This window comes from Lissotriton vulgaris, chromosome 10 (genome assembly GCF_964263255.1).
Source record: "Lissotriton vulgaris chromosome 10, aLisVul1.2, whole genome shotgun sequence".
Taxonomy (NCBI): domain Eukaryota; kingdom Metazoa; phylum Chordata; class Amphibia; order Caudata; family Salamandridae; genus Lissotriton; species Lissotriton vulgaris.
In genome coordinates this window covers 1038785694-1039074051 of record NC_141698.1, presented here as the reverse complement: position 1 = coordinate 1039074051, position 288358 = coordinate 1038785694, and the positions used below count along the sequence as shown (strand labels likewise).

General features: G+C 46.7%; 1 protein-coding gene across 4 annotated transcripts; it reads left to right on the top strand.

Moving 5' to 3' along the window:
- Positions 1-98797: 98797 nt before the first annotated feature.
- POMGNT2 (protein O-linked mannose N-acetylglucosaminyltransferase 2 (beta 1,4-)) lies at positions 98798-236453 on the top strand. Of its 4 annotated transcripts, none has more exons than XM_086942086.1 (3): positions 98798-98898; positions 189073-189197; positions 232116-236453. In XM_086942086.1, the coding sequence occupies exon 3, from the start codon at positions 232208-232210 to the stop codon at positions 233942-233944; it is 1737 nt and encodes a 578-aa protein (XP_086798212.1). In that variant the 5' UTR covers positions 98798-98898; positions 189073-189197; positions 232116-232207; the 3' UTR covers positions 233945-236453. The 4 variants fall into 4 exon arrangements, with proteins under 4 accessions (XP_086798212.1, XP_086798215.1, XP_086798213.1 ...); XM_086942089.1 differs by lacking the exon at positions 98798-98898 and adding an exon at positions 188185-188402; XM_086942087.1 differs by lacking the exon at positions 98798-98898 and adding an exon at positions 188437-188616.
- Positions 236454-288358: the final 51905 nt, after the last annotated feature.

Genomic DNA, 288358 nt, shown 5'->3' with positions numbered 1-288358 from the left:
AACCAGGCTTAGCAACAAATCGACACCGTGGTTGCCATCGCTCTGCCCAGTGAGTCGGTGGTATCCAGCCCACACCGGATCGAATACCGTGCCGCATCTCGGCCTTCCACAAGAGCTTGGCCGAGTTTGGCCCGTACCTCCAACGGGCACTCTGGCAGCAGTTTTGCGACCGTGTCCCACAGAGAGTGGGTGTAGCGGACCAAGAGGCATGTGATGCTGGAAGACTGCTGTCCCAGTCTCAGGGAGGATAATACCATCTTGCCGTACAGCTCATACCCCTTGGATTCCCTTTCCGGCGGAGCCGACGGGAATGCGGTCTGGGAATTGGAGGCCTGGATGCCCAGGCTCTTGGGGTGGGGTGGGTGGACAGGAAACATGGGTCAGCCGGGGCCGGGTGTTGGCGTCTGGCCACGTTCCTATCTACAGCCAAACCTGTAGCGGGCCTGGACCTAGTGCCCAAAATAGCGTCAGTCGATGCCTCATTAAACGGCAGCAGAGGCTCAGCCGAGCTTGACTGCAGTTTAAGGACCTCAGTGAGGAGGTTGGTCCTCACGGCCGCAACAGTGAGATGAAGGGCCAAGGCTTTGGCCGCCCGCGTTCACACCACACTGTAGGTTGCCCCCTCCTCCGAAGCCACAGTAGGATTTGAGACAAAACCAGTTGTCTGGCGAGGTGTCCAGACCACTCGCATCCCCCAGTCCACCTGTCCAGTCCTCTTGGGACTGACACTCACGTGTCAGAGGGTCTTCAGACCCCTCCCAATACTCCTCATCACCCATTCCCTGATAATCAAGGTTGTAAAAAGATGGGCCCGGTTCGTTGAAGTTAAACTCCCAAGCGGCGTCAAAAGCGGCGTCCAGCGGCGCCGTTCCCACGCCGGAGCCGGCTCGAGTAAGGTATTGGGGAAGGCACCGCCTGAGGATGGCGCCGGGGGTGACACATGGGGGACTGTTGCCTGTGAGGTCATGAGGTCAACCAGCGACGACCAGGATCCAGAAGCGGATCCAGTGGGGCCCAGCGGTGCCGGGCCGAAGGCGCCGGGAGCGTCAGAGCCAAAGCACCCGACAGCATCGGGGCCGAAGCACCTGACCCGCTAGGGCCCCAGACGGATCCGCTTGGCCCGAAGCCGCGGCGGAGCCCGTCGGAGGAGCGAGGGACCTCATGGCCATGAGGAAGCGCTCTAACTCCTCTGGCGTCGCATGCTGCCCAGGGACCGGAGGGTGTGGGGCAGGCGACAACGCCCGCGACTCCGACTGAGCCGCGTGGGCGGTGTCACCCGAACCCCTGGCCGCATTGCGTGAGCATCGTGGGGAGTTGGAAGAGCGATGACGTCTCTTTGACTTCTTGTGCTTACCTGATGACTTTGACCCGAAGGAGTGATGTCGACTCTTGGAGCTCTGATGGCTCCGGCCCCGCACCCGGTCCCTCGACTTCCATCCGGACCGGGACCTCTTGCGGTGCGGGCCGACAGCTGGAGTCTGAGCCGCTTGCCTGACCGCTCCCGCCTAGCTTCAGAAGTCAGGGCCCGGCAGTCGGAGCAGCTCTTGTCGTCGTGGTTGACGTCGAGACAGTGGAGACACCGACGGTGAGGGTCGGTCACCAACATCAGTCGGTCACAATCCTCACAAGGCTTGAAACCTGTCATCCCTATTGGCACCGTCCAGAGTCGAAGACTCAAGTAAAATGATCAAAAGGGATCGTACAAAGTTTAGTTACAAAATTACTATGGTACCACTTATTCGGCATATGCGCTGCTGGCGTGAAAAAAGAAGACCTGACATCAGCATGCGGAGGTGGCGTCTAAGTACTCCGACGATGTCATCACGGCGCACACGACGCCGATGGCGGACACGGAGCCGCAGACGACACCTACCGACGCGCAAGGGTACTGCTAAGCACAAATTCCCAGATCCAGTCTGACGCATGGGGATATTCTAAGGTGAGGAATCTAATACTAACCTGTTTCTTTCAGATACAAACAGCATGCACATTCTCGCACATGGCACACACATGACGTGGTCACACAGGATCATGCTGGGCGTCAATTTGACATATGTGACAGTGGGCATGTTGCTGTCATCATGTGACAGTTGCCTGTACTGAATGGTGTGCCATTCCAGTGTTGATGTGCATCACAATATGTTCAAGACGTTACTCAGGTGAGAAGTGTTGAATGTATGTGAAACACATGTGCACCATGATTAATGACATGTCTCAACAGCTCTTCACACATCAACTGTGCCACAAGATCACATTTCCTGTGCTTCTTCACTGTCTGCTACACCTAGGGCCTGCTGATGGAAGGATGCCATGCAGATGTATACATCCACATCGTCAACATGAGTCTAGACCGACATCCCTGCCATGTGATTTCCTGGGGTCACTCTCCCAATGGTGCCATGAATGAGGTCATGAACGCAGCCTACACATGCATTCACTTGAGCATGTCTAACACACTGTACCCCAAGTGAACGTGCGTGTGTACGCCTTGTTTCCCTATTGCATTGTAGACATACGCGAGCAGAGCGTACCCCAATGGTACGTGCGTGTGTACGGGTCGTTTCCCTATTGCATTGTAGACATACGCGAGCAGAGCGTACCCCAATGGTACGTGCGTGTGTACGGGTCGTTTCCCTATTGCATTGTAGACATATGCAAGCAGAGTGTACCCCAATGGTACGTGCGTGTGTACGGGTCGTTTCCCTATTGCATTGTAGCCATACGCGAGCAGAGCGTACCTCAATGGTACGTGCGTGTGTACGCCTCGTTTCCCTATTGCATTGTAGACATACGCGAGCAGAGCGTACCCCAATGGTACGTGCGTGTGTACGCCTCATTTCCCTATTGCATTGTAGATATGCGCGAGCAGAGCGTACCCCAATGGTACGTGCGTGTGTACGGGTCGTCTCCCTATTGCAGTGTAGCCATACGCGAGCAGAGCGTACCCCAATGGTACGTGCGTGTGTACGGGTCGTTTCCCTATTGCATTGTAGACATACGCGAGCAATGCGAACCCCAAGTGAACGTGCGTGTGTACGCCTCGTTTCACCATTGAATGAGTTGCATTTGCGACGGCAATCGCACCGTACTTGTGTGGGGATTCAAGAAAATACATAGGGGACATCTAGGGGAACAGTGGAATGGTTAGAATGCAGCCAGGTTGTCATGGAAACAGAGATTTTAGAGTGTTCTACAGGTGTTCTGGAAAATTCAGTTGGGCAAAAAATATACAATGTTGCAAAAGTTGTTGTTCAGCTCAGGCTCAGTTTTCAAACCATGCATATGTGTGTCATGGCCTTATGTGTCATGGGATTGGATGAAACATAGGATGCAAACTATTCTGGCCTATCACACAGTACTCCTTGGACTCACAGACCCTCTGCAGCACAGATATAAGGCAGCATGTGGCCATGAGAGAGCACTTGCCTGCACAACATTGGAGTGGAAAACACAGCTGCTGTCTCTGTATCCTCTGGACCCTGATTAGCTGAGCATGTAGAGGGCACCTGCATTCAGTGATGGGGAGAACAAAGCCCTGCTGGATGCCCTCCTGCCTAACTACAGCAAGCTGTATGGGAGACCAGAGGAGCAGGTGAGTGATGTGTGCACTACCTTGGACTGTGTACCTGTTGTGTGTGTGACACTACAGCCATTGTGTATGTATTGTTAAGAGATACTATGTTGTTTGGAGTGAGTGCCAGTGTGTACAGTGTGGTCTCTCACATGCAGTTGATGATGTGGTGTAATAGTGTTTACTGCTCCTCAGCATTGTGCTAACTGTGACATTAACTGCAATGTGAATCACACTTTCTGCTGTGCCACACCTTGCATGTTCTTTGTGGATGTTTTCCTGAGCTGTTGCAGTGTTCCCCCACGATTGACAGGTGAATGTACTCACTGTAGATGGATTTGTTCATGACCTGTGTGCTTGTTGGACAAAAGCATGCTTAGGAGGGATGTACATTGAAGAGTGTGATTGATGTTTGTCACCTGGCAAATTGTGATGGTGAGGTTTTGCAAGACTGGTGCATGACGTATGCCGCAGCTATACCCATGTGATGATACAAGTATGCTGCGCCGTGTGCATGACTTGGACAGTTAGCTTGAGCCTGTGTCACATCTTTTGCAGGTGTGACATGTGCTAAGTGATGTTGTATACACTGTTGACAATGACAAGCAGATGAGCTGTGCCAGGGTGTTCATGTGTGGTCTGAAGGGTGTTATTTGGTGTAGTGGGGTGTGTGACAGCATGTCACGTGCTGAAGTGCACCCTTATGTAGCATATATTGCTCAGTGTGTGCCATGCTCAAAGAGTGGTTTGCACCCCTTATGGCATCTGTAGCCTTTCAATGGCATGTAGTGCATTTCTGTTTGCTCACAGGCCACATACACATGGACAATGATGCAAGTGTGGTCAGCATCCTATGCCCTGTTGTCATCGACTATGTGGTGCAAATGTGTGTCTTTGGGACATGGACCAGGTGTACTAATGTTGTCTCACTTTATATTCGTGACAGGTATCTGCCTATGAGAAGGGTGACATCTGGCTGGACATCGCCAGGGCTGTCAGGAGTGAGGGGGGGCCTCGCAGGAGGCTCAGTAACATCAGGAAGAGGTGGCAGGACATCCGGTGCTAGACCCGCCACATCGCCAGGGTACAGCTCAAGCTGGAAACTCCACGCCGGCATGGCGGCACCCGCCACCTCATCCCCCACATGCTCCGGGTCCTGGAAGTGGTGTTTCCAGACCTCCATAGGCAGTTGCAGGAGGGACAGCAGCAAGAAGGGGGTATGTACATGTCTGTTTGTTGTCATGTGTGTCACATGCTATCTGCAGTGCTCCGAGGCATGGTAACATTCCCACAGTTGGAGTGGTGTGGTCAGACAGGCACTTTATGCAGTGGCATAAGAATGGCCAAGTTTCAGCAGATGCTTGTTTACATGCCTTGCCCTACTCAACATTTGACCAGCGCTTTGGCTATTAATTTTATTTCACAGGTACTCCTAAGGTGCAATGTCTTAGTATGCATATTCCTTTGCACATCATCATGTTGGAGGGAGGTCTGTGACACCTGTTGGTACCTTACATGTAGCACCACATGTGCACTGTGTCTGCCCTTCTTCAAATTTTGGCACTGATCAGGAGTCTCAACATGTGTTTTCTGCACGAGTCAGCCTCAGTTTCCTTTGTCCATGGTGAACTTTATAATTGTCATGTGTTAGCTACAGGTGCACACTGTACATGTAAACGAATTTTGGCTTGTGCATACTCACACTGTGCAGTGTGTGTGTGCATATACTCAAAATATGTTGCATGTTGTTTGTAAATCATATTGATGGTCAGCCACACAATGTGACTTTGGGTGTAGACAGCTGTGATGCCAGTGTGAGGTGATGGTACACTTGGTTCAGGTCCCAGGATGGCATCACATGGCAGTTCAGGAAGGACTTTTCCCATGTGACACAGGGTCACAGAAATTCAAACATGACCAGGTCTGGATTTGGGTGGCAGGGTGGGCAAATGAACAGTGATTCATCATCAGCTATCCGGTTGTCAGGCAGTGGCTCATCAATGTGTCTCTCATTGGAGTTGTTGCCTTGCCTGTTACTTGTATCCTACTATACATTGAACGTTGTGTCTCTTCCAATTGCCCAAGACTAGGCTTAGCATTGTGTAGAGTTCAGTGGCATGTGACTCATGATGCATGCCATGTTTAGAAATGTGGCCAAATGATTTGTAGCTGATATGTCTGATGTGTACAGGTGACTGATATGTTTTTCTTATTCTCCTTGCCAACAGCATCATCACCACAATCTGGAGGAGACACAGGCCCGGACCTGACAGAGGGACCCAGCAACAGTGCCACCTGCTTTGAGGAGTCAGAGGGAGGCAGTGGCACGGAGGGTGAGGAGAGTCAGCGGGCCGGACCCCATGTGCACGACACCTCCTACCATGCGGACGGCTCGGAATCAGACCCTCCGGAGGAGGGGGAATATGCAGCTATGCCATCTTCTACATCTTTGGCTGGCCCCTCCTCCTCCAGTACCATCTCCACCTTCCCAGTTGTTAGGGTCCCTAGGGTCCGTGCTAGCCCCTGTGTCTCCTTTGTTCCCGGTACCGCAGCCCCTGCCCCTGCCCCTGTCTCCCCTGCTGCCCTCAGTGCTGAGTCTATGGACCTACTCCGGCAGATTGTAGTAGGTCAGACATCCATGTTGACTGTCCTCCATGGACATACACAAATCATGACACAGTTGTTGGCGTTCATGAAGGGCATGTCATCTGCCACGTCTGATCTACGTCGGAGTGTGGCTGCCATAGAGTCATCACTGACGGCAGCTCAGTCCACCCAGCAGCATCTGCCCCCCCCCATCCTTCAGACCCATCCACCTCAGCCTCTCCCATACCTTCCCAACGTACACGCAGACGCCACAGGTCAGACACCACAACAGACACACCCAGCACACCCACACGGCAGACAAAGCGCAAATCTCCACGCACCCAATCTGAAGGGGATGTAGGCACACCCACAGGGAGAGGGGACAGACATCACACACGTATCCACAGACCCACGACAACAGACTCACAGCCCTCTACCCCCACCCCCAATGTTTCCCCAGGTTCAGGTGGTAGTTTTTCAGAACTGGCTGAAGTGTGCAGCCAAGTATATCTTGCCACATTCTGCGAGGCACCGGCCAGTGTGCAGGAATCCACACCACCTGCACCCACTACACCTGTCCTTCCCTCTCCTGTTCCTGCGGTGCCGGAGGATTCCCCAGATGATGCCCCCACTGTTTCCACAGACGATTGAACTCTATGTGCAGGCAAGTTTGGGTGTGACATCATCCAGGAAGCCACAACCTTTTTTCTCAGTTATTTGGACGGGTCATTGGCCTTCTGTGAGCATGGACTCATATTTACGTTTTACATTTGGATGCGGCTGAATAAAGCTTTTTATTTTTGTTTCTGTACTTTAGTTTTTCTGATAATGGCTTTGACTGCTGTGTGCCTGGGAGCTGGTGTGATGTTCAGATTTGGGTATTGTAACATGTGTCTATTTCCTGATGGTAATGAGGTTAACAATGGTATGTTTCTGCTTTAACTGTCGGGCACTGCTGGGACTCATATCCACACACCCTATGCTGCTGGGCACTGCTGGGGGTCTTAGCCACACACACACTCTAATGCTGGGCACTGCTGGGGGTCTTAGCCACACACACACTCTAATGCTGGGCACTGCTGGGGGTCTTAGCCACACACACCCTATGCTGCAGGGCATTGCTGGGGGTCTTAGCCACACACACACTCTAATGCTGGGCACTGCTGGGGGTCATAGCCACACACACACTCTAATGCTGTCCACTGCTGGGCACTGCTGGGGGTCTTAGCCACACACACCCTATGCTGCTGGGCACTGCTGGGGGTCTTAGACACACACACACTGTAATGCTGGGCACTGCTGGTGGTCTTAGCCACACACACACTCTAATGCTGGGCACTGCTGGGATTCATAGCCACACACACCCTATGCTGCTGGGCAATGCTGGGCACTGCTGGGGGTCTTAGCCACAAACACCCTATGCTGCTGGGCACTGCTGGGAGTCTTAGCCACACACACACTCTAATGCTGGGCACTGCTGGTCACTGCTAGGGGTCTTAGCCACACAAACACTCTAATGCTGGGCACTGCTGGGGGTCTTAGCCACACACACCCTATGCTGCAGAGCAATGATGGGCACTGCTGGGGGTCTAAGTCACACACACCCTATGCTGCTGGGCACTGCTGGGCACTGCTGGAGGTCTTAGCCACACAAACACTCTAATGCTAGGCACTGCTGGGCACTGCTGGGGGTCTTAGCCACACACACCCTATGCTGCTAGGCACTGCTGGGGGTCTTAGCCACACACCCCTTCTACTGCTGGGCACTGCTGGGTGTGTTTTCCACACATCACTTAGACTTACACAGACATTACAGACGTATGTCCCACACGTCTCACTATTACACAGGTGATATGCGGTACCGTACCCCGAGGTTGATGACGTAGGTGCGGCACGTCTCACTATTACACAGGTGATATGCGGTACCGTACCGTACCCCAAGGTCGATGACGTAGGTGCGGCATGTCTCAATGTTACACAGGTGATATGCGGTAGCGTACCGTACCCCGAGGTCGATGATGTAGGTGCGGCACGTCTCACTATTACACAGGTGATATGCGGTACCGTACCGTACCCCGAGGTGGATGACGTAGGTGCGGCACGTCTCACTATTGCACTGGTGATATGCGGTACCGTACCATACCCCGAGGTCGACGGCATAGGTGCGGCACGTCTCACTATTACACTGGTGATATACAGTAGCATACCGTACCCCAAGGTCAATGACGTAGGTGCGGCACGTCTCACTATTACACAACTGATATGCGGTACCGTACCGCATATCAGCTGTGGTCGATGACGTAGGTGTGGCACGTCTCACTATTACAATGGTGATATGCCGTAGCGTATGGCGCAATGTACCCCGACATTACAGGCGTGCAATGGTGATGTGCGCGTGTGGCACCACGTACAGGTATGTTGGGGTTCGTTGTACTCACCGTCTGCGCCGTCGTCGGTTTCTATGTACGAGGTGGTGGGCGTACAGGACTAAGATGACACAGACGATGGGGTTCATGTCTTGTTTGTCGTGTACCGGGATGCGGTTCGGGCCGGACTCTGCTTTTACGGCAGTTTTGAACTCTCGTAGCAAAAGAGCCGTACGGAGTGTCTTTAACACGGATCGTACTTCCTGGTACGGATGACGCGGTCTATTTACGTTCATACGTGGCGTGAAGCGTCAGCCGAATGCAAATCATATGGACTTGCGATTTGTACGGAGTTTATTACGAGTCATACAGAGTGACGCTTTGGGTTGGGATCGTACTTGCAGAATCGTACGGGGACGTTTACGAGTACGAATCGTACGGGGAAAAACGCTCCGTACGGAGATTCGGAGCGCTTTTTACCGGATCGGAATCGGCCCCTAAATGCCATTCAAAGAAAGGAAAAAGAGTGAAAGTCATTTTATTTCTTCCTGAAGGGACCAATACAATGTAACTTTGTTATACAAGCTAGCAGTAAGATAATCTGGGCTAACATTATTGCTTGAGTTTTGTTGTTTAGGGATGTCACTAAAATATTGTTTCTTCTTCCTTTAGTTTTTATCAGTTTTGTGGTCTTTGGTCTAAAGATGCAGGGTGTAGTAGCATGTTTTAGTTCTAGTTTAATTATTTTATAATAATAATAATAAGAGAGATTTATAGAGCGCCTTGTTACACCCACTGGTGTGTCCCCGTGCTATGGTGAGAGGCAGCCCTAAAGTGCTAGAGAGCGAAAGCAGAGATTAAGAATGCCCTAAGTCCACACGAAAAAGGTGAGTTTTTAAGTCCTTCCTGAACTTGGTTTCCGCTGCCTCCAGCCTAAGACTCAATGGCAGTTTGTTCCAGTTTTGAGGGGCCAGGCGGCGAAATGATCTGCCACCCATCCTGGACTTCAATATCTTAGGGACAGTCATCAGAGCCGATCCACAGGATCTCAGTTGCCTAGTGGGCACATAATGAGAGACCAAGTCCGCCAAATATGCAGGGCCCTTACCTTGGGAGATGCGGTGGCACACACAGAGTGCCTTAAACATCACCCTCTCTCGAATAGGAAGCCAATGAAGAGACACCAGAGCCTTCTTCGTAGACGCCCTTCGAGGTAACATGAGAACCAACTTAGCCGCGGCATTCTGCACACATTGGAGCCTATTTAGACACGCCCCGACGCACCCAGGTACAGTAAATTGCCTTAGTCCAGGCGGGAAGTTACAAGTGCGTGCACCATAGACTTCCTGGCAGGTACCGGCAGCAGGTCCAAGGTCTTACGAAGGTTTTTTAGGACCCCAAAACAGGTACCTGCCACCCGTCTAGATTGATACTCGAAAGAGAGCTTAGGATCAAACCACATGCCCAGGTTCTTCACCTGATTACTCGGTATGGGAGTGCGACCCAAGGTCTGGGCCCACCACACCGACGACCAAGCTGATGGGGTGCGGCCTACAATCAGCACCTCGGTCTTGTTGCCGTTCAGCTTCAGGCAATTATTAGACATCCAAGATGCCAGTTCCTGTAGACATGCCGTGAAGTTGACGGCCGCCGAGTCCAGATCCTGCGTAAGGGACACCACCAGTTGTGTGTCGTTAGCGCAAGACACTACCCTGATCCCAAATCTCTCAGCGATGTTGTTGGACCCGGCCCTTTGGGCAGGTTCACCCCGAGACTTTTTGCTTTTTCCTAGCCTGTTTCTGTGACCTGGTGTTGGTGATTTTAGGCCTCTGCGCACTTTTTCACTGTGGTACAGTGTAAAGTGCTTGAGCTCTCTGTGTATGTGTGGTGAGTGACCTGCCCTCCCATAGGAATGAATGGGGAATATGTATGCCCATGGTAGTTCCTGATGTGTGGGGAGTGCAGGGTCGAGTTTGATATGTACGAACTCGTGAGATTGAATGCTGCGTAATGATATATGCGGCATGACTGTGTCTAGTCTAGAAGTGCCACTTTTAGAGGTTGGCATATTTGTGTAATTTGTGTCTGGCGTGTGATTGGCTGGTGAGCCTGGTCCAGGAGTGCCTGGGCCTGCTTGTGGATTGACTGTCTGGTTTGAGGGTGACAGGAGCTGGAATGCCCCAGGAGGTTGTCTGAGTCAGCCCGTGGATGAAAGGCTGCTTCTGCTGCCAGGGAAGTGGGAGGAGATGGCACCTGGGAGTGACTAGGGCTGTGCCTGCCTGACCACAATGCTGGCTCCACCTCCCGCTGGGCGACTTCCACCTCTGTCCCTGACATTGAAGAGAGTTCCCTAAAACCAGTCCCAGCTGGTTCTCACACTGCCTGCACAAAGACTTCAAAGACTTTTCTCTGTATAAGAAGGGGCTGTGTCCCCTTCCAATGTGTTCTTATTTTCAACTTGAATCTGCCAGGGGCGTTCTGCTGCTTGGGCCCAGGGGAATCCCTGGGCCCTGCCCAGCCCCTGGATGCCCGAAGGACCTCTGGGGGACCCCTCTGCCTTACCTGGGCTGATTGGGGGACTTTGCTTTGCCCTGGATACCTGATGGACATATCTTGAACACTGGAGACCTTTTGCTGGGTCCCCTTTGCTTCCCTTTGCTGCTGGACTTTGCTGGTAGCACTGGGGGAGTGCTTTGTTTGAGGCAGAGACCTTCTTTTGCCTGCTGGCGCTTGGGAGCACTTGATTTGTCTTTCGTGGCGCTTGGGAGCGCTTTTTGCTTCATTGGAGCGTTTCTCCGCCCACATTTTGCGTGCGGAATTGCAGGTCTCACCCTGCTTCATGCCCGATATCACTATTTGCTTTGTTGCGGGTGCCACCCCGTTTATTTGATTATTTGGGCCCGATCGAGTGCCCACCTCGATTTATTATCTTTAAAGAAGCCGGTGCCCACCCGGCATTTGCCCCCCCTTCACCGCCGCTGCCCGGGACGAAGCACTGAAGGGGCTGCGCTGGGATTGGGCCGCTGTGGGGGCTCGTCCCGGTGGGCCGCGCTGCCACTGGCTGGCCGAGGGCGAAGTTGCTGCGCCACCATTGGCTGTACAAAAGAAAGAAGAGTTTCCCCGGCCGCCATTTGTTCCCGGCGGGAGGCTCGACAGAAGGGCCGCGATGGGATTGGCCCAGGCGCCCCTGAGCCTCCCAAAGGCCGTGCCACGATTGGTTGCTGCCCGCCAAGATGGTGAGGAGGAAAGCGTGCCGATTGATGGCTGCCCGGGGCTCCCGTGAGCGGTAGAGAGAGCCCCCGGGCCGCCAAGAGAGAGTCGCCACGGAGCGCCGCCAGTCCGGGTGAGTGTGGTGTGAGAGGAGAAGGGAGGGGTGCCGGGACACATTGTCGGTGTCCGCCCCCCCCGCCCCCAAGAGCGCGATCTCGCGCTCGTTGTCGCTGGGAAGCCGCGTAGGCTCCAGTGGGGCATTGGTGATCGAGCCCAGAGAGGCTCATGGACATTTTTATTTACTGAGAGCCTGAGAGAGGCTCTGGGGGCATGCTTTGTTCTTTGGAGCCCCGAGAGGCTCCCGCCCCTATTTTGATTCACGAGCCCAGCGAGGCTCGAGGTGCCATGGTTTTCAGAGCCTGAGGGCTCCATGGTGCTTATATAGTTTAAGAGCCTGTGTGGCTCCAACGTTTGGTGACAGAGCCTGTGTGGCTCCAGCAGTGGGCGCAGTTCGCGCCTAAGGGTCAGTGAGGACCCTGTCGCAGTTTGAAGTTCCCAGCTGCCCAGCAATTAGTGGGCAGCTGCACCGTTTAGGTCTGGTGTGGTTCCCAGGTGCCCAGCAAGTAGTGGGCACCTGCTACGTTTAGGTTTTGCGCCAGTGGCGCATCCCTGACTGGCGCTGCATGGCAGCGAGCCCTGACATTCTGGACACAGGGCTCTTTTAGTCCCTTTATTAGATGGGGGCTGGTATGTGATTTCTGCGCAATGTGATTTCTATGTTTTTAATAGTAATTGCTATTGTGAGTTTTGCGCAATGTGGTTACCTGCTATGTTTAGGATGGTAATTGCCTACTGTGTGTTTTTGCGCTATTGTATTGTTCTGGCACCTCTGAATGTTTTTAGGCATCATGTGTCTTCCTTTTCCCTGCGCTGCACCTCTGAATGTTTTAGGCATCATGTGTCTTCTTGCGCTGCACCTCTGAATGTATTTTATTGCATCATGTGCTTTGTTCTGAACACCGCTGAATGTGTAGGTTTATGCATCATGTGTTTCCCTTGTCTGTACACCTCTGAATGTTTTAAGCATCATGTGTCTTCCTTGATTTTACACCTCTGAATGTGTTGGTTTATGCATCATGTGTTTTTCCTTTCAGGTACCTCTGAATGTGTTTCTGATGCATCATGTGCCATGTTCTTACACCGCTGAATGTATGTTTTATGCATCATCTGTTTTTCCTTCCCTACACCTCTGAATGTTGAATTTGCATCATGTGTAATGTGTTCTTACCCATACCCCTAAATGTATTTTATTCTTAGGTGGTTGTTCTTTCTAATACAGGTGGCCCTAGTGAGGTCCTGGTTCCCGGCGTGACATTCTCCTAAAGTGTTTAGGGTTGCGTAGGTGGTACTTACCTGTTCCCAGTAGTTACTGGATGTGATTTATAACTGTTATTTTGTGCTATACTTATTCTAAGTTCTAGAAGTGATTTTATATCCTATATTCTAATTTCTACTAAGTGCTGATTCTGACAGTGGCCCATGTGGCCCTGTCCTGTACATAATCCCTTGTGAATATGTTGCGTTATAATCTAGGACCCTGATCGATACTGTGACCTTATGCCCCTATTCGGCTATAAATCCATTTATTCCCTATATTGGCATAACTGTTCAAGTGCAATATTCAGAAACTCGTCTCTGGCCTCACACGAACAGAGCCACATTTCAGAATCGCTTTCTCTGCCACTTCCTTTGCAACCAATTAGTGCAATGACATAGCAGAAGTTACTATCTAAGATTCCTAGATTAACACTCCGAGTTCTTCAACAAGATAAAAACTCAGCAACCTGGAAATCCCCGCTTGCTATGTTTTGATTAGTAATAGAACTCTAATGAGCACTGATAGACGATCACTTCCTAGTGACATCTTTATTGACGTCTTATGTCCAAAAACTTATGTCAAACAAGGCACCTTTCAGGTATAAATATTACCAACGTTGCCTTAAGCAAATGCTGATGTTGCTGCTGTCTCGCTGCTGACGAAGTTGCTGTTATGCTGATGATACCATAGCTGCTATCCCTACTGCTATCGCTGCTAACGAGCGAACTATGGTGTGGTGAACTTAGGAGCTGAACAGGCGTCCCCCTGCAAAGAGCCCAGCAGATGCAAGCTGCCCGCGGACGCTGCCCCTCCTCCTCTTCCTCGACGCGCTAAGAGAGAGACGCTGTCTTTTCTCCTGCAGAGAAATCCAGCTCCGGCGTTTCCAGGCTACCCTTGCGGGTGACTGGGATATCGACCCCCTGAAGGAGATACCAGACCTCCATCATTCTATTCCAGAGGTATGGTGTTGACTAAACCCTTAGAGAGAATTCTTGAAGCAAACCTTGGCAAAACCAACTTAACTTAAAGCTACTTACTTACTCCCCTCCCAAGTATTAGGCTTAGGTCAGGTACACTGGGGTAGGCGTAGTTACAAGCACCAGTTGAGTATTTTAGCCTAATGTATATATGAATGTATTTTTTTTTTTTTTTAGACCAACGGTCCCAGATTTTATTTAATTTCACAAGTAACAAGCCAATAGATCATACAATGTCATATAAACGACAATCATTACCCAGTCAGTAACATTTTCGACATTTCGGTCATACATAGGTGAAAATAAACAGTAACCAGGGAAGATGCATTAGTCCGCAATTGTCAGTTCCAGGAGAAATCTTGGGTTGCAGTGCCTGCAGCGTTCATCACTGCAGAAGGACCAAGGTGGTCATGTTAGCCAACAGCGATTATTCTAGGCTGCGTTCCCTGGTTGGCACGGATGATGTTAAAGAAAGGAATCACATCCCACATTGCCATATGAGCCACAGGGCTATAGTCTTGTGATCGTGGCAGTATTCAATAAACATTGTAGAAAGGGTAAACGGGGCGGGGAAGATTAACATCATCGTGAGCACAGCAGAGACAAGCTAACTGCCAATCAAGAGAAACAATAGGGAAATAACTGAAATAGGAGGGAAAACACTTCAACAACAATCGGACTAGTGTTAGTATGTACAGTAGTGTATCAGTGACCCTAACGGCGTATGTGACGCCATATATGGACTGTGTGGGGGCGGGAATGGCCGTGGATTGAGGATTGCTGTGGCCATATGGCGGTAGGTGGGAATGATAGCAAGTAGACTTTGTTGGGCGGTACCCCAATGGCGGGGGGGGGGAGGGGAGGAGGGAGCGGCATGTCGGGGCGGGGGATGACTGGTCTATCACCGCTCCGCGACAAAACAGTCATGTAATACCAGCCTGGGTACAAGCCTGTTGGTATGCAGTCAGGGTAGTGTCCCACCCTTGGGCAATTGGGTACATACGAAGGCCCGCCGTCTCTTCCCTGTGTAAAGTCACACTCTCTGCGCTAGCCCAGTTGGCAAATGAGCGACGCCAGTCTGCAGGTCGCGGGGGGGCATTATTCTTCCAGAGTTTCGTGATGAGCCGCTTAGCCGTAATGAGCCCCAGGTCCCAGAAACGCGCCTGTAGTTTGGTCTGCTTGGTTCTCTTGTAGAGTCCCAGTAGGCATACTTCCCACGTCTTGGGAAGGGTATCGCCCGTGGCCGCCGCTAACGTGTCAGTGACCGCCGACCAGTATATGGTGAGGTGAGTGCAACTCCAGAGTGCGTGTAGCAGGTCCGAGTTCAGGAGTCCGCATCTGGGACATGCTGAAGAGGCGAGGCCAAAGTAGCGATTTAGTTTGTCCGGGGATAAATACGCACGGTGTATTATGTAATATTGGATGATCTTAAATCTCGCATTGCGAGGAATGTTCCTTGCGCCAGCCAGTATTGCGGCCCACTGTTTATCCGTCCATTCACTACCCCGGTCGGCCGTCCATTTCTCTCTCAGTCGTTGGGAGGAGAATTGAGTATGATAGTGCAGCGCCTGTGCCAGCCAGTGCACCAGATGGGAACCATCGCCCATCACATGTAGGTATTGTATGAGCATATGCGTGGTCGGCTCGTGAGTCAGGTCTCCCCATGTTCCTGTCAGCACTCGGAGAAGCCTCGCGTGCGTCAGAAACTGTCCCGCCGGCAGACCTGTGTCGGCGGTCAGAGTCTCGAAGGACAGTAGCTCCCCGTCACCATACAGGTCACCTAGACTGTCCAAGTCTGCCGCAGTCCAACTGCGTAGCACGGTGGAAGACAGCACGCCATTTCCCCAGGGGGTCCCCAGCAGCGGCAGGTTCGGGGCATATGGCACCGTGCTTTTGGTGAGTCTGAGGCTACGCATAAAGCACTGCCTTGCGACAGCTAAATGGATCTGGTTGGGAGGCCGGCCCCGCGTCAGGGGGTGGAAGAGCGTCAGCACCTGAGTTGGGGACAAGGTAGTGTCCTCCGTGGCCGTGTCCATCAGGTTCTTGCCACTCAGCCAGTAGGCAACCCACTGCAGCTGGGCCGCTAGGTAATATAGTTCCTGATTGGGAACCGCCAGGCCTCCAGATTCCGTGGCCGCATAGAGGGTCCTCAATGCCACCCGGGGGCGTCCTTTATTCCAGATAAGGCGTCTGGTGAGGGCTTCCAACCCCTTGAATATGCGCGTCGGCACATATACCGGAAGGTTAGCATAAAAGTAGAGGAGCCGGGGGAGCATTATCATCTTCGTCAGCGCCACTCGGGCCGGCACGTTCAATGGGAGAGAGTTCCAGAACGTGACCTGGGCTGACAGCGAGGAGATGGCTCTCACGAGGTTGCCCTCTAGGAGATCAACGGGGTCCCTGTTAGAACTGGCTATTTCTGGTAGGCTAAGGCTGACGCCAAAGCCAGGCAGAAACCACCATTCTAGTCAGGGCAAGGAAGTCACACGCCAAGATAACCTCTGCTCACCCCCTTGGTAGCTTGGCTCAAGCAGTAAGGCTAAACTCGAAGGCAATGTGTAAAGCATTTGCGCCAGCGCACAACAGCAACAACATACTAGGCACACCACAAAAGAGACTCCACACAAGGTTATTATAAAAAAATAACTTTTGTATTGTAAAAACACATCAGATAAAATCACACATATACATGATGCCAACTGGCACGGGTAATTATTCACATGGGATTATGTACACAAGACAGGGCCACATGGGCGCCTGTCAGAATCAGATATAGTACTTCTAGATAAAATGTAGGATACAAAATCACTTCTAGAATAAAGAATAAATGTAACATAAAATAATAATCAAAGATAACAACCAGTAACCACTGGTAACAGGAACCAGGACCTTACTAGGACCACCTGTACTAAGAAAGAAGAACCCCCTAAGTATCACACAGCATTTAGGGGTCTAAGAAAGAATACATTACTCATGATGCAATAAACCTACATTCAGAGGAGTAGAAAAGACAACCACCTAAGTATCACTCAGCATTTAGGGGTCTAGGAAAAGAACACATTACCCATGATGCAATAACCTACATTCAGAGGAGTAGAAAAGACAACCACCTAAGTATCACTCAGCGTTTAGGGGTCTAGGAAAAGAACACATTACCCATGATGCAATAACCTACATTCAGAGGAGTAATAAAGAGAAACACATGATGCCTAAAGCATTCAGAGGTGTTAAGAATAAAGCACATGATGCAATAAAATACATTCAGGGGTGCAGCGCAAGAAGACACATGATGACTAAACATTCAGAGGTGCAGCGCATGGAAAGAAAGACACATGATGCAGTAACACATTCAGAGGTGCATAATAAATCAGAAGTCAATAGCGCAAACAAAACACACAGTAGGCAATTACTATTAAAAACATAGGAATCACATTTGCACCTAACTTACATATGCCACCACCTGTGGCAGTCCCTAGGCCAACTGGCCTTGATGGGGCAAGGATGCCCTGAGTCCAAAGTCAGGGTGCGCTGCCATGCAGCGCCAGTCACAGAGTACAAAAAGCCTAAACGTAGCAGCTGCCCACAAAGTGCTGGGCAACTGGAGAATCAACAAAACTACGCCAGCTGAGCCACACAGGCTCTGTCACCAACACTGTGGCCAAACGTTGGAGCCCTCAGGCTCTGCAGGCAATGCCCCCTCGAGCCTTCTCATGGCTCTGGACAACGTTGGGGCGACCCACTGCCAACCGGGGCCGCCCTGACTCTGTGCCTTTTCCACAAAAGGGCCCTCGAGCCTCGCGGGGCTCGTAAATCAAAAGAAATGGCCCCCTAGAGCCTCTCTGGGCTCATACACGTTGGGGCGACCCACTGCCAAGCGGGGCCGCCCAAAGCGTCCTCGCTCCGTTGGAGTCCCTCACGGGGGACTCTGCACAAATATTGCCCCCGGGTTGTGGGAGCCTCCACAGGCTCTCAATCACGTTGGGGCGGCCCACTGCCAACCGGGGCCGCCCTTGAAGCCCTCGTGGCTTCTCTACATCGAGCGCGAGCTCGCGCTACTGCGGGGGGGGGGCGGACACCGACAATGTGTCCCGGCGCCCCTCCCCTACTCTGCCCCACTCCGCCCGGCCCCAGCCCAGACTCACCGGGCCTCAGGGGCGGCTCCTCCGGGCGGCGGCTCTCTTCTTCGTTGGCGGTGGGGGCAGGCACCGACAATGTGCCTCGCGCCCCCGCCACTCCTCTCCTCACTCGGGCCCGGCGGTGATCACTCTCACCTCTCTTCAGATGCCGCCGGGCTCCCTCAGCTCACGGGAGCCCGGCCGACCCGCCGCCATGCATCCTCTTCTCTCCCTTCCTTCCTCGGGCTCGCGGTCGCCATTTCTCGGCACCCGGGCTGTGGGAGCGGGACTTCCGGCCGGCCGCGCTGGGATTGGCCGGCCGGCCAAGCACTTCCGGGTCGCTGCGGGCAGCGCAGCGGCCCTTCTCCTAGGCAGGCAGGCGGACAGGCAATCAAAATATCGGCGTGGGCAGCCGAAGGAAAAGTAAAGTTGGCAGTAAGAGAGGTGGGCACTCGCAAAGTAAATAATCCAATAAGCGGGGTGGCACCCGCCAATCCTCACGCAAAATGCGTGCAACGAAACGCTCGAAATGCAGCCAGGAGCGCTCTCAAGCGCTAGGATCCCAGCACAGCGCTCCCAGGCGCCAAAGGTCCCCAGAGCAGACCCCTACAGCAAGAAGGGTCCACAGAAAGCTCAAGAAGTCCAGCAAAAGTCCTTAAAGATGCAGCCAGACAGGGGGACAGCCAGGAAGAGTCCCCCAGCAGTCCATCAGATGTCCAGGAGCTGGGCAGGGCCCAAGGATTCCCCTGAGCCCCAGCAGCAGCATGCCCCTGGCAGATTCAAGTTAGAAACAAGAACATTTTGGAAGGGGACACAGCCCCTTTTTATACACAGAAAAGTCTTTGAAGCCTTTGAAGTCTCAGTGTGAGAACCAGCTGGACTGGTTTAGAGGGAAGTCCCCTTCAGTATCAGGGACAGAGGTGTCAGTCGCCCAGCGGGAGGTGGAGCCAGCTTTGTAGTCAGGCAGGAACAGCCCTTCACTTATCAGGTGCCATCTCCTCCCACTTCCCTGGCAGCAGATGCTGCCTTTCATCCACGGGCTGACTCAGACAACCTCCTGGGCTCTCTAGCCCCTGTCATCCTCAAACCAGACAGTCAATCCATAAGCAGGCCCAGGCACTCTTGGCCAGGCTCACCAGCCAATCACACGCTAGCACCAACTTACACAAATATGCCAACTTCCAAAAGTAGTACTTCTAGACTAGACACAGTCATGCCGCATACATCATTTTGCAGCATTCATTCTCACGAGTTCTCTCATACCAAACTCGCCCCTGCACTCCCCACACATCAGGAACTACCATGGGCATACATATTCCCCATTCATTCCTATGGGAGGCCAGGTCACTCACCACACATACAGAGAGCTCAAGCACCTTACACTGTACTACAGTGAAAAAGTGCGCAGAGGCCTAAAATCACCTACACCAGGTTCCATAAACAGGCTATGAAAAAGCAAAAAGTTTAGGGGTGAACCTGCCCAACGGGCCGGGTCCAACAGTCCCGATATATGAGGATCCCCAAGTACCGGAATACCGTCGGGTGCCATCGAAGCTTCTCTCCCATCATTCGCACTTCACATTGTGGCATAGTGTCACTGAACGCATAGACCCCTGATTTCGACCAGTTGACGCGGAGCCCTGACATGTCCCCGAACACCCGAAAGATGTCCGTGAGTGTCGTAGGTATGTGGGTGAGGTCCCTGATATATAACAGTAAGTCATCGGCATACAGAGACACCGAGTGGGTTCCATCTGCCAGTGGGATGCCCCAGGCGGCTCCGGAGGTCCGGAGCAGTTCTGCCAATGGCTCCATCACGAGTGCGAATATCAGGGGAGAGAGGGGACACCCCTGTCTGGTGCCTCTCCCAATCCTTATTCTGTCAGAGAATAGCCGCCCAGTCCGGACTCGCACCTCGGGTGCCTGGTAGAGGAGCCCCACCATCTGAATATAGGCGTCGCCCAGCTCGTACTTTTCGAGCACTTGGAGGAGAAAGGGCCACTCCACCGAGTCAAACGCCTTTTCCAGATCAAGTATTATACACCCTGAGTGTGGCCAGTTGGTAATCGCATAGCGTTGGACTCTGAAGAAGCGGCGTATGTTGTAAGACGTGCTGCGGGTGGGCACAAAGCCGTTCTGGTCAGAGTGCACTAGTGTGGGAACTAGGGGTGCAAGTCGCCGCCAAGATCTTGTAATCTGTGTTAAGGAGCGCCAATGGTCTGTACGATCCTAGCTCGCACGCTTCCCTGCCTGGTTTCAGCAGGGAGATCACATTGGCCTCGTTCAGAGACGCCGGAAGTTCAGCATCTTCAGATGCCGCCTTGTACACTCTTAACAGTTCCGGTATTAGTAACAAGGAATAGGCCTTGTAAAATTCGGCCGGGAGCCCGCCCGGGCCCGGCGCCTTGCCATTAGAGAGGGAAAAGATCACCTCTCGTAACTCCTCACTAGTAAGCTCCGCCCCCAGCTCCGCCTGTTGGGCGCGAGTGGCCGCTGGTAGTTGCAGTGTCGCTAGGTAATCTGCGATCTCCACCTCGGTGGTTCTCAGTCGTGAGCTGTACAAGGACCTGTAATGTGTTGTGAATGCCTCATGTATCTGTTTTTGGGTGAAGACTTCAGTGCCCTGTGTCGTACGGATCGACAGCACCGACGCGGATTGAGTATCTTGACGTATCAGCCATGATAGGAGTCTGCCTGGCTTGTCACCGGTGTTGTGGGTGCGTGCAGAGTGTGCCGCAAAATTAAGGTTCTTCAGCCTCTCCATCAAAAGTGCGTGATCTGCCCGGGCTGTGATCAATTGGGAGTCATCGCCCTCTGCCGCTTCCCGCTCCTTGTCTAGCAAAGTCACTTCCGCTTTCAGCAGATCCCGCTCCACCTGCCCCCGCAGGCCTGCCTGCACACCGAGACAGCTCCCTCGGGTCACTGTCTTAAAGGCGTCCCACTCAATTTTCGGGGACGAGGCCGAGTCGCCATTGTCCTCGAAGTATTGTATTATCCTCCTAGACATCTCCTCTCGGAATGGGGTATCGAGTAAGAGATCCGGCTGCAGGCGCCATGTGGGCACAGGCGGGCGCGGGCGCTTCCACCCATAATCTAGAGTGTGTGGGTTGCGGTCTGAGTGCGTCCGCCCCAGGTAGTCGGTGTCTGTTACGTAAGGAATCAAGTCACGGGACATCATATACCTATCTAATCTGACGTGCAATGAGTGGGCCCCAAAGAAGTAGGAGTATACCCGGGCATTAGGGTTCCTGACTCGCCAAGCATCCTGTAGGTTCCACTGTGTCGCCCAATCAAGAAGGGCCCTGGAGGTTGCTTGGGCTGGGGCGACAGTCGCCGGAGGAGATGAGCGATCGAGGGAGACATCTAGCACGCTGTTATAATCGCCACCTAACAATAGGGGCACGTCAGACCAAGGTGCAATCACCGTCGACAGTCTCGCCAGGAACCTCCCCTGCTCGACATTTGGCGCGTAGATGGAGGCTATAACTATCTGTTGCCCGTCTAGTCTGCCCTGTATGAAGACATAACGCCCCTCTGTGTCAATGTTGCTGTGTGTCAGTGCAAATGGAACCCCCGGTCGCACCCAGATCAGGGTCCCTCGTGCAAACGCTGAGAAGCTCGTGGCAAATATTTGCCCCCTCCATCTACGGCGAAGTGTGGCGACCTCCGCGGCTATCAGGTGGGTCTCCTGCAACAATGCGATCTGTACCTGATGTCTTTTAAGATAGGAGTACACCTGATATCTACGTGAGGGTGTGTGCATGCCCCTGACATTCCAGGTACAAAATTTAACCGTAGCCATCACAGTTTCCACATCGCCCAATTACCCGCACCCCCCCCCCCCCATCCCCCTGCCCGCCCCGGCCACACAAGTACAACAGCAGATACCGATTACCAGGATTCCAGCCCGCCATCCCGCACAGACCCAGGGACGTAAGCTGTAACATGGCAGTGCTGACACTAGTCTCAACAAGAATATTAACAGAACCACAGCGTGTAGCTGACCGGGAGGACGACGAGGGATTCGTGCGCTCTGATAGCGCTTCTGATTTTGTGTGGGGTTCTGAGAGGGGAAAGGACAAAGTCTGCAGCACACGCCGAGGGACTGCGAGGTCCAGCAGTCTCTCTGATCCACAGCTGCTGCCTCTTCCCTCGGCGTTCCCGCCCCCCCGCCTGGACATTATTTCAACCTATTGCGGCCCCCGCTGCGCGGGTGCCGCTCACAGCGTGTAGCTGACCGGGAGGACGACGAGGGATTCGTGCGCTCTGATAGCGCTTCTGATTTTGTGTGGGGTTCTGAGAGGGGAAAGGACAAAGTCTGCAGCACACGCCGAGGGACTGCGAGGTCCAGCAGTCTCTCTGATCCACAGCTGCTGCCTCTTCCCTCGGCGTTCCCGCCCCACCGCCTGGACATTATTTCAACCTATCGCGGCCCCCGCTCCGCGGGTGCTGCTCACAGCGTGTAGCTGACCAGGAGGACGACGAGGGATTCGTGCGCTCTGATAGCGCTTCTGATTTTGTGTGGGGTTCTGAGAGGGGAAAGGACAAAGTCTGCAGCACACGCCGAGGGACTGCGAGGTCCAGCAGTCTCTCTGATCCACAGCTGCTGCCTCTTCCCTCGGCGTTCCCGCCCCCCCGCCTGGACATTATTTCAACCTATTGCGGCCCCTGCTCCGCGGGTGCCGCTCACAGCGTGTAGCTGACCGGGAGGACGACGAGGGATTTGTGCACTCTGATAGCGCTTCTGATTTTGTGTGGGGTTCTGAGAGGGGAAAGGACAAAGTCTGCAGCACACGCCGAGGGACTGCGAGGTCCAGCAGTCTCTCTGATCCACAGCTGCTGCCTCTTCCCTCGGCGTTCCCACCCCCCCCGCCTGGACATTATTTCAACCTATCGCCGCCCCCGCTCCGCGGGTGCCGCTCACAGCGTGTAGCTGACCGGGAGGACGACGAGGGATTCGTGCGCTCTGATAGCGCTTCTGATTTTGTGTGGGGTTCTGAGAGGGGAAAGGACAAAGTCTGCAGCACACGCCGAGGGACTGCGAGGTCCAGCAGTCTCTCTGATCCACAGCTGCTGCCTCTTCCCTCGGCGTTCCTGCCCCCCCCCCGCCTGGACATTATTTCAACCTATCGCGGCCCCCGCTCCGCGGGTGCCGCTCACAGCGTGTAGCTGACCGGGAGGACGACGAGGGATTTGTGCGCTCTGATAGCGCTTCTGATTTTGTGTGGGGTTCTGAGAGGGGAAAGGACAAAGTCTGCAGCACACGCCGAGGGACTGCGAGGTCCAGCAGTCTCTCTGATCCACAGCTGCTGCCTCTTCCCTAGGCGTTCCCGCCCCCCCGCCTGTAGTGTATAAATCTCGCGCATAATCCCGCGACGCGGGACGCGCGCGGGACATAGCCCGGGGCGAAGCCCGGGCAAAGGGCGGGCCCTCTGTGGCCCTCCGTGGACCGAAGGGGACAGGACAGGCCTCCCCCTTGTCACTTCTGCTAAAGGAGGTAGAGCGCACACACATTTAATTGACTATATTTGTAATACTACTATCTCTACTCTGATCATGTCCTGTAAGGGGGAAACAAGCCCAGTTGCGCAGGGGTGCCCAGGTCAAGCGGTGCAAAAGCACCAAACGATTAGCACAAGCTTACTGCCTACTGTTCATGTGATAGACATAAATTGTCCTTGCTACTCTCCATCTAGTACGCTATCTCCTCCACTATTCTCCCCAAGAGTGCATATCCTGTCCCTGTGGGATGAATTAAACAGTCTATGCAAAACCAAGTATGTCAGTGTGGAATCACCCTCTCTTGCCAAAGGCCCCTGTACTACCAGTACTAAAGGCAGTACACAGGAATCCCCCTTTTTATTGAACAAAGTACCAGTCAAAAGAAAGCATGATGAGGACAATACCGAAGGGAATCAATCAAAATTCCATAAACCATCTGTAAGCCCTGCACTGTCTGTTAATAACCTCCCTATCACCATGGAGACTGATGCCAAACTGGATGAATCAATATCTTATTCCCAGATTCCTCTACTGACTCAGATTGAACAACTTGTTAAAAACATAATTTCCCCACTAGCAGAAAAAATCAACGCTATAGGGGAAAGGCTTTCGGGTCTAGAGAATAAAATCACGGCTATCCTGAAACCCATCAATAATTCAGTAATATTGAACCGACCCCAGCCATCTACTACTTTCCCAACAGCTAAGCTAACTCCCAACCACAAACGCGCTCAAGCCACTATACAATCCCCCAAAATCCCAGATTCAACCACTTCCAAAGCTCCCTTCAAATCTGCTCTATTAAGGCCTTTAGAGGTTAAAACAGTACGTAAACTACCACACATACACCTCCCGCCAGAAGCCACGCCATATGTGTCCGTCCTCTGAGGAGTACCACCACTTGCGATGGGAAAAGCTGAAAGTCAGCAGGACCTATTGAACAAAGTCATATTCTGGATGGGAAGAAATAGACCCCTACCACCGGACAAAGATGGCGGAATCTTGAGTGTGAGAAGGGTGGGCTGGTTGGGCTCACTACCAAAAAACATTTCTGGGGACTTGGTACTGGTTAGATTCAGGACCCGGAACATCGCTCCATACTTAAGATCTTGTCCGCCCCAAAAAGGGGATGGCCCAATTCATATTTGGGATCTACTTGACTTTTACCCCTGTATGCCTAATATCCCCCGGTTAGGACCAACAATAGCCTACCACCATTCGCTGGGTGGGGGAGTCCAGGTACCCAGTGGTATTAGTTTCTCTGTTTCCAACAGATTTGATCCATTGTATAACTGTCGCAACTCTTGAGTCTACTTACCTTAAGGGACAACTCTGTATACCTTTACTCCTGATAGGGACAAACCCCTTGAATAACATGTCACACCACTGAACTTTGAGGTTGGGGATATGTCTTTTGTATTTGAAGTTACGTTGTTCTTGAATGTACATATCTATTTTTAATGACTGTCTTTTTTGTACGCTTTTATGATTTTAAAAAACAAAATCGAATAAAGCATTTCAAGTTTTCAAGTTTTTTAACAGAACCATAATGCCAAAAGGGCAACAACAAAACGTGTCGTCGCCCAAACGCTCTAATGAGCTCAATCAATCCGTGAGTTCAATGGGGGGATGACAGAGTGCGTAACACAAGCAGTATATGATAGTTCACCAGGCTAAGAGAGCTGTGGTGCCTCCCCTCCACGGGCTGTGGGCCAAAGGGTATCAGAAGTCAATGTCAGTGTTCACATCCAGGGTCAGAGTGTCCACCGCCCCAGAGCCGGGATGCTCTGCTCCGGGGGCCCCCTTCTCCACCCCCCGGGGGACACTCACCAATGTCTCTGGCGTACCTCAGATAGAGTAGTTCCGACCCCCCTCCCGGCAGCGGGAGCAACTCAGGGTTCACCAGGGTAGGGGGGGGGGGGTGGGGGCAGGGCACGGGCCCCGAGGACAGTGCCGATTGTGCTGTCTGAGGTCTGCAGAAGTCCCGGTAGGTTCTCCAAGTGGGGCTCCCAATGTAGTGCACAGCCTCTTACGTGGCGCTAACCGCTGCGGTCCGCCCAAGACCAGGGTGAGGGAGCTCGCTACGCTATCAGGTCCGCTGTTTGGGGTGTGACATCCGGTAGGCCCTCTGTAACTTGTTCATCTGGCAGTCCGTACAAGTATTCGTCCTCCTCGCTCCCGCGTGATCTGGGGCTGGCGTTGGAGATCAGGATAGGCGACTGTGATCCACTGAGCTCGGCCGCTATCCGGAGGGCTTCTTGCTGTTCGCTTTGTATTTGTTCTGGCGTGGGGCCCAGTTCCGTATCCGCGGTGGACGACCTGGCCGGCGAGGGGCGCCGGTGTCTTCGTCTGCGGGCGCCGCGGTTTCTACGCTGCTCTGGCGGTGCAGTCCCACGGCCCGTATCGATTCCAGAATCCAGCCAGGCCGCAGCCGCCTCAGGAGTGTCAAAGAAATGTGTCTTATCTTGTGCTACCACCCGGAGGCGTGCCGGGAACAGTAACGAGTACTTGAGAGCCAGACGCCTGAGTCTCTGCTTCACTGCCATGAACGAGTGGCGTTGTCGCTGGACTTGTACCGTGTAGTCGGGGAAGAACATCACCTTTGCATTGTCCACCTTAATGTCCGACAGTTTCCTGGTTTCGCGTAGGATGGCGTCCCGGTCACGGTAGTTCAGCACTCGCATAAGCAACGGTCTGGGATTGGAGCCTTCCGGGGGTGGACGGGACGGCACTCGGTGCGCCCTCTCCACTACAAAGTGCGGCGACAGTGTGCCCTCCGGCAACAGTTCTCGAAGCCAGCCCTCCATATGTTCCGCTGTCTCCCTCCGCTCCCAGCGTTCCGGCAGGCCTACTATGCGTACATTGTTCCTCCGGGCCCGTCCCTCCGCATCCTCCGCCCTGTCCTCGAGGAACTCCACTCGATTGAGGAGGTCGCGTATGTGCTTATCCGTCTGTACCAACTTGGGCGAGGCCTCCGCCATAGTCTGTTCCAGGACTGTGGTGCGTTCGGAGAGTTTCTTGTGGTCCGCCCTAAGGTGCGTCAGGTCCACCGCCACCTTATCGATCTTGGTCTCCAGCGATGTACGGGTCAACTGCATGGATTCTTCCAAGCGCTCCATGGCCGCCAGCATGGTGTCTAGTTTGGAGGCAGTCTGGTCAGCCTCGAGGTTCTTCACCATCTTTCCCTTGTTTAGTGCCCCACCGGTTCCGGTCTTCGTTCTAGTCCCCCCTGACATGGGACTGGTCAGCACTGCAAGGCAGCCGGGACGGCAGGCCTCCACAACCAACACCGCAGGGTCTTGGGCGCGTCGGCCACGGGGCCAGGTACTCCGCGTTGCTCACTCCAGACGGCGTGTAGCTGGTGACGGGATCGCTATTCCGCCAGGGCACCCGGGATCCCGCACAGCGACACCACCCAGGGAGGGTGCAAAGGTTGCGTCGCAGTCGACGTAGGAGCTCCTGTGCGCCACTGGATGTCACTGCAAATGTCGCAACGGCGACTCGCCTCCTGGTAGGGCCGCGTGCAGGCTGGTCAAGCCAGGCCACGTGGCCTCTCCGGCCGCCCCCGTCCCTCCGGGCTTGGGAGGATCAGTCTATCCGGGTGACACAGGACAACATCAATTGTAGTGTAGGGCGTCGTGTCCCTCGGCGTGGGGCGAATCACGGGGCGCTGCGCGCGGGTTTGCTCGGGATCCGCACCCGCGTGGTCAAGTCCAGCACCCCCGGTGTGTACTGCGCCACCATAAACATGGTGGATTCGCCTTCCAGCAAGGCTGCTCAGGTGTGGCTGCGGTCGATGCGGAGTGTAGGCCGGGTCCTCGGATATGGGCCAGGTCTGACGCCGGCTGGTGACCACCTCAGGGTAGAGAGGGGACAGGGATCCAGTGCGCTCGATCTCGCCGCCTCCACTGTCAGTTGCAAGGGCTCTCGGGCATTAGGGGCAGTGGAGGCCCCAATCGGTGTGATGTGGTCTCCCTCCGAGAACCGCGTGGCCCAGCGGGGTGTTCCTGGCACTGCTGGCTAAGTGGGCCGGTGCTCCAAGCCTTAGTGGCCGAGGGTGCCGCCTCCGCCACCAGCTGCAGGGGCTCCCGGGCAGTGGGGTCGCTGGGGGCACCAGGCGCAGCGGCGCGGTCCCGTCCCCCACCCCGTGCAGATCGGGGGTGGGTGCGCGCGGCGCGGCCTACCTCGGAGGGCCGGATCCCCGGGCTCAAGTGATCGGAGCTGCCGGCCGGAAGTGGGCCCAGGCCGGGTGACTGCTGAGGCTGCCGCCGGTCGGAGGGTCCGTATCTCCGATCCGCCCCAAAGTCTCACAGGTGATGGATCAGGCTCCGGGGCACACTCGGTTCAAGTTTGGGACAGCCACAGCGGGAAATGCCGAAGAAATGGCCCGAGGTAGGGGAGCTTCACTCGGAGCTCAGCCCAGGCACGTCCGTCTACATCGCGTGCTAAGCCACGCCCCCCTAATGTATATATGAATGTATATATGTTTTGTTCATTTTAAACCATTGTATGGCTAAGAAACCATATCAATGCTTTTACAGTATTATTTCGCAATACTCATCTTACTGTACGTACTTTTTATAATAACAAGTCTTGCAATTGTGGCAATTCATTTCTCTTGTACGAGAAGAAAGACTGTTCAATAAATGTTACCCTTTATTGACAACGCCCGTCTCTCTATTCTCTACATATTGTGAAAGTAAACTGCACAACCATTGACTGAGTAAAATAACTGTCTATTGTTTCACACGACCCTAGAGATTGACTCTTGATCTGAGGAGCAAAGTTGTCATGTTGCACGGTTGTTGGAAAACTGAATCCCTTCTTGGCTGTGCCAGGGAAGCTGATCACTTCCTATTCAGTCAAGAAAGTTTCCAGTGACCTCTGAGCTAGTTGGTAACAAACCCAATTAAGTTTAGCATAGTCAGTGGAGGCCTGGAAGATCCGCACTTCTACGTCGATACTACTGTTTATGTTATTCCAATGCGCAGGGCCTATTGGGAAAATAGGAACTACACTACATGGCGCCCAACGTTTGGTAAGGCGATAAACTAACACAAGACGTTAGAGTAACTCAGTCGTGCATATTTCACACAGACCCCTTTCTCCCGTAAATACTCCAATAGACGTCTGGAGTGGGTGAAAGGTTAAAATCCGCCCGAACTCAGTAGGAAGAGATTCCTATGTAAAGCTCTGGTTTATTCAACGTTGAAGGATACAGTGTTCCAAAATATTGTGCACCTAATCTTTGTCTCCTTGGAGACCTGCTCTGCAAACCTTGCATTTATACAATACCAGGAGAAAACGGAACCACTGGGGCCGCAGCAGATGCGACTCAGCAGGGTCCCGACGGGACAACTGACCCGGATGCAATTATCATCCCGGTACATTTAAGAAAATCTATAACTTTAAAACTTATAGAAAACGGACTGACACCACAAGGTGGTACAGTAATTTTCGTGATAGAGGCACACGAATATCGGCAGACAGAGGTATTCTATTCATGGATAAACTTTCCAGCGGCAAACGCTAGAACAAAAGAGTTTCACTATTACAAAATAGAGAAACCACCGGATGAGGACGCTCCTTTCGAGGAGACTGAAATCCCACTAAAATTCCAAGAGCACCTGCTCTGGTTTAATGGCGCCCTAAAACATAATGATCATATTACCAGGCTCGGTCCACTAGGTAGACCAGGAGCAACGTGGCCGGTTCTAGCCAGCTACACACCACATCCGGACATTGCAAAAATGTCTAAAGAAGAGCTGTTAGTACAGCTAAAAACATTAATTAAAATACATAGGCAATTAGTCCAATATGTAATGCGGACTGCAACAGTCCAACCAGCTGTTAATGTACCACAGCTGACCCCCCATCAGGGGAACACTAATAAAATTACACCACAGAACATACAGTCATGTCTTGGTAAAACACCCATAAAACGGGAACAAATTCCTTTCTGGTTAGCACAAAAAATCACTCAAATAGAGGCAGTATTTCCGGATACTACCCCTATTGAGAAACACAGAATCTTGACAATCTGCCTTCCTATGGGAATCGCACCACACGTGGAGGACTGTGACACTTGGGGTACAGTCTTTGCTTCCATTTACACAAAAACACATGGTGTTCCGTCTATGGCGGTAATACCAGATGTGCTAAGACAGATTCAAAATGAATACGGTCCTGAACCTGCTTTAACTCTTGGTATGAAATTACTGAAAGACTTCAAGCAGGTCTCGGCTATATTATTAGCCAACATAAAGGGAGAAGCAGCATCTGTGGCGATCCGCCAGAAGTTGAAGGAAACAGATATAACAGATCAGCCAGTTGAGCTTGCCAGAATCATAGAAAAATGCTATGAAGAATTAGGTAGAGACAGCTTGGGTGGAAAACCAGTAAAGCCCCAACTGCTCGAAAATCCTGAAAAATGATTTATTAAAAATAATTCAAACACTCCTAAAAAAGAGCTGGGATGGAAATAAACAATCCACTCCCAAGGAAAAAGTTTTCCAGTCCAGAGGAAGGTCTCCTCGACGGAGGGACAGAACTCCGACTCGAGAACACCAGTCTCCCCAGAGGGAGCCCTCTGAGAAAAGATATAACCTTAGAAATAGGGATAATTTGAAAAAACCTGATAGATATCAAAGTATTGATACACGTCCCTCTCGATCTTTTTCGCAGAAATCGGAAAGAAGAGGACGGTCAGACCCAGGAGAGCACACCAAGTCCAAAGACAAGGAACCTGCTCAGAGTAAAAAATCTCAATTTCCAAAAAAGAAGGTAGCGAGTATTAGAGTAATCAACCATGCCGAGAATACTGAGGACACAGTTGAAAAACGGGGAGTGGGCACAGACAATGTTAGACAGTGCAGCAGAAATCAGTATAGCCCGCAAGATCTTGATGAGTCATCTGGAGACAGTAGACACGAATGAATACATTCAGGTTGAAACTGCCGACACCAGACTTAGCGAGCCCCATAAGATATACGAAATAACATTGCGTATAGAGGGTGATAAGACTAGGAAAATAAGGGGTCTATTTTGGGATAAACTCTCAAAAGGCTATGATATTCTGTTAGCTGAAAAAGATTGGCCCCCGGAGTTTGTCAGGGAGTGCCCTCGTGGCGAAGAAATGATTATGCCTGCCTTCTCGAATCACATTCCGATTCACAAACAATATACTTATGCAAGGAAATGGGCAGTAGCCCAGGCACCGGCATTATATAAAAATCATGTAGGATGGGATGAGGACTCACCTCCTCACAAAATCCAGTTAAAAAGTGAACCAACTGCCCAACGGCAGTATCCCATTAAGCAAGAAGCTAAAAAACAAGTCAGGGAGATCTTAGATCAACTTGAATACCAGGGGGTGATTGAAACATGCACCTCTCAAATGAACAATCCTTTGTTTCCTGTCTCCAAGCCAGACAATTCATATCGTCTAGTTTTGGACTACAGACACCTTAATGCATGTTGCAAAACATTTGCAGTACAAAACTCGCATAGTGCAGCCCTAATGAATAACATAGTTAGGAAAAAATATAAAACGACATTAGACATATCTAATGGTTTCTTTTGTCAAAACATTGCACCAGAAAGCAGGAATTTGACCGCTTTCTCCGTAATGGGGTCTCAGAAAAATTTCTGTAGGCTCCCACAGGGGTTCAAGAACAGCCCAGGACTATTCTCAGCTAGGGTAACAGAGTTACTACAAATATATGATGATGAGGCATTATCTTACGTAGATTATATCTATCTCACAGACGACGACTTGGATACTCACTTGAAAAGAGTGAACACCATTATACTTGGGTTCGCAGCAGAGGGTTACAAATTCAACTTTAAAAAGTCTCGAATTGCCCATCTGACAGTATTATTTTTGGGATACGAATTATCAAGTGAAGGAAAAAGCCTAGCGGACAACTTCTTAGAGAAGTGCGCTGTACTCCAAGCTCCAAAAACGCTGAAGAATTTACAATCCATACTAGGTTTTCTGAATTTCGGAAGAACATACATTCTAAATTACGCAGAGAGGGTTAAACCTCTCTACGAACTAATTAAACCTGATTTTAAACAAATCAATTGGACTCAAAAACACACAGAAATTTTGAGATCACTGCAAACAGACATGTTAGCAAAAACAAAATTAGATACACGTGACAACACACGCGATCTTGTAATCCGAGTCATCCCAGGAAGATGCGGATTCACGTACCTAACCTCTAATGAGGGAGAAAAGGTACCAATAGCTTACAAATCACATTTGTACACAAAGGCTGAAATAAAATTCAGTTCAACGGAGAAAATTCTAACTGCGGTTCAGACTGCTGTAGCAAAAGAAAGGCCCCTAGCACAAGGTAAACGAATCATAATCGTAACACCTATACCAGCTTTAGAAGCGGTAACTAAAGCAAGCATTCCTAATGCTAAAGCTTTGCATCCGAGATGGATTCAGTGGGTTAATTCTCTTGCTGCAACAGACGTAGTTTACGAATTTGATCCTAACTTAAAAACACAGGAATTTTTACAATATGAATATGAATGTCCTCTGCCGATTGAAATCCTGCCTCTCGAAGAATACGGAAGTATTATATATACTGACGGATCAGCACAACCCGCAGTTGGGGGCAAACAAGCTTATAGTGCTGCGTGCGCGATTGTGAAAGGTCGCTGGCACAAAGGTAAATTTAGACCAATGGTCACTAAAACACAATCTCTAGGAGATTGCTCAGCTCAACGAGCTGAATTGGTAGCATTTAAGATGGCGCTAGAAAATACCGATCGCGAATTCCCCACACTAATAGTGTGCGATTCTTATTATTGCGTACAATCTTATAATGAATACTTGCAGAATTGGGTGGAAAATGGTTTCAAAGATGCAAAAGGTGGCACAATAAAGCATAAAATGCTTTGGGAACAGGTAGTTCTTTTACAGAAAGAACTACAAAAGACTCACGTGATACACACTCTGAGTCATCAACGTGATGGCGTTCACGTTGCAGGGAATTCATTGGCTGATGAAGCCGCGAAGGCAGCTGTGCAAACGGCTTCCGTAGCTGCGATTACTCGGTCACAAACAAAAATAGACAGCGACATTCTACAAGCTGTCAGCGCGTCAGTAAAAGATGATAGAAAAACACTCCCAAAAGGCTTTCCAGAAAAGTACTTATATTCAACAGATACGAATAATGTTCTTTTTGCTCGAATCCCTGGAGTGGGGGATAGGGTAATTCCAAACATGGAACACAGGTTAGGACTAATCAAGGCGGCACACGAAGGGCTTGCCTCTGCACACGCTGGCGTTTCCGCAACAATATCACTATTAAAACAGAGATATTGGTGGCCTCGCATGAGAATACAAACTAAAAAGTATGTATTAGAATGCGAAATATGCCAAAGGATAAAAGTATCAACAGTAAAACGACCAGCGCAGACACCCCTTCTCATCTCGGATAAACCATTTGCATGTGTTTACCTGGACCACTGTGGTCCCCTACAAAGGGACGGCAACTATAGATATATCATGGTAGCATTGGATTCCTGTACGAGGTTCATATGGATGTGGCCCCAGCGCTCGGCTAACGCCAGAACGGTTATAAAAGATCTGCGAGTCTTTATCGGCACATACGCAATTGCCACGTTCCATTCTGACCAGGGTCCTGCTTTCAGCTCTCGAGCTTATAAGGAGGCCATGGCCAGCATGGGAATTGGGTTGCGGTATTCGTGTCCGTCACACCCCGAAGGGAATAGTGTGGTAGAAAGAAAAAAACGGGACATAAAGGGATCTATAACAGCGAAGGTATTAGGTTCAGGCGCTGGGTGGGTCAAACATCTAATAAGTGTCCAGACCAGTCTTAATAACTTGCCAAGAAATTCTCTAAAAGGTTTCAGCCCATACGAACTATTGTTCGGAATTAGAATGAGAGTTCAGGACTTAGATAGTCAATTATCAGTGGTACAAGATAAGAAAACAGAATTTGACATCAAAGATCGTTTGGCTGTTTTACAGGACTTGAATGAAACAAGAAAATCCTTAAGCAACATAAAGTTAAAGCAACAGCCAGATACCACTGACGAGGCACCACAAGCAACAGCCCCAGCAAGGCCTGTCTGGATTCCAAAGATTGGGGATCTAGTCAGAGAAAAAATAGCGGTGAAGAAGGAATTTGGGCTTTCTTACAGAAAAGCAGTACCTGTCTTGGCAGTCACCGGAACAAGATCAGTTGTACTACCACCCCTTGCTGGTAAAAAGGAGAACAGAGTTGTATCTATCGACCTGGTAAAACCACAAGCATGTGGCATATAATCAACAGTAGGCCCAGTGGACTCCCAAGAAACAACAGAATACCCAAACTTGCAACAATCCAAGAGGTTCAAACTGAAAGACTAATCACATTCGATCAGCCTGCAGTGCACAGAGAAGGACTATGCAATAATGCCATGGAACTCGTGCCTCTTGAGACACAGATTGAAACAGTTCGTCAAGAAACACCAGTCTACAATAATGTGGCATCAGAAAGTGCTACCGAAAGACAGATTGAAAGAACAATCCCAACAATTGACAGAAGTGCCTCTGGTTATTTCATCGACTTCGACAACTTTTCCGAGGATCAAAGTAACCCCGAAGTGATGCCAGAAACAAAAATGACTTTTAAAGAAAATACAACAGAACTCCTTCAACTAATCAAAGAATTATATCTGGATACACCGTTGATTGAGCATTGGATTATTTCAGGGGTACTCATACTCCTACTATGCCTAATTTTAGTTTTAATTTTAGGAAAGTTTATTACAATTGAATGGACACAGCAAGTCAGAACATCAACTTAGTCCTCAAACCACACAGATCATCCCATGTGAAGAAAAGAGAACTGTCAACAGTAAATGTCACAGCCATTACAATACCCGGTGGGGTAGTATGGGAGAAAACTGACTATGAGATCTATGGTCCGGTCGAGATCATGAAGTATCCTCATCAACTGAAGGTTTCCTTAAGTGACTTTGTAAAACCTAGTACATTCTCTGATGATTGGGACTTTAACAGTATTAATGACATGATGTCTGATTTAGTAATGTCAGCTAGATTCACAGATCATGATTATTTACAAGGTTCGTCTAGTTATGAACAGTTGTTCTGTTATACACATTATGGCGATCATTATTTGCATAAATCTGCACAGCCTAGAAATGTTTTTAAGTATAATCAATGGGAACATTGTGCTACACCACCTAAAAGCAGTTCTAAAACATTCTTTGAGAAATTCAAGTACTTCTCAGGGTTTAACACCAGTGATGCAGAAACGTTTTATTACAAACTGTTTTATAAAACAGGAATGAAAACAATGCTGACAAACACTAAATTAATATATTCAGAAGCATTTTATGAAAAAATTATGACCTTTGGTTTTGATTATTGGAAAAATAACATTGAAACAAAAACCATTTGGGGTACGAAAGATTGGCAGGTACAAGGTCTAGAAGCACTATTCAGAACCTGCATGATACCAGAACAAATGATGTTTTTAAATGACACAATTCACCAAACATCCTGTCTTGGCCTAGCTAAGATCAAAGACCTAAACAAACCGTCTATTCCGAAGCCAATACCTGATAATGCAACAACAGATATTGAGATAGACACAAACAACTGTCAAGATAGATTCCTGAACAAAACACAGGGGTTAAAAATGACCAGACAAGACCCTAGATACACCCAGAGACAACATCCAGGGATAGTAACAACATACAGTGTTGGGGAACTCTGCCTTGAATGGCTAGGATCATCCACACTGGCTGAAATTAAGCAACACTTGTCTTTACTTAAAGATGGTGCTGATTTGCGCGATTTCATTCTTGGACCACGCAAACAGCGTCAAAAGCGTTTCATAGCGGCCAGCATCTATGCTGCGTACAACGAGGCTTAGAAAGTCACACAAATTGAAACAGCAGAAAAAATAAGAGAAATTGATCGTATTAATTTGGAGAAATCACTTTCTGTAGTGGACAATGGGTTAATGACTCTGTCCTCCAGAATATATTCGTTGGACAATATTGTATCCTCTGCCTTTGATATAATAGACAGAGACTTGCTAATGTTACAGCATGGCAGTCGCAATTACGTTCTATTGTACAATTAGGCTGGACGCTGCAAAATCTTCGTTCAGGCTATGTGCCTTGGCGTTTAATCAACACAACGTCATTATTTTCCATTTTTAACCTTACTGATAAACAAATCAGCTTGGCACAGAAAGGAGCAGACTATACAATCCTGAGCATCGAAAAACTTGAGAGATTACCATTGACAATGTCAGAAAGTCCTGTCATTGAATGGATAATACACAGAATTATCACTATTCCGATAACAACTTTCCGATTTAAAAAGTGCCTTGAATACATACCTGATGGCCAGTATGAACGATTGGGTAAAGGATATGTAAAATCAGCATGGAAATTACCATACACACATTCATGCTATAGTGACAGCGACAAAAATGTATTTCTTAGTGGTGAAAACTGTAAACGTTCACTAAGCGGTATACTTTTGTGCCAGGGTATTAATTTACACGGAGCCTGTGAAGGTAATTCTAACAACCTTTCATGCCACCAGCTTGTCACACCTGCAACGCAGATAGAGCTCTTCTTTATGCAACTCGCGAATGGGAGTTACATTCTAAGAACGGATCACAGATGTTGTGGCATTGTTCCAGGGAAAAGTTATCTCGTAAGCGTAACTTCCATGGTCAAATGCTGTATGCAAGCATTGTTCCCGAGCGAACCTGGAGACTTAGAGACTCCCATCTGGCCTCGTCTGCATTTCTATTCTATACGAATTGATACTTTAAGCAAAATGAAGTCTGTGCTTTTGCAGACACCAGTGCCCATCACGTCATCAAAAGAGACGTATGATCTCCTAGTTGCAAGGACAGCTACGGAGGTTCATGACCTTTTATCAACAAATTGCCCCGTGCATTTCGTAGAAATGTTGAGCCAACTCCTTAACATGTCTAGTGCCACAGGCATCCCAGGCATATTTAAGACGATTTTTACGGGACTGCTTACACCATTTCAAGCAATTCTGGGAATCGTTCCAAATTTTGTCCACTCTGTTTTTGGCGGCATACCCCTATTTTTGGGACTTGTAGCAGGGATTTTATTTTTGGCCCTCCTGCTTCGTTATGGCAAGCCACAGCTCAGACATGACTCCTATGGGAATGGAAGAAACAATCCTAGCAGTGCGCTACCTGGACAGAATAACTAGAGTCCTTGGATTGGCCAGGCTGAGAGATCTAAACATGACCTGGTTCCTTTCATTCAGACCGATATGGCAAAATTGCATCTTACCTGTACTTCGATGTATGCTATGCGGAGATGAGTGTGTGTTGGACATCTGTCTTTCACTTCCATCAGCAGTACCAATGGATATCGATACTTTGCTAAGTCCGATAACGGCTCACGCATTGTGTTGTCCCCAGCGGCTACCAATCCTGATGACGGCATTTGTTGAGACTCCTGTGCTACGACTAGGTGGCAACAGTGGAGCGAGTGACAAAAGCAACATCACCCAGGTACGACCTTCTGTGAGCATTGCTGATCCAGCCTTTGATGACAGCAATCATTCTCACACCTGCCAAGTTACAGCACTATCGAATTTGGTCGAACTGTCACCTGATTTTGAAGACCAATTCTTTGAGAGCCTGTCTGATATGATGTTCTCACCCGAACAGAAACAATAACTTTAGAGAAGCATTCCGACACACAGCGTTCCCATGAACTCTGAATTCGGCCTTCAGTTTTGAACAACAAAAACTGCTAAAAGCGTTGGAACTCTAATTTCCCCGTTCAAGCAATAATTCTTTTGAATTGAACACTTTTTAATATTCACCTTTTTTCTGGCACGGAAAAATTCTTTGCTTAAAGTAAAACTATTCATAGAGAACAGAAGCTTCTACTTCTATTTCTAAATACATCTAGAGACATAATAACTTTACACCAGCCTCTAGCACATTTTATTGCAATGCATTTATATGTGATGAAATTATCTCGCCCTTCTTCTGTATTCAGAGATATTTCATGTGTACTTCTTTTTGCATAATCGTTCATTGATTTCATATGCTATAATTTTTGAATGATTTCTATGCTTCAAAAACGTACAGTACCTAAATTTTCACGTATTACAAATACGCCTATTTCAAATGCATATATGTATTTTGGGGTGGGCAATGTTACACATGCATCTTATTGCTTTAGTTTTAGTAATTTGATGGACATGAATTCGTGGAATGGGTGTTGCGTTATAATCTAGGACCCTGATCGATACTGTGACCTTATGCCCCTATTCGGCTATAAATCCATTTATTCCCTATATTGGCATAACCGTTCAAGTGCAATATTCAGGAACTCGTCTCTGGCCTCACACGAACAGAGCCACATTTCAGAATCGCTTTCTCTGCCACTTCCTTTGCAACCAATTAGTGCAATGACATAGCAGAAGTTACTATCTAAGATTCCTAGATTAACACTCCGAGTTCTTCAACAAGATAAAAACTCAGCAACCTGGAAATCCCCGCTTGCTATGTTTTGATTAGTAATAGAACTCTAATGAGCACTGATAGACGATCACTTCCTAGTGACATCTTTATTGACGTCTTATGTCCAAAAACTTACGTCAAACAAGGCACCTTTCAGGTATAAATATTACCAACGTTGCCTTAAGCAAATGCTGATGTTGCTGCTGTCTCGCTGCTGACGAAATTGCTGTTATGCTGATGATACCATAGTTGCTATCGCTACTGCTATCGCTGCTAACGAGCGAACGATGGTGTGGTGAACTTAGGAGCTGAACAGGCGTCCCCCTGCAAAGAGCCCAGCAGATGCAAGGTGCCCACGGACGCTGCCCCTCCTCATCTTCCTCGACGCGCTGAGAGAGACGCTGTCTTTTCTCCTGCAGAGAAATCCAGCTCCGGCGTTTCCAGGCTACCCTTGCGGGTGACTGGGATATCGACCCCCTGAAGGAGATACCAGACCTCCATCATTCTATTCCAGAGGTATGGTGTTGACTAAACCCTTAGAGGGAATTCTTGAAGCAAACCTTGGCAAAACCAACTTAACTTAAAGCTACTTACTTACGCCCCTCCCAAGTATTAGGCTTAGGTCAGGTACACTGGGGTAGGCGTAGTTAGAAGCACCAGTTGAGTATTTTAGCCTAATGTATATATGAATGTATATATGTTTTATTCATTTTAAACCATTGTATGGCTAAGAAACCATATCAATGCTTTTACAGTATTATTTCGCAATACTCATCTTACTGTACGTACCTTTTATAATAACAAGTCTTGCAATTGTGGCAATTCATTTCTCTTGTACGAGAAGAAAGACTGTTCAATAAATGTTACCCTTTATTGACAACGCCCGTCTCTCTATTCTCTACATATTGTGAAAGTAAACTGCACAACCACTGACTGAGTAAAATAACTGTCTATTGTTTCACACGACCCTAGAGATTGACTCTTGATCTGAGGAGCAAAGTTGTCATGTTGCACGGTTGTTGGAAAACTGAATCCCTTCTTGGCTGTGCCAGGGAAGCTGATCACTTCCTATTCAGTCAAGAAAGTTTCCAGTGACCTCTGAGCTAGTTGGTAACAAACCCAATTAAGTTTAGCATAGTCAGTGGAGGCCTGGAAGATCCGCACTTCTACGTCGATACTACTGTTTATGTTATTCCAATGCGCAGGGCCTATTGGGAAAATAGGAACTACACTACAAATATTGCCCGTGCCAGTTGGCACCATGTATATTGTGTGATACTATCTGATGTGTTTTTACAATACAAAAGTTATTTTATAATAACCTTGTGTGGAGTTCCTTTTGTGGTGTGCCTAGTATGTTGTTGCTGTTGTGTGCTGGTGCAAATGCTTTACACATTGCCTCCGAGTTTAGCCTTACTGCTCGTGCCAAGCTACCAGGGGGTGAGCAGGGGTTATCTTGGCGTGTGACTCCCTTGCCCTGACTAGAATGGTGGTTTCTGCCTAGCTTTGGCGTCAGCCTTAGCCAACCAGAAATAGCCAGTTCTAACAGATGTCAGCAAGGGGGGCCACATAAAGATTGAAAAGGGTCGGACTCAAGGCCAAGCCTTGCGGCACCCCTTGAAGTAGCTTGACGCTCTTAGAGTAGCAGGAGCCCTGTCTCACCTGAAAGCTGCGCTCTACCAGGAAAGAACCCAGCCACTTCAAGGCAAGACCAGAGACACCACCCGCCTTTAGACACTGTAGCAAGGTGTGATGAGCCACAGTGTCATAGGCGGCGCGTAATAAATTGTAGAGAATCAGGAAATATCAAAATCATATTTGATATTTTGTCTGTGTTTGATTCTTTCACTGATAGGTAAAATGGCTTACAGCATGGGTAAAAACCCTTAATACATTAGCCGCCAGTTTCTAGTGAGTCAGTATTGATAGTAGGTGAATTGCTAACACCTCAAGCTTTAAACATTCAATGCAAGGTATAGTGACAAGTATATGTGAAAAGAGCGCTATCACCAAGCATCTGGGATAGTGGTTAAAACATGACACCAAACTTTTAGAAAACATGGAACGCAGTGTCATTTGGAATGCTCTGCAAATAAAGGTTCTTTCCAAGTTCAACAAAGATTGGAATGATATTGTTTGTATTTGCAGTGATTCAGCAACATATATGAAAAAGTTGAGTGATGACCTGTCAAAATTGATACCTGAGCTGAAGTGCTTCCCTGTAAGAGATCCTTGCCACTTGTTGGATGGTATGCTGAAAGCATCTGTACAATCTTCACAGTTAATGAGGAATTCTATTGACTTTTTAGTCCATTCTGCTGCATTGTTTTCTTATGCATAGGAATTAAAATGCAAATATTTCTAATTTTGTGCTTTGTGTGGCATCAAAGAAAGAGTCATTCCAACTGTGTCCCTTAGCTGATGGTTCTCAGTCCAAGGGGCTATGAATGCTATATTATCGATGTGTCAACCGATGACAGACTTTTTGCTGAATGATGATGCCAAAGGCAAGAAGTGTGAGGATCTTTGGTCACAAATTTATAGTGATGTAAAAAAAAGAAAACTCTACTGCATTCTTATATTTTTACAGGAAAACATAACTGCTGTAGTGGACATAATAAACAAAACTGGAGTCTGAAAACACCCTTGTCTGCCAAGTGTTCAGCATAATTGGTGTAGATGTGAAACATCTCCTTGAGAGTAGGCTGGGCGACACCTTTCGTGGCTTTGGCACTGCAACATGTCCCATGTTAGAGTGCTTGCCACTTGATAAGCAAAGCAATGGTGAAGAGCAATTCAGGACCTTTTATTTTACAATGTATGAAAAATGGCTTGCAATGATGCATAAAAATGTTCCTTCACCATCAATGGCATTTGAAGTCAATGAAGCCTCACTGTGGTACTCTGCTCTAGATCCCTTCCGTAAAGGGTAATTTCCGCCGTAGTTTCAAAAGTGCTGCTTCATTTTTGACCGCATCAATAACTATGAGGGCATAAGCACCCAGATCACCGCAAATGTTGCAGAACCTGCCCTGATAATCGCAATCTTCAAGTGAACCATTATTGGCATGAAAAGCTATGTCAGTGGCCAGAGTTAACAAATTGTGTACTGGCTGTTTTGCCGTTGCCCATTTTAAGTGCAAATGTTGAGAGGGCCTTTTCACAGAAGTTTACATGGGAAGGAAAAACCGAGCACACATGACCGAAGACTCACTGATTGTATGGTGTACTACAATAAGTTTCATTTGCAAAAATCTATTTGTACTTTATATACAATACACTTACACTATCTATATACCATGCACTATCAGAGCAGAAAGCAAGCAATAATAAAAGCAAAACATTGCATAAACACTGGAAGACACTGTTTCTGTAGTTTTTAATGGCGCAGAAAAGTGTAACCACTGATAACCACTATGTTTTTTAAGGTATTGAAATCACTTGTAAACACTGAAAAAACCCCACCAGAAATTGCCCAAAATAGAAACTGAAAACAGGAAAGCCTAATCATTGACAACTCGAGTTTCACTCTAGCTGTTTACGTGGTGTTACTCAGAACCCCATGCTGAAAAACATCCTAGTTATTTACTGCTGCTTATATTTAATTCTACATATGTATGGTTAGGTGGAAAGAAAGAATTTCAGGGGTGTTCATGCCCAGCATAGCTGCGTGAGGATGTCATCTCAACGGGCAAATAGCAGAGGGCACTGGTGTCGCAGGGGTGCCATGTGCCCTAATGCAAGCAACAAAAAGAAGCCTCCCTCCAACTGGCTGGTAAAAGACCACAACAATTTATGTACAGTGGCTGATCACACTTCTGGCCTGAAATATGACAGCAGCTGTTGCTTCAATGAAGGCTACATGCATGGCATAGACTGCCCTTAGTGCTTCAGTGAGGGCTACACCCACGGCATAGACTGCACCTGCTGCTTCAATGATGGCAACACTCACGGCATAGACTGCACCTGGTGCTTTACTGATGGCTACATCCACGGCATAGACTGCACCTGGCATTTCAATGAAGGCAACACCTACGGCACCTGCTGCTTCAGTGATGGCTGAAGCCAAGGCATAGACTGTACATGGCATTTCAATGAAGGCAACATCCAAGGCATAGACTGCACCTGCTGCTTCCATGATGGCTGCACCCACGGCATAGACTGCACATGGTGCTTCAATGATAGCAACACCCATCGCATAGACTAAATCTGGTGCATCAGTGATGGCTACACCCACGGCATAGACTGCATCTGTTACTTCAATAATGGCAACACCCATCGCATAGACTGCACCTGGTGCTTCAATAATGGCTGCACCCACAGCATAGACTGCACCTGGTGCTTCAATAATGGCTACACCCACGGCATAGATTGCACCTCATGCTTCAATGATGGCTACACCCACAGCATAGACTGCACCTGGTGCTTCAATAATGGCTACACCCACGGCATAGACTGCACCTGGTGCTTCAATGATGGCTATAGCCATGGCATAGACTGCACCTGGTGCTTCAATGATGGCTACACCCACGGCATAGACTGCACCTGGTGCTTCAATGATGGCTATAGCCATGGCATAGACTGCACCTGGTGCTTCAATGATGGCTACACCCACGGCATAGACTGCACCTGCTGCTTCAGTGATGGCTGCACCCAAGGCATAGACTGCACCTGGTGCTTCAATGATGGCTACACCCACGGCATAGACGGCACCTGGGGCTTCAATGATGGCAATGTCAATGGCATAGACTGCACCTGGTGCTTTTTGAGGGCTACACCCATGGCATAGACTGTACCTTCCTGACCCAAATTTAAAAAATAAATACCTTACCTGTCACCTTTAACCTCCCACACCACCTTCACTTCCTTCCCCCTCCTACAGATGTGGATTCTGCTTTCATTCAAAGCAGGCAAGCTGCAAGAGCCTTGTCAGCGTTGACCTAAATGCCTTTATGACATCACAACAGGAGCGGCTTGTGAGGCCCGCTCTGTCCGTCGGTACCCCAAGCTACTCCTGAGCTGAGGGGAGTAGCTTGGGGTACCGACGGACAGAGCGGAGCCTCCTCACCTGAGCGGTTGCCAGGGGAGGTGAGGTTTACCCCCAAGAAATATTGGGAAAGAATCCATTTCTAAAGACATTCGTCCTACATATTGGAATTGAATACATGGTAGGACGAATCATATTGTTTATTATTTCCTTTCACCTTTTTGCAGTAGTGTAGTCTCTGGTCCTGAAGAAAGCCACCGGTCTATCCTTCGACCTACACTGGCTGAAACATGCCGACCTTCCTACTCAACTGACAATATTTATCTTTGTCAAACTATCAACACGCTGTTGTTAAACTTTGGCATTATGATAATCCTCTAATAAATGTATCCTTGGTGTCATAATAGTCCATTTTAATCTGCACTTATGACCTATTTTCACACTTAGTATATCACTGCAAAATTATTTTTCAGCACCACAGAACACACAGCTCACGATAATACAATGTGAGATGCCTATCAGATACCAGTCTTATAAATCCCAGATGATGATGATCCGCCATTTGGTGGGCTGATGGGTTTCTTTTCCTGCATAGCACACGTTCAGCTGCTACAGATCTAGTTTTTGGTTGCATCTAATTTGACCTATTTAACAGTGCCCACATTTGCTCCACAAAGGAGATTCTTTCAATTCCAGTGTACATATTTCTAGCTCTGCCACTTAGACTAGCAAGCTACTACAGCTGGTGGTGGAAAAGCTGAGAACGAGGCGCGTCATGTTGATAATTTACTTGAACGTGATTCTGCTGAAGGACCAGTTACATCAGCAATTGAGTTCCAGTTTGAGCATGACTATCAGCTTACTTCAGGAACTGGGTTTTGTGATCAACCAGGAAAAATCAGACATGATTCCGAATCAGTCAGTCTTTTCTGGGGTGAAGGCCACCCTGAGCCTTCCAAAGAATAAGATGAGAGGGATCAATTGGATCTTAGTAATTTAATTCATAGGGACAGGGTGTCAGATTGATGGTGTGGCGGATTCCAGGAGATGCTGGACGAAAGAGGTATTTTCAGAGGTTGCTCCAGAGTTTATCAGCATGTACTGGTAGAAGGTACAATAAAGAGATAAGGATGAGCATGGAGGAGATAGTCTGCTTGGTGTCTGGCAGGGCTGGATTGGGAACCCAAAGCTCCCTGGTAAATTCTGTCACACCAGGTCCCCGCACTGCCTCTAGCGAATAAGCGTAGCAAGTGAGCATAACCACTGCAAGGGAAGTTGGGAGGGTTCTCCTCCAAAGAAATATTTGGAGAAAAATGATAAAAAATGGTACAGTTTACAACACATTTTTCATTATAGAACCTTGTCTGATTATTCAAGGGGCGTGAAAGAGTTGGAGGCAGGACTGCATGGCTCAATGAATGAATAGTTGGATTGTGAGGAGTGGATAGATGAATTATTTTCAGAATGAATGACAATGAATAAAAGACTCTCAGCTACGTGGAGCAAGTGGTTTCAGTGCACTGGACAAGGGAGGGTGCTCTGGTTTTAATTTTAGCTTTTGGATTAAATCATCACCCTCTCCAAAATACTAACCCCATCAATCCTTGTGAAACATGCATAGCTTGGCTGTATTTAATACAGTGCACTGATTTAGCACCTCCAAGAAAAAACACAAATCATTAAACTTTGCTCTAAAAAGGAAGAGAGATTAAAAAAAACAGGTAGTGGCTGAATTGAACAACGTGAAACCAGGAAACCTTGCATTAGGCCAAGCTTCTACTTGACAACATTTCATGAAGGTGAGGATTATTTACAGACGTGAGGATTATAAACGTAGATGAGAATTGTTTCACCCAAGCACCTTGAAGGAGAAGATTTAACACTTCCATGGGAAAAATATTTTTTGTAAGAAAGAAATTTACTAATAAATGATTGATGATGTACATTAATATTATAGTGTAGATAAATGTGTCACATTTGACGAATATGACCTAATATGGAAACATGATGGTATAAGGAATATTTCATAACGTATATGACTGTTATCGCACTAGATCATCATTAAAGATGCCTTTACATTTTGTATTGATCTTGTCACATTTTCTCTGCTTCAAAGACAGAGGTCAGATGTCAGGCTATGCCTTCTGACAAATTGCAGCTTATTCTTTTAACATGGGATTGGGAATTACTTTGCTTTCTCTGACTGGAAAGTGAGAGGAGTTTTTAAAGTAAACTATGGGACAAATATGCTCTGGTATATAACGTGTAAAAAGGAAAGGATGTTGAGTGTTTTTTTTTTGTAACACATAACAAAATTTAAATACCTGTAAATAAACTGTACACATATTTCAGACTGTATCAGCAATCAGGGATGAAAAAATGAAGCACATTGTTTTGCAACTCTGAAGTGTGATGGAAACAAAAGGGGTAATTACGATGGCGGAAGGCTCGCCACTGCCAGCAGTGCGGTGGCAGGCTTTCCGCCATCGTGAAGCAATTCCCCCCCTCCCCCCGCCACATTACAATGGCGGGGGTAATCTGCCCGTGGCGGGTGCAAAGACAGCCTGCCACGGTTCCACCATAGGCAATCGTTACGATTGCCTGGCGGAGCGGTCAGCACAGTGTTTAATTTGTAAAAGAATATGTGCCGGGGCTCTCCTCAGGAGGACACTGTAGCTTGCACCATGCATTGACCCTGCCAGCGCTGCCAGTGACACTACCAACACAACTACTAATTACACACTCTTACTAGTGTGACAATTCAAACTATTCCAGGCCCCCAAAGCTATAAGAATGGCTGTTGTTGTGCTCATGGTAAATTATCCAGACAGCGCCAACATGTGGCAGCTGTCATTAGTGCCATTGCTAAACAGTTAAGTGTTGCTGCGGAGCATGGGAAACCACTGGCTCAAATTAAGCACTGCCAGGAGGTTGTACAACACTGGCAGCGCTTCAGACACAGCAGAAGAATACACTGAGGGCTCCGTAAGTGAATATACAAACTATTAGAATGTGAATGTCATACACTTGACACTAGAATTATTTCAATCAAAGTCAGTGTTTTTATTGTCACTTCCTGTGATGTCACTTCCTGTAGCATCATTATACTTTGAGCATGATAATGAGTATGTTTTTTACATTGTGTGTTCTCCTGCAAACTGACCCCTTTTTAGCAATTCCCGTATTTTGACAGGCGGAGATGAGGAACAGAAATGTCCCTTTATTTGCCCAAGATCACAAGTTTCCTAATGTGAGCAAGTAATTTGAACTTAGGTCTCCTGTTTGCAAGGTTTTCAGATGAACCACCAGACGACATCTTTACCCTGACCAGATACATAACAAAGAGAGAAAGTGGGGTTGTGATCTGAAAGAGAGAGGCAGCGGGGGTAAAGCAGAGATGGATAATGCTTGTTTAGAACCTGATAGGGATAGAACAAGATCAATCCGGATCTGTACAGCACAAGTCAACAAGCATTTACAGAGGAGGAGCTACGCGGGCATCCAAGATGGCCGCGTGAGCAGAGGGCTCCCGAGACCCGCGCCGCCCTTCTTTATCTATCCTTCACCTATCCTGGTCATTTTGACGGGCTTTTGCTGCGATATCTTCACTGATGCTAATGATCCTTTTTTGGTCGAAAACGGACCCTGGGGACCATTTTTCTGACATCTGCAACTTTTTGGCCTGCCCACTGGCGCGACCGGGGACTCGGCTACCTACTGTGGCCGACCTGTAATTGAACAACAACGGCTGCCTGGCATCTGGCCCACCGGAGGTGTATTGCTTTCACTTTCGGTTTCCAGCCTCATTGTTCTTGTCTCCTCCTACTCTGCCTTCGCCTGCTGCCCTCGCAGCCCACACTTCTCTCCGTAGGACTGGCACGGAGGACTGGATACTCTCACTTCACTGGCACGTCGGAGTTTTGGGATTTTTCCTCCTTCTCGCCTTTTCTCCTGGCAACTCGGCCAACATTGACCGCGAGATGGCAACCAAAGCGGAGGCCGAAAAACGTCGGAAGGCTGCAACCCGGGGGGGATCGATCCAGTCTAATATGATCGAACGCTACACCCAGCCGAGAGGCTCCCCCGGGGTCACGAGCGTGGGTGCTGAAGGACTTCAAACAGACATGCCGTCATCTTCGGAAGTATCGCTCCAAGATCTTTTGGCTGCCATCACGGGACTTAAGGCCGATATGAGTCAGCAATTCGAAGCTGTAGTGTCCAAAATAGACACTGTGGCGGTGGATGTAACTCTTATTCGGGCCGACTTAGCCAAAACAAATGAGCGGGTGAAGGCTCTGGATCTTAAAACGTCGAGTCTGGTGACGGACATGGCTGAGGCGCAGTCTGAGATTGGTAATCTGCGTGCTTCGCACGATTTGCTGCTCAAGCGGATGGAGGACCATGACAACAGGGCCAGGCGGAACAACATACGCCTAGTCGGAGTGCCGGAATGTGATGGCGCTGTATCGACCGACCTGCTGGTCGAGGAACTCATTGTCGCTCAACTTGCTCCGGCGGGGCTCAGTAAGTTCTTTGCCGTAGAGCGCGCCTATCGTTTTCCAGGAGGACAAGTGAAGCCAGGAAACCCACCGAGGCCTATCATTGCGAGACTTTTTCACTACCGGGACAGAGACGCTATCCTCCAGGCCGCCCGCAAGCACGGCCCCTTGAAATACGATAATAACTCTGTCTCCATCTACCCTGATTTCACTCCCCAAGTGCAGCGACAAAGATCAGGTTTTCTTGGAGTGAAGCGTCGCTTGAGAGATCGGGGCCTGAAATACGCCATGCTGTTTCCGGCCCGACTACGGATCGAATTTCGAGAACGTGCCTACTTTTTTGATCAGCCTGAACGTGCTGCCGACTGGTTGGACTCGTTGCCGGCAGATGACTCTGGAAGTGGAGGCCCTGGTGGTGCGGAAGGTGGTGCAATGGCCCAGGAGTAATGTGGGGCCCCAGAGGTTCTGATTGAGACTATGCATTGTACTGTGTAAATTAACTTTGTGCTTTATGGTACTGCCCGTGGCGGTGCGGGAACGGGTGATTTCTCCCTTCCTCCTCGGGGGGTTCTTTGTGTAGATAATATGGGGCGACAGGCACACTGCAGTTGGGGGTGGCTTTTTAGTCAGCAGGGGTGCAGGGAGGGGGGTGTTGTACCGGGTTTCGGTTTTGGGGTTGGTTTCTGGGGACTGGGTTATGTTTCGTTTAGTTTGTTCTGTCTTGGTTTTCATGGTATTTCACATTTTGCAATAACTTTGAACAGTGGGTTCTGCTGGGGGGTGGGGGTGGAATGTCTTTGTCGCAATGGGGGGGGTGAAATGCGGGTTCTTTCTTGGAACGTAAACGGATTGGGTGATAGGATCAAGCGGGGCATTGTACTGCAATTCTTGAGGCGCCACTCCCCAGATGTCGTATTCCTTCAGGAGACCCACTTGATTGGAAATGCTTGCAAGGCCTTAGACCGCCGGGGTTATCGCCTGGTTGCACATGCTGGTTTCACTTCAGGTTCCCGGGGTGTGGGTATCATGGTAAAGTCTTCCCTTGCTCTTGCTATTGACGAGGTTATCCTTGATGACCGTGGGCGGTACGCTGCTGTTTCTGGGAGGTGGGAGGGTAAACAGATCGTGTTTGTTGTTGTCTATATCCCCCCGGGACTGCAGGCTACCACCTATGCCGATCTTGGCAGGACTCTCCTTGGGCTTCCGGACGGATTGTTGATCCTTGGCGGAGACTTCAATTCTGTAATGTCCGGTGAATGTGACCAACTTCCCCCTAGGGTATTGTTGCAGTCCCAGATGTGGCTCAGTGAGATGGCTGATACTTTTGGCTTTGTAGATGTCTGGCGCTCACTACACCCCACACTCCAGCAATATACTTTTCACTCTGGTGCACATGGTAGTCTCTCCCGTATCGATTATTTTTTTATGTTAGCCTCCACTCTGTCCACTGTTCGGGAGATACGACATCTTCCCCGGGGTATCTCGGACCACTCCCCCTTGATGATTACGATTTCTGTGGGCGGTCTCCTTGGCAACAGGGTCCCCCCGATCCCTTCCTGGCATTTCCGAAACCCCCGGCTCCGCTCAGATTTGATTAAGGCAATAGATTGCTACTTCGCTGAGAATGTGGGCTCGGTCACTTCCCCCACTGTTCTGTGGGAGGCCTTCAAGACGGTTATCAGGGGTTCCGCCCTATCATTCATTGCCGCAGAGCGTAGGGTGAAGAGGGAGGCTGTTGTGGCTCTTGAAACCGAAATTACTGCGCTTGAAAGTGAGTTGGGTGGGAATGACACGCCTGCGCTGCTGCACACTCTGGAATTGAAGCAAGCAGACTATAAAGCCTGTGTCACGGATGCTGCTAAATTACTGCGAGCGAATCAACTAGGTCGGCTGTATGACGTGGGTGACAAGGCTAGCAAACTCCTTGCGTGGCTGGATACGACTGAACGTGCGAGTCGTGTTGTACCGGCCATTGTTCGTGAATCTGGTGAGAGTGTCTCTGATCCGGGTGAAATTGTTGATTGCTTTGTGGACCACTTCCGGACGGTTTACACGCCTGTTAGTGATCGAGACGAGGCTGATTCCAGGCTACTGTTGCGCGACATTGCCCTACCCACTGTGTCGGAGGAGGACTGTCTTGCCCTGGAGGCCCCTTTTACTGTTGATGAGATTGCCCTCGCTATCCGATCCTTGCGCTCGGGAAAGGCGATGGGCCCCAATGGACTCCCCATTGAACTTTACAAACTTTGTCCCGACAAGATGGCCGCCCACCTGCGTCACATGTTTCTCGAGGCGGTTGAGGCTGGATGCCTCCCCCTTGAGCAGCGCCTCGCTACCATAGTCGTCATTTATAAGGACGGCAAACCTCGTGACCGCTGCGCCTCGTACCGCCCTATTTCCCTCCTTAACGCGGAACCCAAAATCCTTGCCAAGGTACTGGCCAATCGGTTACTCAAGGTGATTTGCGACCTGATCCACCCGGATCAATCCGGTTTCATCCCCCACAGGAACACTGCCCTCAATCTGCGTAGACTCCATAGCGTTCTCGCGAGAGCTCCAACTCTCGCCGAGCCGGCAGTGGTCGCTTCCCTGGACGCCACAATGGCTTTTGACACTATCGAATGGCCATACCTATGGGCGGCCCTCGCCAAATTTGGCCTTGGCCCTAACTTCATCGCATGGGTCAAGCTCCTCTACGAACGGCCACTTGCTCAGGTCGCGGTGAATGGTAGATGCTCGGACCCCTTCCCCTTAGGCCGTGGCACACGTCAGGGCTGTCCGCTCTCCCCGCTTCTATTCGCATTGGCGCTCAAACCCCTTGCCGCATGGCTCCGGTGGGAACCCTCTATTAAAGGGATCCGATGGTCCCCAGACCTTGAGGATCGTGTCTCCTTATACGCGGATGATATCCTCCTTTATCTCACTTCCCCTCAGAAGTCGCTTAACGTTCTCTTCGACGTTCTCACGTCCTTCGGTAAGAACTCGGGACTCATCATTAACTGGACCAAGTCCTGTGTTTACGTTATAGCTGGTACTCTGCCGCCTCTACCCCGCAGGTTTCCCATTCTGGTAGCGGCCGACGGCTTTAAGTATTTGGGGATCTATGTATCCATGTCCTCATCGGTCCGCTATGAGCGGAATTTGTATGCTCCGCTCCGTAGACTTAAGCAAGACGTTCGACGTTGGCGCGGCTTGCCTCTATCTCCATTGGGCCGGGCGGCACTCTTTAAAATGATGTCGCTCCCCCGATTTCTTTACGCCCTACAAAATTTTTTCGACCCTGTTCCAGCTCGCTATTTTCGTGAAGTCGAGTCTTTACAGCGACAACTGATTTGGGATGGCCGTGCCCGCATTGCCTTGTCCAAGCTCACGCTCTCCTGGTATGATGGGGGTATTGCGTTGCCAGATATTAGACGATACTACTGGGCCTCGCACCTGAGCGCTATCAACCATGCGACCTATGCTCCGGAGCCCGCTCCCGCCTTTGCCTTGGATAAACTATTGTTGCCCGGTGGCAATTTTAATAGGGCTCTGTATTCAACGGCACCCTTTCGACTCCTTACGGGCCCGACAAAATGTGCAGTGCGGGCATGGAGGGACGCTACCGTGGCCACGGGCTGGGGTGGTAGGCTGACACGTAAGACGCCACTGTATGATTCGGAACGGTTGGGCAACCTGTGGAAGACAAAAGGGTTTGAGAAATGGGACATGATTGGGATCAGCACGGTGGAGGACCTATGGGCACGGGGCGCAGTTAAGTCCTTTGAGTCATTGAAATTGGAATACCGGCTTGATGATAGAGAGCACTTCCGGTACATGCAGGTGCGGCACGCCTTATCTTCCGTCTTTCCACCTGGTACCGACATTCCGCAGTCCTCCCCCCTGGAGGATCGAGTTCTAGACGGCCACGTCCCGGATAGTACCATCTCCTTAATCTACAAAAAGCTTATCAACAACAGAGCTGACCAACTTGAGAACTCCGGGCTGCCTGGACGGCTGACGGACTTGAATTAGACGACGAGGACTGGCAGTCAGCTGTGTCCTCCCCTAAGGAGGTGGCTATTCCGGCACGGCTTCGCTTTGTCCAGTTGAAGATCCTCCACCGTGTGTATCTGACTGGAGTGCGTCTGGTGCGAATGGGTTTGGTTTCGGATGGACGATGCAGGCGTGGGTGTGGGATGGATGGCACCTTTCTTCATGTTCTGTGGGAATGCCCGATGGTTGCAGCGTATTGGTCCAGGGTGCATGATGTTATGAGTCGTGTCACCGGGATCCCACTACTCCCCGAAGCACGTTGTTGCCTGTTGAATGTGTGGGAACCGTCCGATTGTAATGCTGCCCAGACACTTTGGGTTACCCTGGGCAACATGGTCGCAAAGAGGGACATCGCGCAGCTCTGGGGCTCCCCTAGATTACCATTGCTCAGTGCCTGGAAAGAGAACATGGACTGGTCCATGTTCCGAGAGAAGACTGTGTATGAGGCTCGGGGGCGCCCAGGGAAGTGGTCTAGAGTTTGGGCTCCGTGGAATACTTATCGCGGAGATATCTGCCCCCCTCCGCTTGACTATGAGGTCCCTCTCCCCTCCTCTCCATGATTTACGTTCCTCCCCCAATTTCACTACATGTTGTTTTTTTCCCGCTCGTGCTCACCCCCCCTTGCCAGAGTCCTTTTTACCACGTCACTTTTCCCCCCCCCACCTCCAGCGACCCTTGCCACTATGATACCATGTGTTTGTGTGTTGTTGTTCTTTCGACAAAAACATAAAATTAAACCTTTCTTATCCTTGTATGATAATGTGCTCTAACCGACAATGTGAACTTGAAAGATTGCCTTAGCAACGTACTGTCTCATAATCTACTTTTCACTCAGCCTGCTTATGTCATAGCGGCCGGCCCTGCGGGGTTGTAGGCAGACGCTGTGTATTGGTGCATTCGTAAATAAAGGTTTTTAAAAAAAAAAAAAAAAAAACAAGCATTTACAATGCAATGGTCTCGGCATTATTAAAGGTAGAGCTATCGGCATTGCTCATGACATTTTTTTTTTAAATCATCAATAAATAGCATTGTCATTAACATTGCCAATATCTTAATCGTTAAATAAATGGCATTGTCATTTACAATGCCAATAGCTTAATCGCTTGCAAATGCATGACCTATTGCATTTACACCCACAGAGCCACACACACACAGCCACCCACACACACATACAGAGCCACCCACACAGAGCCACCCACACAGTCATTCAGATAGAGCCACCCACACACACAGAGCCACCTACACAGAGCCCCCCTCACACAGACAGAGCCACCCATACATAGAGCCACCTACACAAAAAGCTATCCACACAAAGCCACACACACAGAGCTACACACAAACACACACACACACACACACACAGAGCCACACACACACATACAGAGCCACACACACAGAACCACACACACAGAGCCACTCACACAGAGCCACTCACACAGAGCCACTCACACACACAGAGAGCCACCCACAAACACAGAGAGCCACCCACACACACACAGAGCCACTCACACAGAGCCACTCACACACATACAGAGCCACACACAGGGCCACCCACACAAACACAGAACAACCCACACACACACAGAGCCACCCACACACACACACAGAGCCAGCCACACATAGAGTCTCACCTATAACTGAGTCTGCTTCTTGGAAAGCGGGGAAGAGGTGACCCTTTGATACCGACTCCAGCAGTTGGTGTCCGTAAGGGGCAGATCCCACATTCCTTTCCATGGACTCACACTTCTAACTGCTCCTAAATGTCTGTGGAGGGCATGCCTGGTGGAGGGATCTAGAGGGAAAATGTTGCCTTCCTGGTGGCATTGGCCCCTTTCTGAAATGGATTCATAGTGGTTCCCAGACCCGTAACAGCTGCTGACCTATTCACATGTCTACAGTCTGCAAATATGCGCTCCCTCCTTGCTGAGACAGCAACTGCAACATTTGGGGACAGACACTGTTGCTGAGGGACTGGTGCCAGCGTAGGGAGACAGGCAGACTCTTACTGGTGTAAGGACGGACATGGTGTTGGGGCAGACCTCAGTGGTGAGGATGGGCACTGGTGCTGCGAGGCATACACAAGTGTAGGTGGCGACGGATGTATGGGAGGGACATGTATGGGGATAGACACTGGTATGAGAGACAGATACTGGGGGAGGGGTGGACACTAAGCGACATACACTGGTGAAGTGGAACAGACACTGGCGACAGGAGCCAGACACAAGTGTAGGTGGCGACGGATGTATGGGGGAGGACATGTATGGGGATAGTACTGGTATGAGGGACAGATACTGGTGTTAGGGCAGATATTGGGGGAGGGGTAGACACTAAGCAGCAGACACTGGTGAAGGGGAACAGACACAAACAGACACTTGTGTAGGTGACGACAGATGTACAGGGAGGGATATGTATGGGGATAGAGACTGGTATGAGGGAAAGATAACTGGTGTTAGGGCAGATATTGGGGAGGGGTGGACACTAAGCAACAGACACTGGTGAAGGGGAACAGACACTGGTGAAGGGGAGCATACACTGGTGAAGGGGAACAGACACTGGTGAAGGGGAACAGATACTGGTGAAGGGGAACTGAGACTGATGAAGGGGAACTGACACTGGTGAAGGGGAACTGACACTGGTTAAAAGGCAACAGGCACTGGTGAAGGGAAGCAGACAGTGGTTAAAGGGAGCAGACAGTTGTTAAAGGGAGCAGACAGTGGTTAAAGGGAGCAGACAGTGGTTAAAGGGAAAAGACAGTGGTTAAAGGGAACAGACAGTGGTTAAAGGGAACAGACAGCGGTTAAAGGGAACAGACGCTGGTGAAGGGGAACAGACGCTGGTGAAGGGGAACAGACGCTGGTGAAGGGGAACAGACGCTGGTGAAGGGGAACAGAAGCTGGTGAAGGGGGACAGACACTGCTGCAGAGGGACTGGTACTAGTGTATGGGAACAGGTAGACACCTGTGTGAGGACAGACACTGGTGTTGGGGCAGACATTAGCGGTGAGGGTGGACACTGGTGGCGGGAGACAGAAATGAGTGTAGGTGGCAACAGATGTACGGAGAGGGACATGCGTAGGGATAGACACTGGTATGAGGGACAGATATTGGGGGAGAGGTGGACACTAAGCAACAAACACTGGTGAGAGGGAACAGACTGGTGAATGGGGTCCTGTACTGTAGAAGAAAGAGAGAAAGAGATGAGCTGTGGGACAGGTGTGGGAGCGAGTGAGATAAAGGAGATGAGACAGGCGACAGGGCTCCCCGGCATACTGAGGGGGTGGGAGACCGTGAGGAGGCAACAGAGTGAGACATGAAGAGGGGAGGGTGCGCGGGAGAGAGAAGGGAAAGGAGATTGAAGAGAAAAGAGGGAAGGCCAGGAAAGAGTGGAAAGAAGAGTGAGCGGAGAAAACACGAGCGAGAGGAAGAGACACGGATAAAGGAAGCAAGAATCAGGGGATTAGCGCGAGTGCGCAGAGTAATGAGACACGGAGAAGGGATTTGTGCGAGCTCTGAGTGGGATCAGCGCAAATAATGGTGACCTGACAAGTAGGGACCGAGGACACTAGGACCCTGTGGGTCATGAGGGAGGTGACCAGGTCACCAGACACCACATCCGGTCAGGGGACAGGAAGAGGACAGATCTGACCAGGACGACCACGGGGACGGACGTGTGTATAGCCAGCTGCAGATAGAATACAATAAAGATTTGTAAGTGCACCAACCTGTGTCCTGTTGGTCATTGTGCTGCATGGTGCCCACTGCGTGGACACGACAACTGGCGACGAAGGGTGAGAGACGAGCCGGCGTGCATCTCGGCGCCATCGACACGTCATCTGAAGAACCAGGTGCCCACCCTGGATGTGCAAGAAAAGAAGAGAGAAAAGAAGCGACATCGGAGCCCACCCGACCGCCTCTGAAGAATCACCGGCAAACTGCGGTAAGCGCGAAGGAACGCGCGCGATCTCAAAATAGAGGCGCGAGCTCTCGCGAGAGTCTCGGCGGCCATTTTGGGATCAGGCGGCTGGGCCAATCAGAGGGGAGATCGGGGAAGCAGCCATCTTTGGGCCAGGTGAGCGAGATTTCGATCGCGAAATCTCGCGAGAAGAGCGGCGGCCATTTTAAGAAAAGGACAATAGAAAAAGAGCCATAGGAATAAAGAGAGCGGCCATTACAGAGTCAGGCGAAGAAGAGAAAAGGCAGAAGAACATAAGGAAAAGACAAGGAAAGCCTAGAAAAGGCTAAAACAAAAGTAAAGTAATAGAGGAATAAGAAGAAAAGGGAAATTAAAAAAGAAAGAGAAAGGAAAATAATAAAAGAGACAAAAAGGAAAAAGGAAACTAGAAAAGGTTAAAACAAAACAAAACAGAAGAAGAAGAAGAGGAAAAAGGGGAATAAAAGAGACAAAAGAGAAAAGAAAAGAAAGTAAAAGAACAGAAGAAGAAGAAGATAAAGGAAATAAAAGAAGAAAGAGCAGATAAAAGGAAGAAGGAAAGAATGGCAGATCCAAAGCCCAGCGCACAATACAGGAGACCACTACCGTTCAACTTATCGGAGCCACAAACAGGAATAAGGTGGGAGAAGTGGATCAGACGGTTTGAAAGATATGTAGAAGATACAGATGTAGCAGAGGGAAAGAAACTAGGATTACTGTTGAACTTAGCAGGGGATGACGTTGAAGAACTCCTGGTGACACTGCCTAACGAAGAAACAAAAACATATGAACAACTAAAGAAATGTCTAACAGCCAAATTCGACCCACAACGAAACATTGACTTCGAACGATATACTTTTACCATTGCATGTCAACAAGTCGGCGAAACACTAGACGACTTCGTGACAAGGCTGAGAAAATTGGTGACACATTGTGAGTTTGACAAATTTGATAACGAGCAAGCAATAAGGCTACGGATCATAGAAGGCTGTCGCGACACAGGATTCAGAGCAAGAATACTCAAGGAACCGACCTCATTGGAGAACATCCTGTCACTAGCGAGAGCAGAGGCGAGAGCAACGGAACATGCCAAGGAAATTAAAAGAGGGAAGAGCGTTGAAATCGAAAACGCACACTTTACGACAAACAGATATCGCACAGACCGATGGAAGAATGACTGGAGGGAACAGAAAGAGAGGAGACGACCTGAAGGAACATGCTACAAGTGCGGAATGGAATTTCCACACAGAGGTCCATGCCCAGCATTTGGCCAGACATGCAGAAGATGTGGTGGAAGAAATCACTACGCCAGTATGTGCCAAGGTGCACAATTCAGAGACGACAAGGGGAGAACAGGAAGACAACAGGAATCGACAACGAAAGGAGAAGTTCATCACGAGGGTCAGGCGAAGAAGAGAAAGTGGAAAGACTATACCACATGTCGGAGGTGCACACCGAGCGGAGCGAGGAAGAAGAAGCAGGAGAAACAACACAGCCAGCAGACAGAAGCACCAGAGGAAAGACGGACTATGCAAAGATGAAATTAAATTAAATGAAATGAAAAATTACACTTGTATAGCGCATAACTACCCGGAGGCCTCGCAGCGCTTTTGACTGAATGCTTGTGGCGAGCTCAGGGTAGATCAACAAGTTTTTGCGAACAAGTGGGTTTTCAAGGCCTTTCTGAAAGACTAGAACGGAGGGCTCTGGACGGGGCATAGGGCGTGGCTATGGGGTGTAGGATTGCCAGGCCAGTGCGGTGAAAAGATTTGTGCACAATGCACATGGCCTTGAACTGCACTCTGGCCGCTACTGGGAGCCTGTGAAGTTCCTTCTGAGCTTTCTTAGCTGACTGCCAGCGGGGGATGTTGTACAATAGTCGGGCGGCACAGTTTTGTGTAACTTGAAGTCTATGGGTCACTGCTGCCGGGGCTCCTATGTATAAGGCATTTCCATAATCCAGGTGGGAGAGTATCAGGGCCTGGACCATGATCCTCCTCGCCTGGAATGGGAGCAAAGGGAGCACTTTGCGCAGCATTTTCATCAGCCCGATACATGTAGAGACAGTCTTGGTGGCTTGGACCGAGAAATCAAGCGCTTTGTCAAGCCAGATTCCGAGGCTCTTTATCTGAGGTTTGGGGGGGGGGAGGCAGGCCAAGACATGGAGGCCAGATGGATGCAAGGATAGATGGGGGGGGTTGCCCCCCCATCTGATAAGAGTAGGAGCGCATGAAACAGACTTTGTACTGGACAGTGGTGCAACATGCAACGTCATGTGTGTATCGGAGTATGAGAGAATGGAAGTAAAGCCGACACTGAGAGCGTCCCAGGTAAAGGTTTTTACCTGGGGGGCAAGGAAACAAGTAACAAATTTGGGAAAGTTCACAGAGGAACTGAGGTACAAGGACAAAATAAACAAGGAGGACATTCATGTTCTACAAGGCGATGTCCCAGGGCCATGCCTGATGAGCAACAGCACAGCCCAAACGATGGGCCTTATAACGATGACATATAAAAAAAAACAACAGACATGCTGAGAGCAAGCGAAGAGAAGACTCAGGGAACAAAGAAAGAGGAAGAGAACAAAAAAGAATCATTGAGGGAACAAATACAACAAAGGGCGGCCGTAGAAAGAAAGGAGCAAGAAGCAAAACGGAGGGCAGAGAACAACGATCAAGACGACGAGAGGCTGGCAAAAAGGGAGCAGAAGGAGGACAACGGAAGAACAGAAACAAGGCCAAGAGGAGAGAGCAACGACAAAGAGAAAGAGCGGTTGACAAACTGAGAGCAGACGGAGGACAACTGAAAAGCAGAAACAAAGATGATGGCAGAAAACGACGACCAAAGAAGGGGTGCAAGGGGACAAAGAAACTACGTAGAAAAACGTAGGAAACAGAGACTGGGGAGAAAGGTCGACGAGACTGACAGACTCTCTCTCTCTCTCTCTCTCTCTCTCTCTCTCTCTCTCTCTCTCTCTCTCTCTCTCTCTCTCTCTCTCTCTCTCTCTCTCCCTTTTTTTTTCTTTTCTCACCACAACAACAGGCAAATGCAGTCAAGGGCTGAAGGGGCGGAAATGATCAGGAAAACAGCATCATGAACATTTGTTTGCAACAAAGGGGGAGATGTGGTGACCTGACAAGTAGGGACCGAGGACACTAGGACCCTGTGGGTCATGAGGGAGGTGACCAGGTCACCAGACACCACATCCGGTCAGGGGACAGGAAGAGGACAGATCTGACCAGGACGACCACGGGGACGGACGTGTGTATAGCCAGCTGCAGATAGAATACAATAAAGATTTGTAAGTGCACCAACCTGTGTCCTGTTGGTCATTGTGCTGCATGGTGCCCACTGCGTGGACACGACAGGGGGCAGCGGGAGACGGGAGGGGGCGGAGACAGGCGCCAGGGCCCACCCGCAAAAACATCACATTCAGGATGAAGTGACTGTCCCCAACCCCTATATTCAAGCCAGGTCGGGAGAAGGGGGGCTTCTTACCTTCATGTACACACACACAAAGTGGGAGGGTGTCTATGGCCACCTGATCGCGGTCTCCCCCAGACTTGCCAGCGACAGGACCAGCTCCGGTGAGATCCACGCAGTAAGGCTGGTAGGACCGGACCAGAATCAGCCAAATGACAGGCTCACCTCTGAAAGGCTGGTATGGCTGGACCAGAATCCATCACTTGTCAGACGCATCTCTGAAAGGCTGGTAGAGAGGGAGCAAAATCGGTCGCATATGAGGCTCACGTCTAAAAGGCTGGTTGGGCTGGACCAGAATCAGTCTTATGTCAGACTCATCTGTGAAAGGCTGGGAGGGTTGGAGAATAATTGGTCACGTGACGAGTACCTGCCACCCATAGGGCGGTGGTAGAACTATTCACCTGTCAGGCTTGCTTGTGAATGATCATGAAGGATTTGCTAACGTTATGTTAGTCCTGACTGACAGGCTGGTAAGGGCTGGAGCAGAATCATGTGGCAGAATACGTCTTGTAACGCTTGGCTCCGAAAGGCACGAAGGGCTGGGACAGAATCAGTCAGATACCGCGCTCGCCTCGGAGCACTCAGATAGACGCGTTTGGGTCCAACGTGTGTGGGGCAGGCTTGACTCTAAATGCAGTAGGGCTGGGGTAGAGCGAGGCACATAGTTGCCATGCCCCTGAGCTATCAGGATATCTCCTGAATTACCTACAAGACACTCCACCTCTTCGAGGGTGGTGGGGTGGGGGGCAGTTGTGGTCTCCCAAGTGTTGCTCCTGAGCAGAGCCATGGTGTGTCAGAGGCAGGCAGGGGTGGATTGTGCTGAGACAAGCAGTGCCAGAGGCACCAGACACGGGCCTAGGTATCAATAGTGCAGCAAGAGCAGTTGCACCAAGGTCGAGTGGTCTGAGAGGCACACAGCACTCCAGTTTCTCCTGTTTTTACAAAGTATTCTGCGGAGAGGTGCTCATTTTTCGTGCTTGCACTGGGGCCCACGGCACCTTTGCTGAGTCACGAGGAGAGACCCTCTGCCAAATGAGACGGCGACGAAGGGGGCCTGTGTTGATGCAGGAGATGCTGTCTCCTGTGAGTCCGCTGCGTGCTTAGGAAGCAGGGGGCAAATTTCACAGCGTAGGTGAAAAGTCAACAAAAGTAACAAAGTAGCATTCAGCGCTTCACTATTCCATGGTGCAATAGTGGGTGCGCGGCGCTATGCAGCCTCAAAGTGCACACGAAAACAGGAAGAGAGCAAAGTGCCCCATCCATGTGGACAGGGTGCTATCCGCTCTCGCCCTTTCACGCAACGGAACAGAACACCTCGGTTGTTGCGGTGAGTTAAATAACAGTACATTTTCCCCGAGGTGTCTTGAAACGAGATGCGCTCTGCGTGGGGGATGGAAAGGCCTCCGAGCTCCAACATTGAGGGGGCTCCTGTCCCCCTTGTGATAAGCCAGCAGGGTCACCCGGAAGGATGCGGGCTCTCTGGGGTTACTGGTAATTCGGGGGCACAGAGAGTAGGCGTGAGCTCCAGACTTCTGAAGTAAGCTGGGGTTAGGGGACCCCATTCCCCCGACAACTGAGGGCGGCAGGAGAAGGGGCTCTTCTGCAACCACAGAAGAATTGAAGGCAGAATTAAAAGATGGAGCGCAAGAAATGGCACAGGAGGTGAACAAGAGAAGGGGGCAGAACAGAGAGGGGAGGAGGGTTAAAAGGAAGGCTCAACTTCACAGGGAAAGAAAATGAGTATGAAAGGAGGGGAGAGTAAAGGAGGGCTGGGGGTCCGCTGCCTTTAAGGGGCTGTGTGAGGAGAACATAGCGTCTTGCGGGTAACTGTAAAAGATGAGCCTCCAGGCAGAAAACGAAGAATGGGGGTGGAGAGTAAGAAAAACAGAAGAAAGTAAGCACCAGAGGTGGGCTGGAGGGAAGAAGGTGGAGAAAGACAGGAGACGAGAGCAGAACCACGAGTTGAATCAAGAGTTAGGTTCACCTGAGATTTACCTTTCCGCCAAGAAACAGCACAGGATCCTCTGCCCACAGCACAGGAAGAGAGGAAAGTGGGGGATGAGGGATTGAAGGAGAGAGAAGGGGTGTTGAAGGTGGGAGGAGAGCTGAGATGGGGCGGACCCAGCCCTGCAGCTCTGGTTACATGCTGGCGCTGGGATTGAAGCTCCTGCTCTCATGGCATGGGGCGCAAGCCCCCTCACCCCGCCCCCCGCTGGACACTCATTAATGCCCAGGAAGCTGCCGTGCAGCGCGTGGGCACAAGGGGAGGGGGCAGACACCCCCCCAAAACACACGTGAGTGCGCTTGGCTCCCAAAGCTACTACTTTGAGAGATGCTGAAAAGGATGCAGTGAAATTCTCTGGAAAAAACAAAGTACAACCTTTTAAGTTAAAAGCGATTTAAAGACCCATTCTGGATGCAGTGACTGTCCCCAACCCCTATATTCAATCCAGGTCGGGAGAAGGGAGGCTTCTTACCTTCATGTACACACGCACAAAGCGGGAGGGTGTCTATGGCCACCCGACCGCGGTCTCCCCCAGACCGTGCCAGCGACGGGACCAGCTCCGGTGAGATCCACGCAGCCCGTCCGGAGGGATGAGGCGAGCAGGGGACGGAAGGTGGGCTGCAGGCGGCTGGCGAAACAACAGGGGGAGGAGAGACGGAAGGGAGAAGAGGGAGGAGACGGTGGAAGGAGAGGCGCAGGGAGGTAGAGAGGGAAGGCGGGAGAGAGAGACAGGCTTGGTTGGGACAGAAAACAGCAGGAAACGACTGTGAAAGAGTGTCGAAATGGCGGCCGCAAAGCTCCGAAAATTTCGGAATCGGGGGCGTGTTTTTGGCGTTCTGAGTGACGGATGACGTCACAGGGCGAAAGAACGCAAAAAACACGCCCCCGAATTCGAAAGAGATGGGGCTTGAACTGAGTGATGCCCCTCTCATCCAATGGCTGGCCTCCGTTTAGGGAGCCAGCCAATGGAAGAGAGAGGCGGGTTCAAGCCCCCATGCCTAAAAACATTAAATCTCCCACCGAAGACTGCGCAAGCGCAGCCTTACGGTCCTCGACCTAAAAACCGAGCTGCCTTTGGGGGCCTCAATAGTACTGAGGAATGAACAATGAAGACTCAAAGACTGAAAGAGACCCCCACCAAGGCGAGGGCTGCGGTACTTGTAATGCAGCTGCCCTTCTGAGGATTTTTGGAGGCTTGTAAAATGCCAAAGTCTAGATCGTACCTGAAACTTGAATGTAAACATAGGTATACAATATGGTGCATTTAAAAAGGTGGTGCCCTGGCAGATACTAGTTTAAAATTAAGCAGTACCTGTTCTAATTAGCTCAGAATACCGAAAAACCGAGTCATAATTAAACCTGTGACCTGCAGGTTGCACACGGGTCTCTACAGCGGTGCCGGGCAAACGACCACGCAAAAAAAAAAAAGTAGCATGCGTTGGTTTGAGAATGGGCATGCAATGCATGGCATGATGTTTCCTTAGTGGCGTGTGTACTACTTACGGTTACTCCCGTGGTCGGCCGGGGCTGCGGGGCACTGCCTTTATTAACTACTGATTGGCCGCCTGGTGCTACTGCTGCGCTGCCTGCCCTCAACGTGGTCGGGATGATGACTCGCGGGGTGCGGGTGTGCCGGGCAAGGCAATTGGAAAAACATCTGTGCCCAGTGTGCACAACCAAATCCAGCTTAGGCCCAGCCTAATCAGTGTCTGACTCCCGCCCACCACCGGCAACACTAAACTAAGGGCCGCCATGACGCCATCACATATATGATGATGATCAATGCACTGTCTGAAATTATGTAGTAATCTTTGCTCAATGCAGTCTCCGGTGCACAAGTCACAACGAAGCACTCACCGGAACTCGGGAGACCGAGAAGTTAGAACAGCACTCTGTGCCGAGTCAGTAAGTTAACATCAAGCAAAATGTGACGTGCAGACACGTGTTTACCCGGTCCTGAAAAGTAAGTGCCGGTGCTAAGCACTGGCACAAATTAAGCGCTGCATCAGTAAACAAGCATTTACAATGCAATGGTCTCGGCATTATTAAAGGTAGACCTATCGGCATTGCTCATGAATTTTTTTTTTTAAATCATCAATAAATGGCATTGTCCTTTACATTGCCAATATGTTCATCGTTAAATAAATGGCATTGTCATTTACATTGCCAATATCTTAATCGTTAAATAAATGGTATTGTAATTTACAATGCCAATAGCTTAATCGCTTGCAAATGCATGACCTATTACATTTACACCCACAGAGCCACACACACAAACCACCCACACACACATACAGAGCCACCCACACAGTCATTCACATAGAGTCACCCACACACACAGAGCCACCAACACAGAGCCACCCTCACACAGACAGAGCCACCCACACATAGAGCCACCTACACAAAAAGCTATCCACACAGAGCCACACACACAGAGCTACACACACACACACACAAAGCCACACACACACATACAGAGCCATGCACACAGAGCTACACACACAGAGCCACTCACACAGAGCCACTCACACACACACAGAGCCACACACACACACACAGAGCCACCCACACACACACAGAGCCACCCACACACACACACACAGAGTCACCCACACATAGAGTCTCACCTATAACTGAGTCTGCTTATTGGAAAGCGGGGAAGAGGTGACCCTTTGATACCGACTCCAGCAGTTGGTGTCCGTAAGGGGCAGATCCCACATTCCTTTCCATGGACTCACACTTCTAACTGCTCCTAAATGTCTGTGGAGGGCATGCCTGGTGGAGGGATGTAGAGGGAAAATGTTGCCTTCCTGGTGGCATTGGCCCCTTTCTGAAATGGATTCATAGTGGTTCCCAGACCCTTAACAGCTGCTGACCTATTCACATGTGTACAGTCTGCAAATATGCGCTCCCTCCTTGCTGAGACAGAAACTGCAACATTTGGGGACAGACACTGTTGCTGAGGGACTGGTGCCAGCGTAGGGAGACAGGCAGACTCTTACTGGTGTAAGGACGGACATGGTGTTGGGGCAGACCTCAGTGGTGAGGATGGGCACTGGTGGTGCGAGACATACACAAGTGTAGGTGGCGACGGATGTATGGGAGGGACATGTAAGGGGATAGACACTGGTATGAGGGACAGATACTGGGGGAGGGGTGGACACTAAGCGGCAGACACTGGTGAAGGGGAACTGACACTGGTGAAGGGGAACTGACACCGGTGAAGGGGAACTGACACTGGTGAAGGGGAACTGACAGTAGTTAAAGGGAAACAGACACTGGTGAAGGGAAGCAGACAGTGGTTAAAGGGAGCAGACAGTGGTTAAAGGGAGCAGACAGTGGTTAATGGGAAAAGACAGTGGTTAATGGGAAAAGACAGTGGTTAAAGGGAGCAGACAGTGGTTAAAGGGAGCAGACAGTGGTTAAAGGGAACAGACAGTGGTTAAAGGGAACAGACAGTGGTTAAAGGGAACAGACAGTGGTTAAAGGGAACAGACGTTGGTGACGGGGAACAGACGCTGGTGAAGGGGAACAGACGCTGGTGAAGGGGAACAGACGCTGGTGAAGGGGAGCAGACGCTGGTGAAGGGGAACAGACACTGGTGAAGGGGAACAGACACTGGTGAAGGGGAACAGACGCTGGTGAAGGGGAACAGAAGCTGGTGAAGGGGAACAGACGCTGGTGAAGGGGAACAGAAGCTGGTGAAGGGGGACAGACACTGCTGCAGAGGGACTGGTACTAGTGTATGGGAACAGGCAGACACCTGTGTGAGGACAGACACTGGTGTTGGGGCAGACATTAGCGGTGAGAGTGGACACTGGTGGCGGGAGACAGAAATAAGTGTAGGTGGCAACAGATGTACGGGGAGGGACATGCATAGGGATAGACACTGGTATGAGGGACAGATATTGGGGGAGAGGTGGACACTAAGCAACAAACACTGGTGAGAGGGAACAGACTGGTGAATGGGGTCCTGTACTGTATAAGAAAGAGAGAAAGCGATGAGCTGTGGGACAGGTGTGGGAGCGAGCGAGATAAAGGAGATGAGACAGGCGACAGGGCTCCCCGGCATACTGAGGGGGTGGGAGACCGTGAGGAGGCAACAGAGTGAGACATGAAGAGGGGAGGGTGCGCGGGAGAGAGAAGGGAAAGGAGATTGAAGAGAAAAGAGGGAAGGCCAGGAAAGAGCGGAAAGAAGAGTGAGCGGAGAAAACACGAGCGAGAGGAAGAGACACGGATAAAGGAAGCAAGAATCAGGGGATTAGCGCGAGTGCGCAGAGTAATGAGACACGGAGAAGGGATGTGTGCGAGCTCTGAGTGGGATCAGCGCAAATAATGAGGGGCAGCGGGAGACGGGAGGGGGCGGAGACAGGCGCCAGGGCCCACCCGCAAAAACATCCCATTCTGGATGATGTGACTGTCCCCACCCCCTGTATTCAAGCCAGGTCGGGAGAAGGGGGGCTTCATACCTTCATGTACACACGCACAAAGCGGGAGGGACCGCGGTCTCCCCCAGACCGTGCCAGCGACGGGACCAGCTCCGGTGAGATCCACGCAGTAAGGCTGGTAGGACCGGACCAGAATCAGCCAAATGACAGGCTCACCTCTGAAAGGCTGGTATGGCTGGACCAGAATCCATCACTTGTCAGACGCATCTCTGAAAGGCTGGTAGAGAGGGAGCAAAATCGGTCGCATATGAGGCTCACGTCTAAAAGGCTGGTTGGGCTGGACCAGAATCAGTCTTATGTCAGACTCATCTGTGAAAGGCTGGGAGGGTTGGAGAATAATTGGTCACGTGACGAGTACCTGCCACCCATAGGGCGGTGGTAGAACTATTCACCTGTCAGGCTTGCTTGTGAATGATCATGAAGGATTTGCTAACGTTATGTTAGTCCTGACTGACAGGCTGGTAAGGGCTGGAGCAGAATCATGTGGCAGAATACGTCTTGTAACGCTTGGCTCCGAAAGGCACGAAGGGCTGGGACAGAATCAGTCAGATACCGCGCTCGCCTCGGAGCGCTCAAATAGACGTGTTTGGGTCCAACGTGTGTGAGGCAGGCTTGACTCTAAATGCAGTAGGGCTGGGGTAGAGCGAGGCACATAGTTGCCATGCCCCTGAGCTATCAGGATATCTCCTGAATTACCTACAAGACACTCCACCTCTTCGAGGGTGGTGGAGTGGGGGGCAGTTGTGGTCTCCCAAGTGTTGCTCCTGAGCAGAGCCATGGTGTGTCAGAGGCAGGCAGGGGTGCATTGTGCTGAGACAAGCGGTGCCAGAGGCACCAGACACGGGCCTATGTATCAATAGTGCAGCAAGAGCAGTTGCACCAAGGTCGAGTGGTCTGAGAGACACACAACACTCCAGTTTCTCCTGTTTTTACAACATAGTCTGCGGAGAGGTCCTAATTTTTCGTGTTTGCACTGGGGCCCACGGCACCTTTGCTGAGTCACGAGGAGAGACCCTCTGCCAAATGAGACGGCGACGAAGGGGGTCTGTGTTGATGCAGGAGATGCTGTCTCCTGTGAGTCCGCTGCGTGCTTCGCGTAAGAACCACACTCCACGCTGTTACTTGAAGTGTAAAAGGCCATTTTATTAGGACAAGGTTGCAATCCATTAAACTTTATTACATAGTACATAAATGCAATAAATAAATATACTCTCCCCATCTCCTTCCGACTCACTCTCCATTCCTCCTTCTCAAACATCTCACCTGTTTGACTCTTCCCCATTCACTCGGTGACCTCCTTCCTCTACCCATTCTCACCTTCACTTGCCCTCCGCGCATCCTCTGTTGAATTTCCTTCATTGCCTCCCGCGCCCCGCTATCAGTCACCCGTGTACCGTTCTCCCCCCCGAGGGGTGGATCCGCCCGTATGTGACTCACCACCCCTCCAAAGAACCATCACACCACTGCAACCTGCCCTAAACTGGCATCCTTCATTGCCTCCCGCGCCCCGCTATCAGTCACCCGTGTACCGTTCTCCCCCCCGAGGGGTGGATCCGCCCGTATGTGACTCACCACCCCTCCAAAGAACCGCCACCCAGGGAACCCCCGGAGAGCGGTTCCCTGCCCCCCCGTGTGCATCGAATGCTCCCGCCACCCTGTGGCGTCCGGTGGCTGACCAGCCACCACCCTACCGTGCGTCCCGGGCACACAAATAACCCATTCGAGGCAATCCCCGACCAGGAAGATGCCCCCCTTTCGCGGTAAAAGACCAAGCCCACTTTGTGTGCAAGCCGTGTAATCCGACCTTCGTCGGGCCAAACCATGTCAGTGCCATGAGTCCCCCTTTGTCGGTGAATGATCATCCACCACCTGTATCCGTGCCCCAGATTTTACCAAGCACATTACGTCGGGCCCAGTCTGTTATCGGGAAGCTACCAGCCTTTCTAAGGTGAACGACCATCCACCAACCATTATTACGTCCCGCGTAAATAAAGCACTGAATGTGGGCCATTCTTCGCCCTTGAAAAGGTGCCACCCCATGGTGAACGACCATCCACCACCGTTCCTGCACCTCAAGTAGATAAATCGGATTTCTGACCAACATTGATTGCGACAAATGTCCCCCTCCTGGTGAACGACCATCCACCCTTTGCTTGCAGCCAGTGTAACAGAAAATTCACAGGCCTAACTCCGTCTGCAAAAAGCACCCCCTCCTCTGTGAACGACCATCCATCCTTTTGCTTGCCCCCAATCGAAACAGCTAGGACCCTCGGACCAGAAACTTTGCTCATGTCAAGCGCCCCATTCGGGTGAACGCCCATCCACCCTATAGTTCACCTCCATTGGAAAACAACATTTTTGAATAGGCCGAAACTTTGTGCGCTACAAGAGCAAACCCCCACGTGGTGAATGACCATCCACCCATTTGCACATCCACCTTACAACAGATAGGATCCTTGGGCCAAAACCTCGCTCAACCCCACGCGGTGAATGACCATCCACCCATTTGCTCATCCAAATTAAAACAGATAGGAGTCTTGGAGCAAAACCTCGCTCATGTCAAGCGCCCCATTCGGGTGAACGACCATCCACCCTATCGCTCACCTTCCTTGGAAACAAAATGGAACTGGGCCGAAACTTAGTGCGTCACAAGCGCACCCCCATGCGGTGAATGACCATCCACCCCTTGCTCATCCAAATTGAAACCGATAGGATCCCTGGGCCCGAACCTGGCTCCGAACCTGGCTCATGTCAAGCTCCCCATTCGGGTGAACGACCATCCACCCCATACCTCGCCTCCCCTGGAAAACAACATTTTGAATAGGCCAAAACTTTGTGCGTTACCAGCGCACCCCCACGCGTCGAATGACCATCCACCCATGTACTCATCCGAATTGAAACAGAAGGATACTCAGGCCAAACCTCGTTAGTGCCAAATCCCCTCATGTTTTGGTGAACGGCCCTCCACCTTTCCGTCCACCTCCATTGTAAACTCATATGATTCAATGCGACCGACACTTTGTTCATGCCAGGAGCCCCCCTTCGTGGCGGACGACCATCCAGCCATTGTTTGTATTCAGCGCATCAGAAAATTGTTGCAGGACCAAATCCGCATGTGACAAGCACCCCTTCCATGTTGAACAACCATCCACCGCACATGGCAGCAACCCGTGCACCATACAGCATTCTTGTTCCCCATCTCAGCCTATGCCAAGCGCCCCCTTTGCGGTGAACGACCGTCCACCTTTTTACATCCATCAGTATAACGGAAAATTCTGTGCCCAAACTCCACGTCTTGACGAGAGCCCCTTCATCTGGGAATACCCATCCAACCTTTGCTTGCCTTCAATGTAGACAGATAGGATGCTGGGGCCCCGAACCAGTATCAGCACCACGTGTCCCCTTCAGGATGGACGACCATCCACCCCCCTGCTCGCCACCGTAGTAGACATATAAGACCAGATCAGGCTGAAACTCGGTTCGTGGCACTTGCCCCCTTTTGCTTTGAACGACCCGTCCACCTCCCGCCCCCATCCCGCGTAGACCGTCCAGAACTACTTAGGCCAAACTTTGATTATGCCCAGAGCCCCCTTCCGGTGAACAACCATCCCCACTATGGCTCGCTTCCGATTACACTAGTAACACGTATGGACGGACCGACCCAGCCCCTGCAGGTGTCCCCCCCCAACGCAATTCACTACCCCAACCTGTACCTTCGCCATTTAATAACTCCCCCCGTCGACTTATTCCGCTGCGAAGCCTAAAGTCATCACAGCGACCTGATTGCCACCATCATCCGCTTCCTCGCACAATGTCCCACTCTGTGCGCCATCATGAAAAACCATAACCAAGCTCTCCCAGCATACATCTGTCTTACACCCGAAACGTCAGCTTGGGCGACTCCTCATTCCACAGACACACCAACAGCATCTAAACCTAAACCCTCCAATACGTCCCCCATACTCGTACATCATCGTACAGCCCTTGGGCAACTGGCTAAATCGCCCCTTTTGACGGTCCATGCCCAGGAGAAAAGGGGGGGGTGGACCACCCCCACCAGGCGACCGCCTGGGGTCCTGCTCCACTCCAAACTCCTGTAGTAGGAAAGAACAATTAGTCTTGCATGAAGGGAGGCCTCTGTCCCTTAACCCCCCGGTCGACAAATGTCCAGTCGCCACGTCAACCCAGAAACACTGTGACGGACACCCGCCACCCCGAATCCTGCAGCCGCACCTCCCCCCCCCCCCCCCCCCCCCCCCCGGGGCCCTCCGCCTGTCAAACTCTGCCACGGCCCCTTGAAAAACACCCAAAGAACGTGGTCCGCCGTAGGCAGCCCCCTTGCGTATGAGACCTAAGACGATCTACAGAAATTAACTCTCACCTCCTGTCATCGAAAACAAACAAACACCCCCAGGCCAATGCCGCCGATCACAAGCAAATAATCTCAGTGCCCGAGGAGATTGCCACCCCCCCCCTCCAACCGTAACCCTTAAAATCACCCCAATTCCAGGCACCCAGACAAACCATCCCACAAAGCCGAAAGCACCAAATTGCGTTGCTTGAGAATCAGGCGCCCCCAGCATGTACCCCAAAGCACCTCAGCCATAATGCCGGTCACCCATCCATCCGCTGCCCACTGCAAAAAACCTCCTCCAGGGTGAAACTAATGCACTTCCAAGTCCCTGCAACTCATGAGAAGAGCACAATGCCAGAGTCTTCCTCCCACTGCCCTGCGCGCAGGCTCCACATAAAACTGTACTTCAACAAACAGGGGCAGCACCACATGCAAAAACCCCATCTCCGTATAGCGCAAGCCTCACGTCCTACCACTCCTACGCCGGTCTGCAGTATCTGCCGCAGCTGTATCAGTCATACACGTCCACGCAGCCATCCAATCCCACCCTAAGTGTCCCTGGATCCAACCCTGCCTCTGCGCCGGACTCCCGTCCTCCTCCCGACAATGAAAATGCCATGGACCCCATGACCTCGACCAACGGCTGGCCTCCCCAGCCCCCTCAAACCCCCCCCCCCCACCTGTCAGGCCGCTTAATCCACCCATTACTGTGTTGCATCAGTCGGCGCCCCAGCACATCCCTCGCTCCGAGAAATGCTCCGTGACCTCTGGCAATGAATTTCAACCATGCCGAACCAACAAAACCCCTTTACTGAACAGTCCAACTAGCATCCGGGTGCCTTGTCAGTCCCCAGTCCAGTCTTAAGCGTACCCGTCCTGACCGTAACCATACACCAGCCTCCCCTGTCCCCCATCCCCCCCCAATGCACCCCGGCCAACCAGCCATAGACCCTTGTCCGTGCAGCTCCCTTTGTTGCCCCATCCATAGATCCGTACCTGAGAGTCCATCCAGGACCTCCTTCTCCTTTCCAGTCGCTGGCGTCCCCGCATTTTCCGTCCCCGCATATGCCCATTACCGTACTTGTCTCCTGTAGTAACACAAACAAACAAATTACCTAGAACCCCCCCCCCCCCACCACCCCTTGGGCAACCCTCCTGTACTGCATCCTGCACTCACGTAACCCACTCCCTATTCACACAGCATACCCCACACACATGTCAGCACCCTTAACTCCGCAGCAGACCACCATGCCGCACGTCAACTGTCACACACTGGTCATTGTTTCAAATAAATTCAGAACACTGCAATGGTTGAGCTGCGCGATCCCACGATGGAGGGCAGGCCGCCGCGGACCCCCCTACTGCTTCGGGCCAGCGTCTGGAGGCCGTCGTGTGCCCCGCTGGCATCCTCTTCTGCCGGAACAATCCGGTCCTGGTTCTCCCCCACCCCCACCAGGTCGCTCCAACCAGGTGGGGGCCGAGCACCACCGGGCCTCACGCCGTGCTGGCGGTCCCTCAACACTACCCCAGCACCCCAAACCTCGCCTGCGGACCCCGACCGCCACCCCGGACCTCCCACGCAGCACTCCAACAAAGCCCCCTGCAAGAACAAACGTCGCCACACTCCGGAGGTGTCATGCGCCATAACTGGCCTAAATCAACCACTTTATATGCCCCGCTGTATGCAGAAGGGGCTGCGTTAAAAACTCCATAGGCCCCCTGCCCCCCCTCCTAGAGCTCCTCCGCCCCCCCCCCACAAGGGGTGCAGGTCCGATAAAGCCATAAAGCAAGCCGCAGCCAAGCACTGCCCCACCCCCCGCCCACGTGTGATCCAGCCGGGCCATGCAATACGCCACAAATATGCACGGGCAGGGCCCTGTTCAGCTATCCCCCACTCCAGGGCAGCCAACTCACAACTACAACACCGGGCAGAGGAGGGGGCCAGAGCGCACCCGCTGGCGACGCCCCCTTCCTGCGGCCAACCTGCCAAAAACGCGGCACATCACGGGCCCACCGGGCCCTCTCCCGCCCGGTGCCGGCCCACTCGCGCCTTATTCCCCCCCCCCCAAGGGATCGAGCAACGCGCAGGCAGCCAATGCGAAAAACCGGGCCTGCCGCCATCCCGCCCAAACTCCCGCCGGATGCCAGAAAGGGTGCCCACCCAGCAGTCACCGCCCTTGTCGCAGCGCCCGATCAACTGGCCGGCAACAGCCCCTTCCACCGCCCGCACCGCAGATCGCAAAACCAAACCGGGTGTCAGCCCATAACCTCCTAGAGCATCCCAGCAGTAAGCCCTACACCGAAGCCAATAAACGGAGTCATCTCCCTGCCGAACGACAATTCGGCCCCCGCCCCAAAACCCCCCCCCGCCTACTGACCACAAAGTTTTCATGACCCTCCCGGTGGTGCTCCGGAGTTAGGAAGAGGCTGTTTCCTCCTCTTCCGACTCCTTATGGCCTCCTAATCCCACCCCTTCCCCTTGACCCTCCTAATCCCACCCCCCACCTTGTCCTTCCGGTCCCGCGCGAATTCCCCAGGTGAAGACTGGTCTGCGACCTTTACTTCCCCTGGGGGCCGCATAGGAAGCAGGGGGCAAATTTCACCGCGTAGGTGAAAAGTCACCAAAAGTAACAAAGTAGCATTCAGCGCTGCACTATTCCATGGTGCAATAGTGTGTGCGCAGCGCTATGCAGCCTCAAAGTGCACCCGAAAACAGGAAGAGAGCGAAGTGCCCCAACCATGTGGACAGGGTGCTATCCACTCTCGCCCTTTCACGCAACGGAACAGAACACCTTGGTTGCTGCGGTGAGTTAAATAACAGTACATTTTCCCCGAGGTGTCTTGAAACGAGATGCGCTCTGCGTGGGGGATGGAAAGGCCTCGGAGCTCCTACATTGAGGGGGCTCCTGTCCCCCTTGTGATAAGCCAGCAGGGTCACCGGAAGGATGCGGGCTCTCTCGGGTCACTGGTACTTCGGGGGCACAGAGAGTAGGCGTGAGCTCCAGACTTGTTATGTTATGTTATGTTAATGGGCATTTGTTGAGCGCACTGTCACCATGAGTTTCCTGGCGCTGATAGAACACTGAGACTGAGCAGGAGGGATTTTATTGGGGATGTGGGAAAAGCAGAGTTTTTAAAGACTTCCTAAATGATACAAGGGAGTATGAGGGTTTAAGTGAGAGTGGAAAAGAATTCCATAATTTGGGGGCCAGATGAGAAAAGCTGCGGCCGCCTAATTTGTTGAGTTTGAACCGGGGAGTGACTAGAAGCTGAAGGTGAGTGGACCTCAGAGTTCGGGAGGGGCGGTAGGGGATGACCAGAGACTTCAGAAAAGCAGGAGAGGGACCAGTCAAGGCTTTGAAGACCAGGCAGCCGACCTTAAAGGCTATTCTTTCGCTAACTGGTAGCCAATGTAACTGAAGTAAGCTGGGGTTCAGGGGACCCCATTCCCCCGACAACTGAGGGCGGCAGGAGAAGGGGCTCTTCTGCAACCACAGAAGAATTGAAGGCAGAATTAAAAGATGGAGCGCAAGAAATGGCACGGGAGGTGAACAAGAGAAGGGTCAGAACAGAGAGGGGAGGAGGGTTAAAAGGAAGGCTCAACTGCACAGGGAAAGAAAATGAGTATGAAAGGAGGGGAGAGTAAAGGAAGGCTGGGGGTCCGCTGCCTTTAAGGGGCTGTGTGAGGAGAACATAGCGTCTTGCGGGTAACTGTAAAAGATGAGCCTCCAGGCAGAAAACGAAGAATGGGGGCGGAGAGTAAGAAAGACAGAAGAAAGTAAGCACCAGAGGTGGGCTGGAGGGAAGAAGGTGGAGAAAGACAGGAGACGAGAGCAGAACCGCGAGTCGAATCAAGAGTTCGGTTCACCTGAAATTTACCTTTCCGCCAAGAAACAGCACAGGATCCTCTGCCCGCAGCACAGGAAGAGAGGAAAGTGGGGCAGAGGAGGTGGGGGTGGGGGCTGAGGGGTTGGAGGAGAGAGAAGGGGTGTTGAAGGAGGGAGGAGAGCTGAGATGAGGGCGGACCCAGCCCTGCAGCTCTGGTTACATGCTGGCGCTGGGATTGAAGCTCCTTCTCTCACTGCATGGAGCGCGAGCCCCCTCACCCCGCCCCCGCGGGGCACTCATTAGTGCCCAGGAAGCGGCCGCGCAGCGCGAGGGCACAGGGGGAGGGGCAGACACCCAGCCAAAACACGCGTGAGTGCGCTTGGCTCCCAAAGCTACTACTGTGAGAGATGCTGAAAAGGATGCACTGAAATTCAATGGAGAAAACAAAGTACAACCTACAACGAATCACAACAAATTTCGCAAGCTACTCAAAACCCACCTTTTCCCACAATAATCTGCATATACCCTTCCCGTTTCTGCTTCCCCCCCTCAGTTGCTAGTACAATCCCAGCGCTGGGACGCCCCCGGGCAGCCATGCGCTCTAGAAATCCCGTTTTCATTTCATTTCAAGTTAAAAGCGATTTAACCCCTTCGCTGCGGCGGCAACACCGCCGCAGCGCTGGGGGGGGGTGGCCGTGCTCGTGACGGAGCCGCTCCGTCACGAGCCGCGGTTGCGCTGTGCTCATGACGGAGCGGTTCCGTCATGGCCCCGACCGCTCATTAGAACGCGCCGCGCAGGCGCGGCGGCAGGACCATGACGGAACCGCTCCGTCATGAGCACAGCGCAACCACGGCTCATGACGGAGCGGCTCCGTCATGAGCATGCAACGGGTTAAAGACCCTTTCTGGATGCAGTGACTGTCCCTAACCCCTATATTCAAGCCAGGTCGGGAGAAGGGGGGTTTCTTACCTTCATGTACACACGCACAAAGCGGGAGGGTGTCTATGGCCACCCGACCGGGGTCTCCCCCAGGCCGTGCCAGCGACGGGACCAGCTCCGGTGAGATCCACGCAGCCCATCTGGAGGGATGAGGCGAGCAGGGGACGGAAGGTGGGCTGCAGGCGGCTGGCGAAACAACAGGGGGCGGAGAGACGGGAGGGAGAAGAGGGAGGAGACGGTGGAAGGAGAGGCGCAGGGAGGTAGAGAGGGAAGGCGGGAGAGAGAGACAGGCTTGGGTGGGACAGAAAACAGCAGGAAGCGACAGCGAAAGAGTGTCAAAATGGCGGCCGCAAAGCTCCGAAAATTTCGAAACCGGGGGCGTGTTTTTGGCGCTCTGAGTGACAGATGACGTCACAGGGCGAAAGAACGCAAAAAACACGCCCCTGAATCCGAAAGAGACAGGGCTTGAACTAAGTAACGCCCCTCTCATCCAATGGCTGGCCTCCGTTTAGGGAGCCAGCCAATGGAAGAGAGAGGCGGGTTCAAGCCCCCACACCTAAAAACATTAAATCTCCCACCGAAGACTGCGCAAGCGCAGCCTTACGGTCCTCGACCTCAAAAGTGGCGGTCACTAGAAGGTACCATCTGCCAGATCAGGATGCTGGCTGTAGCCACCCTTTTTGTGGCAGGTAAACCACCATTGAAAGTCTGGCGGGGATGGGTTTTGGGGGCCCGTTGCGGGCCCCCCTTGTGTTGGAGGGAGGTGGCTGTGCACAGGGGGTACCCATGGTACCCCCTGTATTTCCCTGCACTGAGTGGCAGGCACCACGTGGTGCCTGCCACGTAGTGCAGGGAAAGGCGGTCGCATCGTAATTTCACGTGCGAGACCGCTGCCATAGAAGCGGCCGGTCCTACTCACCACTTTGATGGAGGGTGGACTCACATCCGCCCACCATCTTAATGACCCCCAAGATTTTAATAGTTTCAAAACAAATCAAGACACTTTTACTTAGTGATGCACAAATTAAAAATATTCACTCCAACCCGATTTCCACACGTTATAATTTGTGTGCTATAAAGTCTTTATCAGTAAAACTTACGTTTGTGCAAACGTAGTGGACATTTTAATGGAAAATGTGCTGTCTGTAAATGACAGTACGCTATTGCACAATGCTTAAGTAATATATTTGCAACAGTGTGCTCCAAAATGCACACCCTCCTACACACTACACCCTTACTACTCTCCTGCTAAATAAATTTGCTACATACACTTTGTGTGAAGCTAAGATTTTCTCAATCCCCGTGACTTCGGTGATGTAACATTTTTGCCAGAACCCTCACTCTGAAAATTGTTCAAGCACCACTGGTACAATGGTCCCGGATTATGTCCCTAAACCCAGTTTTGAGACAAACCCTTGGATGTATTCCCTATCTAGACTCAGGGTAAATATTCCAGTATTTTTTGCAGCTGTTTTTTACTTCACAAAGCCATTTCTTTTTTTTTTTTTTTTAAAGTCCTCATTGTGCATCACTTATAGTAAGGGTTTATCGGGGTTGCCCCTTTTTTCCCTTCGAAACGTAATCTGTACCTATCACCATATGTGGACCTTATGGGAAAAAATTTGGGGGCCCCTTACTTCCCATTACTATTGTAGAAGGTTTTAATTCTGGGTGGGTTGAGCTAGCCATCATGGCTACTCTAATAGGCCTTCAATCCTATTATGTGATGCTTGCACTTAATCATAGGACGTACTTATAAGGAAGACAAGACCAGGAGAAAGAACAGAATAAAACCATCAGACATTCTTAACTTATATACCCCGAAAGTGATTTTCCCACAGTTCCCAGAAAGAAAATTTTTTTGAAAATGGTTTCTTTTTTTAATCTAAATTATAGGTTCTTAGTACTGAAGATAGCCACTCCTCATCAAGCGGAGCTATTGGCATGATCCATTTTACACATATCTCTCTTCTGGCTAATAAGATTAAAAGAAACACCAGACTCTCTTCCCATTTCAATAGAGAATGTTCTTACTGCACACAATTCACCCACTTGTGTATGACTTTCACATAATAAATTGAGAAATATGGATGTGGCCTTACGGCCGGAGCTGCTATCTTTGGATCTAAAGAACCAGGTTTGAGTCGTGATGTTGGTTTTAGGCAAATCACTTGTGGCCTGATTTAAATCTTGACAGGGAGGGAACTCCATTGTAACAGAATTACCCCACCATGATTTAAATTTGGGCAGACCTTACTTTAATTACAGCGGTGACCAGGGCCGGACTGGCCATAGCAGGCACCGGGCAATCCCCAGGTGCACAGCACGGGTGCAGGCTGGTTTTGGGCCTCTGGGGGCCGTTTTCGTTACAGGGCCGTTTTTGCAAAATCAGCCCTGGAAGAAAATCGGCCGGAAACCGGCCCCGGCAAAGAGCTTGGCGGCACCTCCAACCCGAGTGGGGAGGGGGGGGGGGGGGTCTGAGCACTTTGTCAGGGCCAGTTGTGGTTTCCAGTCCGGCCCTGGCGGTGATTTACCATCTCCGCTGTGGTTAAACTCCTCCAAAGGCCCGATGGAGTAAGGGATGTTGGAGGTTTGGCTGTATATCTGCCAGTCTTTTTTAGATGGCCGGACAAGTAGCTGTTTTCCAATGCTCTTCACCAACAGGAAAACACCTGATAGTGAAGGGCACTGAAAAGTGCTCTATGCCCCCATCAGCATGGGAAAAAAACTCCCATGGTGAGGGGGGGTGTTTTTTTTCTGTTTGAAAAAGAAAACCCCACTCCAGGATTTTTGTTTTGAAAATAGAAAAACAAATGTAACATTGACATATGGGTCTGTCATGTTTGATGGAGCCATCCAGCAAAGTTACAATGCCTTGGCGCGAACATTTTTTGGTACGTTTCCTGTCAGTGCCCGCTGGGGAAGAGGACATTTCATAATTTGACAGGGGAGAGGAACTCCGTCAGGGTGATGGAGTCATTTAATCCATCGCCCTGATGGAGTTAACTCTGTCCGCCAAAATATAAATTAGATCCTTAATCTCCTGTGCTTAAAATAAAATGAATTTAACCTTATGTAATGTAATCTGATGTTCATGTAAAGTGCTCAAATAACCTTGAGCCGAGTTCACACTATATAGTTGCAGTAAGGACCATGTTTGCATAGGAAAAGCAATAATTGGCTGGTTTATAACTTTGAGGCCATTTGACAACTCTTCCCAAAACTTTCCCAAGAGAAGTCTCATCTTCCTCAGCTCCTTTCTGGAAAGATTCACAGTGATCTGTCAAGCAGAGGCCGAGAAAATGGGGGAGGGGCAAAATACATTTTCCCCCTTCATTTTTCTATAGGAGAATTGAACAGGAATTGCGTAATAACTGCTGGGTGAAATTACACCGCATTTTGCAGAAAGCCAGCCCTTGGTCCAAAAAGTGTGCTTTTTGTGGTGTTGTGTAAATTCATTAGGACATTTTTGAGAAATTAAGGCTCAAAAACTTTGTATGATCCACAGAGCCAACAGATATTAAAATAAGATGTGATTGGCTATCACCACATCAGCAAAGATGCTGCAGCAGCCAATTCAGGTCTTGGAGACAGAGTCACCTCTCCTGGAAAGAAGTTTTCAAAAAATAGAAGGGGACAGGGTAGGAATACCCTGTCCAGTTGTATTGTGTTATTTTATTAAATAAGAGGATTCATATTTGTTTAAGAATTTCTGTTTGTTTTACCCTGGCCATCTTACTTCCCTATGTATAATTTGCATATATGTGTCACTGGATTTAATGCACTGATCACTTTGTTCACCAACAGTCACGTTCATCACATGTTTCCTTAACGTTTTTACCATTTATTGAAACCTGTGGCATCATAGAATTAAGTAATTCTTATGTATTGTGATTGCTTTTTACTAAATATAAAGACTTTGGGCCCGATGTAGGTGGCCAATACCGGTCGGAAACGGCCGAATTCGGCCGTTTCCGACCGGTATTTGGCCTTTTGAGATGTAGGGGACCTTTTTTTGTCCGATTCGGTATTTTACCAATTCGGTAAAATTACCGAATTTGAAAAATACCGAATCGGTAAGTTTACCGAGTTTTAAAATTCGGGATGTAGATGGGACTACTTTCAGTCCCACAGGCCCTTCTGATTCGGTATTTTAACACCCAAGCCAATTGGGTGTTAAAATACCGAATCCAGGTGTGCATGCACATGTGTGCATGCACACCTATGCCATGTGACAGGCAGACCTGCCCTTAGGGCATGTATGCCTGCCACATGGCACCCACGCCTGTATTGGGGGTGCCAGAGGGTGTCAAAGTGACACCCCCTGCACCCTTGATGGATTCGGTATTTACCGATTCGGTAAATACCGAATCGGTAATGCCCATTGATTCCTATGGGCTTCAAAGCTCATAGGAAGCAATGGGCATTACCGATTCGGTATTTACCGAATCGGTAAATACCGATTTTTACCGAATCGGTAATCAAAACATCTGGATTACCTACATTTCCCCCCCTCCAATTTACCACTTCTGAAATACCGAATCGGTATGATTCGGTATTTATGAAGTGGTAAAGTGGAGTTTACCTACATCCGGCCCTTTATTCCTAGTTGCTTGTTTTCAGAGAGGTTTTTTCAATATTTTCAATATGTATTGAGCTGATCTAGCCTTCCTTTAAAGTAATTTCTCACTACCCAACAGAACCACCTTTGTATTTAACCGCGCTTACCCAGGTTCTGAGGGACACAGGGTCACCCCTTTTATGTAAACCGGGGTAGTGGAGTCCGACATATGACGGCAAAGGTGAACGTAAATAAATGAATATATATCTGCCGTCGTATGTCGGACTTCACTACCCCACACCCAGCCCAGCCCAGCCTCACCGCCCCCACAGCGTTACCTCTGCGAGCCGCCACTGACTGAGTAGATCATGCATTGTTTGATTTCCATTATTTATGGGGGTATATTGTAAATTTGGTAGCAAAATAAGGGAGATTAATCAATTTAAAGAGTGTAAAGTGTTAAACGGTTTAAATCAAAATGTTTTTGTAAAAAAAATGTACAGGCAAAACTATTTAAGGCAGGCATGTTGTAAACGGGATAAGTGTCTACATCTGCTCAGTCGTGTTTTTTAAGGGCAGTCGGCACATTATGGTTGTCGATTCGGTTATGTTTTTTGAAGAAATGTACTATGAGGTTTGAGAGAATAAGTGGACAGAGGGCTTCCTTATTAAAAGTTTTGAGGGGAAAAAAAGAAAGAAAGTTTTGGTGGATATCGTAGTCAGGTGTTTTGGGGTTATTTTTGGCAGTTTGCCTGAGGAAGTTACTGGCAGCATGAGAGGTGATCAGGAAGAAATAGCGAGCGACATAATAAGGAAGGAGTTTACGGATAACGTTCAGGACACAGTTAAATTATTATTGAGAGATAACTAGAAAAGAAGAGGTAATTGTGGTGAGGAAGAGGAATATTGGTCACTGTCAGAGGAGGAGAGTGTCTCCAATAAGAGCCCAGGTGGAAAAAGCTTAAAGAAAAAGAAGCACATGTCTATGGAAGAGGTATTGGTCTCTTCAAGAATGGGAGTCCTAAGTGGGTCACAGGAAAGTGGTGTCCAAAGTGGCACAAGTAAAGGGCAGGTAAAACCTTCAAATGTAGAAAATGCTGACACAGTTACAGAGGATAACAGAAAATATTTGGATGAGTATATCTCTGATATAGATTTATGAATATACCTGTTCTGAGTGTGGTGATAATGAAGACTTTAGAGTTGGTTCTGCCAAGCCAATAAAGGGTCCTATGGGATAAAAAGTGTTTGATCCAAGGGATCTGAGACATCCAAGAAGTTCTGATTGGTGGCATTTGGGTCAAGTGGCAGGCTATATAAAACAAGGATAAGGAAACCTCTAGAGGAGGGGGAGATAAACGTCATAACAGCGGAATGTTCTTGCCCAATACTGGGCAAGAAAGTGACAATGATGTCCAATACGGAACCCAAACTCATAACTTATTTGTTAAAGCTTGGTAGTGACCCTAGTGAAAGACTAGAATGTTCTTTAAAACAATGTGCTGGATGGTTTGGGTCCATTGGCCAGGATTTTTGATTTGGTTGAGGATACTTATGTTAATGGAGGTGATATTAATATTGAATTGTTACGACAATGGAGCCAGATAGCAATGCATTTTTTAGGGAATGTGAATCCTAGCCTGATAGTAGAAAGAAAGAAGGCAGTTTGGGGATTTGGCAAGAAACTTACAAATGCTGTGTCTGATGCTCTGTCGTAAACAAATTATTCTGTTTTTATATGGGTACTACCAGTGAATCTTCAACGTGGTTTTGTATTTCAATTTTCCTCTTATTTTGTTCACTTCTCACATTGTTATCCACTATTGTGGAAAATAATTTTAATTTAAAAGCAAGCAGCATCATCCACTGGTACTGATGAAAGCCACAACACCTCTACTTGGGGTCAACTGGCTGATTCATGTAGACCTATTAGTTTGTCACCAACTCGCAGGTATATGCTTCTTCTGCTAGTGCCTTTTTGTTTTTTAATCCTGGCCCCTGGACGTATTATTAAAGGTAGACTGCGCACCTGGCTGCTAGTTTTACCCAACTTACAATCCTTTTTTGCACTGCGTACCTCACCCAACCCAGTTTATTACTTGTCATTGTTAGATTTAGTATATCCTACTACTAGGAAACAAAAACAACCATGAGCTCCTCCTTCTCATAGAGGGGATTGTAGCCTGTGGTGGTACTAGGTTTTCCAGTCACGAGGAGAATCCCAATGATGAAGCATACCACCTAGGGTGAAAAAAGATTCCTTCCAGGGACATATCAGGCCCATTCCGGATGATCTATACCTTTCCAATTTTTTCTGCTTAGACCAGAGGGTATCAAGAGACTTTATACTAACTGATTTGCAGTGCATCAAGTGGTGAGAGTGAAAAAATAGTGATGTGCATAAAATTGGAGAGATGGGAGGAATTGAGATTTTAATAGTGTCTCTCAATCTTCCAATAGTTAAAAACAGTGCAGAGAAGTAGCAGTTTGAACAAATATCTGCTACGAAAAACTTGTGGTCAACATGTTTCAGCAGTAAGAAGGACTGGATTTGTCCGCTGCCTTTGTCAGGATCTAATACTCGCTACTGCAAAGGGTGATCAAAATTATGACTATAAAGTAAAAAACGGATTATAAACCATGTCACCTGGAAATCCTAGGTACATCAGGTTGCTCCTCCTGATTGCTATTAGGTAGGAGGGTAAGTCTCTTGATACCTCCAAATCCTCCTTACATCACTGGCTTAGTAGCATCCACACTTACATCTAGTTCTGATGGCTACAACTGTGATCTCCTTGGTGTGAGGAGACACAGATGATGACAAGGGCGGTATAGGACAGCAACTGATGGGTACTTTTTTATGCCCTAGAGATATCCTGTTTTGCCTCAGTCACATAGGGGTAGCATTTTTCTTCTCCAATATTCAGTTGTGTTGGACTCTTGCCACATACAGGATGAATAGTTTATTGCGGAGACCCATGGACACCTGTTGTTGTTTAAGTATTCTGTTGGGGGCTGTGTCCGTGTTTAGGTCTATAAACATGCCCTAGGACCCTTCTTTAATTATATGTTTTTGATAGACCAGAGGGTCCCATTTTGTGAATTGACCAGCTATGGTGAGACATATGTATGGGCCAAGGCATGTGGGAAGAGATGGGATGGTGATGCCTTTTAGGCAGCATTTGCATAATCCACACTTTAGCACAATGGCAGAGAACCAGTACCAGTGCTGTGTGTTTTTCCACAGGCAGAATGTGGGCAAGAAGGTTGAGGTAAATATGAGTACAAGCAAAGAAAACATTTCCTTTTGTGCTCCCACTTGATGTGTATGTATCATCTATGTAGTTAATCCATGGGCGGACATTTGATGTCAGTCGGTGATGGGGCCGCTAAGTATACATTGGACCAGAAATGACCAGTTGTACAATAACATAGAGAGATTCAATCAATGAGATTTCCTCACTATTTTTGGAGGTCCCTAATAATCTTCATGAAGAGGTGCTATCACACTAAAGAAAGTGGTACATGATCTAAAAGTAACTACACTGAACAGGATCCATTCAAAAATATATATATAAACATCTGGATTTGATTTTACCCAGACCGCTGCAAGACCAATTCTGAGGGATGAGTGTAATGTATTTTGTTTAAGTAATAATTGTTTTAGAGGGTAAAGTTTTATATATAAATAAATTTGTACTGAAGAACGCGGGGGATAGATCTCAGGAACTGCCGCAACCCCAACCAAATTGTACTTGTATAAGAATTTGATGTGATAGAATTTAAATGCACAGCAATTTACGTGGCTGTTTTTAAAAACTTTGTATGTGTGTTCATAGTGTGGGATATATACATTATCAATGAATGCAAGAAGATGACATCTTTTTCCCCTCTATGTTTTTACAAATGTTTTATACATTATATTGTATATGTAAACAGTGAACATTTTAATAAGTAAATGAAAAATTTGAATAAACATACTATTTTTTGAAAAGGAGAGTTATATAAGGTTTTATGTGTCTATAATAACATGTGGAGTACTCTATTTAGAGCATTCTGCCAGGGTGATTAATATAAATAGAGGATACAAGCACATCTAGGGGCCGATTCCGATTCGGTAAAATGCACTCCGAATAGCCGTGCGGATTTTTTTTCCCTTTACGAATCGTATGCAGAACCGTACCCGTACGTACGATGTAGTACGATGTGTACCCAAAGTAGTTCTCCGTACGAATCGTACCTGAAGACCGTAACACTCACTAATCCGTACGAATCGCAATCGGAACGCGCAGTACGCAATGTCCGTACGGATCAAAGCTGCATTTTCCCACCCAGCAAGTACAAACTGTATCAACAACTCTCCGTAACGACTCTTTTTCTTCGGGAGCTTAAAACGTCCGTAAAAGCAGATTTCGCTGTGGGGCCTTAGGGGCAATGGAGGGACAAAATATAGCTAGAATGTTGAATCAGCAGTGAAGGATCTGGAGGGGTGATTGCATGTGAGTGTTTGTGGTAGGTGAGCGCTAAGTAAGTGGACCCCGTCCCCCAAAATGCATTTGGGATCTTGTTTTGTTAATGGTCTGCTGTAAGGGGACAGGGCTAGCATTTTTTTATATAGTTAAAAGAAGGCATGGTGTCCTCTGCACCCAAGGGGAGTTGTTGTTTCAAGTGCTTAATTTGTAAAATATTAAGTGCCTGGGCCCTGACCTGGAGTCCACTGCCACTTGCACCAACCATTGCTCCTTTCATTGCTGCCAAAACAACTAATAGCCATCTCTCTCGCCAGCAAGTGCTATATCTGAGATTATTTGAGGTTCCCAAAGCTAACGGAATAACTATGGCAACAGATATTAGTGATTTTTAATGATATTGTATTTATAAACAATTGTTGATCTGCTCATCTCTAAATTAGATGAGCAGCGCCACCATGTGGCAGACTGTCCTAAGTGTGGTGTTAACAATTAAGTGTCGGTGCGGAGTACCAGAAACAAATTAAGATCCAGTGTTGAGCACCGGACACCACCGGCTCAAATTAAGCACTGGTTGTGTGGGGACATATTGTATTTCAATCCAAGCAGGTAAATTGAAAAGGTAATTCAATTACAAGTATTTTAAATGTACCACCCAAATCAGTAATTACCCATGCCTGCGTGGACTATCACAGACATCTGCACTATTTTCTCTATGCATTTTTTATTGTATGCATTGTCTAGAATATCACTTGTGGCAATATCTGTAGTGTCCTTAGAAGCAAATTGTAGAGGGGCATGCATTAGGCCATAGTTAAACTGGTGGCTGTACTTTATGAGATAAAGTAGCCCCTGCCATACATTATAAGGATATTGAAACTCACTGAAGAGTTCATGACCATAGTGCCATGATACTGATAGTACGGGCCGCCAGCGGCCCAGCAGGCCTTCCTTGGCAGCCCGTGGACCGTGCAAGTAATGTACCCATGACCCCCAGAGAGAAAGAGAGAGAGAGAGAAAAAGAGAGAGAGAAATTGGAGAAAGAGAGAGAAAGTGGAGAGACTGACTCACCGGGAGAGACTGAATGACTGGGAGAGAGACTGACTGACAGAGAGAGACTGACTGACCGGGAGAGAGACTGACTGATGGAGAGAGAGAGACTGACAGAGATTGACTGACAGAGAGAAAGAGACTGACAGAGAGAGAGACTTACAGAGAGAGACTGACAGAGACTGACTGACAGAGAGAGAGAGAGACTGACAGAGAGAGACACTGACAGAGAGAGAGACTGACTGACCGGGAGAGAGAATGACTGACAGAGAGAGACTGACTGACCAGGACAGAGCCTGACTGAAGGAGAGAGAGACTGACAGAGAGAGAGACTGACCGAGACTGACTGACAGAGAGAGAGACTGACAGAGAGAGAGACTAAGACTCACAGAGAGAGACTGACTGACTGACAGAGAGACTAAGACTGAGAGAGACTGACTGATCAGGGGAGACACTGACTGACAGAGAGAGAGACTGACTGACAGAGAGAGACTGACTGACAGAGAGAGACTGACAGAGACAGAGAGAGACTGACAGAGACTGACTGACAGAGAGAGAGACTGATAGAGAGATACTGACTGAGAGAGACTGACTGACTGAGAGAGAGGCTGACTGACAGAGAGAGACTGACAGAGAGAGAGAGAGACTGACAGAGACTATCTGACAGAGAGAGAGACTGACAGAGAGAGAGACTGACAGAGAGACTAACTGGCAGAGAGACTGACTGACTGACACAGAGAGAGACACTAACTGACTGAGAGAGAGAGAGACTGACTGAGAGAGAGACTGACTGACAGAGAGAGATACTGACTGACAGAGAGAGACTGACAGAGAGAGAGACTAACTGATTGGGAGAGACTGACTGACCGGGAGAGACTGACTGACCGGGAGAGACTGAATGACCGGGAGAGAGACTGACTGACAGAGAGAGACTGCCGACCGGGAGAGAGACTGACTGACGGAGAGAGAGAGACTGACAGAGACTGACTGACAGAGAGAAAGAGACTGACAGAGAGAGAGACTGACAGAAAGAGACTGACAGAGACTGACTGACAGAGAGAGGGAGACAGGCTGACAGAGAGAGAGACTGACAGAGAGAGAGGCTGACCGGGAGAGAGACTGACTGACTGGGAGAGAGACTGACTGACAGAGAGAGACTGACTGACTAGGAGAGAGCCTGACTGATGGACAGAGAGAGACTGACAGAGACAGAGACTGACAGAGACTGACTGACAGAGAGAGAGACTGACAGAGAGAGAGAGAGAGAAAGACTGACAGAGAGACTAAGACTGAGAGAGACTGACTGATCGGGGAGAGACTGACAGACAGAGATACTGACTGACAGAAAGAGACTGACTGACAGAGAGAGACTGACAGAGAGAGAGAGACTGACAGAGAGATACTGACTGACAGCGAGAGAGAGACTGACAGAGAGAGAGACTGACTGACTGGGAGAGACTGACTCACTGGGAGAGACTGAATGACCGGGAGAGAGACTGACTGACAGAGAGAGACTGACTGACCGGGAGAGAGACTGACTGATGGAGAGAGAGAGACTGACAGAGATTGACTGACAGTGAGAAAGAGACTGACAGAGAGAGAGACTGACAGAGAGAGACTGACAGAGACTGACTGACAGAGAGAGAGAGACTGACAGAGAGAGACACTGACAGAGAGAGAGACTGACTGACCGGGAGAGAGAATGACTGACAGAGAGAGACTGACTGACCAGGACAGAGCCTGACTGAAGGAGAGAGAGACTGACAGAGAGAGAGACTGACCGAGACTGACTGACAGAGAGAGAGACTGACAGAGAGAGAGACTAAGACTCACAGAGAGAGACTGACTGACTGACAGAGAGACTAAGACTGAGAGAGACTGACTGATCGGGGGAGACACTGACTGACAGAGAGAGAGACTGACTGACAGAGAGAGACTGACTGACAGAGAGAGACTGACAGAGACAGAGAGAGACTGACAGAGACTGACTGACAGAGAGAGAGACTGATAGAGAGATACTGACTGAGAGAGACTGACTGAGAGAGAGGCTGACTGACAGAGAGAGACTGACAGAGAGAGAGAGACTGACAGAGACTATCTGACAGAGAGAGAGACTGACAGAGAAACTAACTGGCAGAGAGACTGACTGACTGACACAGAGAGAGACACTAACTGACTGAGAGAGAGAGAGACTGACTGACTGAGTGAGAGAGACAGGCTGAGAGAGAGACTGACTGACAGAGAGAGATACTGACTGACAGAGAGAGACTGACAGAGAGAGAGACTAACTGATTGGGAGAGACTGACTGACCGGGAGAGACTGACTGACCGGGAGAGACTGAATGACCGGGAGAGAGACTGACTGACAGAGAGAGACTGCCGACCGGGAGAGAGACTGACTGACGGAGAGAGAGAGACTGACAGAGACTGACTGACAGAGAGAAAGAGACTGACAGAGAGAGAGACTGACAGAAAGAGACTGACAGAGACTGACTGACAGAGAGAGAGAGACAGGCTGACAGAGAGAGAGACTGACAGAGAGAGAGGCTGACCGGGAGAGAGACTGACTGACTGGGAGAGAGACTGACTGACAGAGAGAGACTGACTGACTAGGAGAGAGACTGACTGATGGACAGAGAGAGACTGACAGAGACAGAGACTGACAGAGACTGACTGACAGAGAGAGAGACTGACAGAGAGAGAGAGAGAGAGAGAAAAAGACTGACAGAGAGACTAAGACTGAGAGAGACTGACTGATCGGGGAGAGACTGACAGACAGAGATACTGACTGACAGAAAGAGACTGACTGACAGAGAGAGACTGACAGAGAGAGAGAGACTGACAGAGAGATACTGACTGAGAGAGACTGACTGACAGCGAGAGAGAGACTGACAGAGAGAGAGACTGACTGACTGGGAGAGACTGACTCACTGGGAGAGACTGAATGACCGGGAGAGAGACTGACTGACAGAGAGAGACTGACTGACCGGGAGAGAGACTGACTGATGGAGAGAGAGAGACTGACAGAGATTGACTGACAGTGAGAAAGAGACTGACAGAGAGAGAGACTGACAGAGAGAGACTGACAGAGACTGACTGACAGAGAGAGAGAGACTGACAGAGAGAGACACTGGCAGAGAGAGAGACTGACTGACCGGGAGAGAGAATGACTGACAGAGAGAGACAGACTGACCAGGACAGAGCCTGACTGAAGGAAAGAGAGACTGACAGAGAGAGAGACTGACCGAGACTGACTGACAGAGAGAGAGACTGACAGGGAGAGAGACTAAGACTCACAGAGAGAGACTGACTGACTGACAGAGAGACTAAGACTGAGAGAGACTGGCTGATCGGGGGAGACACTGACTGACAGAGAGAGAGACTGACTGACAGAGAGAGACTGACTGACAGAGAGAGACTGACAGAGTCTGACTGACAGAGAGAGAGACTGATAGAGAGATACTGACTGAGAGAGACTGACTGACTGAGAGAGAGGCTGACTGACAGAGAGAGACTGACAGAGAGAGAGAAAGACTGACAGAGACTATCTGACAGAGAGAGAGACTGACAGAGAGACTAACTGGCAGAGAGACTGACTGACTGACACAGAGAGAGACACTAACTGACTGAGATAGAGAGAGACTGACTGACTGAGTGAGAGAGACAGGCTGAGAGAGAGACTGACTGACAGAGAGAGATACTGACTGACAGAGAGAGACTGACAGAGAGAGAGACTAACTGATTGGGAGAGACTGACTGACCGGGAGAGACTGACTGACCGGGAGAGACTGAATGACCGGGAGAGAGACTGACTGACAGAGAGAGACTGCCGACCGGGAGAGAGACTGACTGACGGAGAGAGAGAGACTGACAGAGACTGACTGACAGAGAGAAAGAGACTGACAGAGAGAGAGACTGACAGAAAGAGACTGACAGAGACTGACTGACAGAGAGAGAGAGACAGGCTGACAGAGAGAGAGACTGACAGAGAGAGAGGCTGACCGGGAGAGAGACTGACTGACTGGGAGAGAGACTGACTGACTAGGAGAGAGCCTGACTGATGGACAGAGAGAGACTGACAGAGACAGAGACTGACAGAGACTGACTGACAGAGAGAGAGACTGACAGAGAGAGAGAGAGAAAGACTGACAGAGAGACTAAGACTGAGAGAGATTGACTGATCGGGGAGAGACTGACAGACAGAGATACTGACTGACAGAAAGAGACTGACTGACAGAGAGAGACTGACAGAGAGAGAGAGACTGACAGAGAGATACTGACTGAGAGAGACTGACTGACAGCGAGAGAGAGACTGACAGAGAGAGAGACTGACTGACTGGGAGAGACTGACTCACTGGGAGAGACTGAATGACCGGGAGAGAGACTGACTGACAGAGAGAGACTGACTGACCGGGAGAGAGACTGACTGATGGAGAGAGAGAGACTGACAGAGATTGACTGACAGTGAGAAAGAGACTGACATAGAGAGAGACTGACAGAGAGAGACTGACAGAGACTGACTGACAGAGAGAGAGAGACTGACAGAGAGAGACACTGACAGAGAGAGAGACTGACTGACCGGGAGAGAGAATGACTGACAGAGAGAGACAGACTGACCAGGACAGAGCCTGACTGAAGGAAAGAGAGACTGACAGAGAGAGAGACTGACCGAGACTGACTGACAGAGAGAGAGACTGACAGAGAGAGAGACTGACTGACTGACAGAGAGACTAAGACTGAGAGAGACTGACTGACCTGGGGAGAGACTGACTGACAGAGAGAGATACTGACTGACAGAGAGAGACTGACTGACAGTGAGAGACTGACAGAGACAGAGAGAGACTGACAGAGACTGACTGCCAGAGAGAGACTGATAGAGAGATACTGACTGAGAGAGACTGACTGACTGAGAGAGAGGCTGACTGACAGAGAGAGAGACTGACAGAGAGACTGACTGACTGACACAGAGAGAGACACTGACTGAGAGAGAGAGAGACTGACTGACTGAGTAAGAGAGACAGGCTGAGAGAGAGACTGACTGACAGAGAGAGACTGACAGAGAGAGATACTGACTGACAGAGAGAGACTGACAGAGAGAGAGACTGACTGCCTGGGAGAGACTGACTGACCGGGAGAGACTGACTGACCGGGAGAGACTGAATTACCAGGAGAGAGACTGACTGACAGAGAGAGACTGCCTGACCGGGAGAGAGACTGACTGACGGAGAGAGAGAGACTGACAGAGACTGACTGACAGAGAGAAAGAGACTGACAGAGAGAGAGACTGACAGAAAGAGACTGACAGAGACTGACTGACAGAGAGAGAGAGACAGGCTGACAGAGAGAGAGACTGACAGAGAGAGAGGCTGGCCGGGAGAGAGACTGACTGACCAAGAGAGAGCCTGACTGACGGAGAGAGAGAGACTGACAGAGACTGACAGAGACTGACTGACAGAGAGAGAGAGACTGACAGAGAGAGAGAGAGAAAGACTGACAGAGAGACTAAGACTGAGAGAGACTGACTGATCGGGGAGAGACTGACAGACAGAGATACTGACTGACAGAAAGAGACTGACTGACAGAGAGAGACTGACAGAGAGAGAGACTGACAGAGAGATACTGACTGAGAGAGACTGACTGACTGAGAGAGAGAGACTGACAGACTGACAGAGAGAGAGACTAAGCCTGACAGAGAGACTAACTGACAGAAAGAGACTGACCGAAAGAGAAAGAGACTGACTAAGAGAGAGAGACTGACAGAGAGAGACAGACTGACTGACAGAGAGAGAGAGAGAGAGAGACTGACTGAGAGAGACTGACAAAGAGAGACTGACAGAGAGAGAGACTGACTGACTGAGAGAGACTGACTGACTGTGGAGACAGAGAGTATTTGTAAAATATTAAGTGCCAGGGCCCTGACCTGGAGTCCAATGCAACTTGCACCAACCATTGCTCCTGTCATCGCTGCCAAAACAACTAATAGCCATCTCTCTCGCCAGCAAGTGCTACAGCTCAGATTATTTGAGGTCCCCAAGCTAACGAAATAACTATGGCGGCAGATATTAGTAATGTTTAATGATATTGTATTTATAAACAATTGTTGTTCTGCTCATCTCTAAATTAGATGAACAGCGCCACCATGTGGCAGACTGTCCTAAGTGTGGTGTTAACAATGAAGTGCCGGTGCGGAGTACCGGAAACAAATTAAGATCCAGTGTTGAGCACCAGACACCACCGGCTCAAATTAAGCACTGGTTGTGTGGGGACGTAATATTTTTCAATCCAAGCAGGTAAATTGAAAAGGTAATTCGATTACAAGTATTTTAAATGTACCACCCAAAGCAGCAATTACCCATGCCCGCGCGGACTATCACAGACATCTGCACTATTTTCTCTATGCATTTTTATTGTATGCATTGTCTAGAATATCACTTGTGGCACTATCTGTAGTGTCCTTAGAAGCAAATTGTAGAGGGGCATGCATTAGGCCACAGTTAAACTGGTAGCTGTAATTTATGATATAAAGGAGCCCCTGCCATACATTATAAGGATATTGCAACTCACTGAGGAGTTCATGACCATAGCGCCATGATTCTCATAGTACGGCCCGCGGGCCGCCAGCGGCCCGGCAGACCTTCCTTGCCGGCCCGCGGACCGTGAAAGTAATGTACCCATGAGCCCCAGAGAGAAAGAGAGAGAGAGAGAAAGAGAGAGAGAGAAATTGGAGAAAGAGAGAGAAAATGGAGAGACTGAGAGAGAGAGACAGAGACTTGACTGAGAGAGACTGACAGAGAGAGACTGACAGAGACTGACTGACAGAGAGAGAGAGAGAGAGACTGACAGAGAGAGAGACTGACAGAGAGAGAGACTGACTGACCGGGAGAGAGACTGACTGACAGAGAGAGACTGACTGACCAGGAGAGAGCCTGACTGATGGAGAGGGAGAGACTGACAGAGAGAGAGACTGACAGAGACTGACTGACAGAGAGAGAGAGAGAGAGACTAACAGAGAGAGAGAGAGACTCAGACTGACGGAGAGAGACTGACTGACTGACAGAGAGACTAAGACTGAGAGAGACTGACTGCCAGAGAGAGAGACTGACTGACAGAGAGAGACTGACAGACACAGAATGAGACTGACTGGCACAGAGAGAGACACTAACTGACTGAGAGAGAGAGCCTGACTGACTGAGAGAGAGAGAGAGACAGGCTGAGAGTGAGAGTGACTTACAGAGAGAGACTGACAGAGAGAGATACTGACTGACAGAGAGAGAGAGACTGACAGAGACAGAGAGACTGACTGACCGGAAGAGATTCACTGACCGGGAGAGACTGAATGACCGGGAGAGAGACTGACTGACAGAGAGAGACTGCCTGGCCGAGAGAGAGACTGACTGACGGAGAGAGAGAGAGACTGACAGAGACTGACTGACAGGGAGAAAGAGACTGACAGAGAAAGAGACTGACAGAGAGAAACTGACAGAGACTGACTGACAGAGAGAGAGAGACTGACAGAGAGAGAGACTGACAGTGAAGTAATCAGGGTTCCCAAGGCCTACATGTTCCGAAGATAACCCACTTACGTTCAAGAACTGTTGGCACGGAAACTGTAAAAGTCAAAGGACAAGTTTATTAAGACCCCATGGGGTGGTGGTACACTCAAACAGCACCCTTCGGTAATGCAAGAGGTATCACACCGAACATCGGTGTGACCCTTTCTTTTATATGATTCTACAGGTAATAAAACGTACACGCGGCACGAAGTTACAGAACATTATGTACATATAAGGGCATATTTTGGAATACTGCCAGCTCATTGGAGGGTTTCAAACCCACTGGTCAGTTTGCGGCACATTCCTGAGGAACGACTGGTCAGTGTGAACTGCGCATGTGTGGCTTGACCAGTACTAAAAATAGCATGTTGCTGGGCAGACTGAAGTGGTCAGTGGAACGGACAACGGACTAAAGGGCACGCCGGCCACGAGGCTGCTTATGGTCTAAGATGGCCGCCGCAACATTCAAAATGGCGTTTTCATATATAGCCAATTTAAGGAGGACAACGTGTAGGTTCAGCTAATCGCTAACGCGGCCATGCCAATTACGACAACAGAGAGAGAGAGAGACTGACAGAGAGAGCGACTGACTGACTGGGAGAGAGACTGACAGGGACTGACTGACAGAGAGAGAGACTAACAGAGAGAGAGAGACTAAGTCTGAGAGAGACTGACTGATCGGGGGAGAGACTGACTGACAGAGAGAGACTGACTGACAGAGAGAGACTGACAGAGAGGGATACTGACTGAGAGAGACTGACTGACTGAGAGGGAGGGACTGACAGAGAGAGATACTGACTGAGAGAGACAGACTGACTCAGAGAGAGAGACTGACAGAGAGAGACTGACTGACTGACAGAGAGAGAGACTAAGCCTGAAAGAGAGAGACTGACTGACAGAGAGAGACTGACAGAAAGAGAAAGAGACTGACTGAGAGAGAGAGACTGACAGAGAGAGACTGACTGAGAGAGAGAGAGAGAGAGAGAGAGAGAGAGGGAGACTGACTGAGAGAGACTGACAGAGAGAGAGACTGACTGACTGAGAGAGACTGACTGACTGAGAGAGAGTATTTGTAAAATATTAAGTGCCAGGGCCCTGACCTGGAGTCCACTGCAACTTGCACCAACCATTGCTCATGTCATCGCTGCCAAAACAACTAATAACCATCTCTCTCACTAGCAAGTGCTACAGCTCAGATTATTTGAGGTCCCCAAAGCTAACGGAATAACTATGACTGACTGACTCAGAGAGAGAGAGGCTGACAGAGAGAGACTTACTGACTGACACAGAGAGAGACTAAGCCTGACAGTGAGAGACTGACTGACAGAGAGAGGGAGAGAGAGAGAGACTGACTGAAAGAGACTGACAGAGAGAGACTGACTGAGAGAGAGAGACTGACTGACTGAGACTGACTGACAGAGAGAGAGAGAGAAGCTGACTGACAGAGAGAGAGACTGACAGAGAGAGACTGACAGAGAGAGAGACTGACAGAGAGAAACTGACTGAGAGAGAGACGGACAGAGAGAGACTGACTGACTGAGAGAGGCTGACTGACTGAGAGAGACTGGCAGAGAGAGAGAGAGAGAGAGAGAGAGAGAGAGAGAGAGAGAGAGAGACTGACTGACAGAGAGAGACTGACAGAGAGAGAGACTGACAGAGAGACTGACTGAGAGAGGCTGACTGACAGAGAGAGAGAGTCTGACAGAGAGAGGCTGACTGACTGACAGACAGTAACTGACAGAGAAAGAGAGAGACTGACAGAGAGAGAGAGAGGGAGAGAGAGGGAGAGACTGACTGACAGAGAGAGAGAGACTACGACTGACAGAGAGAGAGAGAGAGACTGACAGAGAGAAACTAACTGAGAGACAGACAGACAGAGAGAGACTGACTGACTGAGAGAGACTGACAGAGAGAAAGAGAGAGAGAGAGAGAGAGAGACTGACTGACAGAGAGAGAGACTAAGACTGACAGAGAGAGACTGACAGAGAGAGATTGACAGAGAGAGAGACTGATAGAGAGAGACTGACTGAGAGAGACTGACTGACAGAGAGAGAGACTAAGACTGACAGAGAGAGAGAGAGACTGACTGACAGAGAGAGAGATTGACAGAGAGAGCCTGACTGAAAGAGACTGACAGAGGGAAAGAGAGACACAGAGACTGACTGACAGAGAGAGAGACTATGATTGACAGAGAGAGACTGACAGATAGAGAGACTGACAGAGAGAGAGAGACTGACAGGGAGAGACTGACTGAGAGAGACTGACAGAGACTGACAGAGAGAGACTGACAGAGAGAGAGACTGACTGAGAGAGAGTGAATGAGAGAGACTGACTGACAGAGAGAGAGAGAGAGAGAGAGAGAATGAGCGAGAGAGAGACTGACTGACAGAGAGAGAGACTAAGACTTACAGAGAGAGACTGACTGACAGAGAGAGAGAGACTGACAGAGAGAATGACAGAGAGAGACGGACTGAGAGACTGACAGAAAGAGACTGACAGAGAGAGACTGACTGACAGAGAGACTGACTGACTAAGAGAGACTGACTGACTAAGAGAGAGAGAGAGAGAGAGAGAGAGAGAGAGAGAGAGACTGACTGACAGAGAGAGAGAGAGACTAAGACTGACAGAGAGACTGACTGACAGAGAGAGAGCGACTGACAGAGAGAGACTGACAGAGAGAGAGACTGACAGATAGAGACTGACTGACTGAGAGAGAGGGACTGACAGAGAAAGACTGACAGAAAGAAACTGACTGACAGAGAGACTGAGTGACAGAGAGAGAGAGACTGACAGAGAGAGAGAGAGAGAGAGAGACTGACCGAGCAAGAGAGGGAAAGAGACTGAATAACTGACAGAGAGACTGACTGACTGAGAGAGAGAGACTGACAGAGAGAGACTGACAGAGAGACTGACAGAGAGAGACTGACTGACTGAGAGAGACTGAGAGAGAGAGAGAGAGAGAGAGAGAGAGAGAGAGAGAGAGAGAGAGAGAGAGAGAGAAGAGAGAGACTGACCGAGCGAGAGAGGGAAAGAGACTGAATAACTGACAGAAAGAGAGCCTGACTGACTGAGAGAGAGACTGACTGACTGACACAGAGAGAGACAGAGAGAGAGACTGTGATGGAATCGGGGTCAAAGTGTGCATGAATCTATGCAATGCCTCTTAAGATTTCTATTGTCTGCTAATGAAAATGTATTATCAAAAAGTGCTCTTTGTAGTTACATCTGCTTTTGAAATACAGCATTGTCTAATGTTTTGAAACTGGTTTGATTTTTTATACTCTGGCCCCCCACTGACCCCACCCCTATCGGTGCGGCCGCAAACCACACTGTAATTTTGGCCCTGACGGAAAGTTTGTGAGTACCCATGATATAGCGGAACGAGGCCAAAGGTGACTTACAATATCATTATCATCTACGGAAGCGGGTACTTTATTCCATGTAATACATGGTAACACTATCACCTTTCCCACAAGCCACTTAAATCCTTGGTGCGTTGCTATTGGTGTAACAATAGCCCCTGCAGCAACCATGGTCCGGAGGGCCTCCGGGCTCTAGAGTGCCCCCTCCTGGACTGTGCACAGGCAGTGAGGTCTCTGTCCTTAAAGCTACTGACTGGGTCCAGGGCGTGGGGGGCCCCCTCTGAGAAATTTGCAGGGGGGCCCCCTTAGGTTTCGTTACGCCACTAGCCCGACAGTGTCCGTTGAATCCCTGGCCACTGTGACAGGTGGGGATACCAATTGACCGGCTGTATTATACTACCTTTCACCTCACAATGTGTTTCCTCCCTCATTTCCATCTCATAGGACACTGCTACTTTCAGTGTCAACACCTGCCGGAACACGTTGATACTATCCATTGACCCCAATGTGGTGGGTCCCTACTTACTTTAACTGCCTTGCCACACTGAGATAATGATTTTAATATTGTCGCCTCATGATGGTCACAGCACTTCAGCGTGAAGCATGCTTTCCTAACAGTTTGAGTGCTGCACGGTTAACTACAAAGTTGTGCAATGAACGTCATGAATATGCACATAACCATGCTGTGAATTTCCGTTTTCTTACAGGTTGACCTCCTAGATTGACAAGTACCACACTGAGGGTGCTGTGTGTGGTCTATGACTTTTGCTAAATTGGACCACCATTGTCAGTGTAGATAGAACTTGGTCCTGATGAATTGTTGTCTATATGACATTTAGGCAAGAAACATGTTGACCTTGGAGCGCGGTACCCTGTAACATTATAGCAGGGGTACGCCACACTTAGCTTTAACGAGGATAGGGGCCACACTCATTAAATTAGTTCTGATTGGACCTCTACTTCCTATTTTAGTCCCACTTCTTTACACGTCTAGACTCACTAGGCCCCTCACACGCACTGCACTGTACCTTACGGCAAGGAATAAAAGATCCCCGCTAAAGAGCCACTTCGAGGGTGCCCGTTGGGTATTGCAGCGCCGACCCGACCAGGAGCAGACCTGATGATGAAGCATGACACCTAGCTGGCTGGGTGTGTGAGGGCCCTAATTCTGAAAGGAAGAATCCCCCGCCTTGATCTGGATATTAAGTGAGCTCTGTCTCACTTATGCAACCTGTATTGTTCAGTCAGGAACTGCATACCCTTCTGTATTGAAGAATTGTGTGCGTGCAGGAGCCTCGAATAAGGGTGATAGGGTGTTTGTGAGGAAAGCAGGATCTGTCAAGAAAGGCAGATCTAAATTCATGGGTCCCTTTGTAATTCGTGAAGTAAAGAGGAATGTAGTTGTTCTCGATTCTGGTGTTGTGTGGAGTTTCTCAAGACTTGTAAGAGCTGTGAATTCTCCTAATCAGTGTATGGAGAATGACAGGTCTTCTTCTGGTTCAGCAGTGGTTCAAAAGCATTGCGCTGATATTCACAAGAGATCTTTGTTCAAGCCAAAATGGCACAATGACTGTGTTAGGATTTTTTTTTATTTATTCACCTGTTTTCTTACAAGTAACTTGTGACATCCTTATTGTGAGAGATTGCCATTTTGTTTCAACCTCTCAACTTTCCTTTGTTTACCTTTCTACTATTTTTTTCCATTTATTGACATTTTGTTTTTATATAAAGGGAAAGATGTGTTATGTTCTGTCAATCCATCTTTTCCTTTCTGTGTTCGTGACTATGTTTTGTCACGGATTATGGAATTGAGTTTGGCGATGTCATGAGGCTGGGGTGGTGAGAGAGATGGTTGAGAAGCTGGGTGAAGACGGTTGGGTCTGCGCTGCTTCCTGGAAGGTTTGATGATGTACTATGGCAAATAAAGTTCCTGTTTATGTAACCGAGTTTCGTGAACTTCTTACTGTGCTATGCGGTGCCTGAAGCAGACTCACCACAGAACTCTTGCTAAAGTTTGACACAGTTCAGCTTGCTGTCAAGTGCTTGCACGAAACCCCCGCCCACAGTCATAGGCTGAGACCACTCAGCTCACAGTGTGAAGCATACAGCAAGCCCCCAATTCCCTGCCACAAATAACTCCAGACAGGAACTGAAGAAGTTCACCTGGCTCTGCATTGCTTACAGCAGACCCGCAACAAAACTCATGATGGAGGTTGTCACAGTTCAGCTCGGTGGTTGTCACAGTTCAGCTCGGTGTGCAGTACCTGCAGAAGTCCCTCTCCTGCCCCAACACCTTCAAGAGTATTCATGGGAAGTTGAGAGTTCAGCTAACTGTGCAGTGCTTGCAGTAGGGGCGTAACACAGGCCCCTGCGGTTCAGGGGGGCCCAACCCTTCACGAGGCCCCCATTGAGCCAAAGTCCAAGGAATATCTAAGATATGGAAGACTGGGGGAGGGGGCATCATTTTGTAGCTGACCCTCCTACCCCCTCAGAGAACTCATGAGAGGTTGACACATTTCAGCTCTTTGTGCAATGCTCGCAGCTGCCCCACACACATAACTCATTATACCAGAGTTGAAACAGACTGCTAGAGGTGAGCTCGTTTCCTTCACAGTCTCTCGCCAGCCCACACTGCTATCCTAAGGAGTGGCTGAATCTGTACAGAGAAGCATATTTTTAAAAGCTAGTAACCCTCCGCCTGCCCTGGACCACGAGAACTCGAGCACAAAGTGAAAGTCTGGACAGGACAACTACTCAAGCTCACAACAAGAGAGCTTTCAGCAGGAGTTATAGTAAAATCATGACAGCGCCGAGATGGCAATCACTTCTGCGACCGTTTCTAACATTATTTCCCAAGAGGCATTTCTGTTCTATTTAATTCTTAATTAAAGAAGAATGTTTGTCCCGCACTATGAAAGCGTACAACCGTCCAATTTTTCGACTGAACTACCGAGACACAGTAGCGCACCCTTTACAAAGATGGCGGGTCAACTTTTCCTGTCCAGCAACCTGCCTGTTTTCTCATTGGTTAAACGCACTGTCAGTCATCTGACGAATGAATCGCTTCCTGTTCTGAGTATTTACAGAGAAAAAAGACCTGCTTTAACTGCCTAGGACAGAAAACTACTAGCCTTATAAATAGCGAAGCGAGACACAAGGTACAGTGAATGTTCATACTGCTGCACATCTGATTTTGGTTTTTGAACACCAGCTATTGCTGCTTAGACTTGTTTGTATGACACAGGGATATAAATCAGAATCGCTGGTTGTTATTGCACGCTAATCGTTGTACTATTTTCTCTTTTCTACTTTACCAACATGGAATCATTTGTGCTGCTCTTGAGTAAAGTAATCACATTATTTCAAAACTCAAAGGTTTTTTGCAGTCGTAACGTTACCGGGTCTTTTTTATTTTTATTTCTATTGTTTACTCTAATGGTGCAAAGAATCTTGTTTTAAGGTGTGTGTGCATTGGTGATCTAGGAGAAAATCTTGTCTCAGGACAAATCTAATCATATGTTAATGACATGCTGGTTCATTGTATGGGTGGCATAAACCGAAAACAAGTTGTTTAAGTTTAATGAAAAATAAACTTGCGTCACAAAAAGTTATTGTATTGAATGCATAGGGTAGGAGCTGCATGCACAAGGAATGGGTTATTACAGCAGTTGTGGCTTACGTTACCAAGGGTTTAGACTTGAAGAGCAGAACGAGCATCTAATTGCTTTGTTAAGAAACATTCATAATAAAATATAACAGTTTAAAACAGCAAACTAATCTGTTATTTATTTAACGTATCATCTTTACTGCCCCTTAACCAAAGCCACTAGCAGTCATACATTTAGCAACATAGATGCTGAATGCATGACTCTTTTCAAGTAATCCTATGTTTCCAGGCGGGTCATCTCTAGCCAGAGACCCTTCCCTATAACAACAGTCTAGTTCAATGATTACTGGTAGATTTGAGCTTGAACCTTCTGGATTCTGGCCCCGGAAGCGGTTCTTTTTCCAGACCACATTCCAATCTTGCAAATGGGGCATCAATACCAGGGGCCCAACGCAGGCGCCTACAGGCTGCTCGGTATATTATGCTAAGACAAGCAACATTTCATTTTTCTTTTACCAGTAGGATTAGTAGTCTGTGAGCAGAATTTTGACGCAGACAACGTTGAGGAATGCCTGGCCTGCTTTAACTCTACTATTAAAACCACTATCGATCGTCTGGTCCCGCTGAAAAAATGGTCCATCGTAGCCAGGTGTCCTCAGACAGCTCAGTTCTCTCCAAACCACCGAATAGAAAAGAGCAGTTGTAATGAATTGGAACAACTCTGGCATCTGTCACATGACATACTGGATAAAGAAAGATATAAACTTGCACTGGCTCAATACCATAAAAACATAAAAACTGCTTGCACAACCCATATATCGCAGAAACTTGAACAGGCAGGGAATGTCCTAAAAACCCTCTTATCAGATAAAAAATAAATCACCAATCCCAAGGCATGCGATAAAGAAGAAACACCCTCTCCAGCCCTATGCGACAAACTAGCAATACTCTTTACCCAGAAAATTTAATTGATTTATAACAAAATCAATACAGCTGGAATTCCTCAGATTGACTCCTCAGCAAACCATCCTGTGGTTACAGACAATGCACAGAGGTTAGATACATTCATGGCACTCAAGTCTGAGGATATAGAGGTGCTACTTAAAACTATAAAATCAGGCTCCCCGCTGGACATCATCGCAGCCAAGACCACCTCACTGCTAGCCAAGCAACTTGCTGCCCCAATTTGCTCAATCTTGAATTGTTCTATAGAAAAGGGTCTCCTCCCCTCCGCATGGAGAGCGGCACAAATAATTCCCATCCGCAAAAAACTTAAAGCCCCTATGGAGGACTTATCCAATTATCGACCCATCTCATTGCTATCTCTCCTGAGCAAGATACTAGAAAAGCATTTCACTAGACATCTGTCTAATTTGGTCGAAGCCTCAAACTGCCTCGTTCATCTCATTAGGGCTTCTGTCCCAGACATAGTATGGAGACTGCTCTGATTAAAGTTACTGACAACATTAGAATGTCCCTGGACAATGGACAAGCGGTGCTTCTGGTATTGCTTGACTTATCCGCTGCAGCCTTCGACACTATCTCCCATCAGACTCTGCTCAGGAGACTTGTGGAAATTGGCCTCTAAGGAAGCACTCTGAAATGGATGACAAATTTTCTGTCTGACAGAACACAAACTATAAATATCAGCCTTTTCAGTTCAAAGACTACTAAACTGACTAAGGGAGTACCGCAGGGTTCCTGCTTGAGCCCCACCTTATTTAACATCTATGTTGCTCCCTAAGCTGGATTCAGAAGAAATTTAGGATTTGTTCCTATGTCTTATACTGATGATACTCAGCTCCTACTTTCCTTTGAAAAGAACAATCCTAAAGCCCAGTCTAACTTTTTGGAGGGTATGCGTACCATTGCAGGCTGGATGCAAAACAACTTCCTCCAGCTTAAAGCGGGGATAACAGAGATTATGCTGTTTGGCGAGGCACTATTGAGATGGTCCCCTGAGGAAATGGGCACTGCACCAACTCCCAAACTAGTGGTTAAAAATCTGGGTGTTCGTCTGGACCAGAAGTTGACAATGAAAGAGCACGCTACATCTACCGCTGGGTCATGCTTTCATGTGCTTGGTCTCCTAAGGAAGGTATTCCCTTTTTTGCCTTTAAGCACACTGAAAAAAGTTATCCAGGCACTAGTGTTAAGCCGCCTGTACTATTGCAATTCCCTGCTGATTTCAGTAAATGAAGCATCTTTAAACATCCTGCAAGTAGCCCAGAACACTGCAGCTCGCCTGGTAGTTAATCTTCCCCCTCGAAAAGCATCCCGCCCTCTTCTGTGACAGCTACATTGGCTGCTAGTGCAGATACAGAAAAGTTTAAGGTCTGTTGCACTGTGCACAAACCTCTGCATGGCAAAGGCCTCGATTATTTAGCCGAGAGACTTACTAACTACTTCCCGCCCAGGTCTCTCCTATCAAGGTCCAAATCTCTTCTTGTTGCTTTTCGCTATAAAAAAGAGAGCTCGGGTTGGGGAAGGGGGTAAAGCTTTTTTCCAACTGGCTCTAACTTTCTGGAACACACTCTATGTACACCTGCGACAATGCTCTGAGCATCTACAGTTTAGAAGACTCCTCAAAACCCTACTATTCTAATCTGTTTCTTTTATGTGTCTGGCAGTAGTATTCCGACAGTTCGGAGATACCCCGTCGGGGTTATTCAGGCCTTTACAAATAAATAAATCAAATCATTAAGTGGCTGCGTGTATTAAACGCCCTCCAGGGCCAACGTACTATGTTATAAGTGCCACACTTAATAGAATGTTTTGACTAAGTTGTGTCCCATTTGAGGACAGGTGTGTGATCTCAAAGTAAACGCATCTGGACGGTACCTCGCCTTGAAAGCAACCATAGAGGGGAAGCGAACACACACTTAATATGTTGGACAAGGGATACATTTAAATATGAAAGCGTTTTAGTTTCTCACAATATGTATTGATGTAAGGTGTTAAGGTCTGTTCATGTAATTAGACAAATGATGACACTTTAAATAGCCTGTGGTCCAACATAATTGCCTTTATGGCCCTAATTAATAGAACGTGATCAGTACGCAATTCAGTGGTTCATTTTCATTTTAAATCTTTATTTCGACCATGCGGTCATAAAAGAAACATGTACAATACATTCGCATAAATTGTGACAGAATCATAAACCATCAAAGCGTGATTTTAAAATCAAAGCCAGACAATACAGGTGATTATTTAAAAAAAAAGGTGTAGCAGTTCTGCACTCTTACCCAACAGATTTTAAAAGACGACTACGCGTGTGCCACACATTCATAAAAAATTTGGAGAGTGCAAATACAATAGGGCCTGAGGCATCACTTTTCAAGATCCTATACATTGGTCCATATTCTCTTCCACCCAGATTTTTAATCAAAGGCAGTAGCCAGTATCTTCTTGCTGCCCTGTATGCTGGGCAAAAGAAGATCACGTGCAAGTCGTTCTCCTCTTTGTCGGCACAAACAGGACAGAATTTGGTGGAGGGGGTTTTAGACCATGTGCTGCAAAAGGACCGTAGTGGGAGTGTGCTGTATCTCCACTGGAGGAATAGCTTCCTGGAAAATATGGGGAAAACAGGGTCCAAAGTTTTCTCGAATGCATACAAATCCTTGGTTTGCAAGAATGTAGAGGATAGGGACCCCTCCGTCTGGGTAGCTATAATCCTTACCCTTTTATGCTCGTGGTACAGCTTCGCCAATTGTGTCTTGGAAATTCTTGGTGCTGTATGTGCTGGTTCAGTCCACAGTTCGGGGAGCCCCATATCAATGCAAACTGACTGAATGTTTTGGACCCAGGGAATACTGAGCACCTTTGGATGTTTCAATAGTTCGACTAGTTCCGCCCTATAGTCGGCGAGATTATCGCTGCTCCATAGCCTGCGCCAAAAGGCAATGGGTCTTAAGCTTATCTCGTCGGCAAGGGGTCGTATCCCTAAATCAAGCCTCAGGGGGAGAAGGGGTGTACTGGGAGGGAGTGCGGTAATTTGCCTTAAAAACCTATTTTCTGTATGTGACAAGTTCCGGCATTGGATGTGCCCCCACAATTCAGCCCCATATAAAATAGCTCCCCTAGCCTGTGCTTTATATATCTGGATTAGGGCCCCCAGAGGGCGGTAGGTTGCACCAGTCATCATTCGGGAAATTCCCCCTGTAGTTTGAACCAGCTTGAGGTTTGCCCTGATTTGATGGCTCTCCCAGGTCATGTTTTCAGATAGTGTCACCCCGAGGTATTCGAACGTGTCTACTCGTTCCAGTCTTGTTTGACCCAGTAGGGGGTTTGGGCGCTGCTTGGGTTTTGGGTTCAATACCATGTATTTCGTTTTTGAGGCATTGATTTCCAACCCTCTATCCTGGCAGAAGGTCACAAATGCATCCAGTATTTTTTGAATGCCCATGGATGTTTTGGATACCAATAGTGTATCGTCCGCAAACATTATTGCGGGTACACTATTGCCATTCAGTTTGGGGGCATCTGTGTGGTCGGTGGCATTTAGATGGGCGATTACCCCGTTGACGAAGAGGCAAAACAGGGTCGGCGCCAGCACACATCCCTGTCTCACCCCTCTGCCCACGGGGAATCTGTCTGTTAGCTCTCCCGACCTCCCACATCTCACCTGGGCGTAGTTATTGTGATGCAGCCTCTGCAGAGTCAGTAGGATATCTGGTGGAACGCCCATCTCTGCTAGAATGGCCCAAAGTTTGCCCCTCGGCACAAGGTCGAAGGCGGCTTTTAAGTCCACGAAAATCGTGTGCAAACTACCGCCCTCAAACCTGGCTGTCCTCCAGTAAATCAGATTTAATCTGAAAACTTGGTCCACAGTTGATATCCCCTTCCTGAAGCCTGCTTGGTATGGGCTGAGGGCGCCCACCTCCTCGATCCATTCCTGTAGCCTGTTCAGGATGACCCTTCCGAACAGCTTCTGTGCTACATCTATCAGGCTAATTGGTCTGTAGTTGGCTGGGAGCAGGGGAGATCCCTTTTTAAAAATCGGGACCACCTCAGCCCCCAGCCAAGTACTAGGGATTTCCATCCCACTAAGGATGCCATTAAAAAGGGTTACGAGGTAGGGCGCCCAGACGGTGGGCTCCTGCTTGTACAGGTCTCCCGGCAGGCCGTCCAGCCCTGGCGCCTTCCCCGCAGCCAAGCCTGAGATTGCAGCTGTTACCTCACTCAGTGTTATTTGGTCCGCCTGCAAGCCTGCAATGTGTGGTTCACATTTCTTCATCCTTAGCAGAATGAAAGACTGAGTTAAAACCTACAATGATTCCTAGTTCTCTCTTGCAGGTTAACCTGTAGGTTGCACATAAATCTCAGCAACAGAGTCATTAAACCTCCAAACTAACCTGTAACCAGCACATTACACACAGGTCTCTGAAAGAAATGTGAGAACCATAAGCTGTTTTCTACTTGCTGAATATATCATTAGATCTGTAGGTGCTTTAACATTTTAAGCTTTTTTAAATGTGGTTTGTTTGTGACCACTAAATTTGGCCATTACAACTGTACTAGTGCTTTCTGCTTGTTTTAATTTTGTTTGGGTTGCAGAAGTAAAACAAATGCATACATATTGGTAGACCATATGCCAATTGTGTATGGAGTCCTTCCTTTACAAATCAGCCATTCAAAACGTCATTCCCTTTTCCCTGCCCCTCGTTTGTAGCTTTCAGAGGTACATTTTTCAGGTCTTCTCTAAGTACAGCATTTAGTTGTTGTCGAAAGCCTGTTGTATGCAAAACCAATATATAGAGTGAATTTAGGTTCAGCCAGTTGATCATAATTTGCTAGCTTTCGTGTTAATCTTGCTTGCTTGTTATATAATGGCTTTCTTGCCATCCTTCTGACAGAGTGATTCTTATCCTTCCACGGTTCAGATTAGTGAACTATGTTTTTTTTGGTTTGAGCACGCTACGTGAGTGCACGTGTTTTCTTGCTCTACCCCATGTGCTGCATTCTCCTCATCCCCCTGTTCCCCTGCACTTTCTTGTTGCTACCCACCTCTCCCAGCTTGTTGATAAAAGCACAGCAATTCAGTTAAATTTAAACAAGCTTTATTCGATTTCTTCCTGGAAAATCATAAAAGCACACAATATCGTACATCATTTGAATCGACAACCGCAATCCACAATGTTAAAATACTTTTTAAAAATTCGCATTAAAACAGTTTTTCTGAGATTTAACTGCATATTTTAAAAACACGGATAATGTTCATATAAGATATTCATTCTCTAGAAATTGCCCAGCTGCTCTAAGTCCTTTTGCAGGGGGTTTTCTCTCTCTGCAAGGCAACAGTTTTGTTTGTTATTGGACGTTCTGTCTGTTTGCCTCCTATTTTCGGAACTTTTAAGAAGGCTTGGTTACTTGAGATGTGCGGTTAGAGTTGCTCTGCCTAGTGGTTTGGGTCTTAGCCTCTTGGTCTGACGGTAATGAGTTTGACTCCTGGTGTTTCAATGGTTGTGTGAGCTCAGTTGCATTGTTAGAGCATGGCTGTTTCTTTACAGCTCCTTTGCTCTATGTTCATCTATTGAAGGGCTGCAGTGCCTTCCTTCCGCCGGAGATGGCATCATGGTTTGCCTGGGTTATGGTATCTCCTTAGCTGATCGGCATGCATGGCTCTATGTGTTGCTCCGGAGTGGGTGACCGGTTTACAGAGGCTTTTTGGGCTCTGTATTGTTTGTGGTTCTTGGCCCGTGGTTGGCATTCTTCCATCATGGTGTAAGTGCCAGCATTTTGATTCTGGCGTACGTCCAGGAGGGATTCCCCTGGGGCCAGCGAGCAGGGTGCCATCTGCACGCTGTGTGGCATTTCTTTTTGTTGCACCGCTGCTCTATTTGCCCAGCCAGAGGTCTGCTTTTCTTTTCTTTGGCCAGGGTGAGTATTTCTCAGTTGTCATGGCACCCTGCTGATAGCCTGCAGCTTTGGCTCAGGGATGTGTCTTGGGGCTCTTGTGTTAAGTTCATCTCTATGACAGGCGTTCGTTCCAGTGTGTACCTTCTTAGGGCCTTTGAGTTCTTGGTTATGTTATGTTAGTATGAATTTGTACAGCGCCCGTTCACCCTGGGGTTTCTTGGCGCTGTGTACCGCTGGGGAACCCGTCCTGGCTTTCCCTGTGAGATGGTCCCTATTGGGCATCCCCAAGGTGAAGCCAGGCATCCCCGGCAGCGAGGGGGCCGTTGTGGAGATTAAGCAAGCTATTGCCCAGAATTGCAGCGTGGGACCCATGGTTAGAGAGGCACCGAGGCGAGACATATCGAGCCTGCTGACATTGGTTCCGTACCCTGCCGCATCGGGAATTGAACCCTGGTCCCAGGCCGACCTCTGCTTCTGGCTCTCTTAGACTAGTGTGGAGCACGGCTGGTAAGTGCTGCTGACTTTTGGGCCTGGGGTAGGTGTTTCTAGTCCCAGCATCTGCTCTGCATCCAGTGTTTCTGGGCACATCAATAATTACATGGGCATTTGGAACATGGGTCTGTCCTCATTAGGTCTCGCCTACCACTGCAGCGCGCATTCGCTGCTTGCTCTGCTAGTTATATTGTGGGAGAGGAGATTTCAGAAGGAGACCTTAAGTCCCACCCATCATTTTCATTGGGTCGCATAAGCATTTATGCTAAACGGTTGAAAATAATGCTTCTTGGTCTATCTGGACTGGGTCAATAGCTTCACAGCTGTGTGGAAGTGAGAACACATGTGTTTCACTCAGCCGCTTGTTTATTTTTACATCGCACTACCACTTAAAGTGAAAGCGCAATGCAAATATAAACATCCCCTCTCCACTCCCCCCAATAAGATTTGGGCACCACTCCCTGACTTGTATGTCTCCTCCTTTTTGCTTCTTCAGCTGGGACCCTTTTTACCCCCCCATTTCACCTCAAACAAGTTTCCTTAACGTTGTGACCCCACCCCGTTAATTTCACATTGTCGTTTGATTTATTTAATTAACAGCCTCACCTTTGGGCACACGTTCGACACCTTTCCTCTTACCGCAAGTCCCAACCACTCCACCGCGTTGTCGTCTGACCCTCATCAGCCCTGCTCTTCGTACTGTTGTTTCACTCTGACTGTCTATTCACTGCAAATAAAGGTTACAAAGTCGAGCCCCCACTTTGCAGCCCTTTACTTTGTGCCTCTGGCCTCACCCCGAGTCCCCTTGTCACTCTCTCTATGCCTCATTCCTCAGTTCACTCCTGCTTCCGCCTCGCTCCCTCCTATCCTCTGCCTCCACGTTCTATCCACTCCGACCTCTTTGCTGAGCCTCTGCGCCCTCTCCGCAGCCTCTGCTGATGCCCAGCCCACGCTGTCTCTCTCCCTCCTTCCCCCTCTCTTTTTGTTTGCAGTGGAAACAATTTCTATCCTCCTGTAGCCCAGGTTGGAGGGAAGAAGCCCTGCGTGCTGGCTCTGCAGAGCACGGTGGCAAGCCCTGGAGGGGAGGACTGAGGCGTTGCCCCCACCTCGAGGAGCCCCTCTCTTCCCGCTCCACACCTGGGGCTCTGGGAGCATGGAGAGGAGGAAACCTTTCGCAATCCTGGGGGCAGCAGGGGCTTCTGACCCCTCCCCCTTCGTCCACTGCCAGGTAAGTTTCTGTTGTCTTCGCTGCCGTGCATGAGGTGCAGTATTTTATTAACCCGGACCTGCACTCGTGGCACGTGGATGCATTGTGGGTCGTTCTGGGCACCATTCGTGGTGGGTGGACCCGGCCGTGCATTGCTCTGCAGTCCTGCTGGCTACGACTTTCTGATGTTGAGTGGCGAGGGCGGGCTGTTCTACAATATACACTGTGGCAGGGTGCTGTGTGTATGACATTCTGCTCTGGGTACTGGCTGTGCACGCTCGTGACTGCAACAGACTGTTCTGGTTACTGACCGTCACAGCTCATGGAGGGTGTCTCGTTTTCTACATGTTGCCGTCTGTGATTACACCGTGCAGGTTCTGTCTCATATAGTTTTATCTTACAGTGCAGAATGTAAATGTGCAGGCGGCTATGTGCACATGGTGTACAGCGTATCTCGCATGCTGTTGGTACTGGCTGCCTTGCTGACATTGTGCAGGCTGCTTACAGAGCCTGGCGTGGATTGTGTGGATGCAGGCTGTGCACAGTTTATGAGGGTGTGACTGTTTCTGAATGTGTACCTGCATGAGTTTCAGAGTGTGCTGATTGCTGGCAGTGTACGCAACATGTTTTCCAGTTGACAATAAGAGCACATATCAGTTTAAGACTAATGCAAAATGTACTGTCACTAGTGGAAAAGTGCGTCACATCGGAGAAATGTATGTGATCAAGAGACCACTTTGAGGTGCCCTACTAACTCTGACAGCAACTGAAACGCTAATGCACTGCAACCCTCTCATCTTCGTATGATCTTGGGTGTTCATGTTAGAAGCAACAATTGATTGCCAGAGTGTATCTTGTTTTTAAGTTTTATCTCCAGTGATAGTGATATCACACCTATATCTGCAGTGATGGTGATCTTACACCTGTAACTGCAGTCATAGTAATCTCACACCTATCTGAAGTAATGGGGATCTCACACCTATATCTGCAGTAATAGTGATCTCACACCTATATGTGCAGTAATAGTGATCTCATACCTGTATTTGCAGTGATAGTGATCTCACAGCAATATCTGCAGTAATGGTGATCTCACACTAATATCTACAGTAACAGAAATCTAATATCCAGAGGCCTCGTTACAGAATGGGTGAGCGTCATCACAAAGTAGCCACTCTGGTGAGTAGCCACTCCAAGTACTTATTACACAATGCATGGGTATATGTAATATCCACTCAGAGTCCTTATTCCTGGGGCGGTCGCTCCTTTTCCCATACTGCGGCCAAGCTTTGGAACTCTCTTCACCTCGCCCTCCGAGAGAACAATATCCATACGTCCTTCAGAAAGGCCTTAAAAACGCACTTGTTTGCAAAAGCGTGTTGATCCACCCGGAGTTCGCCACTAGTAATCAGTCACAAGCGCTGCGAGGCCTCCGGGTAGTTACGCGCTATCTAAGTGCAACTTTTTCATTTCATTTCATTCCAAAATGGGTGGGTATTAATTTTTAAAAGGCATTATATTTATGTTGTAAAAAAAATATCACATTAATAAAAGCCAGTGCCATTTACAATACCGATAACTCACACTAGTACGCAGTTACAAAAAGTTAGCTATTGCCCTTTTGCATTAGAGCATTTGCTTAATGTTTCATGAAGGGGGAAAAAAATAAAAACAATGTCATTTACAATGCCAATAGCTCAAAATAATGTCATTGTGAGACCTATTGCATTGTAAATGCTTGTTTTTAAAGTGTGGTCTAGTGATCTTGTATAGCGCTTCTGTGCCCTTGGGCCCTGTTACACTCGATATGCAACTGCACAATGCATTGCTTTGGCAGTCTGTTTTCTCCCATCTGTTGGGCTTCCTACATGATTAATTGGGCTTGTTTTATTCTGGTAAACTAAGAATTTATGGCATGGTGGTGAAGTCTTGGACTATCTGGGTGGAAATGCGTTTTCGAAACTTGCTGTCTCTGCAGCCCTATACCTGGGGCATTCCACTGAGTTTCAAATTGTGTTTCAGTTATGGACTAGCGGTGCCCTGGCTGGAGTGTATGTGTTCTGGTCGGCAGTTCATGTCCAGGCGATGTTTAGTGCTGCTGTCGATAGTACCTTGTCTTCCTTGCGTTCTCTTTGTGGCGTTGGGTCCAGTTAGTGGTTGATCCGGATTCTTCATTATCGGCTGGGTCTGTTCCTTTGAGGCATGTGGTGCCTGGTGGGTAGTTCATCCTCTATGATGTTCTGGGGGAATTTTTGTATTTTAGGCATCACTGTGGGATTGGCGCCGCCTCCGGTGAAAGGAGCTGCTGAGGTGTTCTTCCGCATTCACCTACAGCCCTGGCTGTGAAATTCCACCTATTGTTTTTGGTGGTGATCTTGGATCAGGGGGACCTGAGCTTGGCCTGGTTCCCTGCTTTCTTCGCGAGTCCTTGGTGTTGGAAGGAGGGAGTGACGTTTTTGCCCCGTTTGGTCCCAGTTTCCATTTTGGCTGCACTTTTGGCTGATCCTCTTTACTACAGGTTTCTGTTGGGCATTGGCTCTTGTGGTTTGTGAGTTGGGTGGTGGACTACTGTGATCTTTCGCAGCCTCTGGTTGGTACTCGGATGGCGGTGATAACTTGGTCCTTTGTGTTTGGGTTTTGTGGCTCGGGCATAGGCCTTGCCGTGGGGTCTGGGGTGTCGAATGCCTTGGTCCAGTTGGCCCTACTGGCTAGTTTCTCGGCTGTTTTGTTGGTGGCTGTACTTTGCTGGCATCTGTTTCGTCCTCTTCTGCTATACTGGCTCATGGATCCCTCTGGTTCCGGCCCTGGTCAGTATCCTTTCAGGATTGGTGATTCTCCTGGTCTGGCGGGTCCCGGGTTGCTGTGCATCTTCTAAACTTTGATCTTGTTCGGATGCCGGGTGGGGTCCTGTGATTCCGTGTGTGGGGGCCTGTTTCTGTTCTTTCCGTAGGGTGCAACGTGTGCCCAGGCATGGTTGGCAGCAGGTTGTCACCACCTGGGCGGGGCTATTGAGTCAGCACTCCTGACTCTGGTTGTCTTGTGAATATGAGTCTTGTCGGTGATAAAACGGCTGTTCCTGGTACTGTTGGGTTTAGGGGTGTTTGTCCAGTGTGGGTTCTGTAGCATCTCAATGACTAGGTGGCATTGATTCCATTCTATTGGCAGTCCTTGCAGCTGCTCTTTGCCCCCTACGGTCTCCTGCAGTCTCATTGACTACGTTTGTTCAGTGGGATGCGTGCCTTCCTGTTGCTCCTTGTCTTCAGAGGTTCTGGGGTTCTCGGAAAGAATCCATATTTAAATATGAAGCAGTGCTCTCTTCTCTCTTCTGACACTCAAGCATTCCTCCTCCCTCACACAGACAGGGGCTCCCCCGCAAGCCAGCACGAGCCCAAGCCCTACCTGAAGATGTCAAACTCTAGCATACAGGCAAATCAGCAGCAGCCTCGTTGTGCCTCTGCGACCTTGAAGTCCTCTCGTCCACAGGCACCACTCTGCTTCACGAGTGCAGCGGGGGCATTGTTTGAGCAAAAGTGAAAGCATGGTGGGAGTTCGCAAGACGCCGTGAGCGTGCACATCCGCTGTCCGGACGCAAGCTTAGATTGCCAGAGAAGACACACCGTGAGCGTGCACATTGGCTGTCCGGACAAGTGCACATCTCCTGTCCCCCTTCGTACGCAAACCCCACAACAATAGATCTCGCCAAGGGGACAGCGCATGCGCTGATCGCTAGGTGAGACCTAAAAAGGAGAAAGGGCCTGGGATGATCTTGTAACTCGCTGATCGCCCCCTCTCAGGAGCTCTCTGTTTGTGCCGTAAGGCAGAGCAATGGCAGGTATTTAGGACAGGTGAGGTCAGTAAATTCTTTTGACAGTATTCGGAGTAATGGCTTCCATAGCTCCTGGTGTGCCTCACCCTTTGTGCCAAAGTCAATGAGAGTCTCTTCACACCCAAAATAGGCCAGAGCTTATGCAGCCAGTTTAATTGAGTCAGGACTCTCTCCATTCCCCATGCAGCCAGTATAGATTGGTGTGCCTCCCCCAGTGCCAGAGCATTGTGCCTGGTCCGTCTAAAACGCAGCAGAAAAATATGTGGGTTATGGAGTCCAAAAAGCTGCCTTTTGGTCACAACGGAATGTTTACCTTTGGCCTTAAAATTGCCCATAGTTTTTCACACTATGAACAGTAACCCACTGTGCTATATTAAGGTTTATATCGTCAATCTAAGTGTTTATGCTTATACAACCGCTCAGTGGGTGAAGATACCTGATGCAGAGATTAATGTGTTCATCAGTTTTCAGCTTCCAATACTGGTAAGATGGTTTATGTATCTACTGCAGTATGCTCTTTGTATATTGTAGCTCACAGGTTTGAATCCTATTAAGAGCGCTGAATTTGCATCTGTTGCAGAGACCCAGGTTTAGCAGCAGGTTACAAGTTCCAATAAGAAAGCTTAGTGGGTTATGTATCCGCTTCAAAAATCTGCATATGAAATGCAACGCATACGTTAGAATCCCTGCTGACCTGACTCAGATTTTCTTTTTTCTGAGGGCAACAAGATAACTACTATTAAGGTGAGTTTTATTTAACACGTTATGGAGTTGATATCTCCTACGATCTTAGGGGAGCCCGTCTTTGTTTTGCAGAGCTGGGTTGGCTGTATATAGGCGAATCAGCGAGCGCTTGGAGAAACTATCTTAAAGAAAGTCGCCATTATCCTTGGCTGGTCACGCCTGTAAACCGAGTCCGATTTGACATTTCAACACAAGCTTAAACTGCAGATTCAGAGATAGAGCCAGACGAATGGTCAGACACCAATGAAAGGAGCAGGAATATGAACAGCCATTCCTAGGCAGGACCTCAACCTTATAACTAAGGGTTTTATTCTTCTTTTCAAGATATTCTCACTCTTGCCTAGTAAGAGGTGATCACCATATCAAGTCAGTATGTTTATTTCAGGTAACCCATGAAACCAAATAGAAAAGCAGTCCAATACAGATGTACAAATTATTACAATCTGTTAGTTTAACAGTACAATCGGAGGTCAGTATAGCAACCCCTTATCATCCACCAAGTAGTGTGAAAGCCACCTTTCCAAAGGTATACATGTGAAATATTTCCAAAATCTGCTTCAGCTTACATGTGCCTACATTTTTCATCGAGTGACATATCACGTGGCATAATCTCTTGTCCCTCTGATGATGCACTGTAGGCAGAAAAATGTGTCCTATCTAAATTTGGTGTACAAAACCTTTGCGAATGTGAACTCATCTTTGTTCAAAACCCCTCAAAATTCGGAATTTCTTTCTTTATTTATTTATTTATTTATTTATTTATGGGATTTTTAATGCGCAACTAATACCCTAGGGTGTCTAGGCGCAATGAGATGCTCTAGGATACACAAAATTCAGGACAGGAACTTATTGATTAAATAGCCAAGTTTTCAGAGCCTTACGGAAGGCAATGAGTGTTGGTGCTGTTTTAATATACAAGGGGAGTGTGTTCCACAGTATGGGGGTCGCTACCAGGAAGCGTCTATCTCCCCATGTGGCCGTTCTTGTTCGGGGAACATGCAATAGGTGGCTTGCTGCTGATCTTAGATTCTTTCCAGGTATGTACACCTGAAAAGCTTCCTTTAAGAACTTTGGTCCAGTCTGATGAATGGCCTTGTAGGCGATGCAGAGAGCCTTGAATTTAATTCTGCTCTCCACTCTTAGCCAATGTAGATGGCGTATGGCTGCTGAAGTAGAGTGTCGCCAAGGAATATTAAGCAGAATCCGTGCTGCCACATTTTGCACGGACTGCAGTTTGTTCAGGATGTATTTGTGAGTGCCAAGGAAGAGGGCGTTTCCATAGTCCAGCTTCGAAAACACTAAGGTGGTGATCAGTGTTTTCCCTGCCGAAGCGGGTAGGTATGGCATGAGTTTTTTTATTTTCTTCAGCACGAAGAATGCAGCAGAGACCACCTTGTTGACATGATAACCAAAAGATAGCCTGTTATCAAAGATCACTCCCAAATTCCTAACCTTGACAGCTGGAATCGGGGGGGGGAGCCCATCTGACTGGGCCACCAAGTTGGGGACCATTCGGGGGAGATCTTACCGAAAGTCATAACTTCGGTTTTCTCTGCATTAAGTTTCAGGCAGTTACTGTGCATCCATGATTGTACATCCAGTAAACCCTCCTGAAACTTAGCTGCTACCACTGGACCGTTCTTATGCACCGCCAGCACAAGCTGGGTGTCATCCGCGTAGGTAGTTAATCGCATCCCATGTGATTTAATAACCCTCGCCAAGTCCGCAACATAGATATTAAAAAGCGTGGGACTTAGCGAGGATCCTTGAGGGACTCCACAGGGCAGTTCAGAAGTGGGCGAGTAGTAGTTGCCCAGTTTGACTGCCTGTTTGCGATTAACAAGGAAGGAGGCTATAAGGTCTTTAGCCAGATGACTAATTCCAAGGGCTGCGACACGGTCGACCAAGATGACGTGGTCGACCGTGTCAAAAGCAGCTGACAGGTCCAATAAGATGAGCACTGCAGCACCTCCCGAATCCATGATCTCTCGAATTTCATCCGAGGCCTTTATCAATGCTGTCTCAGTTCCGTGTCCCTTCCGGAACCCGAACTGAGTGTCATCTAAGAGCTTATGTTGTTCAATAAACTCAGAGAGCTGTTTATTCATTATTGCCTCCACTATTTTGGCAGGAAATGGAAGGCAGGCAATTGGTCTGTAGTTGGAAGTGATGGTAGGGTCTAAAGATGGCTTCTTAATCAGAGGTTTAACAATAGCCTTCTTCCAGGTCTGTGGATAGACACCTGTCCTAAAGATGGAGTTGCATATGTTGGTCAGCGGCTGGGTAACCACATTGTGTAGTTGGTTCATTATGGTCGGAGGACATGGGTCCAACGGAGAGCCTGATTTAATTTTGCCAACAAGTGCGTTGACCTGTTCTTCGGTAGCTGACTGAAACTGAGTAAAGGAAGGGTGCTTCAGTACTGGTTGAATAGTTAAATCAGCGGTTCTTCCTACCGGCTCTTTAGAAAAAGTGGAGTAAATATCCATTACTTTAGTAGTAAAAAATGTGGCTAGGGCGGTACAGAATTCCTGCGAGTTCTCTATTGTGGAGCCAGCTGGAGGACTAGACAGAGAGTTCACCACCTGAAATAACATCCTAGCTGAGTTCTGGGCGTGCTCAATACGACCAGTGAAGAAAAGATTCTTTTGTGTGGTGATAGCTTTCTTATATATAGCCAGAGCACTTTTGTATTCTTGCTTAGCCAATGGACTATAGTGCTTTCTCCAGCGCCTTTCTAAATTTCTACAGAACTGACGCTGGAGTCGCAGCTCTTCTGTGTACCACTGGGCAGATGGAGTGGTTCTATTGGGGCGATAAGTTTTTTCAGGAGCAACTTCGTTCGCTGCTTTTAAGATCCATTCCTGAAATTTAATGGACATAGTTTCAGTATCGTCTCCGCTTTCTGGAGCAGATGACAGCAAGAGATTTGAGAGATGTGGTATGTCTGCGTTTTTCCACATCCGCACCCCCACTGGTGCCCTATCTTTGGTCTGAGGGGGTTTGAGTGGTAGCATCCGGATCCTAAAAATAATGGCTTGGTGGTCAGACCAGATCAAAGGTAGTGTTGCTACCAACTCAATGCCATGGTCATTCGTAAACAGGCCATCCAGCGTGTGTCCGGCTTCATGCGTGGGGCCCTTCACCAGCTGCTGCAGTCCGATTGCCTGCATATCAGTAATAAGTTGGAGTGTATCTTTGTTTTCCAAGTTTTCCAATGGAAAATTAAAATCCCCAAGAATTGTATAAGTCGGGGATTCTATTGCTGATTCCATAATTTCAATGAGTGCAGCTAGAAATTTGGTTCGAGCTCCAGGTGGCCTGTACACCAGGGTTCCTTTAAACGCCTGTTTGTGTGTAAGATTGATAGTAAATGCGAGAGCTTCGCAATTGGTACTTAGAATGGGCTCAAATTTGGCGCGATAAGTGTCCCTATGAATAATGGCTAAGCCTCCGCCTCGCCCCGAGGCTCTATCTTGTCTAGCTACACTGTAACCTTCAGGAGTAGCTTGAACAAAGTCAGGGCCAGATGCATCATCTCCCCATGATTCTGTGATGTCCAGTTCATGATTAATAATGCTCTCCCTGATGTCCAGACTATGTTTGGGGAGATAGCGTGAATTAATGAGTGCAGCTCTAGTATACTGTGTCGCTAAGCGAGGAGCGCTGGCAGTTATAAAGGGGTGGTCTATAGTATTTGTCACAGACATTATTATAAATGTAAATCCCAAAGAGCCTTTGAGGGTATTTACAGCCAATCTACCTTGCAACCATACTTGGTAACCATACCTTGAACGTGGTTTTAACTTTGCCTTCCATACCGAGACAAATAGACTGTGTGGAGGTTCATATCTGTGGCATGACAATGAATCTATCCAGCAACGTTACGAACATATCTATACCAGACCAGCAAACGACCCCTGTAGTGTGCCCAGCACATCATGCAAGCAGACTCTATAGTAGCTTAACTCTGGCCAATAAAGGAGTGGTCTGAGATTAGTTTAGAAGTATAAATCAAGCATTCTAATGTCCATCAACAGAGAAACAGTGGGTGTGCTGGCCAGCAAACACACAAGACATTTCAAAAGCTGGTCTCAAAGATAAAGAGGTAATATTGCCATAGCCCCAAATGAGGCATTTTGGCACCGTGCCTGATATACTCCTAGGGCGGGGGATACCGACTCACCACTATGCTCACCGGCACAGTACATGGTTGTAGCTGCACACTGTGCTAGAAGATTTCTATACATCATTATATGTTTTTCCATTTTAGATCTGATGAGTATTTTTTCGGCCTAGGTTTCCAAAATATTTGGTTAGCTCCTTGAGTGAGTTATCCAACATGGAAACGTTCCTGAAGCTCTGCGGGCTGAAGGTTAACAGGTTCGTTCTGGTGTTGTTGACGGTTAACCCTTTTCATATGCATAATTCTTCAAATTAATAGAAAAGATTCTGAATGCTTCCTAGCATCTTTGAAACCAATTGGGCATCATCTGCAAATAGCAAAGTTGAAATGTTCGAGCCACCCAACAACGGAGTCCCCCTTAATCTCGATCCATGGTGGTCTCACTGTCTGGGCCCCTCTCCCACCCCAAAGACCCAAATTAAGAGCTTGGGGGTGTGGCTGGACTCTGTCCCTTCTTCCTTTTGAAGCCAGACGTGTGCTGGTCCAATCGCTGATTCTATCGCGGTTGGACTATGCAAATGCTATCTATCTGGGGGCTCCAGCAGGTTCCATTCATATTTTGCAATCTGTGCAAAACTGCACAGCTCGGCTGCTCATGAATGTCCCCAGACGCTGTTCGGCGAAGGCGGCACTTCGGTCTCTCTACTGGTTGCCGATTCAGGAAAGGATCATGTTGAAAACCTTGTGCATGGCGCATAAGTCAATCTGTAATATCGGCCCTACTATTCTCCAGCCCTTGTTTCAACGCCATCAATCTCAGATTTGAGATCTAATCAACGTAATCTGCTGGTAGTACCAAGGGTGAAACAAGCCCGTATGGGCGGCCGTCAAATCTCCTTCCAAGCGGCCAAGGTTTGGAACGAAATACCAGATAATATCAGGCTTGAAATTAAGCATCTCGCCTTTAGGAAGCGATTGAAGACATTTTTGTTCCATTGAGTGTCTTCTTTGTCTTTGGGTCTTGCAGCGCTGGGATGCCCCCGGGTAGCCATGTGCTATACAAGAGCGTACTCATTCATTCATTCAGAGGGTTGTTAGTATTGTCGCTCACTAACTTCACCAACTGGTTAATGATCAAAGGAAAAATCAAGGGAGCGAGTGGTCAACCTTGATGTATGCCCTTGTTAGCAGTAAATGGCCTGTATTTTCCTCAGCTGGGCCATAGTGCACCGCAGCATAATTACCATTGGTGCTGTTTTGCCAAGATGGTAAGCAGGCCAGGTGAGATTCCCAAGTCCACAGGGAGCTGTAAAGAAGATGTCTAGGAATGTTATTAAACTTAGATCGAAGGTCTACAAACACCACGCAATGCAGAACATTTTTGAGTGAAAGATATTTCTCCAGGATCAGATAAAACTGGAACACCTGGCCCCTTATACTGTTTCATTTCTGAACCCAGTCTGGTAACGAAAAAGAGTATTATTACCCTTAACACAGGATCCCAATCCAGTTAAAAAGAGACATGAAAAGAGTTTTGGTTACTACTTAGCAGACTTATTGCATCATAATTTGCAGGGTTGTTTCTTCAATGGACCTTGCGAGGAGTCACTATTTCAGCACCCAGTCAAGATTTAGGTATAGGAGTGCCTTACAAAATTGCATTACATTCAAGCTAAATATATTTTCCCATGGCATGGGCTCAGATTACTCTAAATCATCCAGGATTTAATCTGGACCTGGAGCTTTTTCATGAAGGGCCTCAGCAGAGGCCCTTCATGAAAAATAGAACCCATCCCCGGCCTGCTGGGAAGCCTCCTAACATGCAGACAACTAAGTTACCAACCACTGATCTTATGATATTTGTTTCAAGCTTGGTATTGTGACTTTACTGTCATTTTTCACCTGTTTTCAGACTATCCCTGTGTTTCTTGTCCAAGCTGCCTCAAGTAGGCTATTCCACCTACAATATTACTACTCTCCCTTTCCTCTGCCATTATTATTTTATAATCTCTCCTTCATGCTCTTACTAGCCCTTGAAACCTACTCTTTATAGCCTCCAAAAGCATGCATTGGCTGATCTGCAGTCTCTATCAAACCATGAGAGTACCATTTAGTTTCAAAGGTCTCCTGTTGGAAGCGGGTTTGACGAGATTCAAAATGATGCATTTGTGGACACCCAAGTGTTATTCCATAATTTGGTGGTATTCTGAAACAGTTAGGTTGGATGATGTCATCACAGCCGGAAAACATTTATTACAAGTGGGAGTAATATACCTGCCTCTACACATCCCCCTTTCAACCTTCATCAATTGTTTTCAGCTATCCTATTATCACATCCCTCGGTGTGTGATGATAATTATCTGAAAGCATTTGTTAAGAGGCGTAGGCCTGTGGGGTCGTGTCATTGTGCATGCATTTCTGAACTGCCATGTCACTCATGAGGTTCAGCTGGACTTGTCCTACATAATATAAACATTTATGCTCTTATGTAACATATCTTTGAGGTAGCACAACCTCTCCAGGACCGAGGCTGTTCTGCAGTAGCATGCACATCAACCAGCAATAGAGTTAGTAGATCAGATTTGCTGTCGGCTCTTGAATAGTGATTGATATACATCCCTACTGGCTTTAAATACCACATACCTGATCTTCCTCCAGAGAGAGGGGTAATAGTCTGTACATGAATCAACAGATGCATTAAAATCACCAGCAATTACTGTCAGGACCCTTTCTTAACACTTGCATTACTTCTAGAGCTTGTTAGCTAGTGTTGGGAGCAAACAGTGCATGCGAATCAACTGCGTGCTACATACTTCTATTATAGACATCAAAAACTATCAAACCCCTGCCAGTTTTTTTTCATAGTCACATTTTATTGGTTTTGAACATGTAAAACAAATCAGCAAATACACGGAAATCATTAAGACGAATACAATCCCATAGTCCATGCAACCCCCAGTCACGAACCCCAAAAGGCATACACAGACAAGATATGTAGGCAGGTTACTCGAAACCCTCAACATTACCCAACCACTTCCCCCATAATTTTTGCTGCACCCCTTTGACATGTACAGGGCTTTCTCCTGGGTCGCGCACCAATCCACCCCTCTTCGCCATCTCCCCAGATCTGGTGGATCCGGACTTATCCAAGCCGCCGCTATGTCCCGCTTGGCCTCGATCATAGCTGTGTTAAAAAATAACTTTTCATTTCTGGACCCATCCAGCCCATCTGTGATTCCCAGCAGTGAGTCACCTGGGTCATGGAGAACCTCCCGAACCCAATACCTCTGCAAGTTCCGCCTCAAGAGACCCCCAGAATTGCTCCAACCGGGGGCACGACCAAACCATATGAAAAAAAGTCATCCGGGTTGTAAGCACATCTCGCACAAGATGCATCCGGACACAAGCATGCTCAGAAAAGGCGCAGGGGAGTGAGATACACAGCATGCAAGTAGTAGAGCTGAATCAGCTTGAGTTTGGCAGAGACAGTGACTGTCCTGGGGGCCATGAGAGCGCCAATCCACTTCATCGAGGGGGCCCACCCATTGTTACCTCAACTTATCTAAGGAGGCGGGTGTGTTGTTAATTAAAGTGCGGTAAATACGGGAGATACCCCCCGTTACCCAAGTCCCCCATCATTGTCTGGGCCACAGTCTGGCTATATTCGGGGAGCCTTGTGTCATCCGGGATGTGTGCATGGAGGGCGTGTCTCTTTTTTTTTTTTTGTAAATTTGTTTTTATTGCAGAATTAGAAACCAGTTCACAAAATAGATCAACCAGTACATTTATGGCGTCACAATGCATAGACAAAGTAACCATAAATTCGTACACAGCCAATTAGCCCACAACCCGGAGGCCGGGCGGCACATCGATTCATATGCCCAGCAAAAGCGCCACAGTGGTTACACCAGAGGGGTGTCTGGTTAATGACATCATTTAGTATCTGCATTTTACCCCCCTAAACTCCCACCCCTCCCATTACACCAGCCAGCATGCTCCGGCGTCCTATGTAAGCGATATCGGATTTGTAACCCCTGGTCCTGCTCCTATCTACTAGTGGACGCCTATGGTGTCGGTCCGGGGTCGCCCACGGCAACCTATATGACCCCTCTCGGGGACCCCTTGATATGTACCTAGCCCTAGGCTCAGCCTCAGATTCTCCCAGAACATAGCCTCGGTGCCTAACAACCCTCCCCAAACAATCCCTACCTCCCTCCTCCCCCCTCAACCGCTGCTGATGTGGGCATAGTCCTGCTATAATAATAATGGAGCACGCTACAAATCGGGTGGTGCCTTTGTTCTTTCAAGCCTCATGGAGCCCTAAGTGTTCAATTTGTTTATTCTTCGTCTTCCACCATGTAGTCACGCAACGCTTGAACTATCATCTCCCACGCTCTCGCCATCTCCAAGCTTTTATCATTGTCAGTCCTAGCAGCTTGTCTCATTCGGAGCACACTCTCACATCCAGACCATTTCAGCAGCTCATTCATCCATCTCCTTACCGACGGACCCTCCTTGGACTTCAAGTGCCAGGTAATTTCTCTTTGGGCCAGCATGAGCCCTAGATCAATGAATTTACTCGTTATTTTTGTGTTTTGTGTGAGGAAACCAAAGCAATAAGCACGCCGCCATGTCAAAGTCCACTTCCCTGTCAGTAACCACGTTCAGGAGTTCCCCCACTTCTGGCCAATACGTCCCCAATTTCGGACAGCCCCACAGCAGGTGGTCAAAGGTCAACCTCAGGCGCCAGGCATCTCGGGCACATTGCGTCATGTACCTGAAAGTACCATTTAATCATTTCCGGGGTCAGGTATGCCCTGTGCAGGACATAAAACTGTACCTGTTGGAAACGTGCATTCCTTGCCCCCTTCCATGTTCGTTTCAGAATATGGCCACACACCGTGTCTGGGATGGGCTTACCTATACTGTCTTCCCATTTCGCCTTCAGCGCTAGAAGCGGTTCCAGTCCCTCATTTAACATCCTATTATGAAGGCATGTCACCGCTTTAAACGTACCCGCGGCCATCACCACATACTGGCAGGCCATGGTCGTTTCTGGCTCTATTAGCCCTCCCTTCCAGTGCTTTTGTATCGCCGCTACTACCGCCGCATGCAGAAGAAAGTTCCCGTCCGGTAGGCCAAACTGTTCCTGCAACGTCTGAAAGGGGACTAACATTCCATCTATGTATAAGTCCCCCACCATCTGTAAGCCTAATTCCTCCCATTCTGACAACGGGGACCAGTCACCCCCATGCGACAGAGCGGGCAGCATTCCCAATGGTATCTCTGGGGCATACGGCCTGGCTCTCTTTGCTCTCTTCAGGCTTCTTTGCCAACACAGCCTGATCGTCTTTTCCTCCATTGTAAGGTCCCTCATTTCTAGTTTCTGTTGCATAACTATGTAGGCCAGGACGTGGCGTTGAATACCAGTCCCTCGTTCGTGATCCGGCCCTCTGAACTCCCTGGTAACGTGTTATGTGAGTATTTGAAGCTGTGCTGCTAAATAGTATAGTTCAAAGTCTGGGACTGCCACCCCCCCCCTCGAGCTTGGGTCTGACCAAAGTATTCAATGCTACCCTGCGTCGCCCGTGACCCCAAATGAAGTCCGTCACCAACATCCTCAGTTCTTTAAAGACCCGCTGGGGAATCCAGATTGGCAGGGTGTGAAAGTAATACAGCAGCCTCGGAAGCGCCACCATTTTCAGTAGCGCCACTCGGCCCAACACTGATAAAGGTAGGGAGGCCCAGAAGGCTATGCAGCCTCTCAATGCGCGCACACAACGCCCTATGCTACCCTCCAACAGACTTGCGGCCTCATGGTAGATGCGGACACCCAGATAAGTGAAGCAAGATGGCTCCCAGACCACACCCAGCTCGCGAGGGGGACACGGCGTGTCCGCCCGCAGCGGAAAAATACAAGTCTTAGTCCAGTTCACCTTAAGGCCCGACAAGCGGCCAAACCTGGATAACATGTCCACTGCTCCCTTCAGGGCCTGTTCTGCATCCGCTAGGTATAACAACAGATTGTCTGCATATAAAGATATGTAATGCGACTTCTCACTCTGCTCGATCCCCTGGTACATGGCCCCGGACCTTGCTTGCGCCGCCAATGGTTCCATTGCCAGTGCGAACAGCAGTGGGTACAACGAGCACCCCTGCCTCGTCCCTCTACGGACTGGATAATCTGAGGATATAATCGATCCTAGGCGTACCCTCGCTGTGGCCGATGAATACAGCACTCTTGTCCATCTTCCAAACTTCACCAACACCTCATCTAGGTAAGCCCACTCAAGGCTATCAAAAGCTTTCTCAATATCAACTGATAAGACTGCAGGTTCTCCATCTGTGTCCTCAGCACTGTCCAATATCCGGATCAGTCGGCGTATGTTCAGTGATGTGTTCCTAGTAGGAATAAACCTCGCTGGGTCCCCGTGCACTAATCCGGTCATGTGTGGTAGCAGTCTGGTGGCCAGGATACGGCTCAAAATCTTATAGTCCACAGTTAGCATGGACAGTGGCCGATAAGACGTCACATTGGACGCCTCTCTGCCGGGTTTCAGCAGTGGCACCACTAGTGCCTCCCTCATTGACTTGGGCAAGCACCCCAACCTTCTAGCTTCAGTGTACACCACCAATAGTCTGGGCGCCAAAATATCAATATATTTCAGATAGAATTCTATCGGCCGGCCATCTACCCCAGGTGTTTTGTTCCTCGCCATCTGTTTAATGGCCACTCTAATCTCCGATAGCGTTATAGGCCCTCCCAGTTCCTTCGCTTCCTCGTCATCCAGCACTGGCAGTGGGACAGAGTCCAGGTATTCCCTGATTTCAGAGATCTCCACCTCTAGTTGGCATTCATACAACTTCGCATAATAAGACTGGAAGCGCGCCAGCACCGCCATCTGCGAGTAGACCATTTCCCCTGACTCCATTCTTATGCTCATGATTGGGCAACCCCTAATGTCTGGGTTAGCAATCCTAGCAAGGAGCGTACCCACTTTATCCCTCTCGGCATGTGCTTTAATGGTGTATTGCTTATAATCATAGCACCGCAGCCGTTCCGTTTCGGTCGCCACTACTTCCTTAGCCTCAAGTAACCGCTCCTGTAATTCCGGTCGCTCAGGCCTACGCTGTTACAATTCCCTTAACGCATCCTCCGCTTTCGCTAGCGCATTCAAAACTGATGTCCTTGCATTCGAGAACCTGCCCATGCATACGCCTCTCACCACCACTTTCATCGCATCCCATTCTACTGATCTCGCAGTAGCAGAACGCTCGTTCTCCTCCAAGTAGTGTTCTATGCCATGTTGGACCGTATCACTAAACACCAGATCTTCCAATGTGTCAGGCCGCAGCCTCCATGTTGGAACCGCTGTCCTCGCACGCTGCCACTGCACCAATACCAGCAAGGGATTGTGATCTGAGATGGTCCTAGTCAGGTATTCCGTGTGAGTGACCATGGCAGCCAGGGGGCCACTACACAGGACCGAGTCTATTCTGACGTGTAATGCATGTAGGGCCGAAAAAAAGGAATAGTCCCTACTGTCAGGATGCTGCTCCCTCCATACATCTATCAATCCCCACCTCTCTTGCCAGTCCTTCCTATGTGTGGCTAACCTACGTACTGGGGAATTGGCCAACAGCGGGTGTGACCTATCAAGCGTCACATTAGTAATTGAATTGAAGTCACCTCCTAGGATGATGGGGCCCGCCAGGAAATAGGCCAGTGAACTCGTCAGATCATCAAAAAAATGGGCCTGATCGACATTGGGGGTGTACACACTGCATAATACCACATCCCTGCCATATAGCCTCCCCTCCACCACCACATATCTACCCTCAGGATCCACCAGCTGGTTCGTAACCTGGAACGGTATCCCCGCCCTTATCCATATTAGCACCCCTCTAGCAAACGCCGAATACGTGGTGCCAAACACCTGACCCCGCCATCTCTTCTGCAGTGCAGTGCATTCTTGCTTAGTTAGATGAGTTTCTTGTAACATTGCAATCTGGACGCCTCGCCTCACCAGATAAGCATGTACCTTATGGCGTCTGACCATTGTTCGAAGTCCCCGGACATTCCATGTTAGGCATTTCAAATTAGGTAACGTCCCCATGGTAATTATTACCGTACCATTTCAATGGCAACCAGTCATTGCCCACATCATTGCAGTTGCTTCCCCCCATCAAAACTGTTGAAAAAACTCCCCAAACCCCACTCCCCAGGACAGGGCCTAATAACCCAGTTTCAGCCCTGTTCCAAACCTGTAACACAGCACACATTAGACTAATCTGTGGTCGCCACCACAGAAGGCCTTAAGGGCCGCAAGGGGGTGAGTTAGCGCCGACCCAGGGCAGGCAGAGCTCCCGTCCCGTGCCCTCAGTCCCACACTGCACTTACAGCACCATACCTGCCAGCCCGTCAACCACTAGGAGAGCCTGCCCCAGTAGAAGCAACGGAATTGTTCAGCCCTTTCAATAGTCACTCATTAAAGAGTCCATCTGATGTCTGTGGGGTGACCGCTGGACCCTTTGAACTCTCAGCCTCCGATATTTCTTCTCCAGATTTGCCTTCATCATCACCAGAATCCGATTCAATTACTGCCTTCTCTTGTTGCGACCTCGTGATATTTGCTGTTGCAGCTAGCGCCACTTTCTTGTCCGCGGCCATCTGACCATCCCGCACCGCTCTCTTGAGTTTGTTTCGTGTACGGATACGTTGCGATTTCCGGATCTGGAGCGGTTTATGTCTCTCCCGTTGATTTTTGCCGTTGCGGTCCGTACCGGCTCGATACAACTCAAGCCACGACCATGCTTCATCCGGGGTCTGAAAAAATTGGGTGTTCCCATCCAGGATCACTCGTAATTTGGCCGGGAAAAGCAAGGAGTATTGAATGCCTTCCTCCCTCAGCTCTTTTTTCACAGTCAGGAAGGACGCTCTGTTCTTTTGGACCTCCTGTGTGTAATCCGGGAAGACCGTAACCCGGCTATTATCCACCTGAAAGGGGCCCACTGAGCGCGCCCTCTGTATCAACAGGTCCCGATCCTTATAATGCAGGAGTTTCACCACCATCGGCCTGGGTGGCCGGCCTTGCATAGGTGGGCGAGCTGGTACCCTGTGTGCCCGTTCCAGGGAGAAGAAAGGAGAGAGGCCCTCCGGCGCCACTACCGTTTTGAACCAGTTCTCCATATAGGCCACCGCGTCATCCCCTTCAATTTTCTCCGGAAGGCCTACTACCCTCACGTTGTTCCTCAGATTACGACTTTCAGCATCCTCTGCTCGTCTCTCTAGTGTGTTCAGGCGGCTGAGGATATCAGTCAGCTTGTGTTCCGCGGTCACTACCGCCGGCTTCAGCTCTTGAAGTAATTGTTCATGTTCTTTTACTCTGTCCGAGAGCTTAGCATGGTCCGCCCTCAAGAGACCCAGCCCTGTGGCGACCTGTGCAATGTCCTGATGCAAAGCCTCCTTAGTCGCTGTTATTGCATCCAAGATGTTGTCCAGTCGCTGGTTCAGCCTCTGTTCTTGCTCCGTCACCTCCGGGAGAGCCTGAGCCCCGCCATCTCGGGCCAGCGCGGTCGGGTCTTTCTGACCTTGTTCCATGGTGGATGCCCCGCCAGCAGCCGCCATCTTAGCTGCCTCGTGCGTCGTCATACGGTCGCATCAGGTACTCCACCAGGCCTCGTACCCTCCGTCCCGGGAGCCTCGCCCACTGTTTTCGTTCCTCGTCCAAATGTCTTATCTGGGCTGCTCAGCCGTAAGCTCCCACGACGGTGCCGATAGCCACCTGAAGCCGGGGCCGCCACTCATACGATCGCAGAGATTGGGGGGAGGAGGGGGTAGCGGATGCCGTGCCCGCCGTACACCAGGCCGACGTGGGCCCCCGCACCACCAGGTCCTCTCCGCAGGCCTGTTCAAGTGGGCCCTAGCTCCTCATGCCCCGTTGGCAGATGCTTGCAATTTGTTTCAGTTCTGATCCGCCTTGCTCCGCGGGCAGACTCTGCTGTTCCCCTACGCCGCCATTTTCTTCACTCTCGGCACGGCACCTCCGGCCTCCGGAATCGGGTCTTAGCTCTTTGTTTGGTCTCCTGGAAGCCCCCAGCTGCTCTCCGATGTTCCCTCAATACTTCCCACGGAGAAACCGCTTTTCAGGGAGCGCCAATGGTGTGGTTTTCAGGAGAAATAGCGGGACCAGGCGCGGAGCTGCAAGCTCACGCCGCCATCCCGATCGGCGTCCAAGCCACGCCCCCTGGAGGGCGTGTCTCATCTGCAAATATTTATCACATTGGGATGGGTGTAGGGAGTAGCGAGTTTGGAGCTCCTGAAAGGTGAGTACATGGCCTTTAGCCCATACATCCCCAAGTTGTGAGATCCCAATACGTTCCCAAGTTTTAAAACCCTGTAGTCCGCTAACCTCCGCACCTGCTGGTTTTAAAAGTGAATTGTAGTTGCTGTTGATTGAATTGACCAATGTAGACCAAGGCCGTAAACCCACTTGAGGTATGCCCCCTGAGCCCTTTGTTGCCAGAATGCTAAAAGTTGTGTATCCTATCATGTATTCTGCATTTACCACCTACGTTTATTGAAACATGCAAGGGTTGCTTAGAAATTTGCACCGCTCTGGTACATCCATTTTATGTAATATTGGTGCAATATTTCAGCTTAAAAATGTAAAATGATCTGAAACTAGTGAGGGTTCCCACCTCCCCTGACCTCCTGTATCCCCATCTTTGTCAAACCCCCTGCTATATGTGTTGAATTGGTGAAAAGGTGGCCCTGAGTTTGGTATAGGAGGAAGGGTATTGTGCCTTATGATGGAACACATATCATTAGGGCTTAGAGTACAAGGGCTAAACCTAACTTAATCAGGCTTAACCCATCTTTATTCCAAGATCTATGCTAGGGAGACGGAGCTGTTTTCAGCAACATAGATTGTGCTAGCCAACCCCTTTCATGAGGTTATCTGGGCCTTCGACACGAAGTTGCTCTTGTTTCTTTTTGCTTTGGCTAGTCCCTGAAGCCAATTTTCATTGCCTACCAGGAAATGATAAATCCTGAAGCAATAAAAACAGCCTATGCAGTATGACACAACACTGAGGGTTTGTTGCTGTTTCTCAGATGATATTTAAAATGTGTGACTCATTTCTAAATTACTCATAAGCATCATCCTATTCACCCTTCTACCCTGGTCAATTTCATTAATACTTCACGCCTTTGAACCTTTACTTAGTGAGAAGATAACCAAGTTTGTTATTTATGACAAAGCGGCATATGTATAAATTTTCCACATAGCGATGACCTATTTGCACATTTTTGCAAATCTCAAATTAGTAATCGCTATTTTGGAATGTATGAAATAAGTTGCGGTTGAATTAGCGAATCGGTAATCATTCGGTTTTCCATTTCGGGAATTGTAAATAGTGATTCCCTAAATAGCGAATTGGCCCGCAAATAGTGAATTATACTTCTGCTTCTGTCTTATTGACATCACATTTAGGAAGTAGTTTACCAATGAACAGTGGAGAGGATTGCTGCTGGATGTGTGTGTAATAATCCATTCTCAAGCTCCCTGTTTGCTCCCCCGCCCCAAATTCTTGAAAATGTCAAGAAAGGATACAGACAAGGAGGCTGGGGCGAGAGAAAAAGAACTGGAGATAATTACTGAGCAATATGTCCCCCACCATGATGAATAATTTGACAAATCATCACATGCAGCGCTAGATTCTCAAAAAATTCAATATGGAAGAAATCCACTGAGGAAATCTGTAAAAGATGTTATTACATCAGATCCAGGACAAAGAAGAAGGTAACAAGCTGTCTTATGAGGCCTGAGCAACTGGAGGAAGACACGCACAGTCCCACCCGCCGCTGCTTTTGAGGAACTTGCGGAAACAACTTTGGAACCAGTCAGTATTAGGCTTCGCACAGTTCACACATCAGAGATTCCCAGTACCTCTCAAGGTAAATTTACTTCAAGACTCTAATAAGTATGCCAAATACTTAATAGGCTTTTCATAACCACATTAAATATAGCATAGGATTTTGTAAATGTGTGTATATCTAACTACAATTGCGTATAAAATATGGGCCACACATAAATTGCTGTGAAACTAAATAACCCTTGCACATTCACAGTGCATCATGGGAGATGTAGTACATTCACCGTAGGCTGATTGATATATTATTATCCCAAACTTTATTTTTTCGCAACACAACAAAATTAAACAAACGTTACTTAGCCGTAGTCAAGAAAATAATAATGGTTAGACCCAGCGGGCCCTCCTGCAGATCTACAAGGCCAAAAGTATCACTAAGGGGGCCTAAAGTAGCTTGATTTGGGGATATATATTGAGCACGAGGAACTCCAAATTGTTGTAAACATCTTTTTAAAACGACTATTATGCTTGCCGTAGTGCCGTAGAGCATCCCCTGCAATGTAGTCCACAAAGAACTGGGGATGTTTTTTCTTTCTGATCTCTTGTCCTACCGCCTCCTATCACTGTGGATGAACTTGTGGCTTAGGAAGGGAATTACCCTAAGCAAGGATATTTTAATTGACTGCCTCGTTCTGGATTACTATCACCGTATTCCCTGGCTCAAGTACGTCAGGGATTGCCTCACGGAGTTGGGAAGTGTCGACCTGTTCACCAACCCAGAGTATATGTGTAGAAGAGATCAGTGTTGGGTGAAGAAGAACTTCTTTAAAAATGGCAGTTGATTAGGGAACAAGGGGAGCTGAGGAAGCCTAGTGTGTGTAGGTACTTTTTATTGAAAACGATGCCATCGACAGAGCCTTATCTTGTAAGGCTTAAAAGCACCCACGATCGATTTTTACTGACTAGGTTCCGTTTGGATCTTTTTCATTATCTTCTGGCCCATCCGGGTGGGGCTTTTAGGGGTCAGAGTCTCCCTCCCTGTGGTTGCAACGGGAAGTCTCCACAGGAAATTATGCATTTTTTAATGTTTTGTAGTTTTTATGAGGTATCCAAGAAAGTCTCACCTCATTCTCATTTTAAAGAAGGCAAATTGTAGGCAGGTTAGACCTGCTTTTATTTTTTTACAAATGCTTTCCAGTAACTCTGTGCTATATGTCCTTAGCTTCGTGAGGTCTGCAGTTAGGCTTAGATCTAGTTTTGATTAACCTATAGAAGTGTGGCTACCAAGGATTGATGTGACTGCCATATACTATTGCATTCGTTTGTGTCATAGTCCGTTTTACTGTCCTTGTAATTTAGGCGGCTGGCGTCTATGAACTGTACCGTTAAAGGCCTTTAGAACTTAATCCTTTCCCATCCTGACTTTTTTAATACAGTCTATTACATCGTTCTTGTAAATTATGGGATATGGTAAATGATCTATGCCACTTCAAGTCCCTTATATTTTGTACATAGTGTGGTTTTAACGTAACTTATTTCTGTTTTCTCTTTTGTCGTAAACACTGTACATAGTTTTAAATGAATTTCGGCGATCTCAAGAGAAATGTATGCAGGTGGGATTGCATAGTGGACTACTAGTCGAGGTTGTCACTTTTTTCCCCTCCCTTCTGATCCCCGCTAAACGTAAAATTATAACTAGGATGTTTTAGACAGGGGTTTGATAATAAGACATGTGACCATTTTATAATTTTTTTTATAATGTACTGGAAATTATACCGTTATCTATTTATTTTACTGTAATATTTTTCTTTCCTTTGTACTTTTATGGTCAATTTTAATAGATCAAATAGTTTATTACGATGATGAATAATGATTCAATTTTCAAACAGATATCCATGCTCATGGGAGTGATGTTTCTGAAGGTGAGGGGCTAGAAGATTCCCAATTGCAACTTGATGAGACACTGGACGATGAGAGCCATGAGACAAACCCCCAGTTTCAAACATTGAGTCCCACAGTGCAAGTACACCCACAGGCAGCAAATGTAATGGGTGCAGGAAGCACACAAAATGTGAGCCAGGAACCTTTAGTCAGGCCAAAAGAACCGTGGGGAAGACAGACGTCGCACTTGCGGTGTGGCCAATACTCCAGCCCTTGCAAACAGGGAAAGTAGCAACACCCTGCAAAATGTGCTGGTATTTGGTGGCTTGGAGGCATCAATGCTCAAAGTTCAGTACCCACAACAGAGGGAAATAAAGCTGGTTAATAAAAAACGTACAAATATTTTAATAAGTATTAACACAGGATTCGAAAACATCACAGCAATCCCATCTGATCATCTACAGGACATGAATGCAAAGATTGACAATCTTGCTGAAGCTATAAAGACCCTGTGCATAGCTCTAGATCCCAACCATGTACAACATGAGACATAGGGAACTTTAAGAGTCTGCCCACATTGATGGATTGACATGATCCATAAACAGAGTTGTAATTGTGACATATGCATCAAGGCGTACTGTCAATCTCCAAGTAGAAATGGGGCACTACAGCAGTGATGTGGCTCGTGGGCTAATACAGATCACGAATTCTGTAGAGACATTACAAACCACTCGGATAGCACGTGTCAGTCAGCTTGTACGTCCTGAGAGTGAGGACTGCTCTAGTGTTAGTAGCATTTCTGTCAGTGACACCATGAGTGTGCGTGAAGACCTTCAAATGGATCCCCCTCGAACACAGAAAGACCGTCACTCACGCCCTGGTCACCAGCAGGCTCGACTACTGCAACACACTCTATGCAGGAATAAACAAAAACCTCACCGCAAGCTACAGAACATCCAAAACGCGGCCGCAAGACTGGTCCTTAACCTGCCAAGACACTGCCACATCTCCCAGCACCTGTGCACACTCCACTGGCTCCCCATCAAAGCTAGTCACCTTCAAAATGCTAACCCACGCTCACAAGGCCCTCCACGACACCGGACCAGCATACCTGAACAGCCGACTCAAATTCCACGCACCCCAAAGGACTCTGCGATCCGCCCAGCTCTCCTACGCAGTGGTCCCCAGCACCAGAAAGACCAGATTGGGAGGCCGCTCCTTCCCCCTTCTGCGCGGCCACCTCAGACAGATAACATCGCTCCCCATCTTCGCAAGAAACCTCAAAACCTGGCTATTCGTCAGACCACACCCTCTCCCCCAGTGCCTTGAGACCCTTACGGGTGAGTAGTCGAGCTTTACAAAGACCTGATTTGATTTGATTTGATTTGAAAACAGGCATTGCAGTGCTGGAGGTGTAAATATGGGTACCAGCACTTCTGTTTGTGACAAACGCAAATCATAGCCTGATATTCACATGTATGTTTTGATTCCCTGTGTGTCTGTACACATATGGCAGACTAGATTAAAAAAATAATCGGTATGTGAAGTAACGCCATTTACTACACTTACATTCCTAGAAAAACATAAGAATAAAGTTTGGTTTATGTTTATCTACAAACATACCTTTGCTTTTGATTTAATACTAGTTTGTCAGTAGTTCACTTACCCTGAAAAATAATGATCAGTTATGGTAGCACAGTGCCTTCAACCCTCTGCTGCTCCCAATGCATTATGTTGAATATATGGCGGTCTGAAGATCCTCTCCTGTCATCTCCACATTCTCTGTAAACCAGCTAAAATCATCATTCTCCTTGTCATGACATACAGAGCAGCCATTTTTAGAAATATCTGATGCATCATGGAGCACTCTTTATATAGTTTGCACATGCTTACCCCCGGGTCAAGGTGGGGGTAAATTGCATGTGTAATTTGTTGTTTTTGCAACTGAAATGAGTATATGAATAGCAATTCGCAAATACTGATTTCTTATTTGCAATTCTCTCTTTGGAGTCTGTAAACTACCAACTCTGTAAACATTTGCTATGCTAAATTTAGGGCTGCAAATACGTTTTATTCATACCGAGTTCATAGTTTTATGACTGAATAGCGATTTTTAAAAGGTTTTGTACATACCTATGGCCCAAAGAGTCTTATTTAGATTTTGGTGGGTGGGATACTCTGGCCCAAAGTGGTGGATGTCCCGTCTCCGTATTGCAAATGTATTTTGACAGAGTGTAATAGCAGACAGACTCTTTGTCTTAAAGTTCATGTATAAAATTATATATTTCATTGAGAAAGAATACAGAGGTATTCGAAACGCGTCTGACAAATTTGGAATGAAATAAAGACCTGCTAATACCACGGAAAACTGGAGTCTGTATCCGTTTCTTTGGCTGTGTTCCGGCTGGGCGCTGCAAAGTGATTCGGAGGTGTTGGATATATATATATAACTACATAACAGGGAGGAACGTCAAATAAGAGCCATAGTCAACAGACATTGGCCAGTGGTGTTAACTGACAACATTCTTCAGAGTAGAATTGCAGCAAAACCTGTGATTACATTTAGAAGAAGTAGCACCATGGGCACTATATTAGATTGAGTATCACCAGAAGTCAAAAAGGTTACTATTTGGTTGGCACCCAAGAAAGATTTTACCAAATGTACGTCATGTCGTGCTTGCAAATTTGGGTGCAACATGTCATCATACTCTACACCATTCAGGACTACTCCTAGTTTAATAATGGGAAATTATAATTGCAAAACCGAATATGCTGTATATGTCCTGACGTGCACCTGTGGGCTTAGCTACGTGGGTAGCACGAAGCTACAGGTGCACGTCAGGATATTGCAGCATATTAGGGCCATTCTCCACAGCGATGCAACATATCCTGTTGCTAGACATTTTAAGAGAGTACATGCTAATGACATCAATTGCTTGTCTTATTATGTAATAGACGCTGTAGCTAGAAAAAGGAGAGGTGGCAACAGAGAGCGCCAACTCCGTCAGCTCGAAACAAAATATATCCTAGAGCTAGATTGTAAATGGCCCAACGGTTTGAACACGACTGAAGATATGCGCAGCTTTTTATAAATTACATATAGCTGCTACATTGAGTTTTTCCCTGACCACTAGTTAAGTTACCTGTAAATAACATTATGAAATACGTCCACTTGTAAATACGCTGTAAAAACATTTATTGTTAAAATGCATATGCACTTGTCTTTCTCTCGTATGAATTTCTCAAAATGTATTTTTATATTTTTATACATACTCAAATGTTTTTTTAGGATTTTAATATGATTATTATCTCTGGATATATTAGAAATGTAGTTAATTTTCTAATGGAACAGATGGTTGGACCTACAATATACATTTGATAAATTGAGAAGTTTATACTATCTACACTTGCACTTTAGTCGTTAATATGCACTTTTGCTCAATGCCTCTCCTCTGGTAAAATACACGTGTACTAAGACTAGATGATGTTAGAATAGAGACAATATTATACATATATTTTCCAGTACCCGTAATTCACAGGCAGTTCTTTTTTGGTTGAAAGAATAATCGGATTTAACCGGTAATATGAAAATGTCATGGCTATCACCATGCTGGCAGTCTTGGATTTATCCAATGAGACCTTTTAAAATGATTTGTATTTATTATTTTACAAATATTTGTGACACTCAGCACTTTACATGTTTTTTTAAATTATTTATTGAGCATGTATATATATAATATTCTGTGTGTGTCATACCATATCAATCTGCCTCTATGTAGAACTATACAAAGATGGAGGTAGCCACATGAGTATGTTTTCTGTGCCTATGATCATATGACCTGTGATGTTGACATCTGAGAGGGGCATCACTCACTTTAAATCAGTAAATGGTGTTTTCACTTGTGACACGTGATCAAGGGCTTACGGGCTTGAAACGCGTTGTGTTTGGGTCACTTGCAATAAAATCATCTTGCCCACTGGAAAAACCTCGGAGGTCTGTGTCTCTTTCCTCGCCTGTCTGCTGCTGCAGAAAATCAGGAAGTGGTTTGAGTTTTTCAGGATATATATATATATATATATATATATATATATATATATATATATATATATATATATATATATATATATATATATATATATATATATATATATATATATATATATATATATATTTATTTAAAAGGCAGCCTATGGATTTGGTTATATACATGATCTTGTAATTTCTTAGTTCTAATGTGTAGGACAGCTTGAATTAGTCTTGTGTGCAGTGTTTTTCTGATGGCTGAGGCATGTTTCGTTCATGGTCCGGAACCGCAAGCCAGTAAGTTTCCGCAAGTCATATAAGTTCACTTGCGGTCATAAGTTAAAGTTAATCACTAGCAAAGCTGCTTTTGATATGCTGTGTATCTCTTGTAAGTGTTCTCTATTGGCAGGTGCCCATCTTCTCAACCAATTAACAAAGGTTTTGTGATCTCACTCCATTCATTATCCATGCAGATGTCAATGTGGGCATCTTTGATCTGCGTTCAATAACGTCAGGCATCGGCACATGTATTGTGGCTCTTCTGTTGAGGCTAAGCAGTGATCGGAAAGCCATTGTACAACCCCACAACACTGTCTCCCACGGCCGGTGTTAAACTTCTCAATTCTGACAAACCATTAGCAGGTATCATGGAGTATTGATCATTGTGGTTGAGCTGCTGGTGATATTCAAGATGTGCTTTTGTATCTTTCATGGTCCAAGAACAGAGGCTGATGCTGCTGTGCACCCCCCTGCCTCACACCCTTTCTTCACCTCACTAATTTCCATGGTTTGTCATGATCTAGGTGTGAGATTGATCATACCCCACTCCCCTGAGCATGCTTATGACCGTAGCATTCATACCTTTATAGCCTTTAGGTAGTATTATGTGTCATTGTTCAAAGTCAGTGCTGACGTGTACTATAATGCCAGAGTGGTCCATTATTTCAGATTCAGCTGATAATGGCAGGTTCTATCCAATTTTAAAAGTATAATTCTTGTGAGAAAACCACAATTCCAGTTTTTCACTCAGGCATGTTACATGTGAAAGCAGGTGGATGGTGCAGGTGAAAATAGGCCCAGTAATGTGAAAAAAGGTGTACAGTGTTATGGAAAAAGTGAATACCTATTGTATTCCTTATCTAAGAGTGAACATCTCACAATGCCTCGGTTACCCCTCTACCGGGAAGTACTGATACTTTAGGTATCAGTACTTATACTTTGAGTATTGGTACTTCCAGGTGTGGGAATACGGATGTGGAAGTCCTGCATTGCCCTTTGTCTCAAATTTAATTCGCTTTTTTCTTTGGGTAAAGCACTTACTCTATAATGCTTTCTTACACTATTTATGTCCATGTTTCTTCACTAAAGTAATCTATATGGCATACCTACTTGGGGTGTTCAGTCCCATACATTTGCAATTTGTTTTTTTAAATGTCATCCATGATCCATGCTTAATCAATGATTTGCACTGTTCATGATAAAACTTGTAGTCATCACTGGGTTTTAGGCGTTTTCTCACTCTGAGATTGGTCGCATATTTGACATTGACAAGAGATTGAAGTGAAACCACCCTGTTACTGGTGACTGTTTTTTTTTTTTAGATGTCGAAGCCAGAGCCCTCTCTAGAGGGTGCCTCTGATATTTTTGTGCCTAACTGTGGTTCTGTGCATTTGCTCTGAGACTAAAAACAATTTTCAAAAGAAAGATTAATTTGGCAGCCAAATGACATTCATTATCAGTAAAATTAAATCACTGATGTAAATCTGCATATAAATTAGATTTTGGGTTAAGCTGAGACAAATCCCTGAACAAGGTCAATTTAAGTTGCCAGAAACGATTAGCTGTTTTGTAAATCTTTCAGACCTGATTACGTTTTGCATTTAATAAAACCCTGTGTAATTTGCTGCAACAAACAATTACTATTATTAAAAACAGATTAGGAATTTTTACATTGAAAATGGATTAGAATCACATGGGGAGATGGCTCTTTGTAGGGATTTTACAGTAACCATTCCGCGCAAGACTAATATTTCAATCTTTACCTGTGGCTATGAGGAAATGTGGCTATAGCTGTAACTCTGTTTTCCCTGCTGCTTTCTGCATATAATGGTTCGTACTCCACACAAAATAGTGAATTGTTAATACCCCGTGCACATTGTCTTGGGGAATTGGGAAAGTGGAGAGAGCTGAAGCAGTTACTGAAGGATAGCTGCCCTTACATAATCAAAGGCATTTTAAGGGCCAGCTACAGCTTAAATCTGCCAGAGAATGGGCGGAGGACGTTAGGGGTCTTCTATGACCTGCATGTGCCTATGTGAACAGCCCAGTGCTGGTGGTTGGATAGGTAAGGAGAGAACCAGTGAAGGACTCTGCTAGTGAATCGCATTCACGACTTCAGAACGTGGATTGTGGTGGAATAATCGGAGGCATTGGAGGTGGTTGAGAGGCCAGGCAATATCCAGAGACACGAGTCACCTTTTATCTTTAGTCGGGAGGGCATTGTCTATGATTTTCAATTTAGTGGTCGCAACAGCATCATCTGAAGCCAGAGTGGTATTCCTGCAAGAAATAGTTGACATTCACCAGATCATAGAATTGGTCACAGACTGCTTTTTCAGTGATCTTGCAGATGACGTTTCTAATAGAGACAACCTATGCAATTAGCCATATGAGAGAAGAGAGTAAAACGATGGGTAAAGAAAGTTAACACCATCCTTGCCTTTGCCCAGAAAGAAGAGAGCCAATGACAGAGATTTATTTTACATGATAGATCGATAAGCAGCCTGAGAGATGAAAACATAGATGTGAGTGCATGACAGTTCACACATCCTTCCATGCAGTCACTCATCTTACCTATCGCTTATACATGCACTCCCCAATCTGTACATTTAGTACCTGCACCCATTCACCCAGCATCCATCCATTCATGCACCCAGTCACCCATTCATCTATCCATTCACTCACCCATGCATCCTTACTCTGCCACTCGCCATTTCTTATATGCAGTCAGCCACCGACACACCCACTCGTTCATGCACTGACTCATTCATCTAACTGTTGACTCATCCCCATATTCACTGTTCAACACAACCACAGACATAAATGTTCCAATTGACAGAGAAGCACTTTTCTTATATAAAAAAGTAAAGGCGGAGAGTTGGCTTTGCCAGTGCTTGGTGCCTCTTGCCACTTGAGATATTAAGCATAGAGACACAGACAGGCACCTTTGCTCTGCAGATAGCCTGTGATGGATGACGTCCAGCCACTGTGGCGCCAGAGAAGCGGATTCTAAGCTTTCTTTTCTTAGCCCTGATTAGTTTACCTTCTGATTTGGTATTCCATGTCCCTTGCGTCATCAGCTGCTAAAGCATTTAGGGGTTTCAAGCTTTCTTCGTCTCCTTGCAGAAAATATGCATTTCTCTTCCAGATAGCCAATGTCACCTTGTCTCAGCAGCCTGGAGGATTAGCCGCATATCCCTTACAAGCTGCACGAATAACACATTCATAATCCAGCGATTTCAGACTATTCTGTAGTTGACATGCGTTTGCTCGCCTGCAGAGCAGGTTTCTAACCTGAGGCATGTTTGCACTGATTTAGTTTTGTAATCTTCGTCCGGATTTCTTGTGCCTTTATTGCTGTTACGTCGTGTTTCACGATCAGCTCTGCTGCCCCAGTAACTCTGTCTCGAAGGCTATTGAGTATGTGAAGCATCTCTGCCTCTCCTCACGTTTCGTACATTGAATTGCTCAAATTAAAATTCACCTCTTTTACGTTTAGCTGAAAAAAAGTCACCTTTCCTTGATGTTTGGCTTTACCAGTAGGACCCCTCCTGGCACTGGTGGGTAGTTCAAGATGGCCACGTTGATTGTGAGTGGTAGATCTGGTTATTTCCTTTGGTACTTTTAATTTTGCCGTTAGCATTATTGATGCAACACTATGCAGCACAAATGCAAGCCTGGCCTGGATTAGTTGTTCATGATGCCAAGCGACCCCTTGACCTCCGCCAATAGGACTGGTTGGCTGCTTAGCATAAGGTCAGCTGTGGGGCTCCCTGTGCTCACATTGACTGTTGAGTTGGTACATTGGGGGATCCATGTCTCCCACATTAAGGCAGCTGAGTGAGTGAGTAAAAGAATGAAAGAAGCAACTGGGTGCAAGATACTTCCACTGCCTCTTAGAATCACTGCCTACTGGCTTGAGCGGTACTTGCTTTAGTGACTGCTGTGCCCCAGTAATGGTGCTTAAGCAAGGTCGTAAATCCTTTTTTGGCCAGTCCGGTTTAAGTTCTGCCAATTTACTGTTGAACAGTCTTATAAATGAAGAAACTAGTCAGATGGCACCAGGAGTTAATGCTCACCGCTGACATCTGCTGTTATCTACTGGTCCTAAGTTTGAATTCCATCTTCTGTATTAATATTTTTTTTGCTTAATGCACTTCACATGCAGAGTGTGTAAAACTTCTAGTGCAAGAAGGAAGCATGCTAATAGAAGTAAACCCTGGACTGGCGGAAGCCATCATTCATGACATGAAGCAGCTTGGCAGCACTATGGCTACATGTCATGGTCATCTCTGAGAGACGTGAATTCTTGAAACAGGGTCTATCACATGGTAGGAGTACTATTCACAAGCTAGCAGAAGTGGGAAATAGTCATGTACCAGAAGCAAGGTAAAAGACCAGGAGGGCTGGACAAGTGCCAGCCAAAAGACAGGCTTTCCTCTACAGACTGGGAGGACTGGTTCATATTCAGTCTGTCAGACCAGTGACTGAAAGATTATTAGTAGATCAGTAGGGCTGGGTAGTCAGTTACTACTCAGGATCACTTCTGAAAGGCTGGCTGCACTGGATCATGATCATTGTGACCCACATGAATCGTGCCTATGAATAGGTAAAAGTTATGGTAAAGTCAGTAGGGTGCCAGCTTCCCTCATTCTTCTGTCTGCCTACCTCGGCACTATTGCATTACATGATGGGTTTAGGGGGCTTTTTTTCACAAAGGTAAACTTATACATGAGTAAATCTACACACTTGCATGTTTCCATCCCCCAATTCAGGGGGTGGAGCCTAATTCACTAGAAAAATTAATAGAACTCAGTTTTCCACACATAGGTGGAGGTCTTCAACATTGGGGCAGAGGTAGCCCTATGGTAAAGTATAGTTAAAAGTAGAAAAGCTTATGAAACTCAAAAATCATAATGTTAATTAGCTTTATGTATTTGCTTTAAATGTAGAATAAAATAAAAAATGCTACAAAACTCTTAACTTATTTTTAAATAAAATGTTTGATTAGTTTGTAAAATTAAAAAAAAATTTCAAACAAATTATTTTAAAAAATCCAGTAAAACGTTTAGAATGATGTATTAAAATATCAAGTTATGTACGGAATTCATTTAAATTAATTTATTTTTTTAAACCTATTTATTTTCAAATAATAAACATTAATAAAATACTTCAAAATAGATTATTATTGATATATATATATATATATATATATATGTATATATATATATGTATATATGTTTTTTTTAAGTCATAATGTTATGTTATGTTATGTTATGTTATCCGGATTTATTGAGCGCACAGATGCCACAGCAAAGGGGCGTCCTGGCGCTTGACAGGACAAAAAAAAAACGGACAAGTAGACTAACAGAACCAAAACACAACAGCACTAAGGAGCTGGGGGGAAAAGAAAGGTTTTAACGGCCTTCCTGAAAGAGAAGAGCCCATCAATAGCACGTATGTGGGCAGGAAGGGAATTCCATAGCTTGGCGGCAAGAACTCTAAAAGATCGTCCGCCAGTCCTGGATCTCTTAAAACGTGGCACTATGGCTAGGTGGAGACCAGAGGACCTCAGGGAGCGTGCTGGAACGTAAGGGGAAATAAGATGCTCCAGAATCTGAGGGGACGAGTGTTTGAGGATTTTAAACGACAGACAGAGAGATTTAAACATTATTCTCTGAGCAACCGGGAGCCAGTGGAGTGGTTTTTCTGGCTGAACAGAATTTGGGTAAGCCGACCAGAGCCCTGGCGGCAGCGTTCTGGACGCGTTGGAGACGGGAAAGTTCAGCCTGATTAACTCCAAGAAGAAGAGAACTGGCATAATCTAACTTAGACAAAATCATGGCTTGTACGATGAGTTGTCTAGTGGGAGCGTCGAAGAATTTAAAGGTGGATCGAAGCTGACGCAGAATCCCAAAACACGATGCAGCAGTCTTTTTGGTGTGGGTAGAGAAGCTCAGTTGGGAATCAAACCACACCCCTAGATTTTTGACCTCAGTGACAAGGATAGGGGTGGGACCAAGCTCGTGCGGCCACCAATTATCGCCCCATAAGTGGGTTTGTTTCCCAACAATGAGCACCTCAGATATACAGAGCCACAGATATAAGTCCTTCACGGAACTTAGCAGCCTCAAGATCGGAAGCCCCACTAATGGCGACCGCCAGCTGTGTGTCATCTGCGTAGGACACCATGGACAGGTTCCCACGCATGGCGACAGCAGCTAGCGGCTGCACATAAAGGTTGAATAAAGTGGGACTAAGAGCCGATCCCTGCGGGACTCCCTGGGCGATTGCATGAGGTTTGGATTCAAAAGGAGGGGTGGTGACCTTTAAGGTGCGATCAGATAGAAAAGATCGGAACCACTCAAGTGCCAGATTGTCCACCCCGGCCTCTACCAGACGTTGGATTAAAATGTCATGGGAGACGGTGTCAAAGGCGGCACTGAGATCAAGAAGAACCAGTGCCGCAGTGTGACCAGAATCCACCAACATGCGAAGATGTTCAGCCATATACAGGAGCGCAGTCTCGGTGCTATGACCGGGCCTGAAGCCATTCTGCGAAGGATCTAAGATATTCGCAGAATGGAGATGGTTAGTTAAGATGGTATTAACATGGGCCTCGGTCAGTTTGGCTGCCCACGGGAGGAGAGAAATGGGACGATAATTCTCAGATTTTTTAGGATCCAGAGCAGGTTTTTTTTAAATGGGAATCACCTGTGCCTGTTTCCAGGCACAAGGAACAGAGCCTGAGGACAGGGACAGATTAATAAGCTTGCAAAGCGGGGGAAGACAAAGGGAGGCAGATTCTCTAAATTGAGCGGGTCGTAGTGGGTCTTTAGGGGAACCCGACTTCACTCTTGCTACAAGTTTATTAAAATCCTCCGTAGAGAGCTCTGGAAGATGCGATAGCGCAACGGTAGTTTTAGAAGTGGCTATCTTATTCTGCCGAGATCCTGTAGAGCTAGGGAAGGCTCGATAGATACCTTCCACCTTACTAATAAAGAAGGCAGCTAGGTCCTCACAATGGGAGGAAGAGCAAATCTCAGCGGCAGATGTTCTGCAGGTAGTGAGCTCTTTAAGTGCCTTAAAGATGAGTTTAGCGGGGTTGGTACTGGCACTGAACTCACGAGAAAAATAGGAGGCCCGGGCCCTACAGATAGCTCTGTGGTACTTCTTGATGGTGGCGAGGTACAGAGTTTTCCTTACAGGTTCGTATGACTTACGCCAGGCTCTTTCGGCTTGTTTGCAAGATTTTTTTAAGAGCCGAAGAGCGTCATCACACCAGGGACTCGAATGTGTGCGCCGCTGTTTAGTCTGAGTAGCAGGGATTAGCTTGTCCAGCGCTTTAGTCAGCCAGTTACAGTAAAGATCGTACCCTGACTCAACGTCAGTAAAAGGGCCCAAGGGAGCAGAGCCCAAAAGCTGATGAAAATTGCTCAGTATCCGTTTTTTCCAGGGGCGTCTAAGAATGGTAGAAGTAGGGGCAACTGTGGGAGGACCATTAGGCGAGAGATGACATTCAATAAGGTGGTGGTCTGTCCAGGCCATAGGCCTTGGGGGCAGGACTTTGACCGATGCAAGGGTAGTAAAGAAAGGGTCCAAAATGTGACCACCAACATGTGTGTTATGTACAACTAATTGAAAAAGTTGGAGGGCCTCCAGGTCGGCACGAGTACTACTGGCCGCCGAAGGACAAGGGGAATCAAAATGGAGATTAAGATCCCCAACTATGCTAAAATTGGCAGTTTTGAGGGCCAGAGAACTGACTACGTCGGGAAGAGCGGCCCTAAAGGCAGCGTCGGGACCCGGGGGCCGGTAAATAAGTAGGCCAGAGAAGGCGAAATGCGGATTAACAGAGACCGAGAAGTAGGCACTTTCGCATCCCGCAATATCCATGGCCTTCCAGGTGCATGAATTCATTTATTTTATAATTATTTCCTAAGCAGGTCTATTGTAAGTCCGTACCTCCGTTTTATATTCTTTACAAGAGTGTTGGCCATCTGTGGTGCTGGACTTACTCCAGGTCTGAACTGGAGTACATTTATGACTGTTTTGGGTCCCTTTTGACAGTAGTAACTATAGAAGTACAGTACTCTTCCGTAGGTAGATTCATGTCCTTTCCTAACCTCCTGCGTAACATTCTCTATACCCCTCCTTATTCCACCCCTTAAACCCTTCCATTTTGAAGTAAGTATTCGCCATTTTCCAGCCACTCCCCCGTCCCTCTGATGTTTACCACAAAAACATAGGCCTGAATGTTTGTAGATCTCTGCAATAGGGACAGAGAGCTCTGCAGAGGAAAGATGTGAGAGGCAGAGGTGGGGACCTCCACATGTAGGTTAGTGAAAAGCATGTTGTAGTATGTGAGTAGTACAACTAATTGTACTGCACAATGCAGTTTGTGATTAAGCCCCTAAGTGTGCAACAATCTAACAAATTTAAAAACCTGCGCTTAAAATATATTTTCTACTTTAAGAAAACAATATTGATTTGAGACCTTGTGGATGGAGTAACTTAACTAAGATACTTCACCTGCGAGCCCAGTGCTAATATGTTACTTTTTTTTTAATGCTCTGCACCATAGCACGCTCGCTTGCTGGTAACACCTAGTAGGATATAATCAATGAAATTGTACATTGTGCCATTTGCCCCCGAATTGTACACTAGCGCCTCCGAAAGACCCTGAAAGTCATTAGTTTGTTTGAATATGCATTTATTTGCATTTTTTAATGCCCATTTTCAGATCTACAGGTCATGTATTCAGGGGAGAGGCTGTGGCCGCTTATTCTTCTCCTGAAGCATTCATTGAACTTGTTGAGCCCAAGTATAAAGTGTATTTTATTATTGCCTTTTTGTTGCCGTTTGTCTTCCAGCTCAGAAGCAGGATTTCTGAGAATCAATTCTCATGTTTTATCCTGCTGTTAGATCCACGAAACTGCATTGCTTTTCCTGGAAAAGGGGATAGGAACGGGTATAAGCCTGCTAATGAGCAGTGTCTGTTTCAGAAGCATGCAACACTTGAAGCTGACATGTTCAAATAATGTCATGACCCGCAGCCCTGGCAGAGTGTGAACTCAGGTCTTGAAAGATATGTTGCTAGCACATACAGCTGCATCCATCTCTTTGTGTATTTTTAGATCTGCCTCTAGAGAGCTTGGGCATCAATTCAGAGCAAGTGCAATTGAGAAACGTGTATATCAAAGATCTCTGAAGGTTGGGGTGGGCACCTTCTCTTGAGGTGGATGTAAGGTGCAGAGCTCCTGCATTCTGCCCGAACTATCCTTTTGCCAATTTGTGGCAGGATCCACTGGCGCATGTTCTGCTATAAGAAGTGATTGTGATCCTCCAGGGTGTAGTCCTGCCCTGATGGCCCCGGGGAATCGCAGTCAGGCAGCCACTGAGTATTGGATGAACTGCACTGAATGTAAAATAATGACCCGAGCATGTTTTTCGGTTGTGCACTAAATTGGGATTGTGATGTGGAATCAGAGACTTTTGGCAGACCCAATACTTGAAAGAACAAGGAAACAAGACCACAAAATTATGGCAGACCAGCACAGGGTTTAGGGGACCCGAAGATGAAAAGGGGCATGGGGCTTACCAAAAACGTGCAAGTAAAAAAGTTTAAGAGGTCCTCCTTCAAGTTCGAGTACCGGACCCCGTAGGATAATTGAATCTCTGTGGTGCTTGGGCCTGAAGGCGTACCCCAGGAATAATCCATACAGTTCTGCCCGAGTATCTGTAGTCCCCAAAGGACCAGTTAGTGACCGAAGATCCCTTGATGTTGAGGCTGCCTGCTGCATGCCTGTGGATGCTAGAGCCAAGTCACCCTGCCAGTTGAGCTTTTCTTTCCTAAAAGTGGAGGCTGTTGGAGGCTTGTACGAGTTGACGAACACATTGTTTGCACAAACAGCCTGCCACAAGAGGGAAGCCAGGAGCCGACTAGACTACAGAAAGAATAAGACCAGATATACCAATACACTAACCAGAAATGTCTGGAGGTGACAATGTAGATGAGCTAAGAAGGGGCCATGTGGAGCTAAGAAAGTGCCTCCTGTCTTCATCACATTTGGTTCAGTTAGGAACGGGAGCAGTTCAAGGGAGCCACCAGTCTAGAGCAAAGCAAATCCTGGACCTGTTTTACTCAGTGGTCAAAAAAGGTGATGGGGCTAATCTGGCATAGCAACTAAAAAGAAAGTTTGCCGTGGGGGTTGATGAGCAAAAAGAGCCCACCTCAACGCAGCAAAGGCCCAATATTGTTTAACATGACAGAAACTGAACATTCAACTTAATAAAATGGACAACTAAATCCACTTGTTGTCCAGTAATCTCATCTTGAAGTATATACAAGATCTAACCTGGAATAAAAGGATGTGGGTCCATCAGAGAGCTATTCCATTCCATCAGAGATGCACCTACGGGAAGGGAAAATAGAAGCTTTGGTTGTGGATTTGAATTTTGTTAGATGCAACATTCAGAACGTCTCTCCAAGAGTAGTCTAGGTCTAGTATCTTGCCTGAAGGCTATGGTGAAGGAAATTCAATGCCAAGTAATGGAGATAACTGCATTAGCAAAGACCCTGGACCCAAAAGCAGCAGAGGGGTGATCAGTTAGTTGTAATGGACATGTCAAAAATGGTAGATGGGTGAGTGCAGGGGCATCTTTTTGGAGGAGTGGCTGCACAGACCGATGGTCCAAAGTGTTATCACATTTTGTCACTTTGGAGGGAGCACAGAGTATGCAGATGATGAAAGAAGTGCCAGCGGCTCTCCCAATGCCAAAGAAGCACAACTATTGGATTATAGAGGCCAGAACACAACTGTGCAGGAGGAACAGAGTTTGTTTAATAAAATGGAAATGAAGTTGCAAACTATGTACATTGTGGTATTTACAGCGATATTGGAAATTGTATATTTGGACAGTTCCTGCTACTTTCAGAGCATCTAAGACGCATTTACGTGATCCAGTGACGAGGATCACACTCTTACAGTGATAGAACGATACACCAGGCTGAAGAAAGGTAGCTTGAGCTGCTCAACCGCTCTGATCTTACATCTTGCATTACATGAGCAGACATGCTTTGACTCTAAATGTCAGTACTCTAGATTTGTTTTTCTTGGCACGGTCCCTATCTATAGGAGGGTTTAAATGTATTGGATTATCAAGAAGCGGGAGTCCTTGGTTCAGTTCAGTAATTCTTTCAGTTCACTCTTTTTTTCCTGTTGTTCCCTCCTCAGATTCCTCCTTTCGGGTCATAGTTGAGCCTGTATGTTCTTTGAGTCCTACACTATGGTTGTAACCCCTTTTGGGAGCAGGGAATTATTTTGCTTATTAACAAACCCTTTCACATTGTTTAATTCATAGGTACCTGTTAACTAAGTGGGCACTTCCTTTATAAACACATTCCAAGTCTGCTCTTGACAAATCCATTCGCCCGACAATCTCCTTTTAAAGGTGAGACCCTTTTGGTTTGCCAATGCCTGTTACACTAGAATATGGTTGTAAATAACCCGACCCATTAATGTTTTTCCCTTTTTAGGTCTCGCGTGGCATACTGCGCACATGCGCAGTCGAGCTCGCGAGATTTTATGTTTTAGGGTGAGTTACACTTGCGAGGGTTAAGCCCCGCCCCTCTTCTCCATTGGCTGGCCTCCTAAACGGTGGCCAGCCATTGGAGAAGAGGTCGCCATGACGTATTTCTTTGTTTAAGCCCCGTCCTTTTCAGATTGGGTTCCTTGACTTACTGCTGAAGTAAAAGGTTTCTTATCTTCTTTATGGGTCCAGATGGCCCCATAAAGAAGATAAGGAACCCTTTAACCCAGCAGAAAGTCGAGCGCCCAGTCTGAAAAGAACAGGGTTTGAAGTAATGCACACTTCGTGATTTCAATAAAGATTCATGGAAAGTGGAAAGAAACAACAAGCCTCCTTCTTTAGGAAGCACCAGGAAGTATACTGACATCAGAGGGCGACGCGCTTGCTGATGACGTTCGACCGGGGGCAAGATGGCGGCGCTCGCAGGGCTGGTTTCGTATGATGGTAGTAGCAGTGGGTCTGACTCCGAACAAGGCACTGGGGAAGCAGTGGGTCTGACTCCGAACATGGCACTGAGGAAGTTGAGGAGGAGAGGACCCAACAGTTGCGACCTCCTTCCCAAGGCCCGAGCTCTCCTCAGCGTGGACGCGCCTCCTGAAGTAGCTGTGAAGGAGAGATCCTGCTTGTAGTGTTGGTTTTGGTTCATGACTTTTGACCACCACATTAAATGGAAAATATCAAGAGCGTACAGCCCAGGCGATGGTGTTTGCGGAGCTTACAATAATAGCTCATTAGTGAGGAGGCTTTTCTGTAGCTGAAATGTAGGGTTGCCACTTTTCTCCTAGAAAAAGTACCAACTGCTTATATTTTGCGATTCTAGAAGAAACATTAAGCCTGGATTTGAATTAGGGGTGTAAATACAAGAGGCGGAGCCGGAGCAAAACACCCGTGCCCAGATGTGTGAGGGGGCTCAGTCACAACAACCTCTGAGTCCCGAGAGGCCACCTACTAGCATAGACATTGGAAGTATGCACTGCGATGGGGCACCGACACCTGCTTACGAGAAGCAGAAGTAGACGGAAAAAGGTCAACAAGGAAGAAAGCAGGAGCCTGTACGAGTGAATAAAGAGGTAGGGAGTGTCTAGCAGTGGATTTAAGAGGCATGGGGCTGATTTAGGGATTACGCAGCCTTGTTGTTCGGCGTGGGGACATTTAATAGCACCGGCTCCTTCCTTCCAAGCAGAACCTAGTTTCAGTCTTCATTTTGGTAACAGGGACACTTTAATCTGCACTTTGCTTAAATATTCTTCAGTGCAAGCATATTTCAACTGGAAAGTGAAGTTGGAAAAGCATCTGTGTTCCATATGTAAGATGCGCGGCTTACAAATCTGACAGTTTAACAGCATTCTTTGTCCAGGTGACCTGCAAATCATACATAGGGGCGGAGAAGCCGGAGAATTCGCAGAAAGAGGCGTGTCAGAGCCGAGTTAGAAGTTTGACTTCGCTCAGAGAGCTAAGCATGAGCCGGCCCAACATACAGTCCGTGTGGCTCTGTGTGTGTGTGTCTGGCTCTGTATGTGTGTGGCTCTGTGTGTGTGTGTCTGTGGGGCTCTGTGTGTGTGTGGCTCTGTGTATGTGTGGCTCTGTGTGTGTGTGGCTGTGTGTGTGGCTCTGTGTTTGCGTGTGTGTCTGTGTGGCTCTGTGTGTGTGTGTGGCTCTGTGTGTGGCTGTGTGTGTGTTTGTGTCCCTGTGTGTGGCTCTGTGTGTGTGTCCCTGTGTGTGGCTCTGTGTGTGGGTGGCTCTGTGTGTGGGTAGTTGTGTGTGTGGGTGGCTGTGTGTGTGGGTGGCTGTGTGTGTGTGTGTGTGGCTCTGTGTGTGTGTGTGTGTGGCTCTGTGTGTGTGTGTGGCTCTGTGTGTGTGTGTGGCTCTGTGCATGTGTGGCTCTGGGTGCGTGGCTCTGTGTGGGTGTGTGGCTCTGTGTGGGTGCGTGGCTCTGTGTGTGTGGCTCTCTGTGTGTGTGTGTGTGTGGCTCTGTGTGTGTGTGTGGCTCTATGTGTGTGGCTCTGTGTGTGTGTGTGGCTCTATGTGTGTGTGTGGCTCTGTGTGTGTGTGTGGCCCTGTGTGTGTGTGAGGCTCTGTGTTTGTGTGTGGCTCTGTGTTTGTGTGTGGGGCCCTGTGTGTGGGGCCCTGTGTGTGGGGCCCTGTGTGTGTGGCCCTGTGTGTGTGGCTCCACGTGTGTGTAAGTGGCTCTCTGTGTGTGAGCCTCTGTGTTTGTGTGTGGCTCTGTGTATGGGGCCCTGTGTGTGTGGCCCTGTGTGTGTGGCTCCCCGTGTGTGGCTCCACTTGTGTGTGCCTCTGTGTGTGTGTGTGTGTGGCTCTGTGTGCGGCTCTGTGTGTGTGTGTGGCTCTGTGTGTGTGTGTGGTTGTGTGTGTGGGTGTGGGTGCAAATGCAATAGGTCTCGTATTTGCTAGAGATTAATCTATTGGGATTGTAAATGACAATACCATTTATTTATCTGTTTTCAAAACCAACACATAAATAAAAAGTTTGTCATTTACAATGCTAATAGCTCTAACTTTTTCGAAGGCGAGACCGATGCTTGTTATTTCTACCTGTCATTTTGATTTAGAAATCCGAATACTTGTGCATATTTTTTTTCTTCTTCTTTTTACAGTCATGCATGCAGGCCAGTTGGCATTGGCGATCCAATCTTAGTCAAAGCCCAAATTAAAATATCTCTTCTTTTTTGTGTTGGATGATTTTGTTCAGATCAAGGTGGCGCCTACCAAACCGTATCCTGTCTTTAGGATCAAGTGAGTCCTTCAGAAGCTGCAGGTCAGGGTCCGCCTGTGTATTATCCGAATGCTATATTAAGCTTTTGTGGCAGTTCTTGTAGGGGCAAGAGCAGACGTGTTTGACATTAATAAGCTCTTGGCAGGTTATATTTTGAAGCTTGTATCTTTAGCATTGAATGATGATGGAGAGCATGATTGGCAGATGGACTGTGCCTCCTCTTCCCAGGTGAAAGCAGGTTTAGGTAGCTCAGTTGACTAAGTTACCTGTTCCAAAATTCTGTGATATTGCGAACACAGTTTGCAATCCAGCTGAATCCAGTGGATAAAAGAAAACTATAGTGTTCATTAATAATCCTCTCTTATTCAGCTCTAAAATGACCCCGGGATGGACGTGTGTTTTACTGCTATGCTATATTTCAGTTCAGTTCAAATAACTTTGGGTCTGATTATGAGTCTGGCGGTCTTGCGACCACCAGATTTGCGGTTGTGCAGGAGTAGCAGTCCACCGTTTCGCCAATTATAACTTTGTAAGTCATATCGGCGATGGACCTCTGGCTGCGCCAGGGAACAGTCATCCGCTGTCGGTGGCACACTAGTGCCACAATGGGTTCCATGATGGAATATCGTTAACATAAATATCGTCAAAAATAAATATCGTCAAAAATAGATATCGTCACTAAAATATCGCATATAATAATATAGTCATCCTATACTTAAACAAGGATTCACACAAATATCTTTTTTTTGTTTTTTATCGACAACCCTAATATCGTTCACACTAATATCGACAACATAAATATCGACTACTACATTAACGACTTTATTTTAAATAACATTACCTTAGACATATACATCGACTACACTAACATCGACGACCTCTCTGCTTATAGAAAGATACAAAAAATATCGTCTTTTTATTACCAACTCGATATAATTACTATTCTAACTCCAAACATAACATAAGTCAGGGAAAGTGTTGGATAGTAAAACATAATAAATTACTATTCTAACTCCAATCCAACATAAGTCAGGGAAAGTGCTGGATAGTAAACCATAATAAATTACTATTCTAACTCCAATCGAACATAACTCAGGGAAAATGCTGGATAGTAAACCATAATAAATTACTATTCTAACTCCAATCCAACATAAATCAGGGAAAGTGCTGGATAGTAAACCATAATAAATTACTATTCTAACTCCAAACGTAACATAAGTCAGGGAAAGTGCTGGATAGTAAACAATAATAAATTACTATTCTAACTCCAATCCAACATAAGTCAGGGAAAATGCTGGATAGTAAACCATAATAAATTACTATTCTAACTCCAAACATAACATAAGTCAAGGAAAGTGTTGGATAGTAAAACATAATACATTACTATTCTAACTCCAATCCAACATAAGTCAGGGAAAGTGCTGGATAGTAAACCATAATAAATTACTATTCTAACTCCAATCCAACATAACTCAGGGAAAATGCTGGATAGTCAACCATAATAAATTACTATTCTAACTCCAATCTAACATAAGTCAGGGAAAGTGCTGGATAGTAAACCATAATAAATTACTATTCTAACTCCAATCCAACATAAGTCAGGGAAAGTGCTGGATAGTAAACCATAATAAATTACTATTCTAACTCCAAACATAACATAACTCAGGGAAAGTGCTGGATAGTAAACCATAATACATTACTATTCTAACTCCAATCCAACATAAGTCAGGGAAAGTGCTGGATAGTAAACCATAATGAATTACTATTCTAACTCCAAACATAACATAAGTCAGGGAAAGTGCTGGATAGTAAACCATAATGAATTACTATTCTAACTCCAAACATAACATAACTCAGGGAAAGTGCTGGATAGTAAACCATAATAAATTACTATTCTAACTCCAATCCAACATAAGTCAGGGAAAGTGCTGGATAGTAAACCATAATAAATTACTATTCTAACTCCAAACATAACATAACTCAGGGAAAGTGCTGGATAGTAAACCATAATAAATTACTATTCTAACTCCAATCCAACATAAGTCAGGGAAAGTGCTGGATAGTAAACCATAATAAATTACTATTCTAACTCCAAACATAACATAATTCAGGGAAAGTGCTGGATAGGAAACCATAATAAATTAATATTCTAACTCCAATCCAACATAAGTCAGGGAATGTGCAGGATAGTAAACCATATACATTTTTCAATATAAATTATTTTTTGGACCCTATTCCCCTATAATACCAAAAACCCGCTTCTTCAATATTAATTTAATAATTTTTATTAATATTAAAAAATAAATTTTGTGTAAAATTTTAAATTTCGATGTTAAATTTTGATTTCATGATAATTTTTTACTTTATTAATATTTTATACAATTTTTTAACACTACATTGTTAAATTACTACCCACCCTAATCCCCTATAATACCAAAAACCCGCTCCTAAAATTTTAATTTGAAATATTTAAATATAATCATAATTGTAATTTCGTGAACAATTCTAAATTTCGATTTAAAATTTCGAGTTCATAATAATTTCCAAATGTATTAATATTTTATACAAATTTTTAAAACTACATTTTTCAATTACTACCCACCCTAATCCCCTATAATACCAAAAACCCGCTCCTAAAATTTTAATTTGAAAGTTTAAAATATAATTACAAATTTAATTTCGTGAACAATTCGAAATTTCAAATTAAAATTTCGATTTCTTAATTAATTTCTAATTTGTTTATATTTTAGAAATTTAAAAAAAAACAAATTTTAAATTACTACCCACCCTTATCCCCTATAATACCAATAACCCGCTACTAGAATTTTAACAATTATTTTGTAGAAAATATTTTTTAACACATATTATTACTAGTAGGAGTTTTGTAAGTTTTTTAAAAACATAATACATATGTTTTTATAAATTTTATAACACCTTATATTTTTGTGTCCATATTATATACAACGACATTTTGATCAACGATATTCTGTTCATCGATATTTTTTTATTGACGATATTTTTGTCATTCTCACAAAACGATATTTTTTACAACGATATTTACTACTACGATATTTTTAACACTCGATATTCTTACCACGATATTAATGCTAGTCGATATTTTCCCGTCGATATTCTATCTTTATACCCCACAATGCATTATGCTGATCATGGACTAGCTTAGTCTCTCTTAGCATATTTTGAGTCCCTGGACCGCCAGCCTTTTTTATGGCAGAGCCATGCAATGAAAAGTCTGATGGTGCAGGAACATAAGAGACCCCTGTCAAGCTGTCTCCCACTAGGAACCACGCTGCAGGAGCGATGATAGTCCCCTCTCTCTACCCCCGCACAGACTGCAGGCCACGTTATGAATACCAATGCACTCTACAGCCTGGGCCAGGAGAGAGGGAAGGGTAAAAATAACAACCCCGGGGGGAGGGGGGTGAAGAAGGCTTGTAAACCCAGGAAATCTCCTGACAGATCTCTAAGCTTCAAGAGCATACAAGGAACCTCACAACCTGCAGAGGAAACATAAGCAGATAAGAGCACTTATGAAAATCACTTCTAAAGTCTATCTCTCTATGCACATTCAACTACCAGCATTAAACACAACCTCTTCCCTCCTTCTTACCCAAGAGGTGCTTCAGCCGGGCAGCAAAGGAGACCCCGTTCCTCGGTAGCAGTCCGAAAGCCTTCAAGACTAAACACCCCTCCGGGTTAGTTTTCCTCGCAGTGATTTGAACGTTAGGGGAAAAAGTCCTTGGACCGAAAAAACCCCGTCTTCTTTGCTACTTGTGCAAAACAAAATCCCTGCTTACCCCGCTTCCCGTAAATCCCGTGGCCACGAAGGTAACAAAAGAAAAAACAAAACGTTAGCGAACAGCCGGTTTGTTTACTGAACCCAAAAGTCCCACACAAGAACGCCGAGGGTCATTCAACACCCGGAACTGAATGCACCGGCTAGAATGCAATGTTCGTGCGCAGCCGCGCACCGGAATCCAACTTCCTTGTTCTTTGAGCAAGTTTACAAGTCACTTGCAATATCCCAATCCAGATTCCCACAGAAGTCCTTTACGGTCAGAGCGAAGCCTCGCTCTAACTGTCACCAAATCCGTCCATGGGTAACAAAGCACGAACTCAGCCAAACAATCACAGGTACACGATTCCCGAAATGACAACGTGACCGGAATTAAAACCAAGCACTGTTTGCCCGGTTCCACTGCCTTAAAAACGATCACATGAGCAAAAGGGGGAGGGGTGTACCTTTCAATATGTGCATAGAGAGAGGACTGGGCGCAGCCCGTGCTAAATCCCAACAGTACCTCCCCGCAAAGGCCTCCCTACAGGACGGGGCTTGGAAGGGTGACGTACATGAAAAAGTCTCACCAATCTAGGGGCATGCACCCCACTAGCTGCCTCCCAGGTGCGATCCTCAGGGGGATATCCGTTCCAGTCTATCAGATACATAAGTTTCCCATTCCTTCTCCTGGAGTCCAAGATAGCACTAACCTCAAATTCCTCTTCCTCTCCTATCATCACAGGGGGAGGAGGGGGCAAAACCTGAGTGGTAACGACATAGGGTTTCAAAAGGGAGGTGTGAAAGACAGGATGGATCCCATACTCATCAGGTAACCCCAACTTCATGGCTACAGGATTGACTACCTTGAGTACAGGAAAAGGACCCACAAACCTTGGCTGTAATTTACGTGACCCCCCGAGCCGCAAGTTCTTGATGGAAAGCCACACCTTATCCCCCACCCGATAGGAAGGAGCAGGGGCCCTATGTTTATCTGCCTGCCTCTTCATGTCAACCTTGGCCTTCTCTAGATGTTCCAAAGCCGTGTTCCATATCTGGACCAAAGAGAGACCTAAGGCCGTTACAGCCGGTACCTGGCCTAAAGGCTGAATGGGGATCGCTCGAGGGTGAAACCCCATGGAGCAAAAGAAAGGGGTCATTCCCACTGCTGAATGCACACTGTTGTTATAGGCAAATTCAGCCAGCGGGAGAGCCACAACCCAATTACAAGACAATGATGTTCCCAGACACCTCAAATACTGCTCCATGGTCTGATTGGTGCGCTCCGTCTGACCATCCGACTGAGGATGATATGCGGAGGACAGACATAGTTTCATTTTTAAGGCAGCACACAATGCAGTCCAAAAATGAGAAACAAATTGAGCCCTCCTATCTGAAACAATGGCCTGAGGCAATCCATGCAGGCGTACTACTGAAGACAAAGAGATCGTAGCCAATTCCCCTGCAGTAGGCAACTTAGCCAAGGGTATGAAATGTGCCATCTTAGTGAAGGAATCAACCACAACTAATATGGCTGTAAAACCAGACTCCAGAGGTAAGTCCGTCACAAAATCCATACTTATTGTTTGCCAGGGAGCCCTAGGGACAGGGAGAGGATGTAACAATCCTGAGGGCTTAGCATGTGTTGGTTTGTTCACTGCACACACAGGACAGGCCTTTACGTACGACTGCACGTCTCTTGCCACTGACTCCCACCAGAACCACCGCAAACAGAATTCCATGGTCTTGGTGGAACCAGGATGCCCAGCCAGAGAAGAAGAATGACACCATTCCAATACCATATCTCGGATATCAGGGGGAATAAACAGTTTGTCCTCATGATACAGCAACCCAGCTCTTAAGGTTATCAAAGGTTGTGACATCCAAGATGTAAGATCAATCTTTGCCAGTTCTACCCGAACCAATTCATTAAAGTCATCAATAGAAATGCTGCCCACTATTCTTTCAGGAGCTATGAAGGAACACCTCACTTTCTCAACCGACAGGTCAGGGTGTTTCACATGGATACGGGACAATGCATCCGATTTTAACTGCTGCACCGCGGGCCTATAAGTAATGATAAAATCGTACTCATTGAAGAATGAGACCCACCTCATCTGACGAGAGGTTAAGGCGCGCGCTGACCGGAAGAACTCCAAGTTTTTATGGTCAGTGAAGATGGTTATCGGATGACGAGCACCCCACAAATGATGGCGCCACTCCTCAAAAGACAATTTGATTGCCAGCAATTCTCGCTCCGCCACGGTGTAATTCCTCTCAGCGGGCAGCAAGGTCTTAGAGAAAAAGGCAATTGGATGCATATATCTGTTCTCCACGTCTCTCTGAGACAACACCCCCCCCACTGCGCACAAAGAAGCATCAGCTTCCACAAAAAAAGGCAATGTAGGGTCAGGATGAACCAAAACAGGTGCCGTTGTGAACCTTTCGATTAACAGATTCAAAGATGATTGAGCATGATCGGACCACACAAATGGCACCCCTTTCCTTAACAACACTGTCATGGGAGCTATGATCTCAGAAAAGTGCGAAATAAACCGCCGATAGAAATTGGCGAACCCAAGTAGGACTTGAATATCTCTCACACAAGTCGGCGACGGCCAAGAAGTGATAGCTTCTATTTTCTTGGGATCCATCATAATCCCATGTTCGGAAATCACAAATCCCAAAAACTCCACCTTAGGCGTGTGAAAGCTACACTTTTCCAGCCGGACGTATAACTGATGTTCCTTCAAGCGCTGCAAGACCTGCCCTACATGGACTACGTGTTCCTCAACAGTGGTGGAAAACACAAGGATATCGTCGATGTAGACTATGACGCTCAAATCCAAATATTCCCTCAATACCTAATTGATGAAAAACTGAAAAGCAGCCGGAGCGTTACATAACCCAAAGGGCATAACGCAATACTCATAGAGGCAGAATTTGGTCCGGAAGGCTGTTTTCCATTCATCGCCTTCACGGACACGAATGAGATGGTAAGCACCCCTGAGATCTAATTTGGTGAAAACCGTTGCATGCTTCAGTTGATCGAGCAACCCAGGTATCAAGGGCAGAGGGTACTTGTTCATAATCGTACCCTTGTTGAGCGCCCTATAGTCTACACACGCCCGAAGTCCACCCTCCTTCTTCGGAATAAAGAAGAGAGCCGATGACACTGGTGAGGAAGAGGGACGAATGAACCCCTTCTCCTGCATCTCGTCGATATACTCCTTTAAATACTGTTCCTCAGGGCCCGACAAGGCATAAACACGACTACAAGGCAACGTAGCCCCGGGCATCAGGTCGATCCGGCAATCAAAAGAGCGGTGCGGGGGAAGTTCCCTAGCCTTCCCTTTATCAAATACATCGCTATAAGCCGGATAAGAGTCCGGGACTCCCAACGCTTCCCCCACTCTGCCGGAACTCACTGCACAGGTCAAGGGGGTTACCCAATCGGTAGCAACCTTGTAACAATTCTGCAAACAATGAACGGAGTCAAGGGTCACTGTTCTCCTTATCCAATCTATTTTGGGGTTATGTGTTTGCAACCATGGTACACCCAAAACGACACCAAAAGAAGGGGCATCAATCAAATCAAAACCTATATCCTCTGAATGACCATTATCTCCTATCATACATAAAGGTTCGGTCTGACGTGTGATTGTACCGGATGACAATTCAGTACCGTCGATGGCCCTTACAGGTTCTGGTTGCTCCTTGTAAACCCATGGAACTCCAATTCTCTCAGCCAACTTGATGTCCATAAAGTTCCCCGTAGCACCGGAGTCCAATAGAGCCGACACCGGAGCCCTATGGTTGTTTGATATCACCAAACAGACGGTGATAGTAAAATGTCTGGGGACCCTCTTCACTATGCCGGGTATTTGATACGGAGTACAAGGAACCATAGAGTCCACATGCAGGGCGTCCCTGTGCACACAAGCCACCGCCTTACGTGATGGTTCCTTAGAAGGCTTCACTGGACAATCCCTTGCATAATGTCCCGCATGGCCACAATATAAACACAGGTTGTTAGATCTACGCCTTTCCTTTTCTACTGAGGTCAGCGGTCCTCTAACTCCACCTATCTCCATCGGTTCAGGGGTCTGTTTTAGGTCCCCCCCAATTCCCCGTGAATCACTCCGAAAAGACAGAGGGCGTGACAGAAAGGGTCTAGTTCTTTCTCCCTTCCTTTCCATTAACCTGTGATTCAACTTCACTACCAAATCAATGAACTCAGTACAATCAGAGGGAGGATTAACCACCTGGGAAACCACATCCTTTAGTTCCTCGCATAACCCCTGATAGAAAATGGAGGTACGTTTATCAGCAGGCCAATGGGTTTCAGAAACTAATCTATTGAAGGTGGACACATAAGTAAGTAGATCTTGTTTACCTTGCCGTAATTTCAATAGTTCGGCGTCACTGGCCTGCATAAACGCATGTTTAGCAAACAAGGCATGCATCATTTCTTTGAACGTATCATAATTGTTCAAAACGGGATCATCATTCTCCACCAAAGGCACGGCCCAAGTAGCTGCTGTCCCTGCTAAGTAAGAGATCACAAACGCCACCTTGGCGGAATCATTAGGGAAAGCTGCGGGCCTGCATAAGAAGTGGAGATGGCACTGATTCATAAAAACAGCGAACTTATTCGAATCACCCGAAAAGCGTTCAGGGACCGCTAAAGGGACAGGCGTAGGGGTGGTAACATTCACTGTCACGGGAGCGGAGCTAGTACTAGCTCCCCTGTCATATTGAAAAGTGGCCGGCTGTATCACAGGTTTTCCTGCTCCCCAACTCCCCTGTTCACGGGACCTAGCCCCATCCAACTCCCTACGCAATCCCTGATTCTCATGTTTTACATCCTGCAATTGTGTTTGTAAAGCAGTGATGGCCCCCATTAACTCCTGCATAGTGGGAACCCTCTCTTCCTGCCCATTATCCTCAATCTTTTCCACATCCATCCTCGCTCGGGCAGCGCAACTATTCGTGGGCTTGGTTTTTTGTCAAGCTGTCTCCCACTAGGAACCACGCTGCAGGAGCGATGATAGTCCCCTCTCTCTACCCCCGCACAGACTGCAGGCCACGTTATGAATACCAATGCACTCTACAGCCTGGGCCAGGAGAGAGGGAAGGGTAAAAATAACAACCCCGGGGGGAGGGGGGTGAAGAAGGCTTGTAAACCCAGGAAATCTCTTGACAGATCTCTAAGCTTCAAGAGCATACAAGGAACCTCACAACCTGCAGAGGAAACATAAGCAGATAAGAGCACTTATGAAAATCACTTCTAAAGTCTATCTCTCTATGCTCATTCAACTACCAGCATTAAACACAACCTCGTCCCTCCTTCTTACCCAAGAGGTGCTTCAGCCGGGCAGCAAAGGAGACCCCGTTCCTCGGCAGCAGTCCGAAAGCCTTCAAGACTAAACACCCCTCCGGGTTAGTTTTCCTCGCAGTGATTTGAACGTTAGGGGAAAAAGTCCTTGGACCGAAAAAACCCTGTCTTCTTTGCTACTTGTGCAAAACAAAATCCCTGCTTACCCCGCTTCCCGAAAATCCCGTGGCCACGAAGGTAACAAAAGAAAAAACAAAACGTTAGCGAACAGCCGGTTCGTTTACTGAACCCAAAAGTCCCACACAAGAACGCCGAGGGTCATTCAACACCCGGAACTGAATGCACCGGCTAGAATGCAATGTTCGTGCGCAGCCGCGCACCGGAATCCAACTTCCTTGTTCTTTGAGCAAGTTTACGAGTCACTTGCAATATCCCAATCCAGATTCCCACAGAAGTCCTTTACGGTCAGAGCGAAGCCTCGCTCTAACTCTCACCAAATCCGTCCATGGGTAACAAAGCACGAACTCAGCCAAACAATCACAGGTACACGATTCCCGAAATGACAACGTGACCGGAATTAAAACCAAGCACTGTTTGCCCGGTTCCACTGCCTTAAAAACGATCACATGAGCAAAAGGGGAGGGGTGTACCTTTCAATATGTGCATTGAGAGAGGACTGGGCGCAGCCCGTGCTAAATCCCAACAACCCCTATGTCCTCCCCGCCATGGGTATACAAGCACCGTGGGCACAAGATGTGCCCTCCAGTCTGTATTCCCCCCAGTTTCAGCATGTAATGTAATGTATGTGTCTTGTAAAGCGCACTGCTGCCCTGAGGCGTCGTGGCGCTGTAGACCGCTGGGGAACCCGTCCTGGCTATCCCTGTGAGATGGTCCCTACTAGGTATCTTCAAGGTGAAACCAGGCATCCCCGGCGAATGTTGGGGGCCGTTGTAGAGATGAGGCAAGCTAATGCCCAGAGTTGCCGAGTGTGATCCCTGGTTAGAGTAGGCACCGAGGCGAGAATTATCGAGTCCGCAGACCCTGTCTATGCCGTGCTGGAACCTTTTGGCCGTTCACATTGTGGTGCCTGTTTTCAAGGCACCGCCATGGGAAAGGCCACATGACCGCCAACCGTATTAAGAGTTGAACTCATGTAGCACAGGCTCAACTCATAATACGGGCGGCAGTCCAAGCGCGGGATTGGTGCAGCGATGTCTAATAATCAGGCCCTTTATTTCAGCCTCCAGGGCCATAAAAGTGCAAGAGCGAATAAAACAGTACATTATAAATACATGATTAACACAATACATCCAGGATGACAGTCATAATTCATGCAGAAGTATGCTCAAATTGGTACAATAAAAATTACGATTCCAACTTGGATATGTAGAATAAAAGATGCTACAAAAAGGACCGTTAAATATTACATACATGCAAATAAAAACAATGCAGACGATACAACATTAAGAAGGGGGGGAAGAGCCTTCCTTTGGAGTATCCACATAGCCCCCAGGAACTTAGCTACCGGGATAAGTAAAGGTAAACTGCAGTCCCACCCCAGTATTCGAGGGACAGACACCTGGTCCCAGTATAACATCTTCAATTAATTCTTAGATCTTGGAGTGACTGTTTGATATCCAAGAGCCAAGGGACTCTGGAACATTGGTCCGCTTCCATTCCATTCTGGAGGGCTGTGGTGAAATAGACAAGTTCTGGAGTGGTCCATAGCCTTGTCCAATAAAACGGGGGACACAGCCTGGCTTTGTCAGCAGGGCTTCTTACCCCCATGTCCAAAAAGAGCAGGTACAGAGGGGTACTGGGGGGGAAGGAAAGCGAGGTTGGGCATAAACTTATTTTCAGTAATGGTTAATAAATCGATGTTAGAAAAACCCCACAACGTCGCCCCATAGAGAACTTCGCCTAGAGCGTTAGCCTTGTATAGGCAAAGCTCAGGTGGAATGGGTTTGGTGTGAGAGGCACGATATTCTTTAAGTATTGTCCCTGTGATTTGTTTGAGTTTTAAAGCAGTCTTGTTGACATGGGGTTCCCAGGACATACGTCCACTGAACATAACGCCCAGATAAGTAAAACTAACCACCGTCTCAAGGGGTGCACCCCCAATACAATACCCTGTATGGGGATTGAACAACATCAGCTTTGTTTTGGAGGAGTTCAGCAACGCGTCATCTGCATATAAGAGAATGGGGGCCAGATGTAGGTAATCTTATTTTACCGATTCTAAAATACCGAATTTTACCGATTCGGTATTTTAGAATCTGTGAATGGGATGTAGCTAATTATTCGGCAAATTTTACCGAATCGGTAGGATTCCGTATTTAAGAATCAGTATTTACCGATTCGGTAACTCCCATTCATTCCTATGGGCCTAGAGGCCCATAGGAATGAATGGGAAGCCATTCATTAATCGGTAACAGGGGGAACTCATGCAAGGGTGTCACATTGACACCCTGTTGCACCCCTGAATAGTGCTTGTGTGCACATGTGGTACACATACATGCCCTAAGGGCATGTATGTCTGCCACATGGCACTGTTGAAAATGCACAGAATTGCATTTCAAAGGTATTCGGTATTTACCACAACTTATAGTTGGTGGTAAATAACGAATCCTTAAAGCACATAAGCACTCTTAAAAGTTCTTCCTACATGCCATTTACCGATTCGGTAAATACCGAATCAGTAAATAATGATTCGGTAAATACAGAATCGGTAAATACCGATTCGGTATTTACCGCATCATCCCCTGCTTAAAAAATGGCTCCATACCGGTCGGTAAGCCGGAAATTTACAGAATTTCGGGTTTACCGACCGGTAATGGGCCACCTACATTGGGCCCTAGGTGTTTTAGTGCGGGCGAGTGAAGCTGCCCTGGTGTACACCTCTGAGGACTGGGATTCTGCCAGTACCTCGGTATGTGAGTGAGGGCAGTTTTTCCAAATAGAGCGATTTGCCCTATTGGGGCTGAATCTATTCTTTACCATATTAGTATATACGGTATTATTATTTACTCTTCCCACCCCTTTCGTGTGTACACTAGTGTTCTCTCGGGGTGGCGGAGTATAAATTGTCTTTGACCCTCGCCCCTTCTTTGTGATTACATTCTGCCAGTTAACTCATTTTGTTTCCCTCCATTGTGGAGGCGGATTACCAGTGACAGGATGTTCAATGGCCTTTGCATGTCAGAAAGGGTCTGCCAGAGTTTAGAACGCGGGGCCAAATCAAACGCATATCTCAGATCAACAAAGACCATATAAAGGTTGCACTTCCCAATGATGACCGTGTGCCAGTAGATTAAGAGAAAGCAGAAGGCCTCGTCGATAGTGGACACTTTCGACCGAAAGAACAATTGGAAGGGACTGAGAATATCTATCTCGAGCATGCAACCCTAGATTTTGCCTAGCACACAGCGACAAAAGACTTTCTGAATGCAATCATTTAGACTTATGGGTCTGTAGTTATTCTGGTGAGACTTACAGCCTTTTTTTTATGAATGGGTCTTACAATGTCGCCTTTTCATGACTCTGGGATCAGAGATCCAGCAGCTATAGCATTGGCAATAGTAAAAATATAGCGGGACCAGGCCTTCATGTCCGATAGAAAGACGTTGACCAGGATGCTATCCGTCCCTACAGTCCTTCCCCTGGCGACCGCTAAAAGAGATTGGACCACATCTTAGATGTCAAACAAGGAAACAGAGGGCAATGACCAAGACGGGATCAGAATAGTATTAGGAGGACTTGGGGAAGCATCGGACTATAGATTACTAGAGTGGTCAGACCAAACAGAAGGGGTGTCATTGTGTTCAGATTCCGAGGCAACTGTGGTTCCATTGCGCGAACATAACTGCCAGAATCGTGGGAAGTCTCTACCAACACTAGCATCATTAAGGGTGTTCCATCGCTGCTCGTCCCAGCTCTTTTTAGCATGAGAAATAGCCATTTTGTAGCCTTTCCTTTCCGAGGGGATATTAGGCATATGTCTCATTTTAATAGCTCTAACTAGGGAGCACTAGAATTTGCGGCATTCCTTATTGAACCACGGGCAGGTCTTTGGAATGCCTTGTTTTGTACTAGTTGCCGGGACAATAAAAAACTCTGATATACGTTAGAAAAAAGATGCATGTATGGGAATCAGTTGATCGGAGGCGGTGGGTGTGAAGCCTCAATCCCTGCCATGACGTCATTAAGGTCAGCGGTAAGGCATGAGAGGATATCCAGGCGATCCACCACTTGGCTCCACTTTAGATGGCACTTATCTGAGTACAATCTGATGTCACTTGTAAGAAGAGACGTACCAGGGACTGGAGGAATTGTCGCATATAGTTCCTGCATGGTTAATGACAGGGGATTACAGTCACTTTTGGTCCTCCCAAGAACGCACATGTCAATAACGAGCAACCATAGTCTAAGGTCAATTAGAATTTAATCAATTCTGCTAGTGTGGAAGGATTTGTTAAATGTATGGACCACATCTTGATCGGATTCAATGCTTCCATTTGCAGCCCTAAGCCCTAACTCAAATGGTTAGGGCCTTCAATTTTAGAGCAATTTTTGACCATCTGTGAATTGCTGGTATAACCACTTCTTCGTTTTGTGTACATCATTGTGGTCAAGAGGCTCAAATGCACAATTAAAATTGCCCACTTGATGTTGGTTGACGGAGCACTGGTCGAGTGGTTTTCCATAGCTTGAATGTTAAGTGATATCGCCCCACCTCTGGTCCCTCTCATATAGACTTTAAAGATAATCCCACTGGGCTTGGACTTGCTACTAAGTTCAATGGCCAATATATCTGGTGAGTCAATACAAAGATGCTGAATTTGACAATTAAGAGAGACTCTGCTTCATATGGTTAAGCCATTAGAGGGTATACCCCTAGGGACTGCGGATAGCAGGAGTGAAGAAATTAAGGTAACCAGGCCTATGATTTGGTTCCAGAGACCATGTCTCTTTAAATAAACGTAGGTCATATTTCCCCACCAGGGTATTCCAGCCGGGCATTGCTATCTTAGACCTAAGTCTGGCCACATTCCAGGAGATGAGACTGCTTGTTGTGCTCAGGTGTTATAAGTACCTTTCCTTGTACACTGGAATGTGAGTTCCTTGGAATGATGGGCAAGAGGGTTCTATTAAAAATTCCATGGGAGCCTCACCAGATGTGCTGGGATCTAGGGACCCAAACGTAGTAGGCAAAAGAATGCTATTAGAAGGCTGAAAATCGGCAAGGGATGGTGTGATGAAATTGGGTGTAATAAGGATCTCATAATTAGAATTGCAAAAGGGAAACATTAGGGGAACATGAATAGGTTACAACAACAGACTATCCACTGGCGTCAAATCTATGAGTCTGGCTAGGATTTAATAAGAGTGTATTGTGTTCAGACATGCACTATTTGCCCTTTCGAGTCGATCAGTTTCACTAAGGGTTGAAGAACAACCACCCCTATTGGTAAAGTTAAAGGACCTGGAATATTTAAACTGGATGTTAGTATGGCTACCAATTTGTTGGCCAGATCCTTGTTACAAAGAGTTTGTTCTAGCTTGTCGAACTTGGGGTTAGAGCTGCTTAGTGTTTTGACACTAATATCATCTCTGATGACCGAACAGCAGCACCTGACATGACAAATCCAATGTAATGCTTTATTTTTTAGACAATCTTCCCCTTCATCAGTATCATGTCAACCTAACCTGGGAATGTTAGTCAGCGTAATGTGACCAAGGGAAGCTTGCTTGCACGGGATTAGCAGTACAGTAGTGTGAAGAGTTCTATCGTATGCTTCCCTACCAGCCTGAATACTTGCATGTTTAATGGAAATGTAATTATATTGGTGATACCTCTGGGTGTTGAGTGCTAGACATAGTGATGTTTTGCGTGCTCGAGGGAACTGCCCTCAGAGCTATAGACCTGCGGCAGGGGCACTTATGTCTTTTCAAAGGAGATGGGTGCCCCCAATATGGCGAGTTCCGCCTTTTGCAGAGTCCACAGTAGCTTACATGCACAATACCATGGAAACAATCAAACGGGTGGACCGTTTAGCATTTAATCCATCCGAACAATTTCTTGTCACAATGGATATAACCTCCCTATATACCAACATCCCTCAGGAATCAGCCTTGGATGTTATGAGGGAAATATAATATAAGAGACCAAGACCTATTCAGGTTCCAACAGATTTCATAATTAAACTCCTTGAGATCGCTATGATTAAGAATTTCTTCTTTTTCAGGGGAACTGTTGCATACAGACGAAGGGTTTGGCTATGGGGGCAGGATTTGCACGTGATCTAGCAATTCTGTATATGGATCATTTTGAGAGGAGTCACTTATTCAACACTGATAATCCTTACATTGACAACTTGGGCCTATGGAACCGGTACAATGACAATGTACTTTTGATATGGACAGGTCCAGAAGAAACACTGTTATGTTTCCATAACTGGCTGAATCTAAGATCCAATGATATACAGTTTTCCTTAGATTACATCAAAAAGTCCATACATATTCTGAACATAACCATAATAGAAGAGGATGGTCTCCTCTATACCACTCTGTAAAGGAAGAAAAGCGAGAGGAATACATTGCTACATTACACTATCCATCATCCCAGGGGGCTGAGGAAAAATATGCCTTATGTGCAATTCCTTCTACTAAGAAGGAATTGTTAGAAAGAATCAGATTTCTTCAAGGAATCTGATGAGCTGATTGACAGGTTACGCAACCGGGATTACCCTGAAAAACTACTCAAGAGGTCACGTAAAAGGGCATGGTATTTCCCAAGAGACACTCTCTTGGAACCTAAGCAGTGTGCATTGACATCACACAATAGAATGATTTGTGTCACCACGTTCTGCACACGCAGTAACAAAATCAAAATAATCATTAATAGACATTGGACATTGGTTGCAGATGAATTTCAGACACCAGAGGCACCCATGCATGCCTTTAAAAAGGCAAGAGTATTAAAGACCATTTAGTGAGATCCCTCTTGGGGGAATCTACCTAAGACGACCCTCTTGACACATTGGAACCTTACGGAGATTGTAGGACATTTCAAGTGAGGTCACTGCAAAGCCTGTAATTTAACCATAGAGGCCAAATCGTTCATGCATGACAACCGTACATACAAACTTAAGGGCGACACCAACTGTAACAGGATTGATGATATTTCTATAATTAGATGCCCATGTGACTTCCTATATGTAGGCCAGACCAGACAGAAGATTAAGGCTCGCATACCACTAGCAGGATAAGGTGTAAAGTTCACGGTGCCTCCCTTGTTGAACACTTTAGTACATTTGAATACTCTGCGGAGAGCTTGAAATGGATGGTGATTGAAAAGGTAACAGCCAATCACAGAGGAGGTAATTTCCACAACATATTGAATCTGAGGGAGTGCAAATGGATACACATCTTGGGTACAGTAGCCAGGGGACTCAATGAATACGAGGAGGTGTCTAGACAGACTGCTACACTAGAACAGTATTAGGCCATTACTAGTCTGTATTATCTAACCCCGGGCTCTACATACTTTTTACATGTCCTCCTACCAAACCATTCAATTTGTGTATCCTCAAATTAGCAAGCTATGTGCGCTCTACACATGCCAGTGGAATAACCTCTAAGAGGACCTATTGCTTATATTCCTGTGAGAACGCTTTCAAGCAACATATTTCCTGCTTTTCCCTATCTATTTTTATTTAATGTAATCTGTATATTAGTCTCCTTGGGACTCAATAATATGTAGTATCTTATGCTCCTTTCTGCCACTCATAATTTTCTTTATGAACTCCACTCATATCATGTATTAATTCATGTTATTCAATTTTTTAATGTATGTCCCTCTGGCTTTCCATCACGATTCATTACCAACAGATGTCTTTTTATCTGACTTTTGGTAAATCTTCCTGTGTACCTTCCTACATCCCCATGTTCTGTAAGTGAAGAAAGACTGCACTCCGTCATCCCGTACCGGAGGCAATGTGCACGTTTAACCTCTCGGCCGCACCGCGCCCTGTTCTTTTCATGTCACTTTGCCTATCTCTGTAGGAAAGGTAAGCATAAACGCTGGCTCAGCGGCCTGACCAAGCTTACAGTTTTCTTTTTGAGATACATTCTGATTCAGAAATTCTTTTTACATTTGAGCTCTCTGAATGATTTTCTCGCCGAAGTACGGCCCCGCAAGGAATTAATTTCCTGTGCTGGATGCGGCTGCATAGAATTTAATTCTCTTACCCGTGAAGCTACATAAAACATTGGGTAAGTGCTGGGGGTTGCTCTGTTTTTACTCAACCCCACAGACGGTTAATTACCTATTTGCCTTACAGTCACAACCCTTGAATGTATGGCTCATTGATTGAATTGATCAGGGATTATTCACATGGGAAGGTAGGCTGACACCTTTGTGGATATGTTCGACAAATTGTGTTTTTATACTCTTGGATGGCATCTCAAGGCCACTCATTCCTCCTATTTTAATCAAAAATTGAGGCGTTAAAGATTCCACCACTATCCTTGAACATTCAGAGGGGAGGTTGTACTTTGAATCTACACCGCCCACTTCACACGGTGCAGCTGCACTGTTGTGAGGTTAATACTTACCTTCACTAATTGGCGATGCAAATGTTTTTAATGAGACACACTCTGGAATTAACTCAGTGTGTCTCCCTTTAGGTTGCCCTTCAATTCATCGTAGTCCTCACTGTCCTGATGAAGACCTGCATGCTAGGATCCAATTGACCTCTTGCAACAGTCGGGTTGAAACGTTGACCCTATTAACGCCTTCGCCGCAGGGCTAATTACCCGCAGCACGGGGGGGGGGGAGAGGGGCCGTGCGCAGTGCTCATGACGAGCTCGGCTTGTCATGCAGCACGGTGGCGCTGTGCTGATGACGAGCTGGGCTCATCATGACCATGCCCGTTCCAATGGAACGCCCAGCGCAGCAGGAGAATTATCCCCGCGTGGACGTTCCGTAACGGTCATGACAAGCTCAGCTCGTCTTCAGCACAGCGCCACCGTGCTGCATGACGAGCTGAGCTCGTAATGGGCACCCAAGAGCTTAAACTAACAAGCCTGGACTGTAGTAAATTTAGTTTATTAGTCAATTAAAAGCATAAACAAAAACACACCGTTAAAAGTACATAACGAATAAAAAGGTAAATAGATAAAAAAAATGGGTTTGTCATACAACTTATAAAACCTCAACTCTTCACGCTACGTACCCTTTGCTTTCTTAACTTTCCTTCCTGGAGATTTTAATTGGGATACCAAACTCTAATCTATGTTAGTTAAAAAGTGACTAAACAGAACTGGTTATGGATAGCTATGTGGGATGGTTGCTCTATTGAGACACCACCCATTTCTGAATAGGGAGAAATAAAAGACTGTACAAATCCCTCAGACAGGCTATTTGGCCTTGGCTAAATTGGATCCCCTCTGTGCCATAGGTTTTGAACAAGGATTACTAGAATTAAGCTCTTCTTTGCTTTTCTCTCTTACCACTGCGCACATGAGCACTACTGAAAGCATTTCTCCTTTCATTCTTTTTGGAACAACCGTTATAAAATGAATTTGATGTTTTCTATTGCTAATTTATTACTAATGAATTTTCGATAGATAACATTTAATTTGACTGTTTGACTCAGCATTGCGTGTGATTCATTTATTGTATTGTCCTTGTTTTTCGCTCACCTACAGTGCAAACTGAATGTTGCATCTTTCATTGATCACGTACCAGTAGGACCTCACTGTTCTACGTACCAAATGTGAGGAAGAGATGGTGGAAGTTGGGAAGGAATGGATGTAGTGACCCTACTAGAGGCTAGCAGATGATTTACGGTGGTAGTCAAAGAAGAAACCAATGATTTTAGTTCCCCACCTCCTCCGCCTTCATATCTTGGACGAGGGAAGTGAGAAAAACCTCACTCCTAATGGGAGTGCTAGGCGCATTAGTGTCTTCAAGGGGGTGCACAAAGTTGTTTCTAGCAGAGATGGAGTTGTTTTCCTGGTCCACTACTATCTTGAACAGAGGGGCAAATCGATTACTGCTGTAAATGGCACCGCCAGAAGAGACTAAAGTCGAAGAAGGGGAGGATGATGGGCGTGAGACAATTTGAGCAAAAGTAGCGAGTTCCTGACACTGCTTCCTAGATCTAGTGAACATCACAGGGATTTTCTTCTGACCCTGCGCTGCATTGTTAGTGGGGGAACAGGGCACTGCGATAAGGGGTAATCTGGGCAGGAACTAAATCTGCTCACAATCAGGCAATAAGATGTCTATCCTGTCCAGAGCACAGTTGTCCGCTGCAGGTTTTCAAGTTTTCTTACATTTGTTTTTGATCCCTTGTCCTCCTTCCACAGCTTTTCTTTTTTCCATAATCAAAAAAACCCATGAAACAGAGTGCCAGTAGAGTTGATTGTCACAAAAAATATGGGAAGTACATGAGCAAGCAAATGGTGGCCAGGTCTTCTAAGTCAGTTTGAAAATAGTTTGGCAATATGCAAATTACACATGGGGCCAAAAATCAGACAAAATTACCTTGGGTGAAGGAGGGGGCACTTGAGGGATGACCTTAACGACGGGCCTGGATAGCCTGCAATTGGCCTGGGCTTTGCCCAGGTGCGTCCCGTGCTGCGGGACTGCAGCGCACCCTGTGTAGCCCAAATGAGCCTCAGGTGGTTATGCAGAGGGGGTTGTTAGACACTAAGGGCCCGATGTAGGTAAATCTTTTTTACCACTTCATAAATACCGATTCATACCGAATCGGTATTTAAGAAGTGGTAAAAAAGAGAAGGGCAGATGTAGGTAATTTTATTTTAAAAATTACCGAATCGGAAGGAATCGGTATTTACCGAATCAGTAAATACCGATTCCAGCAAGGGTGCAGGGGGTGTCACTTTGACACCCTCTAGCACCCCCAATACTGGCTTGTGTGCCATGTGGCACACAGACATGCCCTAAGGGCATGTCTGTCTGTCACATGGCATAGGTGTGCATGCACACATGTGCATGCACACCTGGATTCGGTATTTTAACACCCAATTGGATTGGGTGTTAAAATACCGAATCTGAAAGGCCTGTGGGACTCAGAAGAGTCCCACCTACATCTGGAAGATACCAAATCGGTAAAAATACCGATTCGGTATTTTACAGATTCTGTAAATTTACCGATTCGGTAAATATACCGAATAGGTAAATACTGGCCCCCTACATCTCAAAGTGCCAAATACCGGTCGGAAACGGCCGATTTCGGCCGTTTCCGACCGGAATTTGCCACCTACATCGGGCCCTGAGTCTCCAGTGGGAACAACCGAGTATGCTATTGTTCAACAGTTCGCTCAACACTGGTTGACTTTCTTGCAGTCTTATTTGCTTGTATCTTATTTGCTGGCTTTTCTTCCTCTTCTTGTGTTTGTTCCCCCAGAGCATAATGTCTTTAAAATGCTTCTGATTGTATGACTTGCAGCCTTCCTCTGCTTATATTCAGGGAACTCCTTTTTTTAATTTAAATTAATTATTTCATGGTAGTGCATGTGTTCTCTTGCTGCCCCCCTCATGTGCTGCTGCCCCCCAATCCTGCTCCTATGTTACTTCACTGCCCCCAAACTCTAGCTCATCCATTGGGTTGCTTTCACCACCTGTCCTGTCTCGCTTTTAAACATTTTCTTTTTCAACCCTCCCCTCCTCAAACTCCTTCATTTTTTGCTCCTCCTGCTTTGATGGCTCTTCCCTAAGCCCCCACCCACTCCTCTGCCTATTCCTTGCCCTTCACAAAGGCTATATGTTTTTCTTTTTTTTAAATATGTATTTTTTTCCTGTTTCAAGGGCCCAGAAGTTCCAATTTGCTGTTCCTTTTTTAGGTCGAAGCCTACCAGACAGCACAGCTATCTGGTTTCCTAACAACATCTTGAAGATACTCTTAAAGCTTCCCTGCTTAAGCATTACACCCATTGCTTACCATTTTTAGATTTTTTTTTAGAGTTTTATATAGCGCAAACTAGACCTGAAACATCGGGTATCAGAGCGCTTTACATGAGCACCAGCTTCGTTACAGAAGAACACATTCATTTTTTTTTAGGCACAGGGAGATTAAGGGATTTGCCCAGAATCACAGGATGTTAAGCGTTGTAGCCGAGATTCGAACCCAGTTCCCCAGCTTTGAGGTCGACCGCCCTAGCCGTAAGTCTACATCCTCTCTTACCATTGACTTTGTGGTTTATAACTCACATTTCCTTGCTTTCCATCTGCTGGTTATATTTGTTTTAGGCTGTCCAGCTTGAGGTCGTCCCTTCTGTTACCCAAACCCTATTTACTGTTTTGCACCAGTGCTCGATTTCGGTAAACAGGCTTTTAAATCTTGTTCTTATCTTGTCACATTTGCTGTGCATTCAAAGACTGAGGTCAAATGTCTTCCAGGGAGCTTGGCGTGTACTTCGCTTTCTCTGACTTCAATGTGAGAGAATTTATGTGACAATCATGCTGGCTACAGTTCTTTTCGGTATACTTTATTTTGCTGACATATCCATAAAAGACAACAACACAGTAAAAATATTGTTGAAATACGAACAGTACAAATGGTGCATCAGTAAGATAAGAGGCCAGTCAAAAACAAATAGAAACCTACAATTCAAGTACGAGCAGTGCTACAATACACCAACGGTGCAAAAAAAATGCAATAAACGCCGGACAATGCTAATCACCCTTAAGTCTCCATATTCTAAGGTAGTAATAATTGTTACTTGATTATTCCTGCCATAGTCTATATACCTTACTATAAAAAAAGTCCATAAATATATTCTAAAATCATGACTAAAATAGAAATGTTTAAATAAAGGTAAAATACACATTTCTTCATACGTGCAAGAACATTAAAAACGTCAAGTAAGAAACAATCTCATTCCAACCCTCTGGGCCCTCTCAAGTTATATTAGCAGCTCTTTCAATGACTACTGTATGGCAATTACAAATCTTCCTATTGCACATATATTTAAAAAACCTCATATTTACCATCTGTCTGAGGGCCTGATACCTATTAATAATCTGATAAGCAATAAAAATAAGTTTTAAGAACTCCTTCCGGTCATCTAGGAGCCACAAACAATCCAATAAATATGTGGCCCGCTGGTTTTTATTTTCAGCCCACATGTGCGCGAGCCCTGTTCATTTCTCCCTTGCAGGTTTTATCTTCATATCTGCATTGCGTAGGTCAAGTCCAACCATAAATTTCAATATTGCATTCCTAAGCTTAGGGCTCGGCAGGGACTCTATATAAGGGAATGTGTCATCATTGCTCCAGAACTGGGTGGACAGTTTACTCCTCAAGTAGAGCAAATCCTCCTCTGTAGCGCTTTTACTTATAATAGTGCGTAGCTCCTGCTTGGGGATTGGCTGCACTGGCTTCCACTGTTCTGGCGCTAATGATAGTTTGACTCCGATCTTAGCTAGCTTGCGTCTAACTTGAGGTGCCCGTTCCAGTTTGCTTTCCTCTATTTCCTTTTACAAAAATTTGATATTTTGAGGGTCCCTTCTCTACGCCGTGTCTGCCATAAATTCAGTGTCGATTTCGCCCCTGGTAACTCCAGGCAGTAAGTTGGCATTCTGCCCTCACAGCCTGGATCATGGTAAATGGTGGCAGCGCAAGGAGCTGTTTCATACATTAACCGTCCTCCAAATTCCAATCTAATTGACCGCCTAAGGATAATCCCTCCACCCCGTACTGGAATTGTTGGAAGACCATTGCGATAATATGGGGCATAAAGACGGCCCTCCATATTTCCGCTTGAACTATTTTAGGGCCCATACTGAGGATAGTGTTGTTGGTTTTAATAATTCTATGTGGTCCCTCCAGTTTAATTCAGTATTGAAATACATACCCACATATTTATATTTGTCCACCACCTCAACTTTGACTCTCCCAGGTGACTCTTAAAGACCCCCTTTCTTTTCCCCAACACCATTGTTTTGGTCTTGTCCAAATTAAGACATTTCTTTAAACAATAATCGTGGAAAACGGCCAATTTCTTTTGCAAAGCGATGAAAGAAACCATAACTGATTTAATTATTTACACATGCATGGCTTAATATTTGATCCTACTACTGGCAGGATCAGCCAGCCATGCTGGTTATTGAGGAAGACTATACGATGTTGCTGTTTTTTTTTCTAGCACGCAACAAAACCTAAATACCTGTAAATGAACTGTGATATTTCAAAATATATCGAAATTACAATAGCGCAAATGAAGCACATTTTTGGTGATCCTGAAGTGTGATGGAAACAAATATTTTATTATGATTAAAGCAAACCAAACTCTAGGTGTTGACATTTCCGCCCATTATCGTTTGTGCGTTGTATACTTTTATCACTAAAACTGTATGTCTGTGCAAATGTAATGGTCATTTCAATTGAAGATGTGTTGTCTGTAATGGCAGTACTTTACCCCACTCCACTATACTCTACACTTCTTCACACCACAGTAGTCTACTCTGCACCACTACCCCACCCCACGCCACGACACACTGCGTCACTGGACTCTACTCTGCATCACTCCACTCTACGCTACTTCACTCTACGTATTTCTACTCCACACCACTCTACTGTATGCCAATGCACTCTACCCCACACTACTCTGTTATGCACCACTGCACTCTATGCAACTGCAGTCTACGAATATGGAATGTTTGAACTGTGTAATATGTTGCATAGTGTTCTGTGGGATGCTGTTGGTTACGTAGTCTTGTGCACATCCACTACCAAATACTGGTGGCATCCATTCAGCTCTCCACTCTCAAGTGCAACTCCATGAGATGTTCACAATAGTTTGTTTTGTTTACTGTGTGTGCTGCTGAGAGCTCATTGGTAGCCAGTTTATTGAGTATCTGACTTGTTTGATAGGTGCACATGATACTGTCTGATGTTTTGTGCTGTTCTTTTGTTGCTAGGGCTGAAGATTTGCCATGAGAGTGATGAAGCCCATATACATAGCGTATCTTCTAGGTGTTGGTTGCATGGTTGATTTTCTATGTATTGTTTCCTGTTACTTGCAGGGTACAGGCGTGTCGATGTTCCGCCTACACAGGTCTTCGGGTTGCAGAGACATACAGTTGGGGAAATAGACAACAACATTTCCGGGCACTGCCAGGAAAATAACCAAATGCACTGCCTTGTAGCCCAATGGGCTTAACGCACATGTTCCAGAATGCAATCAGAACGTAAACAATTATCTTACTATGATCCTATTTTACTTTATTTATTTTTAAAAATCACGGTTTCCCCAGATAGTCTTTATTCCAGTTATTAAACTATTCGATTATCCCAATGCATTTATGGACTCAGGTGGCCCTTCATCAGATTTTGATTTCGAAAGGCATTGTCAATATCGCAACTAATCAAAGAAATAAAATGGAAGTCATTCTTAAGTGCTGAAAAACAAATCACAAAAATATGAATTACGTTAACATATACAAATCAAATCAGGCAATGTGCTCTTGATAGTACATCAATAAACCAAACATCTTGAAGGAAAAAGACATCAAATTTATACCATAGTTAATATGAAGTGTGTGTCGCTCTATCTGACCACTCCAAGTTTAATGACTAGCCAGTAAATATAAACTGTACAATAATCTAATGCTTTCAAGGCAGTGTAATGTAAGGCAGATTTGTAGAGCGCTGCTTGTGGGCATCCAGGCGCTGAGTAGGTGAGTGTAGGCGTGCGGTGAGGCCGGGTCTGAATACAGGCAGTCTCAATGGTTCCGCAAGAAGACTCATTGAATAGCCCGGCCTTCAGCTTCTTGCGGAATTCAAGAAGCGAGGAGGAGGCCCTGCTGTGTCGGGGGAGGGCGTTACAGGATTTGGCAGCTTGGTAGGAGAATGATCAACTTCCCATTCTGTTTCTGTGGATGCCGGTTGTGTGCGTGTGAAGGTGATGCTGAGCAAAGTTGTCTGGTGGGTTGGTGGAAGTGAAGCCAGCGGTGCCGTGCAGGTCCTGTGTTGTGTAGTGACTTGAGTGGATGTGTGAGACGTTCGAACTGACAGCGGTTCTGGATGGGCAGTCAGTGGAGCTCTTTGAAGAGTGATGTGGTGTGGGTTCGGTGCGGGGGGGGGGTCGAGGATTAGTGTGGCGACGGTGTTTATAATCGGCCTTCTTGAGGGAGAAGTTAATTTGTGTATCTGTCCAGGTCTAGTTGTTCTTGGTTGAGACTCCTGTCATTTGCCATCACGTCACAACACATTCAGCAGTAAAGTCTCTGTAAAGGTGGACTGTGTGTGTGAAATGTTCATGGGAGTCTGGCAGCACTCCTTTCAGAATTTTACCCATCAGCCCCCTGAGCAGAGCCTGGACATTTATTGTTTCAAGAGGTGTGCCCTGAGAAGTACCACAGCTTGGTCAACATCACTACCATCACACGTTGCCAAGCAGGATACTCTTCATTAGCCATATATGCAAGCCTCTAGGGATTGAGTGCACAGGGCTGGTGGGCCCACCTTGCACATTAAAACTTCAGCCATGGAGTATGCATGGGAGGAAGGAATGTGACTACCTCTAAAGGAACAAATGGAATGGTATGATAGGTAGCGGGAGGTTTCCTGGAGTCCCATAGGATTAGTCTGGTTTAGTTTTAAGAATTTGATTTGTAGGATGGCAAAACCGGTGCATAGAATTCAGGTCCTACCATGGACCATGCGGTCTCTGAGGTCCAATGCTACCTCAGTACATGATGCAATGAGCACAGGCACAGGGACGGAACCGTAAAAGGACGTAGCGCTGGAGCAGCCTAACCGCTATCCTCCGACTGTTTGTTGGGCTTGAGTCCCGTGCCAGGCTCCTAAGGAAATTCAATATCTTACTATGAGTTGGTAGGACCATAAGAGCCAGTCTTCTCCTCTATGATGTGATTGATATACCAAACCTGTGCAGTCACCTCAAGGACAAGTAAACATCACTGACTCCAATACTGCTAACAAATACTGAGGTCTACTTTCACTAGACAGTATATTTGTATTATTTCACACTCAGGGCTTTAAGTGGGCCGGGTCCCTCTGGGACTCAGACCAGGTAGTATTTAAAAATCGACATTGGAACGAGTCTTAATCGGGCTCTGTATTCATGTCCTTAATGCCCTTAATTTTAGTGGCAAAAACACTGATCTATTTCTAAACATTGAATGAACAAAAATATTTACAGAAATCTACGTCAGCAGTTTAGCTCCTCTTTATTTTCCAGGATGTTGAGTTTCATACAATGTCGTTTTTCATGTGTAGGCCACATCTCTAATTACACAGCTCGCGCCCCTTTTAGAGACCCCCAGCCCCCCACTTTTTTCATTCCACTTAAAGCCCTGTTCACAGTTATGCTATTTGTCCTTTCATAGTGACCTCTTTATAGTCCATGGTTGCCTTGTGAAAGTTGAAGACTGGTTCTCCGATTCATTTCATTGTCCGGGGTATGTCCCTAATGTGAGATGTGAACTGCTATCCATTAGTGTACTGTGGCTTGCAATAAGTGAATAATACTGCACCAGCCTCCTGGGAGATGAGGGTCCCTGAGGTTGCAAAATGAGTACAGGAAGGGGGCCCACGCACGCCTTCTCCCCAGGCAGTATGAAAAAGGGTCTCGGCCCTCCCAGGGGGAATCAGAGACTTTCTGATGGATGTCACATGCTTGTTCTCTTTTTGAAGTTCACATCTTTAAACCTGCATAACTCTGTCCCTGGTTGTCCAGTTTTCTTTGTCTCATTTTGCTCCTGGTGGCCATGCCTAGTCACCAGGAGCAGTTTTATGAGGCTTCCTGGCGTTTAAAGTGGTGCCCTTTGTGGGGAGCTAGGTTTGCTGGCTTCCTGCTCCAGCCTTCTCGTGTTTCTAGTTCCTGGCTCTCGTGCTGGTCAAAGCATCTTGTGCAGCCTTTCCACAACCAGCCAGCTGAACACCCTCCTGCCTGTATTCCCCATGGCTGTCTTGCCATCTTGCAGGGCCCATGGGGAGATGGGGTGGACAGAGGAGTCCAGGTCTTTCCCACCTCGTCCAGAGTGGGCTTAACACCATGCGCGCTAGCGGAATTCCGCTCTCGTGCTGTGATTTGCGAAAACGCATGTTACGTGACGAGCTGGGCTCGTCATCAGCGTGCGAGGAGGCTACGCCATGTCGAGCCCAGCTCGTCATCAGCGTGAAAGGGGCTAAGGGGGCAGAGTCACTAGCCCTGGAGAGACTCATTCTAGTTCAAGGGGGCAGCTGGTGACCAAGTCCTTAGTCCATCTTTGCATGGAATCAGTTGGATTCTGCTTTCAGCTGGGTATCTTTTTCACCATTGTCACCTCCTAGGTCCAGGGGCTTCTAAATTGTCTCTCCCGTGTGCAGGGGGTTTCAAGTGGGTGTGGAATGTTCTTAATGCGAGGCACCCCTTACCAGTCTTAGGATGCCACATCATCTCTCCACCTTTGATCCAACCGTCCTGCACAGCATTCTAGGACCATCCATCATGGCGAAAGGGCCTTAGAATCATCCCTACCTGACTTCAGTCAGAGCACTTCCAACCAAAACTTCAAAGGCCAGCCTCTCATTTGTTGGCTCCAGAGTCTGTGCTTCCTCGTTGGCTCTAGTGAATCTAGGCTGTTCCAGCCCAAGGGCAGATTGACAAGCTAATTATCAGATGAAGATGTATTCTCCTTTCTCTCCCAGGAACTTAGTCAAACGCAGATAATTGTGTCTTTTCTATGGGGTGTGCATTGTTCTCTCTGCTGGGGAGTAGAGTAATTACCTTGGCCCAGTGGGTGAGGGGGTCTGATTATGAGCGGAGTCAGAAAAATTTGACAGTTCCTAAAGTCCCATAGGATGCGGATATGTGTTATTGGGAATTTCAAATGTGGTATTGGTGTGCATATTTTGCCTCAGTTTGACACCTTGGTGTACTGTTTAGGCCTGAGTGGGCTGAAACTGCACTTTAGGATGAATTATGTTTATTTGTTTAATACAATGACTGCACTACAGAATTTCCAGTAAGCTCTACTGACCATTCTATGAATGGCCATTAATATTTTAAGGCCAACCCCAGGTCAGCACCAATCCCTGCAGAGTCCTTTCTTAGGCAGACTAACTGAGCAATTATCAGGCTGTGCACTACGGTAGTGTCATATGCACAGCCAGCCCAGTGCCTCTTACCCTAGCTGTGTAGCAGCAATCTTATCTTAAAAGGTGGACACTGTCAGCAAACACGCTCAGTCCAATTACAGTGAATTTACTGTAGGTGAGACTCGGATAGAGAGGCTCACCCACAGTAAATGTCCAAATAATGGTGATAAATCCTAGTGGACTTTATGGGTGGAACCCATCGACAGACACCAACACTTTCTGCTGATGCAATGGGATACCTCATCATTGTGGACTTTACCAACAGACAGAAGAAAATGTATTTGAATTATCTGTTTTTTCCCTCCAAATATTTAACTATAACTTCCCATCTGAGTAGCTATTAGATTTGTCATCAGAGATTGGAAATATATTGTGGTAGTCTTTCACTCATTCAGTAATTTAACTTAGACCTTTCTTAGCGACCCTGTGCACCAATGCAGAAAACAAAATTGGCGTCTTCGAGGGCCAGGGTTTGGCTGTTTTTTTGCACCAGAAGCATGTTGTGCTTTTGCATGAGCTGGTGGTGGAGGAGGAAGAGTAGAAGGCAGAGGCAGGCTGCCAAGAAGTGCAGGCTCCCTGCCATTTCTTAGCGCCCTCACGAATGAGTATCAGTTGTGCCTTCTGTGTGGACATGCTGCCCCAAAGTGTGTGCCACTTAAACTGAGACCACAATGCTATCACTGGTGCCCAACACAAACGAGATCAACTATGAAGTTGTGTAAGTGACTTTATTGCCTCTCTCCACTGGTTCTTGCAAGAGAAACATTTTTGTACCTTTCTACCTGCTGAAATTTGAGAGTATTCCAGCAGTATTTTAAGTGATGGGCTTTAGTTGGCGGTGAGGTGCAACTCCTACCTGTATGCCAGTTGTCAACTTTGAGCTCACGACTCCCTATTTGGCATCAGCAGGAGACAATGCTGCTCTTGGACACCAGATGCAGCTGACTCAAAATAGACGTAGGTAAGACACTGACTGCTGAGCTCAAGAATCTGCATTTGCTGTTTCTTAAACAACCGACGCGCATGCGCTGAGTGACCGCTGATGCATGTATGTGTACTGCAAATGTTTCTCAGTGCCTCACATGTGGAGGACGCTGAGTTAGCGACATGCTTAAGACGTCTCACGTTTTTTCTGAATTAATATGCTTTTGCTGAGGTTTAAAGTTTGCTATCCAGTTTCACTTTTCTGTAAAAGACTTTTTGTGCTTGTGAAGGAAAAACATTAATTGGACTTTGCAAATGGCTGTACATTATTCATGTCTTATCTCGGTCTCAGATTGTAAATGTACATAGTAGTACATAGTTTACAACCCGAGATCTCTATCTCAGATTGTAACCTTACATAGTAGTCCGATATTATCTGTGTTTTATATTGTAACCTTACATAGTCGTCCCAGCTACTCTCTGGATCAGATTGTAACCTTACATAGTCGGCCGAGGTTATCTCTAGCTCAGATTGTAACCTTACATTGTCGTCCCAGCGTATCTCTAGCTCAGATTGTAACCTTACATTGTCGTCCCAGCATATCTCTAGCTCAGATTGTAACCTTACATTGTCGTCCCAGCGTATCTCTAGCTCAGACTGTAACCTTACATTGTCGTCCCAGCGTATCTCTAGCTCAGATTGTAACCTTACATTGTCGTCCCAGCGTATCTCTAGCTCAGATTGTAACCTTACATTGTCGTCCCAGCGTATCTCTAGCTCAGACTGTAACCTTACATTGTCGTCCCAGCGTATCTCTAGCTCAGATTGTAACCTTACATTGTCGTCCCAGCGTATCTCTAGCTCAGATTGTAAACTTACATTGTCGTCCCAGCGTATCTCTAGCTCAGATTGTAACCTTACATTGTCGTCCCAGCGTATCTCTAGCTCAGATTGTAAACTTACATTGTCGTCCCAGCGTATCTCTAGCTCAGATTGTAACCTTACATTGTCGTCCCAGCGTATCTCTAGCTCAGATTGTAACCTTACATTGTCGTCCCAGCGTATCTCTAGCTCAGATTGTAACCTTACATTGTCGTCCCAGCGTATCTCTAGCTCAGATTGTATCCTTACATTGTCGTCTGAGGTTATCTCCATCTCAGGTTGTAAACTTACATTGTCTTCCGAGGCCGACCATTGACTGCTCGACCTCGCTAACCTTCGAGAGTGAAACCCCAGAAGGAGATTGTGAACATTCAGTCACTGAGAAGTGTCCGTGTTATTCAGACTTCTGGCAGCTAAGGGTACCGTAATACTTTTCTCTCGGATTACCGAGCCCTCTGAGCTCCAAAGATCGGTGTTGCTGGGCAGACCCCAGCCCTGCCCTCTTGTATTTACAGTTACTGTAAATGGCTGGTTCGTCCTTTTTCTGGACCTGCCTTCCACTAAAGACTGCCGTTGAACACATCTCGTCTTTCATAAACCCCTTGATATCAATGACAGATAATGACAGCCAATCAATCTAGCCTGTCCTTTCTTTAGTCCTCAATGCCAGAAGCTGATACCGACTTGGGGCCAATCACAGTTCTTCAAGGTGTCTGTCAAACCGATAGGCTGCCAGCTTTGCTTCCCCCCTCCCTTCTGTTTTATATGTGTATTCATTTTACTGCCTGCTTGTTACAGGTACCTTTACGGAGCATTTCAAGCATCCTGCTAATAAAGATAACAAGGTCTGCAATGCACATCAGAAAGTTACACTCTGTGTAATATTAATTGTAAGGTAGTTTAATATCCTCATTTCCCTGATGATGCCAGCCGCAAACGTTATTTCCAAATTACGGAATACGTCATGGATGTTACAGGGCACAGATTACATAAAAACCTACCATTCTTCAAGTTAGCAATGGGCTGAAGGCATCCCTTTTTAAAGAACACTACATCATGACATAGTATACAGTCGGGTCCCCCTCCCAGAATGTAGGACCTTTCTCTTAGATTTACTCTCTGATTTTATATGTGCCTTTATATTTGCACAGCGCTCTGCTGCCTTTTGGCTAGGATTGAGCTTTATAAACAGCACATACTTAGATAAATGTGGATCTTACCTATTATATTGATCCTGCGGATCCTGTATGTAACCTCGCGAATCTTGCTTGTACAAAGATATGGATCGTGGATGTGCGTGCAGTGTTATATACCACACCATTTGCACCTTTCTCACAGGCTACACCTATACTTGTATCAACAAATAGTCATCAAACCCTGGACTTTGGACTGCTTACTATTAGGCATATTTCATCCCTTCAAGAAGGGGGACATCATTTTGATCATCTGAAAAAGAAATTTCATGATCACAATATTACCCTTATCCTTCCTTGTTTTCCAGGTTTCACTTTTAGGATCCAGATTAAGTATTGTGTTTTTTTTTAATAATATTTGTAATTAAGGCTCAAAATAACATTGTTAAACATTTATTTCTAAATATAATATTTTATTGATGTTTTTTAAATTAAATATACAGCTGGGTACGGCTATCAATAGGCAAGGCAAAAGTTTACTTACTGTTAAGAGAACATATAGAACAAGCATTTGCAATGCAATAGGTTTTGCATTAGGAAAGTTTGAGCTATTGGTATTGTAAATGACAAATTTTGTATTTATATGTTGGTTTTGAAAATAGCGAAATTAATAGCTTTGTCATTTACAATGCCAATAGTTTTAACTTTCGCAAATGTGACACCTATAGCATTTGTAATGCAATATGTGTTGTATTTACGTGACTTACATATATTCATATTACAAATAACAATGGCTTTTAATTTTTTTTATAATGAATACTTAAATAAAAGTTATTGTAATTTAAAATGGCAGTAGCTTAAACGTTTGTAAATAACTTTTGTGAAGATTATGTTCAGTGTATTTTATTGTGACGAAAATCCAAGAACAGAAGTGAAATATTAACATCTTTTTGTGACATTTGTAATAAAGCTTGAAACATTGAGGAACAATATTTGAACCAGTTGTTGTTGAATGGTTGCACAGATTGGTGCTGTGGTGGCGACGAGTGATGATGTGGCGTTCAGTGATGCTGTGGTAGCGCATAGTGATGTTGTGGTGACCCTGAGTGATGCTGTGGTGGTGCTGAGTGATGCTGTGGTGATGCGATAGAGTGAGTGCGATAGATAGATAGAGTGAGGGTGATAGATAGATAGAGGGAGGGCCATAGATAGATAGAGGGAGGGCGATAGATAGATAGAGGGAGGGCGATAGATAGATAGATAGATAGATAGATAGATAGATAGATAGATAGATAGATAGATAGATAGATAGATAGAGTGAGGGCGATAGAGGGAGGGCGATAGATAGATGGACAGCTAGATAAAGTGTGGACAATCGATAGATAGAGTGATGGCAATAGATTTAGTGAGTGCAATAGATAGACAGATAAAGGGAGGGCGATAGATAAAGGGAGGGCGATAGATAAAGGGAGGGCAATAGAGGGAGGGAGGGTGATAGAGTGAGGGCGATAGATAGATAGAGTGAGGCCATTGATAGATAGATAGATAGAGTGAGGGCGATAGAGTGAGGGCGATAGAGTGAGGGCGATAGATGGATGGATAGAGTGAGGGCGATAGATGGATGGATAGAGTGAGGGCGATAGATGGATGGATAGAATGAGGGCGATAGAGTGAGGGCGATAGAGTGAGGGCGATAGAGTGAGGGCGATAGATGGATGGATAGAGTGAGGGCGATAGATGGATGGATAGAGTGAGGGCGATAGATGGATGGATAGAATGAGGGCGATAGAGTGAGGGCGATAGAGTGAGGGCGATAGATGGATGGATAGAGTGAGGGCGATAGATGGATGGATAGAGTGAGGGCGATAGATGGATGGATAGAGTGAGGGCGATAGATGGATGGATAGAGTGAGGGCGATAGATGGATGGTTGGATAGAGTGAGGGCGATGGATAGAGTGAGGGCGATGGATAGAGTGAGGGAGATGGATAGATAGAGTGATAGAGTGAGTGAGGGCGATGGAAAGAGTGAGGGAGATGGATAGATAGAGTGATAGAGTGAGTGAGGGCGATGGATAGAGTGAGGGCGATGGATAGAGTGAGGGCGATGGATAGAGTGAGGGTGATGGATAGAGTGAGGGCGATGGATAGAGTGAGGGAGATGGATAGAGTGATAGAGTGAGTGAGGGCGATGGATAGAGTGAGGGAGATGGATAGATAGAGTGAAAGAGTGAGTGAGGGCGATGGATAGAGTGAGGGAGATGGATAGATAGAGTGAAAGAGTGAGTGAGGGCGATGGATGGAGTGAGGGCGATGGATGGAGTGAGGGCGATGGATGGAGTGAGGGCGATGGGTGGAGTGAGGGCGATGGATAGAGTGAGGGCGATGGATAGAGTGAGGGAGATGGATAGAGTGAGGCAGATGGATAGGTAGATAGAGTGATAGATAGATAGATGCACTGTAATGCCATTGTGTCCAGCTAGCTCTATAAATAGCTGCCAAAAATTACTTGAGCAGAAAAGAGCACCAGTGCACATAACAGGAAAGGGGACCCCAATGGCTGTTATGTGAATTGTATCCTTAAACCCTTAACAGCTAGCAAGTTGGGGTCCTGGGCACATCACATCATGTGACTGTGCCTTGGATCCTTTAGCTAATGGACAATAGTGCGCACTTCGAATCGGTCTCCAAACGCTACATGAAACATTGGAAATATCCTTTCCAATACAGGCCATACTACTCCTATTGGGTTGATGCCCTGTTAATCATTTCATGTGACTTGGTTATGACTCTCTGGGAATAAGTGATTTTTTTGGGGGGCGCTTGTTAGCAATAAAGTTTTATATTCACCTTAGCGACAATGCTTCTGCTTTGAATAAAACAAGCCTATAGCCCAGTACTGCTAGAACCTAGTTCACAAGATTAATAATAAAGACGCAATTCTTTGCATAATGGACTGCAGGAAGAAATGCATAGCGGTGAGGGAGGGAGAAAGAGCGAGAAGAGGGAACTGGAACGGAACTAAAGAATGCATGTATGTATAGGAATGCATTTGTGAATTCCTTTTCTTAAAAGGATTCCTTTTCTTAAAAGTTCAGTCTACGTCATTGAAGGAAACATTTGGGCCCACAGCCTCTAGAACAAGTTTAAACCTCTCTCAGAGGATTGATAAAATATACAAAAAATGCAGATGGAAAATCGTTTGTTTTTAAACGAACGCTGGATCAAATTTTGAAATTAAAATGTGTTTGGAAAGGTAAAAGCGAGAGCAGCATTTGTTATGTTTGCGCCCCGCTGCTGAGGAGAACTGAATTAATATCAGCCACCAATGGACTTCCAATGAAAAGCAAAACACGGCCAGGCAGAACTTCTGTTCCCAATCAATCAGCAGGAATCAGAAACCTCACTAGAGCCTTTGATCTCCGATACCCTTTTAGACACAGAATGGGGGACAGACAGAGCCCAGCCACCAGAACAAATGAAGAAGCACGTACGGGAAAATTCACTGCCACACAGAAGTCTCACGCATTCCACTGGGAAAACAGACATGCCTTCCCGGAGGGAATAAAATATGTTAGCAACAAAATGCTTCTATATATTTGTTATAGCGCCTTAAAAAAATTCTCCAGGGAAAAGTTTTAAACATTTAAAAAAGTAAACAAGCAGAAGGGGTGCAAGAGAAAATCAGGTGCCGTGATGAAACCAAAAGGATGGCACCCCATGCATATAGCTGTGTGTTTCTGCAGTACTCTCCCTCACAGCGGAAATGAATAATTACAAAGCAGATGAGTGCCGGTGGTCCGTGACGGGAGTAAAGCAATAATTACTAGCATTGGAAAGGCAATAGGCGGGAATGGGTCTGAAGGCGCCCCAGACTGCAAATACATGAAGGCGCTTCGGCATGCTGTGGTGGGAGGCGGGAGGGGTATGAAAGCGTCGCTGCAACAATCGTAAACAAGCAGGAAGTGGGATAAGGGAGGCGGTGGCAAATGGTGAGCACTTTCGCGGCCGCTTTGATGTTCTCAGTGGCCACGCGGCTCACTCAGAACATCAAAGCGGCCGCAAAAGTGCTCCCAAAGGCTGCAGGCTGACTAATGGTGCGCACGCCTGGTGCACATGCACTGTACCTCATCCGCCTGCTGCCTTTGGGAGCACTTTTGAAAGCCCCTTACCATACTCTCGCAGAGCAACGCATGCGCGTTGGCTCAGCGAGACCTAAAAATTTGGGTGGGTGTCTGTATCCGCAATAATCATTGCAACCACATTTCACCAAACTGCACACAATACATCATGTATTCTGATTTGGAAAATGAATTGGAGCCATGACTGAAGTTTAAGTAATAGCAAGTAGTTGGTGTGGATGCTAGGCATTAGAGTAATGCATTATGATATGTAAGCATTTGAGTAGAGCTAAAGAATCAATCAGGTTACCACATGTACAATTTGACTTATAATAATAAAGTAAATGACTCAATGTGGATTCCAGAGCAATACCACATCCTCCCTCCCAGTTCAGCAATACCTTCACCATTTTTCAAAGGATGTATGTTATCCTTTTCGGATAATTTCTGGTATTTCATGTTCCACAAAGTCACTTATAAGCATCTCCTTTCCCTTTCTCCCTCACTATTCCTGTACTGCATGGGAAACATCTATTACAATGCAAACATTGCATTGTAGTGCCTTTGTAACGCAGTCAGTACCACGACTGCGATGTTACGACGAGTTCCATTACAACATAAGTCATTACACCGACTTGCTTTAGGGAATGCGGTGTTGGACTGGTGTCGGATTTTAAGTCCAACACCTTTCCTACTGATACACCGACTGGAGTTGGAATAGTAATTTAAACTATTCCAAAGTCCAGCGCTTCCCTAAAGCAAGTTGTTGTAATCAATCAGGGGATTATAAAGCGCGCTACTCACCTGTGAGGGTCTCAAGGTGCTGGGGGGAGGGTGCAGCTCAGGGTTAGCTGAAAAGCCAGGTCTTGAGGCTCTTCCTGAAGGTGTGCAGGGTGGGGGCGCGTCTGATGTTGACTGGGAGTTCATTCCAGGCTTTGGCTGCAACGTGGGAGACGGCTCTTCCCCCTGCTCTGCTTCTGCGGATGCGTGGGCTCGTTGCTAAGGCGAGGTCGGCGGAGCAGGGGTTTCTTTTGGGTGCGTGGAAAGAGATTCTTTCGATGAGGTATTTGGGTCCGATGTTGTGGAGGGATTTTTTGGCGTGAGTGAGTAGCTTGAAGGTTACTCTCTTTTCGACAGGGAGCCAGTGGAGGTCTCGTAGGTGTTGGGTCATGTGCTCATGTCGTGGGGTGCCGAGGACGAGTCTGGCAGCGGTGCTTTGGATGGTCTGGAGTTTCTGTAGCAGGGATTTGTTGATTCCCGCGTAGAATTGCTTTGTAATGGAACTCGTAACGACAAAGTTGTGGTCTTGGCGCGTTGTTAAGCCACGTGTAGTTTTGGCATGCGTGGTAACAGATGCTATTTGTACTGCATAGTTATAGCCCATTCAGAAAGTTATTTGCTCCATTAGGTCTCTTTCTAGCCTGGGGAATTTCCCTTATCATGGCATGCTGTTGTTTAGCTAGTACCTGAGCTACATCAGTCATTCTACCCTCTATTTTCCTTAGATCTAACCATGAGGCCCAGCTAACATACCTTGAGACTACAGATACTCATGTTGCCTGTTGAGTGCTTGATTAATCCATTCATTGTAGAACAAAATGCAATTAGACGGGGATGTCCACAATAAATGTGGTAAACTATGTTTTATTTAACACATTTCCACAAGATTCCTTAGACAGAAGCAGTAAGCTGCAGGCTTTTGCTAGTTTGCTGCTGCTGTAGCAACTTAACAGCTTCATCATTATGAGCGTGAATAAATTATTAAACAATCTTGTGTACTTAAACTGAGAAAAAAGAGGAAAACTTATCGCTGTATATTTGTTTCCAAAAGAGAAAATATTAAACTGTGAATCCCTCTGTATGAGGAGATATTCTCATCATCTGAATAATTGATTCACCATATTTGTAACAGAATATTGATCGCTTATGCTTCAGCAGTGCACAGTCATTATATATTCTGGGTGTAATGGCTTTTTTATCTTTCAGCAAATGTATTTAGAGTAGGGCGGATGCATAATTTGGGTTTTAGGGAATGCCAAGAAGAAGAGAGGAAGGCACGCCTCAGCCTTCGCTCATTTGGTATACTGCGGACACAAGAGAATTGTATGGTAATCTGGGCACATTTCTATGTTTAACACTGATCATTAGTGATGTGAGCATAGCTTGGTAGTTCAAAGCACAAATAAATGTGAAAATGTGTTATTTGTTCCCTTGAATTAACTGTACTTGCTCCTCTAGCTCTCAAACCAAGCAACCTGCATCTCTTGTTGTTTACACAGGTAAGGGAGTGACTTTTCAGCGTGTACCAGGGTTTTTTGCAAAAGGAAGAATTGATGGACAGAATGCTGAACAATACAAACATTCCCCCCCGGTCACAAAGATCTGGGTTTAATCCATTATTCATTTTGCTCACCACGCCACCCGTTTTGACCCAGCCATATGTAAATCAGGCTAGACTCTGTTCCTCAGAGGAATAATCCAGCCCGAACTGCCAAGCCAGGTCCTTCCTGGACTGGAAGCTAGCAATCTGGGACCTGTTTCGGGGCATCACCCCTCATTAGCCAGGCTAGCTTGAATCCAGTGGCGCAGTAAGCACAGGATCCACTTCTGGGCATACCCTTCCCACTTAGGGTGACAAATGCAAAAGCAACAATTGATGGACGGAATGCTGAACAATGCAAACTTTCACCCCCAGTCACAAAGATCTAGGTTTAATCCATTGTTCTTTTGCTTACCACGCCACCCGTTTGGACTTAACCATATGTAAATCAGTCTTGACTCTGTTCTTCAGGGGAACAATCCAGCCCAACTGCCAAGCCAGGTCCTTCCTGGACTGGAAGAAGCCTCCTGGGACCTGTTTTGGGGCATCACCCCTCATCAGCCAGGCTAGGTTGAATCCAGTGGCGCAGTAAGCTCACTTCTGGGCATACCCTTCCTACTTAGGGTGACAAATGCAAAAGCAACAATTGATGGACGGAATGCTGAACAATGCAAACCTTCACCCCCAGTCACAAAGATCTGGGTTTAATCCATCGTTCTTTTGCTCACCACGCCACCCGTTTGGACTCAGCCATATGTAAATCAGTCTTGACTTTGTCCTGCAGAGGAACAATCTAGCCCAAACTGCCAAGCCAGGTCCTCCCTGGACTGGAAGCAATTATCATGGGACCGGTTTCAGGGCATCACTCCTCATCAGCCAGGCTAGCTTGAATCCAGTGGCGCAGTGAGCACAGGACCCACATCTGGGCATACCCTTCCCACTTAGGACGACAGAGCTTTTGCTCATCACGTGGACCCAGCCATATGCAAATCAGTCTTGATCCTGTACCTCATGTGAACTGTCCAGCCTGAACTGCCAAGTCAAGTCCTACCTGAATCAGAAACAAGCATTCTGGGACCAGTTTCGGGTTATCACCCCTCATCAGCCAGGCTTACTTGAATCCAGTGGTGTAGTGAGCACGAACCCACGTCTGGGCATACCCTTCCCACTTAGGGCGACAAATGAAAAAGGAACAATGGATGGACGGACTGCTGAACAATGTCATACATTCACCCCCCAGTCACAAAGATCTGGGTTTAATCCATAGTTCTTTTGTTCACCACACCATCCCAGTTTGGACCCAGACATGTGCAAATCAGTTGTGACCCTGTGCCTCAAGGATACAGTCCAGCCCAAACTGCCAAGCCAAGTCCTCCCAGGACCGGAAACAAGCATCCTGGGACCGGTTTATAACCGCACACTGCAACTTACCTGTCATTAGTTCTGATGGCAAACGTAAAACTACAAGTCCCAGCATGCTTGTTTGCTGTTCGTTGAAACTCCACCCTGGCTGTTATTCATAGTAAGCCAGCACGGAAATCATCTAAATACACTTCAGAGAATGCAAAGCATTGCTCCCTTCTTTTCAGTCTCTCATTAACCAACTGTGACTCATGTCTGAGCCTTCTAGAAACATTTCTAAAACCATGTGTTCATCTTGCCCCAGTTGTAGAGTATGCCGGCTTTGTTTTGTGCCGTTTTGAAAAGACCCGGGTGGTGCTGAAAGCTCCGGTCCTCACGGGGAATAGTGCCAGTCAGCCGGCTCTCCGGAGGTGATGGGCATTTTCTAGCTTTTTTCCCCTCTCTGATTTATTTTCTTCCTCCGCCGCCCACAAACAGAGCGCAGCTGCTGCGCCCAAGCGCGTGAGGTTTTTTTCTTGGAAAAAGATAGAGATTTGTCCAGACGCTCTGCCCTTCGGGGGATTCGCAGGAGCGCTGCAGAAAATCAGTGTGCGTGCAGCGCTGACCTCTGGGCTGGGAGCTGAGGTAAGCAGCTGGAGGGACGGGGCCGGGAAGAGAGGGGAGAGCGGGGCTTCCCTCCTGAAGGCGGCGCCGGGCTGACCTGTGGAGGCTGGACAGGGCCCGGCCGCAGAGGGTGACCGGGGACCTTCCCTCCTCCGGGCGGTGCGGCGCTGACCTGTGGAGGGCGCAGGCGGGGATCTCTGGAGGCTGGCGGAGAGAGCTGGGGCAGCTGGACAGGGCCCGGCAGGAGACGGCGCTGACCTCTAGAAGGGCGCCCGGGGAGGGACCTCTGGGAGAGGTGAGATCGGGGACTCCCTCCTGCAGATGGCGCGGCAGCTGCTCTGCTCTGACAGCGATTGTTTGCATTCTTGTGGGGGAGGAGGGAGAGCAAATAGCAATCTATGAAGACCTTGCTCCTCCACTTCCACCTTTTGCAGAAAAAGAAAAACATATTTTTCATTTATTTTGTTTGATCCGCAGAGGAAGAGGGCAGCCTGCCCCCTGGATCACACGCCGTGTCGTGTACACGCGTGGACTGTGACCCCGATATCTGCTGGTGATGCTTCCTGGAGGACCTCTGAGGGTGTGGCTGCTGGGCACCGCTGGTGAGTCCTCCAGTACATTCTCTCTAGCTGTCTTGTGTCTGTGTCCAGCATCTCTGTACGGCAGGCAGTACTGAGCAGTAGCTCCTGTCTCCCTCTGCTCCCTGTTGTTCTTCATACCCTCCCAGACCCTTGTTATTCGCATGTTTTATATATTGTATTATCCTGTGTTTTATACAATGCAGCGCTCCTTTTCGAATTGTCTTTGTCACAGTTATTTTTTTTTGCTTTTTGGCCTCCTGCAAACGATTAAAGTTCAACATCCGATGCCTTTTGTCGGTACATCCACTAGCCACTGTTTCTGATTTTTGCTGGCTCATGCTTGCTACGTCTGTTCCCCAGCCAGCCTTCTGTGTAGTTTGCAAGCGCCGAGATAGCTCAGTCGGTGAATGTAATGATATTGGTTTAATGGTTGAGTCTTCAACTCTGGAGCCGGGAAGTATGAATTCTATTCCCTCATTCCCCTCGGATAGTATGTGTGATCCTGAGCTGCTCCATCTGTCTGCCCCTGTGCCCCCAGTGTATTACTGTACTAAAACTGTGAATGCTGAGACATGGGCAACAAAGTCCTATACTTCTTACCTAGATCGACATGTAAACACAGTTACATTGTTGTGTGCAGTCTGCAGCTCACAGGTTTGAATCCCAGCAGGGCCGACTCAGCCTTTCATCCATTCAATGAATGCCTTTCAGTTAGTGTTCTATTACCCGCAGTTCCTCTTTTGGTTCCAAGAAATACTATTATTAACACACAATGAGAACCCACGTTGAACAGTTAGCAAGTATAGTTTCTTGTAAAAAAATACTCATAAACTAACCCTTATCGGCGGAGTTGCAAAGTATAATGCAAAGGCGGGTTCCTTTTGCAAGTTCCCGCACTAATAAAAAATCGAGGTCGCACAGTTGGTTGAAAACGCAGTTTTTTCACTACATTTGAGTGCTTGGAAAGGTCAACTTGACCTTTCATCCTTCTTTTCATGATGGATCAAGTGCCATTTGGTAGGATAAATGAATAGCTGCGTCATATAGCGCCATGAAGCCGAAAGTCAGCGACCACTGTCTAAACATGTCAGTTGGCCACCTGCCATGATTGAATACCTGAAATGAGAAATGTGGGCGCGCCCCTGTTTTTTGGTACCAGATGTTTTAGTGCGCTTTACTTCCTCTTGTGGGCTAGAGTTGGTGTGTGCTGGTAGCCGCTGCCTTGTAGGGCCGGAGCGAGCAGCTTGCTCCTTGCACTCTGGGTTCTGCGGGTGTAGAGGAGCCATCGTCTCATCGAGGCCTTTGTGAAGTCTGCTGCCTGATCCTCATGAATTATATATCAGATAATCCTGTTTCCACTGGGAGGTGGGAAATGCGCATCCAGTTATTACTTCAAAGAAAATTCTGCATTTGAGGACTCTAGAATGATGCATTTAAGCACCCTACAATAATAACCCCATGAAACCATTTTTACAGGGAAAGAACTCCATTAATTTTGCTTTACTGCCAATAAAAATTTCGCAGCACAATTCTTTTTTATTTTTACCCCAGCGTGTCAGAGTACCCCCATCCTGCCTCCTTTGTTCCTATTTTTTTTAACTCCGGACAAAGGGACTAAGTGAGTCCCTCAGTCCTTAAAATGGAAGCTGCAACATTCCGATTGATGTGATGGCCTGTGAATCAGATCTCTAGGAGCCGGCTTGGTCACGTCCAGAAAACACTAACTTTTGAATCTTAATTTAAAAAAAAAAACAAAAAAACAGCTTATTGGGTTTACACAAAATCAAAAAAAGTAGGCTTTCTGAGTAACGATCTATCTTTCAGGCAAATTTGGTGTCATTCTATTCAGCTGTTTTTAGGTCGAGCCTAGAGGCAGCATGCATGCGCTGCTCTGCGAGGCATGCTGTAATGTCTCTGGGAAGTTAGAAGACGCCACCACACGCCCACCGCTTGTGATTGGTTACTTATTATTCCGCCTCTCTAAATGCCATAATTTTGGTTCATGGATAGAATACATTTGTCCCACCTTGTGGCCGTTTTGTTTCTACCCTAGCGTTTGCCCCCACTGCATGGAACCTTTTGATACGGGCCATATGTTTTAGTACCTGCACAACTTTTTTTTTTTGCCTCCGCTTGTTTTTTAAATTTCCTGTTGTGTTTTACTTTGCTCCTCCCCCTTCTGTTGTCCACATTCCCTGTGCTTCTGCCCCCCTCCCGTTGTCCGTGTGCAATATGCTCCCACCCCCCTTTCGTTGTCCACATTCCCTTTGTCCCCACCTCCCTCCCATTATCCGTGTTCAACATACACTTGCCTTCCTCCCGTTATCCATGTTGTTTTTCTTCCCGCCCCGTCCCACCGTACTTTGGGTTGTTCCCTTATTCTCATTCCTTTTAACAGTAGGCATTCAAACAAGTCAAACTTCCCAATTTTGAAAAGATTTCCCGAAACGTTGATTTGCTCAAATCAGAATTAACCCCTTAAGTGCTGCTGACGGCCAATGGTCGTCAGCAGCGCTACCTCCCCAGTGCTGCGCACGACCATTGAACGTCCATTCAGCACTAGTTCTAATGGACAGCGCAGCACTGGGGAGAAATGTTTACACGCAGCTAAGGTGTTAAAGTCAAATCGGAAATAATGGAAGATAAACACAACTTTGTGTGTAAACAAACATCCTTACAGTTCTTCTTATGACTATGCTATGGGTTAACGTCATTCAGGGGATGTGAAAGAAAAAATCTTGAAGGCATTTTACAAAGTTGCTTAGCTTATTATGGCCTTGCTAAAGAACATGTCACACGAGATTCATCCAACAACATCAAAAAAATACAGCAGTACATAAATCCAGGTCCTGTTGTGCAGATTAGAAAAACAGTCCAGCTTTCCCAGGCCCGGCAATACACAAAGAGACTCTGAAACCTGAACAAACACTGCTGCAATTAATGTAAATGTGAGCTAGGGGAGGAGTCAACGATGCATTGCGGATGTTGGCATTAATGGTTGTTCAGCTCAACTTCCTACAATTCATTTCTTTATAAAAACCATTTTGTAATCACGTGTCATCCTTTCACTTAAGGGTGGTGAAAACTGGCACAACAGCGGCACAGGTACGAAGAGACCGTACCAACAGTAAAAACAGGCAAAATACAACAGAATACAAAAAGACAGACAAGACTATTTAAACAAAGACAGAGAAAAAACGGACACAAATACAGGACAGGCCTCGAACACATACCGGCAACAAGGTGAGCGGGGTCAGCGGCAGTGGCACAACAGCACAACAGCAGAGCTGCTGAGGGAGAGAGCAGGTCTCTGACCAGGAGTTTTGACGATTCTTCACAAAACTTTATGTAAAAAAAAGTTCAATCCGCTCCTTCCGTGAAAGTTTTGGAGTGATCTGTAAAGCAAGGGCTGAGAAAATAAAAAGCGCGTCCCAAAACGCGGTTTCCCCATGCAGTTACCATAGGGAATTTTAGATACCACTTCAGCCTAAAAGGCTGAAAGAAATTATACAAAAAATCAGCACAAAACTAAATATTTACCTAGAAAGCATGCTTTTTGTGATTTGGTGTAAATCTGTTTGAGTTTGATACTAATCGGCGGAGGGGGCTTTTTTCCCGGCCGTCCACCTCTCTCCCTAGGGAGCGAGAAGCTCGCACGAGTCCTGCAGGTGCTCTCTTTCTGATTGGCAGGTCGCCACATGATGAGTAATATAGACACTCACCATTACAGAACAATGGGACTCGGTCCAGAAAACTAGAAAAGGAAGAAAAAGTGGGCAGGGTAGGAGTAGCCTGACTCCTAGATCTTAGCCTGAGGCTGGATGCTTGCGGGAGTCCTCAGGGACCTCTTATTCCTTCAAGAATCCCGCAGGGGTCGTGCTGGCTCCCATGGGACTGGAAAACCATTTCAAACCAAAAGCAGGCGTTGGTGTTTATGGTTATTTGGCGGCCGTAGATGGGCAGTTGGCCCTGCGCCCAACCCATGCTGTGCACGGCCATAGTATGTGCATGGCTGGAGTTGGCCGCAGAACCAGGCCACATCCAGACCCAACTCCAGGCTTCACGCGGCCAAAGTCCATGTGAGGCTGAGGGTTGCCACCCACACAGGTTTGGGCAAGGGCCTTGTTTGGGGTTGCCATAGTTTAAAACCCTAGAAATTCACTGAAAAAAACAAAGGTTAAAGTGACAATATAGTTATGTATGGTAATAATATCTTCATGTACATTTTATTAAAAAGTAGAAATTCACTGGAAAAACCCCACACAAAGGTGAAAGTGACGTTACCATATTTAACAACAACTTTGACCACATTGACCTTTGTATTTTTCAGTGAGTATATACATATATTCACTAAGAAAACAAAGGTTGAATAGGCGTTATGGGTAGGGGAAAATGTCTGTTAGAACCTTACATTTTGACCTGAAAAAACACTGAAATTCACCAGTTATAGTTAAGAGAAGGAAGTATAACTTGTGCCCTCACCATGTGCAGTGTTGTCATCAATGAAGTAATCTCAGGTGTCGCATTGATGTTATGAGTGATGTCATAGAACATGTCATGAATGATGTCATGTGTGAGGTAATAATGAGTGCATGGCAAGGGCGCAAGTTATAGTTACTTCAGTTAACTAAAACTGGTGAATTGCAGTGTTTTTTGTTGTGTAAATATAGCATTTTAGCTGACATGTTCACCTAACTGTAACCAATAGACAAAATAGGTTTCCTTTCTGTGCTATTCAGTTATTTACTACATTGATATCTAGACCTTCTAGTTTCTAACTTTACACAACTACAAACAAAAATACAAAGTAAGGTTTGTTTGTTAATTTTATTAAAATACTCGTCTTTTTTTCTTATTTATAATAAAAGATACACCACATAAAGTTAATGAACACAGTCCTCGCTATAGTTGATTCAAACAATTTTGATTCAATCTATACTTTCAGTTTTTTAATGGACCGTGCCCACTGTCTAATCTGCAATATTTCCATACATAATAAATGTACAATAAATTTATACAAAGAAATAAGAATAATAAAACAATACAATAGTCCTCTTGTCAACGCGTTTCGGTGTCTTTTGTGCTTTTTACACACCTTCTTCAGGACAGACAGTTAAAAACATAGCATCTTCCATATTAGTTGCCAATGATGGGGCTCTCATTAATGCAGTAAAGGGTCTTCTCCTTCCCTTCTCGCAAGTTCTTTGTAGGGCAATGTCTTTACATCAGTGCCCACTGTTGCTTATTAAAAATGGGTATTTTAATTTCCATTCATTTATCTTGTCCCATCCTTGCCGTGATGGTCATGCCAGTTGTCGAGGCGTAAATCAAATCGCTAACATACAATCCGTAGGACTTTCGTTAAAATCCTGCCCCTCCTATGTCTTTTTTGTTTCTAAACGAAAAGACGACTGCAGTGAGGCTGCAAAACTCGGAATTAAAGGTGCCCAACATTCCTACATTTAACATAGGAGGGGCAGGATTTTTGTTTTATTATTCTTATTTCTTTGTATAAATTTATTGTACATTTATTATGTATGGAAATATTGCAGATTAGACAGCGGACACGGTCCATTAAAAAACTGAAAGTATAGATTGAATCAAAATTGTTTGAATCGACTATAGCGAGGACTGTGTTCATTAACTTTATGTGGTGTATCTTTTGTTATAAATAAGAAAAAAAGACGAGTGTTTTAATAAAATTAACAAACGAACCTTACTTTGTATTTTTGTTTGTAGTTGTGTAATGTTAGAAACTAGAAGGTCTAGATGTCACTGTAGTAAATAACTGAATAGTACAGAAAGGAAACCTATTTTGTCTATTGTTTACACTACCCAGTCATTTCCTGCTCTTTGGGGGAACTCTCTCCCTTTTGAGGCACCTAACTGTAACGTCATGTTAACCTTTTGTTTTTTCACTGAATATGTAAATATAGATAGATGTAACGCACAGTCCTGTTCGCCACCGTGTAGTTCTAATTAGGCCAGAGTTTCCGTAGGAAGATCGCTTTTTGTGTTGCTAATTACTTTGACAGCCTTTGGCGAATCTTCACAGAATTTTCAAAGAAACGTTCATCCACCTCAGCTCTTTCCTGGAAAGTTTCGGGGTGATCGTGAAGTGGGAGGCAAGAAAATTAAGGGCCCCAAATGAAAGGTTTCCTATTTTATTTCCCGTAAGAAACTTCTGTCTCAGCTAGAGAAAAAAACAGCAGTACGAAATTACAGTGAAAGTCAATAGGTCTTACCTATGTGAAATCTATTGGCTTTGTCAATTGTTATTTTTCATATGTGCATGACCTATTGTCTTTGAAATTGCTATTTTCTAATACACCTTGAACCTAATCTGCTTCAAATGCCTGCAGGGCTGTGTTGATGCTATACAGGCCAACAATAAAATGAAACACGGGGTCCAAAGAAGCACACAGTGTTTGAGAGCAAGAAGGAGTGCGAGGAGAAGTAGGGGGAGAACCATACTAGGGAGACCCCTGGAAAACACATGCATTCTCATGAACTGCTTCATGAAAAAGAAAAATTAGTTCTTGAAAAGCAGAAACAGGTGGAACCATAGAATGAGTCAATTAGAGAGGTATTAAGGAGGCTAGGCTCCAAAGACATGATACACAGGTTAAAAAAAAATAAAGCCAGCAAATAGAAAGCAAGTAAATGTGAGTGACAAAACATAAAGGCAGTGGTAAGCAGTGGGTGTAATGCAATACTAGGTAAGCTTTCAGCATATGTCCAATATGTGTTTGCAACAAGACAGTCTGGTAGGCGTAGACCTAACATTTTTGACATTTGGTCCTGCAGGAGTCTTGTATTAAAAAAAAATAGGCCCTCCAAGGGAGTTTCTTTCCGTTGACCTTTCAGTCCAATGGGACCAGTACTGATCCTGCAGTACCAAGTGATCTGATTGGCTGGCTGCTACCTAAAGAAAAATGTTGCAGTCACCATTATAGGACTCTGCCCAAATGTCCTAGAAATGTTTCATAAAAAGGTAATCGGGCAGAGAGAGAGAGAGCTCTTGTTGGGGGGTGCAGGAGGCCAGAGAGACCCAGGACTCAAAAATAAAACAATTGTGCCACCTGTACTGCAGTATTTCCACTGCACCCAGTGTGACCCTCCCATGCAGTACTGCCTTGGGAGTCGCTGCTCAAGCTTCACTCCAAGGTACTGCGCAGGCTTCTCCGGGGAAGCTTGCATAGTACCATGGGGTGAAGCTTAGGCGTGGTGGCGTAAAAAAATGAAATACATTAAGAAATAAAATGGGATTCGGAGTTCCAGGGGATGTTGCCTGCTTGCAACGGGGTTGGATGTCGACAGGCGGATTGCTGCAGGGCCTAGCCGGAGGCTGTGTGCAGCCTAGGGTTCAGACCTGGCCCTGCGTTCAACCTCCCGCTGCTCACAGCCAGCAGGGTTTGGCCACACATGGAGGGTTGGGCGGGCTAGTCCTGCAGCCAACTCTCAGCAGAGGACAGCAAAGACTCGCTAAAGGCCAGTCCCTGCTTCCAACTGAAAGCCGTGGAAGAGTTGACTGAATAGGATTAAAAACCCCAGAAGTTCACTGAAAAAACAAAGGTAAAAGTGGCTTTATAGTTATGTATGGTAATAAGATCTTACCTTATGTTAAAAAACCCTCAGAAATTCAAAGAAAAAAACAAAGCTTAAAGTGATGTTATAGCGTGGCATGGTAATAAGATCTTGGCTCACGTTTAAAAAAATCCTAGTAATTCATTGGGAGAAAATCCAATAGGTTAATGGGACGATGTAGTTATGTTGCAATGACACAAAAACGAATGTTTAAAAAAAAAAAACACTAAAAGTCACCAGTTATGATTCACTAAGCTAACTATAACTTGTGTACCTGGCAAGCACTGCTTATGACCTCACATATTATATCACTCATGACATATTAAATGACATAATTGATGGTATCACTGATTACATCTCAAATTACATCATACCTATAACATAACTTGTTTTTTCAGTGAATCTTTTTAAGAGAGAGCGTTGTATGTACATATATTATTAGCATGACCTCCTTAGCCGTGGCTTTACTAGAAGTGTCATTCATATGAAGGATCAGCCCACATGACAGCCATTCGGTGTATCAAGTGTCAGTCATTTACATTGGGCGCCGCAAATACCAAGAGGCAATGTGGTGCAACTTGACAAAGTTCCCTCCATGAGCTGCGCACAGAGGCTGGTGGGACTTTCCATGACACAGCTCTTGCCTAGAACACTCTTTGGGTCGTCAGCTTCCTCTGTAGGCTCCTTCACGGGCTGGGGGCCTCTTCCACTGGACAGTCCATCCTCCTGTAGGGCCAGGTAAACTCCTTCCCTCTCTCAGTAGGCAGGCATCTTGATATGGCAAAGTAGACCCTCAGCTACTCGAGTAGAAAGGTTAGACTTCAGGTGATGTGTCCTCACCTCTGGGAGACTGCCTCACCTCTGGGAGACTGCCTCACCTCTGGGAGACTGCCTCACCTCTGGGAGACTGCCTGTCAGGCAGACACCTGCCCTGGTTACACAGAAGCTTTTTAAAAACACTGTAGAGCATTCCCTCCATTGGTCAAGAAGAATGTGGGATTGGAACTAAGTGGAGTGGTTTGGATCCCACTTGTATTCACATTTTCCAGATAGGAGATGTGGATCCAATGTCTCAAACTTCAAAACCATTTTGAGGTCATTATTTTCTAGTGTCCTACACAGGCTTCTCTATACACAGCCGTTGTGTAACGTAATACTTCTCACTGCAGGTAGCACTGGGACTCCATCCAAGCAGGAGCATTCTAAACGGGCACAGTGAAGTGTGGGTTTTTTGTATCTGGCCGTAAGAAGTAATCTGGGACATACGAAAGCCAGGATGTTTTTTTTTATTTTTTTATTTATTTGCAAAGTTTTATATAGCGCTGGCTAGACCCAGAGGTATCAGAGCGCTTTACATGAGGATCAGCGAGTTACTGGATACATAGTTATATCAGTTGAATCAGCGAGTTACATGTTACATAGTTACATCAATTTGAATCAAAGAATCACAGGGGGAGGAGGAGGGGGAGGGAAGGAGACACGAACGGGGAGACGAGGAAAAACAATGTCAGATGACCGGCTGGGTAGGTTACGACCAAGGGGCCAGACTCCTCTATAGCTGCATAGGACAGCTCCACTGGGCATCGGCCAAGGTTGCTCGGTCTCCACGGAGGGTACAAACAGGTTTGGTATCCACCCAAGGGGCGTTGTCATAGTTTCATCGAAGGGGAAGAGAAGGAGACACAAATGGGGAGACGAGGAAAAACAATGTCAGATGACCGGCTGGGTAGGTGACGGCCAAGGGGCCAGACTCCTCTATAGCTGCTTAGGACAGCTCCACCGGGCATCGGTACTCCACTGCTCTCGCTGTGCTCCCTTACCTCGGCTTCCTCAATGTGCTGGGTAGGTTCTTCCCACGCCGGTCACAAGTGAACCGAACCCCTCCCCGGGGCCCAGACGGGAGCATTTCTATGGGCGAGAGACCGACCGGTAGTAGCAAGGAGCCATCGATGCATGGAGACCGCTGCCAGGGAGAATGCCTCCATAGGTTGTTGGGGCCCTCGCAGCGCCGTTGGGTCTCAGCAGCTCACTGCACGAACAGCTGGAGTCATTGGCGCCGTGAACTGGCGCCCGCCGCCATCTTAGGGTCAGGCATGACGGCCTCGCAGTAATTCCATCAGGTGGAAAATCGCCTCAGGAAACCGCAATTGCCTGGTAGCGCTCGTGCCAGCAGTCCGCTCACCTGTGGCGTACGAGCGAGCGCGAGGGGGCTCAAACTCGGAGGCGGAGTCGGGTCGCAATTACTGCAGGCTCCGGCGCTCAGAGCTGGAACAGGACCTACAATACCATCCTTCAGCCCTGCCATCTACCAATGGATAGTACTCGGGAAGAACTATTGGCAGCCTCTTGCTAACCGAGTCTTCATGGAATTTCCAAAGGTAATCCTGTCTCCATCTTTCTCACGCTGGTGTATTAGTCTCCACCCTCTAGTCACAGTAACACAGGCAATACAGTCTCACTGTCTGGGGAAGCTATCCTCATTCTTCACCTTGTGCCAGTATTTAACCAGGGGCATAGAAAACGCATCCCACTTATTCAGTACTCTCATTCACCCACACAGTCATGCTACCACACATGTACTATATGTGTACTCTACAGGAACATGAAGTTGACATCCTCATGGTATGTCAACACAATGTTCTGCATTTCACATAAAAGAAGACCTTTGCACAAGAGGGATCAGAAGGCCACACACTCACTGACACAAGTAAACGGTCTGGTCCTTCTAAGGGTTCACAGAACACAGTACGCTGGCATCAATGCATGGGCTGCACGCAGGGTCATGACTCCTACAGCAGGCCACTGTCTGCTGAGGGCAAGCATGCTTAGTGCGCCCCTCCAGCTCACAGGACAGGTCTTGGACCTCTCATTGGCATAGGCCTCTTCGCTCACACTACATTAGCATGATGCCAGACCCAAAAAATAAAACAAGATACCAGATTCGCATGCTGTAATGCACTCTGGGCAGGGGAAAGAGTTCACCATGCAGGGACTTCCTGTCTCAACATACGACTCCCATTTGACATTTGCCTTTTATTCTGAATTATTGCACACAAAAAGAAAAGTAACATTGACAAGCATTATTTCTTTCTTTCACTTACGGCACTCTACGGACGGCCAAAAATGAGGATCCTAAAATTTGCATTGAATGCTCATTTACGAGATACTGTATTATGCCAGATTGAAACTGAACGAGCATACAAACATGGGACACTATGCACACTGCCTTGAATATTCAGTAAATTACATCACTTATCAGTATGGTTGAGCCCACCATCCTTGCCATTTCTGGTACCGGTCATTTTGGGATGTGGCATAGGGATCTGCATATTTTCCACTATCCTATCAAATAATTGAGAGGACACGGTTATAACGAGAATTGGTGTTGTGCCTGCAAATATCTTTGTTAGCCCTTTTGAAGGATTCTTAACGGTTTGTTCAGAAATCTGATAGAATGTATTTACAAGTCTGCACCAGATACGTGCTGGTGTAAATTAGATCCTTGGATTAGTGTGGTAAATCTACACATACATATTTGTAAAAAGCCAGTGGTTACTATTATGGTGGTGGTGACCATTTGTCTGAACAAGATCATGAGATAATCCTAGTCGTAACTTACGTGTCTTGCCTTGCGTACATGGCACACAAACGCAATGCACTGCACCTCCGTAATTCACAAGTACTGAGTGCATGCATCCATTTTTTTCCAGACCTGAGCATGCTTTTTTACTGGGAAAAGCTTTATGACCCAACTCCTGTGTTCCTACCACTACAGTCTTTTCAAGGCCCATGGTTGTCCTATTGATGTTTCTTCTTACCTGTGAGTCAATGCATGCCTCACTATGCACAGAGAGGAGTTTTTGTCAGTGTTCATCTTTTCTAAATGCTTGGTGAAAGAAAATGACTTTAAAAAACAATCAATTTCCGTTAATTTCCCATGTCGTACCCTCCTGAGGAACTGTTGACCTAGTTTCACTGTTAAGGTATTTTTCCAATTAAAGTGAGAATCTCAGCTTCTCAGTATGCTGTCCAAAGTTCAGTCTTTTGGCATCACTAGGAAAAAATTCATATGCAAGGGAAGGGCCACTGGATGTTCTCAGCAGCATTCAGCGGATAACTTTAGATGCTTCCATTTGCTACATCGACTGAAGCTTACTCAAGTGGGATCGAACGGGCAGTCACAGGCAGTGTACACAGACACAAAACACTATTACAGGTAAGACAAATAGCATATGTTTAGAACAGGGACACCCCATTACAGGAGGGGTATAGATGCACCGGCAGGATGTCCCACAGCTACTGCCTCTAAGTAGCATTAAAGAAGTAAAGACACAATCAGAAGTGGGTCAGCAGTGGGAACATAACATTACCTCTCCAACATTACCTCTTCTGATCGAAACCTCTGCGCCATTCATCGACAGTCACCTTGAGTAGCACCCCTGCCTATCTGGCTGGCAAGCTCACCGTTTCCGGGGACTCTCTGCACACCTGTAGCCAAGACACGACCAGACTGGAAGCAAATAAGTGCAAAAAGGGAAAACGATCCAACTGCCTTGTCTGTGTATGCACCCCAGATCTGGAATGACATCCCCATATCCATCAAGTTGTCCCAGACCTGCACCAATTAAAGAAGGCGCTGAAGACACACCTCTTTAAAGCACTTTTACATCAGGACACAGTAAAAGTACACTTTAACTCTCAGAAGCAAGCCATCTTTCCATTTATGGTGACTGTATATTAGACCTATGCATTAGACCCTGTACAACCCTTTGCTGTCTTTCGGCTAGTTGCCATGGTATGTAAATACCAAAAGCATACATGCATTACCTTTCCAGCACCATTTCCTCTTCTCACCAGTCACTCTACAATACCATGCCCTTTTGCCATTACTTACTTAACAAAATAATTAGCAATGGTGGAATGTAATTAAAAGATTGATACTAAGGTTATGAAGGACAAGAATACCATATTACAAAAGAACACTTTAACATAGATTCTATAAATTATAGGTAATTACATTATAAAAAAAATTGGTGTTTTCAGGAGAGGTAATTGTAAATGGCTGCTGAAGTTTAGAGCAGACAAGCAGCTCTTTGGGAGAATCGTGCGGAAAATTATAACACCATGGAGATATCTGGTTATGGCCTTTCATGATGAATGCACAGCTTCAATTCCATAATTAGATTATTATTGTGCGAATTATGATGAACATCGTGATCATTCCTGGATCATTACTGGGCTGATCATTGCAATCATCGCTGGATGCCTGCATCTCTGGGCTTTGACCCTCTTTGATTCTCTCCCAGAGACACCACTCTGATGTTGACTGTACATCTTCCTGCCATTACTTGTCTCCTTCGGTTGTCCCACAAGTTGGCGCCCACTCCTCCATACCTTGGATACGACCGGATAGTGGTATTTAGCACTTTACAAAAAAACTTGAAAACTCTAAAATTGAAAATGGAGGCACTGTTAGTAGCCTGGTGATCTCTTTCTGCTGCCACTTCCTAGAACTTTATGATGAACATAAATCCACCAGAGCAGACTGTAAGTTCCCTGCCGTGCTACATCCTTGCCATGTCTATGGGCATTTACCAGTAGGTGTTTGTGCTGTATACCCCACACAAAATACATAATTTGTTTACGTTTTACATCCTGTAATTGTTTACACAATTGAAAGGATGGTGAGCTTTGTAAAATCTGGTGCCACCGTTTATGCATGTGATTTAGAGGTGTGTATGGTTGTTGGGTGTGGGCCTTTAACCTAGCATACTTGAATGGTTTCCCTCGCATTCTGTGGGTTTATGGTAGTTAGCAGTGGGGTTATCTTTCAGGTGTGCTTTCTATTCTCTTTTATGGACTGCTATGTGCTTTAGGTGCTGTGGTGCTGTATGTATGGATTATCTGGTGGGCGGGCAGTGAGAGCGGTGTTGGTAATGCAGTAGTTGAAAAGTTGCAGGCTTCTTCCTCCTCTAACCGAGGATCTTCATGTCAGTAAAGATACTAGTTCACCCACTGGGAGTGTGCTGATTTACTGCAGAATGGCCCAAGCCATGGTTGTGTTCTGGTGTGTCAGGTTCTTTTTCAAATTGCCCCTCACGTGGGAACACAAAGGCATCAACACTTTTCTGAGAGCAGGTTTCTTTTGGGCTATTTTTCCCACACAGGTTTAGACTGTAGCTGCTTCTGAGGGCAAAGGTTGCTGGGTAATTATTCTCCTTGGTTCTGTCCATGCACTGTGTGGGAGGCATCTCTTTTATTTACAGGATTTCAGTTTGGTGGCCAATAGGAAGAGATGTCTTAGCGGATGCTTTTGCAGACTCCATCCCATTTTGTTGAGTAGCTCTTTCAATAGCCTGTTTTACAATCTAAGCGTGGAATGATTTGCATGAACATCTTTGTTGATGTATTAAGCATACAAGGTTATTACGAAGGATTGTCCTCAGAAGGCAAGTGGGCCCTTGCAGTGCATGGTGGGAAGGCGGAAAAGGAAGTTCTGATTGTCCATTTGTAGATGACGTAAGGCTTGATGCAGGGATACGAATATGCATTGGGTTTGAAAGGTTTATTGTTTTTGGTATATTCTGTGCAGTTTACACACAGACTATTGAAATTGAATGGAATGCTTGTTAGAACCTCCCATACGTTTCTGGTGGCCTGGCATGCATACATTATTACACCCCAAGGTTGGCACTAAGATACAGTTCATATTCATTGACCTAAATCAGAGTAGGAGACGAATGGGAGCATTCCCTTTTGTAGACAAACGTACAGTTTACTGATGCATATGTTTATATACATGGTATTTCTATCGCTGAAAGGTGTAGCTACTCTTGTGGGAAGCACCGTGTGTTGTAGGAGTTTCACCTGGAGAAGGATAAAGCCATTGACATGTGATTTGCTCATGATATATTGGGCCATCCAAGGGCCAGAGAGTAGATCTTGGGTCCTCCAGGAATGGACAGTCTATATGAACAGTGAATGTCCTGTGTAGGCGCAACTCCAATTATAGCTAACGTCAACAATCCTCACAAATCTCCTTCATGCTTGAAGATAAGCTGGGCATTTGTGGTCTCATTCTATTTGTTTGTTTATGTTGTTGTTTTATAGCATAAACCTGGCCCCGTTGCATCTTAGTGATCTACAACAAATGCAAGAAAAACAGGAAAAGTAAATATTAGCTTATACTTATTTTTTATTTTGTTTGTGTTATAGTTAATAACCTTAATCTAGATTGTTTCAGCAGGAAAAATCTTCATCTAACAATTTAGCAGCATAAATAACTGTCCAGCAGTATAAGCACATTGAATTTGTGCAAAAGCTCCGAAAGTAATTAAACTTTAGTTAAAAAAATAAGGAGGAGAACATTTTCCCTACTTGCTGCACAAACCACCCTTTTTCCAAAGTTTGTCACAGATTTCTAGATTTTCTATCTCACATCAGCAGATGCTCTCTAGGGTCTCAGCCGAAGAAAGAAGTTGTATATTTAGGGAATAAGAGAGCCATCAGTTTTTCTCACTGCTTTTTTTTAGAAAAATATGAATACTCATGCAACACCAGGTAAATTGTTTTAAAATAATGTTGTTTTAGATTTTTTTCAAAGAAAGAAGCCTTGAAATGGCATACCAACATGTTGATATTTGACCATTTAATAACCCATCACAAATGCTACAAAATTCACATCACTCGCATATTCTAAATGTCACACGCCTCCACATTTCTCTTTGCCCAATGAATGTAAACCATGTCTTATTTCTATTCATATGCGATGTATTCTGGTGTGTATCCTCAGAAACGTTCATCGGTGATTCCACGTTTTTAGGTCTCGCCTCTAAATGCGCATGCGCATTGAGCAGAGCGAGACTATAGCGACTTAAACAGACTTTACCCAACTAGTATCCCAACTGGCGATTTGGTGCTGTGCCCGTGCGCTTTTAGGTCAATGCGCAAGCGTATTGACCTAAAATGCGCGTGCACATCATCAAATCGCCATCTGTTCCCCAGCAGCACTCCTCCCACACCTTTGAAGTGAAGCTTAGCTTCACTTCAAAGGCCCCTGCTGCTTCACACCCTCATCGCCGCTCTCCCCGCTCGGCCCCCTCCCCTGCCCGCCGTGTCGCATTTCTCCTCCCCCCTCCCCTTCTCTGCCTTCCCTCCGTCTTTTTTTTTTTTTACCCGCTCCGCCCCCTTCCCTGCCCGCCGTGTCGCATTTCTCCTCCACCCTCCCCTTCTCTGCCTTCCCTCCGTCTTGTTTACTCTATCACTCCTAGGTATGGAAAACCAGTGACAGTCACCTGGTCATAAGTAGGGAAGTGAGGGGCGCAGCAGGGAGAGCAGCTCGTCCATCCCTCTCGGTCTCAAGGGGTCTGTTAAAAACGTTTTAATGAGCCCTTAATGGTACGAATTTTAGCAATAACTAAAAGCTGCGGGGGACACCAAGATTCGAGGCAGAGTCTTGCAGGTTGCACACAGACCTTAGAAGCAATGCCCATACATGAAAGCACGCGTGAAGTAGCGTAAATCTAGCTGTAAAGCAAAACAACTCCCTACACGAGCCGCATCAAGTGGATCTGCAATGTCCTCAAATGTCCTGCATTAATGCCGTAATTGCTCCCATTTACAATGATATTAAAAATTCTGACCCGCTCTGAAGTCGCGGTTGATCTATCACATCTGCTTTTTATTCTCTTTAACTGATGAATATATGAAATTATTTGATATTAATTTGACTGATTATATTGTTTTACAGACCTTTTGCTCTAACATCGATGATTTGTAAGAGGAGCGCTCGCTGCTCTTATTTGTGCATGACTTGCGCGCCACGACTTTAAATCTTAACAGGACCGACCCAGCCTCTCATCTTTCCGAGGTCTACTAATCAGTAATAAGTAACAGGTGCGATTTTCAGCTCTTGGGAACAGCAAAACTGAGGGCACCCTCCCCCTTCCCCCACCCCCTCCGCGCACACACAAGCAGACACACTCTCTCTATACACGCCCAGGCACACAACACACACAATTCCTTGCTCCTTCGTATACCTCAGCTATGTGCCTTTCTTGCGCCCCACAGACCCATTCACTACGTTTTGCATGCCTGTGTTCTATTTGGATGCAATCTAAGGCGCTTCAACTTCCCCTGAGGGAAGTAAGCGCTATATAGATGCAATTACAATCACAATAGAATCAGCAAGAACCCTTTGTCCCGCCCTCTCTACAGCCAAGGTGGCAACACAGCAAGCAGTTTAAGGGCAACTACTTGTGTGCTCACAACAGAGGTGAATCCTTCACACGTTAATGGTGCTGGTTTACCATAAGAAAGCCAGGCCCGAGCTCATCTTACCTCTCCTAAGAGGCTTGTAAAGCAATTTAAGAGAGAGGAAATGATACAAGTACTGTTCGATCTTGAGAAAGAGGACATTCATGCTTAAGCTCGTTAGGAGTTGCAGAATTGGCTGATATTCCACATTGTCACCAACATGTGGAATAATAAAGCTCTTTCTGGTGTAATTTACATTCATCGTGACTGTGACTGCAATTTAGAGGAAAAAAAGCAGGGGGTTGAAACAGAATGCTCTCGTATTCCTGTATATTTTATTTAGAAGCGGTTTCATAGCAGCAAAGTGGCATCATCATATTGTCATTCTTGCACCTTTAGACAGTTTTCGTTTTTTTAGGCCACAGAAGGCTGCACTCTGGCACGTGTAGTAAAAACATTTTAACACTGAAAACGCCAATCTTTCAAGGAGCTGCTAACTAAAAATACAGGGACTAGTTAATGGCAGTTTTCAGTCAAAACGGATTACACGTTTTGCAGGAACACAAGAAGACATTTTCACTAGGTAAATCCTGAAAAAAATGCGTGCGTGGAAAAGCAGCCACGTATTTATGGAACACACTGTGGAAAGTTGTGTGCAGAATCACCGATTGTCGTTCATATCTCAATTGCGAACATTACAAGAAAAAGCGCCTCACCGGTAAATCTTGGCAGATCAAATCTGCCAATAATTTTCGGGTAGAAACTTCCGTTTAAATACAGGGGCATGCGGATTTTGGAGTGGTCAGTGCCAAAAGCTGCATGTTATTTCCAATTTTCAGTGAAACATTTTAATTGGGTGCTATTTATTGCTCCTGATAAATTCCCACTCTGCAGAGTCAGATTGTGTCTGCTGCTATTTAGATCGCGCCTTTGCCTCCACGTTCTTCTTCCTGGCTCTAGTCCTTATTACAAAATGTTAGATTTTTACGTTGCTGCACTCTCCTGCTCTCTAGAGATGTGGCCTAACGACCAGAGCTGCCATCTAAGTCACGTAAATACAAAACATGTTGCATTCCAAATGCTATAGGTGTCACATTCGCGAAAGTTATAACTATTGGCATTTTAAATGACAAAGCTATCAATTTAGCTATTTTAAAATCCAGCAAATAAATAAAATATTTGTCATTTACAAGACCAATAGCTCCAACTTTTCTAATGCGAGACCTATTGCATTTCCAATGCTTGTTTCATCTTCCTCTGGATGCATGTATGATCATCAGAAATCTATCAGAGTAGGCCGTCATGCAGAGTCTTAGTTCTCTGCTGTGCTACAGTCTTGCTGTACGATGCAAATTAGGCTTTTGTTTATTTTGTACATCGACCATGTCTTTGTGGCTAATTAAGTGGCCAGTAAGTGGTGGTTCTAGAAGAAACTGATTGAATAAGTAAATCGGGCTTTAAGCGTTTAGGAATACACATCCCCTCTGAGTAGATCTGCCTGAAGAGGGGAGAATATAATTTACATCATTTAATAATTTTAAAAAAGCATTTGTTTCTTTGTTATTAGAGATTCTAGTCATATATTGCTCTAAAATACTCTTTTTTTTCATTGTGTAAATAATGCAGATTAAGAAAACCCACAGGTTGAGCCAAACTTGGCCCAGAGATCGCATCTCTCCTGTGTAGTTCTGAGCAGCATATAGTGTACTAGTATGCCTCGTTGCAGTATCCACCCTTTACCTCTTCAGCAACCAGTGAAAAGACTAATGCCCATCACCAAACAGAATAGCGTTCCCATCACAAAGATATCATAGTACTTACTTACAAGATACAGCAAACTCAATGTTTGTCTTTTTTTCTTTTCCTTTTTAAATTTATTTTTTAGGGAAACCATCTTTTACTTTAAGTATAAACAAGCCAGCAGCATACTTTGTGACGTGACTCGTCGCGTCCATTTTAAATGTGACCTGTTACTATTACACAAGTTGAAATTAACATATACCTATAGTTTGTCTTACAGCTGATGACATCAATTCAAATTCTTTTCGCTAGGTAAAATCCTCATGTCACTATTCAAGAGCATGGTTTCATGGCTGTGAAGTGTTAAACGCAGGCCACAGATTAGAATGATATTAAGTCTTATGGCTCATTTAAAATCAGTGTTATTGTTAGTTCTTTTGTATTGCCACTGAAGCGAAGAGGTGAACCAGTATAGAATGTCACCACGTGAGGATGGAGTCCTCGTTGGCGTTGAAGGCCACACGGAGGTCTCGGATAAGGGAGGCTTTGCCTATATCCAGTATTCTGAGCCCACAAACAAAGCTTAGGGTGGCTCGACAGACAGTTCCTATATATTATTTTAACTAATTAAGCCTTTGATTGCTGAAGCAACATAATGTTCTAGTGTCTTTGCTTGGAATGGTAGACCTTCGATGGGCTGGAAATTGTTGAGGTCATTGTGTCTGCATTCAGTTACTTCAGACAGTATAGGATATACCTTTCGGGAAGCAGATTATAATGGTGAAGAAAAAAGGGTTATTTTTTTTGTTTTTAGTGTAGTGGGCCTGTTCAGCAGTTGTGTTAGCCAAGGTATCTTTGTGGCTGCTTCCCTTGTTGTTTAATCTGTAAATGGAGGCTATGGCGTGAGGTTCTAGAGTGCTCAGGGCTCATCTAGCAATCTCCATGTATTGGTATGCAAACAATATTTAATTATAAATTAGAGTGTCATCCTTTTGGGGCTTCAAACACCGAAGGTGCTGCCTTTACTCGTTGAGTGCCCGATGGCCTGAAGAAGAATGCTCTCAGAGCGGAGTTACTATTAAAGTCTGTTAAGTCTCATTACAAGCAAGTTCAGTACTGGTGAGTAGACCTTGGCCATTGTTGCATGGCCTTGCTGCTCTCCGCGGGTCTCTCGGTTGTGCCTTTGGCTTGAACCAGAAACTAACTCCACTCTTTAAGATCATTGTGAAGTCTGCAAGGGTCTAATTATAAGTCGGGGGGCTTAATTTGAGTAATTTATTCGAGCGTAATGATGTAAAATTACAGCAGAATTATGTGAAGAGCATAACCCTGCATTTATCACTCTTTACTAGCGTAAAATGCACCCTTGAGACCAAAATGAACACAAGGATGCATTTGGCACTAAGAATAATACGATAAATGCAACAGAACTGGAACAGTGTTAGCCAACAGCTGCGCGCGCTCTGTTTCTATGTTCCTGTGTTAGCATTTCTGCCCCAAATTACTCCAAATTATGCAAACTGGGTTAATCGTGTAATTTTCAATTATTTCGCATTATAAGAGTAATGCAAAATGACTCCAGCGTAAGTAACATTTCACCCGAGCCTAATTATATTTATAACCCTGGTGCAAGTTATTGCCTGCATGATTTTTGCCAGGTGAAATCTAGTGCAAATTATGCAAGTAAATGGTGCACATTCTGAGTTTGCTCAACATGGACTTGGAAATTTTACACATTATTAGTGGAATTTGCCCCTTTCATTGTTGTGTAAATTGGAATGGGGTGCAAATTGTCCATTGGTAAAAACTGAACGTCATTTTGCCAGTTGTGCAGTTTGCACCTGGTAGAAAGTGCACTTTGACAAGCGCGAATATCACGAAAGCGCGCCCTTAGGACCCGGGCCCCCCGGGCCACGCCCCCGGTCACTTGATCCAGGGCGGCCGGTCGCCCAATCGGCACTCGGCCGCCCAAGTACTTCCGGGTCGGCCTATACGTATGTCCGGCTGGGGTGGCAGGGGGCGGAGACCTTTGCCCTATTTAGGGTCAAGGCACCGTGGCCTCAGTCTCTCTTTGCCCTCTGCCACTCCAGCTGACGACCTCGCCGGACGACTCCTTTTTCCACCCCCTTCCCTTTCACTTTAAAATTTAAATTGTCCCTCGTCCCCCGACGCTCGCACCTCCCGTTGGATTGTCGAGGGAGTGCGAGGAGCTGCTTGGAAGGCGGCGCTGGTGATCCGGAGCCCGGCGGCGAGGCTCGGCGGCTGTGAGGAGAGACGGTGGAGACCAGCGCGCTGCAGCGGAGAGACGCCCATTGTGCCAGGTAAGGGGCCGGGAGTTCTGGGGGCCTGCTTGCAGCCGCCGATTGCGGGAGGGGGTTCGAGGGTTGTTGTGTGCGGGTCACTTCCGGTGGTTGGTGGCTGCCGGTGGGGCTCCGGGGTCCGGGTTCCTTCTTGGGCAGCGTGGGCAGCTCGGTGAGGGGAGGCTGGGGTGCGGGGCTTGTAATCACCTGGCAGGAGTCCGGCAGGAGTCCGGATAGGCGCGCTAGGCGGCATTAGCTGTGATATCAGTAGCGCTAACCTCGAGGGCACAACAGTCAGTTTACCGCGTAAGAGCAAAGCAGCGCGCGTTGTTTCGACCACAGATTCAGACTCAGAGAAGCGATGGCCCCTAAGAAAGTTAGCCACAAACGGAAGGGGAAGGACCCCGAAATTGCGCAATTGTTGAAACTAGTGCTGGCTAAGCTGGGTAATGACCAGGAGAGCGCGAGCGATAGCGATGCCTCGCAGGATGAGCCAGAGCGGGAGAGCATTAATGAGCAACCGCGTAGGGAGGGGGTGCCACCCAGGGCTGCTTTCCCCCGTTAGTAAAGAAGCCTAGAGCCCACCAAAAACGTAAAGGGGGTGCATCACAGAAGAGGAAAAAGTCTCATGACAGAGAAGCAGAGGACGAGAGACCAGTAGGTCCCGTCCCCCCTCCGTTAGAGGAGATACCTGCCCCTCCATTAGAAGATGTAATTACTACCCCCCTCATGCCAGTAATACCAAGGGGGGACTTACCTCTAGGAGCAGGACCTACTGGGGGAGCACCCGGGCCTGCAGTAGCGCCAGCCGACCCCGTGGGTTCAGCATTGGCAGAGATTAGAGAGGCACTAAAAGCATTGGCCCCGGTGAATCCGCACCAGGCCGTGATTGACTTACCAGCACCCCCCCCCCCTCAACCTGTGGTGGCGGCAGCAGTCACACAGAATTTGAATTTGAATTTGAATTTAAAATTACTTATAAAGCGCACGTTCGCCAGCGGCTTCATGGCGCTACAACAAACAGAAACAGGGTGGGCTAGCCCATGTAGAATAAATAATTCAGATTGTGGGGGGAATAATTTAATTAAAGGCTTTAGAAAACAAAAGGGTCTTAAGTTGCTTTCTGAACTGGTAGTAGAGAGTCAGGGTCCTAAGCTCAGGGGGGAGGGAATTCCAGAGGAGTGGGGCAAGGGTCGCAAATTTCGAACCGCCCCATTTCTTCCTCCGAAAACGCGGGACCGTAAGAAGGGCCTGGGTGGATGAACGGAGGTCTCTGGTGGGGACGTAGGGAGTAATCTCAGAAGAGATGAAAGCTGGAGCCGTGCCCAGTCTCGCTTGAAAAGTGATGGAAGCCAGCTTGAACTGGACACGCTCGCGAACGGGGAGCCAGTGTAAGGATTTAAGGAGGGGGGTGACATGGTGAAATTTAGGTAATTTGAACACCAGGCGGGCCGCCTGGTTTTGGATCTGTTGCAACCGCCTAAGACTATATGCAGGTATACTGGCATATAGGGCGTTGCCGTAATCCAGGCGGGAGATGACCATCGCCAAGGTGATCAATTTAAGGGCTTGAAAAGAAAAGAAACGGGACACCTTGCGTATAGTACGCAGTGAGAGAAAGGAAGAGGACACCACAGAACTGACCTGGGAGTGAAGAGTGAGTTGAGAATTGAGCTTAATACCTAAACCCTAAACACAGGACCCTATGGCTGGGCTTTTAGCATATGTAGCTACTCTAGTAGGACAGCTAGCACCCCCGGCAGCGGAACAGACTCCCAGCACAGTGGCAGCAGCCTCGTGGGCACCAGGGCAGACTGTGGAACAGGGTGCGCTAATAGAAATCCAGAGGCAGTTAGCGCTCGTAGTAGAGGCACGGAGTACAAAGCCCAGTGGGACTACAGGAGCGACACCCCTGACACCAGCGATAGCGACAATACCTGTAGGAGGTAAGGCATGCGAGGTGGCGACCAAGGGCGGGGAAGCGGGGATAGTGCCCGGTGTGGTGCACGGGAATGTGTTGTCCCAACCTGGAATGTTAGCCACGCATGTATCCACGGAAATGAAAGAAAAAATCTGGAAAGGGGAATATGTTGATATATTTGCGCTCATCAGGCCTACAAGGAGGGATTTGGAGTTCAGGGAGAGGGAGGGAAAAGAGGGCTCCTTCAAAGACAGGAAACCAAGGGTGGAAGAGTCTCTGACTAATTGGCTCTTTGGCTTCCATGTGTACATGACGGTGTTATTGGAAAAAAGGCCAGAGTTAGCAATATCATTGGTTTTCTACACGAATAAAATTGTGAAAGCGCATGCGACTCATGGGGGGACAGCATGGTTGGATTATGATAGGGAATTCCGGTGGGCAAAAGAGGAGAACCCAAATATTGGCTGGGACCAGGTGGAAATAAATGCCTGGCTTGGGAACGTTAATGGTGGGGGGCACCACACGAAGCAGCCATTTCGGACCTCACAGGGAGGCCCAGGGGAAAAGAAAGGGGCTTGCTGGGCATTCAATAAAAAGTCATGCAATTATCCCGCAGGGCAGTGCAGATTTAAACATGCATGCTCCTTTTGCGGTCACTCCTCTCATCCAGAGTTCAAATGTAATAAGAAGTTCAAAGAGCATGGGGGGGCTGGGAGGAGGGAGCACATGCCTCCACAGCAATAAGCTACCTTCTCCTGTAGACATAGGGAAACTGATTTATTGGCTCAATCAGTACCCAGATAAGGCAGCAGCCAAGGTTTTGTTTGATGGTTTTTCTGTAGGGTTCCGCATTCCCGCCCTAGGCGTTCCTCCCGTTGACCAATGCAACAATCTCATGCCAGCTAGAATGCACCCAACGGTAGTGGCAGCAAAGGTGGAGAAAGAATTGGCCTTAGGTAGGGTCGCTGGCCCTTTTCCCGCTCCTCCGTTGGCAGGCTATGTTTGTTTCCCCCTAGGAGTAGTGCCTAAGAAGGATCCTGGGCAGTTTAGGATGATACACAACCTCTCCGCTCCTAAAGGTCTCTCGGTGAATGACTGCATTGACCCAGCTTTGTGTTCTGTTACTTACTCATCTTTTGATGCCGCAGTGCGTATGGTGAGGGACCTAGGGCGGGGGACTATGTCAGCCAAATCTGATATTGAGTCTGCCTTCCGGCTGTTACCAGTACATCCTGAGGATTACAAACTACTGGGGTTCCAGTTTCAGCAGCAATTTTACTTTGATAAGTGCATGCCCATGGGTTGTGTGGTATCTTGCAAGTATTTTGAGACCTTTAGTTCCATGCTACAATGGGTTTTTTCACACAGGACAGGTTGTGTCAATGTGGTGCATTACCTAGACGATTTCATGGTGATGGGTCCGGCAGCGTCAGAGGAGTGCGCCAGAGCGCTCAATGAGCTGGTGTCGATGTTTCGGGAGTTTGGGGTCCCCCTGGCCCCGGACAAAACAGTGGGCCCGGCCACGTGCATGTCCTTTTTGGGGATAGAAATTGACACGGTGGCAGGGGAGTGCAGGTTGCCATTGGATAAAGTTCAGGCCTTTTCCCGAGCGATTGACGCCACTCTGGCGGGATCAAAGGTTACACTTCACCAGCTCCAGGTACTTGTTGGCCAGCTCAATTTTGCCCTAAGAATCATCCCCATGGGGCACCCTTTCTCAAGATCCATAGCTAGGTCAATGGGGGGATTAACACACAAGCACCACCGTGTTCGGCTGAGGGCCGAGGTGAAGGAAGATCTTAGAGTTTGGCGCAGTTTCCTGAGCAAATTCAATGGTAGGGTGGTGTGGCCAGCCCCTCCGGTGTCTAGCTCGGAACTCGGCCTGTTTACTGATTCGGCCGGCAGCATCGGTTTTGGTGCCATTTTGGGTCCTTCCTGGTGTGGGGCGGAGTGGCCAGCGGATTGGCACAGGACAGGCCTGACAAAAAACATAGCCTTCCTGGAACTCTTTCCCATAGTTGTAGCTGTGACAATTTGGGCCGACCGCTTCAGGGACAGGGCAGTGGTGTTCTGGTCGGACAACATGGCTGTGGTAGAAGCTATTAACAGGCAAGGGGCCTTTTGTGGGCATGTGTTGAGACTGTTAAAACGTTTGGTGTTGGTGTGCTTGAAGCTGAACTTGACTTTCAAGGCGGCGCATATACCAGGAGTTGACAACAATGCTGCTGATGCTTTGTCTCGTTGCAGGAATTCCGGAGGTTCCACCCGCAGGCCGAGGAGCGAATGACAGAGTTCCCACCATCACTGTGGACAATTGGTGCCAAAGGCATTTTAATTCCTACAGGTCTTTTGTGGAAGAGGCTGGTGAAGGACTGGGTTCTTTTAAAGACCCAGCGGTGCCAGGGGACAACACCTGAAACCTTCGTGGGTAACCTGTTCCGGCGTACAAGTGACAGAGACACGGAACACTTCCTTCGGCGTCAAAGATTCGAGGTTTATTACTGCAGGGAACACAGAAGTCACAGCAAGTACAACACGTGCAACTTGGGGAGACTGCTTCAAATTGCTGCAAGTGGGTCGCTCCTTTTATACATATTTCTCCCATAGGGTTACATGGTACACAAAGGTTTACAACTTGGTTCCCATAATTATCCCCGAGAGGGGTCGCGTTGGTCACTTTGATACATTCAAGGTCCGAAACATAAGTGCGGAAACATTTGGCGGTTCCCAACTGTAAAAACCCATCTTCCCACCATTAGTACATTCCAATCAGCAGTAAAACAGATCGAAGAAGGAACAAGGACAGGTGCAGCGGAAGATGGAAACAGTGGGGAGATCGGAAAGGGTGTAAAAGGGGGGTATCGGGAAACACGAGCTACAGGCATCAAAGGGACGTGCCTAATGAGATGCACGGCTGAGACAATAAACCGGCACGGCAAGATGAGCCTCGAGCGGGGCTATCTGCCTTACAGTATCATCCCCCTCATCATAAAGACACTTTCAAAGGACATGTGTCTTCCGCAGATATCTTGGGAATCCCAGGGTTGCGAAGCGGACAACGTCCGTTCGCTGGCTACTTGAGGGCAAGGGACAAAATGGATGCCGTATCTAAGATGGAACCCGTGGGTACAGATAGAAAAACCCACGTAACAGACGAACGGTTTAGGTTAGCACAGTGAAACTGCGTACACCCACTAAACTCGTCATTTGCGGTTCATAGATACCAGACTCGACCATATTCGTGCGAGTCGAAAACACCACTTACAATTGTCACGGAACCTCACTGGGTTGCCACAATTGTTTGCCCCAGATGCTATTCATGGGTACCTATAGGTGTTAAGGGATCAGGGCTTTGCTGTCTCGTTCGTTAAAGCTAACTTGTCGGCAATAGGCTTCTTTGCAAGACTAGCTGGGGTACGAGACCCGGGTTGCTTATTTTTAGTCAAGAAAGCAGTAGCGGGCTGGGCAAGACTAGAAGGACCTAGGCGGGATTCTCGTAGGCCTTTGGACATCCCTACCTTATGTGCCATGGTGGACCTCTTGCCTTCAGTTTGTAACTCACCTTTCGAAGGCATCCTGCTGGGGGCAGCTTTCACTCTAACCTTTTACGGGGCATTCCGTCTGGGTGAAGTGGTAGGGTCCTCTAGAGTTGACCAGGAAGGGGGCCTCCAACTTAGGGACACTTGCCTGTCTTCAAGTAGTCTGGTAGTAACATTAAGGAGATCTAAGACCGACCAACTGGCAAGGGGGTCACCATTCGTCTGGGTCCAGCGCCAGGGGTCTCGGCCTGCCCGGTAACCCGGATGAGAGCGTATTTGGCCCTGCGCCCAGTTGGGAGCGGGCAGGCCTTGTTTATTCATGAGAATGGGGACTGTTTGTCCCAGTTTCAGTTTAAGGCAGTCTTGGGGTTGGTGCTAGCGCGATTGGGTCTGGGGGCAGCAGGATACTCGTCCCATTCATTTAGAATTGGCGCAGCTACTTTGGCCGCGGGGGCGGGCCTTCAGAGCGATGCGGTTAAGAGAGTGGGGCGCTGGTCGTCCGATTGCTATCGCAGATATGTGAGGCCTGAATTGTTGTGAGGATGGATCAATGATTTACTGTGACTTGTGCCTGACTTTTCCATTTCTCTCCTCTAACTTAGTATGCCCGCGAAGGTGGTGTGGGTATTGGGGCACTCGTTCGTGCGTCGCCCTACGGTGCATTTACATCAACGGCGAGTGGTGAAACCGGCAGACTTAAGCGGGACGGAATTCCTGTGGCGAGGCGTCGGGGGCATGCAAATTCGTCACCTGAGGCGGCTCCTGGAGGAGTTAAGAGATCAAAAAGGGCACAAGTCTCCAGACTGGATTATCATTCACCTGGGAGGGAATGACATGGTGGATCGTGGTCGCTTGGCAGTCAAAGAGGCGTTGCTGACAGAGTTTGCGTGGTTAGGGAAGATCTTCCCATCGGCCAGGATTGCTTGGTCGGCTATGATACCGCGCAGGACATGGGGCCCGGGAGTTCGAACAAGGTCCTTGAACGTGTCAGTAAGGCGACTCAACGGGTAGATGGCAAGGTTGTGCTCAGTGAAGGGCCGCTTGTGTCATATCCCACACCGGATGATCTCGGGAGAGGCTATGTACCACAACGATGGAGTGCATTTGTCGGACTTGGGCACAGACACATGGATTAAAGGACTTTGGTCATTTATACAGAGCGCAGGTGGGGAGGGTGGCAGACCTGAGGGCCTTGGCCACCCTTGTGGCGGAAGAGAGACCTGCGATCAGTGACATTGACTAACACAAGGGACGGGAGTCCGCCTTGCGCACTCCATAGGCCAGCACTGAGGGGGGAGACGGTAAGCTCTTCGCTGGGAAGATGTGACCACTGGCTGGGGAGGCTAGGGCGACAGATCAGGAGCCTCCTGGGTCCCTGGGCAGCCTGGTGGTCGGGGGGTGGGCCCTGGAAATGGTGGACAAGGATCAGAGCATGGGGCCCACTTCTCTTGGGCGCAGGTGCGCTGCACCTTGCGTGGTAGGCTCAGTGCGAGATGCGAGCCAGAGGGCCCCCTTGGTGCTGGGGGGCGATGAGATGATTTTGCATTTATGATTTGCATTTATGAAGATTAATATTAAAAGTGTCTGATTTTGATTATGCATATTACTTTGCTTTTGTCATGTTTATGATATGTTGAGAATTAAACATGGCCTTTTTTATAACCCACTCAATGCTTTGAGGTTTCAATTGTGGGTTGGTGTGTCAACTAGGGGGAGGCGGGGCCATGCTGGGGGGATCCGGGTCCTATGACAAGCGCGAATATCACAAAAGCGCGCCCTCAGGACCCGGGCCCCCTGGGCCACGCCCCCGGTCACTTGATCCAGGGCGGCCGGTCGCCCAATCGGCACTCGGCCGCCCAAGTACTTCCGGGTCGGCCTATACGTATGTCCGGCTGGGGTGGCAGGGGGCGGAGACCTTTGCCCTATTTAGGGTCAAGGCACCGTGGCCTCAGTCTCTCTTTGCCCTCTGCCACTCCAGCTGACGACCTCGCCGGACGACTCCTTTTTCCACCCCCTTCCCTTTCACTTTAAAATTTAAATTCCCACCCACCATCCCTTTTTGCTTAGGAGTTGCAGGGGGTGGTTTTTTGGCGGAAGAGAGACCTGCGATCAGTGACATTGACTAACACAAGGGACGGGAGTCCGCCTTGCGTACTCCATAGGCCAGCACTGAGGGGGGAGACGGTAAGCTCTTCGCTGGGAAGATGTGACCACCGGCTGGGGAGGCTAGGGCGACAGATCACGAGCCTCCTGGGTCCCTGGGCAGCCTGGTGGTCGGGGGGTGGGCCCTGGAAATGGCGGACAAGGATCAGAGCGTTGGGCCCACTTCTCTTGGGCGCAGGTGTGCTGCACCTTGCGTGGTAGGCTCAGTGCGAGATGCGAGCCAGAGGGCCCCCTTGGTGCTGGGGGGCGATGAGATGATTTTGCATTTATGATTTGCATTTATGAAGATTAAAATTAAAAGTGTCTGTGATTTTGATTATGCATGTTACTTTGCTTTTGTCATGTTCATGATACGTTGAGAATTAAACATGGCCTTTTTTATAACCCACTCAATGCTTTGAGGTTTCAATTGTGGGTTGGTGTGTCAACTAGGGGGAGGCGGGGCCATGCTGGGGGGATCCGGGTCCTATGCCGGAGAGCCAATGTAGTCAGAGACGGTCACCTTTTAATAAAAGCTTTGAGCCAGTTTTTCACTGGCATGACCACCATGACTTGCAATAATTTACCAGTTCATATTTGTATTCTGCATCAATTGTTATTAACCTTTTGACTTCTGTGAACCCCCACTTAATCATTAATGGTACCCGGAGACCCCCTAAGTTATTACTTGCAGCCGGGGGCCCCAGCCTAAGCATTTTTGAGTTATTTGAACCACTAAACAATGCACAAAAATAGATGGGGCTTTTCTAAATTCAAATGAGTCCTATCAGTGCCCATACTATATTCTGTTTGATGCACTTGCACTGCTCCCTCCAATCAGTCTGAAGGTACTAATTACAGTTTTAGCCTCCAGTTTCAAATTTCTTCACATTTACAGACCGTTTTAAAATGTTCAGTTGTTATTTATGTACACTTTTTAAATCTGTTAATTTTATTTAATTTTCTAGGCAGTCGCAGACCACAGGTCAAGAGCCACTGTTGTATATGGTCTCTAGACGGCCTTTTAGGCAATGTGGTCATTTTTTGTGTTTATTTCTCTTTTGTAATAAAAATGTTAATCACTTGCCCATGGGACACTCACTGCATTTCGTTGAAGTGACGATGGGGCATGTTTTGCCCATTTGTACAGCATTTAAACCCCCTTGGGACAGCTGTTCTCATTAATTATGTAGCATTTCCAGTGCATCTGTGAGAGCGCATCATCAATCACACCATTGGTGGCGCATGATATCTAGTTATCTGCACATGAACTGCTTTGACTCTCGCCCTCGTGTGCTGCAAAATGAGCTCTTTATTTTGGCTCAGAAAGGGTCGAGGGTGGTGATGGGAGCAGATGAGTAATGGGAAAATATAGAGCTATAGATGGTTACAGTGAATTTTGGGGATGTTTTTCAACGAGAAGTCCTGAGTGACGTCAAATCCATGATGCCACTCAGAACCCTGAGGTGAAAAATATCCCCATAATTCACTTTTTAGCTATCTGTAATTTTCTGTTTTTTATGGCCTCCAAAATCACCTGCCCCTGCTTTTATCTACTGCGCAGAAGCAGAGGATAATGGGAGAGCTATACATCACATGCCCTCTCCTCCCGGATGCAAATGTGAAGAATAAATATCTTACTTGCAATCCTTAACCAAAACCCTCCCCCTTCCTGCAGCTGTGCTTCCTGCTTTCAGTCAAAGCAGACAAGCAGTGCTGCACCGAGAGGCTCTCAGAGAGCCTTGTTAACTGGCCTGGAAGGCCCTGATGACCTCACAACAATGGGGAACAAGTTTTGTTATCAACTGTTGTGATGGAGAAGTGTGGCTCAATGGTTAGAGCGTCAGACCCTGATGCAGAGGTCTAGCCCGGGACCATTCCCGGTTCAATTCCCCGCCTTGGCGGGTCTTGGGCTCAAAAAATTCCACGGACCTGATAATTCTCGCCTCGGTGCCTATTCCAATCATGGAGTCCCACTCTGCAACTCTGGGCAATAGCTTGCTTAATCTCCACAACGGCCCCCACAATGCTAAGGATGCCTGGCCTCCACCTTGGGGGTGCCCAGGAGTGGACGCCTCACAGGGAAAGCCAGGATGGGTTCCACAGCGGTATTCGTACAAGCGCCTTGAGACCCTTGCGGCTGAGTAGTGCGCTATACAAGTATCAATTTACATTTACATTTACGATTCTATAGTTGAGAAGCACTAGAGCAGTGTGGGCCATCGAATGTCGCACTAGTGCATAATAGTGTTGTCATGTATTTTGCCTATGCTCAGCTTATCGTGATCCCACTACTCTATGGTCACAGAAACTTCAAAGTCAACAAACATTAAAAGGAGCATATACTTATGTAATCAATTTTTCTCTTCACAGCAGTACAAGTTACCAAATATATTCTATCATCAAATGTTAGGGATTAAATATCCAATCATATTCATCAAGAGTCTCCTGCACGAGTTTCAATCCACTTTATTGAAGTTTTTATTCATAGTAACAATAGCACCTCAGCCCAGCCAATGAATTTCGTCCCCGCGGACTTCATCAGAGTTGGGTTGTTAGAAAACACCATATCCAGTAAATGTTCAAGATAATGAGTTGTTGGGTGGTGTAGTACCCCCTTGTTCGTTCGAGTCACAGTCCCATATTGATAGTGACACCCACATCAAAGGGCTAGGACCCTGGAGTAGGTCACACATCGGGCATTTTTCACCCCTAGTGGGACAGGTATGCCCAGACGTGGGTCCTGTGCTCTCCATGACACTGGAGTCAAGCTATCCTGGCTGATGAGGGTGGAAACCCCAAAACCAGTCCTAGGATGTTTATTTCCAGTCCAGGGAGGAGCTGGCCTGGCAATTCGGGGCTGGACTGTTCACATTGGGTGCAGGGTCAAGACTGGTTTGCAAATGGCTGGGTTCAAACTGGAATGGCACGGGGAGCAGAAGAGCAATGGATTTCGGCCCAGATCTCTGTACTCGGGTGAATGTATGACATTGTTCTGCATTCTGTCCATCGATAGATCTTTTTGCATTGGTCACACATCTACAGAAGTTGTTCAGCACAGACCCTACTCTAATAGCACTTTACTGCTTTTCTCTTTCAGTTGTCCCTCATATTGATTTTATCAACTTTTTTCAGAGACTGTAGAAAGATAATGACACATCTGTTTTCCAGCACTCATCCTAGCATAATTTAACAAAATCAAGTGTGACGACTGTTTAGGCATAGATTATTTCCCAAATATGACAATAGGTAGACTTACTGACAGCGGGCATGACGGCACAGATACAGATATACACGAGGACAGGGAAACAAAGAATTTTAACCCTTTCCATGCTGATGACGAGCTCAGCTCGTCATGATGCACGGTTGAGCTGTGCTGATGACGAGCTGAGCTCGTCATGAAAGGTGCAAAATCACTCTTTCCAGCACAGGAGGGGAAAACACCTAGCAGCGAAGGTGTTAAAGATTCAATATCGGGCATGTCTAAATATTCACACAAAGGCTTTGACCGAAAAATAAAGCTGCAAGACCAACTTTTCCTAATGACCCCAACGCTAGCATAATCCCACACATAGCATTTTCCTAGCTCACACATGTATAGAAGAGGACCCTTCGATGCAAACATCTGTGAACACCTGTATCACCCGATGGTGTGACATACTTACACAGAAGAGAAAGGAGATGATAGCCACCTTCTCCCACTGTCCATGGAGCACAGCCATGAGGAAACCCACTCCCAGAAGACCACACAACCACACTTACTAATGACCAGTCCTCTCCTATGGAACACCTTGGGGCGTATTCGTAAACTGCATTTCGGGGTACGTTTAGTTATAGTGCTGCAAAGTGCAGGTCACAAACCTATATGTGAAGATCTCCGACTCCGTCTCTCCAATCTTTTCTATGTGGAGATCCCTGCCATGAGTGCGGAGAGCGCTGCACACATAGGTCTACGTTTTAGTAGTAAATGCCAGAGTGACGGGGAAATCTAAGAATACTAACATCTAAATGGGAGGAATTTAGGGAAGAACATGCAAAAACAAAATGCCCACCCGCACAAGTAATCCCATTGCTATTCACATACTGTACTTCAAGAGCTACTACAGCCAGAAAAGTCCCAAAACAGTTGTAAATGTACTCCAGCCCAGCCTTGGAGAAAGCACAGCACCACACAAGGCTAGTCACATGTACTGTAACACTCTTCCATAAAATCAATAGACACTGGGTCAGGACATAACTCCCCATTGGAAATAACATTAAAATAAATCAAATTATGTAGACATTTTTTTAATTTGAATGGCTACATATATATGTTTTTGAATACTTTTATATAGGAATTCAAATGCATTACTTACTAAATAATGTATTTACTAATTATTTATATATAATTACTAAATAAGTGATTTAAATTATAACTGTCAAGTTTTTGTTACAGTAATTAGTATTTAACATTAATTCTATACAAAACTTTTCATATTGAAATGTATTTAAGGTATTATTTTTAGATTGAACTCATATATTTTAAATTATTAAATAAACATTTAAGTTAATGTACTGTAACATTTTATTTGATTAATTTATTGATTCTAGAGTTAAAATAAATATATAAAATTAAATATATAACAACACTTTCATATTTTATAATAACATATTTCAATATTATTTTTAATAATAACAGTTTCATACATTTTTCTATACTTCCCATATAGCGATCTCCACCCTAGTGGTGGAAACCTCTGCCTATTCGTTATGTTACACATATTAACATATACATGCAGACTTGTAGGTCTAGACTTAGGAGTAACAATACACTCCAAAATGGTGAATAGCAAAAAGGTGTGAAGTTACCCCTAGGTAAAGTGTGTAAATGTTCCTTGTGAACAGGGCCCTATGTTTGGAAAACTATGAATCTCTAGTGTGCAATTCCACGGTCCCCAACAGCACTAAGAGACCCGGGAAGTGCACTTTACAAAACCTGGCTTGCACAAGGTTAGACAACTGCCCTGATGCGCTGCTCCTACTCTGGCCATTGGGCTTTTCATCTACAGATTTTGTCTTCTGCCATTTGCTCCCTGAGCATAGAGCCATTACTTTAATATGTGCTCTATCCTTTTCTTCTATTGCTGCTCTGCCACTGCATATTGGCCCCTGTTCAGAAGAAGTATGTAAAGGTCTCTATTGCAAAAGCGTAGCATTGACTTGTGTAGGCCATGGGGCTGGAAACTGGGACACGTCACTGTTACTGATGCACCAAATTCCAGAGGGTATTTTAACCACAGTCAATTTTTTCCGGTGTTGTCAAATGAAGTACCAATGGAGGCTAATACTTTAATTTGTTGCTCCAGTTTCTAGCATCCAATGATCTGAATCTTTAGTTGTTTCCTGAAGGTTATAGAGTTAAGTTGCCGTTTGCGTTCATGTACGAGCCACCACCCCACACGGACCCAGAGAAATGAGGTCTGGAGGATGGAGCACTTTTAGAGAAGATTGGAGGTAGATTGAGATGCTGCGATGCAAATCTCTTGGTGCGTGACCACAGATGGCTTCATTGGGTACATTGAGGGCTGTGCAGGAGATCTGGATATCTGCGGATTGTCTTTGTAGCGTAGGAACAGTATGTGCCCTCGTCGGCCATGTAACGACGGTCACTCTTTTATGCCGCGTGTGTCGCTGGCCCAGGCTTTCCACTGACCTCCAACCCCGTGTGACTCGCCATCAGTGCTGTGGGACAGAGGGACATCTTTAGGGGCATTTGGCAAAGCAAGCAAGTGAGGAGGTTGCCAATGGCAGAAACAAAGCCCACAATCCGCTTTCAAGCAACAGGAAATATCAACTAAAACAGAGGCTAAGCATGAGAGGGCCCAGGTGGTTGATGATGTCACAGGATATCTCAAAACCCAAGCTGACCTCAAACAAAGGGACATTCTAGACTGCCTGTAGTGTTGTTGGATGACGAGTCGGATTAAGAGACCTCTTTTTTCAGTTCACCAGATGGCCCCTTTAAGCTTTTTAATCATTTGCAAAGTATCACATTAAAATAAATTTATTTAGGGTCAAATCTTCGAGTGCTTGCTAGTTGGTGGTCATGACGTATGGACAGACAAACGGTTTCATGATAACATACTCCTTTCTTACAGAATGAGCAGGAAAGACGAAAACGTTAGCCGAAAAAAGCAGGATTTAGAAAGCAAATGTATTTTATCGCTGGCTTTGCAGTTATTTGTAACGGAAATTCTGCTCGTTTCCACACGGGCAGCCCCGAATAAACTAAAATATTCTTAACTCTGATGAAATGCGCAGCTGGGAAAGGGCCACTTAATTGCCTCCCCCTGGGGTCTCGCGGCGGCGCGAGGCGGCACGCGCCTTCGGCGGGACTGCGCCAGTGCACCTCATTATGGTAATCTGTGCGGTGTGTATGCTGACGGGACATTATTACAAGCCAGAGCACCGTGACTGGGGGCACAGGACTGGGAGCTGCATGCACCACGTGCCCCCATTAAAAGATATATCTTTCAGGAAATCGGACATCAACTGGAATTAGACGGCCCTTTAGAAACGGGTCTGCGGAAAACCGCGGCCATAGGAAACAAATACATACTAAAAACTGGATAAGAAGTAACTACTGATTTTTTTCCCGTAGAGTACTTGATTATTTTTGTTTATGTACAGTACTGGCATGGCACAGTGTTCCCTAGCTGGTTTTGGTGCATTATTGTACTTTATGTGCAGTTCTTGCATAGCACAGTGTTCCCTAGCTGGTTTTGGTGCATTATTGTACTTTATGTGCAGTTCTTGCATAGCACAGTGTTCCCTAGCTGGTTTTGGTGCATTATTTTACTTTATGTACAGTTCTTGCATAGCACAGTGTTCCCTAGCTGGTTTTGGTGCATTATTTTACTTTATGTGCAGTTCTTGCATAGCACAGTGTTCCCTAGCTGGTTTTGGTGCATTATTTTACTTTATGTACAGTTCTTGCATAGCACAGTGTTCCCTAGCTGGTTTTGGTGCATTATTTTACTTTATGTACAGTTCTTGCATAGCACAGTGTTCCCTAGCTGGTTTTGGTGCATTATTTTACTTTATGTACAGTTCTTGCATAGCACAGTGTTCCCTAGCTGGTTTTGGTGCATTATTTTACTTTATATACAGTTCTTGCATGGCACAGTGTTCCCTAGCTGGTTTTGGTGAATTATTTTGCGTTATGTACAGTTCTTGCTTAACGCAGTGTTCCCTATCTGGGTTTGAGCATTATTTTTGTTTATGCTTAGTTTTTGCATGGCGCAGCGTTCCCTCGCTGGTTAAGGTGCGTTATTTTTGTTTATGTACAATTCTTATATAGTGCAGTGTTCCCTCGTTGGAGGTGTTGCATTTTTTTTGGTTTATGCACAGTTGCTGCATAGCTCGGTTTTCCCTATCTGGTTTTGGTACCTTAGCTTAGTTTACGTACAGTTCTTACATAAGACAGTCTAGCCAAGCTGGTGTTGGTGCATTATTTTTATGCTCACTTCTTGTATAGCACAGTGTCCTCTAGCTGGTTTCGGTGCACTATTTTTGTTTTCATACAATTCTTGTACATCCCGGTGTTCCCTAGCTGATGGTGTAATATTTTGGGTTTTTACAGTTCCTTCATAGCCCCATGTTCCCTAGCTGGTGTTTGTGCATAATTTTTTTTGTATACAATTCTTGTATAGCGCAGTGTTCCCTAGCTGGTGGTGGTGTATTATTTTGGTTTATGTTCACATCTTGTATAGCGCAGTGTTCCCTAGCTGGTGGTGGTGTGTTATTTTAGTTTATGTTCACATCTTGTATAGCGCAGTGTTCCCTAGCTGGTGGTGGTGTATTATTTTGGTTTATGTTCACATCTTGTATAGCGCAGTGTTCCCTAGCTGGTGGTGGTGTGTTATTTTAGTTTATGTTCACATCTTGTATAGCGCAGTGTTCCCTAGCTGGTGGTGGTGTATTATTTTGGTTTATGTTCACATCTTGTATAGCGCAGTGTTCCCTAGCTGGTGGTGGTGTATTATTTTGGTTTATGTTCACATCTTGTATAGCGCAGTGTTCCCTAGCTGGTGGTGGTGTATTATTTTGGTTTATGTTCACATCTTGTATAGCGCAGTGTTCCCTAGCTGGTGGTGGTGTGTTATTTTAGTTTATGTTCACATCTTGTATAGCGCAGTGTTCCCTAGCTGGTGGTGGTGTATTATTTTAGTTTATGTTCACATCTTGTATAGCGCAGTGTTCCCTAGCTGGTGGTGGTGTATTATTTTAGTTTATGTTCACATCTTGTATAGCGCAGTGTTCCCTAGCTGGTGGTGGTGTATTATTTTAGTTTATGTTCACATCTTGTATAGCGCAGTGTTCCCTAGCTGGTGGTGGTGTATTATTTTGGTTTATGTTCACATCTTGTATAGCGCAGTGTTCCCTAGCTGGTGGTGGTGTATTATTTTGGTTTATGTTCACATCTTGTATAGCGCAGTGTTCCCTAGCTGGTGGTGGTGTATTATTTTGGTTTATGTTCACATCTTGTATAGCGCAGTGTTCCCTAGCTGGTGGTGGTGTATTATTTTAGTTTATGTTCACATCTTGTATAGCGCAGTGTTCCCTAGCTGCTGGTGGTGTGTTATTTTGGTTTATATTCACTTCTTGTATGACACAGTGTTCCCTAGCTGGTGTTGGTGCATTCTTTTTGTTTATGTAAAATTCTTGTATAGCACAGTGTTCCCTAGCTGGTGTTGGTGCATTATTTTTGTTTATGTACAATTCTTGTATGGCACTGATTTCCCTAGCTGGTCTTGGTGCAGTATTTTGGTTTATGTTCACTTCTTGTATAGCACAGATTTCCTTAGCTGGTGTTGGTGCATTATTTTAGTTTTTTTAAATTCTTGTATAACACAGTGTTCCCATATCTGGTGTTGGTGCATTATTATTGTTTATGTTCACTTCTTCTATAGCGCAGTATGCTCTAGTTGGTCTTGGTGCAATATTATTGTCTACGTACAATTCTTGTATAGCGCAGTGTTCCCTAGCTGTTTTTGTTTGATTGTTTCTGTTTATGCACACTTCTTGCATAGCTCAGTGTTCCCGTTGGTGCACATTGCTCACAGCTGAGGAAATGTGTGTGTATTTGTAAGCATCTTCGAAGATGTCTGCTGTGACATCAGTAAACCTTTTGTTACCCCTTTTAGTACATCAGTAGAGTTTAAAATGTGTCTTTAAATGAGTAGTGCTGTTGATATTAAATGTGTTCCCCATACTTGGGTCTTGAAGGGAGACTCTTCATCTCGTCTAGTGAAATGCTAAGATGTCGGTGATTCCCAAGCGGGCAACATATTCTGTACCCAGCTGAAACCTGGGTCTGTAAGGAGTGATGCTGTGTTTTATATTCTAAATGTCCTTGTACCTGTATTGGGGTACAGGCAAACAGTTCTTCTGTAAATGGGCCCTTACAAAGTAGGTCAGCTCAGGTAACTGTAAGATTACCAACCAGCGAAACGCTTGTCACCTTAGGACCAGGTGCTTGGAAATTTGGTATGGATTAATTTAACTGTGTTTTTAGGTCTCGGCTAAACGCGCGGAAGCGCGTCTCCGCCGAGATCTTTTGTTAGCGACTGTGCTTCCCAGGAGACAGTTTCGGCCACGCGCATCCTTCGAGCCGATTTGTAACTGGAACGCGCGCTGTGGCCAGGCGCTGTCTCCTGGGAAGCTCAAGCACCACACACGCATGCGCATACAAACACACAAGCGCCCATGCACGCACATACATACAGAGACACCCCCCCTGACACATACACACACACACACGCGCACACACACAAGTGTACCGAGGCCCCCCCTCCCTCCCCCGCCGTCACCGTCGCACACATACATACACACACGAGCATACACGCACACACACACACACAAGTGCACCAAGCCCCCCCAGCCTTTTGGAACTTACCTGGCCAATGTCGGGGACTCTGCTCAGCACGCGGCGCCCAACCTCCTGCTGGCGCGGCCCCGGGGCTCCACACCGCTCACAGGAGCCCCGGGCGCGAGACGCATTTCACTCTGCCTGCCTCCTCTTCCGGTCTGGACGTGGCCCCGCCCCCGTCACAGGCGACCGTGCCTGACTTCCGGGGCGGCCGCGGCGGGATTCCGGGGGCATACTCAATTCTATATTTAAAGTGCCTCCTACTGTGTAATGTGACAGGCGGCCTGAAATTATGTTTTGCGAGACGTTTTTATGATGTAAACTTTTAAAAGATCTCTTTGAAAGAAGAATTTGCAGACTAAACAAAACGACGGCATTGGAGACAAACAGGAAATGTACCAGAATTTTAGAAACAAAAGACGAAGTATGGAACGAAATAGTGACAAGGAAATAGAACAGTCTCTAACAAAAGTATGCAGAAAACGGTGAGACCTATTAAATGTAGCTCTCAGGCTCACTGCAGTAGTAATCAGTTGCAGGAAGGTATTTGCAACTTGTGAATGAGCATAGCAGCATGAATCATACTTAGTAATAACCATAAAATATGGCGGAAGGCGCGATACTAAAGAATCATTGTAAAGTGAGTGCAGAGTAGTAATGCAGAGTAGTGAGTGCAGAGGAGTGAGTGCAGAGGAGTGAGTGCAGAGGAGTGAGTGCAGAGGAGTGAGTGCAGAGGAGTGAGTGCAGAGGAGTGAGTGCAGAGGAGTAATGCAGAGTAGTAATGCAGAGTAGTAATGCTGAGTGCAGAGTAGTGAGTGCAGAGTAGTGAGTGCAGAGTAGTGAGTGCAGAGTAGTGAGTGCAGAGTAGTGAGTGCAGAGTAGTGAGTAGTGAGTGCAGAGTAGTGAGTAGTGAGTGCAGAGTAGTGAGTAGTGAGTGCAGAGAGAGTGTGCAGAGTAGTGAGTGCAGAGAGAGTGTGCAGAGTAGTGAATGCAGAGTAGTGAGTAGTGAGTGTGCAGAGTAGTGAGTGCAAAGAGAGTGTGCAGAGTAGTGAGTGCAAAGAGAGTGTGCAGAGTAGTGAGTGCAGAGAGAGTGTGCAGAGTAGTGAGTGCAGAGAGAGTGTGCAGAGTAGTGAGTGCAGAGAGAGTGTGCAGAGTAGTGAGGGCAGAGAGAGTGTGCAGAGTAGTGAGTGCAGAGTGAGTGTGCAGAGTAGTGAGTAGTGAGTGTGCAGAGTAGTGAGTAGTGAGTGTGCAGAGTAGTGAGTGCAGAGAGAGTGTGCAGAGTAGTGAGTGCAGAGTAGTGAGTAGTGAGTGCAGAGTAGTGAGTAGTGAGTGCAGAGTAGTGAGTGCAGAGAGTGTGTGCAGAGTAGTGAGTGCAGAGTAGTGAGTAGTGAGTGCAGAGTAGTGAGTAGTGAGTGTGCAGAGTAGTGAGTAGTGAGTAGTGAGTAGTGAGTGCAGAGTAGTGAGTGCAGAGTAGTGAGTGCAGAGTAGTGAGTAGTGAGTGCAGAGTAGTGAGTAGTGAGTGCAGAGTAGTGAGTGCAGAGTAGTGAGTAGTGAGTGCAGAGTAGTGAGTAGTGAGTGCAGAGTAGTGAGCAGTGAGTGCAGAGTAGTGAGTAGTGAGTGCAGAGTAGTGAGTGCAGAGTAGTGAGTAGTGAATGCAGAGTAGTGAGTAGTGAGTGCAGAGTAGTGAGTGCAGAGTAGTGAGTGCAGAGTAGTGAGTGTGCAGAGTAGTGAGTGCAGAGAGAGTGTGCAGAGTGGTAATGCAGAGTAGTGAGTGCAGAGTGGTAATGCAGAGTAGTGAGTAGTGAGTGCAGAGTAGTGAGTAGTGAGTGTGCAGAGTAGTGAGTGCAGAGAGAGTGTGCAGAGTAGTGAGTAGTGAGTGTGCAGAGTAGTGAGTGCAGAGAGAGTGTGCAGAGAGAGTGTGCAGAGTAGTGAGTGCATAGTGAGTGCAGAGTGGTAATGCAGAGTAGTGAGTGCAGAGTGGTAATGCAGAGTAGTGAGTAGTGAGTGCAGAGTAGTGAGTAGTGAGTGTGCAGAGTAGTGAGTGCAGAGAGAGTGTGCAGAGTAGTGAGTAGTGAGTGCAGAGTAGTGAGTAGTGAGTGCAGAGTAGTGAGTAGTGAGTGCAGAGTAGTGAGTAGTGAGTGCAGAGTAGTGAGTAGTGAGTGTGCAGAGTAGTGAGTGCAGAGTAGTGAGTAGTGAGTGCAGAGTAGTGAGTAGTGAGTGTGCAGAGTAGTGAGTGCAGAGAGAGTGTGCAGAGTAGTGAGTGCAGAGTAGTGAGTGCAGAGTAGTGAGTAGTGAGTGCAGAGTAGTGAGTGCAGAGTAGTGAGTAGGGAGTGCAGAGTAGTGAGTAGTGAGTGCAGAGTAGTGAGTAGTGAGTGTGCAGAGTAGTGAGTGCAGAGAGAGTGTGCAGAGTAGTGAGTGCAGAGTAGTGAGTGCATAGTGAGTGCAGAGTGGTAATGCAGAGTAGTGAGTAGTGAGTGTGCAGAGTAGTGAGTGCAGAGAGAGTGTGCAGAGTAGTGAGTGCAGAGTAGATAGTGCAGAGTAGTGAGTAGTGAGTAGTGAGTGCAGAGTAGTGAGTAGTGAGTGCAGAGTAGTGAGTAGGGAGTGCAGAGTAGTGAGTAGTGAGTGCAGAGTAGTGAGTAGTGAGTGCAGAGTAGTGAGTAGTGAGTGTGCAGAGTAGTGAGTGCAGAGAGAGTGTGCAGAGTAGTGAGTGCAGAGTAGTGAGTGCATAGTGAGTGCAGAGTGGTAATGCAGAGTAGTGAGTAGTGAGTGCAGAGTGGTAATGCAGAGTAGTGAGTAGTGAGTAGTGAGTGCAGAGTAGTGAGTAGTGAGTGTGCAGAGTAGTGAGTGCAGAGAGAGTGTGCAGGGTAGTGAGTGCAGAGTGAGTGTGCAGAGTAGTGAGTGCAGAGAGAGTGTGCAGAGTAGTGAGTGCAGAGTAGTGAGTAGTGAGTAGTGAGTGCAGAGTAGTGAGTGCAGAGTAGTGAGTGTGCAGAGTAGTGAGTGCAGAGAGAGTGTGCAGAGTAGTGAGTGCAGAGTGAGTGTGCAGAGTAGTGAGTGCAGAGTGAGTGTGCAGAGCAGTGAGTGCAGAGTGAGTGTGCAGAGCAGTGAGTGCAGAGTGAGTGTGCAGAGCAGTGAGTGCAGAGTGAGTGTGCAGAGCAGTGAGTGCAGAGTGAGTGTGCAGAGCATTGTGTGCTGTTGAGTGCAGAGTGCTGTGTATTGACAATGTTAATGACAATGCCATTTATTTTTGATTTAAAGAAAAAAAAATGTCATGAGCAATGCCAATAGCTCTACCTTTAATGATGCCGAGACCATTGCATTGCAAATGCTTGTTTAAAATCCTTTGCCCGCCGTGGAAAGCACTGTTTCTTGTACTCCACTCCTGTGCCCACTTTGAGCAATATTTGTGAATCTTGTATCAGTGAATTTCCTTGCTTATTGGCCAAAGGGGAGAAAAGTTTAAGGAGTGTTGAGCTAGTGCTTATCACAGAACTAGTTCGTAAGCACAATAAATAAAGAAAGCTCCAAACTACACATAAAACAGACAACAGTACCACACAGCATTGAAAGCAAAAGTAGAGGGTACTAGCTAGGCAGTGACCATGAAACGGAAGAGAATCTATCGTGGAGTGGTGTGGCTCACTGGTAGAGGCGGCAGACGGCGGACCCGAGAGCAGAGGACGGCCCGGGACCAGGGTTCAATTCCCGACGCGGCAGGGTCGTGGACCAGGGTCAGCGGACTCGATAATTCTCGCCTCAGTGCCTACTCTAACCAGGTATCACACTCGGCAACTCTGGGCATTAGCTTGCCTCATCTCTACAACGGCCCCCCACATACGCTGGGGATGCCTGGTTTCACCTTGGAGATACCCAGTAGGGACCATCTCACAAGGATAGCCAGAACGGGTTCCCCAGCGGTCTACTGCGCAGAGATACTCCTTTGGGAGTCGATTCTAGCGCATTACAAACCCTTAATTAATTAATTAATTAATCGTCTAGTGATCGCTAAGGCACCCATATAGGCCAGTGCTGCTTTATCTTTGATGTTTTGGGGTTTGGTTGTTGGTGCACAACACTGTCAATATCTATGCATGGCCTGTTTAGTAAAAACTGTGAACATGTTTTTTATATTGTATAGCGCTTAAAGCTCCTGTTCATTTGATTTGGTAGTTATTCGTACTAATCTGAGAAAAGTTTGCCATGATCATTTGATTTCGGTCAAGTTGGGAATCTAGGAACACAACTCGTGTCTTCTGGTTCCAAAGTCTGTTTTGATCTCTAATGAATTTCTCCTCCCAAATAAGTGATCTCTGCATAATAATGAAACAATCCGTGAGAACAAGGCAACGCAGATATACATTTTTTAAGAATATAGATTTATAAAATGAGTAGAGAGAATTATATGAAATGTGTAGACCCCCGCTTGTTGCAAAACATATGGCTTACTTTATTTTTATAAGCAATTAAAGAAGTATGCTTTGAACTAATAACTAAAGGACAATCACTTTTGGATGAAGAAGTTTACTCTTTATTTCTTTTCTCTGCTAGGTCAATGCTCTCCTCATGTAATAGTGGATTAAGGACCCCAGCCTCCAGCTACCCGTTCCCCATGCGGCTCTCAACAGAGATCGGAGTGCAGAATGAACATAGCAGCAGTGCTGAATGCGCTACTGGTGTCCGCCCTTGCTGCTGTGCTGTGGAAGTATGTCCAACTACGCGAGCACGCCTCCATCATCGAGGAGGAGCTGGAGCTAACGCACCAATCCCAGGAGATCTCGCAGGTGCGCATCGATTACCATGCAGCCCTTCAGGCGCTCGTGGAGGAGGGTACCAGGATGGTATGCACAGGGAGGATGCATACCGACCGCATTTGCCGCTTCGAGTCCCTTTGTTACTCTACTGAGGCCGAGGAGTTTGTCTTCTTCCACAGTAATGCCTCCATTATGTTACCCAACTTAGGGTCGAGGCGTTTCCAGCCTGCCTTGGTGGACCTGTCTTCTGTGGATGATCACAACACTCAGTACTTTAACTTTGTAGAGCTGCCAGCTGCTGCACTGAAGTTCATGCCGAAGCCAGTGTTTGTGCCTGATGTCGCTCTCATCATGAATCGATTCAACCCCGACAACCTTATGCACGTCTTCCATGATGATCTTCTCCCAATCTTCTATACCATGCAGCAGTTTCCAGATTTGGGCCAGGAATCACGACTTTTCTTTATGGAAGGCTGGAATGAGGGCCTGCACTTTGACCTTTACAAGTCATTGTCCAATAAACAGCCTCTCCTGAAAGAGCAGCTGAAGACCCTGGGAAAGCTTCTTTGCTTCACCAAATCTTATGTAGGATTGACCAAAATCACCACTTGGTACCAGTATGGCTTTGTACAGCCACAGGGCCCCAAAGCAAACATTCTGGTTTCTGGCAATGAGATCAGACAGTTCACAAAGTTTGTCATGGATAAGATGAATGTTAGCACAGAGGGAAGCTCTAACGAGGAATATATTGTACTGTTTAGCCGAACACTGAATAGGCTTATTGTAAACGAGGCTGAACTCATCTTAGCACTGGCCCAAGAGTTTCAGATGAAAACAATCTCGGTCTCCCTGGAAGACCATTCATTTGCAGATATTGTGCGCCTTATAAGTAATGCGTCCATGCTGGTCAGCATGCATGGAGCTCAGTTGGTGATGTCCCTCTTTCTTCCCAGGGGTGCCACCGTAGTAGAACTTTTTCCTTATGCCATCAACCCTGAGCACTACACCCCTTATAAGACGTTAGCAATGCTCCCAGGCATGGACCTTTCGTATATCTCTTGGCAGAACTTGGAGGAGGCCAACACCATAACCTACCCTGAGAGATCTTGGGATCAAGGTGGACTCGCCCATTTAGACACAGCGGAACAGGAACGCATCATAAAAAGCAAGGAGGTGCCTCGCCACCTCTGCTGCCGCAACTCCGAGTGGCTGTTCAGGGTATATCAGGACACAAAAGTGGACATTACTTCGCTTATCGAAGTTATCAGGTTGACTGTGAAATCAAAACCAGGCCCCAAGAAGCAAAAGTGGACAACTGGCCTATATCCAGGAAAAGTGAGAGGTGCCAAGTGCCAGGCCAGTGTGCAGGGGGCGACTGAAGCAAAACTCACGGTGGCTTGGCAGATCCCATGGAACCTCAAGTACCTGAAGGTCAGAGATGTGAAGTATGAAGTGTGGATCCAGGAACAAGGTGAAAACACGTACATGCCATACATCTTGTCGCAGCAGAATCACACATTTGTTGAGAACATAAAACCGTTCACGAGCTACTTGGTGTGGATCCGTTGCATCTTCAACAAGACCCTACTTGGTCCCTTCGCAGAGGTGCTGGTGTGCAGTACGTAGTGTGGCCATCCCCTCCGCCCAAGAATCCGCCATCCTCTTTTGTTACTATTGTTGTAAGCTTTTATTAGTCGCGATGGCTGAGAAGAATCTCAACATCTTGGTACCCAAGTTTCTGTTGTTTTTTGCGTACTTGAGCATTGGTCACCCCAGGTGAGACCTGTAACCCCTAGAGTCCAAGCAAGTAGCATCAACTCTGAAACTGATTAAGCAATGCATTTACTTGGAGAGCAGAGTTGAGTTGTAAACCTTGTATTAGTCTTGTATTGTAGGCAGAACATCAGTGCTTAAGTTGTAGATATTACAAGGGCAGTTTCCTGGCCTTCTGTGTTTGCGTAGGTCAGATTGCATTCGTGACATCTGCCCTTTTTATCTGTAATTTACTAAGAGTTAGGACCTTGGGAAATGGTTGTTTGTTGAAGGTTTTATTTAAAAATGCCTTTTAAATAAAGGTGTTTTAAAGGGCTCATTCCTGGAGTGGATTGAGGACAGTAAAAGGGTGAGAGCTTAGTGCACATAGCTGAAAAAAGCTTTGCTAAATCATGTGAGCACATGTGCAGGAAATTCGATGCTTGTAAAGACAGGAATTGTCACCCTCCCAAATTAAAAATCCAGGTGAGGTTTTAAAATGAATCATCAGATTTTGAAAATAAATTCCCTCTGAATTTACCATATGTCATTTTATGAGTAAATGTATATCATGCATAGTTATGTATGTCGTAGTGGATAGTCAGAACCTGTGAATATGTTTTACTATTCGTTAGGTTGACAATCACAGCGCTTTTTATAATCTATGTTCCCTTCGCCCCAAATTATTGTAGGCATATGGTTGGGAATTGCCTCTGCAGTTTCTATTCTTGAATAATTAGGTAGAACTAATAGTATCTTCCCCTAGAAATGAAAGAATGTGTTTATGATGTATTAATTTTTTTACTAGACTAACATGTTTTCTTTTTCCTTTATGTGTGGTGCAATGAGTTAGTAGAGTTTGAATATGTTTTATAAATTAAATTGTGTTTTTTTAATGAGGATTAGGTTACCTGAAAATAGCACAAGGCAGTTGCAGCTCCGCCCTACTTAAATTATTGGTGTCTGGTTGGAGCACTATGGCCTCCTCGATCAGTAAGGTGTGAGCTAGGATTTCAGTGGGGTGGACCTTGAGCTCTCTGGCCCCTGTGCCAGAGGTTGACTTTTGTACTGGGTTACTCAGTATTGTTTACATTTCCACTAAACTTGATTAGGAGAGGGGTCACAACAATTTGACAAGGCAGCTAAGTACATTACAAGACTAGCTCTACCAACCCTAAATGTTAGTATTCATGTTGTACATCGAAAACCCCTTTTGATCATATATAACGATGCAGAAGATATGCGGGCACATTTAATTAGTTTGTGAGCTAGGTTTCCATTATGTTGAAAAGTGGCATTATAATCAATAACATTCTGATCATCGCTGCCATCCTGTTCTCGGAGCACGAGCTTTCTGCAGTCCTGAAATATCCCTTAGATGACATATCACTAGAAGGGTTAAGATTACTCTTATTGGTAGTACTATTGTTATTACTCAGTCCTGAAAGAGCCCTACAGGTATGTATCCAGAAAAGACTGGTTCTTAAATAATTTCTGCTTTATACCCATATTTATTTATTTATTTGTTGGTTTTATTTATTTTGGAGCTTGGTAAAGTGCAGACCACATCCAGGATTTACAGCCCACTGTTCATAGAATATTATTTTGATGTAATATTACTGACTGTGTACACCACAACCTGAATAGCCTCACCGATGGGTGTTATTCAGTGGTACTCACTTTACCGACCCCAGAAAGGCAGGAGGATGAATTGGTCATCTTGGGGCTCGAACCCGTGGCCCGCAGGTTGCACACACATCTCTAGAGAGGGGCCCGCCCAAAGGTTTAGAAGTTCAAGCAGGGTTAAGATAGTGAGACAGTGTTTTTGTGGTTCCAGGCATAGTTCTGCTTCTGAGCAGAATCCCTTCGACAATTGCATTGGCGTAGAGTGCAGCGGCATAGAGTGCAGTGGGGCAGAGTGGAGTGGGGCAGAGTGGAGTGGGGCAGAGTGGAGTGGCCTCTTCATATAGTTCTGGTTTTATACCATTCATCACTTTGCATTCTGGTGCTTGAACTTTCAATTTACCCATTATAAATGTAGGCCTACACGCCCCAGCATGCAAAGTGATGTTGCCTGAAAACTGGGAATGGATGAAGGTTTAACGCGTGACGTAAGGGCAAACTGCATTTATTTGCAAAATAGATCCAAATGCAAAGACCGGATTATGACCTAATTGTCCTCCATACGTATCTGGTCCTCATGATTTTAATTTATTTTAGCAGTGAACATGCGGGAAGAGAATACATCTCTTTCCTGTTGGAATCCTGTCTCCTTTACACCAGCTGATCATTTGCACCCGTAGCTATTCTCCTGTTTCTCTTCATGTACATTTACCTGAGATTCTTGCAGAGATTAAAATAAAACTGTGGATGGTTATTTAAATGCTTTGCCGTCTGTTGTGTTTTTTTACTCATTGGCTGCATTGTATGTATATATGTTGTTTAGAAAAACGAGTACCTGGTTTCAGTATAAAAGTTTTCTGCGGATGCATTTTCGTTTTTATCATTTTCTTGTACTCTGTAAGCACTTGAAATGCCATGAAAGACTCCCCCAGAGTGTCCAGAGAGATTTGAATGTTTTTCTAAAGTGGAGGAAGTCGAGGAAGAAGAAACTGCACTGAGAATAATCATTTTCCCGTTAAAAACCACTGTGGATGGAAGAGGAGCTACGAGGACTGGCAAAGAGAGAGAAACCAACAAATAAGCACAGAAAAACCACTGAGGAACACCGAAGGTGAGCAGACTGACTTGGGTGGAGAACAAACAAGCACTGGCAAAGCCAATAGGTCTTTATTCTGCAAGAGCTATTGGCTTTGTCTATGTTTTTTAGCAATGTTGCACACCAGCGTGGCTGCTGTTCATCATGGCTCAACGTTTGTGACATAGAGGAGAGTAGCGTAAAGTGTTGTGGCATGGAGTGTAATAGAGTGGAATGTAGTATAGTGGAATGGAGTGTCACTAATTAGAGTGGAGTAGAGGAGCACAGAGTGGAGTAGAGTATCATGGAGTGGAGTAGAGTTGAATAGTGTAGTGTAGAGTGTAACAGTCTAGTGGCATAGTGTGAGGTGAAGTTAAGTGGCATAGAGAAGAGAGGAGTGGATTGTTGTGGAGTGGTGTAGAGTGTTGTGGAGTACAGTGGAGAAGCTTATACTGACTGTTGTAGAGTGCACTTTTAAACTGGAGTGGAGTAAAGTGTCAGTGTCAGAGTGGGGTGACAGAGTGGAGGGGCATCAATTGGCATAGCATAGAGTAAAGTGTCTCAGAGTGGAATAAAGTGTTGTCAAGGACAGTGTAGTGCTACAGAGCGGAGTGCCTAGAGTGGAATGGAGTGTTGTAGCATAGAGTGGAGTAAAGTGACACAGTGTGAAGTGGCGTAGCGTGAAGTAATAAAGTGCCATACTGTGGCCAGTAACCCAGAAGATACTGCCACCAAATTCCATGATTGGATGGTACAGATTGGAAAATGGATGTCTCAAAACTACCTTAAATCGAACTCAAACAAAACACAAGGTATTGCTGTTTAGCAAAGACTCGTTACAACGCTTATTATCCAGTATTAGGGGTATCTTTCACAGATTCACATGCCTGAATCATTCCCCGTCGTCGGGGTGGGAGTCCCCGGTACATAAAAAGAGTAATGTCATATAGACATATACATAGTAATAGGCCAGAGGCCTCTCATTAGTAACATATCCATGTCCTTTTGTAAAAAGGACCAAACTTTGACCAAGAGCCAATCGGCTATCACCACCCTCTAGAACCTTCCTGGAAGGAACCCTAGTCCCTCAGATTTTCTACCGCACGTCGTGCTAAGGGAGTCTCCACTGAGCTCTGCTCAGCTTTCCTGTATTTCTGGATTTTTTTCCACAAATTTTCTCTCAGAATTTTTCTCGGTGAGGGGTTTTCAGTTCACCATGGCTGATACTCCTAAAAAGGTTTTTTTTAGACCATGTGCCTCTTGTAGCAAAAAGAGGCTTCTTGTAGATGACCGGCATGAGGACTGCCTTTATTGTCTCAACCCAGACCACTCTGCTAAGGATTGTAAAGTCTGCCACACTTTTTCTGCTAAAACTCTCAAGGACAGAGAGGGATCCCTGTTGATATGGCTTCAGAGACTGAAAGATAAGGACCAAGCAGTCTCTTCAGGTGAGAGTGAGTGTTCTATCGGGAGTGCACATTCCTCTCCTAAAAGGCCTAGAATGATATCCCCAGGACCATCTTTGGACCCACCTCAAAAGAAGACGCCCAAGTCTTCAGAGGTTCATTCAAAGGCCGTGGCTGTGAAGGTTTCTCTTCAGGATTCTACTCATACCTTCAAGAGACCTTTCACGACGTCTTCAGCTCTGCCTGTGAGAACGTCGACAGCAACTAACTCCACGTCGATGGAGTCATCCTTGTCATCCACGTCGACATCTACTACATCCTCGTCGTCGATGGGTAGGTCGGTTTCTTCTATCATTATGATCAAGAAATCGTCGACGACGCGACCGTCGATGAGCTCTTCCATGTCGACGAAGTCAAAATCGTTGACGAAAAAAACTGTCGTCGACGAAATCATCATCGTCGTCTATGAAAACCTCATTGACGAAGACAAAGGCTCCATCGATGTTGACAACTCTATCGTCGACGAAGTCGTCGACGAGACCATCGACGTCGACACCAACGTCGGCGAAGCCGTCGACGAAGAAATCACCGTCGACGACGCAACCGTCGATGACATCGTCGACGACGGCATCGGGATTGATTGTCGACGTTCCTCCGTCGACGACCACCCCGTCGACTAGCTCAACGACGATAGTCTCCTACCTTGAAGTACACATACACGCACTTTAAGGTTACTAAGCGTACTCTGACACCGGAATTGACCTCTCTGAGCAGAGTCCAGGCACTACCACCTGCTCATCTACTGGACACTGAAGACTCTGATGAGGGCTCTATGTTCCAAACTGCAACCAGCCCATCTCAACTGCACGCAAAATATCATGAAAGCTCAGATTGTGAAGACCAAGAACAGGACGAAGTGGAATACCAGGAGGAATACCAGCCTCCTGCTCCTCCACAACCTATGGTGTGTCTTCCCGCATCCATAGTGACAGATCTGCAGTTCTTGATTGCGGACTACAAGCAAAGGTTTCCCTCCACTCCTCCTCCACCGCCAGTAGTGTCACCTCCACCTAGACCTCGGCCTCCACCTCTAGTGCTTCAGCAAGGTCCTGCTCCTTCGCGTTCTCCACCATCCTTATATGATGAAGAAGAAGAAAAGCAACAGCAAGAGGAAGGGGAACTCCAGGACTCACATGACGAATTGGATGACTACGTCATTCCATGTCCAGCATTCCCTGTACCAACGCAAGCGGACTCGCCCCCGGAAGACATTGGAGGATTCCATAATATCTTGGAAAGGGCGGCATTGTGTTTTAAAATCCAAATGACCACAGAACAACAGGACAGCTTCCTTTACGATTTTAAGGAACCATTCAAAAAGGCTGTACGGTCCATTCCGATCATTGACTACATTTGGGACCAAGGGGTTAAAATCATGCAAAACCCTTCATCTTTGCCCCCAGTTCTGCCCAGACTGGACAAAAAATATAGGGCTCCAGACCCGGCTCCAGCTTGCCTTACTGGCCATCCCAAGCCGGGCTCGGTCATTACTCGGGCAGCGCAGCGCAAATCCAAAAATCCATCTGCTGCGCTGACTGCGCCACCAGATAAAGAAGGACGAAAACTCGACAACATTGGAAAGCCGTTTTCTTCTATGTCAGCACTCACAGTGCGTGCTTCAAACTCTATGGCACTGTTAGGACGCTACAATCATCAAATGTGGGCGATATCGCCCCATATTTGGGATCACTGCCAGTGGAACAGAAGGCAGAAGCAAAAAAGATTCTTAGAAGGCGGACGTTCAGCCTCTGAGATGATTGATTGTGCGATGGATATCGGATCCACGGGGTTCCGCCAGCTAGCGGGAGCTGCTGTCCTGAGGCGGCAAGGTTGGCACAAAGCAACGTCTTTCCGACCTGAAGTGCAGACTAAAGTGCTTGACATGCCGTATGATGGCCAACTTCTGTTTGGACAACACATTGATGAAATGCTTCAAGGTATCAAAAAAGAGACTGATACAGCAAAGGCACTGGGTACCCTCCAGAATATAAATCCTCCCTTTTGGGGCTCCAGAGGGAGAGGTCAATCGACAAGAGGTGACTTTCAAGGGTACAGATCCTCGTACAGCTCAAATCAGCAGTACAAACCCCAGTATCAACAGAGACAACCACAACAACAGTCGTCCTACAATAAGTCTTCCTTTCGTGGTCGAGGAGGAAAGAAGGACACAGCCAGAAGACAATGACTTCTCTCTGCCACAGGTCTCCGCTTCTTCTCCGCTTTGCAAAGTTGGAGGAAGAGTTTCATCCTTCCTACAAAATTGGAGACAGATTACAACGGATCGGTGGGTCCTCCAACTTGTTCAATTCGGACACTCTCTGCAGTTCGTGGAAACTCCACCTCAAAAACCTCCACGCCCAATGCAACACAAGAATCTACACCTGCTGCAATTGGAGCTCTCACTAATGCTCCAGAAAGGAGCGATAGAAAGAGTCCCCCGTGGTCAGAAGGGCAAGTAGTTCTACTCCCGATTCTTCTTAATGAGAAAAAATTGAGACCTAAATTGAGACCTATATTGGACTATATTGGAGATCTCAACAAATGCCTCAAAAAACAGTCATTGTGTATGGTGTCCGTCCAGGAGGTACTGCAACTCCTCAATGCGAACGACTTCATGGTGTCTTTAGACCTTCAAGACGCTTACTTTTATATACCGATCCACAGGAACCACAAACAATACCTCAGGGTCGCTGTGGCTGGCAAACACTACCAGTTTTGGGTATTGCCCTTCGGCCTGAAGTCGGCACTACACATTTTTACAAAATGCCTGTCTCCAGTAGCAGCGTACCTCCGGCAACAACGTCACCAAGTCTTCCCGTACTTAGACGACTGGCTCGTCAAGGCACCTACTTTCGCAGGCGTGACCAAGTCCTCCAATGCCTTCCTTCAACTTTTCAACGACCTGGGCCTTACTCTTAATCAAGAGAAATCCGTCCTTCAGCCTTCCCGGCGTCTCGCTTTCCTAGGCGCTGTCCTAGATATGGCTCAGAAGAAGGCATTCCCTTTGCAGGAACGTCAATCCAAGCTGACGTCTTTGGCCGCCCGGATACAAGCCAAAAAGACCATCATGTACGCCTGTACAAATCCTGCTAGGGATGATGTCCTTGAACATCCTGTTAGTTCCGCACTTCCGCCTTCATATGCGTCCCCTTCAGGAGGCGCTATCCTCTCAATGGATCCAATATACAGGATCATTCGACGATATAATCCGGGTGACTCCTCCCCTGGTCCAAGCTCTACACTGGTGGATTCACCCACAGAATCTTATGCAGGGTCTACCTTTCCTACTTCCGGTTTCGCCACATGTGATAACCACAGATGCGTCCTTAGAAGGAGGGGGTGCGTTCCTTCAGGAACTCCAGATCAACGGACAGTGGTCCCCTGCAGAGACACAACTGCACATAAACCTTCTCGAGTTAAGAGCAGTTTACCTGGCGCTTCGAGCGTTCCTGCCACGGATCAAAGATTCCCCAGTGCTTGTGAGAACAGACAACACCACCACAATGCACTATATAAACAAGCAAGGGGGGACTCGCTCTCTGACGTCTCAAGAATCTCAAAAGATTTGGACCTGGCTACTTCTAAACAACATTTCCCTTCGGGCAGAATACGTCCCAGGGACGGACAATGTCCTGGCAGACTCACTGAGCAGACAACGCTCTGTATGCCACGAGTAGGAGCTAGACCAATAACTTCTCAACTCCATATTCTCCCGATGGGGCAGGCCCCACCTGGATCTGTTTGCGACCAAACACAACGCAAAATGCCAACATTACGCAAGCTGGCATCCCCAGAAGGGATCTCTAGTGAATGCATTTTCGATCGCATGATGCAACGTCTTTGCATACGCATTTCCTCAATTTCCCCTGATCCCCAGGGTCCTCCAGGAACTGAAGGCGGAGCATTGCACCCTGATCTTGATAGCCCCAGCATGGCCGCGCCAACACTGGTTTACAGAGCTTCATCTCCAATCGCTGGAACCGCCGATCCCATTCAAACCGTGCCCAACTTTCCTCACGATGAACCACGGGCAAGTCCAGCATCCGGATCCAGCATCTCTCAAATTATCGGCTTGGCTCCTGAGTTCAGAGAATTCCAAAACGTAGACATTCCTCAGGAATGCAGAGTGGTCTTGCCTCGGGCCGACAGTACCAACAAGGCGTATTACCTGAAATGGAAAAGGTTCTGTATATGGTGTAAAGCAACAAGGTCCACCTCTAGGAGGTATTCTGTGAGCCAGAGTATATCAGGCATACACAGTATTTGTTAAAATATCCCTCACACACCAAAAGGGCCCTTGGTGTCATGCTTCATCATCGGGGTCTTCCTCTTCCTCTGCGGGACGGACGTGCTACGACTAGCGACTATGCTGGAGCACTTAGATATTGTAAGTGCTATGTGAAGTGTATTGAGTGAGTGTGAGTAGGGTCAGGAGTTATATGGAAAAGTGAGATTTAAAAGAATACCTGGCCTTAAGAAAGCAAAAAATTATTTATTAGTCATAGGCTGGTACCGTTAAAAATAGTGTGAAGGAGACAATCTAGCTTAACAATGGGCTAGTTCTCCTGGTGTTGTCAACATGTTTCGAGGCTGACTGCCTCTTCGTCAGGACGGGGTCAGATCCCTCTGTCACTCACTAAGGTTGGCAACAATGTGTGCTATGTGTATATACAAGTGAATAGAAATGCAACTGCAAAATGGCATTCAATATTGAACAGTTATAGCCCTGTCAGTATTTCTGAGTCGTGGGCCTGCAAAGATAAAGATAGAGCACGTAAGTATTTACTGCGCACCCCAATGTGCGTTCATATATCACCTGAGGAAGGAAAGATGGTGACATATAAGGTGACTTTGCGATTTGCCGGTAAGATACACTTAGGTGCTGTGACCTGTAGGTGAAAGGAAAAACACTCCAAGACAAAACCAACACTTAACATAAAACACACTCTCTATATCGTGGAGTTTTGTACAAGTCCACAGTGAGCTGTAAAATTAAAAGACTAAGGACTAAATACATACTGGAATAAATAGGAGTCAGTGCCCCATGAGCCAGTCTGGAAGAGGGGTACATGGAACTTCCATCTGTCGGTAAAGTAAAATAAAAGTGGGGCATGCCATGGTTTAGAGTAAGGTCATGGTAGCAGGTGTTGAAAGTCTAGGCATAAGGCTCCCTAAAGCGGCTATGCCGTACTTACTAGTTCACGAGCAGTCCTCGCATCCTCCCTCATCCGCAGCTTCTGTGGTATCGAAGGAAGGAGAGGAGCATGCGGTTATATACTAGTCAATTGGATAATTACTAGCACCTGTACCGGGAAGGGGCGGCTGACAAAACCCTGCTTTTTGGTCCTATTTCATGGGGACCGACGGAGGAATAGCGAATAACCCGTTTGATGCAAGCAGTGTTTTGTTCTAAAACAACAAATTATGGTTTTATGACCAGGGATTTTCAAACAGCACAGTTAATTACAACTGCCACAGACCAGATGTATGGGATTCATCTCATCTTTTGAGTGTTCTTCACTCTTTCCCACTTATATTCTCTTGGAGCCTTCTGGCCCACTTGGCCTGACAACATTCGTTTGTGTGAGGGCTCACCTTCATCCAGTTACGGTGCCCCGCCCTTCACTATCACTTCAGTCCTGAGGAAGACCCCGTTAGTAAGGCTTAGAAGAACCTACACACATCCAGTGGTCGAAACGTCGACACACCATCGATGCCAGTATCTTCACCAGTACTTGCCTTACTGTGATATTCTGTCGTACATGGCTATGTAATTTATTGTAATTATTTGCTTATGTCATTAATGTGTGGCATTAATAACATGCAAAACAATTTGATTGTGATATTCTCTATTACTTGACTTCACGTACTTCACCTCCTCACTTGAGTCACCATCCTCCCCTTTCCACCTATCCATTTGGGCACTTTAATGATGGATTTTAAATGTGATCATTTAAGTGTCTTTTCCAAAACTGTATCATGGTTCCAGTGTGATTAAACAACACTGAAGCACCAGGATAGTTATTGCTTGGTTCTCTGTTTCATATGCTTTTGTATGTTTGTCACTTACACGTTTTGATGTAACAATACTGGGACCACTATTTTATATATGGCCTTAAACCCAGGTCTCAGTGATTTTGGGTCAACCCTTTTCTATAACGACACATGGTGTAGCCAGGCATCTGAGAGCAATAAACCATGAGGAAGAGGTCAAACACATATATATATGCTGGAAGTCGGGACAGGATTACTATCACTGAAAACATTCTGCATCCTGCTCTTTTTCTATAGGGCTTAGCATCCACTGTGAGAGGACGAAGAGATGTAAAGATAGGGGTGGGGCTAATAAGGATTTCCAGTTAGAGTTATCACAGAAACCTTCTCCTCAGGAGAATAAATGCCTTATTTAGATTTGGGTGGAAGAAGAACATGCACTAAAATGTGATTGGTGTCCACCCTATTTGAAGTGCCACTGACATCGGTGGACATTTAATACTGTAACGGGGCATTCGGCCACTTTTAGGAAGATGTCCCACATCTGCCCAACTGTAAATAAGTTCCAAAGTGATTAAGGGAAAAAGAGATTAAAAGAAAAAGAAAGAAAGACAATTTGAAGTTGCTAGTAGCTTCAGGCAGTCCTGGAAAAAGTGGAAAGCTTACCATTTGAACTTGAGCAAGTGCTGATTGATGACTTCTGCCCTAACAGTAGTTATATAGCTAGTTAGTAATTTTATGTTAAATTAAAAAAATACAGTTAAAGGTTAGTTATGGTTCAGCAAATGCTCTCCTATAAAAACTCATCACATCTAATGGCATTCTAGTGTGAAATAGACCTATTAACCACATGGCTGCTAGGCGTTTTCCCGTCCTGCGCTAAAAAAACATAAATCCTATACACCATGACGAGCTGGCCTTGTCATCCGCGCACGACAGGTAAGCGCCATGACGAGCCCAGCTCGTCATTAGCTTCGAAGGGGTTAATGTCAACTAAATATTTATAACCAATTCAATAATTTCAGCACAGGAAAGCAAAGAGACGGCACTCAAACTTTCCTTATATAATCAAATTTTTTGCAACTGAATTTAGATGTGCAGAAATGTATGTTTTTTCTGCAGTCGATAAAATAGGTGATGGTCAGACGGGCAAAGACATAGTCGGGGAGAGTGATCACATATATATGTACATTTATGATTCATCAGTTAGCACACCATAGCTAAAATATTGTGAATCAACTATAGGGATTGTTACCTTTCACAACCAAGCTGGTGGTAGTTCTACAAGCACTTTGCTGGACATCTGGACATGGATGCCATTGGGGGTGACGGGCACTTTGGTTGGTGTGACGGATGGAGGGGGAGAAACACTCGCCAGTCAAAGATGGCGACTCCTGTGTTCCAGGCTTCCAGAGGCAATGTGGCGGCTCCAGTTGCTAGTCCTCATGGTGATAAGGTGCAGCCGTGAGAAAAGCCTATCGAATCTGGACCAAAGTAAAAAGGACAGCAGTCGCTTCTCTGCCCGCAGAGGAAAATACAAAATAAACTGATAATAAAACAGTTGTATTATTATTTAATTTTTCTTCACAGCAGGTGATGAGTCTTAGGGGGTGGGGGCATCCTGACGACAGCAGCAGGGAGGAGGAGGCGGAGGAGCGATGGACACTGCTGTCAGTGCGCATGTCAGTTTGGCCAGCCGTCTTAGGACGGCCAAGCCAACTTTCGGACTGACATCTCTCAATCAATCACGGCATTTGTAAAGCGCGCTACTCACCCGGGAGGGTCTCAAGGCGCTGGGGGAAGGGAAATGTTACTGCTCGAACAGCCAGGTCTTGAGCTGCTTCCTGAAGGAGAGATGGTCTTGGGTTCGCCGAAGGTGGGTGGGGAGGGAGTTCCAGGTCTTGGCTGCCAGGTAGGAGAAGCATCTTCCTCCAGCGGTGGCTCTGCGGATGCGTGGTACGGTGGCGAGGGCGTGGCTGGTCGATCGTAGCTGGCGGGTGGGCGTGTAGAAGGTCATGCGGTCGTTGAGGTACTTGGGGCCCAGGTCGTGGAGAGCCTTGTGTGCGTGGGTGAGGAGTCTGAACGTGATTCTCTTGCTGACGAGGAGCCAGTGCAGGTCTCTCAGGTGTCCGGTGATGTGGCTGTGTCGGGGGATGTCCAGGATGAGTCGTGCGGAGGCGTTCTGTATGCGTTGGAGTCTTTTTTGAAGTTTGGCTGTGGTTCCGGCGTAGAGGGTGTTCCCGTAGTCCAGTCGGCTGGTGACGAGTGCTTGGGTGACGGTCTTCCTGGTTTCGGTGGGGATCCATCTGAAGATCTTGCGGAGCATTCGCAGGGTGTTGAAGCACGAAGATGTGACGGCGTTGACTTGTTTGGTCATCGAGAGGGAGGAGTCCAGGATGAAGCCCAGGTTGCGTGCGTGGTCCGTTGGTTTGGGAGCGGTGCCCAGGGCCGGGGGCCACCAGGAGTCGTCCCAGGCGGAGGGTGATGATCCCAGGATGAGGACTTCCGTCTTGTCTGAGTTCAGTTTGAGGCGGCTGTTCCTCATCCAGTCGGCGACGTCTTTCATCCCTTCGTATAGGTTGGCTCTGGCGGTGGTGGGGTCGTTGGTGAGGGAGAGGATCAGCTGGGTGTCGTTGGCGTAGTAGATGATGTTGAGGTTGTGTTGGCGTGCGATGGCTGCGAGGGGGCTCATGTAGACGTTGAAGAGGGTTGGACTGAGTGAAGATCTTTGTGGTACGCTGCAGATGACTTCGGTGGCCTCGGATCTGAAGGGGGGGAGGCGGACTCTCTGGGTTCTTCCGGCAAGGAATGAGATGATCCATTCCAGTGCTTTCTCTCGGATTCCAATGTTGCTGAGGCGCTTCACTAGGGTGCGGTGGCAGACAGTGTCGAACGCCGCAGAGAGGTCCAGGAAGATGAGGGACGCTGTTTCCCCGTTGTCGATCAGGGTTCTGATGTCGTCGGTGGCTGCGATTAGGGTGGTCTCGGTGCTGTGGTTGGTCCGAAACCCGGACTGCGAGGGGTCGAGGGAACCGTTTGTCTCGAGGAAGGCGGCAAGCTGTCTGTTGACGGTCTTCTCGATGACTTTGGCCGGAAAAGGAAGGAGCGAGATGGGACGGTAGTTCTTGAGGTCGGTGGGGTCCGCCGTTGGTTTCTTCAGGAGGGCTGTCAGCTCGGCGTGCTTCCAGCTCTCCGGGAAGGTGGCAGTGTGGAAGGAGGAGTTGATGATGTCCCGGAGATGGGGTGCGATGATGGCGTCTGCTTTGTTGAAGACGTGGTGTGGGCAGGGGTCGGTTGGAGATCCGGAGTGGATGGAGTTCATCGTGCGGGTGGTGTCTTCGGTGCTGATCGGGGTCCAGTTGCAGAGGGTGGTGGTGGCGGGCGTTGGTTCAGTGGTAGGGTGCGTTGTCTGTGCGTCGAAGCTGTTGTGTATGTCGGCGATCTAGCGGTGGAAGAACGAGGCGAGTGAGTTGCAGAGGTCTTGTGAGGGAGTGATGTCGTTGTTTCCGGCGCTGGGGTTGGAGAACTCTTTGACGATGCTGAAGAGTTCCTTGCTGTCGTGGGCGTTGTTGTCTAGTCGTTCTTTGAGAGCCGACTTCTTGGTGGCGCGGATCAGCTGATGGTGTTTTCGGGTGGCGTGCTTGAGGGCGGTCCTGTTGTCTGTGGTCAGGCTTTCTCGAGGGTGCGGCAGTTTTTCATGGATTCCTTGAGTTCGCTGGTGAACCAGGGGTGTTTTCTTGCTGCCGGGTCTGCTGGGAGGGTTCTTCAGTGGTGCGAGGTCATCAGCGCAGGCGGTCAGCCACTTGGTGAGGTTGCTGGCTGCCTCGGCGGGGTCCGTTGTGCTGGTGGGAGTGTTCTGGCTGAGGGAGGCGGTGAGCTGCTCGGCGGTGATCTTGCTCCAGTTCCGGCGGGGGGCCTGTTGCGGGTGGTGGTGGGTCGTAGTTCTTCTGAAGCTGGAGTGGACGCAGCTGTGGTCGGTTCAGTGGAGCCCGGTGGCGTGGCTGAAGGAGATGTGATTGCTGGATGAGAAGACTGGGTCAAGCGTGTGGCCGGCGTAGTGGGTGGGGGTGTTCACCAGTTGCTTGAGTCCGAGATTGGCGAGGTTGTCCAGCAGGGCGGTGGTGTTCCTGTCATTGTTGTTCTCCAGGTGGAAGTTGAGGTCCCCTAGGAGGATGTAGTCAGCGGAGGGGAGGGCGTGCGGGCTGATGAAGTCTGCGATGTCTTCGCTGAATTGTGTGCGTGGTCCCGGGGGTCTGTAGATGAGGGTGCCTCGGAGGGTGGTCTTGGGGTCAGTGTGTATCTGTGCAGGTGTTCGGAGGTGGTGAAGGTTTCGTCGGAGTTAGTCGAGATGCGGATGGTGTTCTTGTGTACTATGGCGATGCCTTCTCCCGTCTGGTTGATGCGGCCCTTCCGGGTGATCTTGTATCCGTCCGGGATGGCTATGGCGATGTCGGGCGCTGAGGAGGCATTCATCCAGGTTTCGGTGAGGAAGGCGACGTCAGGTGCTGTCGAGCAGGTCCCAGAGTTCCACGGCGTGCCTGTGGATGGAGCGGGTGTTGAGCAGGATGCACTTCAGGTGGTTGCTGCTGGTGCTCGACTTGGCGGTGCAGGTCCGGTACCAGGTGAATCCGCAGGCTTGGTAGGCGAAGGGTCCGTGGGTGTGTCTCGGGGTGGCTCGGTAGCAGGCAGGGTTCTGGCCGGCATTGAGTGCGTAGAGAGTGGCGGTGTCGTAGGTCCGTCGGGTAGTCTTGCATCGGCGGGGGCCAGGGGTTCCGGCACTGGGCGCGGGCCGGGCGCAGACGGGCTTGCCTTTGGCGCGCCTTCGGCGCACAATCGGCGCGTCCGCTGCGCGTCTGCGCGGTCGCCATTTATGGCTAAGTGGGAGGGAGGAGCAGCTGGGAGGCGGGAGTGGGGAGGACACGAAAAAGGGGCGTGGCCGCGAGGACGACGGCGGAAAAACGGAGAGCGGGGCAGACACAACAATCACCGAAAAGCACTACAGTTATTCACAAAAACAATTACAAAATGCAGAGAAACAGAAAATAAATATAACACAGCTGGGGGACAGTGCAGAGAGGCGGCAGCTAGGGAGGCAGGCAGAGGGCAAAACGAGTCTGCGAGCAGCAGCTAGGGCACACGAGGGGGCTCACACAGCTGGGGGCCGTGCGGCGCAGGGGGTGTCCTGAGAACAATCCAGCAGTGAGGGTCTCCAATCCAGCAGTGTTGCTGAGTGGAGAACAACAGCAGGATCAAGCTCCCAGCCCCTGATGGAGCACAGAACCAGCCCGCTCTTCTCAATACCGACGCTGCTCTTATGGTTATTACCACCATGAGAGCAGCTTCTGGATTGGCCGTAAGAGAGCCTGGGAGCCTTAGCCTGTGACCAGAGGAGCAGTAGAGCAACGAGCAGAAGGAAGTCTGTTTTCTGTTTTGTTACTGCCCCACCCCCTTGCGCTGCTCACCACTTTTACCCGACACCAGCCACCACTGAACAAGGAAAAGTTGCTTTTGTGATTGAGGGGAGTTAAATGTTTGCACTTGTGAGGGTGTGGAATAGACTCTGCAGGAGGTGCCAGGAGCAGCTCGGAAGCCACGCGGAAGGGAGAGAAACTCCCCACTCAAAGATAATGGTGTCTTCTAAGTTTCCTGGCTGTGGCTTCCCAAGACAATATGGCGGCCCATGCGCTGGGCTTCCAGTCTTCATGGGACAAGGGGCAGCACCAGGAGGAGCCTGCCAAATTCTGAGCAGGATAAAGGAAGGTCCATTTCTAAGTGAAATAGCCCTGCGATTGTGTGGAATAAATCTACATGTCAGGCAACCCAAGTATAGGAAACTTTGCTTGATAATCCTTTTTAGCAGACATAAAGTGGACCTGGAATCTGAGTTAGACTGTACTATGTCTGACCAAACATTTTCTTGGTTTCTTGCACATTTCCAAATCAGGTGGTGGGGCTGAATGTACAGTCATAACAGAGAATGATGTGCTCATAATAATAATAATACTGATACTTATAGAGCGCGAACAGCTACCTCACCTGGAGGTGTCCCGGCGCTGTGCGAGCAGCTTAGCTGAACAAGTAGCAAAAAGGGAGGCTTAGATTTTCTGAGTAAAGAGCCAAGTCTTTAATTGCTTCCTAAATCCAGATTCTGACGTTGCAGACTGGATGGAGGGCGGTAAAGCGTTCCACAATTTCACTGTGCCAGCAGAAAAGGACCTGCCTCCTAGTCGAGCCTTTCTGACTCGTGGGGCGTGTAGCTGCAGCAGGGAATTCGAGCGCAGGAGCTTTGCCTGATGGTAGCGGGGGAGTCTCCGTTTTAGATATTTGGGGCAGGTGCCCCGTAGTACCCTAAAAGCCAGGGTCAGGGCTTTAAATTTGATTCTGCTTACCACTGGGAGCCAGTGCAGCTCGCGCAGATGCGGAGAGACACGCTGTCTAAAAGGGATATGCTTTATCAGCCTCGCAGCCGCATTCTGCACGGTCTGCAATCGTTGAATCAAATATTTTGGTAAGCCAAGGTAGAGGCCGTTCGCGTAGTCCAGCCCAGATGTAACAGTCGCATGGACTACCGTTTTGCGGCAATTTTCTAGCAATAGAGAAAGAAACTTGCGGAGATTCCTGAGTTTATGTAGACACCCTGCTGTGACCTGCTGAATGTGGGAAGAGAAGGAGAGGCTATCATCCCATCTCACCTCTAAATTCTTTGCATTAGTGCTGGGGATCGGCGGGGGGGCCATTTCAGATGGCCACCACAGGTCCGGTGGGGGTCGTATGTCTTTACCAAAAACACCACCTCAATCTTACCTGCGTTCAGTTTTAATTTGTTGGTATTCATCCAACTAGCTACATCACAAAAGCAGCCCTTAAATTTGCTGAATGCTGCCTCCGACACTACTGAGTAGGTGAAGACTAGTTGTGTATCGTCTGCATACGAAATCGCCTTGACCCCCCATTTGGCAATCAAGGTGAAGAGTGGAGCTAGATAGACATTAAAAAGTAAAAGGGCTAATTGCCGACCCCTGGGGAACCCCACACCAGAGGCGTTTCGGTTTAGAGGAGAAGGAACCCAAAGCCACTTTCTGGGAGTGGTCGGTTAAATAGGAATGGAGCCAGCCCAGTGCTTTTTCCTTTAGACCGATATCCTCTAACCGTTGTAGAAGTCTGCCGTGGTCTACAGTATCGAACGCGGCCCATAGATCCAGGAGCACCAGCATTGCTAATGCCCCTGAATCTAGGGACCACCTAATCGACTCAGCCACCTCGATGAGGGCGGTCTCGGTACTGAAGCCTGATCTAAAACCCGATTGAGTTTCATGCAAAATCCTGTTTTCCTCAATGAAGCTATTTAGTTGGCGTTGTATCAGTTTTTCAAGCATTTTGCCAGGGGCTGCTAGTAGGGAGATTGCTACAGTCCTCAGGGGCACCATTAGGTTTTTTTTTCAAGGGGAGAAGTGTGGCGTGTTTCCAACACTCTGGAAACACCCCTGATGCAATGGACGTGTTCCAAATGTGTAAGAGTGTCATTGCAATTGAGCCTGACATCATATTCCATAGCTTGGGAGGGCAGGGATCATCCGGGGCCCCTGATTTACATTTTTTTATTTCCTCCAGTGCCTCAAAAAAGAGAGTGAAATTGAGCTAAGGTCGGGGTGGGTACGCTGTCTTCAGCCGAGTCCGCCATTACTGTGGGGCCAGGATTAGTAAAAGTATCATAAACTTTCGTGATTTTATTGTCAAAGAAGTTCGAGATGTCTTCGCAGAGTCTCTCTGATGGAGTGACTTCTGTCTCAATGACTCTCGGCTTAACAAAGGATTGGACAATCTTAAAGACTTCTTTGCTCGATTGCTCAGCTTGTTGGATGGAAGTCGCAATGAAGAGGGTTTTGGCTTTTTTTATAGATTCATGAAGATCACGGAGGGCTTTTTTATAGCAAGTTTTAGCTGATTCACAGTAATTTACCCACCATACGCGCTCCAGTCTCTTGTAGTTGCTCTTTTCTGCCATCAGCTCTGTTGAGAACCCGGGGGCGGAAGGTGATTCTCTACGTGACGCTCATGCAGTGTACCATTGCATTTGCCCTAAATAGCCCTATCATTTCCAAATCTAGAATGTAGTGCAAGAATCTGGCGACAATTGTTGCATGTAATTGTTTTGAAAATGCAATAAACACATTTAAAACAAGCACTGGCAAAGTCAGTAGGTCTGACATTGGTAAGGTGATCTATGGTTACATTTTTCTTTTCTTTTTATTGCAAACACATTCCCCTCAAAAGATAATAGGAAAAAAAATAGAAAACATGCAGCCTCCTAAGTGTGGGGCCAATAGGTCAGCTATAGAAGTTGTAGATTTTTTTTTAGTTAACCATCACGTATAATTTAGTAGAACAGAACGGATGCTTCCTAGGTGGCAGGTTAACTTAGAAAATTCATTGAAACCCTTTTAGTTTTAATGCGCTCCACAGGAGAATATTATTCTTGGTGGCACAAGCAAAAGTTACTATTTGCTTTCAATTACTTGTTTAAACACCCAGGAATGATTAACAAAAATAAAAAAGCATTGGAAACGCACCGATTTCGCCTTTGGAATGAATAAAGAACTGTTTTCATCAATCATCGTCCGGGAGGAGGAAAGAGGACCCTGACCGATAACACGGGAGTGGAAAGGATGTGGCGCAGCGGCCAGAGCTGCTGACTCGAGAGCTGGGGATCCCGGTGGGAGTCTTGGCGGTGCTGCGCAGCATCCTGTGATTCTGTGCAAATCACCTAATTTCTCCGGGTGATAATTGTTCTATATATATGTTACAATAGTAAAAAGCAAAACTTTTTGAAAATACAGTTCCACCAAAGCGGATGTTAACAGTATTTCGGCGGCGGAAAACTGATTTTATCTACAGGTTGCACCTTACAATCTTATTTGAAAACTGCTGAAACGTTGCTTTTTTATTAGTGACACACTGTGGTGTTGGTTTACACTTACTTGCACGCATTGAGGGATCTGCTCTTTACATCAGCTTGACCTGCGCCTGCACGCCTGGTCCGTCCCTTCAGCCTATCACGGAGGCGGAAGGCGGGGCAGAGCCAGACACACGCAGGGAGGCGAGCGGTTAGCGCTCTAGCTCTCCCCTACTTGAGGGACATAAAGGTAGCGAGGAGGCACCGGAATTTGCGGTAAGGGGGATGGTGGCAGCTTCCTCTCGACTCCGCTTGGCGCCTTAATTGAGCACAGTGCTCCGCATTGTTTTATGTTAAAAACGGCTCCTCGAGCCTTTTGAACTGATCGAATTTTATCTACAGGTTGCACCTTAAAATCTTATTTGAAAACTGCTGAAACGTTGCTTTTTTATTAGTGGCACACTGTGGTGTTGGTTTACACTTACTTGCACGCATTGAGGGATCTGCTCTTTACATCAGCTTGACCTGTGCCTGCACGCCTGGTCCGTCCCTTCAGCCTATCACGGGGGCGGAAGGCGGGGCAGAGCCAGACACACGCAGGGAGGCGAGCGGTTAGCGCTCTAGCTCTCCCCTACTTGAGGGACATAAAGCAACTCGTCGGTTCAACGTGCAGCGTTGACGCGCAGGGTTGCGCCTACTTCTGCGCCTAAGACGAGCCAAAGACTAGCCCGTCTGCGCCCGTCCGCGACAGGACGGGACTAGGGGCTGGGGCTATGGAGGATCATATTCTTCGGCAGCACATGTCCCCCAGTAGTAGGCTACCATACAGCCGGCAGGCATTATTGAATATTGACAGGTATGCTCCCATATTATGTACCCATAAGGTGGATTGCAATCTGGAGGGGCCCTTTTCATGTTTAGGTTGTCAGGAACAATTTTCCATCTGTTCTGATTCTACAACTCGCCTGTCTGAAAGACGAATCTTGACCCCCATTTTACATCAAAGAGGTCTGACTGACATCCCACTAAAGGACCCATCTTTAGACTGTAAAAACATTCTATGTAATATCCGCTCCCTAGCCAAACATGCTACACAGGTATGGGACCTCATTACATCTGAGAGCCCACATCTGTGCTTCCTAACAGAAACATGGTTGAAGCCACATACCACACCGGCTATTACGCTGGGGGACCCACTAGGTTACAAGATGGTGAGAATGGACCGACCAATTAAAACTGGAGGAGGGCTAGCCATTGTGTTTAAGCAGGAGCTAGACGTTACTATCATTGAGACAGTGTGTACTCCCCAGATGGAACTTCTAATTTTTAGACTCAACTCTAGCTCTAAAGAAAATAGAAAGGGAGCGGCAGTTTATCGCCCCCCAGGCCCATGTGAAAACTTCTCCATACTGCTGGTTGAGGCCCTGGCACCATATGCACAGGAGAACTTGGATTTTCTTTTGGTAGGGGATTTCAACATCCATAGCGAACTAGATAACTGTGTTGAGGCCAAGACCCTATTGACAGATCTGGACACCTTGGGGCTTAAAAAGATCAATCAGGGACCAACACACCGGGCAGGCCATACTTTGGACTTGGTGTTGTCTAATTCAAATGCTATAATATGCACACCCCCCATTCAGGTGGAATGGACAGACCATTCCATCATCAAATTTCATACTAGCATTAACCACAAACCGCAACCCACTCAGAGGGTGATGGCAGATACCAGGAGACCCTGGCATAAATTGACATCAGATGGTTTTAGGGGGAAATACATTGAACCCAGTTGTGGCGAATGTGTAGCCAATGTAACCACTGTTTTATGTAACTTCGAGGAAGCAGTGACAGTGGCCATAGAGGAGGTCATACCTTTGAAAACTTTTAAATCTCGACCTGCTTCTAAACAAGAAGTATGGTTCACAGAGGACTTAAGATTATTAAAACTAACTACCAGAAAATTAGAAGGAGGGGAACTCACAAGGCAGAGGATAGGGTGAATTATAATATCTCTCAAAATACCTACCACAAAGCCATCCGCGCTGCACGAAAACAACACGTAGCAGCACAACTATCGGCAGCAGGAAACAACGCAAGGATTTTGTATCAAGTTCTACAAACCTTTACTAAACCTGCTGCCTGTGAGACCATCGAGATAGCATCCCAAGAACTCTGTGACAATATATCCCAATTTTTTGATAATAAGATCAAGGGTATATATGACAAAATAATAGCTACCAAAGATAACACCATAAATAAGAACATAGTGGATAACATGGCTCACCTAGCCACGGGAGGACATACGGATATTATCCACCCTAATAAGATGACAGAATTCCCTCCTATAACAACAGAGGAGGTAATTACTTTGATTAACCAGACAAAGAGCGGGTGCCCCTCTGATATCATCCCGGCACGCATTATGCCATCGGTGGCTGATGTTTTGGCCACAGGAATCCAGCACGTGATCAACTTGTCCCTGAGTACAGGGGAAGTCCCCCTAGATTGGAAACGGGCACTGGTAAAACCCCTGAGGAAAAATAATACCATCCCCTGGACTGAATTGACAAACTTAAGACCCATTTCACTCCTTCCATATTTTGGAAAACTGACGGAGAAGTTTGTCAATCGGCACTTATCAAATTTCATTGAAAGTGCAGGGGGGTTGGATCCCTCCCAGTCTGGGTTTAGACCTAGGCACAGCACTGAGACTGCCCTGTTGTCCGTCGCTGACGATCTTCGCATGCTACAGGATGCGGGTTTTTCCGCTATCCTGGTGCTTTTAGATTTGTCAGCGGCGTTTGACACGGTGTCTCATGACATCATGACCTCCAGACTAATTGACATTGGCCTGGGAGGCAGAGTGCTGTCCTGGTTAAGGAGTTTTCTCACTAATCATACCCAAAGTGTCACCATGGGGACGTATCGGTCAGAGGAGGTGGAGATCTCTAAGGGGGTGCCACAGGGCTCATGTTTGAGCCCCACTTTATTTAACATCTATGTGGCCCCCCTGGCGAACATCATGAGATCTCACGGCTTTATTCCGGTATCGTATGCGGACGATACTCAACTCCTCTTTCCGTTTAAAACTCTGACATCTGAAGTGCGAAACTCCTTTGCCCGGGGTATGAAAGAAGTGGCCCACTGGATGGCCTCGAACTACCTACAATGCAACCTTTCCAAAACGGAGGTGATGCTCTTTGGGGAAGCCAAATGCCTGTGGACTCCTGACTGGTGGCCGCAAGATCTGGGCCCAGTCCCTGAACCTAAACAGTGTGTGAAAAATATTGGAGTAAAACTGGATCAGGAGCTTTCATTGAAACAACATGGAAATCAAGTGGTGGGCTCCTGTTTCCATGTCATTGGGCTTCTCCGAAGAGTGTTCCCCCTGCTCCCTGATACCACTAGAAAAACCTTGGTACAGGCGCTTGTGCTGAGCAGGCTTGATTACTGCAATGGATTGCTGTTAGCTGCCAACGAGGGGGTCATCTCCAGACTGCAGGTTGTGCAAAACACTGCTGCACGCCTTGTCCTCAATGTCCCTGCACGTACTCCATCTAAACCCCTATTAACCAAGCTTCACTGGCTTTCAGTGAAACAGAGAGTACTGTTTAAGACATGTTGTGTCATCCATAAGTGCCTTACAGGGAAAGGCCCTGAATACCTGACAAAAAAATGTAATGCCTACGTTCCCTCCCGATCTCTTAGATCGGGAGATCAAGAACTCCTATGTGTTCCTAGTATTAAGAAGGCAAGGCAAGGGGGTAGGGCCTTGTCAGTGGCTGGCCCGAGACTGTGGAACATTCTCCCCAGAGAGATCAGACAATGTAGGGATCATCTTCCTTTTAGGAAGAAACTAAAAACTTTTTTCTTCCAATATTAGTTCTACACCTTACTGTTAATATCTCTACTTTGTAGGACCTGCTCTGTTCAAAGATGACGCCAGAGGCGCGGAGATACTCCTTCGGGAGTCGATTCCCAGCGCGGTACAAATCTGTAATAAAATAAATAAATAAATAGGAGAATAAGACGAGGAACAAGCATTGGTAAATGTAGGAAAATATGCTACACTCAATAAAAAATGGAGGAAAGGTGAGTGGCATATACAGGAACCACTGAGAAACCAGGAAAGAGAGAAGTCTCTTTTAAGGTTACATTAAAACCAATAGATTTCTGAAGCATAGTGCAAGTAAAACCTAAAAATGATAAAGAATGGAAAGAAAAAAGTGTTGCAAAAGTAAAGTAACGAATCACATGCCCTGAAGTCCACTTCATTTTAGGCGGATGCACCCCAGTGATCAGGCTCAATGCTGTCAGTCAGTGCAAGAGAACCAATGGCTGAACTGAACTGACCTATAGCCCCAGACTACATGCTGCATTGGGTGAAAGCAACATTTCAATGATGTTGAACAGGATTGGATAAAGTGGGCTGACCCAAAACCACTGTAGGTAAGTGTTTTTATTTATGATTTTGTGTTGCATGTTTCCTTTTTTCCCAAACTTCGCACACTGCTAGTCCATTTTTCTTATCCCGTTTCCTGCTTTCTTAAATCGCTGGAAGAGGGAATGGAATTATACAGCGAGTTTTAATATTATATTCTCTTTTCTACATTGTTTATTCTGGTATGTTACGGTCATAAAGGTGTACAAGCTGGACTCAGAATATGATGTATAGCTTATGTGAAAAAACTAAAGAGGAGAGCTTGGCAAGAGATATGCGATCTTTAAGGAATAATGGATTAAAAATTACTTTAATGCTGAAGATGATTTTATATATATAGTGACCAAGGCGGTTCACCGCCGAAACGCGTCTAGCTTTTGTTTGGATTATTAAATATTTCATGCCAGTACCTCACGGAGTCTGTGCCTGACTGTTTGCCACCATCAGGGCTGGGAGGGCTGGGAGAGAATAAATATATATATATATATATATATATATATATATATATATATATAACCTACTGGCGGTCGCCAGTAGGTAGTTATAGTTAGGATTTTTTTCAATGTTAAATCTCAAAATTCTATTTGGAATAACTTTGGCGCCGGTTGACGAATCTGCCTGAAAATGTCCTCAAAATGGCCTCGCCGAGCTCCGGTCCTTCCCTGAAAGTTTGGGGGGGATGTGTCAAGCGGGGGCCGAGATAAAAGGGGGGTCCCAAAACGCGTTTTCCCCATGTTAATTTCCATAGGGCGGTCGACCTCACTTTTAGCCCGAACGGCTGAATGGATTTACACCAAACTTGGTAAAATTGTAGGGACTGGTAGCCCGATGTGCCTTTGCTATGTCTCAAGATATGTGCTCCAGTGGATTTTGAGTAATTTAGGATCAAAAAAATATATATATCTATAGCAGCGCCCCGGTACGCGCTCCGGGCACGCCACGCGACTTGCGCGCAGAAAGCTGATTGGTTCTTGGGTGTCTGTAAACATTCGAAACAGTCCGGAGCGGCCGCCATCTTGTGTCTCGGTAGGATCGAGACACAAGAGGTGGTCAAAACAAAGGGGGAAATGACTATAAGGGGGCAGGGTAGACCCCCCCTGACCCCCTAGGTTTGATGTGAGGGCTATAAAAAGACCTCGCGAGGCAAAAAAAAAAGTTATTTTTTTTTTCGATTGTCGCGGAGGGAGCGCCCGGTACGCGCACCGGGGAGCGCACCGGGAAGCGCACAACAGAGAAAAAAGAATGCCAGAGTTTAACATTTTTGGCAATATTTTATAAATGGGAGGTAGTTCTGAAAAGAACTTTTTTTTAAATTCTTTTTGTTTTATATTTTTTTATTATTTTTCTGAACATTTTTTTATTTTTTTGTGTTTTTGAACAATTTTATATTTTTTGTTTTTTTTTAAGAGAACAAACAAAAAACAGGGAATTGGAAATGGCTCAACAGGAGCAAAAAAAAGAAAAGAATTACTGTTTTCTTTCCTTGCTGCATTTGTGGTTGTCTATAGCATTATTTATTAAGGTGACGCTAAGTTCACCATAGCATAAAGTTTTGCCACACAAAATGCAAAGAAATTTGACCTTGCCAAATTTTGGCTGAATGTTTGGCACCATTTGGCGTTCTTCTGGTCCAGAAAGTGAGGGTACTGAAGAGGAAGTGCTGGCCACAGGGGGTGGGTTGTTCGAAGTTCCTGGACTTCAGCCCGGGCTAAATTATTTGGATGCCACCTCTCCATGTGGCGGATCATGGTATAGTTACCAAAAGAATATTTCTTTGAGGGATTGCCCCTGGAGAGAACTTTGTCACAAATAAGACCGGTGACTTTGGGGGCGTTCACCTTTTTTTGGTTATCTGGAAAAGAAAAAAATTGCCAAATGAAGTGCACTTTGACGTGCCTTTGTCTTGGTTGTTCTGGGAGGAAGTGCATTTGATGTTGATCCTCCTCATCTTCTTCCTCCTCTTCTTCTTGTCCTCCAAGAAACTGTGGTGGTGGACCTTCTTTTCTTGGTGGTGGGGGTGGTGGTGGGGGTGCACCAGCTGCAGCAACAAGTGATGCCATTGTTTCCTCCAAAATAGCTCTTGCTCTCTCAATGAAGAAAGTAAGGATGAGGAAAAAAGGAGGGGGCTTTCATTATTTGGAGAAAAAAAATGATGAAAACCAATGAAAAGTGTTATTTTCAAGTCACATGACCCGATGCGCTTACTTTACGCGCTCCGGCGCGCTTACGTTATGCGCTCCGGGCCGCGCCGCAGAGCGCTTCCGGGTGCGTTTACGCAGCGCGTCAAAAGACACATCGCGCGGCTACGCGATACGTCACGCTTACGCGACGCGCCATAAGACGCATCACGCGGCTACGCAATACGTCACGCTTACGCGACGCGTCACGATGTTGTTTTCGATCACGACATTGGCGCTAACGGGACGCTTCCCGGTTCGCGCACCGGGGCGCTTCAAAATACTACGCTTTCCGGGGCGCTCACCGGGGCACGCACCAGGAGCGCTCCAAGACAAAAAAAAATAAAATATATTTTTTTAAAAATTGAACAATTGTAAGGACTGGTAGCCCGATGTGCGTTTGCTATGTCTCAAGATATATGCTCCAGTTGTTTTTAAGAAAATTAACTTTAAAAAAATATATATTGGCCTACTTTGAGCTTTATATATGTTAGAGCCCAAATGTAGCCCAATGTAGCCCAAAGATGGCCACCAGAGACAAAAAAATACAAATGTAGCCCAAATATCAGCCAGATGTAGCGCAACTATAGCCCAATGATAGTATGTACCAGAGTGTTCTAAAGAACAACTAGAGCGCTAACAGTCTTACTTATAAAGTGAGACTTTTAGTTAGGAATTAGCATTAAAAAAACCTTTGAAATTCACTGAAAAAACCATAGGTTTCACACCAGTTATAGTTAGGAATTAGCATTTAAAAAACCTATTAAATTCACAGAAAAAACCATAGGTTTCACACCAGTTATAGTTAACTGGAAATTTTACAGACATAAAACCATTGAAATTCCCACGTTAGTTGGACTCACTATAACTTGCGCGTGTAATGCACTGCTGATGACATCATATATTACATCACTCATGACATGGTCAGTGACATCACTCATGACATCACTGATGACACCATCTAGTGAATGTGTGCCTTTCTGAAAAATAAACATGTTTTATATATGTATATGTAAAGCGTTCACAGCTTCCTTCCACCTACCTTCCGTTCTTCTTTTATTCCCTCCCTGCATTCCTCCTTTATGCCTTCCTTCCTTCCTTTCCTTCTGCCCTCCCTCTCCCCACCACCACGCTTCTTCCCTATGCCAGGCTTTGTTCTTCCTCTCGTTTTTAGTTCCATCTTTGCTTCACTTCCTTCTGATGTCAGCTCTGCCAGGTGACCTCGGATCCATAGCACCTGAACTCCTAACCCTTTCATGTCTAGATCTCAAAATGGCTTTATCCATTTGTTTCGATTCCGGCCTGAAAACACTTTGTTCGCCGCCCTGTAGATGGGCTTTTAAGCCGCTTTAAAAGCGCTTTCGGCTGCGGGGTTCCATCACACTCGGAATACCATCAAGGACGAGCGTTCCTCAGAGCGCCTAGAGAAGTGCTGTGCCTGCCTTTACAACGGGGAAGATAGGCCCTGGAATAACATTTTTAATTTAAGATCTGGGTGAAGGAAGAAACGGCTGATTCGCTTCTGGTGTAACTCAGACACTGCACGTCTCAAACTAAGGAAGACTGTAACTAAGAGAGAGAGAGAGAGAGAGAGGAGGTACAGTGAGAGAGAAAAAGAGGGAAGGTGGAGAGACACTGGGCGGGAAGAGATCTTAAACGGATCCTGATCTCCCCTTTTCTCTTATTATTGATATATTTGTCTCTTTAGTTTTGATATGTCCACCATGACGAACGGGCGCTTCAGGGTCAAGGCACTGGATCCAGTCTAGCCTGGCTGATGAGGGGTGATGCGCTGAAACCGGTCCCAGGATGCTTGTTTCAAGTCCAGGGAGGACCTGGCCTTGAAGTTCGGGCTGGACTGTTGCCATAAGGAGCGGGGTCAGGGCAGATTTGCATATGACTGGGTCCAAACTGGAATGGCATGGGGTGCAAAAGAATGGTGGATTTAGGCCCAGATCTCAGAGTGGGGTGAATGTTTGACTTTGGGTGTTCTGCCCATCAATTATTCTTTTCTCATCAGATACATCCATTCCGTAGACTGTGGTGCCTGAGTGAGGCCCAGTGCTCTTCAGGTGTGGGCAGAGCACAGAACCTGGGAGATGTATGGGTGTCGATCTATGTGAAATCTTATGAAGGCCTCGGGTAGGAATACGACCTACACAAGTCTCAGTTCTTTCGATTTTTACTACTCAGACATGCACTAGAAAACTACAAAGGCAGAATGGGCTCTATCTCAGATTTTAATGCAATAGAATCCAAGCTTGTACTGGGGGAAAAGTTGAATAGATGAGTATTTCTGCACTGTACCAAGCACTTGCCATTAACACTCTCAACCCCCTTGGGGCACTCGGAGACAAGTGTGTTGGGTGCCTGGGGGATGTGGTTGAAGATGAGTAGTTGGAAGCCAAAAACTAAAGTGTCAGCAATATTGGTGAAAATGTGGCTAATTCAGTTCAAATACTTTCATAGGATGTATTATACACCGGAAAGATTACACATGATGTGTGAGGCAATGCTCCCTTTGGCTTACGATGCCATACGGCAATGGGTAGGTTTATGCAAGTAATTTGGGACTGCCCGGCGATTCAAACATATTGGACCTGAATCCACCATACAGTGCAGGCAGTGATTGGTATTCCTTCCTCTGACATATAAATCCCATTGGATAAAATGAGATTTATATGTCGGTGATGGGACATCCGTCACCGTTGTGACGGAGTAACCCGTTGGCCGAGATGAAAATCAGGCCCTAAAAGTTGTTGAAAGTGGGCTTTATGATGGCTAAAATGACAATATTTTCCACTGGCGTGCCCTTAACGCACCTGCATGGTGCAAATAACTCAGGGGTATGGACTATTGTACCCTGGCAGAGAAGTCAATCTATTAAAATTGGGGTTGTCCAGGAAAGTGTAAAAAGGTATGGGGGGAAATGATGGAACCACTTTCAGTCTATTCTACCCACCGGGCGACCCATACAATGAACAGTTTAGACCAGAACAGACTCGTACTTGTTGCAAATTAGTCGTTTCTTCTGTACTGTGCCATTTTCAGACGTTCACTAGTATGTCAAGTTTGGTAGGGGTTGAACCCCAAATATTCTGTTGGCTGTGTTGTTTCTCTCTCATTTTGAAATGAATAAAAAGAAGTTTAGATAACGGTTCTCAACATGGCTGCCATATATTTATCAGATGCTACAACACTTCTCAGCTGTGATGATACACTTTTAATGGGACATGACTAGAACGTCTCATCGGATTTGCTATACCATTAATGGGAAAGCAGTAGCATTTCATAACAAGCATTGACAACGGTAATAGGTGTGGCTTTTAAAGAACGTTGTATGGTAATGTGAAGCATTGCAAGTAAAAAGCATGGGAATTAATATGTATTTGTGTGGAAGCAAAGCACTGTAGAATAATATCGGTGTAGTTTGAAAGGTCAGGTGACTTGTGGATTGTCAGTTTACACCTTAAAATCCATGCAGGTTAATGACTGCTTTCCTCCCATCTGTGCTGCTGCCAGAGAAAAACACCATCAATTATATAGTTATCTAAGATATTTTAATATAATTACAATGGTGTGTGTGTCCCTGAAAGGTCAAGATCAGGAAGGTGGAAAAATAAACAAAAACATGATCAGAGTTGTGTGAAGGATAAGCATTTTTTTTTGTGTGGATGTACACATCTGCTCAATCAAAACATGCACTCCTCGCTCCTAACATATGGGCAGAGCCCCTCTCTAATGACGCTTACATAATTGTCTGGTGACAGCTGTGCTGTCAAGCTAGACCATAAAAAGGCTGCCACACCTTTATCAAGTGCTTAATATGTAAAAAGAATCAGTGCCAGGGCCCTCGTCAGTGGCGTAACATAGGCCCTCTGTAGTCCCAGAGGTGCAGGGTGGCCTGAGGTCCAGGGGCCCCCCCTCAGCACAGTAACTTGACCTGAGAGCTCCCGACTCACTTCGGAGGGTGTCTCTTTATGTACTTTGCAGGGGGGTCCCCCTCAAGTTTCGTTGCGCCACTGGCCCGTGTCAGAAGGCCAGTGCAGCTTGCACTTCCCATTGCCCCTCATCACTGCCATTGACGGTACTAACACAACTAACTAGCACACTCCTACAGGTGTGACAATTCAGGCTATTCCAGGCCCCCAAAGCGATTAGAATAGCTTTGCAGCAGGTATTAGTCCTTTTCAATGTGTATTGAATTAATAAATCACTGTTGTTGTGCTAATTTTTCAACTAGACAGACCACGCCACCATGTGGCAGACCATCATGAGTGCCAGTGATGACAATTAAGTGCAGGTGCCGAGCACCGGAAACCACCGGCTCAAATTAAGCACTGCCTTTATTGCACAGACCCAGCACTTTTACCTTACTTTAATGGTCAGTCCCAACACTTTTTAGCAGCACGGCCATGCTATTACTAGCCTCTATTAACACTTCTGATAAGGACTGTAATATTTGTATTGGAAGATTTGTGTGCCTCTAGTCAAAAGTGAATGGCAAAAAAATCATAAGAAACAGTTTTTTTCCCGCAAATTTGGCAGGATACGCCACTGACTTAAGTTTTTACCTTGTTCAAACAGATGAGAATAGTGTTTGTAGTTTATTCGGTCTTTGTATCTGGCGGTTGGTTTTCTTTAAAAAAAAAAAACTAAACTGCAAATATTTATTTTCTTGCAAGAAAAGTCTTTCCCAAAACAAATTTTTGCAGGAACTATTTTGCAAAAAAAGTTTTTGTTTTGCCTGCTTTTTCCACTGTAGGCATAGTATTGCATACTTGACACACCTTTTAATCTTTGCGAACTGAAAACGTTTCTACTCTTGCTGTTGAAATTGTAATTTTGCACATCTCTAGTAAATAAAATGTGATTTTTTGAATTTATTTGCTACTTGATTCTGCACATGTAAGTATTTGCGCGTCCTACGTATGCTGACTTCAGTCGTTGCCATCAGTTTTATGCTGAGGTCGACACTGCTCTTAAATAGCCAGGTCTGTTGGCTCAGTAGACTAACGTGTCCACTGCAGGGTCCTGTGTCCACTCCGACCTCATAGTCACAGGTTCAAATCCCATCCGGTCCACTCAGCTTTTCATCCATCTGAGGTCGGTAAAATGAGTACCATTAAGTTGGGTAACCATAAACATGTTAGTCAGCGGCAAGAGGCCTACGTGGGAACGTGTGCTCTACAACACGCGTTATGTTATAGCGCTGCAACTCTTTGGCAGGAGGCCAGTCTGCTGCAGGAGGGGGCCGGCCATTTTCATGAATAGTTTATTCCTCCTCGTTTTACATCGCTCAGCTATAATGCTTTGGATGGGTGCTCTCTTCTGTAAGGCTAGGTATTGGCTACAAGGTAGGACTTTGTTGGCAGCAGGGGCATAGGTATCATTGGTGCAGCAGTTGCAGTGGCATCGGGGCCCCGGGGACTGAGGGGCCACTGAACCCTGATTATTACAATATGTTACTAGCCAACCAGCAGCAGTGAGCCCATTTTCCTTTCTTGAATACAAATACAATCACATGGCACCCTTAGTGCACCACTGGTTGGCAGAAGGTGTGCCACGTGTGAACGTTAGCGTTGCAACTTTACGTGAAAGGGGCAAGGCATAGGAAGGTCATCTAATGCCTATTGGCCCATGAGGACATGTATATGCCTTTCGAGCTTCAAGCGGCAGCTACACAATGCGCGGGTCGGGGGGGCTTTTAATTGACTGGGAGAAGCACACTGGTCTGTAGGGTTACTGGAAGGTTCACCTTTACAAATCTCTATGAATGGTTGGTATGGCGTAGACGCTGAGTCATCAAAATTCTAGGGGTAGCATTTATGATATCATGTGCCCTTTGACCCCAGTGATGTTATCAAAGCGGTGATCCCTTGTCCACCCACCCCTCAACAGCCTTCTATTTGGTGCTGAGGGGGGTGGGGAAAGGTAATGGGGTAGAAACAAGACTCTTAGAGCCCTGTTTACTTCCTGCTGCTGCCTTCATTACCCTTGGGTCCAGGCAGACCAAAGGAGAAGACAGGAGTCCCGGCTGGCTTCTGTTCCTGACTCACACATTCCAAAAGACCCAATAATGCCTTCTGGAGATTCCTGATTTATGAAGCGAAAAGTAGCTTTATTTTAGATTTCTTCCACCTAAAATTGCTCCTTCTACAATATAAGGCTATGGCGAAAATACATTCCTCAGATGATGTTTTCAAAATCTCTCAGTTTGAAAATGTTGGCATGTATGCTGACTGGGATTGGTTGACATCTACTAGTGTGAGAATTTTATAGATGTGTATTTTTGTGAGTCATCAACAATGTGCAATATCCATTTACACAGGTGATTTTACATCTGCAAACTGATTTAAAACGTGTAGAAATGTATTTTCTAATGTGTTTTAACTGGACGACATTTCTTCGTAACACGCCTTTTTAACCAAGGTGGAAGTCATTTATGTTCTGATTCTGTGCTTTCCCCCTGCACACAACCCCTCCCCCTCCCCCAATCTTTGCAGAGCACAGTGAAGCTGTAGTATATTTGGTTTATTTTTACTGTTTTTTTGTTCGGGTCATGGGGAACCTTCCTCTAGCTTGCATTTGTCTGGCAACGTAACCAGATTTTCCATTTTCTTCAATGAGGTCTATTTATATTCACCTTACACATAGACAGGGACTGTAAATGTTTATTGTTTTGTTCGAACATCCTCGTGTGACATTAGCATAGAGGGCGCTGAATTAGTATTCATGAGAAGGGTTAGTGCTTAGGTGTTAGGATAATGACGCACAGTTTTTCATGTCCAAAAGTGGATACTTTTGTTCACACCGTGATGAATCGGCAAAAATGTTTCTTTAAAATGCAAGAATAATGCATTACAAAACCCTTGACTTTAGGGGTGAGCCAGCTTTTAAGAGCTTCCCTGAATGCTTGTAAGGATGCTGTCCGTTTTCCTAATGTTATTCGCTGCCCATCTAACATTTAATTAAAACAATGCTTCTTATCCAAATGGGTGAAATGTTTTAAAAAAACCTGCACACAGGATGCAGAGTTGGGGAGATGGTAATTTTTTTCTGATGTGATTAACATCCCCAATTGATGGAATAGGGAAAGGGCTATTGTCTGTAATGGGAAATATAAACCATGCAAAGTTAAATCAAATTCAAACACAGTGAAAACAATTAGTATTTCTTCTTTGCTTTACCATTCATGCAAACTCATACTTCCTTAGCAGACAGTTTTCTCAAAGCAGCACTTGGCTAAAATGTTAGACACGCGTAAGAAATATGAAATGTACATTATTGTTCTGAAGGGCTATTTCCTAATGGAACGAGGTGCTCCCAGAAACACTATGGTGTGAACAAAAGGCAAAACCAAAAACTGAAAATGCATTTTAAAACTTAACGAAGATGAGCAGAATAAAAGAGGTAGAACTTTAATTAAAAGAAGTGTGCTCATGTAGTTCGGTTTTCTTTTGAGTGCAACAATAGATAAACTGTCACTTTGCACTGGAGTAAATGCAGTATTAATAAAATTGCCTTACTGCGTTTCCTGCTAGGCAAGATAATGACTTGATGTCTTGATCTTGAACAGGATGTGTTGAATATTTGTAGTTCTCTTTCTTAAGAAGCCTATATATGTTGCATTTAGATCTCTTTTGTAGAAATATGTGTTAAATAACTAGATTAGGCTGCGTAATTTCATGCACACTTGGTCCATAATTTGCTTTCCATTTTTCACTTAATTTAGTTAAATTGTGATGTTCTTTTACATAATGTACTGCATAAAGATTTTTAAATCAAGTACCCAAATACCTTGAGTAGAATTGACATTACACGCACCGCTAATAAGCAACACTGGCGGCAATATCCCCACCGGCCTCTTAAGAAAGATATTGGGTCTGAGTATTTATTTATTTGCAAAGTAAGCACTGTTTTCATCCCATGCTCCCTATAATTCAATTTGAGGTAATAATGTTAGTTTCTAATAATTTCAATCTCGATTATGGCCCAGGGTACCGTAAGTAATGAAATTGTTTACCAATGTCATCACAGTTGGGTCTAATGGCGTCCAGATAAAATGGCCAGGGATGGACCCAGGTAAAGTACTACAAGAATTGTTAACTGTGAACTGGGGTGAATTCTGCTATTGCCTAGAAGAGGAGGTAGATCGTGTCGGGATATAGGATTCTTTTGGGAAGATCACTGGGACCATAATTCATTGCTTACAAGACCTATTAAATCTGGTAGGGCAGGAAAACGAGGGTGGTTTGGCCATTCATGTACCCACCCAGGCATTGAAACTTCTTGGGGGAGCTCTCCATGGTTCTCGTAGGGATAGCTCAGCTATTAGATACCTACTCAAGAATTACTGGAAGCTGCTTGCAGCCAGGAAGAGAGCACTGCAAGAGAAGACATGGATTAATCTGGCCCAGGCTTCTGAGACAAAGGATTCAGGTTTATTTTGGTGCACAGTAAGTGCCCCTTATTCAAAAGCTGACGCACTTTCATGACTCGCCTCACCTCACTGGTTTCCTGCGATGCATTGGAGACCCACTTTATGGGTGTTTTTGATTCCCATATGGGAGACAATTGACCAGTAGAGGACAACAGAGTATCAACAGAGTATCAACTAAGTCTCAAGTCCCATTACACATCACTTTAGAGGAAGTCCACTCTGCCATAAGTACGAATGCTGGAGGGAAAGTGCCAGGGCCAAATGGGGTCCCAGTAGATGCTTTTAAATCTGAGGGGGAAATATGGGAACCCATTTTAACTAGGTTATTCCATGCAGCTGTTGAGGGCTCGGTTCCCTCTTCCTGGGCTATTTCAACTATAAACTCCATTCATAAAAAGGGAAACAAATCTGACCCAAAATGTTGTCGGCCTATTTCCGTCCTACATTCTTCAGCTAAACTGATGGAAAAGATCCTTTTATAAAGACTGGAGAACCGGGCTAAAAATAATTCCATCATATCTGAGACACTATACGGTTTAGAAGAGGGCTGGAGACTGTAGAGCAACGTGTAAATCTTGGATTACTTATAGGGAAGTACACTAAAGTTAAAACTGGGTCTCTCTTTTTATGCTTTGCTGACTTAAGCAGTGCCTTTGATGTAGTGGACCACTCAATACTCTGGTCCAATTTGATCTCTTGGGTGCCCTGAGGAATATTATTAGCCTCCTTGCAAGCTTATAAAAACACCAACTGGCTATTGTGCTGTATGGTCCCAATGGGGAATGTTTCCCTCTTTTTAAGATCAAGAGGGGTATCAGAGAGGGGTGCGTACTGGCAACATTCTTGTTTTCACTCTTTATTAATGAGGTGGATGACACCCTACAGACTTTGCAGGTCGATGCACCTATTGTTGATGGCCGCTCAGTGCCAATACTGTTGTATGCCGACGACGCCGTCCTGTTATCCAGGACGCTGGTCGGACTGCAAAGATTAATGGGCTGTTTTGGGTATTTCATGGTATCTAGGAGAATCGAAAATAAACAGTGAAAAAACATTCCCAATGGTCTGCAGTAAAAAGGTGCACAAGTGCAGGACCTTTTATATTAAGGGTTCCCCTATTGCTAGTGTGAATTTCTTTTGTTATTTAGGGATTTTATTTTCTAACACTGGCTCATGTGCACAACTAGTTTCAAATAATCAGTTGAAATTGAGTCGAATATGTGAGGGAGGATTTAGGTTCTCCCATAAAATCTATAGTCAGCCAGTGAAGGAGCTGGTTGAATATACAAAGCAAGAGGTGTATCGACTGCTACCTACGGGGGAGGGCAATGGGGCTATGCACCCAGGAAATCCCTTCAGACAGAGGGGAATTGTTTCCTCAAACATTTGCAGTGTGTACCTAGAAAGGCATGATCAATTTAGATTGTAAACCCTTATTGTTATGGAAGTCTATTTGGGCAAAAATCAAAACCAGAATTATAAAGTCTATCGTCCTAAACTGCCTCACATTAGGCCTTGCGCTTAGGGTTCCCTGGTTGTCTTATATAAATGATTTAGTTTATTGTTTGATCTTCCTGTTTTGAGTGACCCTAAAAGTATCCTTTCCATTGAGAAGAGTGTAATGAAGGCTTCTTTTGTGAATTATAGACTGGACCGAAGAATGTGTGAAGAATCCAGGTAGCAAACCGCTATGACATATTTATCGAATAATTTGCAAGACGGCTGCCAATCATACCTGATCTGGGTAACCAATAGCCAGCGCCGTTATGTCCTAACCAGACTGCGGCTGGGCACCGTTCATCACTTGGTTGCCTTTCCTGATATGAGTAATTGGCCTACAAGTAATACTTCATGCCCATGTGATGGAGTATCAACACAAAGCATGCACCATTTTATCTTATTTTGTGGTTTTTATGCTGGTTTGAGGAGATGTTACTTAAGACCAATTTTTATTGCACAAACTTTCAGGGATTTTAAAACTGCATGCACATCATAAATTCGCACTTGGGTATCCTTTTGTGTTTTAGTACTTCAATTTGGGGTACTATACACCTCAGGAAAAGCATTGTATTGTAGTGCACATTAACAGGTACAATTTGAATGTTTTTAATTTTTATTGTTTTTAAATGTTATATTTATGGGTATTATATTTCATGATCTTTTATGGTATCAGTGTTTGTGCCGAATAAAGAATTTGAATTGAAATGACAGTTTTTGCACTTCTGCTTTCAATTATATACAGTGCTGTGCATTCTTACTAGGTCCATGAGAAAATGTTGATAATGCTTCTGTAATTTGTGTAATAGGTGTAATTTTGAATCACTCAAATTACTCGTTGTCGTGGCAATTTGCCCAATGTTTTGCTGCAGAAGACTGGTTGGAGCAGAAAATGTCTCACTGGAGACGCGTCGGAGCAGAAAGAATGAAGCGAGGCACATTTTCTCCATGAGCCAGTACTGTTACTGGTATCCTGAGTGATTTGTGAACATGAGGTGTGCCCTTGATTTCACTTTCATAGACCAGACCCCAATATACATGTTGCTGTCCCTCCTCCCTTAGCATTCTTAGTCCTTGTTTCCCCTACCTACTCACTCTTCATCCTCATCCTCCCCTTTCCCCTTCAGTCCTCTTGCCTTCTCACTCCTCTCTTCCTCCTTACTACTCTGTTCCTCAACCCTTACCTTTCTTCCTCACACCTTGACAATAAGAATGTAAAAAAGAAGAAATTCACAAGATGGGAAAGCAGAAGGAAAGTTTGTTGAGGCGCCAGGAATGAGTCCAACGTCATTAAGAATGAATAGATAAGTACTTTCCTCCTCAAAGAGCACAGGGGCACAGAGATGTGAGCGGCAACAGGGAAGAAGTAGAAGTAGCATGAGGGAGGGAGCTAAGTAGCTCTTCGTTGTATGCCATCAAGGCCGTTCCTATTGGATACCGGCCAGGGTATGAACATGTCCCCAGAATGCCACAATGATCCAAACTGCACTTTTTGGGTGCCCATGAAGAATATGACCATACCATGAACAGCTGCGCAGAGCTGAGAACCTGTTTTTATGAGTTTGTAGTTTCTAAAATGCATATGTATGACTGGGAATTCCTCCAACTTCATGCATGAACAACAGGCTGCACAAGTCAGAAACAGAGTAGAGTGGCGAGGAGTGGCATTGTGTAGAATGGAGTGGCACAGAGTAGAGTTGAGTGGCGTAGAGTAGAATATAATGGCATGGAGTGGGGTAGCGCAGAGTGGAGGAGAGTGTTGTTGCATGGAATAGAGCAGATTGACATAGAAAGGGGTAGACTGGCGTGGATTGACAGAGTGGGGTGGTACAGAGTGGCACACTATCGAGTGGTGTAGAGTAGAGTGGCATGGAGTATAGTGGTGTAGAGTGGCATTGTGTGAAGAGAAGTGGCGTACAGTAGAGTGGACGGCATTAGAGTGGAGTGGCTTACAGTAGAATGTATAGTGTAGAGTGTTGGAGAGTAGTGTCATAGAGTACAGCAGTGTGGAGTGGAGACCTGTGGGGGTAAGTATCTAAAGCATCAATAGAGATGGAATATAAGGTGAAAGCAGCATAAATAAGATACTGTATTGCTGTATTAAAAGAGGTTAAGCACAGCGAACCTCCAGGAAAAATACTGAAACGTTTATAAAATAAAAAACAGTGTATCGCAAACAGATGAGGAAGAACATATGAACTTAGTCCTTACTCCAGAAAGGAGCTAACTCAAGAAATGAAGGGAACCCCATGGGAGCTAAGCAATTGAAAGATTACAAATGAAAATGACAAAGAAAACAACTAACGGTATGATGTGGACGGGTTGTAAGTCCACTCAATTGTTAAAAAATACATCTTACAGCGCATATGCTATGTAGGTGAGACCTACTAAATGATGGAGTCGTGTGATGATAAGGTGAGTTTACCTCGACTCCCGGGCAGACTAGGGTACACCAAGATAAGTGCTAATCTTTTTTTCTTTGATAAAAAGTTAAACTCAGGATACATAATTATTGATCTGGATTGCCCAGTTCATTAACTGGCTGCCTTCAGCTGTTTTGAATCTTTTTGTTTGATCAATCTTTTCATGTTTCAGGAACCTTATTCTGAAAAATATTTTGCTGATGCGAAGTGATGGCAACTTGTCCATATCCAAATCCAATGGATATCCAAACATAACCCAGGGAGTTGGGAAAGATAGCATTTAAGGCCTAGGGTCTATGAAATGTTTATTTATCATGATGCACTTAGGGTATAAAAACACTAGAAGTCCCGGAAAAAGTGGAAAGAGTACCGAAACATATAGTGCATAGGAGGCTAGGTACACTAAATGGTTTATGGTCGAGGTTTGTGCATTGCAGGCTTGAGAAAGAGGTAGATGCAGGGCTTGGCCTTCAACTCAGGTGGGTGGAAATGGAGAAGGATCCTTATGGGCTCTGTGGACATTGGGACAAGGCATCCAGCACTTCCGAAGACAATAGACTGTATTCCTTAAACATTCTATACGAGGGCATCCAGTTTTGAAGGCAGTAGTACCCTTACATTCTAACCGCATTTAAAGCAATGATGTCATAGATAGAAAAGGTGATGTAATATGTGATATCACCAGTGATATGATTTGTGATCATAACTGTGGCTGCGTGCGTTAGATCATTACTTGTGAACGCTGGAATGGAGGCATGGCTGAATTTTTTCTAATAAATTAGGAAAGTAAGCTTTTTTTAGGTTATGGACTTAGCGATAATAATCATTTAACTGAAGTTTTCTAAGGAATATATACATAGTACAACAGCTGCCTTGCTGTCCTGTTTCCCCTCCCTAGCCACAGTCTCTACCATGTGAGGTCTGGGGTAAGGGGACCAGGTGCAAGGTGTTACATATGACCAAAGTTCCTTGAGTACGGCTGAATGCCATTCCCTACTGGCTGTGGGGGCAAAGGGACAGGGTACAGGGCATGGCAGAAGTCAACAGCTTTTCTACACTATATATCATACACAGGAACATCAAATGGATGAAAGTAGTATGCCAACCTTCTAACTGTTTTCAAAGTACTGACCATCCATGATGTGAATTTGATATAATGGCACCATTGAAGTCATTGATTACGTCATATGTGATTTTATATGGCATCATGTGTGAGATAAAGAGCAGAGGGAATTATGGATGCCTAGCTTACCATAACTGGGAAATTTCAGTGATATGTAGGTTGTGAGTGATGTACTTTTAAATAGAAATAGTATGAAATGTGAAAAGGAGTCATTCATTTTGTAAAACTGTGATTTTTTGTCCCACAGATAATATTGAGCATTGAATAATCCAAATAGTTAACAGTTTTAGCAATATAAGCGGACACATGGATATTCACACCATATTTACTGTTGGATGTATGGTTGGTAATTTCTCACCTTGTGGTAATAGAAAACAGTGGTGAACCGCTCTTGCAGTGCCTCTGTTGATTAGAGGCAGGGCTTTAAATGGGCCGGTACTCACCGGTACTGAGTACCGGCACTTCTAAATTTTCAGTCTTGAGTACCGGAATTTCTCTTTGTCCAAAGAGAGTACCGGTACTCATGTGCCAAGCTAAGTGATATTGGCATTTACAAAAAAAGAAGAGCAATACAGCTGAGAACGGGTGTGTCTGTTTTCCCGAAGCACTCTAATCGACCCTTTCAATGTGCTAATTGAGCCGCGGCCCTTAGGCATTTATTCAGAGTTGGCAGGAAGTTTGTGAGGGGGCAGACTCCCACCGTGATGCCTGCGGCAGTGTCCACCTGGTAGTGATGACCGTGAGATAATCTGCTAAGTGCACCGCTGTCTGAGAGCCTTGCTTGTTGTGCCTTTTAAAGACATGCAGCACCTGCTCTCAGACTCACGCTGCGTGGGACTCGCACTTTACAAGTTTAAAGCTGCCTCCGTTTGCAAACATGGGTCACTTTCCTGGTGCTCGGGCATATTTTCTCTCCCAGTTCGACCATGTCGGCATGCACCTGAGCTCCTAACAGCCAGGCCTCTTTGTTAGAGACAGGCTCACTCTCTCCTGAATTTGCTGATCTGCCGGGCAGCGGCTACTGGGGCACTTTGAAGGGCTGGCCTTCACAGATAATGAACTAGCTCAACTCTTTATGCTGACTGGTGGCCTGGCCCAGCAGAGCACAGAGGGTGATGAGGTGTGTGGTACGTGATCAAAACAAACCGGTCACAGGTTTGTGACTATACCCATGGCAACCTTTCACCTCTGCTTGACCCCGAGCTCTCTGACTCCCGCTGGGCACTGAAGTGGCGATCACGCTGGATGTAACCTGCTGTGCTGTCAAGCTACTCCAGCAATGAATGCCGAAGCAAAGCGGCACTGGTAATGTGTGACATTGCATTTCAGTGGGGTGATGCGGGACAGGAACTGAAATGCGTTACCCTAACCTGGGATACGTGGGCTGTTTGTCTATGCTTGCAGCACTTTCTTCGTGTGTTAGAGGGAATGGGTGGGCTCTAGATCTGTAGGAGGCTAGATTATGAAGTCCTAGGGCCACTGACACTTTCTCGTTTAGTTGCAAGAGGCACTGCAGGAACTTTAAGGGGAGAGCGATCAAAGTGAGGGGGTTAGGGAAGGGAGGGGAGTGAGACTGGATGGATGGATGGACAGAAGGGAGGAAGGTAACTCGACTGGTTTGAGCATTTGTGCCAGGGTTGCTTTTGGGCCTCAGCCTAGCCTTAGTAGGTGGGTTCTCTTTTAATGCCTGGGAGGTGTATAAAAGAGCTGTGTTTATGCAAGCAGTGGGTACTTTATGCAGACCTGGATTTAAGAAGAATGTATTTGTGCAGATGAGGCCAGGGATGGAACGGGAACTGTATGCATGCAGATGGGAGCTGTATTTAAGTAGGTGAAGGGAAGCTGTACTTATGTTTGAGAAAAACTATGGAGATGTATGTATGCTCAAGAGGAGCTGAATGAAGCAGGCGAGGGGCTATGTGAGATGTGTCTATGTAGGTGAGGGTTTCCAGGGATCCTCCTCGACAGGGGCTAAAAGGCAGGAAGTGTCGTGATCAGGAAGTGACAGTCCGAACACTGGCCTCAGTAAGATTGCATTTCCATGTAAAATTTTAAGAACTTTGATCTAAGACAAACTTGAGAATTGTGTACTAACAGATGTCTGTTAAAAACAAGGACATACAAAAAAATGCTCTTGTGTGCTTCCCAGGAGGGTATTCGAAAATGAATGTCCATTAAGACAAATCATGGACTTGGAATATAATTCCTAGGTGAAAGCACAGCGAGTTGTGTTTGCCGCTTAATAAACAGCAGTGGATTAAAGCCATAATTCTCAGGTATAATGCAATGCCTCTAGATTGTAGAAGTGATGTGTAAAAGAAGAGTTGACCAGAATTTAAAGAAAAATCTGCATTTTTATCTACTTTTAAAACTGGGCCACAAACACTGCACACATGTGTTCAGTGGTGAATTTGAGAAATGTTTAGATTTGGCAGTTAATGCATATTGTGCGGCTCTCCCTGGAAAAATGGGGTCCAGGGCGAACCAGACGAGCTGCTCGCCCCTTAACTGGGCAGTTTCTGTAGTCTGTGTGGGTCTGACTTTATTAGAGAAAACCTCATGAACTACCCGACAGGTCACTTCTCAGGGCTTTGGCCTCTTTCTGCGTGGTCTGTGGAATTGAATTTCACAGAATTTCGTCTAACTTCACTTCCCTGTTATGAGGAATAAAAAAATACAAATTCACCCAGTGGCGTGGTGGCATGTCAGGTTCAGGAATTATGGATTTCAAGCAAAGGAAAGTCTAAACATAATGGCCCATTTGTGACACGGTGAGGCAAGGTACTACCCTCTGAATTCACAATCGAGGCCTCTGTGCAGAGACTAGAGACAGCAAGCACTGATTCTATACGTGTAAAGTCCGCCTGGCCCTCCATGCATTAGTAGTATTGTGCGTGGGCTCAGGTGAGCCTAGTGGGTGCAGTGACCAGAGCCTGCTCATCCCAAGTGCCGCTGCGCCTACGTCCCCAAGGGGAGCACATTGGCATGTATATGTCCTAAGGAGCTCATATGTGTCAGTACCCCACCACTCTGGGATGTCATCTGTGGGATGGGGTTTGCAAACTACACTGCAACGCCTTCCTCTGCTGTATTAATGCGGAAAAGAGAAATCAAAGGTGCAGCAGAGCATTCCTTTCTAATTGGCAGATGATAAGATAGTTCAGTGGACTAATGCAACCACTGCAGAGATCTTTGTGTCACCTGAAAGTCTTATGTTCGAATTTCAACGGGTCCACTCTGCCTTTTACCCTGCTGAACTCAACAAAATGAGAAACAATGAGTTGGGTAACACCTGTTATCAGCTCCTACAGTCCAGGCAAACAATAGAATTTACTACAGAAGTGTCACACTTATTCTTAATGAAGGATGTTCTTTCATGTGTGCTTGTTACACAAATAGGCATGTCCTCACATGCAAAATGTTTGCCTGGGAAGCACTGCATATGTTAATGTGGCCTTGCAACCTATTTTCTGAACTTCCAAGTGTTCTTTGGGAATCTGTGTGTGGTCAAAATGCACCTATATGCAGGGACACTGGAATTATGCGGTAGGGGATGGCTACATTATGTGGCAGGGTTGAGTTAATTATGCAGCTAGATACAGCATATTATTAGGCATAATGTGGCACATTTTGAGATAGTATTGCTTTATTATTTTTGTCATATTTACACTTCTCAACAGTCTGGGCATTGGTTGCGCCTCATTAGTACCAGTTTAACACCCATATATAACAATGAGCAACAGAAAGGTGGCCAGTCAACCTTTGCAAAGGGCCTTTCACTGCGCAGCAACACATGTCGTTCCAATTATAGTAACTTTTGAACCGTATGAGCTAGAAAAATCCTTTTAGTTAAAATCTGCAGATTATGCAGCAGAGTATGAATTATTTGGCCTGTGTCAAATTTACAATTAAGCGTAAAACGCCACAGCTGCACAATCACATAATACCAGTGGCCCTGCCTATAAGGAGAAGCATGAGAAGCTCACTTTAATAATAAATGTACTGTTTTGTATGTATAAGAGAAATGGAATAATCAAATATGCCAAAAATGATTTTGTATCATTATGCACATCTGCACACCAATTGCATCTCAATCACATTAAATGTGTGCCCCTGGATGGATCCCTTTGTACTGCGAATAGCCCTGCCCCTAATCCCTGCCCCCTAACCACGCCCAATCCCCGCCCCCTAGCTAACATCTCAATTTGTTGAGTACCTGCACTTATTTTTTTCCATTTAAAGCACTGATTAGAGGTATATCCACGGACTGTAAAGTAGTTGTTAGAACATCTACTTTTCATTGTGCCTCATAAGTGTGTGTCAAAGACAACCAGCCAACGCATTTCGTCCACATCAAGGTGGACTGCTTCAGGGCACAAGAATTTATTTGAAAATATGTTTGTTATCCAAAGTAAAGGTCCTAAATTCATCCAATATTGGTTTCAGGAGTGGAATAAAAACTCCTGTAATAGTCTATCCGATAAAATGAGTAGTTGGTGAGTAGACAGTTCAAGAGTATTCAAACTTTCATTCATGGTCCACGTCATTGGACCCAAAGGACTACCATATGGTGAGATGATTAGAGAACATCCCCAAAAAATACCATCATGCTGGTAATTTTCCCAGGACCATGAGGATCGTCACGGTTCACGTAGATCGGTACCAATGTAAGTGCTGGATGAAGGGCGGTTTTGTCCCTCTTGTTCTCTAATCACGCTAATGTTTATAAGCACGTTGTCGCAAAATGGCACCAATATGTGCGCAAGACTCTTTGAGTTATATATATATATATATATATATATTCACTGAAAAAAAACAAAGGTTAGAGGGGCGTTATAGTTCGGCTCAGATATGACTCCTAGAAAACCAGTGAAATTCAGGAGTTATCATTACCATAGCGAACTATAACTTATACCCCGCAATGCACTGCTTATGACCTCACATATTACAAAGTGGGTCTGTGAGTGGGTGCATGAGTGTCTGAAAAGGTCTGTGAAAGGGTGTGTGTGCGTTTGAGCGGGTCTGTGAGGGGGTCTGTCAGTGTCTGTGTGCGACTTTGAGTGGGTCTGTGAGTGGGTGTGTGAGTGGTCAGGCCACATTTGATTGATGGTGGCGGGCCATGCGGACCGTCTCACTGGGCTGATTTTGGCGCTGGGGAACCCATCCCCTGATGCCTGGCCACATTTAAATGGGGGAGGGAGGCCACATGGCCCCCCTGCCTGGAACGATATTGACCCCAGGGCCCAGCCATAATTGAATAAGGGCATGCCAGGGCACCCAGTGTGCACGATGGGGACCACCCCAATCAAAGTGCAGACTGTTTAGCTTTGAAATTGTCTGTGCAATGATGGCACTTGGATGTGTACGAGCATTGAGAAAGGCAGACACCCAGAACACGTTCGCTCATCTACTTTAAAGAAACCTATGAGCTGTGAACCCAGTGACTGCTGGCTTTCTTCTTTGGAAGTGTTTTAAAAGGATGTGTACGTGAGTTCCACCTTCACGAGCAGAGCACTCGCCCGTGAGTTCGGCAAGTTCCTGGTGGCGCTGTGTTATATATATATATATAATCTGCACTATAATCTTCGATATGCCTCTGACATGCCCCTACCCGGAACCTCCCATACACCCATCCTGTTTCAGTGCGTTTGTCACATAAAACAGTCCTGTGTGTGGCGTGCATACGGCTCACAACTCCATAAATATTAATAATTCTGTTCCGGTTTCTAAGTTGTGTCCAATGTTGTGATGCTGATGAAGAGAAGCGTCAATCGGAGTGCCTTTGTCAGTTCCATAGGCCCCTCTCTTCCCAGAGCCACCCCCTGTCTCTCTGTGTGCCACCATGCGACCTTGCCAAGGTGTTGTTCTCGGCTCCCAGCGGTGCCCCTCAGCAGCCTTCTGTAGATTCATTTCTGTACATTCATTTCTGCTCTCAGTCCACACTCCCTTGTAAAACATGTTCCTGATACCACTGAGTCCCACATCTAAGAGCCAGTGCCGGCGGGGTTCTATTATCAAGACCCGGCAGGCGGAAGTGGACAATATGCTCGCGAGCCGCCATGCTGAGCCGTCAGCCGCCCCCCGCTGCTTCCTGCTCGGCGCGCGCCAGCCCCTGGCAGTCACCGCGCTTTGTGGTAGAAATGTCCGCGCGGGCGTTCTATTTCAGGACTTCCGCCCAAGCTGTGAAGATTGACACGTCGCGCGCACGTGTTTGCAGCACGTGCTAGCCCACCACATGTTCTTTTATATTAAAAGAGGGAAATTGATTGGGAATTGAAATAACGAAGGACTTGAATTTTTTCGCATACTTCTAGCGAGTGTGGGGCTGTGTTTAGTTAGTTGTAAACCCTTTAATGTTAGGGCTGACTAACTGAGATACAGAACATATTATTGATTTTTCTATAAGTCCGAGAAACCCATGGACGCACTGAAAGCCTTATAGCAGTGAGTGAGGTACTTCGATAGGGCAATGTCAACATACGGTCAAGTTATATGGGCCCAGGAGGTCCAGCCCTCAGAAATAAATCTTGTAAATGTGTTAAATAGTGTAATTAGTAAAGCTAAAGGCCTCTAAGAAGACACACCAATGGCTGACAATTGAAAGCCATACCTCACGCTAATCTGACCAGTAGCATCCAACAATTAATTGTCTTTTAAAAAAACAGGTTTAGATTTGTTTAGTTGGTGAAAATATCCCTTTTAAATGCTCACCTCTTCATTGTGAAATATTCTCACTTCGAATCACTTATAAGTTCAACTCCTATTTCCAGGGGAAAAGATGTGTGTGTCATATTATCCATTTTATTGTTTTGATGTAGCACTCTCGCAGTCTTCATAGTGTTTCAGGGCACTAAAATCTCTGATCCAGCGACGGAACCTCCCCCTATGCATATATCACGAATAAGTACATTTAAAGTCAGATTTTGTTACCAATGTTTACTTAAGTTTCAAAATTAACAGATACATACATATTAATTCAGTTTTCTAAAGCAAGCGTTCATCCCTTTGAATATATTTTATTTTTATATGTTTACTCGGGTATAACTTGAAACGTTTACTATTTTTTAGAGGCACAAGTAGACAGAACAGAAAGTATAGCTTATACACCAACACATACATTCCAATCCTATAATGTGTAAAGGAATTTGTAGAGCGCAAAACTTAACTAGGTAGTAAAGTTAGTGCCTGAGCACCAACTGAAAAATAGGCTTTCAAAATATATGATAGGGTTGTGACCTCACTTCCTACTACCTCACTTCCTGAGACTAAGTGACATAATTGTGAATTGCTGATACTAAACTTGAATGAATTAATGAAAGGGCATATGTATAACAAGGGCCGGCGCTAGGCATGGGCAGCGTGGGAAGCTGCCCAGGGCCTCGCACTCAGCCCACCAGCATGGGGCCGAACCGATCATGTGCTCTGTTGTTTCCCTGTCTCCTTGCAATTGGGGTCTATGGGAGGGGTCCCATCCCTGGGCCTCTCAGGGATGGTGTCTGGAAGCCTAGGGGAGGGAGATGCTTCCCCTTGTCCCAATTGCAAGGAGACCCATTCAGAGACACTGTGGGAGGCCCATTGTACAGGATTTTAGTGCACCCACAGTGTTAACTCTCAGCCCACAAGCAATTCTTACACCTATCAGGCTGGAGGTGTGAGAATTGCTTGTGGGCTGAAAGTTAAAACTGTGGGGGTGGAAAAACCCTGTACAATGGGCCTCCCGCGGTGTCTCTGAATGGTTTCCTTGCAAGGGGTCACTTAAGTAAATTAGAGGGGCCTCCCGCATTTCTTGTGGCCCAGGGCCTTACAACTCACAACACAATGAGGGAGGTACCCTAAATACCAATGAAGGACCGGGTAGATAAATATAAAAAAAACACAAGAGTCCCTAGGTGGTGGGGGTAGATACCCTACAACGTAGATTGACCCAACCAGAGGTTCAAGGGGTATCTACGCTGTCGAGGACGAGATTGTATTACATTTAACATACACAGAAATTACAAATACAGGCTAACAGTCAGTGTAGGAACCCTGTCTATAAATCTTCACATTAGTTAGGAAACTATAATCATTGCCAGTGTAAAAAAACAGTTTATTAAAAACAATACAATTTCAAATTACATTCATGAAACAATTACACATTCGAATACAAATTTATTCTTTAAAAAACCCAAAAGGTCGACGCGGCGTTTCGGTGTCTTGTGTTGATAGTAACACCTTCTTCAGGACGGGGTTTGTAATACTTTAAAAAATCTCAAAAAAGCAAGATTACAGAAAACATAATCAACAGGGGCCTATTGTTCACTGACGTTGGCATTGACACAAATTATCGCATATACGAACCATGCACTAAAATTCATAAAATTGGTGATCCCTACATACCAATTTGTATGCAGAAAGAGACAAACAATATTTTCTATACAATTGTTCTAGATGTAGACTTCAAGTAAAGTTACGTCATATCTAAAGTCTCAGTTACTTATATCTTCATTGATTGTTTCATATAGGTACCCTCCTTTGTAACCAGGGAGCCAGAGATATTTGTCTGAAACAGGGTTTTGTCATGCTATAAAATCATTGTTTGCTTACATCACATGTACCCTCTTGTCACAACAGGAATCATAGGTAAAAAAACAGAGCCCCAACAAAAAAGGTCCTGCGCACATAAAATATTTAAAGAGTAGTCACACTTTACCAGCACTAAAGCAGCATTTTGTGACATGCCTCTATCTTAAAACGATGTCACTCACTAAGACGTGCGAACAATGAATGTTAATATAAAGAAACCGACCATAGACAAATAGCACAAAAGTCCTAGTGTAAAAACAATCAACAAGAAATCTGGCCAAGACCCTGCCGCCAGTTACGACAATAAGTCCAAAAAGTCCATAAGGCTATAACTGATCCAATAGGGGTGGTATTAATGCCCAATGGTATTATAAAAACCAATGATAGAACGAATGGTCGTAATATAGTTATACACCATAGTGACTTCTAATTTTTGCATTTATAAACAGCGCTACTCTGAAATTCCTTAATGAATAACATGTGAACTGGTAGAAGGGAACGAAACAGAATTGAAGGCCTCTACCCACAAAAGACAAGTTGGACCTTTGCCAACATTATACAACTAAAGGTAATATTAGTAGATATCAATTTTCTGACCTTCAACTAAAAGACTAAAGGTATATCTGGCTCAGAAATTTTTGTTTAATAAAAAGAACATCGCATTTCTGTCCTTTTGCAGTTACATGTTGTATAGCCGAACTGATATACGGTGGTCACCCCTGATACAGCATTGATAACATATATGAATTCCAACATCCAGGTAATGAACAGCTATATGCATCATTGGGTAATAAGTAAAGTTAACATACTAGAACTTTGGGTCTATCTGATCGATGAAATTTACCCCCTAGGTGGAACAATGTTAACTAAATAACATTGCATAAAGAGAAGCACATGAGAATCAGATAAATGCTTGAAAAAAACTGCATCCTCATGCCCTAATTTCCTCAAATCTCTGAGGTAGGTTGATAAATGTAGGCTGATAAAATTAGACCATATACTAGATAGGAGTCAGGGACAACAATGATAATCTGGAAGGGATTATATACTGATTCCTGTTGTGACAAGAGGGTACATGTGATGTAAGCAAACAATGATTTTATAGCATGACAAAACCCTGTTTCAGACAAATATCTCTGGCTCCCTGGTTACAAAGGAGGGAAACAATCAATAAAGATATAAATAACTGAGACTTTAGATATGACGTAACTTTACTTGAAGTCTACATCTAGAACAATTGTATAGAAAATATTGTTTGTCTCTTTCTGCATACAAATTGGTATGTAGGGATCACCAATTTTATGAATTTTAGTGCATGGTTCGTATATGCGATAATTTGTGTCAATGCTAACGTCAGTGAACAATAGGCCCCTGTTGATTATGTTTTCTGTAATCTTGCTTTTTAGAGATTTTTTAAAGTATTACAAACCCCGTCCTGAAGAAGGTGTTACTATCAACACAAGACACCGAAACGCCGCGTCGACCTTTTGGGTTTTTTAAAGAATAAATTTGTATTCGAATGTGTAATTGGTTCATGAATGTAATTTGAAATTGTATTGTTTTTAATAAACTGTTTTTTACACTGGCAATGATTATAGTTTCCTAACTAATGTGAAGATTTATAGACAGGGTTCCTACACTGACTGTTAGCCTGTATTTGTAATTTCTGTGTATGTTAAATGTAATACAATCTCGTCCTCAACAGCGTAGATACCCCTTGAACCTCTGGTTGGGTCAATCTACGTTGTAGGGTATCTACCCCCACCACCTAGGGACTCTTGTGTTTTTTGAATACCAGGGCCTTACAAATCATAGAACCGGCCCTGGATATAACGTACTGCTACTCCGAAGAGTGTCCTGGCGCTCTGCACTTCTGTAGTCACTGCACCGGGGCCAAAGCAGATTAGACTAGATTAAGAAGCCAAGAATTTTAGCCAAAGAAGCATTGGCGGAGCGACGGCATCTGGAGGTAACATAGAAACAAATCTTTGCTCTCTGATATCCGGCGCAGTCTGGATAAGGGCACTGTGAACCAGAACAAGGGTCTTAAATAGAAGTCTCTTTTTATGGGAAGCTAGTGCCACACACAGAAGTATCCTCACCGCAGGAGTTGGACGCCACCTCCAGTTATCATGAAAGATGGAAGCTTAGATTTGGGGACAGGGGAGTACCACTAGAAAGAGCCATACGACCCATGAATGCTCTTACCTGACACATTAATGTCTCCTAACTACTGTTCACATGTCTGTTCTGGAGTGTATGAAATTCGTTTACTGTCTTTGTCTCCCATGCTTCTACTGGGAGGTTGCTTCATGCACTCATGCTTTCATCCGGACAATATTTCTATTGTTGTACCTTAGTAGACCCACTCCAGTCTCGCGGTGGCCTGTGCAAGTATTGTATTGTAGGTGCTTTCATATAACACTTCATACACTTGATGAAGTGCTGACGCACTTTGCAGAAGGGTTGCACACCGCTCCATACAGTGATATTTTCATTTCCATGCTGTCGCTAAGTCATTGCTATCCTTTTTCAGACATGGCCGCAGCAAATGCAATACTGAAGATGAGTTGACTACTAGTGTGTATTGTGGTGCAATTTTTATTTTTTTATTATCTAATTATAATGTAAGAGGTCGAATCACATGGGAGCTGGCCGAACACTCAAAAGTTCTGAGCTGGTCAAACACTCAAAGTTCTGAGCTGGTCAAACACTCAAAAGTTCTGAGCTGGTCAAACACTCAAAAGTCCTGAGCTGGTCAAACACTCAAAAGTTCTGAGCTGGTCAAACACTCAAAAGTTCTGAGCTGGTCAAACACTCAAAAGTCCCGGACAGATGTCACTATCTGACTACAGGCTTGAGCCACCTACCGTAGATGATGGGGCCTAGAGCCCCATTCCTAAATAAAGTAAATTGGAACCTAGGCCCAATTCGTAAGCACTTCTAGAGAATTGCAAAATGCATATATCTTTAAAATACACACACAACTTTCCTGTGGTTCACCACGGACACAAATTTTGCTTATCGTTACGTTTATACATATTACTGATTGCAAAGCTTTCATTACAACAATATGTTTTCTGCGGAACTTTACAATGGGTGGATCACCAAACACCTCATGAAACATGGGCGTGTGAAGGGAGTTGCACAGGAGGGGCTTGGGTGGTCGGAATGCATAAGACACCACCCACAACTGCATACATCTACCAGGCCTGCTGATTTCACAATTCTGAGATGTGGTCTTACTTAAATACCCCTTGTCGTCACTTACAGCTATCCTGCCCTGTGAAAATAGAAAGGCTCCTGCACAAACAGGCACTATACACAATGCAAAGGTGGAAATCATACGCAACAACACCATAAAAAAGCATTGGCAAAAACAATAGGTCTGATGTTGACTGCCTACCAATATTTGTGTTGTTTGTTAATGCTTTTTTGTAAAATTGTACTAAAGGACAACATTTTTGTGTCTAGAAGCCCATTGTGCAATGCAGAATTCTGTCAATCACAGAGAGGTGAGCCAATGGGTGAAGTGGGCTGACCTATTGTCCTGTGAAGTATGTTGGGGTGGGCGGAACTGAACAAAAAAATGAATGAAACAACAACAGACCAATGGATAAAGAGAACTGGCTGGAAGTAAGTATATCATATATTTATAATTGTATTAAAATCAAAAGCTCTTGGCACACTCCGGACCAAAAAGCATTGCAGCACTGTTATGACTCAGAAGGAACACACTTATTGATTACTACAATATTAACAATCTATTAGAGTCATAATTAAGTTAAAGCTTAACAAGCAACCTACATAATTGTTGCATCCATGATATTGACTTTACCATTGTATCGAAAGGAAACTGCATATAAGTGGGTGTTGAGTTAGGAACAGTAAATATATAGTTACCTTTTTTTGTCAACTCTTTTTATTGGCATTTCTATGTCATATGTAACAGCTCATTACGTGCACCATGTACATCAAGATACTTTGTCAACAGTGTTCAGTTATCGGTGCACTGACAGTGCAATGTGCTGCTAAGGCGCTAATACGATGCCACCCATCTGTCGGGTGACTAAGTCTCAGGCGCCCAGACATGCAAGAGTCTTTGCGTTCCTGTTGTGCTTAGAGAGACAAGTCATGCATGCGTAACTCAGTTGCAATCGTAACATTTGCAAGAAAACAATAACAACAAGATACGGCATTGTCACTAGGATTCAATACAAATCGTCCCCTCATTCCCTTCCCCGAGGCCCGCCTCCCCCTCCCCGTTCCAAAAAGGAAAAGGAAAGAGAAACAGGTAAATGTGTGCTTGTCCCCTCGTTCTGTCTTATCGACTCTCCTGTCCCCCCCATCATGTGCATGCATCACTAAGTCTATTGCGCCCTCCCAGCTATCCCACGACAGGCCCCATTTTGTGTGCTAATGGCAGTATTTGCCGCGCACCCCTCCCCGCCGCCATCTATTCTGTCCACTGTGTCCCCCTCCACCCCCTCAGCTGTGTCAGTCCCCATCGCCTGCAGTGCGTTAATCATGCCCTCCCAACTTTCCGCCATGGGTTCTCTGCGGAGCCCCACTGTTTCCTCTCTCCTAATGGCGGTCCACTCCCCTCGGGCCACGACAGGAGAGACAAGGTCCACGCCTGCACACTGGGCGAGTCACTTGCCTTCCATCGTTTTGTGAGGAGCCGCACCGCTGCGACCATCCCCAGGTCTAGAAAGCGGGACGACACCTTATCCTTAGGTGACTGCTTGAAGTGGTGTAGAAAGAATTCAGGGCAGTTACAAGGGATTGTGCGGCCAGTAAATTGCGCGAGCCGGGCTCCAATGTCCCTCCAGTAGGTACCAAGCTCTGGGCAGTGCCACAGAAGGTGTAGGAGGTCCGCATCCAGCTCGCCACACCGAGGGCAAGATGCATCCGCCCTATGGAAGTATTTGTTGATGGAGGCGGGGGTGAGATAGGCCCTGTGGACTACATATACTTGGATCTGGCGAAAGCGCATATTTCTGGGGATGCGCACCGGGCTTTTAAGTATCCTCTCCCATTCTTTGTCAGCCAACGGGCGCCCCATATCGCACTCCCATTTTCCGCGGAGAGGGGTCAGGTCCAGCTCCGTATGCGTCCGCAGGGACGCGGCAAACCATTTAATGAGATGTCTGCCCCTGCCCAGGACATGCAGGTATTGCATCGTCAAGTGCTGTGCTGGCTCTTCCGCAATGTCGCCCCATCCTATCGCCATCTGGGCAGTGAGGGACCTATCCATGAGGAATCCCCCAGGAGGGAGCCCAACCTCTGCTACAAGCGTCTCAAAGGGGATCAAGACTCCGTCTTGATATAAATAGCCTAGCGTCTGAACATCCGGCTCCTGACACTGCTCTAGCATTTGGCGCGTGTGAACACCCGCACCCCCCGGCGAGCCCTCTAGTGGCACCGCAGGCGCGTATGGGAGCACCTTCCATGTGAGATATAGTGCTCTGCGGTAGCATTTGTACGCCACCCCTAACAGAAGCGGGGCAGGTCTGGTCCTGGCCGCCAACGGATGAAACAGCGCGGTGATCCTTTCAATTGTGTAGGGCGGCTCTCTCGTAGCGGTGTCCTCTCTCCCCCTGTCTGCTAACCAGCGGGCAATCCATTGGTGCTGCGCTGCCAGATAGTAATGCTCAAAGCAGGGGGGCGGCTAGGCCACTTTTGGCCATGGGTAGGAACAGTTTCCCTAGCGCCAGACGGTGCCGGGATGTGCCCCAGATAAAGTCGCGCAGGGTCCCATTGAGTTTGGAGAAGAAAGATGCAGGCACGAACAGAGGCAGATTCGCAAAATAGTATAGAAGCCGAGGGAGCATCACCATTTTGGCCAGGGCCACTCTACCCGTGGGCATCAGAGGGAGCGTGGACCAGAAACGTATCTGTGCCTTGAGCGCCGACACCGCTCTACCTAGGTTTCCGTCCATCAGGTCTGCTGGCTGTCGGTAGATCTGGATCCCCAAGTATTTTAACGTGTTCGCTTGCCACTGCACTCTCGTGCCCTGTAGACTATACTCCGGATCGGCAACCTCGCTGTTAAAGGCATAGAGGCATGACTTGCCCACATTGACTCGGAGCCCCGAGAGATCAGCAAAGCGACTCAGCAATGGGGCAAGCTGTTACGGCATGCGGTCCACATCCCTGACAAAGACTAATAGATCATCGGCGTATAAGGACACTTGATGAACACCGTCCACTAGTGGAATTCCATCAGCCAGGAGTTGTCTCATGGTTTCGCCAAAGGGTCAATGGCTAGTGCGAAGAGCAGCAGCGACAGGGGGCACCCCTGCAGCCTGCCCCTGCCCACCGCCATTCCCTCCGAGATGTATGGGCCCAGTCGGGAGCTGACCACGGGATTCCTATACAGAAGCCTCACCATCTGCGCGAATTCCCCTCCTAGCCTGTACGCCTCCAATACCGCCAGGAGATAGCCCCACTCAAGGCTATCGAAAGCCCTTTCTAGATCCAGCACCAGGCACCCCGCTCTGGGCCAGACCGCCGCCTCTTCCGTCGCTACTCGGAAATACCGTCTGAGGTTCAGAGATGTGGACCT

Coding starts and splice junctions, on each gene's coding strand:
- POMGNT2 (XM_086942086.1), top strand. CDS start 232,208: ATGAACATAGCAGCAGTGCTGAATGCGCTACTGGTGTCCGCCCTTGCT.